We start from the raw sequence: 286,411 nt of genomic DNA, 5'->3' as shown, positions 1-286,411 counted from the left end.
TCCTCCTGCTGAGATACACCTTAAAGTCAGAAATTTTATAGGTGAAACAGATAGACAGAGTTTCAAAAGATGCTGACATGTTAACAAACAGATCCGTAAACTTGTGATGGGACTTCCTCCAACCTCTGTCTGTTCACAATGGCTGTTCAATTTCCTTCTCTCTCCCTTAAGAACACATTGCACAGTTACTGTCAAATGAAACACAGATAATCCCATTAGCTGGAAAAGCAATCTCTCTGACTTTCTTTTAAATGAAGAAGACATGCCTTTTTGGACAATGACCACCCAGGCCATGAAAGCTTCATGGGGGCTCTCAGAGTGGATGACACCTTTTCAATTATAACTGCTATAATAAACCCCCACAGAGCCATGGGGCATGGAACCGACATCCAACGTGCGACACCTATGTATTCCCTAATTATATTGCAATATATTCTCTCTGCATGCACTGATGAAGATAAAATATTCTTTTAATTCTATGGCCTCCTTGGGGGTAAGGGGAAGAGGATTATACATAGGCAAGTTCTGGAAGTTCCTAGAGCAAAATCAAAGCCTTTGTTTCAGGCTCCCCCATTGCATAAATCTCAAGAAAATAACTCTCTTTCCCTTGTTCTACCACCCTGGTTCTCTAAGTGTGGTCCCTGGACCAAGCGCATCAGCATCACTCGTTAGAAATGCAAATTACTGGGCCCACTCCAGACCCACTGAATCAGAAACTCTGAGGGTGGATCCCAGCAATCTGTTTTTGACAAGCCTTCTACATTGAAGTCTGAGAACCTTTAGTCTACAAAATAGGAATAAAAGAGCATCATTTTGAAGTAAGAGATCAGGGATACCTGGACTCTACAGTGGCTGGGTTGCCCTTTCTGCATAGCTATCCCAATTTGCAGAGTCAAGGCTCCATTTACTCATCTGTACAATGGGGCTATGGAATTCGCCAATGGCTGTGGATGCGGGAATTTAAGAGGCATGTGGTTACCTGGCACCAGTCTCTATGGATACCTAGCAAGACCACAGCTGCCAACACTCACCAGCTCCCTTCTGACATCCCTGACTGGAGACTGCAGAAGCTTTGCAGAGCAGCTCTCTCCACTGCCATATCTGAGGTCATCAATGCAGCCGCCTCTGGGTTACCCTTGGCAACCAGAACTGGGGTCATGGAAGCCCACAGAATCTCAGAATCTCATAGCCAACAGCTTCAAGTCTTTTCACCTTGGAGCCTTGAACCACTAGAGAGGAGGCTCAGGATTCTCTGTGTTATATTGTCCCACTTCAGTACTTTTTCAGATATTTTTGTGTGAATTTGCTTCCACTCTGCAACTAGACTTTAAATCTGTGGAGGACTGAAGCCGACAATGACAGCATCATGAGGTATGGGACTCTGCCTGTTGGGATCACTGCTGTAACCCCAAGATCAACCCGACCACAAAGTGGGAGCTCGAGAATTATTTGTTGACTATTCCTATCGCAGTAAATGCCCTACCTGTAGTCAGTCCAAAACACTCAAGTATTTAAATTCTAAAATTATGGTTGGAAAGGGACAAAGAAACTATAGTTGATCCTTAAACAACATGGGTTTGAACTGGGTGGGTCCACATACACTCAGATTTTTTCTTTTCCAATCAATATGTTGAGTTCTGCCTGCCATATCCACAAATCTGGCATCCACAGATCCAACCAACCACAGATATAAAACAGTATTTTTCACCTGTGGCTGGGAATCTGCAGATGCAGAGGGATGACTATAGACACTGTCCTATACCATCCTATATAATAAAAGGCTAATATGCAAATTGTCCCCTGACCGGGAGTTCAACTGGGAGTTCGATCATGGGGCAGGGCCAGCCAGCCAACCAACCGCCTACGGCCCCTTTCCCTAGCTGGCCCCACCCCGTATTGGCCCCCCTACCCTGATTGGGGGCAGGGCTGGCCCACCAACCGCCCATGGCCCCTCCCTCCAGCCGGCCCAGCCCAATCGCCCCAATCAGGGCGGGCCAGCCAGACCCCACTTGTGCACAAATTCGTGCACCGGGCCTCTAGTTTTATATAAGGACTTGAGCTTCCACTGACTTTGGTATCCACAGAGGTCCTTGAACCAATCCTTGGCTGATATAGCAAGGAATGGCTGAAGTTTGGGGAGGTCAAAGTTATTCACGGGTTTTTTACTGGGGGTTAGTGCTCCTAACACAGCCGTGGGCAAACTATGGCCCGCGGGCCGGATCCAGCCCGTTTGAAATGAATAAAACTATTGAAAAAAAAGACGGTACCCTTTTATGTAATGATGTTTACTTTGAATTTATATTAGTTCACACAAACACTCCATCCATGCTTTTGTTCCGGCCCTCCGGTCCAGTTTAAGAACCCATTGTGGCCCTCGAGTCAAAAAGTTTGCCCACCCCTGTCCTAACCCCTGCCCACCATCCCAAGTTGTTCAAGGGTCAACTGTATTTGAAACCCAGGAACGAGTAGAAAGAAGAAAAGGAGAAACAAAAGCTTGAATATTTCCCAGCACCTTGGGGTGCTGACTTCCCAGCCAATGGCTCGCCCTAACTAGAAGGCCTCTGGTCCAGGTTCTGAGCTTGGATGCGGAGCAGCTGGGTCTTCTAGGTGCCCTGGGGCTTCTCGAGATTCAAAGGTCAAATTCTCATTTGCCCAGACCCTGCTGTTCTTTGATCACCAATTTAACAATTTATGAGCTTTCCTGCCTCTCTCTTAGTACTCAGACATTGCGCTCCAAAATCCTCCTCCCCCAGCTGAAAATCTACCCCAGGCTAAATCCCAAATCCTCCCTTCTCAAGGACCATCCCTAATCCTGCCCCCTCCAAAATCAGTCTCACCTGAGAAGCCTATGCAGCCAGTCTTCCTCTGCTACGAAACAATGGCTGCTCTTTCCCTGTGGACTGCAGTTTATGGAGTCTATGGACTCTTTACCCCAGACCTAAGTTTGGGCACAGGATAGGTAGCAACAAACTATCACCTAAGTGATTTTTTTCTGGAACATGATAACTCAGGACCTAACAAGAGAATCCAGAGACCAGCCCTCTGCCTCTAACCTCATACATACATGCCCAGTCCTCAATGACTTGCTGTGGCATGACTGGGAACACCTGTGCTGTGCTGAGAACTGGTAACATCAGCATAGAGTGCTAGAAAAAGCCCTGAACTAGGAATCCGGAGACCTACCTGGTTTACGGTTCCCTCCCAACCTTAACTAGCTCTAAGCCAGTCCCATCACATCTCTGGATCTTGGTTTGCTGATCTGTGGGATGGGAGAAAGAGCTGGGAATGCAATGGTGGACTCTGAATTTCCAGGGGCTTAAACAATATCTGAGCAACATAGAGACCTGTGCGTGGTGTGCACCAGCTGAGAATGGAGTGCTCCTGGGGGGACACCGCCCAACCTGCAGGGAACGATAGCCTAGGGACCCTGCCCGCAAAGCCCCCCGTTTTCCGTCCCACTAAACCTACTGTAAACCTTTCAACAGAACCTCCTCAACAGCACTCCAACAAAGAGGGCTGCGAGGCCAGGGCCCCGCTGGTCCCGATAAAGCCGCACCGGGCGGCGAATCCGGCCTCCTGGACTCCAGGAGCCAAGACCCGAGTCCACGGCAGGCTCGCTCTCAGCCACCTGAGCCGGGCATTAACTCCTATTTTCCAGGCATAGCGCGGGAGGAGCTCCGATGCCCGGGCACGAGTTCCCCGGCCAGAGCGAGCGGAGATGACCGGGAGCCCAAGCCGCCGAAAGGCTTCCTCCAGCCGGCCGGAGCCGTGCTCTAGGCGTTCCCCGGGGAACAGAATGGGAGGTCCCGAAGCCGAGGCACTTTGAAATGTTTTTCTAGAGCACAGGAGCACGCGGGAGAGTCAGACCAGCCTCGCAGCGCGGGCTCCCGGGGACAGATCCTGCCTGAGAAGTGACTACTGTAGGACGGAGCCGGGAGCCAGGTCCGGGAGAGCGCGGCCAGAGCTCGGGGCTCCGGAACGGTCCAGCCGAGGCTGCGCGCTCCCGGTTCCCCAAGGGCGAAGGCTCCGTCCCAACCACGGACCTTGACGCCCGCAAGGAACGATTTTGCATATTTTAAGTCGTATTTTTTCTAACAAATCAAGAAAATAAACCAAGTCCAGGAGGAAGGCGGTTGCGCTCTGCGGCTACAACCACCACCCATTTCCCCGCCTCCTACACGACCGACCGGGTCTGGCGAGAAGTTGGTAACTTCCGGGCCGCGCTCCGGGCGCGCACGGCGAGTGACTGGCTCCTCTTAACTTCGGGAGCAGGGGTCGCCGCCCAGGGCAGGAGGGACGTACACGGTGTCAACCCAAACGTCGGCGCCCAGGACTTCTCTGAAGAGAGTCGGAGCGACGGGGAGAGAAAGACATGAGGGGAGTATACGTTCCGTTTAGCGCCTCCAAAAAGCAAAAGCGCGCATGGCATCGGCTGGGGCTGGGTGCCTGCGAGGCGCTCCGCTGGCCGGGGCGGGGGCCTGGCCGCGCCCCGCAGGCTCTGAGCCCGGACCCGGGCACGGAGGGCGCCGGTTGCAAGGCGCGCGGCGGACGCGCCCAGGGCGGCTCGGGGGTGGGAGTCCCCGGACTGTAAGGGGCGGGTGGGCGCCTTCCCGGGGACAAACCGCCGCGCTGCTGAGCTCCAGTCTTCCCCAGCGCGGGCACTGCGTCCCGACTGCGGCCGGAGGGCTGGCGTGTGCCTACTCCCGGGCCACCCCCTCACATCCTGCCTGGACCCCCTGGCGTTCTCCAAACCCCGGAATTCACCCCCCTCTTCGCTCTAAAGTCGGCTTCCGCGACCCGGACCCGGGCAGGACCACGGGGATCCGCGGAGCCGGAGGAAAGTTAGTCGCGAGGCTGCACAGCCCTATCCCGACCCGCGTCCCCCCGTATCCCCGGCGGTCCGGAGCTCCGCGTCTTGGCAGTCCCCGCCCAGCCGCCTACCTGCTTCCGCGGCCGCCCTCGGCTCGGCCGGCCAGTCGCTGGGTCCGGTCCTCCGGAGCCCGAGCCGCGCCGGAGCGCCGGGCCAGCAGCCGCAGCTGTGAGCTACCCGGAGCGGGGCGGCGGGCGGCGGGCGCCGCAAGCGAGTGAGCGAGCCGGCGGGCGGCAGGAGCCGCGCTGCTGCTGCGGAGCCAGCCCCCACCCCCTCCGTCCCTCGGTCCCTCCCTCTCCTTCCCCACCAGCCGCCCTCTCCCTGCTCGCGTCTCCCGCCCTCCGTCCCCCCCCCCCTCCTTTTTTCCCCTCTCTCTCCCTCTTCGGTCTTTTCAGACCCTGCTCTCTCGCTTGCTCTTTTCCTATCTTTTAGTCTCTCTCCAGATCCCTTTGGGTTCCCTTTTCTCTGATTCAACCTTTGCCAGCATCTCTTCTCACCTCCCTTCCCCCACTTTCGTTCTTTTGCTCGCTTCTCTTCTATCCCTCTTTTCTCTCTCTACCCTCTGTCTCTCTGCTGTTTTCTCCTCCTTCTAGCCTTTGCAGGTCTCTACTCTCCTTTCTCATCCCTACTTCCCCTCTCTGTCGGGGTGGGTCAGAACGGGCTGCCTACCGCCTCCTTCTAGCTGCTCCGAATAGGGGAGCGGGGGAGCCCCTGGGACCGAAGGGTACCAGGGGAGCCCCCAGCCATGCTGGTCACCATCTGAGGACAGAGAGGACGTGCCAGGGCTGGAGTCTGGGACCCCAGACAAGGGTTTGAGAAACATCTGGAGGACAAATAACCCAGAATGTCAGGCCCCTAGTCGTGCCTGGGAAGATGAGGAAACTGAGACCCAGAGAGCAGAGACCGTGGGACTTACCTTGCCGAGGTCAAGTCTAGAGTCAGGGCCTACTAGTCCATCACTGCTCCCCGCAGCCAGGACGAGGCTCCTCCGCTGACCTGGGATTTGTAAGAGGCCAGGGACCCATCCAATCCTTCCAGCATCTCTGCCTGCCCCAAGCCCCCAGACCCGAGACCCCAGTGCCAAGAGAGGAAGCTTTCTCCCCCCAGGAGAGCACCTTGGACCACCCCATGTCCCTCCTGGGTAGCCAACCGGGTTAGCGGGAGGACCTGGCAATGGATGTAACTCTGGGAACCCTTCTCCCCACCGGGACCCCTCTCTAAAAAAGGCAGGACTTACCATCTTTCTCCTGCTTGTCAGGGGTGGAGTAGCAGCCGCGGGGTGCTTTGCTGTGCAGTTGTCTCCTTCTCTCCTTGAACTACAAGAGCAGAAAGGCCCAGACGTGGGGAAAGGTGCTGTGCACATCTCAGGGAGGAATTTTTTAAAATAAAGCACACATTATCAGAGGCTTTGAGGAAAGGTGAGTCCCTACGTGTGTCTGAGCACCTAGCCCTCTTGCTTCCACCGTTGGTAATGGACTTCGTTCTGATCAGGGAAGTCCCAGCCCTAGAAGCTTTTCCTGGCACTTCCCCATCTCAGCCCAGTGAATCCAGAGAGAGGAAGGGCCCTGTTTTCATAGACCCCATTCTGCCACCCTGCTTTATCAAGACAGGACCATGATTCTCCTAGGTTCATGCCTGATTGCTGGGGCCAGATGTTGTTCCCCTTCAGTACAGTCCCTTCCGTGGTAGCAACCAGAAGCAGACCCTCCATTCAGCCCCTGGGTAGACACCTTGCTTGGGGCGTTGCCAAAACTCCACACAACTATCCCATCAGGTTTCTTCCTTGGGACATCAAGTCAAATAAATGACCTATGCCTGGCCCAGCTAGGGTGGCTCAACAATTGAGCGTCAACCCATGAACCAAGAGGTCACCAGCTCAATCCCCAGTGGGTGGTGTGCAGGAGGCAGCCAATGGATGTTTCTCTCGCATCAATGTTTCTGTCTATCTCTCCCTTCACCTCTCTCTAAAATCAATAAAAACAGGTCTTTAAAAATTAAATAAATAAATAAACCCATGCCTGGGCCAGGGTTGTCACAACACAAAATCAGAAGCAGCCTCTGATCAGGGCTGGGACTAGGCTGAGGCAAGTGAGGGTCCTAAGGTACAAGATTTAAGGAAGCAGTCACTCTCAGGGTTGTGCAAGTGCGGGTTTGGCATCTGAGAGAGAATACCTCCTTAAATGCTGCATCCTAGGGCCCTCCTGCCTCACCCTACTCCTGGCCTTGAAGTCAAATCTTAGGGCTCTCACTAACCAGCTGTATGGCCCTGGTCCATCACTGCAGATCTCCGGCCTTCAGTTTTCCTACCTCATGCTGAAGAGGCTGAAAAAGATGTTCTCTGAGGGTTTCTCCAGCTCAGAGGTGCTGCAGTTTGTGGGGATCAGAGATGCCGCAGGCTAGGAGTTCTAACTTTCTGGGTGTGTGTTCCTGCTCTGCCACTTACTGTGACACTTAATCTCTCTGACCTCAGCTTCTCTATCAGTAAAATGGGAATGATAACAGTCCTGTAAGCTCTGGGAAGAATAAACCAAATAATACACACAGTGGCACTTGATAACTGTTGGCAGTTAATATTACATAAGGTAGGTTTTTGTATCTTTTCTTCATCTTCCCATTCCCTTTTGGATTGTGAGTTACAGTTCCCCTCCTCCACCTCCACGCCCCCACACACACACCCTCACTTCTGTGAGGTAGCTGTCCATTTATAACTCTTAAACCTTAGTTCTAACAGGTTTGGGGAGGTGGGCAGGTCTTGCTGGAAAACGATTCCCCCCCATCTCAATAAGCAAATGCATGGGCAGCACCCGTGTCTCTCTCACACACCCTCCCACACTGCCCAGGAACTGTGAGGCTGAGTGTATTGGCCCCCCGCCATGCCAGTCTGGGGACTGCCTGGTTTTCTGCCATACTCTAAAAAGCCACCTAGATCTATAAAGCGGCACCTTCTCTACCCATCTGGCAGGCCTCCAAGGACTCGTGTCCCAACAGAGCCAGGAACACTTTTAGCAAATGTCTCTGAGGGTCAGGTTGGGGTCACATTGGAGCCCGTGATCCATCATTCATTTGCCAGTCCCTGAGCGCCTGCACTGAAAGGTACTGCTTTGCACATCCTATATGCTCAACCCAGCCGCAACAAGTTTACTTTGGAAGTTATGACAACGTCTTGGACCCCACTACTCATCTAAAGGCATAATCTGAGACAAGAGTCCACTGTTAAGAGCTGTAAGCCTTGCTCTCAAAAAAAGTACACTCTAACTGGGCAAGAAGACCATAAAACTGAGGAGTTGAGTGAGGTGATTGAGAGCAGGAGCCCTGGAAACAGATGCCTAAGTTCACATCCTGGCTCTATCACTTAGCTACGTGTTAATCTCCCTATGCCTCAGTGTTCTCATCTGCCAAATAGGAATGATAGTGAGATAAGCACTGCTATTATCTCCATCTTATAGAGGAGGAAACTCAGGCTCAGAGAGAAGAATTGCCTGGCTCAAGTTCACTCAGACAGTAAGCAGAGCCCAAGCAGAATTCACTTACAACCTTTGCTCCCACCCTCTACCTTCTCCCCTCAGCCTCTCTGATCTTCCTTCCTACCGGGATCCCAAGTGTCTCTTCTCCAATGAGATGACATCTGAAACCCAGTTCCATTTCCACCCTCTCTGCACGATTCAGTCTAGATGGGGATGGCAGGTGAGGAGGCCAAAACTCTGGTGACCAAGGTGGGACCTCTTTCTTCTTAGAAATAAATGATCAAATAGCTAGGACACTAGACAGACTGTCCAGGGCTCAGACCACGATGGTCCACACCTTGCTTCACTCAAGTGAACAAGAAATTACCTTTGTTTTCCTTCCCTCTCCCTCCTTTCTCTGCCAGGGAACACCTTTCCCCTCCCTCTTCCTGCAGAGCTCTGGCTCCAATCCCCAGGGACAAACATGCAGCACACACCAGGGATGACTGGAATCTGTTGAGTGATGGAAAGATTTTGGAACTTTTACAATCTTTTAAACTCCTCAAGTGAAACCTGACATATGAGAGTGCTTGAGAACATGTCTGTCTTCCCACCAGACTCTAAGGTGTTTGGGGTCTTATTTACCTTCATGTGTATTATAAAGCCTAGCATAGGGCCTTGCCTTGTTACAAGAATAAATATCTACAACTTATTAATAAAGCATATACATGGTTTCATTTAAACCTCCCAACAATTCTACACAGCAGGCATTATTATCCCCCTTTCATGGAGGGGGAAACTGAGGGTCTTAGAGAATAAATTGCCCAAGGCCACATAGTGACAGAACCCAAATTTGAACTCAGGCCTCTTCAAATCTCTTTGCTCAATGCTAGTGTCTTGTGTTGCAGGGGTGGACTAGGGTAAGGTAAGCAAAGGGCCTAGGGCCACGTTTAAGAAGGCACTCACTCTCAAGTACCATCTACACTTGCACAACCTGAGAAAAAACAACCTTTGGATACTCCCCCTCCAAAAAATTATAAGGGACTGTGTCATAGCCATTGACAAGGTGTAGAGAAGAAACCATGGAGCAGGCAGGATCTAAGGCAGGGGTCCTCAAACTTTTTAAACAGGGGGCCAGTTCACTGTCCCTCAGACTGTTGGAGGGCCGGACTATAGTCTAAAAAAAAACTATGAACAAATTCCTATGCACACTGCACATATCTTATTTTGAAGTAAAAAAACAAAACGGGAACAAATACAATATTTGTATTTGCATGTGGCCCGCGGGCCGTAGTTTAAGGACCCCTGATCTAAGGTAACTCCCCAGTGTTACATCTGCTCACATAACACACCCTGACAGAGTCCACCCCAACACAGCCTCAAGTATCTCCACTCACCACCATCTGCCCAATGTACAAATCACTAAGAGATAGCAACCCAATGCAACCATGTACACACCAACAGACACCCAATGCCTACACATGCATATAATGCAATTCCTGCACTCACTCAAACACGGGAGGGAAGTGGAGGATCAGAATAAAGTGAAACGAATCTTCAAAAGCTTTTTCTGAACCCACAACCACCAATCGAAGCCTTGATTAACTTGGTTGTACTTATTAAATTGTGATCAATATTTAATAACTTTGAATATGGATTGAATATTTAATGAGATCTATTTACATATAAACATCAGAAGTGCCAATTGCTTTGAATTGAGAATGGAGTTTGTGCCTCACTCTCAAAAGCTAATGCTGGAGATCTTTCCATCCTACATTTCCACAGATTTATTTAAATTATAGGTTATCACCATGACATTATTACTCTATCATTTATTATGATGCTCCATTATTATAACAAATTACTACACAGTTCCAGGAAATGTGGCATTTGGACACTGAATTTCCTTGCATCCAGGCAAACTTGGATTGGGTTTCTTCTCTTTCCTCCATGTTTACCAGGAAAAGGGACCAAATATGACACTAAAATGCACCTTGGCGTAAGCCCTTAGTCCTCCCACAGGCACAAAACGATCTGGAAGCAATTTATGTTGTATACTTTGTTTAAGACCAATTTGCCCAAGAGAAGAAGCTCTGCCTTGTGGACTGGTGACAACAATATGAATTTCTGGATCTTTATTTATAAAAATCAGAGAATCAGATGCAAACGCAGCTTTCAAAGGTATCATGGAGATTCATGAAAGTCCTTGGAGGATTTGAGATTCCAAAAATTAATAAATGAACTTAGCATATCCACAGATGCAGATTTTACATATTACCATTATATTAATAAGTAATTACCTATCACTCTCTGGGTAATAAGTAATTTTAAAATGTGATTTGTTAGGGGCTGAAGTTAAATAATTGGAAACAGTCCTCTGTATGCCACAGCAGGCAGCGGCCCAGCAGGACGTAAACTGCTCACTCACAAAAGAGAGCAAATGCATTCTCCATCAAACACCTCATCTCGCGGACACACCTTTGTCAGATTCTGATTTGCTTTGATTTGGGTCTAAAGCAAATGTAAATGATGCTGCCAAAAGAATAGTCATGACAATGACACTGGCAGGTGGAGAGTGAACCTTCTGAATCAAAGTCCGCATAAGCAGACTTCTTGGATACTATTTTTATTTTATTTGCAACAGATACTAGTAATCGGAAGAAGTATATCTCTAAAACTTCCCTCTCTTCCCATTTTCAATAATCTGTCAATTTTCGCATCCTAACAGATAGCCGCATGAGTTCACCTGCATGCCTTGAATTTGACATAGTGTTCTGGGTTCCCTAATTGTTTGTTTGTTTGTTTGTTTGTTTACTTGGGGTTTTTTTTTCTTTTTGTTAATCCTCACCCAAGGATATTTTTTCCACTGACTGTTACAGAAAGTAAGCGGGGAAGAGATAATCATCGATGTGAGAGAGACACATCAATTGGTTGCCTCCTGCATGCACCCCAACTGACCAGGCCAGGAGGTATGTCCCTTCGCAGGAATCGAACCCTAGACCCTTCAGTCCTTGGGTCGATGCTCTAACCACTAGCAAAACCAACTATGGCTGGGGCCCTAATTTTATTTCTGCTGTTCTCAGAGTCTAATTTCCCTTCCCATCCTCTTTCAAGCTTGGCAAACTCCAGTCTTATCCTTTAAAACTGCTCATTAACAAGGTCTTCCTTGGCCCCCTCACCTGCTTATCTACCTCCACTAGCACTTTTCGAATTGCTGTTTGACATCTACAGATCGATCTGTTCCTATTGGATGGTGAATTCATAAAGCCATTTCAGTATCTCCAGTGTCTTGCACAGTGTCTGGCCTAATGTTGGTTGAGTGGATGGATGATTGGACTTTACATAAAGGCACATGGGTTTTACTTTTGGCTTTTATCCTTTGACTTGAGTTGAGCAAGGTGTTGGTGTAGGAGCCATCTTCCTTTCCAGGAAGCTCATAATGTCCTCATTCATAGACTCAAGTCAAAGTTCAAGGGACTAGGCATGCCTTTGTTTTACAGATAAAGTTGTTACCCTCATGTTTTCATTCAGTAAACATGTATGAAGTTCTTACAATGTGCCAGGCTCTCCACTCTCTGCCTTGAGTCACAGCCCAGATTATTGAATCAACACACGAGGATTTCCAGGAGCACATAGGGTCCAGGAACAGCCTCTTTTGTCCAGCACTGTTAGCTTTTTCCCTGCAGCATCCAAGAGACTGGGGAAAGGGGCTGGAGTTGGGGGTTGGACTCCTGCCAGTGGTAGCTTGATCTTTTAATCCTTAGCTTTTTATAAGTGCCTCAATCCTCTGTAGAAGTAGGTAGAGTACTCAACTTTCACACACAGAGCAACTGCCACCCTCCTCTCCAGCTTCCTCTGCCACCACTCCCTGCTCTGCGCTGGGTTCTCCAGCAATGTTGAAAGGCCTGTGGGCCATGTGTCCATTAGAATACAAGCTCCATCAAGAAAAGGAGTTTGTCTTGTTTACCTCCATATACACAGCACCTGTGGAACATAGGAGGCCATCAGTGACTGTTTCTTAGATGAATTAATGAATGCGATGTCATACTTTGTCTTTGCTAGTGACATCTCCTGTGTTTGGAATGCTCTTCCATCTTTCTTCAACCTAATTCTTCCTCATTCAGCAAGACAGCTCAGGCACAGTCTCCCCTCGGAAGTCTTCCTTGAAGCCCCTAAGGGTGGACAGAACACCACTCCTCTGGGCTTCTTGGCACCCTGTGCATAGGCCTCTCATTACGAACCACAGCATAGGGCATTTATCTGTTATGTCACTACTTCCCACACAAGCCTTTGAGAGCTTGAAGACAGGAGCCATAGACTATTCATCTTCATACCCTGAGCTCTTTGGCAGAATGTCTAGAACATAGAAAGCACTCTATAAAGATTTATCAAGTTGAACTAAACAGCCCCAAGTGGATGCAGATTGGGTCATACTCAATGTGATCGCTGATTCATTTGGTCATTGGGCAAATAATGATTGAGTGCCTATGATGTGCCAAGCACTGTTCTAGGTACCAGAGATCCAGCACTGAGCCAAACAGACAAAAATAATCATAATGATAGTGCTTATCAGTTAAACATGACTCAGATATTTTACCAGGCTAGTTAGGTGTTGTATCGAGTCAATATGAAGACTATTTTAAACTTCAGCTTTAACCATAATATCAAGTCAGGCAGGAAATTCAGGGTCCCAATAACTTAGTAGACTCTCTTTCCAGGACTTCGGTGTCTCCACCTATGGACATTTACCATAGTCTCCCATGAGATATATGTTTACAAGGGTCCTCTGAAATTCCTTGCACATTTTAAATCTCCATAATTTGCCTAGAAATGCTTTGCAAATAGCATTAAGTATTTCAAGGCTTAGAAAACACTCCACAGTTGCACAAGTTTGTTTGTGTTTAAGATCCCATGATAAATAAAAAATTAAAGTCCAATCAGGTTTCAATTCAGTTGAAATTCAATTTGTCTTTAAATGCCATTTATAGATTTCTTTGATCATACCCACCACCTATGTAACATTAATAAGACATGATCTTGACCTTTACAAAGCCCCAGTTTAGTGAGAGAGACTCAAGCGTACCTGTCTACTGTAACAGGTAAGACTGAGAGATACTGCCACCCAGGTATACACAGGTGCTATGGGATCTCAGAAGACAAACATATCCATTTTGCTTGGGGAGGTATCGGGAGGCTTGACAGAAATGCTGATACCTGAGCCAAACCTAAATCCATAAGTAGAGTTTTACAAACAATGGAAAGAGGGGAAAACAGGCTAGAAAGAGAAGTGACATGAGTAGTGATAGAGAGCACATGGCACACTCACGAAGGATACCGGTCACAGGCAGCTGGAGCAAATGTAACTGCAGGGGAAAAGGGGAGAAAAAGGTTGGAAAGGTGAGCTGGACTCTGATATTGACTGATAACAAGTTCAAATTTTATTCTGGAGATAATGGAGAATATTATTAAAGCCTAAAGGTGGCTGGCATGGCTCAGTGGTTCAGTGTCAACCTACGAAGCAGGAGGTCATAGTTTGATTCCAGGTCAGGGCACATGCCTGGGTTGCGGGCTCTATCCCCAGTGTGGGGCATGCAGGAAGCAGCCAATCAATTATTCTCTCTCCTCATTGATGTTTCTATCTCCCTTTCTCTCTCAAGTCAATATAAATATATATATACATATATATATTAAACTTATTTTTAAAAGATTTTTTTAAATGTTCACACTCTTTAATCCAGTAATGAGACTTTTGGAAACAAATTTTAAAGAAATAATCAGAAATTCACCCAAATTTGCACGCACAAAGATGATTACAATTTATTTATAGTAGAGAAAACGGTTCGTTATAAAGTGATGGAGTATTATATAACCATTAAAATCTAAAACAACTAGGAAACAAATGATTGCATAGGATAGAAGATTATATAACTGTGTAAAGAAAAATACATAGCAAAAATAAAAATCCCAAAAATAAAAAAGACATGTCAAATATAAATAACAGTGGCCTCTGTGAGGGAATTGGGATTCCCTCCCCGCTACACATTCCAAATTTTCTACATTTGAGCACCTCATTCTTCAAATCAGAAAAAGAGGAAGAAATGCACCCTGTCTTGATTGAATCATGTCATCTAGGTCTACCGGGGCAGTCCACAAAATGAGCAATGTCACAGCCAGATCACCCTCCTGCCACGTGACCCTAGAATGTGTGGAGATCCACACATGGACTGAGCCAGTGTCCTGACCATGACCTGCAAGGGTCCAAATTCAAATCATCCCATTTATGCATAGGTACTCAAACATTAAAAAAAAAAAAAAAGGCAGAAAAATTCATCTTAAGTAAAAATACACATCGCCAGAACATTGCAATTTGTTTAGTCAACACTTCTGTTAAACATGACCATGTTTGTTCTTTAGCCTGGTGGTGTTGATCTTCAGGGGAGGAAGGGGGAAGAAGAAGAAAGAACAGATCTAGACCTTTGAGGCCCACCCTGGAAAACCCATTGCCTGGCTAGGTGCTGAAACTTACTGTAAGATTGGTGGGCCCTCTCAGAGGAATTAGAGTTAAAGCTAATAACCCAATTTGAAATAATTTAAAGCTCTTTTTAGGGAAGTTTTTTACTCAATTGGGCTCATTATGTATGGGTTTAATGTGAAACAATTTGTTCTTGAAAGCTAACATTATTGTTGGCAATAAAGATAGGAAGTGGAAATAAGTTTCCAATATGTAAAGCAGATTTATTTCTCATTTCATATGGACTTGTTCCGGGTCTCTGCTTATGAATCACAGCGTGCTCCCTGCCATAAGATGCTGTCCATGCAGTTGGTTATGATAAATGGCCTGTAATTGTGAATCTGATATTGGTTTTCAATATTAAATTTATCATTCTGTCCTCTTAACAGATATTAAATACTTTTAAGAATGTATACATTTGCCTGATCCATCTGTGATTTTTCAATATGTAAAATTTATTAGTTTCCTAGTTTTTTGAGATTTTAACAGCCGACAACATCATTAATAATGCTGAGTAATGGAGCTGACCTCTTTTAAACCTCGTTCCCTTCCACTAATTCAGAACATCCAAATTGAATCAAAATGTATTTGCTTTAGGGACCCAAAAAGAAAACGATCAGTAGGGTATCTGATTGAAAGGCAGCTCCCCCAGGATGGTCATCCTTTGGCCTTTTCACTTCTGAGCCCCTGGATGAGGGAGCCAGGCTGAGGCTGCCTCCTCCCATTGGATGAGCCAGCTTGGGCAGCCCGCCACTCCCTCAGCTGCCTCAGTTTCTTTAGTGCAGAGTGATTGATGATAATAATAATGCCGCTTGTCTGGCTCCCTCACGGAGTGTGCTCTGTGAATTAATGGAAGCGTGCGGGCTCTGCACTGGAAGAGCCCCTCCCAGAGGGCTCCTTGCTGCCCTGGAACTCTATTCAAGCTTGGCTGGTAAGGTTTCCTGCCCTTCCCTGTTGGGGTAGTGCAAAAGAAGGCTGAAAGAAATCAGGATGCTGAAAGAGAAACAAGACTGTGTGAAACACCAACAACAAAGCAGGACTTGCCCTGCCCCTTAGTCCTGTGTTTAAGGCCACCCCTGCATGTTGCCACCAGAACAGCATGAAGCTAGCTCAGGGTCAGAATTTGTGCCTTTTCTGGGTTTGTCATTGCTGGGTTTTGTAGAGCCTACCAGGCTACATCTCATCATTCCTATAGCATCCACTGTGTCTAAAACGAATCATGCTTAGTCCCTTCCCAAGTTGACACTGAGAAGCACAAAGGCCTATAGAACTGAGCTCTCAAGGTCAGGGATCATGTTGACCACCAACCGCAGAAGCCCTTCACCAGGGCCCAGAAGGGGCTGGAACCAGTGCTGTGCACACAGGCCCTGTGCCTCATGACAGGCCTTAGGAGAGATGGAGAGCACACTTAGGGACCCAGAGGGTCACCTTCTCAAGGCAACTACAGATAAGCAGCCCCCTGCAGCCTCCAACCTGTGGATAATTGAAAAATAACTGCCTTTTCTTCCCGAGGCCTAATTTCATATTCTGGCAGCAGCCTGATTGACTTTCAGTCCAATGCAAACCAGCTTCTGTGGAAGTTTTATCTATTTAAGGATTATGGGCTGAGATCAAACCTATCAGAAGAAGCTGGGAGCTGTCAATAGAGTCACTGAGAGGTGAAAAGTTTCCAAAGGACCCCTGAGTCAAGAGGAAACTTCTTTTTTACCGAAAGCCAGAGGGCCACCTGGTTCCAGACCTGGCCTACTTGCCTAGATCGGATAAATTACCCCAGTGGAGACCAGAAGCCAAGTCTCCAAACTCCCTATGCAGTGCTTTTCTGCCCTGCCAGCATATGATTCACAAACTCTTACAAAGGAAGATAGATCGTCCCCAAGTCACAAGCATTCCAGAACCTTTTGTAGACTCAGCTTTTACTCCCCAGGCCTCTTGCTATCCTTTTCATACAAATGGCTAGCCACCTCTCAAAGCTTACGGTAATTTTAACCTGGCAAATGTTTATTGAGTACCTACAAGTATCTAAGATGCTTAGCACTAGGCCCACTGCAATGGAGATACAAAAAAATAATGTAAATGCAGTCTCTACCCTCAGGTAGGATTAGTAATGGCACTGCATTTAATAATCAATTATTAAACATTCACTGCATGCTGGCTGCTGCAAAGGCACAGGAAAAAGAATCATACTTAGTCCCTTCCCAAGGAGCTCACCTTATTAGAGAGAGAGAAGATCATCACATACAACTCATGACAGTTTATAGTAAAATATAAAGTTGTGTGGTTGAGCAATGAGTACAAAAGAGCTGGGCAGGTTCCATGTAGGAAATAATAGAGTAAACCTCATGGAGAAGGAGGCAGCAGAAATGGGCATGAGAAATGAATGGGATGGGGACAGGCAGAGAGGACAAAATAGACTCTGTGTGTGTGTGTGTGTGTGTGTGTGTGTGTGTGTGTGTGTACGCGCGCGCACACGTGCTCAGGAATTACTATCTTTATTATTCAGCCCTTCAAATCTCTGCCCACACATTCAGGCACTTTCCCACACATATCTGACAAGGGGCAACAAATGTTCCTGGAGCGCCTACCTCATGCCAGGAGGCATCCTTCTCTTGCACTCATTATCATATGCATCTTTCTCAACCACCCCACCAAGTAGATATCATGATCCCCTTTTATGGGAGAAGACCCCCCAAGCTCAGTGGTAAAATCATTTGCCCAAGATGGCAGCACCAGTATTGGCCAGGCTGGGATTCAAACCTTGGTCTTGGCACCAGCGCTCATAATCCTTTACCACTGAATCACATGGACTCTAGAGAGTGGCAGGACTCCAGAAGGCCATGCTAGATGAGAATCTAGAAGGAAGAGGACAGAAAGGAAAATGGCTCGATGACTGTCCTTCTAAGCATGGCCAGGCCAGGGGCTAGGAATGACAGGGAACAGTCACAGGAGATCATTCACCTGTGGAGGCAGCCCCTCCAGCATCCCCTGGGACATTTCTGGGAGCTGACATGCCAACTCTTATTTCCCACCATGATGTGACTCCGTCCTCGAGGCTACAGGGCTCTCTCCTGCAGCAGCTGGAGCCCCTGGAGGCTCCTCGCCCTTCATCCAGGGCAAGGCAAGCTTAGTTAGGTTTGGTGCCCAGAGAAGGGCTATCTCTTAGTTGTGTCCTCGGCTAAGGGGCGTGAAAGGAAAAGAAAACACCTCACTGAAAATACATATTGTTTCAGCACTTAAATGGGTCCTGTTTTAAATCAAGATCAGTGTAATTAAAATTATAAGACAATAAGACCAAAGGATATCCCCTCACCGTTCTTAATTAGGTGCAAGATAAGAAAAAAGAAATTCTGGTATAGCTTATTTAAAAGACATAATCCTGACATGGGACCAAAAAAGATAATAATTAAAACGAAGGCCTCATTCTTGTTTTTGAAAAGGCTCTCTGTAGACAGAGGGGTCTGATTGGCAGACAAGACACATGAGGGGCATGTGCTCATTCTCAGAGTGACTGTTCTGAAGATGACTACGCAGGAAGCTCTGGTCTCCAGGACCTCTTTTCTACAGTCCCGGAGTCAGTCCAAGATGGAAGAGCAGGAAAAATACCAGGGTGTCAGGATCAGTGGCAAGGAACCCTAGGCTTGGTACATTAACATCAAATACAAGAAGTGGTTAAATCTCTTAACCACGGGCATGCCGAGGTGAGGTTTCCACATTATTACTGTCCTCATCAGTATTGTCCTCATCATGATGGCTGCTGCTATTAACATTTATCTGCACCAGCATTGTACTTAGCACAGCAAAGCATCAATGAAGGTGCAGCTCCTGCTCTGAAAATAAACACCTACGCCTCCCTACTGGTTTTGCCCCAGCGGGGTGAACCAGCCTTCAGCAACACAGGAATACTCCACCCTCCCTCTGCCCCATGATGCTGTCTCTTCCCTTTCCCTGAGCAACTTCATGTCTCTGGATCTGCTTGGTGCTCCGGGGCCCTGTCTGGGTTGCTTGGCCCCACACTGGCCTCTGTGGCCAAAGTCAGGGCTTAAAGAACAGACTCAGGGCAGAAGCAGACATAGACAACCAGGCCGAGATGGAGCTAGAACAGGCAGGGAGCACGCAGGAAAGAAAGCACAGTGTTCTCTTAGGACTGGCATGTGAATCAAATTAACACTTCACTGAAGGTCAGCATCCTACTGCTCCAGTCCTTTCATTTGTCTTACCACTTCATTCTGCAATCTCCTGCTTTACAATTCCTTGCATACACTTTAAACATCAAGACCCACCACACTACAGTAAATTTTATCTTTGCAAGACTTTGGAACCCGAAAGCATTGCCAAGTGTCCATGCCCATCTAAGAAATGTACAAATATTATATGTACACATCAGTTCCTCAAGCAAAAGTCCCACTTTCCACTGCAAATGTTATTTTTTATAGCAGGTCTGCCAGATGAGTGAAGGCGTATATTTCATCAGTGAGCCACTTTTTATAGAGTGGAAAAAAAAGCCCCCAACACTTTCATTGCTTTTTAACCAACAGGATTTCTGAATGCAAATGAATGAATCACCTTTGTAACGATTGGCTGCCTGAGTTTCCTTGTCACACACAGAACAGGCACCGTGGATGTGACTTGTATCTTCATGAGTCCAGGGAAAGATAAAAGACTGGCATTGCTACCAGTGAATTATGAGATTTGTCTTTATCAGTGACAATAAGGTCATAACTGAGCCCAGCCACTGCTTATTATATTTGTGTGCCATCTACTTTTTTGTATAATGTAATCCAGGCGCACCTGGGTAAGCTGGAGTAGCCCAGTGTATAAATTAGCCATTTTATAAAGCTGTATTAAGTCTTTAGGGCCACCAGGGTACCTTTTAATGCATTGATGCCACTCTTCAATAGACACCAGTCTTCCTTTCTTTTGACCTGCATTTCAATGACAATCTGGTCGAAAAGGGTAGCTAGAAGGACTCTCCTACATAATTTAAAGGTAGAGAGAAAAAAATAATATGGAGAACAATTGAGAGCCCATATATATATGGCGTGGCTCAGTGGTTGAATGTCGATCTATGAACCAGGAGGTCACTGTTCGATTCCTGGTCAGGGCATATACCCAGGTTGCCAGATCCATCCCCAGTGGGGTCATGCAGGAGGCAGCCAATCAGTGATTCTCTCTCATCATTGATGTTTCTATCTCTCTCTCCCTTCCACTCTGAAATAAATTTTTTTTAAAAATATGTATGCAAATAACCCATGTATTCATTCACTCATTCATTCATTCAATACATTTTTATTGAAAATCTAATTGTACCAGACATTGTCCTAAGCGTGGGGAACAGTAAACAAAACAATGTCCTGTCCTTGTGGAGCTTACACCTAACGGGATAGATAGACAATAAACAAGCACATACATGATTTATACATATATCACATACACATCTATAATGAGATGAGTATAACAGTAGATTCTGGATCCCAACTGCCTTGGTTCAATCCTGCTTCTGTCAATTACTAGCGGCAGAACCTTCGGGAAGTTATATACCATCTGGTGTCTCAGTTTTCTCATCTGTAAAATGGAGATAATAATGATACCTAATTCACAAGGTTGTTATTAAGATCAGTTATATCAATTATGTAAAGTATTTAGTGTGCCAGGCACATAGTCTGTATTATATGTGTGTGCCATTAATATAAATTCCCTATTTATCAGGTAGAGATAAATAACAAATCAAAAATAAAGATATTGAGAGGATGAGGGTACTATTTTAAACTGGGTGGTGGGGGAAGGCATCTCAGAAGGAGGGGACATTTGAACTGAGACTTGAATGAGGCGACAGTACAAGCCATGCTAGTTACCAATGAAGTGCATTTTAGGCAGAGAAAATGGCAAGTAGAAAATCCCTGCAGTAGGACAATGCTTGGTGGGACAAGGAGCATCAAGATGCTAAGAATGGCTAAAGCAGAGGAGGGGGAAGAAGGACAGGGGATGAGACTGGTGACGTGGCCATGGATTGATTCCTTGTAGGCCATAGTCAGGGTCTTGAATATTATTATAAAAGTAATGAGAAGCCAATGGAAGGTTTTGAGAAGGGAGTGACAAAATTTGTTTGAAAATCTGTGTATGTCCCCCCAAAAATTAAAAATCATGCCTGGCCAGTGTGACTCAGTGGTTGAGTGTTGACCTAAGAACCAGGAGGTCATGATTCGACTCCCAGTCAGGGCACATGTCTGGGTTTTGGGCTCAGTCCCCAATGGAGGGTATGCAGGAGGCAGTCAATCAATGATTCTCTCTCATCATTGATGTTTCTATCTCTCTCTCCCTTTCCATTCCTCTCTGAAATCATTAAGAATATATTTTTTTTAAAAAACATAGCAAATGTTGTACGATTCCATTTATACAAGGAACCTAGGGAGTCAAATTCTTAGAAACAGAAAGAAAAGTGGTTATCAGGAGCTGGAGGGAGGAGGATATGAGGAGTTGTTTTGCAAGATGAAAAGAGTTCTGGAGATTGTACAACAATATGGATGTAACACTACTGACTGTACACTTAAAAATGATTTAAAAATGGTTAAGATGGTGAGTTTATGTTAGTTTTCTTTTACCACAATTTAAAAATATATATATTCTGTATGGAAAATAGACTGGTGGCAAGTAAGACTGAAAGCAAAGGAGCCTAGATGTTAGTTATCTATCACTACATAGCAAACCAACCCCAAACTTAGTGGCTGAACACAACCACCATTTCATTATCTCTCATGATTCTGTGAGTCAACTGGGCTCAGCTGGGTGGTTCTTTTACTCCATGTGATACCAGTTTGGGCTGTAGTCCCAGGAGGGTACAACTGGCTGAAATGTCCATGAAGCTCACTCACATACCTAGCACCTTCGTGGGACAGTGAAGAGGCTGGGTTGAGCTGGGGCACTGACTGCTGGGCCTCTCTCACTCCATGCAGTCTCTGGGCCGCTCCCTCTTCACATGGCCTCTCCAAGTGGTCTCTTCACTTAGTCTCTCCAGAAGAGTAACTGGATTTCTTAGAGGTGGCTCAGGGCTCTCAGAAGTACAAAAGCCTTCATGAAATGCACAGAATCACATCATCCACCTTCTACTAATTAAACTACTCACAGAGCAGCTGAAATTCAACACTGTAGAACCACATGACTACAGGAGGCCCGGTTCATTGGAGACCATCTTTGGAGACTAGCCTTACAGAATCGCTGCAGAAATCCAGGTGAGAAAGACAAATGCTTAGACCAGGATAACAGCAGTAGAGGTAGTGAGAAATGCTTGATTTGGAATAAGATTTGCTGATGGCTTAGACATGGGGTAAGAAAAAAAAAGGGAGTCAAGGATGAGTCTAAGTTTTTGGTCAAGGCAACTAAATGACTGGTGTTGTCATTAATCAGCTAGCAAAATGTCACCAAGAGAGTGGGCTTGGAGTCTTGGAGTCAAATCCCACCTCTTTTGTTTATCACCATATTATCTTGGTAACTCATTTTCTCTGGGCTTCTACTTCCTGATCAGGAAGATATAAATAATAATACCTGCTCACCCAGCTTGTAAGGTCATCATGGAATCAAATGAAATCTTGTATAGGGTGGGGCAAACATAGGTTTACAGTTGTTCATATGGAAAAATAATACAGTAATTAATAAATAATAATACAAGAATAAACTCATGTACTCACAACTGCAAACCTACTTTGCCCGACCCTGTATGTAAAAGCAATTGTCTTGCGTTTGTTATAAAATGCAGTGGCCGGAGGAAAACCACACACCTTGAAATCAGGAAATCTGGTCTCAGTTCCAGATCCATCTTAGACTTGCTGTAAGAACTTCGGCAAGTCATTTAGCCTTGCTTTGTCTGTTTCCTTATAAAATAAGGCCATAAGATCTGCATTCCCTGTACCAAAAGCATTTTTGGAGAGTCAATCACAGAACATGTAAAGCATTTTGGGGTGTTTGTTGTTGTTGTTTATCAGAAAAAGTTTATTTAGAAAGTCACAGAGGAAGAAGATGTGAGCAGTAGGAGAAATGGGCTCAGGAAACAAGTGATAGAGGCAAAAGAAGAGCCCTGGAGCTTAGGAGAGAGAAAGGTAGAGGTAAGGCGCCTCAGGGGAAGGAGGGAGGACGGGGAAGGTGTGGGCGTGCTCCCAGGAGGGAGAGCATGCTAAAGCATGTTTGAAAAGTTATAATATAGCAAATGGAAGGTATTATTATTACATCACTAATTACAGATCCAATATCAAGGCTTGGAGGGGGAAAAGCAACAAGGATAGGGTGGAGTCTATAAAAATCCCCCCTTTCTCATGTGACCCAGGGGTTCCAGGCTTGGCTTAAGGAACAACCAGGGGAGAATACCATTCAGAGCTGCTGTAAAACACAACCCATAATTGCAAGTCAATCATACACATGGCAATAGAGTTGTGAGTTATTCACAATAATGGAATACAGAAAACAAGCTTATATTTGTAGCCCTTTGACTCTGAGGCAAACTCTTTTGTTGCTTGGTGTGCTTTTTTTTTTTTTTTTTTTTTTTTCTTTTTTTTTTTTTTTTTAATTAAGTCTTTATTGTTCATATTATTACATTTGTTCCTTTTTTTTCCCCCCCATAACTCCCCTCCTCCCAGTTCCCGCCCTACCCTCCGCCCTCACTCCCCACCCACTGTCCTCATCCATAGGTGCACGATTTTTGTCCAGTCTCTTCCCACATCTCCCACACCCCTTTCCCCCCCAAGAATAGTCAGTCCATTCCCTTTCTATGTCCCTGATTCTATTATAATCAACAGTTCATTCTGTTCATCAGATTACTTATTCACTTGATTCTTAGATTCACTTGTTGATAGATGCATATTTGTTGTTCATAATTTGTATCTTTACCTTTTTCTTCCTCTTCCTCTTCTTAAAGGATACCTTTCAGCATTTCATATAATCCTGGTTTGGTGGTGATGAACTCCTTTAGCTTTTCCTTATCTGTGAAGCTCTTTATCTGACCTTCAATTCTGAATGATAGCTTTGCTGGATAAAGTAATCTTGGTTGTAGGTTCTTGGTATTCATCACTTTGAAAATTTCTTGCCACTCCCTTCTGGCCTGCAAAGTTTCTGTTGAGAAATCAGCTGACAGTCGTATGGGTATTCCCTTGTAGGTAACTGAGTTTCTTTCTCTTGCTGTTTTTAAGATTCTCTCTTTATCTTTTGCTCTTGGCATTTTAATTATGATGTGTCTTGGTGTGGTCCTCTTTGGATTCCTTTTCTTTGGGGTTCTCCGCGCTTCTTGGACCTGTAAGTCCATTTCTTTCACCAGGTGGGGGAAGTTTTCTGTCATTATTTCTTTAAATAGGTTTTCAATATCTTGCTCTCTCTCATCTTCTGGCACCCCTATAATTCTGATGTTGGTACGCTTGAAGCTGTCCCAGAGGCTCCTTACACTATCCTCGCATTTTTGGATTCTTTTTTCATTTTGCTTTTCCGGTTGGATGTTTTTTGCTTCCTCGCATTTCAAATCATTGACTTGATTCTTGCGCTCCTCTGGTCTGCTGTCGGGCGTCTGTATGATATTCGTTATTTCTGTCCATGTGTGCTTAATTTCTAGTTGGTTCCCCAATATAAGATCGAGGGTCTTATTAGTTTTCGTGTAGATCTCATTAAGTTTATCGGCAGCTTCTAAACAGTTCTTGAGAGACCTTAAAAGTGTGGTTCTGAACTCTATTTCTTCCATTGACAATTTTGTCCTGTTTCTTTGTCTCCGCATTTTGTTATGCTTCCTTGGTGCACCCCCTAGTGGTCTTTGTTCGCAGTCTTATAGATAAATCTTGATTGCTGTAGCTAATTCCAGGGAGGGTTTGACCTCCAGGCCAAGTGGCTATGAGATTCAGCTGTGTCAGCGGTGAGAGAACTTCTGTCCTCTAGGGAGGTGCTAATCTAGCCTTTGCCTGAGGCTATCCGGCAAATGCCTCTGTGCAGGGCTTGGGCGGGGCGGGTCGAACAGGATCAACAGCGTGGGCCGGAGAGAGCAGTTATGGCGGCTCTCAGTCCTGTCCCCAGGGGCTCTGCCTCTCTGAGTCCCAGCACCCGCTGCAAAGCTCGGAGAGAAAGCTGCACTTGCTCTGACCGAAGCCAGACAGTCCCGCTTCTCCCGTTTGAGTCTGGGTCCCTAAAGACTCGCCCGGATCTGGAGCTCAGAGTCTGCGACTCCCTCCCGATTGAAAACAACAACCGTGCCCTCCGCCGCCAGCCCTCTCCGCGCACTCCGCACCTCAGAATTTGACTTCAGCACTGCGCCTCCTCTGAGTGTCCGTGTGCGTTTCTCTTTCCTCCTAGTTGTAGGACTTCCACTCAGCCAGCGCCCCTGTGGTTCTGGGTGATGTCCCTTCCGTTTTTTCGTTTCACTTTTGAAGTAGTTGTTCAAAGCAGCAAACTCCGGCGTTAACCTATGCCGCCATCTTGGTTCTCCCGCTTGGTGTGCTTTTTAATGCACTGGAAAACGAGAGGGTGAAAGCAGCAGGTCACATTCTGGAAGCAAGGAAACAGCAGCACCTGAAGGAAGAAAGGCCCAAATAAACATCTCTCTTCAAAGGCGAGTGTGTGACATCTGGGGCCAAGCCAGGTTCTGGAACTCAGACCAAGGACAGCAGGACAAGAACTCCAATGTCCCCAGTGGTCACAGAGAGCCCCTAAGGTCTCGTCTGAAAGACACCCACACACTGGTATTCAATTTATTCTCTGCAGAAGAATAAAAGACTGAGTCAATGCTGCGAGGAAATAAACTTGGGTTCTGACTGAGTTGGAGCGGATGGTTTAAACACTAACCCGGCCCCTTCAGGCAGGGGAGCACATACACACTGAAGGACGTGGAAAGCAGTCATCGCCTCTTGAAAAGAGTGCTTCTGTTTTCATTATCATTTAAGGCTGTAGTCAGCGTTGAGCGATAATAAGAAGCAGGCATGGGGGAAAAAAGCACCCAACTCACAGACATACACAATAAAAATGCTATTATAGACTTTTGTGAATATAAATAGTTTTTAAAATGAGGCTGCTAAGACTGGCATCTTAGATGCTCCCTGAAAAAGAGTCATGTTTATATATTCCAAGTTGCACCCGTCACCAGTCTCAGCTTTCGACCACAAAATGGACTGGGTAATTTTGGGGTGAATGCATATCAGTGCAGGCTGGTTGTGTTTGGCAAAGAAGGGAGATGCAGATCAAAGTGAAAGGAACACAAAGGGCGGAGAAAAAGCACTTGATGCCCGACAGGGGAAAACTGAAAACAAAGGGATAGGAAAAATAAAAAGGAATAAGGACGCGTTTACTCAGAATCCTGTTAAACAATGCACCCTCTGTTGTACCTAAGTACAGGCTTCATTTGGAGATTTTTGTCTTTGCATTCAACAACAATCCCAAAGAGTTGGGTGCCAACTTCTTTGCCTCCCCCAATTCTGACAAAAGCATTGCAGTAATTAATGAGTATTCAATAGAAACATAGTAATATCGCTGCTGGCATTTCTTTTAACAGAGTTACTCCATACATACATGAGCTCATAAACCTCAAGGGGAACTAGTTGAAAGGGGGCAGGGGGCACATTGGAACTCCATTGTGAAGGTCAAGCTCAATTTGAGCAAGGTAAAATAAGCATAAGGAAGGACTTCAGTGGCGGAGCGTGGTAAACCCTGAAAGCATAGTCAAAAGAGCTTGCTGAGCTCTGGCTGGTGTGGCTCAGTCGTTAGAGCATTGGCCTGCGCACCAAAAGGTGGTGGGTTTGATTCCCAGTCAAGGGCAAGTGCCTGGGTGGGAGGTTTTTCCCCTGGCCCTGGTTGGACAAGGGCCTCCTGTGAAAGGCAACGAATCGAAGTGTCTCTCTCACATCAATGTTATCAATGTTTCCCTCTCTCCCTCTTTCCCACCTTTCCACTCTCTCTAAAAAATCAATGGGAAAAAAATATCCTCAGGTGAGGATTTAAAAAAAGAGAAGCTTGTTGAATTTCAGAGGTGCGGGCTTCCTGAAGACAGAGATATAGACTAGAGTAACTACTACATATCTTTCAAGTCGTTCAACTATAAAACACTCAACCAGGCAAGGATGTGTGATGGGTGGTCTACTAGATCGGAGACTACTGACCACCAGCTGGAGGAGGTATGGGGGGCTTGCAGGTCTAACAGGTCAGCAACCACTTACTGGTGTTAAGCCCATGGAGTGTGAGTGAAGGGATGACCATGTGCAAAGATCAGCTGAAAATGTAGAGCACTATCTCTGGGTGCCCCATCAAGGCCCCAAATCAATCTGCTCTTCCTGCCATCTCCCACTGGACCTCCTGCCACACTTGGCTCTTTTACCAAAGGTATCACTGATATCCTAATTTCCAGCCCAAACCTAGAGACATTCCTCCACCATGATGTTGCTGTTCCTCCTCCTGCCCTGTTCATTACAACCTGTCTACCCCGAAGTCCTTATATCCCGATCTATCCCTTCTTTTCAAGTTCCTCTGCCTTTCCAAGGTTAAGCCATTTCTCCTCTACAGGAACTTCCCTCCCAGTGTCCCCTCTGCTTTCATTTCCTTCTTGTTCAAAATCATCCTGATATCACCTCCAGATTGATCTTCCAAATACACTACTTGGATCATACCATTCCTCTGATTGCAAACTTTCCAGGACTCCCCATTGCCTATGCAACAAAGCCCAGGATTGGTTATCCTGTCATTCAAGATCCTTCACAATTCTGACCCAGTTCTCTGTCATGGACCATTTTCCACTGCCACATGTCTTCTTGGTGTTTCACCTTCTGTTCTGCTTAGACTTAATGCTTGGCCATCCGCTGGCCTGAAATGATATTTCTCTTCCCTGAAGGTATAAATTGTACATTTATAGTCTCTAAGTGTATTTGGCAATACACTTCAAAATAAACATCCACTGGGCAAATCATGACTCATTACCTGTGGCATTTCATGTTTTACATAACACTGTGCTGTTATTTAATGTTTGCCTCTTTGTGTCTTCCTAATCAGACTGAAAGCGCCATCCATGTCCATTTTTTGTGTGTGTGCCCTAGCCTAGTGCTCTGAACAGAATAGATACTCATTAAATACGTATTAATTTAGGAGGGGAAAACCTTAAGAACATTCTTCTACACAGAGATCTTGAAAGTCAGCAATCTGTTCTGGAAATCACAGAAAAGGACTGCCTTCCCAAAGGCTTCAGCCCCAGCTGAAGCGACACTCTCTACAACCCACTTCCTCTCACCTCCACAGCTCAACTCAAATTAAAAATTCAAGAATTTCACTGGAAATACCGGACAAGACTCAATGCAGACCCCTATGAGAAAATTCTGTAGCGGTCCTGGTTCCAACCCAATAATGATGAGACTAATTTTGGCTCATGACATAGTAATCCCTCAGTTGGGGTCAGGAGGACAGGTTCTGGCCCAAGTGGAGTGAAAACATGTTCATGTTCCTGTGGGTGCACACACGCCCGTCTGCACAAACTCAGACAGACGACATAATCATCCTCAGCCGAATTTTGAAACTTCGTTCCCAAATAGCCTGTGGAATTGAATTTCTGATATGAGTGCATATATGGATATGCATTTTCCATTACTTGTTTAGGCAGACTATAAAACATCACTGTAGAGGAGCCACCAATTTATGAACTGGTTGCGTGCTTCAGGTTCATTTGTTGGCTGTTTGGAACTTAGAATGCATTTTTTTTCCTGGAAGCAAGGGTGTGCACAAGACTACTTAACCCCTAATGGACTGTACCATAATATCACAAAGTGATTTTTTATTCTATTCATCAGGGGTTTGCAAACTCAAATGCCTATAGTGGCCAGGTAGGCAATGCAAATGAGGAGAGTCAGGTCAGGAAAATAAAAAATAACAGGGGCTGTGCTGCGCATGTGTTGTTCATCTAAAGGGAGCGCTGCTCCCCGGCTCCAGTGGGTGGCTGCCATGGGAGAAGGCAGACCCAATGCAGCAGATCAGGAGAAGCCAAAAACCAAAATTTTATGTGAAAATAGTTGGCAACTAATTTGAAAAAAATTTTATACACACAGTGCAGATGAAACAAGACTCATCAGTGGACTAAAATTGGCCCATGCTTGCAACCTCTGCTCAATAATGTTGCTTCTTTGGAAGAAAAGCAATTTAATTTCTATAAGTCAATACCAGGGAAGTAGTTCCTCTCTTTTGGCGGTGTGGGTGGCTCTTCCTGGGCACTGGGCCCAGGTGAAGGCTCTACCTTGCGTGTGAGAGAAGGCTAATGTATCTAGTGCTCTAAGAACCTGAGGCTGATACAAGGCCCCTGTCCTAAATCTAAGCCCCTACCTGGCCCTATCACTGAGGTGAGGATATGACCTTTCCACTCGGTTCTGAGTGTCAAGATCACTTGTTAATAGAGTATGTGTAAGTTAGGATCTGCCCATGTTTTGCTTTTGTTGTGGTGGTTATTATTGCTCTATATTTTGTATGTCTGTTTTTTCTAATTATTAATGTTACATTAGGTTCCCTATAGAAAATTTGGAAATGTTTCCCTCCCAGAAGCAATGGCTATTAATAATGATTAATTTTTTTCAATCGTTTCTGTTTTAATTTTTCCAGGTTACACAAGTGTAGTAGGTTGAATGATGTCCTCCAACCCTCCCACCCTACCACCCCAAACATGTATGTCCTTGTCCTAGTCTCTCAAACCTGTCAGTGAGACCTTATTTGGAAAAAGGATCTTAAGGATCTGGAGATGTGAAGGCCATCCTGCATCATCCAGGCGGGGCCTCAATCCAATGACAAATGTCTTCATGAGAGATTCACAGCGGGCACACACAGAAAAGTAGGAAACAATGTGACCATGGAGGCAGGGATTAGAGTGATGGGGCTACAAGTCAAGGAATGCCACAGCCACCAGCAGCTAGAAGAGGCAAGGAAAGGATTCTCCCCTAGAGCCTCGCAGGGGTCCTCAAACTACGGCCCGCGGGCCACATGCAAATACAAATACTGTATTTGCTCCCGTTGTGTTTTTTTACTTCAAAATAAGATATGTGCAGTGTGCATAGGAATTTGTTCATAGTTTTTTTTTTAACTATAGTCCGGCCCTCCAACGGTCTGAGGGACAGTGAACTGGCCCCCTGTTTAAAAAGTTTGAGGACCCCTGCTCCAGAGGGAGGGATGTGGCCGACCTCAGACTTCTGGCCTCCAGCCCTGGGAAAGAGTAAATTTCTGTTTTAGCAGTTGTGTGGTAATTTGTTACATCAGCCCTAGGAAACTAATACAATACATACATAAATGGTCGTAATTAATTCAGACAATACAGGATTATGTAAAGTAAAAAGGATTATAATCTCCTATGTGCCATACAAATCCCTCCATATTCCCCATGAATAGTAACTGTTTAGTAATCAGCTGTCTAGGCTTTTTCCTATGCACTTGACACATACATATGCATATAAACATATTTATGTATTTTGTATCTTTTAAAATAAATGAGATCATGATATTCTGCTACTTGCTTTTTAAAAAATTCAATATTTCTAGGGATTATTTGCATGAATGTATACAAGTATCTGCCTTATCCTTCTCACTGGCTGTGGTATATTCTATGAACACAGCCTAAGCCATTGCTTTTACTAATTCTAAACTTCCTGATGTAACAATATTACAATGATAAGTCAAAGTTGATTTTCTTCAGCAACTAAAGTTATTTCCCCCGTTTCAATCTACACATTAAAGTGTGTGTGTGTGTGTGTGTGTGTGTGTGTGTGTGTGTGTATGTGTGTGTGATTAGTTCTGTTCACCAAATATTTCTGGCTCTCTACACTAGTAATTGGATGTGACCAAGTGACCTGCTTTGGCTACTGATATGTGAACAGAAGTCACTGGTGTCATGGAAGCTTTAAGAGCAAGTATACAATTTGTCTCATTCCTGTCCCCTGCCAAGCAATTGCAGAAGCATGGCAGAGATCAGGCTAGGTCTCTTGGTAAGGATGACACAGAGCAGAGGGACATATGATGTGAGCCAGAAGTAAGCCTTTTTTCTTTTAAACCACTGAGATTTGAGGGCTACTTGTTACTGCAGCATAACCCAGCCAATCATTACTGATTTTACATATATGTGATGTATATATCATATATATGATGTATCCATCCATATACATATAAATATGTATACCTCCTATTCTTCTAAAATTGAAGAAAGCCTAAAACAAGTGGCTCGTAAAAGAAAAGTATGGTTTATTATAGCCTGCTCATTATTAATCAACCATCTGATTAGCAATACACTTTACTTCCTGTTTAATCATTTATCCTTTCTACATTCTCACTAAGATGATGAACATAATGCTAAAGGAAATGCAACATGTTTTCAATGTCACAAATATCACACTAGTCATAAATAGATAAATATGTTTGGTGGGTAAGTGGGTCCATGGCCTTGCTTTTAAGTCTATAAATATCTCTATATTCTGTATCGATCAATGAAGCAATGGGTTTAATGTCATTCTCTATTTTCTGTACTTTTGAAATAATGGTGCTCTGTGGGTTCAATAAACAGCTCTTCCTCTCTCGCTTCTGGATAGGGAGACTGGCAGGTGCTCTTCCCTTTAAGGAGGGAGATAATGCTTTTCTCTGATCGACAGTGATGCCTTGAGCTTCTTTTCTCTTTTCTTTTCTCTTTTCTTTTCTCTTTTCTTTTCTCTTTTCTTTTCTTTTCTCTTTTCTCTTCTTTCTTTCTTTCTTTCTTTCTTTCTTTCTTTCTTTCTTTCTTTCTTTCTCTTCCTTCCTTCCTTCCTTCCTTCCTTCCTTCCTTCCTCCCTCCCTCCCTCCCTCCCTCCCTCCCTCCCTCCCTCTCTCTCTCTCTCTCTCTCTTTCTTTCTTTCTTTCTTTCTTTCTTTCTTTCTTTCTCAACAGCGATGCCTTGAGCTCCTTCCTTCCTTCCTTCCTTCCTTCCTTTTTTAGAGAGAGAGTGGAAGAGAGAGGGAAAGACAGAGAGAAACATCGATGTGAGAGAAACACATTGATTGGTTGCCTCCTACATGCACCCAGTCCAGGGCCTGGGCTGGGGAGGAGCCTCCAACCAAGGTATGTGCCCTTGGCCAGAATCAAACCCGGGACCCTTCGGTCCACAGGCCGACGCTCTACCCACTGAGCAAAACTGGCTAGGGCATGCTTCAAGCTTATTAAAAAACAATATTTGTAGAACTGGAAGAGGATCAAAATGCCTTCAGTTCTCCAAGTCAAAAAAAATAAGACCTTGAAGACTAAAGTGGCAAACATAACAAGAGTCTCATTGTTTCAATGAAAGGTATCAAAAATCCAGGCCTTTCCTCTCCTGGGCAAAAGAATATTTTTAAATGTTAAAATGTCAGGTATAATAGAAAAAAAATGTAAAAAAATCCCTCCTGCTTTTCCCCAACCAAACACACCAATCAGAGAAGGTTCCTTAATCACAGCTCTGACCCCATCACAATTCTGTATGGTAGATGGGCAGCAAATACCAGCCGCTAACCAGTCTCCCAGGTTTGAAAACGGCAGCTAGCCACCCAATGAAGGATGTCTCTGATGATGACATCCTTTTTAAATTTTATATTTAAAATTCAAATCTTCAAAAAATGCCAGGCTTTCTATCACCTGTCACAGTGGGGGTTTGAGAAAGGATTCTAATCTGGGGGACTCAGCATCACTCCTCTTAGGTAGGAACAGAGGGGTAAAACAAAAGATGGTTTTTACCCACAAGACCCCCAGACACACAGCCCTCTCCAAGCTGATCCTGTGTTAGCAAAAGTGGCTGGACTCTATGCAGTGATTCCTAAGTGAATTCTGGGCCCAGTGTAAATCATTGCTACTTAAGGTTAATAGAATGTGGGTTTGTATTGGTGCAGTTTTCTCCCCCTTAGCTTGAACTAAGGCAGCATAAATCTATCACTCATTTACTTTTGCTATAGCCTCTGGATTACTGGCTTAGTTCTCTCATTTCTTTTTAAGAACATCACTTCTGCTGTTCTCAGATACTTACCAAATACCATAGTTTTAAATATAATTTATTGAGAGAAACTGTTTATTATAAATTATTACGGTAGTGCTATGGTCTGAATGTTTGTGTTCCCCCAAACTCATGTTGAAACCCTAACCTCCCAAGATGATTGTATTAGTAGGGTCTTTGAGATATGCTTAGGTCATGAGGGTGGACCCCTCATGAATAGGATTGGTGCCTTAAAAAAAAAAAAAGAAAGAAACCAAAATGATCCAGAGCCCCTCTGCCACATGAGGATAAACAAGAAGTCTGCAACCTAGAAAAGGGCCCTCATGCAACCATGCTGCCCCCCGATCTCAGACTTCCAGCCTCCAGACTGTGAGAAATAAATTTCTGTTGTTTATAAGCCACCCAGACTATGGTATTTCGTTAGAACAGCCTGAATGGACTAAGAGAGGTAGGCAGGATTCTGAGATGGCTCCCAAGATTCCTGTGCCCTGGCATACACCTACCATCTCCAGGTTATTCAAGCACTAATCTAGATACTGCTGTGAAGGGATTTTACAGATGCAATTAAATTGCCAAATCGGTTGACCTTAAAATAGAAGATTATCCTCAGTGGTCCTGACCTAATCAGGTGAGCCCTTAAAGGGACTGGGTTTTCCTGGGGAAAGCATGAGAAGGCATGTGGAGGGGCCACATGGCAAGGAACTGCAGGGGCCTCTGGAGCTTAGAGCTGCCCTGCCTGGCAGCCAGCAAGAGAACAGGGGCCTCAGTCCTTCAACTGCAAGGAACTGAATTCTGCCAACTGAATTCTGTCTTCTTGAAAGAAGACCCCAAGTTCCATAAAGGGATCAGCCCAGCCAACACCTCGATTTCAGTCTTGAGAGACCCTGAGGAGAAAACCTAATGTGGCCATGCCCAGCCCTCTGGCCTACGGGAACTGAGATAATAAATGAGTGTGTTTTAAGCTGCTACGTCTGCGGTCACTTGTTATGCAGCAATAGAAATCTATTACAAGCAGATATAACGTTCTTACTGTTGCCTAAAATATAAAGAAAGTTAAGTATAAATGTAACTTTAACTTTTAGCCCTCATCCCTCATTCTTCTTCCTTTGGAACCAAATACAAAAGTGTCGTTTAATATGCCTTTTACTTATTAAATATGTTAAATTGAAAGGTTTAATACTTTGTTTATCCAAAACCTGGAAGGTTTTCTAGAAGTTAGGATCATTGTTAAGCACGCCTTATTCTTTATGCCACTTTTCACAACTTTTCTATTGTAATTATAAGGTTTTATAATTCATAGTCTATCTTTATAAGACATAAAATGGAATTCACTTTCCCAAATTTAAACATATGCAGTAAGAATATAGCAAATAAACAGGAAACCTCCTTCTAATACATTCACCCAATAAAATGACTAATATATCATGGCTAATATTCCACTGGTAATAATAATCCTAAAAGATAAATGAAAATTTAATTTCATCAAATAAGATCAATATGAAAAAATTAAATGACAAATAGTAATGCTTCTATTTTTTAATTATAAGTGGCTATCCATATAACTGAATTTTCTTCTAGTCTTACTCAAGATTTAAAGTATTTTTATTTTCTGTATTAATCAATGAAGCTTAGTTTCTAATTAATTTTGGAGCATCTGAACCTTTAAGCTCCTGGATAAATGTATTGTTTAATACTAACGGGTTTTTTTTCCTTTTGGTACTACTGAGATTTGTTTGTCTCAACTAATTAGATGTGTTTTAATGGTAGTATGCAAAAGGCCAAGTTTCAGCTACTCAGATACCAGCACAAAAAAGGAGTTCAGCTGAAGAACCCTTCCCCTCCACCAAAAAAAAAAAAAAATTATATATCAATAAACAGCGCCCCTTAGTGGAAGAAGAACAAAATTATTGGTAGGTTAACAGTACAGTAACAAACTTGCTGAGATATAAAATTGGTAAGTACAAAATAATTTTCTCTTTAAAAAAATTAGAAAGAGTTAAGCAGAACATTTTAGATTAATCGTTGCAAAGTGGATTATGGGAATTCATAGCATCTTTAGAAAGCCAAAAGGGAGCCACTGTATCTGCTGGGGAAAGTGAAAATCTAGGCTTAAGAGCCTTTAACACATATGAAATTAAATTATCCCTAAGACAAGTCGCAGAGTAATCTCAGCAGCCCTTTGTCCTCCCATGGCTCTCCCACTGAGCTAGTACACAACTGAACGTAAGTTGATTCTTCAGATAAATGGGATAATTTTAGACACGTACATGACTCTTTAGAATCATTAACTTGTTAATACGGCCAACAACATCTGTCCTGCTAGCTGTATTCTATAGTCAAAATCACTAAGGCTCATGGAAGTTAGGAAAGTAGTAGGGTCACCCTAGCGCAGTGGTTCTCAACCTTCTGGCCCTTTAAATACAGCTCCTCATGTTGTGACCCAACCATAAAATAATTTTCGTTGCTACTTCATGACTGTAATGTTGCTACTGTTATGAATCGTAATGTAAATATCTGATATGCAGGATGGTCTTAGGTGACCCCTGTGAAAGGGTCATTCCACCGCCAAAGGGGTCGCGACCCACAGGTTGAGAACCGCTGCCCTAGTGGGTTTGGCTCAGTGATTGGAGCGTCAACCCTCGGACTTAAAGGTCCCAGGTTTGACTCCGGTCAAGGGCATCTACTTCAGTTGCAGGCTTCATCCCCAGCCCTAGTCCAGGTATGTTAGGGAGGCAACCAATCAACATGTGTCTCTTTCACATCTGTCTTTCTCACATCAATGTCTCTCTCTGTCTCTCCCCCTCCCTTCCACTGTCTAAAAAAAATCAATAGAAAAAATATCCTCAGGTGAGGATTAAGCAAAAAAACAAAGAAAAGAAAGTAGTGGGGTCAGTATTTGAATGGCACTGTTTCCAGTTCTCTAACCTGAAAATAAGTGGGTTCATCCATGGTCCACCATATAGAATGTGCTCCATTATGTAACTCACTGTTTACTAAATGAAAAGTGTAAGGACTGAGTCAACCGTCTGAGCTCTGTAGCCAAACTTTTCGGAGTCTAAGTCTAGCTTTGCCACACACTAAATGTGTGACTTGTGTTTCAATCCTTCTGTGCTTCTGTAAAATGTAGTTGGTAACAGTATCACAGTCAAGGCACTGTTTTGAGGATCAAATGAAAAAAAACATAAGAAAAGTGCTTAGAACAGTGCCTGGCACCTGAAAAACGTTGGTGTAATTAGCTGATACTGCATACATTGACAAGCTGTTCAAAAAGTTGCAAATTCTAGGATGAATACCAACTATCAACAACGGTAAATTACTTGGGAGAAGGAGACTTTGAATGCAAGCAGAACATCAATGTTTTTACTTGGCATACTTCAGTATTGTTGGAATGTGTCGCAACAAGCATGTTGTACCATTGTACTTTTAAATAGATAAGTCAAGACAGAATATTTCAAAGCCTGCTTCAGTAATCCATTCTAGCCCTTGGAGCTCAGCTTCCAGAATGCCTTTTATAGATTTAACCTCCTTGTCCTCTTAGCCCTTTGTACAGATGTCCTGCCCTCTGTAGACTAACCTTTTGATGAGACCTTTTGATTATAATCCAGTGGTTGCTGATGTCTGCACTCCCAGAGTGCATCTGCACAAGGCATGCAAATGTTACAGACTCCTGCAGTGTAAGCATGCTGGTGCTCAGCCTGAAAAGGGGCTGCAGTCATGCACCAGGGAAGCCGGGCCACCACTGAGATTTCCATCAGCAACAGAGTGCTGAAAGCTGTCACAGCATTCTGCTATCTGGGCAGCAGGCTGTCTCTCTGCACTTAGATTGACAGGGAAAGAAAAAGCTGAAAAGAGAGGCAAGCCACCAAGCATCCTTCCCGTGTGTCACTGCCATGGCACCAAAGCCCCAACCAAACCGGAGCACGGAAGACCACAGCTGCTCTCCCACCTCCTAGAGCAGCGGTTTTCAACCTGTGGGTCGCGACCCCTTTGGGGGTCAAACGACCCTTTCACAGGGGTCGCCTAGCTAAGACCATCGGAAAATACATATATAATTACATATTGTTTTTATGATTAATCACTATGCTTTAATTATGTTCCATTTGTAACAATGAAAATACATCCTGCATATCAGATATTTACATTACAATTCATAACAGTAGCAAAATTACAGTTAGGAAGTAGCAACGGAAATAATTTTATGATTGGGGGTCACCACAACATGAGGAACTGTATTAAGGGTCGTGGCATTAGGAAGATTGAGAACCACTGTCCTAGAGGATTGCACAACTTAGAACTGCTGTCACCTTGAGCAGCTTCATCGAGACTATTTACTATCTACTAAGGGTGTGTGTTTTTTTAAACAAATAGTCAATTCTCAAGCCTTTACTCTCCTTTGTAAATAGGTGTGTATTAGCTAGGGTAATGCTAGCTGCTATGACAAAAGTTTATTTCTCCTTACATTAATCTTCTGTGGATGCTCTTGGGTGGGAGAAGCAGGGCTCTGCTCTGCACAGTCCTTCTGAGACCCATGTTGACGGGGGCAGGAGGAGGCTTGCTGTCTTCAATGCTGGCTTCCAAGATCCCGTGAGCTTCCAGCATCTAGCTGGTAGAACAGGAAAGAGGAGCATTCATGAGAGGTGTTTATGGGCCAGTCCTGGAAATGGGGCCATAACATTCTGTGGCCACACCTATCTATGTGCAAAGGAAGATGGGAAATGTGGTTCATCTGTGTGCCCAGAGAAGAGGGCATGGATTTGCTGAACATGAGAGCCAGTCTCTGTCACACACACACAAAACACATATTCACCTTGAAGGACTGTAATAAGGATTAAAGATGATATGGTGACTTATGCTTGGGTCATTTGCTATTGAGGAGAGGGGTGAGGATGTAAAAAGAGGTGAGCAGTAGAATACTTAAGCAGACACTGGATAGTGGGGCTGAGCTGGAGTAGTCACAGGCACAATGGTAAAGGTGATGGCAGAACAGACTGACAAAAGGGTGTGAGTTGGGGACACTCAGCCACTACTGCTGCTCACCAAAGGGTTTCTGTGCTCTGCTTTTGGGTGTGTGGTCATGTGACTCATTCCAGCCAACAGGCAGAAGGAACGTGTATCACTTCCTGTCTGAGCTTTTAATTGCTGGGGGAAGGCTCTCCAAAGGGCTCTTTTCCCTCTGGCAAAGAATACCAAACAGTATTCCAGAGAGGACTGGCCTCCATCGGTCTAGCTTCTGGTGAAGGACAACAGAGTGGAGCTTCTAGTGACCCGTGCAACATCTTGGCTTTTTTAAGTCACTGGGATTTTGAAGTTGTATATTACTGCAGCATAGCCTAGTTTATTCTGACATAGAAACCTCTTTTTTTTCAGGCAAGAGGAATCAGATGGTCTGTGAATCAGATGCTTGTCCATTTTAGGTCATCACTTCCAAGAACTAAGGGGCCATGCTTTTAAGAATATAAGTTAACCCTGGCTGGTGTGGCTCAGTTGGTTGGAGCATTGTCCCATACACCGAAAGGGGGCAGGTTTGATTCCTGGTCAGGGCACATACACAGGTTGCAGGTTGGATTTCACACACACACACACACACACACACACACACACACTAGGGGGTGAGCAGGGAGGCAGCCAATCGGTGATCCTCTCAACCTTCCAATCTCTAAAAAATAAATTTAAAAAATATATATTTTTTAAAAAGAACATAATTTATACATCATTGCCTCAATGCAAGCAAAAAAAAAAAAAGCTTGATGAGCTATGGATTATTTTAAATACTGATAAAATCAGCTTTCAGTACAGCTGCCAGATACACTCTCTTCCTCAAAAGATCATTAGTTATAATTTAGAGAAAGCTTAAAGCTACAAAATGCCAAGGAGAGATGTTAAGAACATAGAATCAGAAGTAAGAGAAAAATGAACATGGGAGAGCTTTGGAGGGAACTGTGGGCAGCAGTAGGAAGCATTTTTATGTGGAGGACAAATGTGCCATCCTCTGGGATCTCCAGAACTGGCCTCCTGAGTTAGGGGGGTCTCCTGCACTGCAGGTTGCTTTATGGGGCCTCCTAGTGTTCTGGTCTATGGACCAGCCCTATAATGTTTTCCTAACTTGTGAAATTCCACCTCAGATCTCCCTCACATTATCCCATATTGCAGATACCTTGGCATAAAAACACAATGAGTGAGGGACTATGACTCTTTTTTACTATGTCCCCTAGAATAAAAGTGATCCAACAGGACACCCTAGTTCTGCTTCCTTCAGCATAACAGGAAACTCCAATATTCCCAGCCAGCTGGCCGAACTGCCTGAACTAGAGCTCAACAAGCAGACTATAAGCTCCTTAGATACAAGAGCTGCATTTTATTCATCTGTGAATAGCATAGTAATTAGTGAAGAGCCTGCTTTGGCTTGAATGTTGATTCCTCCACTTAATAACTGGGTAACTTTGGCCACTTAACCTCCCTAATAATCTTGTTTCATCGCCTATAAAATGGGGATGATAATGCCGGACTCCCCTGACTTGCAGAAATTAAACATGACAATTATATGTAATGCTTCTGGTGCAGCTCAAAAGTCTTTGTTGAGAGCTTGAATGAACAGTGGCTTCTATCCAACTAAGGCTGTGTGATCGCAGAAGAAACTGTGTGAGTCTCCACCAAGTTTAAAGGAAACTTCCTTTGCCAGAGGCTACAAATGCTACGACATGGGGGTTAAAGAGACATGTCTACACCTCAAGGAACGGGCTTGGTTTTCATTTCCTCTGCATTGTTTCCATTTTAATATGGATTAAAAATACATGGAATAGGGAGAACCAAGATGGCGACATAGGTTAACACCGGAGTTTGCTGCCTCGAACAACCACTTCAAAAATACAACTAAAAGACGGAACGGACATCATCCAGAACCACAGGAAGGCTGGCTGAGTGCAAGTTCTACAACTAGAAGGAAAGAGAATAGCATACCGAGACTCAGAGGAGGCGCAGTGCTGAACTCAAATACTAAGGTGCGGAGGTGGCTGGCGGCGGAGGGCGCGGTTGTCGTTTTCAATCGGGAGGGAGTCTCAGACGCTGAACTCCAGATCTGGGCAAGTCTCTAGGGACCCAGACTCAAATGGGAGAAGCGGGACTGTCTGGCTTCAGTTGGAACTCGAAGGCAGCTTTCTCTCCGAGGTTTGCAGCGGTTGCTGGGACTCTGAGAGGCAGAGCCCCCAGGACAGGACTGAGAGCAGCCATAACTGCTCGCTCAGCCCACCCTGTTGATCCCCTGGGACCCGCCCTGCCCAAGCCCTGCACAGAGCCATTTGCCGGATAGCCTCAGGCAAAGGCTAGATTAGCACCTCCCCAGAGGACAGAAGTTCTCTCACTGCAGACACAACTGATTCTCACAGCCACTTGGCCTGGAGCTCAAATCCCCTCCAGTATTACCTACAACAATCAAGGCTTAACTACAACAGGACTGCGCACAAAGACCACTAGGGGGTGCACCAAGAAAACATAAAAAAATGAGGAGACAAAGAAACAGGACGCAAAGGTCAGAAATGGAAGATATAGAGCTCAAAACCACACTTTTAAGGTCTTTCAATAATTTTCTAAAAACTGCCGATAAATGTAGTGAGATCCTCAAGAAATCTAATGAGACCCTCGATGTTGTGATAAAGAACCAACTAGATATTAAGCATACACTGACTGAAATAAAGAATATTATACAGACTCCCAACAGCAGACCAGAGGAGCACAAGAATCAAGTCAAAGATTTGAAATGTGAAGAAGCAAAAAACACCCAACTGGAAAACCAACATGAAAAACGAATCCAAAAATACGAAGATAGTGTAAGGAGCCTCTGGGACAGCTTCAAGCATACCAACATCAGAATTATAGGGGTGCCAGAAGAAGAGAGAGAGCAAGATATTGAAAACCTATTTGAAGAAATAATGACAGAAAACTTCCCCCACCTGGTGAAAGAAATAGACTTACAGGTCCAAGAAGCGCAGAGAACCCCAAACAAAAGGAATCCAAAGAGGACCACACCAAGACACATCATAATTAAAATGCCAAGAGCAAAAGACAAAGAGAGAATCTTAAAAACAGCAAGAGAAAGAAACTCAGTTACCTGCAGGGGAATACCCATACGACTGTCAGCTGATCTCTCAACAGAAATTTTGCAGGCCAGAAGGGAGTGGCAAGAAATATTCAAAGTGATGAATACCAAGAACCTACAACCAAGATTACTTTATCCAGCAAAGCTATCATTCAGAACTAAAGGTCAGATAAAGAGCTTCACAGATAAGGAAAAGCTAAAGGAGTTCATCACCACCAAACCAGTATTATATGAAATGCTGAAAGGTATCCTTTAAGAAGTGGAAGAAGAAGAAGAAGGTAAAGATACAAATTATGAACAACAAATACACATCTATCAACAGGTGAATCTAAGAATCAAGTGAATAAATAATCTGATGAATAGAATGAACTGGTGATTATAATAGAATCAGGGACATAGAAAGGGAATGCGGGAAGAGACTGCACCTATGGATGAGGACAGTGGGTGGGGAGTGAGGGCGGAGGGTGGGGCGGGAACTGGGAGGAGGGGAGTTATGGGGAAAAAAAGAGGAACAAATGTAATAATCTGAACAATAAAGATTTAATTTAAAAAAAGAAGAAAAAAGAAATTGACAAAAAATAAAAATACATGGAATAAAAAATAAATACAATTTTTTGAAGGGGGGGCGAGGGGGGAACGGGCTGGCAGGGTTCCTGGCTTATTTGCTGATTCTTTTAGCTCTTTCAGGGACAGCAAGAACACAGTAAAAATTACCCTTATTAATATGGCTGCTCATTCCCATCTGGACCGGGGGGTAGACACAAAGTATAATCATCCTCTGTAGTTGTAGCAAGTGTTTCTTCACAAGACCTTAGGGTAGCTTCCATAGATTATCTTCCCTTAAGCCTTCTGCTTGCCCCTCCGCCACCTTCCTCTCCCAGGCAATTGAGGGGAGGGAGAAACTGAGGCGGGGAGGGGGGTTGGGGGGCAGGCGGAGCCGGCCAGGAGCACCCCCCAACCTTCCACCCCGGGCCAGGCGAGGGGGCGGGCCCGAAGCCGCGGCCTCGCCTCCGACCCCGCCGCGCCCGCCGCTTTGCTCGGGGCGGCCCCGGGGCCGGGAGCTGGGCCCGGAGCTGGGCCGCGCCGCCGCCATGCTGCAGAAGCGGGAGAAGGTGCTGCTCCTGAGGACCTTCCAGGGCCGGACGCTGCGCATCGTGCGGGAGCACTACCTGCGGCCCAGCGTGCCCTGCAACAGCCCGCTGTGCCCGCAGCCCGTCGCCTGCCGCAACGGTCAGCCCGGCGGAGGCGGGCGGCGGGGCGAACGCGGAGAGCGAGGCCGGGAGCGAGGGGCCCGGGCCGGACGGGACCGAGGGCGGCCGGGCGGGAGCGAGGGGAGCCGAGGCCGGGAGGGCGCGGGGGCGGCGAGGCGGGAGTCGTGCGTCCCGGGCGGCGGAAGGACGCGGCTGGAGGCGGAGCGCGAGGCCGGGGACGCGCCGAGTCCAGGCTCCCGGCCGCCCGGCCGCCCGGCCGCCCGGCCTCCCCTGCGTCCGGACTGCGCGGCGGGAGCTGGGAGCGGCGGCCCCGAGCCGCGGAGACGCGGGGCCCGCTGCTTGGGGGGCGCTCCGCGTAGGACTCCCGGCTGCTGCGCCCAGGAAATGGAGGGCCCGGAGCAGCTGCCTCCCGGCCCCGAAGCCTGGGGACTGGGCCCCCGGGAGACCTGAGCGCGGGAGCCGGGCCTGGCTGCCCCGAGGGGCGCAGGCGGTGAACCCGGGAGCCCTGAGCTGTGGGCCCCTCAGCGACGGGCGGGACGCGAACCCGTGGCCTGGGCGCGGGCCCTGCCGCCGCTCTTTTCTTCGCCCCCTACACGTTCTCTGGCCCAGCACCGATGCCTCGGGCGTTTATCCAGGGGAGAGAGCGCCCTCTTCGCCTGGGGTTAGTGGACGATGTGCGCCCGGTGAACGGGAAGGTCAGGGGGAGTTGGACTGGGGACCGCAGTGCACTAGACCTGCCCGCCCTGGCCCATTGGGCGCAGGAGGTTACTTGCTGGGCCCCTTCCCTCTGGGGGAGATGAGCGTCCTGGGCCTTTTCAAGGACTATTTGGAATCCTTAGCTTGATTGGGAATTATGGTTAAGGTGAACATTTCGGTTACCGCTTGGCTCCCCAGCGCCCTGACACGGTCCGGCGGGCACCCTGCCACCGCCCTCGCTTGCCCCGAGCATCTCTTCTGGCCCTTGGAGACCTCTGCGCATGTTCACAAGCCGGAGCCAGTACCGGCTTGGAGTTGCCGGACAGAAACAAGTGGCTAACATCTACATGTTAGAGTGCCTCGTTTAAGTGTGAGGTTCTCCCGAGTTAACGCAAATATTCAGGTTGTGTTGAAGATGTGCCCTTTTTAAAATAAATAAAAAAAATCAGTTATCCCCTCCTCCACTGGCAACACTGTAAACCACACTGAGCTTTTATTTATCACCGCTTCAGAAAAATGAAGGTGCTGAATTTACCTGAATGTTGGGCCTCTACCAAAGCACATTTGTCTTGTCCTTTAAAAACTTCACAGCGTAGTTAAGGTTGGAAGTTATTTTGCACAGGAGGGCATCATGACATTGAAATAGTAATAAACCAGGTTTGCAAGTGTTGTCTAATCTCTTACCTTTTGAATTATGTTTCAGAGGGGAAACTCTTGTCTGGTGATGTGACTCATTACATGATCCCCGATTGGAAAGTTGTTCAAGATTACCTCGAGATCCTGGAGTTTCCTGAATTAAAGGGAATTATTTTCATGCAAACAGCTTGTCAAGCTGTGCAGCATCAAAGAGGCCGGAGGTATCTGTTTTGCATTATTTATTTATGGCGTTGATGCACCCCCACACACACACCTTTTTTTAGAAAAGATCCTTTGTTGCAGCGGGAGGGGATGCATTTATTATTTTGTCAGAAAATATTTTTTGAACTAATTTAGTATTCTCTTTGCTGGTAGGAATGCAATAACATTATTTTATATTTCTGCTTCAACATCTGTCCAAAAGATCTGACTGTAGATCAATAAGCTACGGTGTCCCCAGTATTGGGTATTTAAGATTCTTGGCTTTTGGTTTACATTTTATAGCAGTTATTGCTTATTTCTTGTTGATAACGCATATTATTTAATCTTATTTATAGATCTATTGTTTCAGATGCTTACTTTTTATTCCCTTGGAGAAAAGTACTTTATTTTTAAATTTTAGACTCCGTTATGGTAGATACAAATCGTATTTGTAGTGATCTATTCAATGAAATCAGAAATAACTTGTTTTATTTTTAGGTTACTAGTATAACTACCAACCATAGTAATTGTATTTGCTAAACAAAGGATTTTTTTATTGAAATCAGTCTAAAATGCTTGCCTTGTACCTTTTAAACAAATGCTCAAAAATTGGTTTTGTTTCATTTAACATTGGGAAAAGATTTATGATTTGAACTTGAAGCCTCATACTGTATGGAAACAGCATACAGTATTACAAACTATATATCCAGACTCTTAACAGCCCAAGTCATTTAAAAAGCAGAAACTATGCATTTATTCTTTTTTAAATGTTGTAGTTTCTTCAGATCTTGGTTGTAAAAGATGAACTGTGTTTATTTGTATATGAAAATGATAAGTTGTCCTTATTATATGCTCAGTTCCAAAAAATATGCATTAACTAGATTGTGTGCAGGTTTTTCAGACAGAATATTTTTAAATGAGCTTGAAGTTGATTTTGTTCAGACAGAAAGATATAGATGTTTATACACATTCAGATTTAAATGCTGCTGTAGGTGTCGTATTTCAATTTCTGCTACTAAAATCAATTTGTTGTTATCATTCAGATTGCTAACACACTGCAGAGCCTTTTCAGCTTCTGTTTTCTAAAATATTTTTAATATTAAGGATTGTTTTTAAAACCAATTGCTGGGACATTAAAAAACAAAGAATTGGGATTTAAATGTCTTTTCTCCTGAACATTTCAAAAGTAGTTAACTTGATGAAAAACTATTGGTTTTCCATCGCTTTACCATGTCTATGAATATACTAAATGTGAAAACAAAAGATGAGTTATGAAGTAGGCCATAAGATAACACCCTGGTTTTCCCATTTGGTAAGCATTTTTTGAGCCCCTACTTTCAGGCCTTCTGGAGTAGTACAAAGTCTTAGTTCCTTTCTCAACAGACCTATTGTCTTGTTGGGGTCGGATGCAAGAAGCAAGAAGGTAATTATGACAACCTTAGACACAGGTGGGATGATTTAATGTGGACTATACAAAGTGCAGAAGTATATATGGGGTGTGGGGATTAAGCTACAAAGTCCTCTGAAGGGGTTAGAGCAGTGATGGCTAAGCTATGACACGCGTGTCAGAGGTGACACACGTGTCAGGGGTGACACGCGAACTCATTTTTTTTGGTTGATTTTTCTTTGTTAAATGGCATTTAAATATATAAAATAAATATCAAAAATATAAGTCTTTGTTTTACTATGGTTGCAAATATCAAAAAATTTCTATATGTGACACTGCACCAGAGTTAAGTTAGGGTTTTTCAAAATGCTGACACGCCGAGCTCAAAAGGTTCGCCATGACTGGGTTAGAGACTGGTCTTAAAGGAGGGATAATGAACATGATTGATGTCGAGAAAAAAGAGGCAGGAAAGGAATCAGCAAGTTTGGGACTTGGTGCTGTGTTTATCTGTTAAGCAACCAGCTGGTGTATGCAGATTGACATAGCTAAATGACCTAAGCCCTAGAAAGTGTCATATGTTGAAAGCTAACTTTAGAATTGATGATAGCTGTTGAATAGATAACATCCAGGAGTTTGCTTTATTAATCTGGCATTCATAAGTGTTCAAAATGGCCTGTTTCATTAGTATATTGTACAAAAGTGTAAGTCATTTGACTTTTTATATTTAACCAGATGTGGCCTAGCAGAAGCTCTGTGGTGTTTGCTTCATTTAATGTTGGGAAACATTTTGTTTTGTTTTTCAGTTCTTCCTTGGAAATTTTTGAGATGCTAATAAATAATATTTTATATGCTTTTAGGAACAGTATTGCTTAGGAAAGCTTTGTCAGTTAAAAATACCTGCTCTGGCTAGGGCCGGTTTGGCTCAGTGGCTAGTGTTAGGTCTCCGAAGGAGGAATGCATGAGGCCAGAGTGGTGAGGGATTACGAATTTATTTGATCATCCGCACACCAGGTGGCTGAGCCTGGATGGCTCCAGCACCCAGTGAGGGGAGTCAGCGGCTTTTAAAGGACTTTTGGCGGGATTTTTCTGGGTGGGGACTTCTTTATGCATACCTGGAGGGGAGAGAATGGAATGTGGTCACTGCAAGTGTAAAGTGGTCTCAGCAAAGAGAATGTCCATAGTGAAATGACCTGAAAAGCCAGTTCCTGGGGGAAGGGTATCAACTCAATTGCTCCATCAAACCTAACAGCTAGAGTGTCAGCCTGCAGACTGAAGAGTCCCTGGGTGGATTCCAGTCAAGAACAGGTACCTCAGTTGCAGGCTTGATCCCGGGCCCAGGGGGTGCATGCGGGAGGCAACCAGTCAATGTGTTCTCTCTCTGTCTCTCCCCCTCCCTTCTACTCTATTAAAAAAAAAAATCAATGGAAAATATCCTCAGGTGAGGATTAACAAAAAATAAAATAAAAGTCCTGCTCTGGTCTAGTGTCTAGTTTAAGGATGTCTTGCTTTCTCCTTTTGACCACCCCCTTTCTGATTTCTTCTGTATAGCTTCAGAATCTCAATAGTTCGTGCCTAGTTCCTCAATATATATCATAGATAGGGATCATGGACTATTATAGTCGAAGAGGATCTATCCCCATCCAGTACATCAGCATTACTCAACATGAGTAATATCACTGACTTTGTTTCTAAAAGAAAACATTTCTCACGGACACACAGTGTTAATTTAAATTATTTTGTTGTATTACTATTTAAATATCTTTAAACATAAATCTATGTGTAAGTCCTCATGCTTAAGTACTTAATACAACAATAAGACCAAATAGAGCCCTAGCCAGTTTGGCACAGTGGATAGAGCATCTGCCTGTGGACCAAAGGGTCCTGGGTTTGATTCTGGTCTAGAGCACATACCTTGGTTGCAGGCACCTCCCTGGCCCAGGCCCTCCCTGGTCGGCTTGTGCAGGAGGCAACCAGTTGATGTATTTCTCTCTGTCTTTCCCTCTCTCTTCCACTCTCCCTAAAAATCAATGGAAAAATATGCTAGGGCGAGGATTAACAAAACAAAACAAAATATCAAACCTTCAAATTCAATAAACAAAACTGTAAAATCAGAAAACTGCAAATGAACACTAATTTAATGTGACAGATGACATTAATTTACTGAAGTGAAATTACCAGAGTTGGAGAGAGACATAGCTCTAATCTGCTCCGGTATTTAATATGACTTTGGGGGTTTTTTATTTAAATAATATTGATGCAGAAAAGTGGCCTGGTCTCATTAGTATATTATACAGAACAGTATGAAAAGTTAAGGTTTTGATTGTTCAGGATAATCACACATTGTGCCATCTAACAATCCTCAAATGGTTATTTAATGAGGGGTTTCTTGATAACTCTGTAAGGCTGTCTTGTTGACCACATTCATTCACAGGTGTTTGTTTTTTTATTCAACAAATCTTTATTAAAAGACTATAGGTTCCAGAAACTGCCAGCACTGAGGACACAGTAGTGAACAAAAGTGGATATGGTCTTGAGGGGAACAGGCAGTATCAGGTAAACAGATGGAGAACTGCAGCTGTGACAGGTGCACTGAAGGCCAGGTACAGGGCTCCAGGAGAGCCGGAAGTCATCAGGGAGACTCATCAGGGAGACGGGAAAGGCTTTCCTGAGGGCGGGGCCTCTACTGAGCTCTGAGGGATGAGTGGGTATAAACCAGAGAAAAGCTTCCCAGGTGAGGAAACTGCTGTGCAAGGTCATAGGGAAGGGAATGCTGCTCAAGGAACAGAAAGAAGGCCCTGGATTGGATGGTAGACCTCGGGGCCTCAGGGATGTCAGTGAAGGGTCTTAAGCAGGGTGAAATGACATAATTAGATTGCTGTTTTGAAAAGATGCCTGGGCCAGTGGAGAAAAGACAGGCAGAAGACAGGAGGCTGTTGCTTTAGTTCAGACAAGAGATGTTGGTAGCTTAGAGATGGAGAGAAATAGACATTTCAAATAGCTATTTAGTAGGTAAAATCTATAGAACTTCCTAAGTATGTGACCAAGAGAATTGAAAACATGTCCACACAAAAACTTGTACATGAATGTTCATAGCAGCTCTACTTATATTAGCCAAAAAAATGGAAAAACCCAAATGTCTATCTTGCTGAATGATTACATAAAATGTTGTGTATTCATGCAAAGAAATATTAGTCAGCCATAAAAAGGGATGAAGAACTGGTACATGCCACAACTAGATGAACCATGAAAATATTATTCTAAGTGAAAGAAACTAACCACACAGAAAAATTATGTAGTGTATGATTCTACTTATATAAAATGTCAGAATAGGTAAATCCAAGAAACAGAAAGTATATTAGTTAGGTTGCCAGGGGCTGGGGATCAGGGGAAATGGAGAATGACTGCTTAATGGGTATTTTTCTTTTGAAGGTGATGAAATGTTCTGGAATTAGATCGTGGGCATGGTTACACAACTCAGTGACTATACTAAAAACCATTGAAATGAACATTTTAAAGGGTGGATTTTATGGTATGTGAATTATATGTCAATAAAGCTGTTACTTTTTTAAAAAATCTGTAGAACTTAGTATGGATTTAGATAAGTGAGGTGAGGAAGAAGGTGGTGTCAAGGATAACGCTAAGCTTTCTGGCTTATGTACGTGGATGGAGAGAGGATGCACCCAAGGAGGTCTGAGGGGGAGGGGCAGAGAGAGGTCTTGAGTTTGAAGTGTCTGAGGCTGCCAGGAGGGCAGGCGCTGACCGCAAAGGGCACTGCAGTTAGAAGGCAGTCATTCAGCTGGTCCAAAAGATACTCTGTTAGAAATGTTTTAAGAGTATCACCTAATATAAATGGAAACATAAAATTCTTGTAGAAAACTCAAGGACCTTTGAAAGTAAGTCTACTAGACCCTACCAAGTTCTGGGGAAACTGGTTGAAGAAACACAATGCTGAATGCACAACTCACTTCCCCACTGATTGTGGGACACCCACTTCTAATCCCCAGAGAGTATAGTCAGCAGGGGGATGGGATGAAGGGATGTTGCATCTGTGAGATCACCTTGAATAAAAATAGTAAAAAAAAAAAAAAATCAATTTAAAGAAGGTAAGTTCACCCCCACTAAGAAATTGTTTGAAATGTTTTTGATAATAGAGATTTGGAAAACACTGAAGCCAGTCCAGGGAAACTAGGGGTTTTCTGTAAGACTGGAATTTTTAAAACTTAAGATAATTTAATTGTACTTCACTGTCTAAAACTATTACTCTCCGATCATTCAGGCCAAACTTGTTCAAGGCACTATGGATGTTCTTTGTTTGTTCCATGCAAGTTTCTCATTTCTACTAGTATAATATGCACCGCCAACCCTGACTAGCAAAAAAAAATGACTGTATTGTATGTGTGCACTATTAAATTATAACCATGAGCCCCCATGCCTACAAGAAAATCCAAATGTCACACTCAGAGTGATTCCCTGTTTCTCTCCTGCTTTCCCCGTTAATAGTCTTGTGCCATTTGTTTATTTGTTTTATCCAGCTGATAGGTAGTTGACAAATGGAAGCACACTCAAAATCTAAGGAAAATATAAAGGGATGAAACTTAAAATTGAGGAAATTCTTTTTTAAGTTATGTAATTTTCTAAACATTAGGAAGAATTATCTTTCTTCTCGTTTGGTGCTAAACCCCCTGGATCTGGCTTGTAGAACAAGAACATCAGTATTTGGGAAGGACGGGATTTGAGAATACCTGGGTCAGAAATGCAGTGGCGGCTGGAGCCATCCAAGCTCAGCCACCTGGTGTGCGAATGATCGAATAAATTTGTAATCCCTCACCAAAAACAAACAAACAAAAAAATGCAGTGGCACAACAAATGCTGTGTTGTGTAGGAAACCTAGCAAAAGAGTAACTGGGTTCTGAGAATGTCAGTTTCTTCTGGGGAATATCCTGTATTTGGGTCACTGTTGTCACAAAGAGTTGTGAGTTCATTGATTCGTTTGGAAAACGTTTATTGAGCACCTGTTTTGGATTAAGCACTGAAGATACAAAGATGAACCAGACTGTCTGCTGTCTTGAGCATCAGTACCCTCCCTCCTCCCTTGGGCCCTTGTCTGGCTAACTTCCATTCATCCTCAGGACTCCAGTGTTGCCTCCTCCCAGATGCCTTCCCCATCCCTCTCGTGTTCTTGTCACACCCCGAACTTTGCCTTTCGTGGCACTTGTCCCACTAAAATGGGCAGTTCTGGTTTTTGTTTGATTTTGTTTTACCAATTAGTATAGCTATTTTTAAAAATTGTGGTAAAATATATATAACATAACATTTGCCATTTAAAAGTGTACAGTTCAGTGACATTGAGTGCATTCCTGTTATCAACCAGTCTCCAGAACTTATTTCATCTTCCCAGACTGAAACTCTACCCCCATTAATCACTAACTTCCCACTCTTCCTTTCCCCATCCCCTGGCAACCACCATTCTACTTCCTGTCTGTAAGTGGACTACTCAAAGAAATTCATATAAGCAGACTCATACAGCACTTTTGTGCCAGGCTTGTTTCACTCGGCATCATGTCTTCAAGCTTCATCCATGTTATAGCATGTACCAGAACTTCCTTTTTAAGGTTGAATGATACCCCATGGTACATACAGATATATAGCACCTTCTGGTTTTTCCATTTACCTGTCAAAGGACACTTAGGTTGCTTCCAGTTTTGGGCTATTGTGAGTAATGCTGCTCTGAACAGGGGTGTACTAATATCTTTTGAGACCCTGCTGTCAATTCTTCAGAGTCTCGACCCAGAAGTGGGATTGCTGGGTCTTTTGGTAGTTCTTGTTTTTATTTTTATTTTATTTCATTTTTTTTCTTTTTTTTTTTGAGGAAGGGGTGGTTCTGTTGGGTTTACCATGAGCAGGACTGCTTCAGACAAAGGACAGCAGTGAGATGTCTGGGCGGCGACGCCTGAGGGCATGCAATGGAGCAAAAGACTTGGCACATGGAAGAGTGCAGCAAAAATTTGCTGGGTGAAGGATGTTGAATAAGGGGGATGATTTGCAAACAAATAATTACACTAAGTTCAGGTGCTTTATTGGGAGTGTATAAAATGTGACGGTAGATAAAGGGAACACAAACTATGGAGGATATGATCAGGAAAAATGGGCAGTATGTTTTTGGTGTTTCCTCTGAAATAATAAATTGTAGATGTTTATTTATGAAGCCTCTTCTAAAATATTTCTTATTGCTTAACAAATAAATGCTGATTTGAAAAAATTCATGCATGACAGAAATGTGTAAAGCAGAAAGTAAAAGTCTTGGCCTCACCGGTCTGCAGGGATGATCACTGTTGACAGGTGGTGTAGACTCTTTTGTGCATAATCTAAGAGGTTTTAAAAGTGATTTTCAGTGTATCTGTGAACATGGGAAGATTACCGATTTAGTGGGTTCTAGGCATTTTGGGGTGGGGCAGCTTTTTCTGCACAGTGGGATCTGTTAAGGAAAGCTGCCATCCACAGAAGTGAAAATCAATCCCTTTGTTTATTAGGGAATTATAAGTTGTATTATTTGATGATTCAAATAATGTTTTTTATGTTGGCTCAGTTTTAGATAATAAGAAAAGAAAATCAGTGTTTCTTGTTTTCTAATGAAATGTTGAGGCCACGCAGATAATGGTGGTTAGCATTTATTTGGAGAGTTCTGCCTTTGCTTTCATGAAAAGACTAATTTCTTAAAAACCTATGGTGGCAACCTGGTGGTGGGAATGGAAGGGCACAAATTTTATTACACTAAATAATAATAAGTCATCGACCTTGGATAGTTTTTATGTTAATTTAATATCTGGTTTAATATCAATCTCTTTTTAACTAAACATTGTCTTCCTGAGAATAACTAAATATTCTGTAGTCCACATTACCCAGACTATTGAAAAGCACCTTCTCAGAAATTGACCCATATAAGACCTCATATTTGATTTGTGACTTGGACTAACGTTGGAAGGATCTCCTGATGGGAAACCTTAAAACTCTCTGTTAGTTCTCTGACAGGTGAAGCTGGCCTCACTCATGTAAATGACGTGGCTGCATAAATAAAATTTACAGATAAATCCCCATACTTAGTTTTCTAGGGCTGCCAGCAAGAAGTAAAAGGTACTAATGCCTAATGCCACTCAGAGAACAAAGTGAGGTACAAAAGTAAAGTGCAAAAGCCTGCTGGCCTCTGTGTCCCCCGTGAGCCTTTGAAGTGGGGGCTCTGTGGGGAGCGTCGTATAATTACATAATCAATGGCCAGAAGTCCCAGAAGGAGGAAGAGGTCTAGAGGGGCTGGATTGATCCACAGACTAATTAATGAGGCCCTGCCCAGGCACATTCTAGCAGACAAAAATTGAGAAAGAGCAGCCCAATGATACTGTGCACACTCAGGCCAATATTAAATAAATGGTTCTCAGGTTTTAAATGATCCGTCTTTTTCTCTAAACTGCCTCATCTTTTTTGATCCTTAGCAAGAGCTGGCAGTAGATGAGTACCTGCTACGTTAGATTTATTTTTCTCCTCTGTGTCACAGACAGTATAATAAATTGCGAAACCTCCTGAAGGATGCGCGTCATGATTGCGTTCTCTTTGCTAATGAATTCCAGCAATACTGCTATCTCCCTCGGGAAAGAGGAGAATCCATGGAAAAGTGGCAGACCAGGTATGGCACTGAATTGCTGTGAGTGTTCATATGATCTTCTGTAATTTCTTTATCGTTGGCTATTTGGGCATTAAGTGGTATGCTAAAATCAACAATTATTCTGGAACCATGGTTAATGTTGAACTGCTTACCATGTCAATATTTTAGATATGTCAGTTGAATACCTAATTGATCTATTTTAGAAGTTACAATTAGGGAGGTTATACCCAGAGTACGTTTGCCCCAGACCGTAATAGCTAGCAGGGTCATTCCAGTGATCCAAACATCACCACTTTAATGCTTGTGTGTGGGAAGACGGGGAGTCCTACTCTTAAGCTAAGATCTCAGTTTTTCTGGCATAGCTCTATTATCCCAGCTAGTCTTATTAAGCTGAAACTGGCAGGTTAATTCCAGTAGATCTGTTTCAGGAATAGCCGTGTCATAGTTTAGATCCACCTAAAAGCAGAGCCTGAAGCAAGGACTTGGTGTGAGTTGTTTACTTCTGAGGCAATGCCCATAAGCAGGACTGAGGAAGTAGGGAGAGTGAGACAGAGAAGGAGGGAACACAGGAAAGGATGTGTTAATGCTGTGGAGACCGAGGCTCCGTCCTGCTGGGATCCTCTGAGAAGCTGAGTAGCGTGTACCTAAGAAGTTACCTCGAAGGTCGGAGGCTAGGGCTTTGAGTTAGTGCCCCCTTTAGCTTTTTAGGATATGCTTTTTCATTTATTTTTAGAGAGAAGGGAAGGGGGAGAGAGAAACATCCATCCGTTGCCGCCCATATCCGCCCTGACCCGAATTGAACCTGCAACCGAGGTATGTGTCCTGATCCGGAACCAAACCCGGAACCTTTTGGTGTATGGGAGGACGCTCCAAGCAACTGAGCCACCCAGCCGGGGCTTGTTTTATCGTTTAAGCCTCACATAGCTTGTCATCCATGTGGTGCTGTGTCACTCAGCCCTCTAATTAAAAAGTGTTAGCAGATGGCAGAACCTCATAGGATTTAGGCCGTATGAAGAAATGAAAGAGATTGGAGTGGTGGCTGGATGTCATAGGGAAAAGAGATGTCAAGCACTTTTTGATTCATCTTTGTGTCCCCCAGAGTACCCAACCCGGGGTGTATTTATAATGGTGTTCAGGAAGTATTTGTTGAGTGGATAGTTCGCTGTATAAACCAAAGGATAGCAGATTGAAAGTAAGATATAAAATTCTGAGTAAGAGCTTGTGTTTGAAGGCTCACCTGCCCTTTGCTTTTCTAGGAGCATATACAATGCAGCCGTTTGGTACTATCACCACTGCCAGGACAGGATGCCCATCATTATGGTGACAGAAGATGAAGAGGCGGTTCCACAGTATGGAAGTGAAACAGAAGGAGTGTTTGTGATTTCTTTCAAGGTATTTCCAGCTGGTGTGTGTGTGTGTGTGTGTGTGTGTGTGTGTGTGTGTGTGTGTTCATTTCCTAAGTAGTTCCCAGAGCACTCTAGATCCCTTTGGCAATATAGGAAAGGGAAAATAAAGAATGAAGGAAGACTTGAAGAAATTCCATATCTTCATTACTCCCCAGCTAATTAATCTTGACTTTTGCAAATCTGGGCAAACTACCTGTGACTGTAAGGCCTATAGCATCGGAGACCTCAGTCCAACAAGCCCCTGTTGACAGAAACTTATGTAGCTTCAGCAATAACAATATTAGTGATGATGATGATGATGATTATAGGTTGAATCTTATAAAATTGCCACGGTTCTGTTGTTTTGACCTACAAAATGGCGATTTTACATAGTTCCACCAACTAGCAATAGCCGACATATCTATGCCACACACTGTTCTAAGTGTATTATTTCATTTAATTCTGGCAATAACCCAGTGAGGTATGTGTTATCATCCCTATTTTATTGGTGAGGAAGAAAACTAAAGCACAGAAAGGCTAAGCAACTTGCCCAAGGTCACATGGGTAGAAAGTGGTAGAACTGGGATTAGAACCCAGGCAGTCTTTATCCCAAAGCTCTTAACTATCATGCTTTACTGCCTCCCAAATAATTCCTCTGAATACACATAAAACACAGTTTTAAAGGCCAGTCTAGTTTCTTCACTCTTCCCCACTTATGAATATGCATGGGGGTTGAGAGACTAAAGGAAGGGGTGAGACATGATATTGTTTATGTGAGGGCTGTTGGATCAGTTTGGTGTACAGATCACAGGAAGGAGCAGCATTCTCGGTGACAGGTTCTTGGGCTGTCTTAGCAACACAGTTCTCCTATTTCGTAGGTACCTTTTGGGACAGTAGGATGAGTATTAATCTCTCCGTCGATTACTTGTCTCTTCTGTCTGCCCAGTTGGTCAATCAAGTTCCAATGGTTGATATCTTTTTTTGATTGAGAGACTAGAATGAGGCCCTCCATTACCCCTGTCAGTTTACAGAAAGTCTAGTTGGATTTCAAATTGTAGATTCTATAAGTGTTTCAAGGTGTGTGTATTGTTAAAGATTTGCCAATAGAATTCTCTTGGCCCCACTATAAAAAGTGTTCTGGCATGCCAGTGAATTCCAGGGCACTGGATATTAATGGCAGTGTCACTTATTTTTTCTGTTGCAATACATCATGTCTTGTTCCTGCAGAGGACAGTTGACTAAAATTACATTTTTCTGCTTTTTGTGAAAATTGCTTTTCTTTGTAGTTCAGTGGTATAGTACAGTTTTATTTTGTATAGCATCTCCTAAGCAAACTCCTCTGTGACCGAGGGCTTCATAGAAGTGAATGATAACAGGAGAAAGGAGATACTGTGAAGATCATGTGTGAAGGAAGCCCAGAATTTTCTGTGGGGACTTGAAGTTAGGTGGGGAAGAGCGAAGGCGATAAACGCTCTGGAATAGGTGGTTTATCATAGTAAAAGTTAATCTTGGTAACTTTTATGCCTTCTCTTTATAAATTCAAACCTTGGATAAAAGTACTGGAAATTTTTCTGCAAAATAAATTTATTGATTTACACAAAGTCCGTAATTTATATAGAATTTGCTGAATTGGAGACCTTTGGATGAATTTATTTTATTTTATTCATTTTATTTTGTTTAAAGCCTGTTGCTTTTTTTAAAATTGCTTCTAAAAAAAACAAAATAAATAAATAAATAAAATAAAATCACTTCTAATCATTTAATGTAGTTAGTTGCAATTTAGTTTAGATTTATGTATAGGGTGTGGTTTTTTTGCAATTTAGGAGTAAGACTTTTATTTTTAAACTAGAGGCCCATTGCACAAATATTCACGCAATAGGCCTTCCTTCCTTCCCCTGGCTGCCAGCACTGGTTTTCCTCCAGCACCCGGAACCCAGGCCTTTGGTCTGGCTGCAGCAGAGAAGCCAAGCCTCTTCAGTCTTCAGTCGTCTTCAGTCTTCGCTCCATCTCTGTGTATGCAAATTAACCCGCCATCTTTGTTGGGTTAATTTGCATGCTCATCCTGATTGGCTGGTGGGCATAGCAGAGTGATAACCAATTTACATAGTTCCCTTTTATTAGTGTAGATATATTTTAATTGATTTCAGAGAGGAAGGGAGAGGGAGAGAAAGACAGAAACATCAATGATGAGAAAGAATCACCAATGGGCTGCCTTCTGAATGCCCCCTACTGGGGATCGAGCCCGCAACCCAGGCACTCGGGCACCTGGGCACGTTCCCTGACCAGAAGTCAACCATGTCCTCCTGATTCTTAGGTTGACACTCAACCACTGAGCCAGATTGACCAGGCAGACTTTTTTATCAGCACTTTTTCCTTGATGTTTTAGCTATAAAACATTTATTTGCTTTGTCAATGAACATGTTAAGTTGTACTGTGGCTTATGCAACAGCTATCACTTAAGCAAGCCTTATTTTCAATTAGCACTAAAACAGACCACTGTATATTCACTTCTCACCGAGTTTTGTTTCATACTACTCACATTCTTGTTTTAAATGCCTTTTAATTTTAACAGTTCACTTTACAGTGCTGTTTACTGAAGTTATTTGTTAAATAAAAATGCATAAATTTAAACACACACGTACTTAAGCAGACAACTTTTACCAAGGCTCCTGTAACTTCTGGTGTCTTTCCTGACCACCCCCCCACACACACAATTTTCTGAATTATGTTTTCCACCTTACCCAGCTGCACCACAAGAGTAACTGCCACTAATCCTAAGTAAACATTTCCTATTCTCCTTAGGAAGAATCAAACCCAGCTTTTACCAAACCTTTGGTATCTGAGGCTCATACTCATGGTGTGCAACAGTTGCTTTTTTTGAGCAGAGACTAATTCTTGGTGCTAATAAATGATAAGTGACCACAGAATTGGGGTACCAATGTTAGCACCGAAAGAACTTCTGGGAGAACTAGGGTAAGAAAGGAAGTAGTTTGAACAGGACCCTGAAATTAGTGGGAGGAAAGCTAGAGTTAACAAGGATCATTTATTTTCTTTTTAAGCACAGAAAGAGAATGCTAGATCCTACCTTAGACTTAAAGTTGAATTAATGCCCAGCCGGTGTTGCTCAGTGGCTGAGCATTACCCTATAATCCAAGAGATTTGATTCCCAGCCAGGGCACATGCCCGGATTGCTGGATTGATCCCCAATGTGGGGCCTGCAAGAGGCAGCCAATCAATGATCCTCTCTCATCATTGATGTTTTTATCTTTCTCTCCCTCTCCCTTCTTCTCTGAAATCAATAAATATTTTTTTTAAAGTTGAATTAAAAATCCTATCTAAATCTGATTTTGTTTACTGAGAGTTGTCCATTTGAGGGAGTGTTCCCTGGACACACAAAGTAGAAGTAACCAGCTAACCTTACCCACCTCACCGTCCTCTTGTGCGTGATCGCCTTGGGGTTTTGTCCAGGGCCTTTCTGAAAGAACTACGCCAAGATGTTCAATGGTATTTGGTAATATCGGTGGGGACTCTGGCCACTTGCTTCAAAGTTATGTTCAGACCAGGTCATCACACTAATGGCAACTTCGAGTATCATTTACATGAGGAGTGTTACTGCATCTGTGGACAGCCTGAGGAGAAGGCTCAGTCTTCGGGGAGCTTAGGAAGTGGGGGAAAGCCTAACACCAAAGAATACCAGTACTTTGCTCACTTGACTTTCCCCGCTCTCTGCTCATTTGACATTGCCAGTGGATTGAGGGCAGGGAGACATTTTCTTATACACTTGACTTCTTGCCATGTTTATGTTCTTAAGTTTCTTATAAATTTCAAACATTGCAGGGTATTAAAAAAAGAAGATAGGAGCTTTTTCTGTCCATTCATTATAGGCCATTATCTGCAGCAATGACATGCCAGGCAGACTGTTGGTGTGTATTTGCCTGTCTGTGGAGAGAGAGAGAAGGAGATTTGAAAGTTCAGAGTAATCAGGGAGGTGGAAGGGTTCCATGGAGGAACAGCCCCCCTGGGGTTCATTGGCAAGGCTTCAGGGGTTAATGAGAGGGCAGGAAGTGAACTGGTAGCATGAGGTTTAGAAAGGTAATGCTCATTTGACACATCTTCAAAACTGCACGCTGGCCATTCCTGTTTGGGATTGTTTTATAATGCTACTATAATGAAGAGTTACTCTCTTCTGACCATGTTTCTCTTGTGCCTCCATTGAATGCAGAATTACCTGGACAATTTTTGGCCTGATTTAAAAGCCGCCCACGAGCTTTGTGACTCTATCCTTCAGTCTCGGCGGGAAAGAGAGAATGAGAGTCAGGAGAGCCACAGGAAGGAGTACCCTGAACACCTTCCCCTGGAAGTGTTAGAAGCTGGCATTAAGTCCGGACGCTATATCCAGGTGAGGTGGTAATGAAGAGTGCGCATCAGGACCGGCCAGTATGTGCTCTTCCTCTCTCCTGTCAGGGGTGTCTAATGTCAAAGGCTGTAAACAAGATGGGTGGGTATGAGCAAGCCCAGGCCAGCGATGTTTAAGGTGCTTTGGGAGTCATTCTTCCTGTAGACGTGGCTGTCTGGTTGGAACTGCTCTGTCGTGTTCTTAATTGGATTACACATTGAGCATCACACGAGTAACCTTGTAAATGCCTCCTATCACTGGGAAAGAGAATGTATTTTTGAATCAGGGTCTGGAGGTTTGGCAAAATTGTAAAATTTGTGAAATTTGGCTTCTTCACTCCTTTGTCATTTTTTCACCCCTTTCAAGGGCCCTTTATGACCCCCCCAGAACTTAGAACCCGTATGCTGTCAGGGTCTTGAGAATAAAGCAGATAAAATTATTCAGATTTTAAGTTTTGCATGTACTCGTGTGTGTGTGTGTGTTTCTATGCAGTTTTATCACATGGTTAGATTTGTGTGTCTACCTCCACAATCAAGATACAGAATTGTTCTGTCTTGGATTTTACATTTTTAACAAACTACTCAGATTACTTCTATGCAGGCAGAAATTTGAGAATACAACACTGAATTCCTTCCCTTAAGTGTGGGCATTTTATATTAATATACCTAGAAGGACTAATTCTTCCAACTTGGGAGTAAATTTCACAACATTCTTGGGAGAGTTCTTTGAGAAAGAAGGTTTTTATAGACCACTCATCGCTTAGGTAAGATAGATCCTGGCACTTTCAACACTTGGTATAACTAAGAATAGTTCAAAATGATGGTGTATTTTCTGGAGAAAAGAAACCTGAGGTGATGAATATTAGTCCAAAACAAAGGGATCACAGACCTTATAAGAGTATTATGGGGATATTTTTATATAGGTTTTTTAAATTTAAGTTTTTATCTTTTGGAGGTAAAGCAGGCAGGAAAAAAATTTTCCATTGATTTTTATTATGATTTCAGGGAATTCTGAACGTCAACAAACACAGAGCACAAATAGAAGCTTTTGTGCGACTTCAAGGAGCCAGCAGTAAAGATTCAGGTTCAGTATAAACCTTACATAAATCTCCATACTAGCTTTTCATTCTGATATTACCCAGTGAAGAAAGTAAAGTTGAAGTTGTCACATCGTATATGCCATGTCAGATATCCCCATGTATACTGGGCATGTGGGATCATGAGTTGATTTTTTTTCTTCTCTAACTTTTTGTTGATAATTTCTGAATTTATTGTCAGAAACTTTAAAAATTATAATAGCTAATATTTTATTGAGTGGTTACTATATACTAGGTACTTTTCTGAACACTTAACATAGGTATTATTGTTTTCCACCTTTTCTACATGAGAATACACAAGGCTACACGTGAGGAAACTAAATTCCAGGGAAGCACTGTAACTTGCCCAAGATCAACAGTTGCTGGGTGAGGGGCTAAGACTGCCACAGAGGCAGTCTGACCATGATTTTAAGACATTGCCCTGAATTGCCTCAATGTGCTATATTACCTCATTGGAATCACTAAAAAAGTATAAAATGAAGAAAATATGTAAATAAGTTGAATGATGGAGTCTACTTCGTACTTCTACAATGACAAGGTGCAGAAAACCCTGACAGTCCGGGAGCATGGCTGGGCTGAAGGAGAATGAGACGCAATGGCTTTCTCGGGGCTTTTGCTCGTCAGAATTCCCCCCCAACCTCCCCCCCCCATGTCAGTGCTGCAGTATCCATAGTTCATCAGCCTGCTGGCCTCGCCCTGGCTGCGTGGCCCCTGCAGGTGTGTGACAGAATCCCAGTGTAGGCTTACATGGTCTCATGTAGGGAACTGTTACCTATTTTTTTTTTTTTTTTTTTAATTAAATCTTTATTGTTCAGATTATTACATTTGTTCCTCTTTTTTCCCCCCCATAACTCCCCTCCTCCCAGTTCCCCCCCCACCCTCCGCCCTCACTCCCCACCCACTGTCCTCATCCATAGGTGCACGATTTTTGTCCAGTCTCTTCCCACATCTCCCACACCCCTTTCCCCCCCAAGAATAGTCAGTCCATTCCCTTTCTATGTCCCTGATTCTATTATAATCAACAGTTTATTCTGTTCATCAGATTATTTATTCACTTGATTCTTAGATTCACTTGTTGATAGATGCATATTTGTTGTTCATAATTTGTATCTTTACCTTTTTCTTCCTCTTCCTCTTCTTAAAGGATACCTTTCAGCATTTCATATAATCCTGGTTTGGTGGTGATGAACTCCTTTAGCTTTTCCTTATCTGTGAAGCTCTTTATCTGACCTTCAATTCTGAATGATAGCTTTGCTGGATAAAGTAATCTTGGTTGTAGGTTCTTGCTATTCATCACTTTGAATATTTCTTGCCACTCCCTTCTGGCCTGCAAAGTTTCTGTTGAGAAATCAGCTGACAGTCGTATGGGTATTCCCTTGTAGGTAACTGAGTTTCTTTCTCTTGCTGTTTTTAAGATTCTCTCTTTATCTTTTGCTCTTGGCATTTTAATTATGATGTGTCTTGGTGTGGTCCTCTTTGGATTCCTTTTGTTTGGGGTTCTCCGCGCTTCTTGGACCTGTAAGTCCATTTCTTTCACCAGGTGGGGGAAGTTTTCTGTCATTATTTCTTCAAATAGGTTTTCAATATCTTGCTCTCTCTCATCTTCTGGCACCCCTATAATTCTGATGTTGGTACGCTTGAAGCTGTCCCAGAGGCTCCTTACACTATCCTCGCATTTTTGGATTCTTTTTTCATTTTGCTTTTCCGGTTGGATGTTTTTTGCTTCCTCGCATTTCAAATCATTGACTTGATTCTTGCGCTCCTCTGGTCTGCTGTCAGGCGTCTGTATAATATTCGTTATTTCAGTCCGTGTATGCTTAATTTCTAGTTGGTTCCCCAATATAAGATCGAGGGTCTTATTAGTTTTCGTGTAGAGCTCATTAAGTTTATCGGCAGCTTCTAAACAGTTCTTGAGAGACCTTAAAAGTGTGGTTCTGAACTCTATTTCTTCCATTGACAATTTTGTCCTGTTTCTTTGTCTCCGCATTTTGTTATGCTTCCTTGGTGCACCCCCTAGTGGTCTTTGTTTGCAGTCTTATAGATAAATCTTGATTGCTGTAGCTAATTCCAGGGAGGGTTTGACCTCCAGGCCAAGTGGCTATGAGATTCAGCTGTGTCAGCGGTGAGAGAACTTCTGTCCTCTAGGGAGGTGCTAATCTAGCCTTTGCCTGAGGCTATCCGGCAAATGCCTCTGTGCAGGGCTTGGGCAGGGCGGGTCGAACAGGATCAACAGGGTGGGCCGGAGAGAGCAGTTATGGCGGCTCTCAGTCCTGTCCCAAGGGGCTCTGCCTCTCTGAGTCCCAGCACCCGCTGCAAAGCTCGGAGAGAAAGCTGCACTCGCTCTGACCGAAGCCAGACAGTCCTGCTTCTTCCGCCTGAGTCTGGGTCCCTAAAGACTCGCCCGGATCTGGAGCTCAGAGTCTGCGACTCCCTCCCGATTGAAAACAACAACCGCGCCCTCCGCCGCCAGCCCGATCCGCGCACTCCGCACCTCAGAATTTGACTTCAGCACTGCGCCTCCTCTGAGTGTCCGTATGCGTTTCTCTTTCCTCCTAGTTGTAGGACTTCCACTCAGCCAGCGCCCCTGTGGTTCTGGGTGATGTCCCTTCCGTTTTTTGGTTTCACTTTTGAAGTAGTTGTTCAAAGCAGCAAACTCCGGCGTTAACCTATGCCGCCATCTTGGTTCTCTCCTGTTACCTATTTTAAAGGATGATTGAAGGTGATCCTTTATGAAAGCACATTATAGAGTATGACATGGTGGCCGTGTTTCCTCATTCCTAGCCTGTGGAACAAAATAAAGAAGTTTGACCTATTTTTTTAAAGAAGGAGGCTTTTCTTTGTAGGAAAGCTGATTAGACCTCAGATATATTATGTTCGAAGCGCCTCCCTGGTGTGGCACCCCCCTTGACTTTATGGGGTTTCTCTGTGCTGTCCCAAACACAGGTTTAGTTAGCGACATCCTCATCCACGGCATGAAGGCTCGAAACCGCTCGATTCATGGAGACATGGTGGTTGTGGAACTGCTTCCTAAAAGCGAATGGAAAGGAAGAACCGTTGCCTTGTGTGAGAACGACAGTGATGACAAGGCCACAGGGGAGTCCCCCAGTGAGCCCATGCCCACAGGTGAGCCAGCTGGAAAGTCCCACAGTTACCCGTTTTTCTTGTGAAATGTTTATTTTGCCTCTCCTCAACAATCCAGAAATTTTGCAATTATTAATACACGATATCGGCTCTTTTCCTACATTATCAGCTTCCCCTCTCTGCAGGTTTATTTTATTCTCATCAGCATCCAAATATGCTGCAGTATCTCCCATCTTAAAACAAAAACAAACCCCCCTGAGCCCCACATCCCCTGCTGCTACCACCCTTTTCTCTGCTTCAGTTTGTGGCGAGACTCAGTGAAACAGTTAACTTGCATTCTCTCTGTGTCTTCTCTGCCCATTTTCTCCCAGAGACACTACATTCAGGTGCGTCCCCCACCCCCCACCCTAAAAAGAAAACCTTGACCTCTTGTCAAAGTCACCAGCGACCTCATTGCCAGCAGTCCTTGGCATATGTAGCCTGTTGGTAGCAGTTGGCCTCTGGACCACATCCTCGTCTTTGGCTTTGGGTTCTTCCCTCCCCTGCAGGTTGCTCCCCCTCAGGTCCTTTGCTGGTTCCTCTCAGCCTATTGTCTGTCCTCTTGCATGCACCTGGCTCCTCTCTGGATCTCTTTCTCCTGCGCACTCTCCGTAGGAGCGCTCATTCAGTCTGGCTTTCTATCTCCAGCCCAGACACCTTTAGCCTCCAGTCTTGTCTACTCGGTTGATCATTTGGCATCTTCCCCTGGATGTCTAATGGGCATCTCAAACTTAACATGCCTAATAACAAATTCCTTATTTCCACCCCCAAACCTGCTCTTCCCTGAGTCTTCCCCATCTCCATAAATAGCATGTTCACTTTAAATTGGTCAACCCAAAGACCCTGGGGTCATCCTTGAATTTTCTTTCACACGTCAGCAAGTCCTAGCATCTCCAACTGAATTCAGCCACTTCGTACTCCACCACTTCTGTCCTAATTGGGTCCACTAGAACTCCTTGGTGAGATTTCCCCAGCAGCCTCCTCGCTGGTCTCCTGCTCCCACCCTTGCTCCCAGATAGTCTTTTCTCCACACAGAAGTCACTGTGGTCCTTTTAAAAATCTAGGTCTTGCCACATCTCCACTCAAGATTTTCCAATGGCTACTTCCTGTTTCTCTCAATAAAATCCAAAGTCCCTACTCTGGCCTACAAGGTCCTGCCAGTGTGGGCTGCCTGCCATCATTGTCCTCTTCACCATTCTGCTCCTGCCACATTCACCAACTTGTCCTTTCCACCACCGGAAACAAGCTGTCCCCAAACATCCTCACACCTCCTTTTCTCACTTCAAGTCTCTGCTCACATGTCACTTTATTTAAAATAACTGCTACTTCTGACCCTTTATTACTCTGGGTCACCTTACCCTACTTATATCTTTCTTAGCAATCATTACTATCTCGCATATATTTATTGTGTTCACTGTTTCCCAGCCCTACAGACACCCAGACTACAATGTACACTCCAGGAAATCAAGGACTTTGTTTTGATACTGCTATATTCCCTGTACCTAGCACAGGATGATTGCTGATAGAGGCTCAATAAATGTTTATGAAAAGAAAAGATAGCACTTTTTAAAAAATATATTTTTATTTCAGAGGAGAAGGGAGAGAGAGATAGAAACATCAATGATGAGAGCGAATCATTGATTGGCTGCCTCCTGCACACCCCACACTGGGGATTGAGCCCGTAATCGGGCATGTGCTCTTACTGGGACTCAAACTGTAACCTCCTGGTTCGTAAGTCAACGCTCAACCACTGAGCCACTCTGGCCAGGCAAAAGCAACATTTTTAAATACTAAAACTTGTTTTTTCAGTCAGTGATGTTTAAAAGTGTTGTATATCAGACTTAAATGATTTGTATCCTTTTCTGTATATCATGTTGAGCCAAACAATCTTGGCCGGTGGGAAAATTCAAGAAAAATAGTAAAAATGCCCAGTAGAGGGAGTGGGTTTTTAAAAAACCCAGTCAATGAAAATCATTGACTTTTCCCAACATACCTAAACCTGAGGTCACTAAGGTAAGAACAAAAGAGAAAGTGGGACTAAGGGATTCTAAATGTCACATCAGGCCCCTCAGAAGAAAGAGCATACTGCCAATGTTATTAAAAAAATTTTTTTAGCCCTAGCCGGTTTGGCTCAGTGGATAAAGCATCTGCCTGCAGATTGAAGGGTCCCAGGTTCGATTCTGGTCAAGGGTTTGCCTGGGTTTTGGGCTCCATCCCCAGTGTGGGATGTGCAGGAGGCAGCTGATCAATGATTCTCACTCATCACTAATGTTTCTCTCTCTCTCCCTTTCCCTCTCCCTCTCAGAAATCAATAAATATATATTTTTAATTTTTTAAAAATCTATATTAACAATAAAATGCTAGGAAGGGAAATTTTAAGCATCTCTTGATGTGTGTGGATGTGCTTGAAAAAAATGGGATATTGTATTTCCTGCTTTCTTCCTTACTTACTGCTAAACTTGTCTGAGTCCAAATAGGTGACATCTCACCACTTAAGGTTTTGTTTTGTTTTGTTTCCCCAAAGGCAGAGTGGTGGGCATCCTTCAGAAGAACTGGCGGGATTATGTGGTGACATTTCCATCCAAAGAAGAGGTCCAATCTCAGGGGAAAAATGCTCAGAAAATCCTAGTTACACCTTGGGATTACAGAATTCCCAAAATCCGAATTAGCACTCAGCAGGCAGAAGCCCTCCAGGTAGCTGACGTTGTACCTCTACTGTTTTCCTCCTGTTTCTGCCAGCTCTTGAGCAGTTCCAGAAAACATTATTAATTCCTTTGCATAACAAGGCATACATTGCCCTAGTTGGTTTGGCTCAGCAGATAGAGCGTCGGCCTGTGAACTGAAAGGTCCCAGGTTCGATTCCGGTCAAGGGCACATGCCCGGGTTGTGGACTCGATCCCCAGTGGGGCACTTGTAGGAGGCAGCCAATCCATGATTCTCTCTCATCATGGATGTTTCTATCTCTCTCCCCCTCTGCCTTCCTCTCTGAAATCAATAAAAATATATTTTTTAAAAAAGAAGAAGAAGAGGGCATAAATTATTGATAGCATCTGGCATTTGAGATCCCATTTTTTAAAAATTCTAAATATATAGAACCATCTATTAAATAGTCCTTGGTTAATGAATGAAGGCCAGAGAGAAACCGTCCTAGAAAGAGCTGTGTAAGACAACCAGAGAGAACATACATTACCCAGCTGTCCAACACAGAAACTTTGTATAGATACACTGTGCCAACACTAACAAGCTTTCTTCTAGCAAGCGATACAGAAATACGATCACTGCCCTGTAGAGATGATATAGTGATACTTCACAGAATCGATTATCCATAAAGGAATATAGCACCAGAGAGAAGGCATAAACAAGAAAGTTAGAAATTAAACTTTTACTGTGGTGAAGAGTATAAGCATCACCCAATTTGATTAGCCTGATGTTTTGCTGTTTCTAAATGAGACAGTAACCTGGTCATTGTGTACCTTTACGTCTGGAAGCCTTATACAGCTTCCTGAGGCCGGTTGGAAATATTGCTTTCCTTATCCATGGTTTGCTAGAATTGGGGAGCATTGGTGTCAAGCACACTGATACCTTCTTCCCCACCAGAAGATGACTTAAGAAATAAGAAAGTAACTCCCACACACAAAAAATTAAGATTTTTGTTTTGGAATTTAATTTGGACTATGCATAAATGAATTATTTCCTTGTGTTGCAAATGTTAACTAAAATGTATTAGTAGGCTTTTTTTAAAAAATAAACTTTCTTTAATAAACTAAAAATTTCCAGCCCATTTATTTGATGTAGAGAGGTGATGCCTTCCTCCCAGGCACTGTGCTAGGCATTTATATGCCATGCGGAAATTTGGTAAAACAGGAAGACCTATTTTAAAAAATACACACCCGTTATTTGCAAATTGGCTACTTTTGGAGCTCGATGCGGTTTATGTCTTGTTTGTTTGGTGCTGCTAATTGATCCACTTAACTCCTGGCGCTGGGCTCATGGGTGGTTATTGTTTTTTCTCTCCTTTTGTACAGGACTTCAGGGTGGTTGTGCGCATTGATTCCTGGGAGTCAACATCCGTGTACCCAAATGGACATTTTGTGCGTGTTTTAGGAAGAATCGGAGATCTGGAAGGAGAAATTGCAACCATCCTGGTGGAAAACAACATTTCGGTTGCCCCTTTCTCAGAAGCTCAGGTCAGATTTCTCTGAGAACTTTGGTCGGGTGAAAGACATTTTGTGCATTTTCTTTTTGCCTTCGTTGTTGTTTGTTTCATCATTAAGAGAGAGAAAAAATCTTTGCACTGTCACAACCCACTGTCTAAAGCCACACACAATGAAAAATTCTCACTCTTCTTTATTCTGTGTTTGAACCAGACTGAAATCAGCTTCAAGTGCAGTTAGTTTCCTATAGCTTCACAGCTTTTTACATTTTCCAACTGTGCTTAAAAATGGCATGTCAGTATCTTATAGTCAGTATGCATCCATCCCCAGCAACTACACGGGTACCTAGTTACAGACCCACTGGGCTCTGCTCCCTGTCATAATCATTCACAGAGGCCTGCAGAAGGCTGCGGGAAGCAGCTCGTTGGGCTCCGTACATCTCTGATCCTGGGTAAAAAATATCCTGCTTATTATGAAACAGCTTTTGTAACCTTTACAGAAGACAAAACTTTCATGAACATAAAGCATCAGCTATTTTCATCACTTTGCAATCTTTTAAAATCCTCATAAATCTTGTTTATTATTCTTGCATAGCTATATTCCTAGTGTGCACATACTATTTTCTGTTCTGCTTCTTTCAGTTAAAATTATTTTTATATATTGATGTAGCCTACTTATTTTAATTTTTTTAATTTATCTTTATTGTTGAAAGTATTACAGATGTCCCCTTTGTTTTTTGTTCTTGTTTTTCCAATTGACTCCCTCCTCCCCGCACACACCCGAGCCTACTTATTTTTAATAGTTATGGCAAATTATTGTATACTAGAGGCCCAGTGCACGAAATTCGTGCGTGGGTAGGTCCCTAGTGGCTGCCGGCTGGGGCCTGCCTTTGTTTCACGCCGCCCCCTGGTGGTCAGCACACGTCATAGCGAGCAATCAAACTCCAGGTTGGTCGAACTCCCGAGGGGACACTTTGCATATTAGGCTTTTATATATATAGATGGATGTACTCTAGTTTGCTTAAGTGTTCCTCAGTTATTGGGCATTTGAGCTGTTTAATTTTTCAGTATTATAAAAAATACTATTTCAAATATGTACTTTTATAAACATTGTGTGTTTTTTCTTTTTAATCATTTTCTTTGGAATGTAATCCTTCAAGTGAGATTACCAAATCAAAGGACATAAAAATTTTAAATAGCTTTTGTTATGTATTGGCAGATTGTTCTTCAGAAAAATTGGACCAGTTTGCATTGCCATCAAGAGCATTGGGTGTTATTTTCAGTGGAATTTTGACAGATCAGTAGCTATATTAGTAAAATATTTCAGAATATTTTACATTGTTAAATTTTTATGTTTAACATTAGTTTTTAGAAATATTTGTTGACTTGTTTCAGCTCATAGTGAAAATGTTAGAATAAAATAAAGCATGGATTAGACTTACAGGACTAGAATTCTCTTCCCTTTTAGCCTACTTAACTACAAATTGATGGTTTAAGTGGGTAATAATGGAGACAGAATACCCTAGATTGGTCCTGCTTAAATGATCTTTGAGGAATACCTTTTTTTAAAAAAATAAGCTTTTAATATTTGGGACATGTTGATTTTTTTTCAAGGTTTGACTTGAATTAAAAGCTCAACTACTTTTAAATAAATGGATCGTTTGAAAGTGGGGTAGAGGCTGTACCCTTTATATAAGCCACCCATTCATTTCTGCTCGAGCCCCATAACTAAAGAGGCTGGTAAAAGTTGTGGAACATTACTGTCAGACTGGGAGGGTCCCCACGGGAAGGGGACTGTGTTTTTTCTATTGACTCCTGACTTTTCAGAGCCTAGCACATTTCCTGACACATATGAGGCACCTAATAAATCACTATTGATCAAAAGAAGCAAGCACAGGTCAATTGCAGAGGGTAGTAGGTAATGAATGGGATTTCTATGAGGTCACATTGAGATTGTCAGAGTAGATTTTTAAAGGAAATGTGTGCTGGGGAATTAATCAATATTTGGACTCTCATTGTACAGATGTGTAAGATGCCAGTAAACACACCAGAAAATCCCTGGAAGGTGAGTCCTGAAGAGGAACGAGAACGTAGAGACTTGAGGAAAACCCATCTTGTATTCAGCATTGACCCCAAAGGTTGTGAAGATGTGGACGACACACTCTCAGTCAGAACCTTAAACAATGGCAACCTGGAGCTCGGGGTCCACATTGCAGATGTCACACACTTTGTGGCTCCAAATTCTTATGTTGACATTGAAGCCAAGACAAGGTAATGCTGTTTGAAATCAGCAGTGTGATTACGTGTATGTCACTGTAACATATTTTGTAACTATGCTAGTTTCAGATTTTCAAAACATAGATTTCACAGTTTATTACAATTCTGAAGATCGCTTCCAGAAGAAAACGTTGAGGTACACTTCCCCTTTTCCCTTTAGAAAAATAGTACCTTGATCAATGTACCTTGCTTTTTGTAACAGAACCTTTTCACACATTATTTCTTTCTAAATTGAAATGGGTTAAATTTTTCATGTAGCAATATACTATTTTATATAAATACTGGATCATTACACTCTAATTTTTTTTTATACAACTAAGAGTCATGTCGTTTTCTCTTTCTTTTTTTTATATCAGTGGAAGCATACTCAGCCCGAAGCAGCATCGCTTAGAAAAGTGGGAACATGGGAATTGCTTTATTACCCAGTCGGCTGCACTTTATGGAAAAACAACAGCCTTGGGGAATTTGTACTGAGATTTTGGCCGTTTACCTCACAGCAACCCATGCAGTCAGCAGTTCTACTTCTTGCTGCTGAAGGTCATGTACCGTATGTGTGTCGTTCACAGGGCCACCACTTACTATTTAGCAGACCGACGCTATGATATGCTGCCCTCCATCCTCAGCTCGGATTTGTGTTCCCTTCTGGGAGGCGTTGATAGGTGAATTCATTATTTTTACCTGTGTGACACCTGGTGCTCTTGCTTCTGGCCTCTTTCTCCTCTTATTTCTAACACGCTCTATCACCCCACACCCCACCCCTGCTTCTCCCTGTATCCTCTACACCACTCTGTACCACTTATTTTCAGAAAGCTTTATTTCTCCAGCCTTCTCTTCCCTTCCTTCTCTCCCTGTGAGGCCGTTTTTCCCTCTGTTTTTTGGCTTTTTAATGTTGGCTAAAGTCTGGGAACATTTGTGCATTTGTAGTCCCTGGTTAAAGCTGTTTTGCATGAGGAGCATGAACTTAGGAAGGTGTGTTATTTTTTTGTAGTTAAAGTTTCTTTTATTGAATAGGTAATAAAACCATGTAGTCCAAAATTTATACTTCTAAAACATATTTAGTGAAAGAATCCCTCCTATCACTTTCCCTTAGAAAAGCCCAAGCGACCGTTGGACCATCCAACTGGTAGCTATGACACCACTGACCACCAGGGGGCAGACACTCAACGCAGGCAAGGCCAAGCTACAGTGACTTGGCAGCTGTGGTTCTCAGGTGACGCACCCGGAACCAGATAGGAGGGAGCCCGATTCCGGGGTGCGTCACCTGAGAACGCCCTCTCGCAATCTGGGACCCCTCGGGGGATGTCAGAGAGCCAGTTTCAGCCCAATCCCTGCAGGCCAGGCCGAGGGACCCCACCAGTGCACACCCCCAACTAGGGATTGAGCCCACAACCCAGGCATGTGCTCTTGACTGGAATCGAACCTAGGACCCTTAATCCACTGAGCCAAACCAGCTAGGGCGACAAGTGGTCTTTCTTTTTCACACAAATGGTGATTGGTGTTATATATAGGGTGGGGCAAAAGTAGGTTTACAGTTGTTTGTGTGGAAAACAATACCATAATTAATAAGCAAACCTGTACTGAATTACTTGGAGCATAAGTCATTTCATATTTTTAAAAGCACACTATATCTGGAGGATAAATTCCTAAAGTGGAATTTCTGTGTCAAAGGGTATATGTAACCCGGCCGGCATGGCCCAGTGGTTGAGCGTCAACCTATGAACCAGGAGGTCACAGTTTGATTCCTGGTCAGGGCATATGCCTGGGTTGTGGGCTTGATCCCCCAGTGTGGGGTGTGCAGAAGGCAGCCGATCAGTCATTCTCTCTCATCACTGATGTTTCTTTCTCTCTCTCCCTCTCCCTTCCCCTCTGAAATCAATTACATTTTCACCATCAATAGATGAGAATGCTTGTTTCCCCACAGCCTTGCCAACACAGTATGTTGTAATTTTTTTAACTTTGCCAATTTGATAGATGAAAATTGTATTTTAGAGTGGTTTTAGTTTGCATTTTAATTCAACTACTACAAGTAAAGTTAAACATTTTTATGTTTAATAGTCATTTACATATCCCTTTCTGTGAATTAATTACATGTTTCTTTGCCCTTTTTTTGAGTTTTTTATCTATTTAGTAATTGATTTATAAGAGCTTTTTGTATCTTGAGGGGAAAATAGCCCTTCGTGGAGTTTTTTTTGTTTTGTTTTTTTGGGGGGGGTTTTGGTGAGGATATTTTTTTCCTTTGCTTTTTAGAGAGAGCGGAAGGGAGGAAAACGGGGGTGTGGGGGAGAGAAACATTGATGTGAAACACATCTATTGGTTGTCTCCAGCACATGCCCTCGACTAAGACTGGGAATTGAACCTGCAACCCAGGTATGTGCCCTTGACCAGAAATCGAACCCCAAATCCTTCGATGTGCCATCCAGCACTCTAACCACTTATCGACACCGGCTAGGGCTAGCCCTTTGTTTCTTATGAGTTGCAAATGTTGCATATTTTTAAGTAGAGTGATTTGGTAGCTGAGTGGTTCTTTAGTAAATGAACTTTTTGCTAATTTACCTACCATCAAGGCTGATGTCATAGTTCAGTGTCATTCTCTAGGATTTGAAAGGCTTAGCTCTTCTTTACTAGAGAGCCAGCAGACCTGACTCCCTCTGTCAGTGCTGTGCTATTCTAATTAAAATGGAAAGCTGTAAGGGAGGAGTTCTAACATTACAGGTGAACTCATTTCAGATTTGCTCAGAGCTCAACAAAATCTAGTCTAACGTTGATTTAGTGATGGAGTGTTTAGGTTGCGACATCAGACCAAAAACTTATAGCAATGCCATTGATTTCAAGTTACACTTAGAGTTGAGTTCTGCTTGCTTCAAACATGGAAGAATTAAATAATCATCTCAGTGTTACTGGTTTGTAGGTATGCTGTAAGCATCATGTGGGAATTGGATAAGACCTCCTATGAAATTAAGAAAGTGTGGTATGGCAGAACCATTATTCGCTCATCATACAAACTGTTTTATGAAGCAGCCCAGGAACTACTGGACGGAAACTTTAACATCATCGATGATATTCCAGAATTCAGAGACTTGGATGAGAGGAGCAGACAAGCCAAGCTAGAGGAGTTAGTGTGGGCAATTGGAAAGCTGACCGACATCGCACGCCATGTCCGAGCTAAACGAGACCTCTGTGGTGCCCTGGAACTGGAAGGGGTAGAAGTTCGAGTGCAGCTGGATGAGAAGAAGAACATTCGTGACCTCATCCCCAAGCAGCCCCTAGAAGTCCATGAGACGGTGGCTGAATGCATGATCCTAGCCAACCACTGGGTAGCCAAGAAGATCTGGGAGAGCTTTCCTCATCAGGCCTTGTTGCGCCAACACCCTCCTCCACACCAGGAGTTTTTCTCAGAGTTAAGAGAATGTGCTAAAGCAAAAGGCTTCTTCATAGATACACGGTAATTCCTCTTTTGAGGGGGCAGAGGAATGGGAGGGAATGTTGTACACTTATTTATCTTACAGTAGATCTTAAAATGTGATAGCCAGATCGTTGACCAAAAATAGAAAACTTCTTGGCTTTTTCTTCACATACTAAAATGTAGGTATAGAGCCTCAAAATTAAAACAAGTCTATTGAGGCATAATTTAGACCCACTACAATTTGTAATACTGAAGTAAAGAACCTTGATTCAGTTTTTTCTAGTCCTCAGTCAAATCCCAAAAAATTATTCAATTTATTTCACTACTTTAAAAATCAGCATATCATAGGCACCACACTGATGGCAAATTAGTCCAGGCCTCCATGGACGGAGACTTTTTACTCCCTACCTCCAGGATAAAATCTTTCCCTGTTAAAAATGATGTATAAGAGGATTTTTCAGTATTTTATTTTGAAGTAACAGGTGCTAATTTTATTCATTAATCACAATGGATTTTTTTGCCGCTATCTTAGTTGATGGTATCTTTTGTTCACTGTATTCCTTTGCTTTCCTATTCCTCATTCTCCATCATTCCTTTCCCTCTTTTCTGTTAGTGGGCTACATATAGAACTGAGTTGTATGCTCTAGTATTAAATTTTTAGTATAATCCTATATTTCCTGGGATTTTTTTAATTTTAAAAAAATACTATTTTTTACTGATTTTACAGAGAGGAACATCGATTGGCTGCCTCCTGCACAAACCCTACTGGGGATCAAGCCCACAATTAGGGCCTGTGCCCTGACTAGGAATCAAACTATAACTTCCTGGTTCATCGGTCGACACTCAACCACTGAGCCACACCAGCTAGGCTATTTCCTGGATTTTTAAAAATTGAGAGTAAATAAATAGAATGAACCCTAACCTGTTTGGCTCAGTGGATAGAGCGTTGGCCTGCGGTCTGAAGGGTCCCAGGTTCGATTCCGGTCAAGGGCATGTACCTTGGTTGTGGGCACATCCCTGGTGGGGTGTGCAGAAGGCAGCTGATCAATGTTTCTCTCTCATCGATGTTTCTAACTCTTTATCCCTCTCCCTTCCTCTCCGTAAAAAAATCAATAAAATATACTGTATTTAAAAAATAAGTAAATAGAATGATTTATCTCTCTTTAAATAATAATTTAGGTTTCGTTTACTTGTGTATCTCAAGTTTAATTTAGTTTTTTAACTCTATCTGGCTCCATAATTCTTGATTTAAAAAAAAGAAAAAGTCCAGCCCTCGCCAGTTTGGCTCAGGTGGTTGGAGCATCATTTGATTCCCAGTGGTTTGGTTCCCGGTCACGTTACATACCCAAGTTGTAGGTTCGAACCCCAGTTGGGGCATATACAGGAGGCAACTGATCAGTGTTTCTCTCACATTGATGTTTCTCTCTCCCTCTCCTTCTCCCTCTCCCTCTCCCTTCCTCCCTCTCTTGAATCAATGAAAACATATCCTCAGGTGTGGATTAAAAAAAGAAAAGTCCATTCTTTGACCTACAGTATGTTTAGGTTAAGGGTGTTAGGAATTCAGCAAGTATTTGACCGCCTGCCATGTGCCGAGCATTAATTTAACCTTGTAGGTATCACCACATTTCTCTTTACTACTTAAGAAGCAGACTGACGAGTGAGGTGCTCCTCTCAGAGTGTTGGCTTAGAAGTCATTGCTGGGGACTGAGTCAACGTTTTTCCTTTTCTTGTCAGGTCCAATAAGACACTGGCTGATTCTCTGGACAACGCGAATGACCCCAGCGATCCCATCGTGAACAGACTGCTCCGCTCTATGGCTACGCAGGCCATGTCTAATGCACTCTATTTCTCCACCGGATCCTGTGCGGAGGAGGAGTTCCATCACTATGGTGAACGATAAAGTTTTCCTTGTCTGGCCCTAACCTTGAGCAGGTTGTTTCAAAAGTACTTTTTGTTGTTTATTTTGATCTTTTGGCTCTTTTTGAAGGTCTTGCATTAGATAAATACACTCACTTTACTTCTCCAATAAGAAGATATGCAGATATCATAGTACACCGATTGTTAATGGCAGCCATTTCAAAAGATAAGAAAATGGAAGTTAAGGAAAACTTGTTCAGCAACAAAGATCTTGAGGAATTATGCAGACATATCAACAATAGAAACCGAGTAAGAGGGGTTTTAATTTCTTTCACCCAGTATCTCTTCGCTAAGAGAATATCACCTTTTATTGAGTAATAGAATGAAGTACCATATATTCTAGCAAATTAAATGTTAGAATCATTCTAACCAATGAAATCACATGAAAAATTATGAAGCTTGTTGAGTAGCTCTTAATACATTTACAAATGTCCTGAAATAACATAATGTGGATTTGAAAGACTTAACAATAGATTTTTTTCCCTAAAATGTAGAAATGTAAAAAATCATCTATCATCTTACCATCCAGAGATAACCACTAGTAACAATTTTAAATAATGCTTATTTATAAAAATATATTACCATACCTGTTGTTTTGAAATCTGTCTTTTTCCCACTTAAAACATCTGTTATTGCTTACACACCATGTCAGTATACTTACATCATTGTTTTAGAAGCTGTTTTGTGTTCTATTTCATATTGTTGCTAGTGGCTTCAATATTGCATAGCATAGAAGTAGACCATTTGGTAACACATAAGATTAGAAACTACCTTAATGTTTAATATAATTTTCTATATCCAATGTTCTGTAGTTCTGTGCTTTTCAGTATTATTATAGCCACCAGCCATGTTGGCTATTTAAATTAAAAATTTTTAATTGATGCAAGAGAAACATCAATCAGTTGCCTCCTTCATGCACCTGGACCAGGGATCAAACCTGAAACCTAGGTATGGGCCCCACCCGGGAATCGAACCCGCAACCTTCGTGGTGTATGGGATGATGCTCCAGCCTGGGGCAGACCTCGCTTGTTTGAAGACCTTGGTCCTATGAGACTATAAATTTCATGTTTCGTCTGGAATGTCAGAGAAGTCTTCATCATGCTTTGGGGTTGTGCTTCTTACAGGCAGCACAGCATTCTCAGAAGCAGTCTACTGAGCTCTTCCAGTGCATGTATTTTAAAGACAAAGACCAAGAAACGGAGGAGCGTTGCATAGCCGATGGTGTTATTTATTCAATTAGAACAAATGGAGTACTCGTATTTATACCAAGGTATGTTATGTCTAACATAAAAATTGTTAAGAAATTGTAGTTAAACTAAAAATGTAGAACACAAATAGTACTTTAGATATAATTTAAGATATTTATTTTAGCAATTATTATTTTTTAAATATATTTTTATTGATTTCAGAAAGGAAGGGAGAAGGAGCGAGAGATAGAAACAGCAATGATGATAGAGAATCATTGATGGGCTGTCCCACACTGGAGATCGAGCCCACAACCCAGGCATGTGCCCTGACTGGGAATCAAACTATGACCTCCTGGTTCATAGGTCAATGCTCAACCACTGAGTCACGCCAGCCAGGCTTTTAGCAATTGTTTATAGTTACCATATGTACATAATGTATTATACACAGTAGGGTAGGTTTACAGTTATTCATATGGAAAATAATACAATCCTATCTAATAAAGTGTGACTATGCTAATTGACCCTCACGCCATCGCAAAGATGGCGGTGCCCACAGCCAATAAGGAAATATGCTAATTGACTGCCCCACCCTCAAATATGGCGGTGCCCACAGCCAATAAAGAGGGAATATGCTAATTGCCATGCCCTCAAAGATGGCAGCACCCACAGCCACAAGATGCCTGCCTCCGGAGACCCCCAGTTCCCTCAGCCGCCCAGGGCCGCCCAAGGCTCAGGTAACCAGGAGTGGCCGAGTCTTGCGCTGCCGGCAGTGGCAGCAGCAGAGGTGTGATGGGGCATCGCCTTCCCCTGATAGCCAGGTTGCCTCCCGCCCCTGAGGGCTCCCAGACTGTGAGGGGGCAGGCCGGGCTGAGCCCTCCAGTGAATGAATTTTTATGCACCGGGCCTCTAGTAATTAATGAATAATAAAAGAATAAACTCTATGTTTCACATACTCACAACTGTAAACTTACTTTTGCCCCATCCTGTATAATTCACTATAAAAGTATAAAAGGTTAGAATCTAGTATATCTGTATCAGTCTTAGAATAGGATTTTACTTATGTAGCAAGATATTTTGTTTCTATCTGATCAATGAAATAAAAGTTTAGAGGTAAATCACAGGAAAAATGTTTTTAATTTAGAAGAAAAACTAGCATTCTAGATAAGTATTCTAGATCTGCATACTAAGAATATATTATCTCTGGATTTTTATTCTGGCAATGATTCAGGTTTGGGATTAAAGGTGCTGCTTACCTAAAAAATAAAGATGGCTTAGTAATCTCATGTGGACCAGACAGCCGTTCTGAATGGAAGCCAGGATCCCTTCAACGATTTCAGAACAAAATCACCTCTACCACAACAGGAGGGGAATCCATTACGTTCCATTTGTTTGACCATGTAACAGTAAGTCTTGTATTTACATTACATATTGCTTTCAGTGTAAAGAACAAAGAATGTGATTTAGTAATACACATTTTATCCTCTGTGACAGGTGAAAATATCCGTACAGGCCTCACGATGCCATTCTGATACAATCAGGCTTGAAATAATGAGCAACAAACCGTACATGATACCAGATTCAGAACTTCTTCATCAGAGTTCCCTCTTGCTAAAGAGTGACTTGGTGAAGGAAGTAACTCGATCTGTGGAGGAAGCTCAGCTTGCCCAAGAAGTCAAAGTAAACATCATTCAGGAAGATTTTCAAAAATACTGCCAAACCAAGGGAAGAAGCCTGTACATGCTTCTAGAGGAGATACGGGACCTAGCTCTCCTCGATGTCTCAAACAGTCATGGAATAGGAAATACTCATCTTACTTCAATAAAATAAAAGGGTTTTATCTTACGTGAATGTTTTACCCTCTTTTCGACATTAATGTTAGTCGAATGTTTGTGTCACCCAATGTTCTAATCGATTGAGATTGGGTAAATATTTCACATACCATAGTCCCCCCTTACCTGCAGTTTTGCTTACCATGGTTTCAGTTACCCACAGTCAACCACAGTCCAAAAATATTAAATGGAAAATTCCAGAAGTAAACAATTCATAAGTTGCAAAGTGCATGCCTTCTGTGTAGCATGATGAAATATCGCTATCCTGCTCCATCACGCACAAGACACGAATCTTCCAGTGTACCCACGGCAAAGCAGTGTATGCAACCAACCTGTTAGTCACTCAGCCATCTTGGTTATCAGGTTGACTGTCAGGATTGCAGTGTTTATGTTTCAAGTAACCCTTAGTTTACTTCATAACAGCCCAAAAGCACAAAGTGATGCTGATAATTCGAATGTGCCACAGAGAAGCAATAAAGTGCTTCCTTAAGTGAAAAGGTGATAGTTCTCAGTAAGGAAAGAAAAAAAATTATATGCTAAGGTTACTAAGATCTACAGTAAGAATGAATCTTCTGTCTGTGAAATTGTGAAGGAAAAGGAAATTCGTGCTAGTTGGCTAAGAGATCACTTTCACATAGCTTTTATTCCAGCATGTTATAATTATATTTTATTAATTATTGGTGTTAATTTCTTAATGTTTCTAACTTGTAAATTAAACTTTATCATAGATATGTATATAGAGAGAAAACACAGTATAGATAGGATTTGGTGCCATCCAGTCTCAGACACCCACTGGAGGTCTTGGAACATATCCCCTGGAGCTAAGGAGGACTACTGTATGTGTAAAATGTTTTCTCATCATTAAAGTTGCATTAAATAAAGTACAATTAGGTCACTATGGAAACTGATTTTTCAGAAATGAATAGTGAATGTTGGCTCTGCAAATCAGGTTGCCAATTGCTCTTTAATAAACCCAGAATTAATATTTGGTTAACTTGCCTCAAAACAATTCTTTCAAATCAGTTCTTTCCACTAATTGCAACAGTGGGCCATTTGAGTCATAGGCCCCTCTGACATCTGTCAGATTAACTTTTCAGTCACTTTCAGATAGTGAGACTTGGTCCTGTCCACCTATCCCTTTTAAACTATTTCATATTTGATTCTAACCTCCCTGCTATCCCTAGCACAGTTGGTGATAGGGCATAGGAGTAGGGTGGGGTGCTCAGGTAAGCTGTTCTCTCAAACCTCCCTTTCCACCCTCATTTTTGATGATGAGTTACATTGGTCTTGCTCTTGTTGGAGACTTGTCACTTTGCCAGCAAATCCCACTGGAAAAGTAACTGCCCTTTCCCTTTGTCATCTCCTCTAGTCCAGCTGGTGAGGGTGAAGAGCCAGAACATGCCATCCTGAGAAAGCAGTTTCTCTAGCCATTAGTTGCATCTAAAGAGACTGGGCTCCATCTTCTAGTTGATCCCCCTATTGACAGAACAAGCCACAATCCTCAAAGCTTATGCCTCTTGGCCGCTTACTATAACAGCCCCCAGCAAGACTACAGCCTCCCTAGCCCCCATATCTCATATATTCTTGTACTTCCTGGCCTTTAACCAAACCATCCTTGTCACCCCACCTGAATCAGCAAGCCTGAAGTGAGCAAGCTGCCCAGCTTCATGGATGGAAGCCACTTCAGCACCATCCCTCTGCCAGTCTTTCTCATATAAAGCAACTTTCCCATCTCCTATTTTGTAAAAACTAGCTTTGCCTTTCCCTTTCCCTAATGGGAATCTCCTGTCAAGAACTAGAGAGACTTTCTGTAAACTTAGTTGTCAATGAAGTACTTATCTGTAATTACCCCAATCCTTGGAATCTCTAACTCAAAGGTCTCCTGTGAATCTGCCCTAACCTCATAATACTTTTCAAGTTTCTCTCCAACTGATCTGTAGGTACCAAGAAGCATTTGAACCTCCCTAGCTTCTAGGCAGGCCAGGCAATATATCAACCTTTCATGTGACCCTTTAAATATTGAAGTCATTTCTTAAAATACATGTAAACACATATTAAAACCTTAAACATTTTACCAAAAGTGAAAATTGCTGAACTAAATAGCAATAAGAAACTTTTATAGAACCAAGATGGTGGCATAGGTAAATGACGTTACAGCATCCCACAACCACATCTAAATTACAACTAAAATACAGAGCAACCATCCTTCAGAACTGCCTGAAATCTGGCTGAATAGAACTTCTACAAATAAGTAAAGAAAATACATGAATACTGGTGGGAGGGGCAGAGGCACGGAAGGGGCTGGTCAGACACCCACATCTGGCATTTTTTTCATCGGGAGGGCTATCTCAGCTGCAGAGGCCTCCTGAGAGAAGCAACGGGTCCCAGGGTTCCAGAGCTGGGAATCCTATATATTAAAAGCCTAACATGCAAATCAATTGAACAGCAGAATGACAGGTGGAACAACCGGTCACTACGATGCACACTGTCCACCAGGGGGGAGACACTCAACACAGGAGCTGCTCCCAGACTGCAGGACCCAGACCAGCCAAGGTCAGTGCCAGCGGGCCCTCCCCCGCCCCCATCACCCAGCCACCAGTCACCCCACAGAGGGAGGTGACTGGCTGCAGAACGATTGGGGGGCAGGGCCAGTGAGTGGGTGGCGCCAGGCCAGCCAAAGCAGATGCCCGTGGGGGGGCGCCCAATCACCCCGCCGGTTGCCCCATAGATCAGCCCTAATAATCGGCCAGGCCTAGGGACTCTACCTGTGCATGAATTTCATGCACCGGGCCTCTAGTTTGGGCTATAAAAACCAGCAGGGATTGGCTGAGTGATACAAAGGCTGCTGGAGACCCAGGCAGTTTCTCATAAAGAGCCAGTGCTCGGACTCACTTCCTCTGAGCTGTAGCACTGGGGCAGCAGCTTGGGGGCGGGGGTGGGGGGGAGATCCAGGGACATATGGGAGAAATCTGGATTATCTAGAATTGGAGCAAGAACTCAGGGGTGGCTTTCTCTCAGGTGGGGGTGCTCACTGGGGTCATGGTTCCTATGTTGAGATCTCCCCTATCACAGAGCTGACTTGCAGCCATATCTAAGTTTCCATCAGCTTGGTTCACACTGTTGGCTCCACCTGGAAATTCCTGGAGGCTACACCTCACCCAATTTGCAACCCCACCCAAGCTGTTTGCAGTGGCTTTTCCATATGAATGGCCTGTCCTGGCTCAGGCTTCAGACATTCCTAAAACCTCTCAAACATGCAGCAGCTGGCATCAGGGTGCCCCATATCTATGAATTAGAAGCCCAAGACCTGGCACTAGCACCAGCCTGCCTTGCTTCATAGCTTGGCCTCAGCTGGGCACTTCTAAGCCCAACACAAGTAGCAGCCATCTGCAGATAGTTCTGTAGCTCCTGCCAGGTGGCCCCAGGCAGTGGCTGACTTTGCACCTCCCAGGTGCCCCCAAAGCCACTGTACTCTAGGTGGACAGTTTCAGACCATAGCAGATTACAACTGTACACATCCACAAGGGGCAGACTCAGGGAGCACCAAAGCCCCACTGAAACAAGTCCTGCTCCATAGGAGTGTCTCCCACACAGCAGCTCTTCCACTGTAGCCACAGCTGGCCCTCACAGCCAATTGGCCTGGAGGTCAATTCGTCCCAGTGATGCCAACAGCAATCAAGGCTCAACTACAAGACTGTGCACACAGCCCACACAGGGGGAAACTTAGAGTGCCCAGCTTATGTGACTGGGGAGGCTAAGTCATTGGGCCCTACAGGACACCTACTACACAAGGCCACTTTACCAATTAGCAGCTCTACCTAATACATAGAAGCAAACACAGGAAAGCAGCCAAAATGCCGAGACAAATAAACATGTCACAAATTAACAAACAGAAGAAATCTCCAGAAAAAGAATGAAATGAAATCACAGCAAGCAAACTAAAGGATACAGAGTTCAAAACAATGATTATAAGGTTGCTCAAGGATCTTAATGAGAGCTTCAAGGACTTAGTGAGACGTTCAGGATCTTAGTGAGAATCTCAAAGATATGAAAAAGGAACAGTCAGAAATGAAGGATACACTAACTAAAATGAAAAATAATTTACAGGGAATGAACAGCAGAGTAGAGGATACCAAGAATCATATCAACAATTTGGAATATGAGGAACCAAAAAACACCCAGTCAGAAGAGCAAAAAGAAAAACAAAATCCCAAAATATGAAGACAGTGTAAGGAGCCTCTGGGACAACTTCAAACGTACCAACATTCACATTATGGGAGTGCCAGAAGGAGAAGAGAACAAGATACTGAAACCTATTTGAAGCAATAATGACAGAAAACTTTCCCTACCTGGTGAAAGAAATATACTTACAAGTCCAGGAAGGGCAGCGAGTCTCAAACAAGAGGCCCATACCGAGACACATCATAATTAAAATGGCAAAGGTTAAAGACAAAGAATCTTAAAAGCAGCAAAAGCAAAGCAGTTAGTTACCTACAAGGGTGCTCCCATATGACTGTCTGATTTCTCAACAAAAGAAGAGGAGGAAGAGGGGGAGGAGAAAGAGGAAGAGGAGGAAGAGGAGGAAGAAGAGGAGAAGGAGGAAGAGAAAGAGGAAAAAAGAGAAAGAGGAGGAGGGAGAGGACCAGGAGGAAGAGAAGAATAAAATGGCAATAAATACATATCAACAATTATACCTAAAAATCAAAATAAACGAACAAGGATTCTAATGAACAAAATAAACTGATGAATAAAACAGACAAATCTCAGTGGGAAGGGGGTGCAGGCAGGAAGAGATTAACCAAAGATCTTATATGCATACTAGGAGCTCAGTGCGCAATTTAAAATCGTGCGGTGGCGCTGCCCACCCTCCGGTCCGGCTCTGCCTCCCTCTCCAGCCCTTGGAAGCAGCTGTGGCCGCTGCTGATCAGGCCCTCCCCCAGTGCAGGTGCACGGAGGCCCCTGCCACCCCGCCCCTGCACGTGCAACCTCCAGTCTGGTCAACCTGTTATGGTGTCCCAGTTAATTAGCATATTTCTCTATTTTATATATAGATATACATACCTATGGACACAGACAATAGGGTGGTGAAGGCCTGGACAGGGGGGAGAGAGGCAATGGGGTGGAAAAGAGGGATATCTGTAATACTCTCAACAAAAAGATTTTTTTAAAAAAAGAAACTTTTATAAAGCATCTATAGAAAGTTGATAAGATTTTTATTTCTTTTATTTAAATGGACATTAATATTCATATATATTTACATCTTAAAACTCCACCTAATTTAGTGAAAACAAGGCATAGAATGGCACACTGGCAGCCGAAGGTGCTTATTAACTACCAGTCATTGTTATGAAGTCATATCTATATACAACACTAAAGAAAATAAATAGACTTAACTAAAGTTAATAAGAAGTATAATTATAAATAATACCAGATTTTAAACAGGAATCTATAAAGGTTTTACTACATAAGGATTTCACTCAAAGTAGACAAAATATATAGTAATCTCAAACTTTGAGGATACCAAATTAATTTCCTCTTAGTTGAGGCCTCTTCAACCTCAGTAACTTTTCAGAATGAAGCATAAAGTTAATGCTGTACATTTAAAAGGACTGGTCCAGCTGAGTTTTCTCTATTTTTAATTCCTCCTCTTCATTTACAGTATTGGCAGCAGCATCAGTATGCAGATTATCTAGAATGTCTTCCTTAAGTTCATCTGACTTCTCCTTGTTTTGATCCTCACCCGTATTAACATCTTCAACTGTCTGTGCCCTGGATGTGTTCATTAACAAGTCTGAAAGAGAAATCATTGTTACACATTATTTAAGCACCTCACCCAATCTTACCTAACACAAATTTCTTCACAAGCTTAGATCAATAGAAATGATAAATATGACCATTTTAGTTCATGTTAATTATGATTACTTCCAAATAAAGCCATTTTTATATAAGTATAAAGTGCATTCAAAAATGCAAGAGGGCCGAAACCGGTTTGGCTCAGTGGATAGAGCGTCGGCCTGCGGACTGAAAGGTCCCAGGTTCGATTCCGGTCAAGGGCATGTACCTGGGTTGTGGGCACATCCCCAGTAGGAGATGTGCAGGAGGCAGCTGATCGATGTTTCTCTCTCATCAATGTTTCTAACTCTCTATCCCTCTCCCTTCCTCTCTGTAAAAAATCAATAAAATATATTTAAAAAAAAAAAAAAATGCAAGAGGTCTTGGTCCTGGCTGGGTGGTTCAGTTGGTTAGAACATCTTCCTAATACGCCAATGTTGTGGTTCTATTACCAAGGCTGCTATCATGCACACACAAGGAACAATCAATGAATGAATAAGTAAATGGAAGGACGAATCAATGTTTCTCTTTCCCTTCCTTCCTTTCTCTAAAATCAATAAATAAAAATTTTAAAAAAATTTAATATAAGAGGTCTTGAAAGGTACTGAACTCAATCAAACTTGAATCACTTCCAAATGCAACTGTTCTCATTCAAAATCACAACTACTAGACACGTTTTAAAAGTTCAAATGCTCTTAACAGCTGTATGTCAAAGTGATCTATAGTAAAGAAAACTTCAGGTACTTATATCTACATGGGCAAATTTTTAAAGTCATATATTATAAATAGAAAATGAGCCTTAAAATGCTTATTGATAATGACAAGGAAGACACTGCTATCAACAATAGTTTTATCTTTATGTAATTTTTCACATGGAAATAAAACATCCATTTGTAAATTTAAAACTTAAATTCACTTTAATTATAAAAAATCATGATAATGTAGTCACAATACTTTTCACTTGAGAATTTTATTATTATCTTGGGTGAATCTTGTTTTATGACATGATAATCTTCACTACTTACTCTAATTCTTACTTTCCTATTTCAAAAGGATAAACTGGATTGGAAATAGAAAATGACATGCCATCCTGCTTCATTCAAAGCCAATTTGCAATTTTATTTATCTACCTACCTATTGATTTTGATTGATTGATTTGAGAAACATCGACTGTTGTTCCACTTATTTATGCATTCATTGGTTAATTCTTATATGTGCCCTGATTGGGGATCAAACCCAGAACTTTGGCATATTGAGTCGATGCTCAAACCAACTGAGCTACCTGGCCAGGGCAGCAGTTATTTCTAAATACAGTTTTGTTTTGTTTTTGTTAATTCTCACCTGAGGATATTTTTTCCATTGATCTTTACAAAAAGCGGAAGAGAGGAAGGGAGGGAGGCAGAGAAAGAAACCGACCGGCTATCTTCCCACGTGCCCCAACAGGGGCCTGGGATCGAACCTGCAACCAGGTACTTACCCTTGAGCTGGAATCAAACCCAATACCCTTCAGTGCACAAGCCAACATCCAACCACTGAGCAATACATATCAGCCAGGGCTTAAATACAACTTTAACAAACATGGTTGTCTAGTTTCCAAACCCACAGTCTGTTTTAAGAACAGCACATTTTGCCCTGGATGGTGGGTTCAGTTGGGTGTTGTCCCATGCACCAAAAGGTTGCTAATTCAATCCCTGGTCAGGCATGTGCCCAGATAGGGAGAGTGCAGGAGACAGCCAATCGATGTTCTGCTCTCATATCAATGTTTCTTTTTCTCTCTCCTTCTCCCTTCCTCTCTCTCTAAAAATCAATAAAATATTTTTAAAAATTAAAAAAGTTCATTTTATGGTAGTTTTTCTAGAGAGAAGGGAATGTAACAGATAATCAAACTGATAGCTCACAAGAAGTGACACAAGGCAAAAAAAACAACAAAGCATTTTAGGGCCCAGCTGGTGTGGCTCAGCGGTTCAGCATCGACTTATGAACCAGGAAGTCATGGTTCAATTCCTGGTCAGGGCACATGCCCAGATTACAGGCTTGATTTCCAGTGAGGGATGTGCAGGAGGCAGCCAATCAATGATTCTCTTTCATCTTTGATGTTTCTATCTCTCTCTCTTTCTCTCTCTCTTCCTCTCTGAATTCAATGAAAATATATATTTTTAAAAATTTTTAGGATTACTTATTCACATCATAGCAAATGGCTCTAAAATCCTCACTGGGTGCAAAAAGCATTTTATATGTTTAGGAAAAGTACCATAATAATTAATGTTCATAATTATGATCCTAAAGATAAAATTATATTACATGCTTTAAGGAGTCAGGGAAGAATATGTTTTTGAAAGACTCAGAATCAATTTTAAATTATTAAAATAACTCTTTAAGAGGTATTCAACTATTCAGAAAATCACCTTGGATCATTTATTCTTTGGAGATTCCAAATAGGTAACACACACACACACATACACAGTCTTTTTCTCTCAACTGTACGTAAACTTAATATACTATATCATTTTTCTATTTCTAGAGGTATTTTATTTGGAAGATAGTAGAGAAGTTAAAATTTCTAACATGCCCTTGCTATATTAATGGTAACACATAAAAACCAGCATAACATTTACCATTTTCTAAGGACTGACTATTACTCAGTAGCTTTGCCTGTCTTCTTTCCAAGGCCAGCTGTTTATTTCTCTGAATTCTTTGTTGTTGCTCTTCAGTTAGGCTTCTACTTAACTCAGAAGCAAACGTCGCATTTTCAGATGAGTTTGTCAAAAATGGATCTAATTCAGTAGCAGTTACATCGTGGTCATTATTTTCCACTACTTCATCTGCAGTAGGAAAAAAAAAAAGTGAGTACATCTCTAGTATTAAACTAGTTAGAAAAAGAGCTTATATAGCTATTAATTTAAAACCAGTTTAAAGTGACAAGGTGCAGACCAGAAGAAACAATTGGTGAGGCATGAGAATGTTACAAACATGTTTGATTCAAACAAATAAAAGGAATATTTATAAGTCACTATAAAGAGGCATTTTAAGTCAAATGAAAACACTAACTTAAAAATATACATGAACGGCCCTGGCCGGTTGCTCAGTGGTTAGAGCATCGACCTGCTGACTGAAGAGCCCAGGTTCGATTCTGGTCAAGGGCACGTACCTCAGTTGCAAGCTCAATCCCTGGCGGTAGTCGGGGTACGGTAGTCGGGGTACATGCAGAGGGCAACCAATCGATGTGTCTCTCTCTCACATCGATGTTTCTCTCTGTCTCTCCCCCTCCCTTCCACTCTTTCTAAAATCAATGGAAGCCCTAGCCAGTTTGGCTCAGTGGATAGAGCACTGGCCTGCGGACTGAAGGGTCCCAGGTTTGACTCTGGTCAAAGGCATGTACCTTGGTTGCAGGCTTGATCCTTGGCCCTGGTCAGGGTGCATGCAGGAGGCAACCAATCAATGTGTCTCTTTCATCACTGATGTTTCTATATCTCTCTCTCCCTCTCCCTTCCTCTCAGAAATCAATTTAAAATAAATAACTAAAAATCAATGGGAAAAATATCCTCAGATGAGGATTAAAATATATATATGAATGGAAAGCAAAAGTTCTTAGTTATGATTAGAAATATTTTATGCTTGGACTAATAAAAGAACTTTAAGAATCCAAAGAATATTCTTATTTTATGTTAAACAAAAACATTTTAATAGCTTGCCATAATACACAGTAATAATTTTATATAGGCTATTTTTAATAGGGTAAAACCCAGACACAAAACTAGGAAAAGAAATTTAGAGATCTGTGGACATAGTTCCAAATTATTATTTTTAATTCAGTGCATTATTCTCTACATTTTTACTCTTAATAAACTCTTAAAGCCATGTACACTAGTTATTTCAAAGTAGGATACCCCCAAAATAATCCACAATGTTATGGAAAGTAAATATTAAATCTTCCATTTATAATTCATTTAAGAATTATGAAAAATTAAATTTTACTAACATGTTTAAAATAAGAATGGGCAGTGATAAACTATCACTTATCCATATGACAGCTTTCCTATGGCGTAAGCTAACTTAATAAAGGCAGCTCCACACTGAGGAAGGGGAGGAGAGTTGGGCTCACTCATTTTTTAATTCAGCATATTGTGACACACAGCTGATTCTGATTGCCCAATTAAGTAGACTAACAGACTAATTTTAACCAAAACAACCCCAACATAATAAACAAGTGGTAGTTTAAAAAGATTTGTTTGCAAAATAAACACCTGAAAGTAGAAGATAATACAAGTATAAGCAAACTAAAAAAAATCTATATATATAAAAGCCTAAGTGACCTTTACAACCAAACGACTGGAACGACTGGTAGACCAGTCACTATGATGCACACTGACCACCAGGGGGCAGATGCTCAACCCAGGAGCTGGCCCCTGGTGGTCAGTGCATTCCCACAGCCAACCTCCCACTGCCCCTCCCCCACGCCAACTGGCCCCCCCATAGGCCTTGATCACTGGCCAGGCCAAGGGACCCCACCCGTGCACTAATTCGTGCACCAGGCCTCTAGTAAAAAATAAATGGCAAAGCTGATACTTTCCCTTCTTTTTACATCATTCACATAATAAAGTTAAAACATAACCTCATCAAATCTGACAACTAGGCAAGAAAAAAATTTTCTTATCACCAAGACCATCATTAAAAAATAATAATAAAGAAAATAAAATATTAATTTACATACACCATCCACTGAGATTAGCTGGTGATAGTAAAAACCAGCACAACTATCAAAACATTTCAAACATGAAGACAAACCTTTACAATTATTCTAGTGAGGTTTAAAATTCATATATTTAATCCAGTCTTTTACAATTCAAACCCCTTCTGAGGTTTCTGCCTTCCTGACATGGAAAAAATTCGTGGCAAGAAACTAAAATGCATTCCTTTATTGGGAAATATTAATGGCATACAAGTAGAAAACTTTGCTGGGGAAGTTAAGAAATGTATTAGAACCAATTGTGCAATATGTAGGGTTTCTAATATGCTTCAGCTCATAGGGCTTACAAGATTCTGAATTAATAATAATGAAATAGATAAAGATCTACTTTTTGTGAGCTATAAAAGGAAAGATATCATCAACAAGAAATGGCCTCTTTAATACAATGTTTTATGGAAAAACAATGTGAATGTAACCACTGCTGGAGCTGAGACTAGGATAAAAATGGGATTAAAAACAAATGAGATCTACACATGAAATACATTTACTGCAAGTCATAGGCAGACTATTGTGGCAAAGAAGCTAAGCCAGAAATATTCAATGTGTTACAGGATGCTATCATGTTGGTACACATAATCTAAAAGATAAGCAAATTATTTAATAAAGGGAAACAAATGCTATTTAAAAGAACATAGGGAGGCCCTAGCCGGGTTGGCTCAGTGGATAATGAGCCTGCAGACCAAAGGGTCCCGGGGGTTCAATTCCAGTCAAGGGCACGTACCTTGGTTGCAGGCTCCTCCCCTGGCCCCAGCCCTGTTCCGGGGCTCCTGTAGGAGGCAACCAATCAATGTGTTTCTCTCACATTGATATTTCTCTCTGTCTTTCCCTCTCTCTTCCACTTTCCCTAAAAATCAATGGAAAAACATCCTCAGGTGAGGATTAAAAAAAAAAGCATAGGGAGCACTAGCTGGTTTGAATCAGCGGACAGAAGGGTCCCGGTTCAATTCCAGTCAAGGGCACATGCCCGGGTTACGGGCTCCAACCCCCATAGGGGGCGTACAGGAGGCAGCCAACCAATGATTCTTTCTCATCATTGATATTTCTATCTCTCTATCCCTCTCCCTTCCTCTTTGAGATCAATAAAAATATATATTTTAAAAAGCACAGGGGAATCAGGATTAACAATTAAGTATAATTTTACCAGTGTGGTTAGGAAGACTTCACAGAGTTGACAGTTGAGCACAGTCCTGAAGATAGTAAAAAATTTGGAGGCTGGAGGACAATGTTCAAGGCAGAGTGAGAGAGTGCAAAAGCCTTAAGACAGAAATGTGCCTGGAAGGTTCAAGGAACAGCTAAGGAGGCAAGTGTAGCTGAAGCAGTGTAGGTAGGGATACAGTCAGAGAGGCAAGGGGGATGGGTTGAGAACACAGAACAGATTCTGTAGGGCCAAGTTGGACATTATAAGGGTTTTGGCTTTTACATTGAGCAAAATAAGGAGCCACTAAAGGGATTTGAGCAGAGGAGTAACAAGACTACACATTTAGTAAAAAATATTAAAGTATAACCCCTGCTTAATTTTTAAGAAAACCAATTGATTACAAAATGGTAAATGAAATTTTCTAGTAAACTTCAACAAAAAAACCTTGCATTGGTGAATGGATTTAAAAATGAACACTGAGATTTATTAAGTACAATTGATGACTTATTTCGATGTGGATTTATGTATTTTAGTAAGGTAAAAACCAAGATTTGATGTGGAGGCGGGGAGTGTTACTGAATAAACTAACTCAGTGGTAGATGGTGTGGGATTTAGTACTGTAATAACTAATCCCTTTCCATATATCAAATCCTATGCCATCAGTACATACCATGTATTACCAAAATATTAATTAATCTTGGATTATTTAAATCACAATCTTTCACTTTTAAAAGTAATTTATAAATAACTTTGGGGAATTCTATATGGAGCCTGTATTTTCCACCACATATATTAAAAGTTTAAAAAGCAAACAAACATGTGTGGAGCCATCGCACAGGAAATCTGATAACTATACAGATCCTGTCGGCAGGAACCATGTTTTGATGTGTGTGACTGCCTATGGTTGCACTGTACAGCCAACAAATGCAATCAATACCAGGACAGTCACATAGGTCTTACTAAAGTCCTATACCCAGGATCTGTACTCTTTTTTTATGTTTTTATTGATTTCAGAGAGAGGAAAAGAGGAGAGAGGGACAGAAACATCAATGATGAGAGAGAATCATTGATCTGCTGCCTCTTGCACAGCCCCTACTGGGGATCAAGCCCGCAACCTGGGCATGTTTCCTGGCTAGGAATCGAACTATGACCTCCTGGCTCATAGGTCAATACTCAACCACTGAACCACACCGGCTAGACCAGGATCTGCACTCTTAAGTGAAATATAAACTATTTCATCATCAAATTATTCTGCCTAATTTTCCCAGAGCCACTTTTTTAATGGTGTACATGTATTTTGTCATATATTTTTACTAATAAGCACTATAAAGGATCAGTGGGTCACCATCAGAGTTCTTAAAAGCTCATGTTCTATGGCTAAATACATTTTTACATCTCTTAATAGCATTGCAGCCATTTCTTTAAAGAAACAAATATCATACACAACATTCTAAATCTACCAAAGCATTTAAACTCATTACTGTACTTTAATTATACAGGTATACTCAACATAGACTAAAAACCAGTCCTGTAATACTGTCCACCCAACTAAGTCCATTTCTAAAAGAAAAATTGTTATGAAGTAGACAAGCCTATATTCTTACCATTATTGCTAATAAAATCTTCATGTAAAATAGGGAGATCAAGTCGAATTTGTTTTAAACAGGTCTGAAAAGAGACATTTTTACATTTTTGTTAATAACATTTGGAGGAAAATGGTCATTTATTCCATTCTGAGTTTCAAAAAAGATGTTCTTTAAATAACTACTCATTTTCCTTCTTTCTACCAAGACCCCAAACAGCTACTCAGCCTTAGCTAAATCTTACCTCGTACTATTCAACACTGTGAATGAAACTCATAATAATCTCAACACATACCTGAACTTCCTTTTTATTTCCCAGGTATTCAACTCTGTCAATAAAATCCTCAAATTGCAGTTTAGGGAATAGCCTATGTGCCCAGTGCTCCATGTGTCTGATTAGCGTCTTCAAGTCTTCAGCCTGGCACATAAAAATAAAAATGCTAAATAGAAAACTCATTCTCAGAACCGATCTGGTCAGCAGATTTTAGAATTGAATAGTAATGGCAAAGTCATTGGTGTCACTTTACATTTATAAGGTGAAGAAATTCTAAAAAGAAAAATATTTATTAAGGGCTTAGAGGATTGCAGTCTAAAAGAGCGCTGGATACAAATTTTTTTTTTTAATCAGAGGAAATAAAACAGATGAAAGTTTAATAGGCCCTAGCCGGTTTGGCTCAATGGATAGAGCATCAGTCTGTGAACTGAAAGGTCCCAGGTTCAATTCCAGTCAAGGGCACATGCCCGGGTTGCGGGCTTGATCCCCACTGGGGGACTTGCAGGAGGCAGCCGATCAATGATTCGCTCTCATCATGGATGTTTCTCTCTCTCTCTCTTTCCCTCTTCCTTCCTCTCTGAAATCAATAAAATTATATTTTTAAAGAAGTTTAACAGAAGTTAAAAGATAATCACATGTGGTTTTGCAGGACAGTAAAGTAACCCTAAAAATAAGCTTTAATAAAATATATCAAGATATCTTTTAGGAATAACTAAACGAAGTGGTTGGTCCCCTAAATCACACATAGAGAAGAAAGCATTGAGAATTCAGCATTGTGAAAATACATTCAGAAATCCCAAGAACAAAGTACTGAAGAACAGCAAGAACAGTTTAAACATTCTCAGACCAGAATACCTATGTTTGAAATTTCAACTTAACATTAAAAGTTTTTTATATTAAATGAAATACAAAGCTTTTTTGTTGTTGTTATCCTCACTGAGGATATTTTTTCCATTGATTTTGAGAGATAATGGAAGGGAGGGAGAGAGGGGGAGAGAGAAACATCGACTGGTTGCCTCATGGGGCTGGGGGATTGAACCTGCAACCCAGGTATGTGCCCTTGTCCAAGAATTGAACCCACGACCCTTCAGTGTGCGGGCCAGTGCTCTAATTCCTGAGCCACCTGGCCAGGGTGACAGTTCTTAAATGTCTCCATTTTTCAACAAAACTTAACTGATGCCTATTATAAACCAGGCATGGTGCCTTATCTTAGGGACACCTAAGTGATCAATACAGGTAAAGTCCTTGCTCTCATAAAGCTTAAAACCACTCTCTGAAGTAGACAAAGTAAATTTTATTCCTCAAAATTATAAAGTACAGAGTCAGGCTTACTGACTCATACATGATTTTACTAAAGTCATACGGTGGCAAAACCAAGACATGTTTTCTGATTCTTCTAACAGTGCCCTTTCCACATCAGAGTTTCTCAAAAGATACAATGATGAATGATTACATCTGTAAAACATTCTAAGATTCCTAACATGATAACAGACCCAGTTTTATAGAGTCAGTCAGCCCTACCTATGAGTGGGTTCTGCATACATGGATTCCACCAACAGTGAATTGAAAATATTCAGGGAAAACAAATGTTATGCTGTTGCTGACATGTGCTATGTAGTTTGGCCTATGATGGTTGCTGCATCTGTATTGAACATGTACAGACATGTTTTCTTGTCATTATTCCCTAAACAATGTAATATAATAACAACTATTTACTTAACATTTACATTCTGTTAGGCATTACAAGTAATCCTATCTAATAAAAGAGAAAAATGGTAATTGGCGTACGACGATACTCTTTTCATTGGCTAATCAGGGCTATATGCAAATTAACTGCCAACTAAGATTGGCAGTTAACTGCCAACAAGATGGTGGTTAATTTGCATATGTAGGCACAACACAGGGAGGCGAAAGGGAAAGCAGGAAGAAGCCCCCTGCCACTGACAGTGATTGGAAACCCAGGGGGGAGCTAAGAGCTGGGGGGCAGGGCAAAGGCGGCCCTGGGGCCGCCTTTGCCCTGCCCCCCAGCCATGATCGGAGAATCAGGTGCCTTTGTCGCCCTGGCCAGTGATAGCAGGAAGTAGGGGTGGAGCCAGCGATGGGAGCTGGGCACGGTCGAAGCTGGCAGTCCCGGGAGCTAGGGGTCCCTTGCCTGGGCCTAAAGCGAAGCCCACGATCGCGGGGCCGCTGCAGCTGCGGGTCCCCGCTGCCCAGGCCGGACGCCTAGGCCAGAGGCGTTAGGCCTGGGCAGGGGCAGAGCCTGCAACCACGGGGAGCTGGGGGTCCCCTGCCCAGGCCTGACACCTCTGCCAGAGGCCTCAGGCCTGGTCAAGGGGCCGATCCGGTGATTGGTGATCGGAGGGTGATGAGGGTCAACTCCTCTGGCCGAGGCATCAGGCCTGGGTGGGGGGCAGAGCCGGGGATTGGGGGGATATGATGGTCCCCTTGCCCAGGCCTGAAGCCTGGGTCAGAGGCATCAGGCTTGGGCGGGGGGTGGAGCAAGTGATCAGAGGGAGATGGGGGTCCCCTGCCCAGACATGATTCCTGGGCCAGAGGCCTCAGGCCTGGGCGGGGGCCAGAGCCAGTGATCCGGGGGAGATGGGGGTCCCCTGTCCAAGCCTGACACCTCTAGCGGAGGCGTCAGGCCTGGGCAAGGGGCCGATCAGGCGATCGGAGGGTGATGGGGGTCAACGCCTGAGGGCTCCCAGTATGTGAGAGGGGGCAGGCTGGGCTGAGGGACACTCCCCCCCCCCCAAACACACCCAGTGCACGAATTTCGTGCACCGGGCCCCTAGTCTAGTCTAGAGATAATTTAAAGTAGGTTCTATGCAAATACTATGCCATTTTATATAACGGACTTGAGCATCTGTGGATTCCAGCATCCACAGGGGTCCTGGAACCAATCCCCCACAGATAGTGAGGGACAACTATATTTTCAAAAACAAAGATAAAAACCAGACATTTCTTACCTCATGACCTTTACCTTTAAATTTTGTCTTATCAAACACATGTCTTAATGCTGGAAGCCCTCTCTCTGAAATCAATCTGTGAATAGAAATATGTTTTTAAATTCCAAGTTTTCTAGAACTATCAAGGCCAAACCAAGACCATAAGAAAAGATATTATCTGAATTGAAAAAAACCTATATAATAAAAGCCTAAGCTATTGTTATGGAGGAACGACCAAAACAACCAGTTGCTATGATCTGCACTGACCACCAGGGGGCAGACGCTCAACACAGGAGCTGCCCCCTGGTGGCCAGTGCGCTGCCACAGGGGAAGTGCCACTCAGCCAGAAGCCAGGCTCACGGCTGGTCAGCTCAGCGGTGGTGGCGGGAGCCTCTCCTGACTCTGAAGCAGCGCTAAGGAGCAGCAAGCCAAGCAGTAAGGAGCAGTGAGCAGGTGGGCGGTAAGGAGCAAGGGTCCTGAACCTACCCCCCTGTCCTCCAGTGCACGAATTTCATTTACAGGGCCTCTAATATCTTTATAAATATCTGATTTTCAAATCATCCTTACCAACAGATTGTTAACATAAGGAAGAAAAAAGATATTTAAAAAAATACGAATATTTAAGGCAACAGTACATATACCTCTGAGCATCAAGCTTGGGGATATTCCTTTTAACTGTTCTCCTTGGAGGTACAGGAACAGGTGCTCCTCTTCCTGACTCTGGTGAGATATACCAAGATTTAATATTACTTAAATAATTTAAGCTTCACTTATAAAATGTATCATTTCTAAGCTGATAGATGGATAACTGAACATAGACACTTTTTTTAGAACTCTATACAGACCGTCATCACGTTCAGCTCCTTCATCTTCTCTCTCTGGAGAAGCTGGAGGAGGGAAAGGAGGAAACGTTTCATCTTCTACATGTTCATAATCTGGTAGGTCAATCAAGCCATTCTCCTGTGGTTCCAGCATCTTTTCCTCTGGGGAGGGGGGAAGTAAACACGTTTATTCATCCAAGCAGTCTTCCTATTACACAGTTAGGATCCACCTGCAGCAAAATACGTGTGCTTCAGTCAGTTAAACCATATTTCAAACTCAGACATGATGAAAACTGGAAATGATAATAGATATGGAAAAAGAACTGAGCTAAAAATCAGAAGAACTGGGTTCTAAACACTAAATAATAATATACTTTTGAACAAATCATTTTACCTCAATTGTTGAGTTTCATCTATCATAAAATGATCTGGACTTTTCAGAGGGTTTCAAACTATGATCCAAATGGGTGTGAAATATGCAGAGGACAGGAACCTCACCTGCCATTTCAAAAAAAGAGAAGCTTATAACAAAAATCTGTTTACATATTAATCTTCTACGTAAGGTTCCTTTGAAGAAAGGGAAATAATCCTCAGGTTGATAACCTGAAAGAATGCTTTTCAGTACTATCTTACTTGACCTCTCAGCAACATCTGAAACTTTTGATCAGTTCCTTTTTCTGGACAAATGTTTCCGCTGACTTCTGAAACATAGTACTCACCTGACTTTTCTCCCTTTCTGGACACTCCTCCTGGATCTTCTTTGAAGATGCATCTTCCTCTAACCTGGTCAGTAAGTATCCAAGACTCCATCCTAGGCCCTCATCACTCATTTATACACATGGCATTGCAGATAACTCACTAATTCTTTATCTCCATCCCAGGCATCAAATCTGAGCTCCAGATCCCTACTTTTCATTTTACAGCTCTTAAGTTTCTCACTGGTACCTATAACTCATCATGTACAAAACTGAATTTCTAATTTTCCCAGTTCACTGCATACCATCTATCCAACTAGGCAAGTCAGAAACCTACAAGTCATCCTTGACACTTCCTTCCGTCTACCCTACATATCCTATCCATTTTACTCCTAAATATCCCTCGAATCTGTCCATTTCTCCATATCTCCACAATCACATCATAACATTTCTACTTGGATTACTCCATTCCTCCTATCCAATTTTGACTTTTCCAATCCATTCTTCATATTACAGCTAAGTTTAACCTATGGAAATATAAAGCTGATCGCTTTACCACCTGGCTTAAATATTTCAATGGCTTCCTTCTGTTCTTAGGATAATGATAAAGCTCAGGCTCGGCATGGTTTGGCACCCCCCTACTTCTCCAGCTTTACACCACTCTTCATGCTCTTTTCTCTCAGTTCTTGGAAAGAGCCGTATCCCTCAGGCCTCTAGACTTTTTAAAATATATATATTTATTGATTTCAAAGAGGAAGGGAGAGGGAGAGAGGGGCAGAAACATCAATGATGAGAGAGAATCATGGATGGGCTGCCTCCTGCACACCCCCTACTGGGGAACAAGCCTGCAACCTGGGCATGTGCCCTTGATGGGATCGAACCCGGGACCCTTCAGTCCGCAGGCTGACGCTCTATCCACGGAGCCAAACCGGCTAGGGCAGGCCTCTAGACTTTTGCCAAGGACATTTCCTCTCTTGAATGCCCTTCCTTGACTCCTAATCTCTTTCAGATCTCTACTATCACCTCCACAGAAAAGTCTGCCCCAATTTCCCCAAACTAAATCCTCCTATAATAAGCACTCAAAGTATCAGGTACAGGTTTCACAGCACTAACCCCGTTTCAATACTAAGTTTTATTTGTGTGATAATTTCCTTAATGTTGTCTTTCATACCAGACTGTAGCTCTAAAAGGGCAGAGACCAGACAGGTCTCTTTGTGCTTCACCACTGCATCCCCAAAGCTGGTACACAGCAGATGCTCAATATATATTTGTTGAATGACGGAATGAAGAATTCCAAAGCTTCCCCCAAAACCGCAAAACTACTGGAGTTAGATGATCTCTAATCTCTCTAATTCTAAATTTCCATGATCACCTATCATAATAAAAGCACAATATGCTAATTGGACTGGACGACCTTCCCGAGGAAGCCGGGGCTGGGAGGGAAGCCGGTGCAGGCAGCGGGGTAAGGAAGAGCTACTCTTGCACGAATTCCGTACATCGGGCCTTCAAGGAGGAATTGTCCTTTGCAAAAGTCTACAGGCCTGCCCTAGCCGGTTTGGCTCCGTGGATAGAGCGTCTGCCTGGGGACTGAAGGGTCCCGGGTTCGATTCCATCAAGGGCACATGCCCAGGTTGCGGGCTTGTTCCCCAGTAGGGGGTGTGCAGGAGGCAGCCCAAGTTCAAAATTGGAAGAAAGGCAGTGAGAGCCCGTAACCGCTGCAGCAGCTACAATAAGCATAGTTAGCCCCATCTAGTTACGCCCTCGGGAAGAAATGGGGTTCGCACCTCTGAGGCCGAGTTTGAGGGCAGGACACAAGCTACATGGAGTGTGGCTCCTATATGCAAGGAGCTGGCCGAGCATGGCGTGGGCTGGTCAGTAAACTGGTAGTGAACAAGGGATCCATCTGTCGCTTTTTTAAAATTTAACTTTATATTCTTATGTCTTTCCCTTATTGATAACTGTTGCATTGTCTCTTCACTGTCTCCTTTTTAGACATCCATGAAATTCTCTTAACTTCTTCCTCTAGTCCTCAAACTCCCAGGGGCGCGAACGTAACACAAAAACGTAACCTTCAGACTACAGTTGGTTCCCAGACCCTTCAGGTGTCCCATGTCCAACTTCCTCCACGTTATCCGAGTAGAAGCCCCTTTACCCCGGGAAGTTCGCACCGGAAACTCCATGCCCCGCTTTGCTAACCGGCGAGAACACTGCATTTCCCACCCCTCCATTCTCGCCCCGGCCCGTCTCTCCCTTCATTCATTCCAGTCACCCACGCCTTCCGCGTTAGAAGCCCGGGGACAGGAGCTGGCCAGGTAAAGATGTTCCTGACACACGTCCCCTCCCGCTAAAAGGCTGGGTTTAGTGAGAGGCGGTCCCCAAGCGTAAACAAAAAGTAAATGTGCACCCCTTGTCCGCACCGGTCTCCTCGCCCCACAGGTCGCGCCCGGTCGGGCCTCTCATGCTCTGCAATTCACCTCAGCCCTGTAGTCCACCCCCCTCACTCCCTCCTTGCTGCTCCCCGCACCCCGACTCTTCCGCCTGAACCCCTCGGCCGCTTCTCCCCTAAGCGACTTCACTCTCCCGCCAGCCCGCTCTCACCTCACGCGGACTCAGCTCCCGGCGTGGCGCGGCTCGCAAACCGCGCTTCTCGCGAGACTCTAAGTTACCGCCGCGAAAAGAGCCCTCGGCGCTTGGCGCCAAATCTGCGCGCGGCGCGGCGCGGACGTGGCTGACGGACCCTCCCCCTTCCCCAGGCCCCGCCCACCCACGTCCCCACCCCGCCCTTCCCGGGTCCCGCCCACTACGCCCCACCCACCCCGGGCCCCGCCCACCCACGTCCCACCCCGCCCTTCCCGGGCCCCGCCCACCCACGTCCCACCCCGCCCTTCCCGGGTCCTGCCCATCCCCCTGCTCCCCACCCCACAGCTTCCTTCTTCCTGAATTCCTCGGAGGGGTTACACCTCCTAATTCGCGTAAAGTCCACCTTTGTTGCGCTCTAGGCATTTTAGACTTTGGAAACAGGTCTCAGTGTTTTAGAAAACTGGCTTGTGGATGGAGTAGAAAGGGTAGAGGAAAACAGTTTGATGAGAAACTACCGATTCTCCGTAGTTAACAGAATATCTTGAACGTGGAGTTTTTTGCATCGCTTATTGAATAATGAGCTGAGATGAAAGAGGCGATGAAGTGGTAGGAGTGTAGATCTCAAGAAGAATGTCAAAGATTTGTTACCCTTAATGTGTGTGTTTTTTTAAATTGAGTCCAAATATATTCCTATTTGTTTCTAGATACATATGCGCACTGGCACACAAAACTGGGGGGAAATAAATATATAACACCTGTCGGGATGGGAACCGGGCATATGGGACAGGGTGAGATGGGGATCTAACTCTGTACTCTTTTTAACCATATAAATGTATTAACTATTCAAAAAACTAAAAAAAAAAAAAAGTTATTGCAGCAAATATAGGATCAAGATTTGACAAACCAAGAACATGAGAAGTGCTTCCAACATTATTCTGTTTTTCTGTAGCTTGAAATATTTTATTAAAATTATAAAAGAATGAATCAAGTGTGTGAAATAATAAGATAAAATAAATTGTAAGTGTTAAGGTCGCCCAAGGAAGAACTCGAGTCCGAAAGGGATAAAGAATTACGAATTCGCAAGGTCATCTGGAAAACCAGATGGGCTGAGCCCCCCAATGGCGCCAGCACCCAGGCATAGGGAGTCAGAGGTCTTAAAGGACTCGAGGCAGGCTTTTTCTGGGCGAGGAATTCTCTGGGCGAGTCCTGAGGGGAAAGATAAAGGTCTTAGCAAATGGAATGTGGTCTTAGCAAGTGGAATGTGTTCTAAGCCAAAGGGAATGTCCGTTGTGAAGTGGTCTAAAGGTCAGTCCCCGGGAGGAGGTGTTGATTTAATTAGTTGCTCAGGCCTAACAGTAAGCTCTATCTAAAACTATGTGTGTAAATATGCATATATACCACATTTTCATTAGTTTTATGGTTTATTTCTATACATGCAAGATAATATTCAGCAATTAACTAAATTAACACTAATTTAATAGAAAATATGTCTCAAGAGTCTGAATAACTGAGGCAAGAGGCACTCTTCTAATTATCTAGATAGTCTATATTCTCTACTTTATGTCTAATAAAGTAAATACAAAAGCACTTTGAGAAATTAAAAAGTTATATACCACCCTCCACGCCCTACCAAAAAAAAAAATAAAAGAAAGCCTAGGGCAGAAGCTCCAAGGATTTGAATCTCAGTTCCATTATTTAATACTTTTGACTTTATTTAATTGACATTATTTAATAATGACTTTTGACTATGCTTCAGTTTCCTCATTATTAATAATAGTACCTACTTTGTAGGGTTATAAGGATGATTAAATGAGAGTACTTAATAAATGTTACCTATTATTATTCATATAATTTTTAAAATATCTGAGCCTTTCAAAAAATGTAAATACTTTGGTAAGTAATTGTTTGTGTGTCCATGTGAATATAACTACCACAGTTGTAAGGCATTGACATATTATTGTCAAAAGATAATAATTGTTTCTTTTTTTCATATGTGAGGAATACTAGAAATATATTTTCCTTAGCAATTTCATCAGAGATATAAAAGATAGCTTTCTCATAGACCATATCATTAAAGCTTTTAAAACAATTTAATATTGCCCAGCTGGTGTGCCTCACTAGTTGAGCATCGACCCATAAACCAGGAGGTCACGATTCGACTCCTAGTCAGGACACATGCCCGGGTTGGTGACTTGATCCCCAGTAGGGATGTGCAGGAGGCAGTCAATCAATGATTCTCTCATCATTGTTCCTATCTCTCTCTCTCCCTTTCTCTCTGAATAAATAAAAATATATATTTTTTTAAAAAACAATTTAATATTTTAAAAAATGAATAGTGTTAATAAAAGTAAACCATTAAAGACCAAAAATTGAGTATGGAGTGTAAAAGTTACTCTGGCAAGCAGAAAACCCAGTCCAGAGATGAGGTTTGAAAGAGGAGAAATAGGCTAAATCTTTTAAACAAAAAGACCATCATTATCTCTATCCCACATTTAAAAAGCAAAGTCTAGCCTGGCTGGTGTGGCTCAGTGGTTGAACATTGCACTTATGAACTGGATGTCATGATTTGATTCCTGGTGAGGGCACATGCCCAGGTTGCAGGCTCAGTCCCCAGTGAGGAGGTGTGCAGAAGGCAGCAGATCAATCATTCTCTCTCATCACTGATGTTTCTATCTCTCTCTCCCTCTCCCTTCCTCTTTGAAATCAATTATATATACCAAGGTCTATGAGTTTTGTTGAGTGGCTAGGGTTATCACTTAGGTAAGGAGTCTGACTGGTAGTAGTGGTCTGCTGTGTACTTGAGGACTTCATCTCAAGGTTATGACATACACTTGCCCCTCCCTGCCTTATATGTGGCAGCTGGGCTCATATTACCCAACCCAGTTAGGTCTGCATCACATTAGCAATCAAGGTGGCCAGGTCAGGGATTATGAATTAGAATCTGGATCACCTACAAATGACAGGAAAAAAAAATAAACTTAAATAATGAACAAGATAGAAAGTTTGTCTTTCATAAGTCCACAGTTGGTATGGTGCTCCATGGTGTTAGGAATCCAGTCTCCTGTCTTCTTGCTTTACCATGTGAGCATTCCATTCTCAAGATTACCTCATTGTCCAAGATAGCTCCTAGAGCTCCAACTACATTCCAGTCAGCAGGAAGGAGGAAAGAGGAAAGGGTACAGCCCCACATTTTAAGAACATTTCCCAAATGTTGCATACAACAAAAATTCTGGTTACATCCAGAGTATAATTCTATGACCACACATAGCTGCAGAAGAAGCTGGGAGCATAGTCTTTATTCTTGGTGGTTATGGTCCAGTGAAAATTCAGGGTTTCTATTACTGTGGGTTAAAGGGATGAAAAGATGTTGAGGGACAACTAACAGACTACTACATGTAACAAGATAGAAAAAATTAAAAACTAATATTAATTTTGCAAACCTACAATTTTGAAGTGTTTCCAAAAATAAATATTAAGAATGTGAATAGCCCTCAGCTGGTGTGGCTCAATGGTTGAGTGTCAACGCATGACCCAAGAGGTCACCAGTTCGATTTCTGATCAGGGCCCATGCCTGAGTTTTGGGCTCAATCCCCAGAAAGGAGTGTACAGGAGGAAGCTGATTGATAACGTTTCTCTCTCATCAATGTTTCTACCTCTCTACCCCTCTTCCTTCCTCTCTCTCTAAAAATCAATAAAAACCTATATTAAAAATTTTATTTTAAAAATAAAAAATGTGAATAGCTAGTACTTTCACATTAATGCACACAAGCAATTTTCAGCACAGGAAGACTATAACATCACTGTACATTGTATTATGCCTTTTGGAATTTTTCCTACAATATATGCTCAAACTATCCTACAATATTAGCTCTACTAAGATCAAAAGTCTGACCATAATCATATCACTTTATGGCTCTGTTTTCTTCTTTATAATACAACTAGAGGCCTGGTACATGGATTCGTGCACCGGTGGGGTCCCTTGGCCTGGCCTGCAGGGATCAAGCCAAAACCAGCTCTCTGACATCCCCTGAGGGGTCCCGGATTACAAGAGGGTAGTTCCAGGGTAAAACACTCCAGAATCGGGCTCCCTCCTCTCTGGTTCTGGGTGCGTCACCTGAGAACTGCAGCTGCCAAGTCACCACAGCTTGGCAGCTCCTGCATTGAGTGTCTGCCCCCTGGTGGTCAGTGTGTGTCATAGCTACTGGTCGACCAGTCGGCCGGTCAGATGGTTGGCCAGTCAGATGGTCATTTAGGCTTTTAAATATATAGATAAGTGTGGATTAGATTATCCCCAAAGTACTGTTTTAATGAAAGATACTGAAAGGTAATAAATTAATAGGTATTTATTGAGTGTTATGTGTTTTAGGCAGTAAACCAAATTGGTAAGATAATATAACCATTGACTACCATTTTTATGTTTGAGGATTCTCACCATCTTATGAGTTCATCCCTAAGGTAGAAGTGAAAAACTCAGCTTCTTAGGTCCCATATGGCTAGGTATATACTGGTACTCCAGTTCCACAACTGAATGAGATTTCAATCTATTCTGGAAGAAAAAAAAATTAAAAAATAAGCCCTAGCCTGTTTTGCACTGTGGATAGAGCATTGGCCTGAAGACTGAAGGGTCCTGGCCTTAATTCTGGTCAAGGGCACATGCCTGAGTTGTGGGCTTGATCCCCAGTGGGGGGGCATGGAGGAGTCAGTTGATCAATGATTCTCTCTCATCATTGATGTTTCTATATCTCTCTTTCTTCCTGTCTGAAATCAATAAAAGTATATTTTTAAAAAATAAATAATTTTTTTTAAAAAAACAACCACCACCAACAACAACAAAACACCAGCTTCCGAGGGCAGTGGGACTAGAGGTACTAGTGATCATGTTCTTGTTCAGTGTCCAATGGCAGTGGTGAGAGCGGAAGTTCACTTTTCCACAGTAGGGTTACCAGTGGGGTCTCCACTAGAGCAGCAGAACAGCACAATTTTGGTATCAGTCCTGTATAGCTGCCTAGTCTCATGTTCTGCTCAGAGGATATATGAGCCATCCATATCGTTTAATAAACTTCTTTTGTGTTTAAACTAGTAATGGGACTGGTTTTGTTATTTGCAATGAGGAACACTAACATTCACTGACTGGTTATAAATGATATAAGACAATATATAATTAAGTGCTGAATTGCTTGGTACCCCAAAGTTGATGTGTTAGAGGAAAGAAAGATGAACTCTTGTAGTAGTTGAAAGGGCGAGGGCTACGCCCTCCATCTTGCCCCGGATCCTCCATTTTGGGGCAGCAGCCATTAGCCATGTGCTCAGCAAGGAGCTTCTTCCCGGAAGCCCAAGCCTCTGCTAGCCACACCTAGGATTTCTTTAAACTAACCAATGATAATCAAGGGAAGTGCGCACCATAGACACAACCACATCCTGTGTAACAAGACCCCGACTTGCGCCTGGCCAATCGGCAGGGCCCACAGTCCTCTCTCCTCCCCTTACTCCAACCCCCCTATAAAATCCCTCTCCCCACAGAGCTCTCTCTCTGCCTCCTGCCGCTGCGTCGGCAAGTGTGGTGGACGGGGAGCTCGAGCTAGCTTGAATAAAGACTCTTTGCTTTTGCATCGGACTCGGCGCTCCCTGGTGGATCTTTGGGGGATCTTGAAATCTGGGCATAACATTAGTCAGGGAAGACTTCTGGAAAGATCTGGAACTTGTGCAGAACCTTGAAATTAGGTAGGATTTGGGTAGATGTATAGGAAGGTGCCCTAAGATAAGAGAAATAATAGAAGCATAAAAAATGATGAAACTTCAATAAGGAGACTGATCTAATTGACTCAGATTATGTTGCTGGGAAAAAAGAAAAATAAAGTTAGGATAGCTATTTTGAACCTAGAGGTCTCATCAGATTATCTTTTTCCCCATAGTCCCTAGAAGGTTTTAAATATTTTTACATAATATTTGACACCTAAAAAATAATAATACTACGTGTTATAAAGAACAACAATGAAATATACACACCTGAGAACATATCATTCAATCTGAGAATTAGCCAATATTTTACATCTAGCTATGAATTTATCCCTTCTCCTATTCCCCTGCACCTCCCATTCTATTGATGTCATCACTACCCTGAATTTTTTGTCATTCCTTTTTTTAAATTAAATCTTTATTGTTGAAAGTATTACATATGTCCCCTTCCCTCCTCCCTCATTCAGCCCCTTCTAGCCTGTCCCCACCCCCAACCCCAGGCCTTCACCACCCTATTGTCTATGTCCATAGGTTATGCATATAAGCATACAAATTCTTTGGTTGATCTCTTCCCACCCACCCACCCTCCCTCACCTTCCCTCTGAGATTCCACAGTCTGTTCCATGCTTCTATGTCTCTGGATCTGTTTTGTTCATCAGTTTATTTTGCTCATTAGGCTCCACATATAAGTGAGATTATGCGATACTTGTCTTTCTCTGACTGACTTATTTCACTTAGCATGATACTCTTCAGTTCCACTCTCTAGGTCTCTCCATGCTGTCTCAAAGAGTAAGAGATCCTTCTTTTTTCAATGCTGCATAGTATTCCATGGTATAAATGTACCACAGCTTTTTTATCCACTCATCTACTGATAGACACTTGGGCTGTTTCCAGATCTTAGCTATTATAAATTGTGCTGCTATGAATATAGGGGTACATACATTCTTTCTGATTGGTGTTTCAGATGTCTTAGGATATATTCCTAGAAGTGGGATCACTGGGTCAAATGGCAGTTCCATATTTAATTTTTTGAGGAAACTCCATACTGTTTTCCACAGTGTCTGCACCAGTCTGCATTCCCATCAGTAGTGTACTAGGGTTCCCTTTTCTCCACATCCTCACCAGCACTTGTCATTTGTTGACTTGTTGATGATAGCCATTCTGACGGGGGAAGTGATACCTGTCATTTTAATTTGCGTCTCCCTGATGATCAATGACTTTGAACATTTTTTCATGTCTCTTGGCCATCTGTATGTCTGCTTTGGAGAAGTATCTATTTAGGTCCTTTTCCTATTTCTTAATTGGATTGTTTGTCTTCTTGTATTAAGTTATATGAGTTCCCTATCTATTTTGGATATTATCCCTTTACCGGATATTAACTCCCATGCAGTGAGCTCTCTTGTTATTTTGTTGATGGTTTCTTTTGCTGTGCAGAAGCTTTTTATTTTGATGTAGTCCCATTTGTTAATTTTCTCCTTAGTTTCCTTTGCCCTAGGAGATGTATCCGTAAACATATTGCCACAAGAGATGTCTGAGATTTTGCTGTCTATGGTTCCTTCTAGGATTTTTATGGTTTCCCAACTTATATTTAAGTCTTTTATCCATCTTGAGTTTATTCTTGTGTACAATGTAAGTAGGTGGTCTAGTTTCATTTTTTTGCATGTATCTGTCCAATTTTCCCAACACCATTTATTGAAGAGACTGTCTTGACTTCATTGTATGTTATTGCCTCCTTTTCAAATATTAATTGAGTGTAATGGCTTGGGTAGAGTTCTGGGGTCTCTGGTCTGTTCCATTGATCTATATGCCTCTTCCTGTGCCAGTATCAGGCTGTTTTGATTAAGGTGGCTTTGTAGTATAACTTGATACCTGGTATTGTGATTCCTTCAATTTTGTTCTTCTTTCTCAAGATTGCTACAGCTATTTGGGGTCTTTTTTGGTTCCATATAAATTTTTGAAGTATTTGTTCTAGATCTGTGAAATATGCTGTTGGTATTTTAATAAGGATTGCTTGTTTTTTTCTCTCCCTATTTTGGCTCCTGTTTGGGTTTGTGTCTATGTAGTGCAGGACAATGTCAGACGCTGTTTCTGACTGGCCCTGAGTAAGCTGTTTGGAGTTAACAGCAATCCACAGCTTGTGGCTCCCTCTGCCTTGGAAAGGACCAAGATGTGCACCAGGGTCTGGTTTTCCTAGCCCCAGGCCCAGAAGTAGATCAGGCAAAGACTCAAAGCCTCCAGAGATCCACCTCTGCCTGCAGTCCAATTGACACTTGGTCTTGATTTGCCTCAGGGTATCAACCACAAGGTGGGGCGATAGGTCTTCCAACAGGGTGGGACAACTGCCTTCCCTCACCCCTTCCCAGAAAACACCTGCCTAAATAGCAAAGGTCTGAGAAGAAAGATGTCCTTTGCAGCATGAGGGAATGACTCAGCACAGGAAACTGGGATGGCTGCCCTCTAAGCTCTAACCCTGGAACCCCAAACCCTGGATTCTCCTCACACAGTGCACGCTGCCCTCCCTCTGCCACAGTCCAAAGTGAGTGGCTGCACATGAAATTTTGTGTGTTGACCCTTTAAGAGGGTGCTTGTGTTTCCAGCTCTCTCTTCCTGGCAGACAGCCACCCTGACGATTTTCATAGCCAGATGTGATGTTGGCACCTTCCTCTGTTCTGATGCTCTGAGCTGGGGAGCCCAGCTTGGGGTTTAGACCTAAGAGTTCTCAGTGGGACACCCCAAAGCTGAGATATCCCTCTGGATTTTTAAAAATATATCTTTATTGATTTCACAGAAGAGGAGAGGGAAAGAGAGAGATAGAAACATCAATGAAGAGAGAGAGTCATTGATTGGCTGCCTCCTGCACGTCCCCTATTAGGGATCAAGCCTGCATCCCGGGCATGTGCCCCTGACAGGAATTGAACCTGGTACCCTTCAGTCCACAGGCTGACACTCTATCCACTGAGCCAAACCAGCTAGGGCTCCCTCTGGATCTTAAACTGCTATCTGTGGGAGCCCGGGCAGGCCTTTTGCACCTCCACGCTTCCTAACAGTCTCTATGTGGTTTCCACTTTCCGTCCTTGGTTATCAGGGTTCACTTCAACTTGTCTTCATTGTTACAGTCGTCAAGGAGGAATGCACAAGGCCAAAGTGGTAAGGGATTATAAATTTATTAGGTCATCTGTATACGAGATAGGCTGAGCTCCAAAATGGCATCAGCTCTAGGGATGGGAGTCAGAGATTTTTCTGGTGGGAGAATTCTTTGGGTAGGTCTGGATCCTGGGAAGGTCCCGAGGGGAGAGATAATGGTCTTAGCAAATGGAATGTGATCTAAGTGAAAAGGAATGTCCCTGTGAAGTGGCCTAACGGTCAGTCCCAGGGGAGGGGTATCAATCCAATTATCTGATCAAACCTAACAGTCAGTTGATTATTCAGGATGGTTTTTCTGTATTTTAGTTGTAATTCCAGTTTGGTCTGGGAGAGTGTCAGTGTATCTTCCACTTATTCCATTGTCGTTATGGAACTCTAATAAATTAATTTTAGATCTAAAGAAGTACTTACTCAATTTTCATGAGCCACTTCTTGTTACTTGTACTAGGCATAGCCTAAGAAGTCTAAGATTTTTTCCCAGTGATTAACTTCTTTCATATTGCATTAGTTATGCATTTTTAAGTGATAATATATTAGAATTAGATAATTTTTCTCCCCTGATTGGAATCAAATTGGAGTTTATATATTACTCTTTTCAACCCTCTGCTAGTCTTATTCTCTAAACATAGTGACCTTGCTGTGTTTCAACCCTGGTTGTACTTGATAATCTATACATATAAAAACCTAAGCAACCAAACAAATGAACGACTGAATGACAGGATGACTGGTCACTATGACATGCACTGACCACCAGGGGGCAGATGCTCAAAACAGGAGCTGCCCCCTGATGGTCAGTGCACTCCCACAGCCAACCTCCCGTGGCCGGCCAACCTCCCATGGTCCCTCTCCCCGGCCAGCCGGCCCCGATGGCCCCAATTGGGACTGGGTGAGATGGCCCCAATTATCCCCGATTGCCAGCCAGGCTGAGGGACCCCACCCATGCACAAATTCGTGCACTGGGCCTCTAGTCTTCTATAAAATATAGGTGCCTGCCCAGCTGGTGTGGCTCAACCCTTGCAATAATAGGTCACTAATTCGATTCCTAGTCAGGTCACATGCCTGGGTTGTGGGCTCGATCCCCAACAAGGGTGTGCAGGAGGCAGCTGATTGATGTTGATGCATTGATGTCTCTATCGCTCCCTCTCCTTTCCTCTCTCAAATCAATAAAAACATATTACACACACACACTCACACACACACACACACACATATGGCTGGAACCCACTTTGCTTCCTCTATTAGACCAAAGTCTCCAGGAGTTCTAAACTGGGAAATAATCTCCAGGAGTTCTAAATTGGGAAATAATTAGTCATCCAGAAGGTCCATAGCTTTAGCTGAACTTTTTTCTTGGGGGGAGAGGGCTGGATTGAAAAAGAAGCTCATAGCATACATTTAAGATAGGAAAGAAATTACTTTGGGAGGTCAGTTTTATGATCAAATGCTAATAATAAGGAGCAATAACAACTCCATTTACAACATTTCATCAGAAAAACATATAAAATTAAAATGAGATAAACTTTATTTTTGCCTGAAAATATTCATCAGATTAGTGCGTTTTTGGTTTTGTTGTTGTTGTTGTTTTAATCTTAATTTAATTTAATTTAATTTAATTTAATTTTAACTTTGAAAAAGGAAAGAGGATCCTAGCTGGTTTGGCTCAGTGGATAGAGCATCGGCCTGCAGACTGAAGGGTCCCAGTTTCTATTCCAGTCAAGGGCACATGCCCAGGTTGTGGGCTCAATCTCCAATAGGGGATGTGCAGGAGGCAGCTGATCAATGATGCTCTCTCATCATTGATTTTTCTATCTCTCTCTCCCTTTCCCTTCCTTTCTGAAATAAATAAAAATATATTTTTTTAAAAGAAAAGGGGTTTTATTCAACTGCTGATCACTTGAGGAGATAGGGGACTCTTATCACAAAGTCCATATCAGCATCTCAGTACAGGCAGAGGTTTTCATAAGAAGGGAGAAGCAAAGCAGAACACAGAGATCAAGTGGAGGTCATTGAAAAGTTCTCTACGTGCAGTCCAGTACAGTCCATTCCGATAAGGATCTTAAAATTGGCCAAATGATGGTCTACTCTAGTGTGTGTTATCATGGTTCTTTGTCATCCTGGTTTTATGGTTGAAGGTAAGCAATTCCCCTAGAGCTGTGGTGACTGAAGGTCAGAGTCTATATCTTCTGAAGTTACTTTTAGGATTCTTATACAAACATGCTGTTGATCTACAAGTTACATATTAGTCAGAGTCAGAATTTTACAGAAATAACGTCAAAAAGAATGGTGGGGTGGGATGGGGTACAATTTTCCACTGCTACACATAGACGTGGGTGAGTTCCTTAAGTTCTCGAGGTTCCCAAAATACCTTGTGGTTCCTTCCTTGTCATCTCTCAGCAACCTTCGTTCCTTACCTGGAAAGATTGTCACGAACCATATGAATAAATAAGGTACCGGGCCATTTCTCTAAGGGGCTCTTAATGGCTTTAAAGTCAATCTTCAGCCCACCAGTGTTGCTCAGTGGTTGAGCATCAACCTATGAACCAGGAGGCCACAGTTTGATTCTGGTCAGGGCACATGCCCAGATTGTGGGCTCGATCCCCAATACGGGGTGTGCAGGAGGCAGCCCATCAATGATTCTCTCTCATCATTGATGTTTCTATCTCTCTCCCTCTCCCTTCCAGTCAGGGAAAAAAAAAAGAAATATATTTTTTAAAAAAGTACGTACCATGCTATCCAGTTATATAAAATTCTAGAAAATGCAAACTATAGTGGGGGCAATGGGCAGATGAGAGAGTAATTCTAAAAGGATGCTGGGAAACTGCTGGGGGATGATAGATGTGTGCCTTATCTTGACTGTGGTGATGATTTGTCCACTTATGTCCAAACTGTTCAAATTTTACAGTTTCAATGTGTGCCATCCATCTTACATAATTATACCTCAAGAAAGCTGTAAAAAAAAAGATTCAAAGTATAAGAAATGTTTCTTTAAATATAGAAGATTCCCTAAGTAGTATTTAAGTTAATTCGATTGTATTTATTGAGTTCCTAGTTATTGAGGGTATATAGTGCAGAATTTAGGACCTGTTGCTTTATAGGAATTTAAGGAGTAATCTCTTTCTGTCTTATTAATTATTTTTGTATTAGAAGGCAAATAAAACAAGAAAAAGTACTATGATTGTAAAGGGAGGAATAAAAAGGGCCATGTGCATTAGCTGATTACTTCATTTTACAATTGTCCTCTCCAGCAGTCTTAACCATTCAAGGTGAACGTGTTTCTTTTTATATTTACTTGCAAACTGGCTAAATGGCTTGAAACAAAACAAAATAATTTAATGCAAAACAAACCCATATACGTATTTTTAAATCACCAATGAGGGTGAAAAACTATTACAAAGAGTTTTGAGTAAAAGCCTTGGAATAGTTCTTTTTTATAATGACATTATAGCACATCATAGATAAAGTTTTTTCAGAAACTTGCTAAGATTTTTCCTTCTCTAAAATGACAAAATTCTATATTTTTACAAAGAGGAGGGTGGAATTCTTTGGCATTAGTGAGCTCTCAGGTAGGTTGCTATGGGAAGAGACTGGGGCTGGTGAGGCTCAAGGCCTGGATCCTGTCCAATCTTTGCTACTGATTTATAGTGTGACCCAACCTTTGCTGGCAACCAGCATCTTCTATAAAACAGAGATCACACTGGATTATATTACTTAATTAACGTGCCTCGAGATATTGTTTACAGGACCTGGTCAGAAGGAGAAGAAAGAGGTTTATTCATTTGACAAATATTTATTGTCTATATGCCAGGTGTGGTTCTCAGAGCCAGTGATGAAATGGGGCACAAGATAGATGAGATCCCTCTCTTCCAGCAGGGGACCAGAGAATAAATAAGTAAATAAATAAATAAGATAAGAAGAAAATAAAATAGCAATGTGACAGAGTGATTAGAGGAACAATGAAGGAAGGGTGAGGAAGTGACTTTGGGGCAGAGTCCTAATGACAAGTGGGCAGGCAAGCAAAGGGTTAAGCAAACGGTTGAGTAAACAGGAGGCCCAAGGGATCTGAGGTGAGAACAAACAAGAGTGTTCAGAAGGAGGAAAGAAGGTCAGAGGCCAGCATCTGGCGAGGAGGGGGCGGAAAGTAGGATGAGGTGAGGGACAGAGGAGGCAGAGCTGGAAAGGTCTGATAAGGGTTTTGAAGATGGATTCACTGGGAGATTCACTGTGGAACCACAGTACATTAATGTTCGTCTTTTAAGTTTTGGTTTTTTAAAAGAAAGCAGATTTTAAAATATTTTTAAAAAATATGTTTTTATTGATTTCAGAGAAGAAAGGAGAGGGAGAGAGAGAAACATCAATGATGAGAGAGAATCACTGATCAGCTGCCTCCTGCACACCCCACACTGGGGATGGAGCCTGAAATCTGGGCACATGCCCTGATCAGGAATCAAACTGTGACCTCATGGTTGAAAGGTCAATGCTCAACCACTGAGCGACACTGGCCAGGCCTAATGTTTGTTTTTTTAAGACCCTCTAACTGCTATGTGGAGAATGGATTATCAGGAGGGCAGCAGGAAAGTGGAGGGCTGATTAGGGTTACATATTTGGGAAATAGAACTTAAAGAAAGCCAATCCCAACTCTTGTGGTTGCAGGGTCTAAGACCAGAGGACAAGTGGAAGCCCAAATTCAAATGCTTATATATATAAAAGTTATAAATTAAGTTGGAGACCAGTAACTATAATATGTTCTATCCTCCTACCGTGAAAAATATACTTTCAAAGAATGTGGAAATCCAGGTTGAAATGTGGATTTCTCAGCTTCCTTGGAATGCGGTAATGGAACTAGGGGAGAGCTCTATCTGTTCCTTCCTCTGTCTGTTCCCCTTCTCTTCCCACCCTGCAAGGACCTTCACCCACAGGTGTGTGGAAATCCAGCTCACCAGCCAAGCTTTGTCCACACACTCTTCACATAGGCCCTTGGTCACTTCTCATGGCTAAAGGAGTCTATGCCTGAGTGCAGTCTGTCACTTTGCCCTCAGGAGGATGGGCCAGGGGAAGTGGCCCCTGCAGGCCCTGGGAGCCAGCTCTGGAGCCTCGGGTGACCAGAGAATGGGCTAGAAGGAAGAGCACAGACTCTGTGCAGACATGACTCCTTGGTCCTGTGGACTCCTCACAATGTGGGGAGGGGTGTGGCCAGACAAGGGCCAGAATAGAACCTCAGAAACCACAGCCCAGAACAGGGCCTCAGAATTTTGTGACAGGTTGGATGTGGGTGGCACTGGATAGAAGGGAACCAAGGTGTTTACAGTGGGTATGGGAGTGAAATCAATTGCTCCAGTTTGGATGTTTTGAGTTTGAGATGCCCATTGATATAACCAAGTAGCAGTTCCAAGGAGGCAGTTGGCTTTGTGTGTCTGAAACTTAGAAGTAGAGGTCTAGCCAGAAGAAATAAATTGGGAGCTCATCAATATATAGATGGTAGAGGCCACCTAAGCAGAGAGTGTAGACAAAAAAGGGACCCAGTCTGACAACTAATAAATGTTCACCAACAATATCTGGAAAATACTAAAAACACAAAATAAAATAGTCTCACCTGTACTTTCACCTTCTAGATATACGTTAACATTATGAGATATTTCCTTTGTCTTCTCTTTCTCACTCCATTATATATATATATATATATATATATATATATATATATATATATATATATGTATATTAGAGATCCAATGCATGAAATTTGTGCAAGAGTAGGCCTTCCTTCCCCCGGCTGCCGGCACTGGCTTCCCTCTGGCACCCGGGACTCGGGCTTCCCTCGCAACTCCAGCTTCATCTGGAAGGTCGTCCGGAAGGATGTCCAGAAGGACATCCGGTCTAATTAGCATATTGTGCTTTTTATTTTATATATATAACTATGTTTTTTAAAATAAGTTCTCAATTTTTAAAATATTTTTTAATTGAATTTTAGAGAGAGAGAAAGGGAGAGGAATAGAGAGTTAGAAACATCAATAAAAGAGAAACATCATTGCCTGCACCTGCCTCCTGTATGCCCCCTACTGGGGATCGAGCCCCCAACCAGGGCACATGCCCTGACCAGGAATCCAACCAGTGACCTCTTGATTCATGGGGTTGTCACTCAACCACTGAGTCACACTGGCCAGGCTATATACTGTATTTTAATAATAAAATGGTGCTCACATGTAGTACATACTTTTTTCTTAATTTAAATTCTTTATTGTTTAAAGTATTACATGAGTCTCCTTTTTCCCCCATTGACCTCTCCCTGGCCACTCCCACCCTCCAGCACATGCCCCTACCCTGCTACTGTCTGTGTCCACTGGCCATGCTCATATGCATGCATACCAGTCCTTTGGTTGATCTCTTACCCCCTCACCCCCCACCCTCCCTCATAGGTTGGACAGTCTGTTCGATGCTTCTATGTCTCTGATTCTATTTTTGTTCATTAGTTTATGTTGTTCATTATATTCCACAAATGAGTGAGATCATATGATATTTATCTTTCTCTGACTGGCTTACTTCACTTAGCATAATGCTTTCCAGTTCCATCTATGCTGTTTCAAATGGTAAGAATTCCTTCTTTTTTACAGCAGCATAGTATTCCATTGTGTATATGTGCCAGAGTTTTCTAATCCACTCATCTGCTGATGGGGACTTAGGATGTTTCCAAATCTTAGCTATGGTAAATTGTGCTGATATGAACATAGGGGTGCATATATCCTTTCTTTTTTTAATTTAATTTTATTTTTTATTTATTTATTTTTTATTGCTTAAAGTATTACAAAGGGTATTACATATGTGTCCTTTTTTTCCCCCCACCCTTGACAATCCCCTGGCCTCCCCTACCCCCCAGTGTCTTATGTCCATTAGTTATGCTTATATGCATGCATACAAGTCCTTCGGTTGATCTCTTACCCCCCTCCTTCCTGCCCCCCAACCCTCCCTGGCCTTCCCGCTGCAGTTTGACAATCTGTTTGAGGCAGCTCTGCCTCTGTATCTATTATTGTTTATAAGTTTATAATAGTCTTTATTATCCATGAATGAGTGAGATCATGTGATATTTTTCCTTCACTGACTGGCTTATTTCACTTAGCATAATGCTCTCCAGGTCCATCCATGCCATTGCAAAAGGTAAGAGTTCCTTCTTTTTTACAGCAGCATAGTATTCCATCATGTAGATGTACCACAGTTTTCTAATCCATTCATCTACTGATGGGCACTTAGGCTGTTTCCAGATCTTAGCTATGGTGAATTGTGCTGTTATGAACATATGGGTGCATATATCCTTTCTGATTGGTGTTTCTGGTTTCTTGGGATCATATATCCTTTCTGATTGGTGTTTCTGTTTTCTTGGGATATATTCCTAGAAGTGGGATGACTGGGTCAAATGGAAGTTGCATTTTTAATTTTTTTGAGGAAACTCCATACTGTTTTCCACAGTGGCTTCACCAGTCTGCATTCCCACCAGCAGTGCAAGAGGGTTCCTTTTTCTCTGCATCCTCGCCAACACCTGTCATTTGTTGATGGTACATACTTTTTTTTATTATTGATTTTTTACAGAGAGGCAGGGAGAGGGTTAGAGAGCTAGAAACATCAATCAGCTGCCTCCTGCACACCCCCTACTGGGGATGTGCCTGCAACCAAGGTACATGCCCTTGACCGGAATCAAATCTGGGACCCTTCAGTCTGCAGGCCGACGCTCTATCCACTGAGCCAAACTGGTTAGGGCAATGGTACATACTTTTTATAAGTGCTTTCTTTACTTACTATTTTCGGGACACGTTCCCATTCCAGTACCATTACTCTTTTATTTACTTTATTTTTTGAATTTTTTATTGTTGAGAGTATTACAGATGTCCTCGTTTCTTCTCCTCGCCGCCCCCCTCTACCCGGTTCCTGCCCTGCTCCAAGCCTTCACCACCCTATTGTCTGTGTCCAGAGGTAAAGCATATCTATATATATAAAACGCCCAGCTGGTACATATTATGTGCATGGGCAATTTAAAAATAGACATTGACTCGCACACGCACGATACATATAAAGTTCTCCCTGGTGCCAATTGCACGCATGTGTTTCAATTTGTCATTGTCAATCGTGAATTTGGCTGACACTTCTATTATAGAGAAAGGGCAAATAGTGATATTAAACTATTTCTTCTAATTAATTTCCTTTCAATGTGCAGGAAGCTGACCTGACCTCTGAGTAAGAGTGAGAATGATAAAAAGAAAAAGATTGACAGATTTAAGATGGCTCTGCATGTGTATGTCCCATATGCTCTTCTCACATCTCCCAAACCACTATAGTTCAAATGGTCATTCTCATTTTGAATTTCCTGCTAGTAATCTTTGCTTGAGAGATTTTAGGAGAGTCTGAAGCCTGAACCAGGACAGGCCATTCATACGGAAAAGCTGCTGCTTGGGTGGGGCTGCAAACTGAATGGGACGGGGTTTCAGGGAATTACCAGGGTGGAGCGAACAGTGTGAGCCAGGCTAATGGAAACTAAGAAGATATGGCTACCAGTCAGCTCTGTGACTGGGAAGGTCTCAGCATAGGAACAATGATCCCTGCGAGCACTCCTTTCTAGCAGAAAGACGCCTCTGAGTTGTTGCTCTGATGCCAGACAATCCAGTTCCTCCCTCTATGTCCCTGAATTCCGCCCAAGCCATTGTCCCAGCGCTGGAGCTCAGAGAGAGCGAGTCTATGTATGTCTGTGCACCAGCCCTTTACGAGGATCTGCCTGGGTCTCCAGCAGCCTCAGTGTCACTCAGCCACAATTCCCACTGGTTTTTACAGCTCACAGTTACGTGGACTTCTCTTCCTGGCACTGGAACCTTGGGCCGGGGGCCTGGTATAGGGCTGGGACCCCTTGCTCCTCATAGGAAGCCTCTGCAGCCAAGATATCCCTCCCGATTAAAAACAAACAAACGCCACACATGGCTGATGGACCAGCCCTTTCCACCCCTCCTCCTATCAGTCTTCATATGCTTTCTTCTTCTCTAGTTGTAGGGCTTCCATTCAGCCAGCTATCTGGTGGTTCTGAATGATGGTTGTTCTGTATTATAGTTGTAATTTTGATGTGGTTGTGGGAGGTGGTGAGTACAGGGGTTTACCTATGCCACCATGTTGGTTCTCCCCCATTACTCTTTTAAAGAGAGATTTAAAAATTGATGTGGTTGCCGAAACCGGTTTGGCTCGGTGGATAGAGCGTTGGCCTGCGGACTGAAGGGTCCCAGGTTTGATTCCGGTCAAGGGCATGTACCTTGGTTGCGGGCACATCCCCAGTGGGGAGTGTGCAGGAGGCAGCTGGTCGATGTTTCTCTCTCATCAATGTTTCTAACTATCTCTCTCCTTTCCTCTCTGTAAAAACTCAATAAAATATATTAAAAAAATTTATGTGGATATATCATAAAATCCTCTATGTTTGGACATTAATTTTTAAGATAATATAATTTTTTTAACTCCACAGAAGAAAACCAAAAATTGTTGTTATTCTTCCCACCTAAGAAGTATCTGTTGATGCTTTTGTTTTTGTTTTTAATCCTCACCTAAGGATATTTTTCCATTGATTTTTAGAGAAAGGGAAGGAAGGGGGAGAGACAGAGAGAGAAAGAAACATCAATGTGAGAGAGACACATGTATTGGTTGCCTGCCACATGCGCCCCAGTCCGGGCCGGGGATCAAGCCTGAAATCAAGTTACACACCCTTGACCCGAATCGAATCTGAGACCCTTCAGTCTGTAGGCCGATGCCCTACTGCTGAGCTACATCGGCCAGGGTGGTACCAAAACTTTTTAAATGATCATTGGCCTGGGAATTGGGAAATATGTCCCTGTTCTACCCCTAACTAGCTGTGTGACATAGAATGACACCACTGAACTCTCTGAGGCTCAGTTTTCCCATTTATAAAATGGGGCATTTGGACACTATGATCTCTATAATTCAACTCTAAAATTCTAAAATGAACTCACAGTGTCTTTCTCTATATGCCGAAGCCTCACATCAGATGCCATTCCCTAATCAAGTTATAAAGGTCTATCTATTCAAAGAAAGCACACAGGAGCAAGGATAAATAACCACATGGTTCAGTAATGATTATAATGACTATTATAAAAGCTATCATTATCATAACAATAATTTATCAGGCTGTATAATTAAAACAATCTTGCACACTGCAGAGAAGAGATTCCTTGCTACCCAGAAGTATATAAAACTACAAAACACAAAAATGTATCAACAATTATAGTTTATAATATCTTAAAGTATACATACCCCAAACTATGTGTCATTTGCAGTTCATTGTTGGAGATGAAACTCTTTCAGGCAAATTCTCAGCTCTCTATAAGCTGACCTGACCTCTGAGTAAGAGTGAGAATGATATTTCAGAACAGACAGGCCCAGATCGAAGTAGTGCCTTCTGCCTCTGCCCTGATCATCAAAGCCCTCAAAGAACCGCCAAGAGACAGAAAGAAGCAAAAAAACATTAAGCACAGTGGAAATATCACTTTTGATGAGATTGTCAGCATTGCCCGACAGATGCGTCACCGATCTTTAGCTAGAGAACTCTCTGGAACCATTAAAGAGATCTTGGGGACTGCCCAGTCTGTGGGGTGCAATGTTGATGGTCGCCACCCTCATGACATCATAGACGATATCAACAGTGGTGCAGTGGAATGTCCGGCTAGTTAAGAACTACAAAGGAAAATGTTTCAATTAAAGATCATTTGACAAGCAAAAAAAAAAAAAAAAAAAAAAAGAGTGAGAATGATAAAAATAATAATAAAAAAAAGATTGACAGATTTAAGATGGCTCTGCATGTGTATGTCCCATATGCTCTTATCACAGCTCCCAAACCACTATAGTTCAAATGGTCATTCTCATTTTGAATTTCCTGCTAGTAATCTTTGCAGAGCACTTGGCAGGAAAAGGATGATGCAGGGGTTTTCCAATGATTAGAAGAAAGCATTAAAAAATGTTAAAAAGGCCAGTGATGCCAAGCACTCCAATGAATGTTCTGGAAAAGAGATTTGCTTAATCTCACACTAGTTATGAGAATAAGGATATCCGGGATCCTGGACTGTGATTCAAAAGGAAGTCAGGACTTCCTTCTCCACAGCTGCTGTCTAGGAAGCTGGTATGGCCAAGCACATATATCTTCTTTCAAGGGTCAAATCAAAGTACCACAGCTCCTCTCCGGAATGCTGAGCCAGGGCAAGGTCCCTATCCTTACTCCCCTCCAAAAACAGTGCCCTATTTGACATCCTGTTGGTTGAAACCACATCCTTAGAGAGCCACTGAAATGGCATCATTCCTCACTTTGTTGAGGCAGCTTTTCCTTTAAATGAAGGCCAAGTGAACATTAAAAGTGGCTCCCAAAATAGCTCAGTGGTGTCACTGCATTCAGAATGTCTGACATCCAGAACCGAGGAAGCGATGCACCTCCTCTGAAGGAGGAGAGGGGTAGTGTTACCCTTCACACAGTTACTCAATAGAGACAGCTGCCAAACTCGCAGGAGCTTAAAAATCTAAGGAAGGGATTCCTAGCTATTTATTTAAGCATTTTAAAAATTGGCCCCACCTTGAACAGAATGAATTATAGGCAAAGGGAGTTAATGATAGTATAAAGCATTTAATTTTAAAAACTCAGAGTTCTCTCGTTACTAGAGATTTGGAGAATATGGTATTAAAATGAGAAAAATGTAAGTGGAATTTCTTCATATGAAATAACTTCTATTTACAATAACTAGACACCTTTTATTTTCAATATTCCAACTGAATTTTTCATAACAAAACAAAATACCTTAACTTGTAAGGGACAAATACAAATTTTCCTCTAAAATAAAGCTCATAAATTGATAATATCATAAAATTAACTGATCCTGTAATATCAATAGTGTGTATGCCTAATATAAATACAGGACTCCATAAGTAAACAGAAGTTATCACTGAGTAGTGTATCAAGAATGGTTTTTATGCTCAAACCGGTTTGGCTCAGTGGATAGAGCATCGGCCTGCGGACTGAAAGGTCCCAGGTTCGATTCCGGTCAAGGGCATGTACCTGGGTTGCAGGCACATCCCCAGTAGGGGGTGTGCAGGAGGCAGCTGATCGATGTTTCTAACTCTCTATCTCTCTCCCTTCCTCTCTGTAAAAAATCAATAAAATATATTTTTTTTAAAAAAAGAAGATGGTTTTTATGATCTTTTTTCTACTTTTCTAGTTTTTCCCCACAGAATAAGCTGGTATCTATATGTATAAAAGCCTAAGCGACTGTCTGACCATTCAACCATCCGACTGGTAGCTATAACACGCACTGACCACCAGGTGACTTGGCAGTTGCGGTTCTCAGGTGATGTACCCGGAACCAGAGAGGAGGAAGCCTGATTCTGGGCTGTGTCACCGGAGAACCTCCCTCTTGCAATCCTGGACCCCTTGGGGGATGTCAGAGAGCCGGTTTTGGCCTCATCCCTGCAGGCCAGGCTGAGGGATCCCACCAGTGCACGAATTCGTGCACTGGGCCTCTAATTAGTTTTATATATATATATATGTGTGTGTGTGTATATATATATATATATACATATATATATATATATATACATATATATATATATGTATATGTATATATGTATATATTTAAAAACCCACAAAATTCTAAACAAAAACATAATGCTCAGAAAATGCAAATGTTTTAATGTAAGAAATGCCTATATTATTCTTTCACTTTGAAAAGAAAAGCAGAACAAATAAAAATACATTTTGGTCATTCTGTCCTGTTTTCTGAGGGGAAAAAAGTCTTAGCATAAATTTCTTCTTCTTTTCTATAATAATTATTTTATTGAAAGGGTAACACATATCCAGAAAAGTGCATAAATCATAAATGGAAAACACACCTATATTTTTTTAAAATCCTCAACCGAGGATATACTTTCATTGATTTTAGAGAGAGAGAGAAAGGGAGAAAAAGAGAGAGAGAGAGGGAGAGAAACATTGATCAGGTGCTTCTTGTATGTGCCCCAACTGGGGATTGACCCTGCAACCTTGGTATGTGCCCTGACCAGGAATCAAACCTGCAAGGCAACCTTTTGCTGTATGGGATAATGCTCCAACCAATTGAACCACCTGGCCAGGGCAACACACCTGTATTTTATTGTATATAAAATTATAAAGTTGTTTTAGTTTCTTGCATGTAGTTTCTTCTACTCAAGAGGATGTATGTGAGATTCAATCATATTATTGGAAGTAGTTACTAAGTATTTTGCACAATGCTATGTATTCCATTTTATGAATTCACAACAATTTACATATCTATTTACTATTGATGGACATTTGGGTTGTTTTCCTAATAACTATTACAAATAGTGTTGCTATGAACATTCTTGTACATGTTTTCTGGAGAACATATATATTGATTCCTAGGAGTAGAATTGCTGAGTCTTGGGTAAATGTAAGTTAAACTTTAGTAAATATTGCCAGTTTTCCTAACTAGCTGCATAAATTATACTTCCATCATAGTATGTGTGCTTTTTATTATAGTAAAATATACATAAGAACAAAAATATACCACTTTGACCATTTTTCAATGTATAATTTAGTGGCAGTAAGTACTCACATTGTAGCTCTAATTTGCATTTTCCTGATAAGTAGTTCAGCATCTTTTCAAGATTATTGACTCTTTGGATATCTTCTTTTATGAAATGCCTGTTCAAGCCTTTTGCCCATTTTTCTATTGGATTGTCTGCTTTGTTTTTCTTGTTAATATGTAGGAGTTCTTTCTACATTTTATTTGTGAGTTTTCCCCCCAATATATACATTGCAAATGTCTTTTCTCTTTTTACCTTTTTTTGAGGTCAGAAGTAATTAACTTTAATGTAGTCCAATTTATCACATTTTTCTTTTATTATTTGTTTGTTTTGTGTCTTGTTTAAGAAATCCTTGCCTACCCTAATGCCATGAAGATATTCAATATTTTCTTCTAAAAGTTTTACTCAGTTCCATAATCCATCTATTGTTGATTTGTTTTGTACGGTAAGAGGTACTGTGCAATACTTATTTTATTCCTTATGGATATTTAATTGACCCAGCACCATTTATATAAAAGACCTTTCCTCCATTGTACTGTATTTTTGTCTTTGTCATAAATTGGGTGATAAAATAGATATGGGTTTGTTTCCAGACTCTCAATTCTGTTCCACTGGTCTGTTTGTGCTTGTGCCAGTGCCATATTGCCTTAAGTACTCAATCTTTAGATGGATTTTGATATCTGGTAGTGTAAGTCCTTCAGCTTTGTTCTTCAACACTGTCATGGCTATTCTATTTTCCCCTTTCATTTTCCTGTTCATGTTGTTGTTGTTGTTTTAATAACAGCTTAATTGACAGACAATTCACATACCATACAATTCACCCATTTATTTTTTTAAAATATATTTTATTGATTTTTTACAGAGAGGAAGGGAGAGGGATAGAGAGTTAGAAACATCGATGAGAGAGAAACATCGATCAGCTGCCTCCTGCACACTCCCTACTGGGGATGTGCCCACAACCAAGGTACATGACCTTGACTGGAATCGAACCTGGGACCCTTGAGTCTGCAGGCCGACGCTCTATCCACTGAGCCAAACCGGCTAGGGCACAATTCACCCATTTAAAGTGTAAAATTCAATAGGTTTTTTTGTTGTTGTTGAAAGAAAGTGGCTTTCTTTTTAAAAAATATTTTAATTGATTTTTTTTAGAGAGAGAGGATGGGAGAGGGAGAGAGAAAGAGAAACATTCATGTGAGAGTGGAACGTTGATCAATTGCCTCCTGCACGGGATCGAGCTCACAACCTGGGCTGTGCCCTGACTGGGAAGCAAACTGAGTGCCTGGTGCATGGGTTGACACTCAAACACTGAACCACACCAGCCGGGCACAATTCAATAGTTGTAATGAATTCACAGAGATGTGCAATTATCACCACAGTCAATTTCATCACATCATAAAGGAACTTCATGCCCTTTAGCTATCATCCTTCTATCCCTCCTTTACCTGCCCCACCAAGCCCTAAGCAACCACTAGTCTGCTTTTGGTCTCTATAGATTTGCCCATTTTGAACATTTCATGTAAATAAAATCATATAATATGTAGTCTTTTGTGACAGGCTTCTTTCACTTAGTATAACATTTTCAAGGTTCATCCATGCTGTAGCATGGGTCAGCACTTTATTCCTTTTCATGGTCTAGTAATATTCCATTGTATGGATAGGCCACATTTTGTTTATTCATTCATCAGTTGATGGACATTTGGGTTGTTTCCACTTTTTGGCTCTTCTGGGTAATGATGCTATAAACATTTGTGTATAGATTTTTGTATGGATGTACATTTTCATTTCTCAAGTATATTGTTAGAAGTGGAATTGCCAGGATATATGTTAACTGTACATTTAACAGTTTGAGAACTGCCAGAGTGTTTTCCAAGTGTCTGCACTATTTTATATTCCCATGTTACTGTTTTCTTTTTCTTTTTTTTTTTGAATGAAACTGGACAATTTTTTTTAAAAAACTAGATTTTATTGATTTTTTACAGAGAGGAAGGGAAAGGGATAGAGAGTTAGAAACATCGATGAGAGAGAAACATCGATCAGCTGCCTCCTGCACACCCCCCCCACTGGGGATGTGCCCGCAACCAAGGTACATGCCCTTGACCGGAATCGAACCAGGGACCCCTCAGTCCGCAGGCCGGCGCTCTATCCACTGAGCCAAACCGGTCAGGGCGAAACTGGACAATTTTTAATATATCATGAGCACTTGAAAATAAATTGTGGTACGATTTTGACATAATTATTTTTTTCTTATTAACAGCTTTTATGATCTGACTTTTTCATACCTACGTGCCAAGTATCAAGAGATAGGAGTCTCTTTTGTTATACCTGTTGCTTTCTTTGTACTTTCTCCATTTTCGTTTTGATGGTTTGTTACTTGATACAGTAAGACTCGCAGCAATTACATTTTCATTGTGGATTATACTCCATATGATTAAGTGCTCCTCTGTCTTCATTTAATGCTGTAGTCATATTTTCTATTCACATGGTATGTTCAACTCATTGTACTTTGTCTGCACAAAATATCCTTAGCTGCTGGACTGGTGATATAAGTAGCAAATGAGTGGTAAACAGATCAACAAATGCTCCAGGATAAATAATGAAGAGAAAAATCCCAAAGCCATTAAATCGAACTTGTTCCCTAATGGCTGCTATCCCGTGTCCAATTTCATGTACAACACCACTAATGAGGACTGCAGCGAAGAAATATGTCAGTTGATTGACGGGTAAATTTATACCAGGAACCACAACTTCTAGCACTTGTTCGTTGTGAAGTGAGGAGGAGGAGGAAGAGGACAAAGAGGAAGAAGAGGAGGAGGAGGAGGAGGAAGAGGAAGAAGAGGAGGAAGAGGAGGAAGAATAAGAAGTGGAGTAGTCAGCCATCATTTGTGCTAAAGTCTGCATCAACATTTTCCCCAGGAGAAAAAAAGAGCTAAACATGGCAATTACGCCAAACGCCATTCCAAAATTGAACCTTCAGCACCAAATCGGTCAGGTAGACGGCAGTCCAGCCCCCCCCCCCCCCCCCACCACCAGCGACGCCGGAATCATGGCAGCGAGGGAGGCAGCGGAGGACAGGTGAGCCCCGGCGTCCTCCTCCCTGCGACCGTTCACGCGATGCCTACAACCACACCATCTGCACAGGAACAAGCCGGCCACCGGCTCCTTTCTCGCGATGGCGCCCCTGTTTTCTTTTTTAATATATTTTTACTGATTTCAGAGAGGAAGGGAGAGGGAGAGAGAGATAGAAACATCAATGATGAGAATCATTGATTGGCTGCCTCATGCATACCCCCAACTGGGGATTGAACACGCAACCCGGGTATGTACCCTGACTGGGAATTGAACTGTAGCCTCCTGGTTCATAGACTGATGCTCAATCACTGAGCCACACCGGCTGGGCTTAATGTTTTCTTAAAATTTAAAAAAAAATTTTTTAATCCTTACCTGAGAATATTTTTCTATTGATTTTCAGAGAGAATGGAAGAGAGAGGGAAAGACGGAGAAAAATATCGATGTGAGAGAAACATATTGATTGGCTGCCTTCTGCATGCATCCTGACCAGGGCCCAAGCCAGAGAGGAGCCTGCAACAGAGGTATGAGGTACACGCCTTTGACTACAATCAAACCCGGGACCCTTCAGTCTGCAGGTCGATGCTCTAGCCACTGAGCCAAACCAGCTTGGGTGAAAATTTTAATGTTTTTATTTTATTTTTTAAAAAAAATATATTTTTATTGATTTTAGAGAGGAAAGAAGGGGGAGAGAGCGATAGAAACATCCACGATGAGAGAGAATCATGGATCGGCTGCCTCCTGCAAGGCCCCCACTGGGGATTGAGCATGTACCCTTGACCGGAATTGAACCTGGGACCTTTCAGTTCTCAGGCCAACACTCTATCCACTGAGCCAAACTGGCTAGGGCAAATTTTAATGTTTTTAATTGAACAGGTTATATGTATAATAAAAAATTACAACAATATTAAAGGCTAGCCCTAACTGGTTTGGCTCAATGGATAGAGTGTTGGCCTGCGGACTGAAGGGTCCCAGGTTCGATTCCAGTCAAGGGCATGCACCTTGGTTGTAGGCACATCCCCGGGAGGGGGTGTGCAGGAGGCAACTAATCAATGTTTCTCTCTCATTGATGTTTCTGACTCTCTATCCCTCTCCCTTCCTCTCTGTAAAAAAACCAAAAATCAGTAAAATATATTTTAAAAAAATACTAAATACTACAAAATGAAAACTTACTCTGTCTCCAGATTTCTCAGGGCTCCTCCCAAAAGGCAAGTACTTTTAATAGTTTCTCTGTGTCTTTCCAGAAATTTTCTATTACATATAAGCATATATGCAGCTATATCAATTTTCCTATAACAAATAAGACCATTTTACACTGTTCTGCTCTTTTTTTTAAATTTCTTTATTGGTTAAGGTATTACAAATGTGTCATCCCCTCTTTAACCCCCAACCTCCCTCCACCCCCCACTCATGCTCTCATCCCCCTTCTGTTTTTTTTTAACATTATACATTTTGGAACTCTTTCTATAACAGCATAGAAAAGCCTACCTAATTCTTTTAAAAGACTGTATAGTACTTCTTTCTATAAATGTATTATAACTTTTGTATGTCATAATTTCCTTTCGATAGATCATTGTATTGATACCAGTTTTTAAAAATATTTTAAATATTGCTGGAGTGAACATGCCTTTAAAGATTATTTTTAAAAAAATATTTTATTGATTTTTTTACAGAGAGGAAGGGAAAGGGATAGAGAGTTAGAAACATCGATGAGAGAGAAACATCAATCAGCTGCCTCCTACACACCTCCTACTGGGGATGTGCCCGCAACCAAGGTACATGCCCTTGACCAGAATTGAACCTGGCAGCTTTCAGTCCACAGGCCAACGCTCCATCCACTTAGCCAAACCGGTTAGGGCAAGATTTTTTTGTATAAATGTCTAAGTAAATTTGTAGGAAAAATTCCTAACAATGGCATTTCTGGGTCAGAGAAGGAGAGAGAGGGAGAGAGGGAGAGAGGGAGAGAGGGAGAAAGAGAGAGAGAGAGATATCAATTTATTGTACTTATTTATACACTAGAGGCTCAGTGCACGAAATTCGTGCATTTGGGGGGCATCCCTCAGCCCGGCCTGCACCCTCTCGCAGTCGGACATCCTTAGCACAGCCGTGGATGCAGGAGGTTCCTGCCACCACAGCTGTGCTTGCCAGCCGTGAGCCCTGCTCAGGGCTTCTGGCTGAGCGGCGCTCCCCCTGTGGGAGTGCACTGACCACCAGGGAGCAGCTCCTTTGTGAGTGTCTGCCCCTGGTGGTCAGTGCGCGACACAGCAACTGATTGTTCCACCGTTCTGTCAATTTGCATATTAGCCTTTTATTATATAGGATTCCTTGGTTGATTCTTGCATATACCCTGATAAGGACCAAACCCACAACCTTGGTGTATCTAAGGCACTCTAACCAACTGAGCTATCCAGCCAGGGCCTTAATTAATTTTTCTTTTCAGTTCTCACCTGAAGATATGTTTTTATTGACTTTAGAGAGATAGGAAGGAAGGGAGAGAGAGAGAGAAAGAGAGAGAGAGAGAGAGAGAGAGAGAGAGAGAGAGAGATGGATGTGAGTGAAACATCCATCAGTTGCATTTTGTATGCCCCCCGATGGGCATTGTACCTGAAACCTAGGTATGTGTCCTGACTAGAGTCAAACCCATAACCTTTTGGTGTATGGGATAATGATGCAACCAACTGAGCCACCCAGCCAGGGCCTCAATTTTTAATGTTTATTATTGTACTCTGATAGGAAGAGTTTGCATGTTTAACATGCATAAATACAGGATCACACCTACCCACACACATTCACACATCTTTTTCTATATTTTGAAAACTATGAATTCACATCAATACCTTCAATTCCAATATAACATCACAGGATTTTCTTCATTTCCCTTTGCTTCCTTTCTTGATTTGAAACTTTTTATCGCAGTGAGAAACCTGGCTCATATTATCCTTAATCACATTTAGGCTCCCATCTAAGCTGCCATGCTTCTCTCTCTGGAAGGCTTTGCCCTACCCACTTGGCTTAGGACTACAAGATCCAGTACAGGGCTGCCTCCTGGGTGGGCAAGCCCTCCTCACCCTCTGGGGTTTCTATAGCCTCCTTCTCTGCCCCTGACACCCTGCTCTGCATGGCCAGGTGCAGATGCTTACCTTGCTCTGCACACCTAATGCCCTTAGGACTGAATACTTGAGGAAGGGCAAAGGGGGTGAGGAAAACTGAGTGTGCATTTATATATACACCAGGCTGAATGTGCATTTTGAATAGGCATTGTACCTCTCTTATTTTACTAAACTCCTTATTCTCTAATACTTCAAGTTTCATAAGAGCTGGAATTATTGGATGAAATGGGTTTTTTTAAGGCTTTAAAAAATATTACTAATCTACTCTCAAAAATGGTTGCCCCAATTTACAATCTCATCAGCACTATCGTTCTCTCTGTACCCTCATCAGTCAATAGATCAGTAGTATTACCATTATAGGCAAGGTGTCTCTAAACAAGTTTTCTATTCCCTCACTCTGTCCTTCCTTTGGACAAGGGGCCCTTTTCCTTATTTATTTTGTTATTTCACCTCCGGAGGTCTCCATTCACCACTGAGTGGGAGGCAGCGTGGTACCAGACCCCGACAAACTCTCAGCTCCTTGTGGCATCCAGGATGTACCACCTCCTCTCCCGGTGGGGCCCCCTCGGCGCCTCCTGCCCGTAGAGGGCGCTGTGGAGCCCTCGCCGGACCCCGCCCCCAGGGCAGCGCGCCGCGCCCCCGTGACGTGTTTCCGCGTCATCTGCCGCGGAGGCCGGCTCGCATTGGCTGTCGGCGAGGCAAGCGGGCGGAGCCGAGTGGGCGTGTGGAAAAGGCCGCGCCCGGGGGAGGGAGCGAGGCATCCCCCTCCCCCGCCCCTCCCCCGCCCCTCCCCCGCCCTGCAGCGCCTCCCGGGGACCGCTGCGCGGAGCGACTGGGAGCGCGGCGAGGAGGCAGCGGCACTTTCCCGGGCGGTGGCGGGAGCGGGGTTCTGTTTCGCGCGCTGCGGAGCCCGGAGCCCCGAGCCCGAGCCACCGGTTGACGGAGGGAGAGGGAGGGCGTCCTGGGCTGCCGAGCTGCGCCTGCTGGGAAACTCTGGGGTTCCCTGCGCGTGGAGCCCAGCCCCGGGCGAGTAGGGCGGGGGTCCCACGAGCCCTCCACCGCCCCGAGGCGCTAACGGGACCTCGCGGGGCGCGCCGTCCTCCGAAGGCAGCCCCCGGCCCGCGGCCCCCAGCTGGCCCCGCGCGGCGGGCTCGGGACTTGGCAGAGGGAGGTAGCCGAGGGGCCGCTTTCCCCGCGGAGTTGGAAGCGCCTTTCCCAGGTTCAAAATGCCCAAGAAGAAGCCGACGCCCATCCAGCTGAACCCGGCCCCGGACGGCTCCGCGGTTAACGGGACCAGCGCGGCGGAGTGAGTATGGGGGGCGGCGAGCGCGGGCCGGAGCGGGAGGCCCCCGCGGGGCTGCCTGAGCCGAGTCGGCGTGCGCCGCGCGCTGGGCTCCGCTCGAGTTCGTCACGTACGTCTCGGGCGGGCGGGCGGGCGGGCGGGCAGGAGCGGAGAAGTCCCGGCCGCCGGGATATCGGTGACTAAGCACTGATTGTGCTCCTGACTCAGGCCCGTCAGTGGACCCAGCAAGTCTGGAGTTTTACCCCCTTCCCGACCCTCTCGGTCATCCCAGGCCACAAGGAACCCCCCCCCCCAAAAAAAAACTGGTTCTTCCACTGCCCCTCCCCAGTGGGTTTCTAAGTGCGATCCTCTGGGATTCTGGCCCGAAGGGGACACAGGTCATGGAGAGAATTAAGATCGCATCTACTTGAGAGCGGCTCGAAATGCAGAGCGGAGTTGGGATCCACCCGCAGCATTCTCACCTGGTGCCTGACACCTGTGGGCCGGGAGCGCCTCGCTGCCGCCGCTGTCTGGCCAGCGGGGCGTGTGTGCACTGACTTCCAGGTGGCTCTTCCATTGCCGACTTGGGGGCTCCTTGTCCTTGTCCTTCTTCCTGGAGACTATCGGGTCTTACAAGGAGTGGCTTTCCTCTTCATCTGACTCCATCCATCCCTCCATCCCTCCATCCCTCCACCCCTCCATCCACCCATCCACTCATCCATCCATCCCTCAATCCCTCCACCCCTCCATCCACCCATCCCTCCATCCATCCATCTACGCATCCACCCACCCATCCACCCATCCATCCATCCCTCCATCCACCCATCCCTCCATCCACCCATCCACGCATCCACCCACCCACCCATCCACCCATCCATCCACCCATCCACCCATCCACCCATCCACCCATCCACCCATCCATCCATCCACCCATCCACCCATCCACCCATCCCCCCATCCACCCATCCACCCACCCATCCATCCAATCTGATGAAATTGTTTCATGGGGGTTTCTGAGCTCTCACAATTCTTTTGGGTTTTGGGTAAGGGACAAAAAAGACTGTGAGGGAGAGAGACCCTCTGAAGAAATCCCCGGAAAAAGATTTGGCTCTTAATCTTTTACCTGAACACTGAAGACTTTAGGAAACTAACTAGTGGATGACGCCAATAGAGTAGGCCTGGACCTCCTGTCCTTTGGTGATTTCTCTAACTTTCCTCTCTCTGGATTTTAATATTCCAGGGACCTGTTGGCTTGGTGAATGGTCACCTCTGTAATGGTCATCAGGCCATTGTTGGACCTGTAGTGTGAGCTCAGACAAGTTCCTCACACCCGCGCCCAACAAAAGGGTACCCTCTTCAATACTGTAGTGTCTGTTTTGCATGTTTTTGACTCGTACATTCGTTCAGTTTTAGTTTACAGAATTTTATCCCCTTAAAATAGACTGAAAAACCCCCAGAGGCGGAGATTCCTTAGTTACGTCACTGCTTTCAGGTCAAATTTTTGACCTTTTGTTTTGACCACAGTGGATTCTGGCTGAATGTTGTGGCCTGGTCATCCTGCCCTGTTTGATTTGGAGGAAGGTCCTAAGTGGATTTACCTGTGGTCTTTCTGTTGTTAATTGTAACACCACAGCTGTATTATCAAGGGGGAAATTTCATTAACAGAAAACAGTACAGGAAGGAAAAGAAGAAAGTACTCGAGTCGGTGGCAGAAAAATTTGGGTGGGACTAGGAGATTCTAAATAGTGGGGAAGAGGTTGGACTCTGAAGTCAGGCTAAGTTTGAAGCTTGGCTCTGTTACTTGTGGTTTTTGTGACTTGGGACAAATTTTTTAATCTCTCTAAGGCTTAGGCTTAGTTGTTTTTGTTGTGGGTTTTTTTTTTCATCTGCAAAAATGGGGCTAATTATAGAACTGACTTAGGATAGTTATGAAGATTAAATAAGCTAATACATAGTAAGTCTCCTGTAGATGTTAGCTCTTGGTGCCTTTGTTACTGGGTAAATGTTGAAAAGGCTGAAGGAAACTGGAAGGTAATTTTCATTCCTGGTGGATATGTGTGTTAAGGTACCTTTGCTTCTGGGTAAATGAATCTCCCTTGCTTAGTTTTTGTGTGACATATGCATCTACCTCCATCACACATTGCTGTGTTACAATAGGAGGCACCTTTATGTAGGCTGCCTGAGACAAGCAGGGACTGTCCCACTACGAACAGGAATCCTGAAAGCTGTACACGTCTTCATCTTTCACCTTCCAGAGTGTTTCTCCAGCAAAGCTACAGTTCTCACCCGGCCCGCATGGCTCGGTGGTTGAGCATGGACCTGTGAACCAGGAGGTCATGGTTCCATTTCCGGTCAGGGCACATGCTCGGGTTGTGGGCCCGATCCCCGGGGGTATGCAGGAGGCAGCTGATCAGTGATTTTCTCTCATCATTGATGTTTCTACCCTCTCCCTTCTTCTCTGAAATCAATAAAGATATATTAAAAAAAAAAGCTACTGTTCTCATGATTTCTGTGATTTAGACCAGGTTACAGTTCTGAACATTATCATACAACAAGCATGTCAAACTCTCGGCCTGCAGGGCGCATGCGGCCCACAATGAATATTTTTGCAGCCCAGCCTATATAGCAGCATGTAAGAAACATTTTGATAAAAATTTTGTAACTTAATTTTTACAATATCCTGTTATATATAATTATTAATAACAAACTACAACATTCGCTGATGACTGATTACTGTAATCGTGTTGCATTCATTTCCCTTTGTGCCTTACGCGCAGGCACACCATTTCTCTCCACTAATACAAGCAGTGAATACTTTAGCAGCCAATGGCCACGTCATTAGTCTTGGACTGACTTGTTTGGTGTGCACAACAGGAAATATTTTGCTTTCGGAGAACAAGAAAAATAGGTTTATTTGTGTTACATTTACTAATTTGTTCAGTTATTCAGCGTCTGGTAAGTTAATGTTCAAGAAAAAAATATTAATTTTTATTAAAATATTCTATTATTTTATGCTAACAATGACTCATTTATTTCAGCTCTTTGTATTCAGCATGTCTCTATTGAAATAAACCTATGTTTATACGAAAATTGAAGCTTTTGTTTTTTTGTGGCCCACATAAACGTAAACCTTGTTTATTTGGCCCGTGTTAACCATTGAGTTTGACATGCTTGTCATACAACGTAAACTAAAGAAAAAGGAACATTGACAGTAAAGAACTCTTGGTACTAAATTGGCAAGTTGATTCTCTGTGGCTCCCTGGCACCTTGAGATTTACCTCTAATGTAGCACTTAAGCTCATTCAGATGGAGCTGGGTTATATGGGGCCTGATGTTATGCAAGTTCTGGGAGGTTCCTTGAAGAAAACAAGTGCAAAAATTCTTTTTGCAAGTTTTGCAGAAACACGATCATATTGTAAGGATGCTAAGTGTTAGAATGAAATACGTTGGAAATAAGATCATATTCCCCTGGTTTAAAATGTTTTTCATGGTCCTATTGCAGTTAGAATAAAACCCAAACTTCTTATATTGGGCTATGAGAATAGGAGTGATCTACCCACTGTGCCCCTCACCCCATCTCTTTAATCACATTTCCTGCCGCTTTTTTCTTCCTCCATACTAGTTGTCTTTCACTTCCTCCATAGGATGGTCCATACTCCCTGCAGGCTGTTCCTTTTCCTGGACTGACTCATCCCTCCCTCTTTCCTAGCTAGGAAAGAAGTAACCACCTCTTTTTTTTTAAAATATATTTTATTGAGTTTTTACAGAGAGGAAAGGAGAGAGATAGAGAGTTAGAAACATCGATGAGAGAAAAACATCGATCAGCTGCCTCCTGCACATTCCCCACTGGGGATGTGCCCGCAACCAAGGTACATGCCCTTGACCGGAATCGAACCTGGGACCTTTCAGTCCTTAGGCCGACGCTCTATCCACTGAGCCAAACCTGTTTCGGCTAACCTTCACCTCTTAAATGTCATTTCCACAGAGATGTTCACAGACCATCTAATTCAGTGGTTCTCAACCTTCCTAATGCTGCGACCCTTTAATATAGTTCCTCATGTTGTGGTGACCCCCAATTTCATTGTTACAAATTGAACATAATTAAAGCATAGTGGTTAATCACAAAAACAATATGTAATTATATATGTGTTTTCTGATGGTCTTAGGCGACCCCTGTGAAAGGGTCATTCGACCCCCAGGTTGAGAACCGCTGCTCTAATTTAAAGTAGATCCCTCTTTCTCATGTTACTTCCTTTTTTTTTTTTTTTTTTAATCCTCACCCGAGGATATTTTTCCATTGATTTTGAGAGAGAGTGGAAAAGAGAGGAAAGACAGAGAGAAATATTGATGTGGGAGAAACACATCATTTGGTTGCCTTCTGCACGTGCCGGACCAGGGCCTGGGCCAGGGAGGAGCCTACAACTGCGGTATGTGCCCTTGATTGGAATCAAACCCGGGGCCCTTCAGTCCGCAGGCGGACACTATCCACTGAGGCAAACTGGCTAGGGCTTACCTCATTTTTAGATGACGCTCATTCACTTCTATAATTTTTTACTAGGGTATTTAAAATATCTCTCTTCTGTACACCATAAACTATAAGCATAGTGCTGCCATTTTTTTATTTACTGCTCTGTAAATAGTACCTAGAATACAGTACCTGGCACATAGTAACTGCACCAGTGTTTGTTGAGTGAATCAGTGAGTGAATGAAGTTTCTCATATTTGTACAATGTGTTTAACAAACCTTTTTATATCTGTTCATTATTTATTTTCCCTTTTACTCTCATTTCCCAATCCCCATCTTCTTTCACAGGCACCATTCACCCATTCTGGGATATTTAATATATGATCTTATAATTCCACCCATTATGTATATATGTACTGTTGGGAATTAGATAGGTGTTTTGTGTGTTTCTGTGCTTAGAGTATAGCTGAATGCTATTGTGCTACTCTTCAGTCTTAAAAAGAAGGAAGTCCTGTCATTTGCGACAATGTGGAAAACCTGGAGAACATTATGCTAGCGAAATAAGCCAGACATAGAAAGAAAAATACTGCATGTTATCACATATATGGAATCTAAACAAGTGGAATACACAGATGTAGAGAGTAGAAAGGTGGTTATCAGGGGTGGAGGGGTGGGGGAAATGGAGAGATGTTGGTCACAGGATACACAGTTGCAGTTATGTGGAATGAATACGTCCAGAGATCTAATGTACAGCATGATGACTATAGTTAATACTGTATTGACTACTGGGAATGTGCTATGAGTGGACTTTAAGTGTTCTTACCACATTTAAAAAATGGTAACTATTGCCTGATCTGTGTGGCTCAATGGTTGAGCGTCAACCCATGAAACAGGAGGTCAAGGTTCGATTCTGAGTCAGGATACAGGCCCGGGTTGCTGACTCCATCCCCAGTAGAGGGTGTGCAGGAGGCAGCTGATCCATGATTCTCTTTCATCATTAATGTTTCTCCCTTTCTCTTCCTCTCTCTCTGAAATCAATAAAAAATGTTTTTTTAAAAATGGTAACTATATGAGGAGATGGATATGTTAATTAACTTGACTGTGGTAATCATTTCACTGTATTTGCATATATCAAATCATTATGTTGTACACTTTAAACATTCATTTTTATTGTACTGTAACTCTGCATTAGTTGGGATAGACTAGGTTATATTGAGGTAACACCACAAAAGTCTTAACTAATTTAACACACTTTCAGGTCAGTGGGAAGCTCTGTTGATCAGATTCCTTCAGGGACTAGACCAGTGGTCGGCAAACTCATTAGTCAACAGAGCCAAATATCAACAGTACAATGATCGAAATTTCTTTTGAGAGCCAAATTTTTTAAACTTAAACTATATAGGTAGGTACATTGTTATTAACTTAATTAGGGTATTCCTAAGGCTTAGGAAGAGCCACACTCAAGGGGTCAAAGAGCCGCATGTGGCTCTCGAGCCGAAGTTTGCCGACCACGGGACTAGACTGATAGGCTTATGTGAGAAGGGAATCTTGTGAACCACATTTTGGCTCTTAAGTTTCTGCCCACAAGTGATACATATCACTTTTGCCACCATTTCATTGGTTAAAGCATATCACATGGCCACACTGATCTTCAGGTGGGGGCCTTCTTGGAAGAGAACAAGAATATGTGAACAGACCAGATTTTTGAGTGCCATATTTTTATTTATTTAGTTTAGTCCTACCTGGAGGATATTTTTTCCATTGATTTTTAGAGAGAGTGGAAGGGAGGGAGAGAGAGAGAGCCAGAGAAACATTGATGTGAGAGAGACTCATCGATTGGTTGCTTCCAGCATGTGCCCTCACCCGGGTTGGGAATCAAACCTGCAACCCTTGACCAGAATTGAACCTGCACCAAGCCATGCAAGCAGGGGCTTATCTTCTTATTTAAAAATCCAGACAGAATGTTTCTGAGCTCTATTCATGATGCTTTATGTGTATTTAGTTCATCATTTCTCTCATTTGCAGAGCAGTTAATCATGTGCATGTAATGCATTTTACTTACTCCTCTAGAATTAGACCACTTTGTTGTTTCCATTCCCTTGCTGCCTCAAATAGTTCTGCCAAGACTGTCTTTGTACCATAGCTTCTTTTGAATCCTTGTGAGAGTTCTCTGTGGAATGTACTAGTATTCAGAAATGGGATTGCTGGGTCTTAAGGTACCTTGCCTCTCCTTCCAAGATGAGGCACTTATTCTGTCTTTGTTTTTTAAAGAACACCTTTAGTCTCCACAGGGGAAGCTTGAGATCTGAGAAATCTCAGTGATAGCACAGGATACTTGTTAAAAACTCACTTTTTTTTTTTTAACCTTAGGCAAGTCCTTTTTACCTTCTGACCTTTAGTTCCTTGTCTGTAAAGTGGAGATAATAATTGTTTACCAAATCTTTACCTTAATGGTTTACAAGGCCCTACCTAATCAGGTCCTTTGTTTTCTTCCACTGTCCCCTTTCACTCATGCACTCTATCTAGCCACACTGTTTTCTGTGCTGTTCCACACTAGGGTTGGTCCATTCCCATCTCAGAGCCTTTGTACTTGCCTTTCCCTCTACTTGGAATGCTCTCTCCCAGATACCCACATGACTTGCTTCCTCACTTCCTTCAGACCTCTGCTCAAATGTCTCCACACAGAGGACATCCTGATCACTCTAATATAACACTTCTTGTCATTTTTTTACTCCTTTGTTTTGCTATATTTTTCTTCATAGCGCTTACCACTAACTAATATTGCTTTGTGTACAAGTATTTGTACCCTCCCACTAAAATATAAGCTTCATGAGGGGGGGCTTGGCTTTGTTTTTTGCTCAGTGTGTAGAACAGTATCTGGCCCCTAAGAAGGACTCAGTAGATACCTGTTGATTAAATACTCCTACCTTGAAGGAGTATTGTGAAGATTCAATACACCAAGTGCTTTGAAGGCTATAAGGTGCTGAGTAAACAGGAGGATGCATTGCTTGGCTTTGGTGGCATCCACAGATTTTGGATTTGGAACTGTTTCAAGGTAACTCTGAATCACTCAGACTTACTTAATTTTTGCATTCAGAGCACAGTTTATAGCATCAGCAGTTCTGCCAGGTTTGTAAGGGACATAACATCTGTTAGTGTGTGAGGCCTTTAAGGAAGGGACAGAAAAGTTGAGATAGACTAATGTTCTTTTTGTGGGGAGAGAGGCCTCTTATGATCTTTTCAGGGCTGTGCACCATGATAACTAGGAGCCTTTGATGTGGTTGTAACTGATTTTGTAGTTTTGAACTTGGATGTTTCTACTAGTTTGTTGCTGCAATAACTAATACTGGTGTTGTTTTTTGAGAACAGTTTCTGAAAAGTAAGACCAGCTGAAGCCCATGCCCTTGGGAAGACCATCTCTGCTCTTGATGCAGCAGGTACAGAAATGGCAATTGATTCATATAGATGATTTAGCCCATGGCAAGGAGTTGTGTGTGGGGCTCTTGTTTGAACAAAAACACAAAATTCTACTTTCACTTATTTATGCATATATATATATATTTTTAAATATATTTTTATTGGTTTCAGAAAAAAAGGGATTGAGAGAGAGATAGCAACATCAATGATGAGAATCATTGACCGGCTGCCTCCTGCACTCCCCTAATGGGGACGGAGCCTGCAATCTGGGCATGTGCCCTGACCAGGAATCGAACTGTGATCGTCCAATTCATAGGTCAACACTCAACCACTGAGCCACACTGGCTGGGCTGTTTACCCATATTTTAAAGAAAGGGAGAGGATACTTCAGTAGAGTAGCTGTTGGCCCTGCCTTACCCATCTAGTTTGATTTTCCTCCTTTTCCCAACTCACCTGCTTTGGTCCATACTGATTCATCCTTTTACTGTCCTACCCCTGGCCATAGCATACTGCTTCTTGCCTCTGTCTAGTTTTGCTCACATGATTTCCTTTGTCTGGAATGCCCTCCTCTGCTTTCCTGTGTGACTTTATTTTTGTTTTGTACTTGCCACCACACTTTAGCTTCTGTGAGGGCAGGGACCGTGACTATTTTGTTTACTGAGATTTCTTCAGCATTTAGAAGAGTGTCTGGAATAAATGAATGTGACCCATCTTTAAAGATATAACATAAATCTCTTATGCCATCAGTAACTCCATGCTATTCTAGGATGTTTGTTCTAGACTTAATTATACCACTTAATTGTTGACCTGTGCATATCATTTAACTTCACTGAAACTCAAGATTTCCTCATTAGTAAAGTAAGAATCTATAATAATAAAAGTGTAATATGCTAATTAGACCGGATGTCCTTCTGGACATCCTTCTGGACCAAGCCATGGCGGGCAGAGGCAGAGGCAGAGGCCCCCGGCCTCCATGGTGGCTGAGGCAGAGGCAGAGGCAGAGGCCCCCGGCCTCCATGGTGGCTGAGGCAGAGGCAGAGGCAGAGGTCCCCGGCCACCATGGTGGCTGAGGCAGAGGCAGAGGTAGAGGCCTGGGTCCCGAGTGCCTGCTGGTGTCCAGAGGGAAGCCGGTGATGACAGCCGGGGAAGGAAGGCCCACTCTTGCATGAATTTCATGCATCAAGCCTCTAGTGATTATATAACAAACCTGTGAGGGAAGGTGGGCAGGTGAACATCATCCTATATAATAATCCTATATAATAGAGAGGTAATTTGCAAATTAACACTCCATCACACCATCACAAGATGGCTGCCTAGGAGGTGGAGCTTTTGATGCTGACTGGCATAGAAACCGACCAATCAGAACCAAATCTGGATGAACTGTGAGGAGCCAATGACTGCCTAGGAGGCGGAGCTTTTGACACTGACTGGCATAGAAACTGACCAATCAGAACTAAAGCTGGGTGAACTGCAGGGAGCCAGTTGGCTGCCTAGGAGGTGGAACTATTGACGCTTACTGGCATAGAAACCGACCATTCAGAACCTAATCTGGCCCTAGCCGGCTTGGCTCAGTGGATAAAGCGTCGGCCTGCAGACTGAAGGGTCCCAGGTTCGATTCTGGCCAGGGGCACATGCCTGGGTTGTGGGCTTGATCCCCAGTGGGGGGTGTGCAGGAGGCAGCCAATCAATGATTCTCATCATTGATGTTTCTGTCTGTCTCTCCTTCTCCCTTTCTCTCTGAAATCAATAAAGAAATATATTAAAAAACAACAACAAAAAAACAAAAAACAAAACAAAAATAACCTAATCTGGGTGAACTGTGAAGGCAGAACCTAAGGTGGGGGCTGAGGAGGGGTTTTAAGGGCAACAGCTGTTTGGTGGAAGGTGTAAGAAAGCGGTTCAATTTTTTTAATGACTGGTTTGGCAGTATAGTGCATATGGCTATCAGTCCAGATATAGGGATTATGTATTTTTGTCTGCCAAGAGTAGCTCCTCCTGCGAAAAAGGCTCCCCCCACCATTTAAGCAATCCTATCCTATATAAACTATCTTATCTATACTAATAAAAGGGTAATATGCTAATTAGACCGGGTTGACCAGCCATCTTCCCGATGTCCGACTTCCTTCTGGACAAAGCTGGAAGGTGGTGGGGGCCGAGGCAGAGGCAGTTAGGGGTGATCAGGCTGGCAGGAGAGGGCATTTGGGGGCGAGATCAGGCCTGCGGGGGGGGGGCAGTTGGGGGCGAGATCAGGTTGGCAGGGGAGGGCAGTTAGGGGCGATCAGGCAGGCAGGCAGGCAGAGGGTTTAGGGGCAATCAAGCAGGCAGGCAAAGACAGGTAGTGGCGATCAGGCAGGCAGGCAGGCAGGCGAGCAATTAGGAGCCAGTGGTCCCAGATTGCAAGAGGGATGTCCGACTGCTGGTTTAGGCCCGATCCCACAGGATCCCGAAACCAGCAGTTGGACATCCCCCAAAGGGTCCCCGATTGGAGAGGGTGCAGGCTGGGCTGAGGGAACCCCTTCCCAGCCCCCCCCCCCCGCCCCCCGCCCCCGTGCGCGCGCTCTGCACAAATTTTGTGCACCGGGCCACTAGTCTGAAATAATGTTTATGAAAGCACTTTATGATTACTGGACTGCTATCTAAATCTGATTTCTTCTCAGAAAGCTGACTCCTACCCTTTGTTCTTTTTTATTTTATTTATTTATTATTATTTTTTTAATCTTTATTGTTCAGATTATTACAGATGTCCCTCTTTTTCCCCCCCATAGCTCCCCTCAACCCAGTTTCCACCCCACCCCAGGCCCTTGCCACCCCACTGTCTGTGTCCATAGGTACTGCATACATGCATATGAGATCTTTGTCCAATCTCTTCCTGCACCACCCCCCACACCTTCTTCCCACTGAGAATTGTCAGTCGGCTCCATTTCCATGCCCCTGATTCTATTACATTCCCCAGTCTGTTCTGTTCATCAGCTTTTTTATTCATTTGATTTTTAGATTCACTTGTTGATAGATATATACTTATTGTCACTTTGTTGCTCATAATTTTTTATCTTTATCTTCTTCTTCCTCTTCTTAGAGAATGCCCTTCAGCATTTCATATAATACTGGTTTGGTGGTGATGAACTCCTTTAGCTTTTTCTTGTCTGTGAGGCTCTTTATCTGACCTTCAATTCTAAATGATAGCTTTGCTGGGTAGAGTAATCTTGGTTGTAGGTCCTGGCTATTCATCACTTTGAATATTTCTTGCCACTCCCTTCTGGCCTGCATAGCTTCTGTTGAGAAATCAGCTGACAGTTGTATGGGTACTCCCTTATAGGTAACTACAGTGGGGCCTTGACTTACGAGTGTCCAGACTAATGAGGTTTTTTGAGATACGAGCTGTCTCTCGGGCCGATTTTTTTGCAGGCTCAAAAAAATTCGGGTTATGAGCCAGCTTCAGATACCCCACCGCTAGTTGGCACAGCGAACGTCACAGTGATTTGACATACGAGTAATTTGAGTTATGAGCTCCGTCACGGAACAAATTAAACTTGTAAGTCAAGGCCTCACTGTAACTGTTTTTCTCTTGCTGCTTTTAAGATTCTCTCTTTGTCCTTTGCCCTTGGCATTTTAATTATGATGTGTCTTGGTATGGTCCTCTTTGGATTCCTCTTGTTTGGGGTTCTCTATGCTTACTGGACTTGTAAGTCTATTTATTTCACCAGGTAGGGGAAGTTTTCTGTCATTATTTCTTCAAATAGGTTTTCAATATCTTGCTCTCTCTCTTCTTCTGGCACCCCCATAATTCAGATGTTGGTATGCTTGAAGTTGTCCTAGAGGCTCCTTACACTATCTTCATATTTTTGGATTCTTTTTTCGTTTTGCTCTTCCAGTTGTGTGTTTTTTTGCTTCCTCATTTTTCAAATCTTTGACTTGATTCTTGGGATCCTCTAGTCTACTGTTGAATCTCTGTATATTATTCTTTATTTCAGTCAGTGTATGTTTAATTTCTGACTGATCCTTTTCCATTTTTTTGGCATTCTCACTAAGATCCTTGAAGGTCTCACTAAGTTCCTCGGAAGTTTCTAGAAGATTCTTGAGTAACCTTATAACTGTGGTTTTGAACTCTATATCCAGTATTTTGCTTTCTTCCATTTCTTTCATTTGTGACTTGTTTCTTTGTCTCCGCATTTTGGCTGCTTCCCTGTGTTTGTTTCTATGTACTGGGTAGCTGCTAAGTCTCCTTGAGTTGATAGCGTGGCCTTGTGTGGTAGGTGTCCTATAGGGCCCAGTGGCTCAGCCTCCCCAGTCACCTGAGGTGGATGCTCTTGGTGCACCCCTTTGTGGGCTTTGTGCACAGTCTTGTTGTAGTTGAGCCTTGATTGCTGTTGTTATCACTGGGAGGAATTGACCTCCAAGCCAATTGGCTGGGAGGACCAGCTGTGTCTACAATGGAAGATCTGTTGCGCAGGAGACACCCTTATGGGGCAGGACTTGCTTCAGTGGGGCTTTGGTGCTCACTGAGTCTGCTCCTTGAGTGTGTCTCTTATGGATGTGAAGAATTGTAATCTGGTGTGGTCTCACACTGACCACTGGGTACACTGGCTCTTGGATCTCCAAGGAGGTGCAAAGTCAGCCACTGCTTGGGGCCACCTAGCAGGAGCTACAGAGAGATCTGCGTATTCCTCCTCTTTGTATGGGGTTTGGAAGTGCCCAGATGAAACCCAGCTGTGAAGCAACACAGGCTGTTGCTGGTGCAGCCTTGGGCCTTCTTTTGCTACCTTTGTGGCTTCCTGACCCATCTGCAATTTATTTGACAGGTTTTAGGCTGAGAAAGGACAGGCCATTCATATGCAAAAGCTGCTGCGCATAGCTTGGGTGGGGTTGTAAATTGGTTTGGGCGGGGTCTCAGGGAATCTCTAGGGTGGATCAAACAGCAGTGGCTACCAGTCAGCCCTGCACCTGGGCAGTCCCAGCACAGGAACAATGACCATTGTGAGCACCTCTGGAAGAAAGCTGCTCCATGTTCCTGGCCCGATGCCAGACAGTCCAGTTTATCCCCATATGTGTCTGGGTTCCCCAGAGTCTCTCCCAGCACTGGAGCTCAGAGCAAGCGGGAGCTTGTATCTCCCTCCCGATTAAAAAAGCGGCACACCCGGGTGCCAGCCTGCTTCGCGCCTCTGCACCTCTTACCAGTCTCAATGCGCTTTCTTCTTTACCTCTCTAGTTATAGTACTTCCTCTCAGCCAACTTTCCCGCGGTTCTGGATGATAGTTCTGTATTGTAGTTGTAATTTTGATATGGTTGTGGGAGGCAGCAAGTACAGGTGTTTACCTATGCTGCCATCTTGGTTCTCTTTATTTTCTTTTTAATCCTCTCTTGAGAACATGCTTAGAGGAAGAGAGAGAGAAACATCGATGTAAGAAACATTGATTGGTTGCCTTCCGTATGTTCCCCTACTGGGAATTGAACCTGCAACCCAGCTATATGCCCTGCCTGGGAATCGAATCAGCAACCTTTCCATGAACAGGATGATACTCAACCAACTGAGCCACTCTAGCCAAGGCACCCTTTATTCTTAATACTAAATTGCAAATGTTGATAAATCATACAGATTTTGACATTAAACATGCTGTCCATCCTTTAAAACGTAACCCAGTCCTGCATCTAAATAAGCCTTGAGACCTGACTTCCTATTTACAGCAAATACAGGGACAGAGGAACAAGTTAAATGACACCAAGAGGAAACAATCAGACAAATCCAGGATGCAGAACATTCTCCAGGACAACTGATCCAGTCTATTTAAAAAGTCAAAGTCATAGGAAAAAAGGGGTGGGTGGGGGATGGGTAGTGGTGCTGTTCTGGAATAGAGACTAAGGAACATGCCAACTAAATGGAATGCATGAATCTCAATTGGGTACTGACTCAAAAAATGAAACAGCTATAAAATGCATTCTTGGGTCAATTGGGTAAATTTGAATAGAGAGTTATTATTTTTTTTAGACATAATAGTAGTAGTATGATTATGTAGGAGAGTGTTGTGACTCATAGATGATGCATGAAACTTATTTTGAAATGGTTTCAGCAAAAAATACACAGACACATAGTGGAAAAAGCAAATGGGGCAAATGTTCACAATTATTTGGTTAATTTATGAGTTTCGCTGTTTTTGTTTTTCCATTTTTCTGTATGTTTGGAAAAATTCATAATACATTTTTTTAAAGTATCCAAAGAACAAAATTCATCCTAAGTTTTATGCTCTTTGTATTTTCATTAACAAAAATTTTTTTAAAAAATTGATTTCAGAGAAAAAAGGAGAGGGAGAGATAGAAACATCAATGATGAGAGAGAATGCCCGCTTCTGGTGATCATGCCCACAGTTTGGGCATTTGCCCTGTTCGCACCGCAATCTCCCCCAGTACATAGATTGATGTTCAACCACTTATGCCTTTTTTAATGTTAACTTGCATCTCTCTCCTTTTGAACTATTTGTGTAATATCACATTAAATGCAATATCATTTTTAATCATAACACTTTCTTGATTATTAGGGACCATACCATTTTGGACCCCTGAATCTTATAATACTGTTGATACCAATTAAAATTTTGGTTGAGTGGACAAAGCCAAAATAATGTTTAAGCAAACAAACACAAAACTTCTTGCTAGCTTTAGTCTATATAAATTGATAGTTATTTCCAGCATATCCACAGGAAGCACAGGTCAAGCAATAGTGAATTTTTCTGACATGTTGAGAAAACAAATCCAGAGAACCCACAGGCTGGGAAGAGGAGGTGAGCCTCAGAAGAAAACTTAGGGTTTTGTTTCTGTTGTTTCCTTGCAGAAGTTGCCAGTTTTGAAAAATCATCCTTGATTCTTACTGACACTTGATTGTGGTTTTACTTTATGTCCTGTGTCCTGGTTCTGTTGCCTGAAAGCCCAGGAGACTGGAGGCTCACAAATCTGTTTATAAAGTTAACACCTCCCACAATGAATGGCGTTTTGTTTTAAAGTAGCAGGTGTTCTCTGAATCCTGGTGCAAGGCCGACTGCTAAAAATGCTGATCCTGCCTCCAATTTCTTTGGTGTAGATCCCAAGGGCATCGTGCTTTGATGTCAGCAAGGGCGTCAGTTTAAGAAGAGGTTACATGGGAGTTGAACAAAAAGTGCACAAGGATAGAGTGACCTCTTTTTCCCTCACTCCTTCTTTGAATCTGCTTAAGCACAACTTTCAAAAAACTTGAATGTATAAATACCTTTTAAAGAAAGAACCTACAGACATTAAGTTTTCCAGTTTAATTTGGTTTTTCCATTATATACACATTTAGATAGTTGTGATCAGTTGATGAGTCCCCCCCACTCCATTTTTACACGGGGACATAATCCTCATACTTGTTTATTTTTGGCTGAAGAGTAGTATTTGATAGGGTCTGGCTTCACAAATGACACTTTGTTAATTATTTAGGTGGCTTTCAGATTTTATCAATATCAGTATTGTTTATGGATATTCTTCTAAATGTTCTGCACCAGTTTATGTTGTTCTGCTTTAGTTTACTTCATACACAGAATCAGAGGCAATGAACCATGTTACCGCTATTGTAATTACCGCCTTACACATTAATAGAATATGTCCCCAAAAAAGATAGAACTGAAATTTACAATTAATTTCAACTGTTTCCTCCAGATTCAGGAAGTGTTTTGTGTGTGTGTGTGTGTGTGTGTGTGTGTGTGTGTTTTAAGTTTAGTGGTTTTTGATAGTTTAGTAGGCAGTACAAGGGCTCCTTTAAAGGTCAGTCTGCTTTATGTTAATAGTTAGCCAGACTGTATTTTTGAAATGGGATTATTTTTCTGTATTTCATCAATTCAGTTTCATATGTTTTGACTGTTTACTGAATGTAATTCACTATGCTAGAAACTGTAGGTCAGTGAGTACGGCTGCCTTTGCCTCCCAAGATCTTAAAAATCCCATCTAGGTGGAAGAGGTTGCCAGGGGCACAAGAAGGAAGCAAATGGCTGCAGAGTAAGAAAGGTGCCCTCAGAGAAGAGGCACAAAGAAAGCACTGTAGGAGCTCATTGAGGAGAGGAAGACTCACGTCCAGTGGAGGAGATTAGGAGAGCCTTCTTGGAGGAGAGGACATTTGAGCTGGGTCTTGAAGGATGGCTAGGATTTCCATGGGAGTGGGGGTGGGGGAAGCATGAAGAGAGAGAAGGATGAGCCACTTCACACAAGTGGGAAAGCTTGGGATGGGTGGAGGAGCCGGCAAGTAGTTTAGTGTGACCGGTGCATCAGTGCAGGTCTCAGGAGATGAAGCTGGAGAGGTAGGTGGGACGGATTTTTGGTGCTAGCTGGACATTTTGAAAAGTCATGGGCAAACTTTTCTTCCCCTCTGTTTTTTAAAATATGTTTGAATAGTTTTTATTTGCTTTGTATTTTATTTATTTTTTCTTAGTTCATGTCTTTTATTAACCCATACACAATTGCTTGTCTTCTGACTTTGAAGCAATAGGTCAGTGTGCTTTGTGTTTTAAAGTTTTATAAATTATGTGGTTACTACATTGCCCTGTTGTGATGTTTTCCTTTTATGTTGTCTTACTTCAGAAAAAAATTATTTATTTTTCTCTTCAGAAGCATTCCTTTTTTATGGTATAGCTTCCTTTTCTTCATTTAGGCATCTGTTATCTCTTCATAACTAGCAGGAGTATGTGGCTTCATTTTCTTCCAGCTTTTTCTCTCCCTTATATGGTTAACTTTTTGTCCCATGTGGAATTAATGAATTAATGTATTTGACTTGAGGTATAGGGTTTAAGTTAATTTTTCTCCACAATGAGTTCTGGTATCTTACTGGAGTTAATTAAATATGATTTAATTATCCATTTGTTATATTTTCAGTTTACCTTTATTTGGTCTTTGTGGTAATTTGTTCTATTTATAAAATTTCCTTTTAACTCACTCTTATAGTTTTGGTACTTTTTTAATTTGGTAAGGTTATAGAAAACTTTAAGTTTTCATTGTATACTTTTCATTTATTAATGTTTCCTGTGATGGTGTTATAGTTTCTTCTGAATAATTCTCTTGTGTCCTGAGTTAATATAGTTCAGATACTTAACACTTTGATGCTGTTGTGATTGAACCTTTTACAATTTGTATTTCCAGCTTAACTATGGTTTGATTTGTATGAGTTGTTTTGCGGCTTTGTTAAATATACTTATTATATCTAGTAATATTTTGATTTGGATATATGTGCATTTCTAGATCTAGTGTCATCTGCAAAACATGAATTTTCCCTCTCAACACCTTTTATATTTTATAGCCATCTCATCTTTCATTGCTCCCATTAGCAGTTCTTGTGTCCCAAGGGAACACTAGTAAGTATGATGAAGCTTCCCAAGAACCTTCTGGCTCAGGGACTTTTCTACTCTTTCCAAGGAGCCATGAAAATAGGAAGCAGTGGCCCAGCTTTAGAGAAGTAGAGCCTGTTAGGGCTGGATGGGACCTTACAGATTCTCTAGCCCAGTGCCTTCGTTTATGAGACTAGGGAAACCCTTCTCACGGAGGGGAAGGAACTTCCAGGCGGTTCACACAGCTGGAGTGGAAAGAGGTGGCTGAGTTTTCATTCCCACTCATTTTCTTATGGTGTATATATTACATGTTGTCATTTGGTTTGAAAAATTTTCAAGTTTTTACTCAACCCTGAATTTTGGTAACTTTGTCCAATATCCTAAAAATTTTTTTAAAAACTCCTTTTCAAATAGTAATCTGAAGCTCTGGAGAAGATACCTCTCGATAGTATCACTCTCCTAGGTGTTTGAGAGAAAAGGGAAATAAGGAAATGGGGGAAGAAAAGGGTATTTTAGCCCAAGATCCTAAGTAAGAGGCCTATTTTTAAGCTTCATAATGTCAGTTTTAAAAGCAGTGGTTTTCAAAATAACCGCAGACAAAAATCCCTTAAAATGAATGCCTTTCTGGAATTGACCTATTTTGAGTTTAACTGTTACCAGGAAAAGTTCAGAATCATTTGAATGCTCTTAAGTGCATTAACTTTTAGACAAAGTGGAATAATTGAGTGAATGAGCTACTTGGGTTCTAGATTCAGGTTAAATCTTGAAAATTTGGATGATGTAAGAAGGCATGACTAGCCAATCATATTGCTGTATTCACAGGTTTGTCTGGATCCAGATTATGTTTCCTTCATTACTGAGTTATATACAGGTTAGTTTTAAATAATTAAATGAGACCTTCATTATATTTGAGAGTCCAGAGTCAAAATTATTTGTCTTATTTGATTTCATACCATCCTTCAGTAACTGATCCTTCAAGAATGTCTTTATTGGGGGAGGCCTTAGAAGTTAGCATGAATCCAAGCTGACTGTAAACCTTTGTCTAATGGCTTACTCAAATCCAGATGGAAATCCAACTAAAATGCCAGCCTGTATTTCAGAGTACCTCTCCTCTAGCCCCTCTTCTCCATCCCCTCTCCTCCAGTCTGAGGAATGAGGGTGGGAGGAGTGGGGGGAGGGGAAGGGAATAAGAGAGCAGCTTAACATTCTAAGAGTTATTAATAATAGATAATTTTTTTAATATATATTTTTATTGATTTCAGAGAGGAAGGGAGAGGGAGAGAGAGATAGAAACATCAATGATGAGAGAGAATCATTGATTGGCTGCCTCCTGCACACCCCACACTGGGGATCGAGCAGGCATCCCGGGTATATGCCCTTACTGGGAATGGAACCGGTGACCTCTTGGTTCCTGGTTCGATGCTCAACTGCTGAGCCACACCCGGCTGGGCAGATAATTTATCCTGCTTACCTTCGTCATTTGTGTAAACTTGGTCATTTAAACCATGTAAAGGTTCCATTTACCAAAGGACGGACCAGTGGGATATTTGGAACAAGCCCTTAACACATTATATTAATTTAGATAAGAGATTTGCAACACGTTTACTATTTTAGTGGAACACTCTTTCTAAAACAGTCTCCTGTACCTTGTTTTATTTTGGTAACTAGACTAATGCTGGATTAGACATAAATGTAGTTTGCAGCATTTCTATTTCTGAGTATACTGAACAATTGCAAAAAAAAGATAGTCATAAGCTTTTCTAAATTTTAAAAAGGCCATAAAATATTTATTAGGGGAAGTCAAGGGGAGAGTTCGTGAGGAAAGTACCGGAAACCAGCAACAGGTGCTTTAGTTACATTGAACAAAGTTTCAGCTTGATATGCAATCACAGGGAGGAGTTTTGTGAATTCCTGAATGCTGGTGTGAGCTGGAGGGGACACAGGATAAGCGGAAATCAGCAGTTCCGGAGGCGCAGAGGATTTGAGTTACAGAGGGCTCGCCCATAGCTGAGGACCTGGAATAATTCCTGAGCATATTGTATTCTTGAAAGACAAGGGCTGCATCTGTAGGGTAAGCCTGGCTAGTGTGGCTCAGTGGTTGAACATTGACCCATGAACCAGAAGTCACGGTTCAATTCCCTGGGTTGCTGGCTCGATCCCCAATTTGGTGGTGGTGGTGGTGGTGGTGGTGGGGGGCGGACCATGCAGGGACAGCCAATCGATGATTCTCATCATTGATGTTTTCATCTCCCTCTCCCTCCCTCTCCAAAATCAATAAAATATGTAGGGTAATAATTAAGTATGGGTCCTACCTCAGGAAGGAACAGTAGGATGAAGTCAGAAGACATGAAACTTTTATCCCTGAAGGACATCATAACTGGAAAAATAACTACTCTTATGTAGAGTTTATCTGGTCCATTTACATCATTATCTTGAATTCGCTCTAAAATTCTGCAAGAAAGGTCATACTATTCTATTGTACAAAGAAGGAAAATGAAGTTAAGTATTTGTGCAAGGTTATACAAGTAATAAGTGGTGGAACTAAGTTTAGAACCCGGGTCTGTCCTACTCTTAACACCCAGGCTTTTCCCACCACCCTCCAAAGATTGCATAAAATGTTAGAGGTCTTTTTAGAGCTTCACTCTCCAAAACTGTAGCTAGCCATATGTAGCTATATAAGTTTAAATTAATTAAAATTAAAGTTTAAAAATCAGTTCCTAAGTTGCACTAGGTGGCCCCATGTGGCTAGTAGCTACTGTATTGGAGAGCACAGATTAGAACATTTCCATCATTGCAGAAAATTCTGTTAGTGCCTAGAGGTTATACAATTTTACCCTTCTATTAATTTATTTGATTTTTGTTTATTTTGTGAAGGAGAAAATAATGGACAAAGGCAGGAAGTAACTTGTTCATTGTCATATACCTAATTAATCCGGGCCTTTGGACTGGTGGCTTTTCCATTGCTCCACAGTCTCCCTTAAAGAAAAATTAACAAAATGGAGATAATGCAAAAGGAGTGACTCCCTGCTCTCACAGCTTTGCCTGGCCTTCAAACTAGGTTCTTCCCAAAGTACAGCCCTATGTTTTTCTAAGTTCAAAGGGCATGCTTAGATTGGGTTTCCCTGGGGAAATGAAAGATGTTTGTTGGAAAGAAATTCCACACTTAATATGTGAAACAACACATTGATTCCTCCAGTTCTTTCTCTGCCTTCCTACCAAGCACTTTGTAATTGAACTTGCAGCTGCTAACCATTTGTCTTCCAAACAAGAAGACAACTTCAAAACAGGTCAAATGACAGAGGTATGTATACTTTGAATGCAAGCAGCTGCTTGTTATTTGCTGTTGACTCGAATGGCATTTGTGTTGAGGTTAGATAGATTTAGATTATGTCTAAAATTACAATAGATGTCTGACTTGTGTGTTAAGAGGATAAAGATGTATTAACATTGATTTAACTGATATTTAATATATACTTTATATATACCAGGCACTGGGCTGCGAGATGGATATAAAGGACTTTTGCTGAAAATTGAAAAAGGTGCCATTGTTAATGGGTGAATTGAATGCATTTTAAAATCTTGTCAGAATTTTGTCAGCATTTGCCATCCACATATTTTCCTATTTAGTAAAAGCTGCAGTTTTCATCAGAGCTTTGAAGTAAAGTGAAGAATCATGTGCAAATGTCCTTTGAGTAGATGCTATTAAAGACATTTAAATTATACACTCCAGTGTCTAAATGACAGTCTAAAGTATATGTGTGTGCATTTGGGTGATGGGCATGTGGGAACAAAAAGACATTGTGCTGGGGTAATATTTTTAGGAAGACTAAATGTGATGTTTGATTTCATTATAATAGACTCATGGTTTAGAAAGTTGTCTTTCAGAAACTGAGTAATTAAAGTTTTGGGTTTTTTCCTAAAGAAATGTTAAAGTCACATGCATGAATATGCTCAGAGAGATTAAAAACAGAGAAATTGGAATGATGGCAGGGTGTCCAGGAAAGTGCCTGTGTTCCCTGCGAGCACAAAGGCAGGAGTGGAGAGGACTTCAGAGATGGTGGAGACAGCTGGGAGGGATCTGAAGGAGCTTGACCTCTATCTGGTCTTTCTAGCTGAGATTCTGTAGTGGTGGGGTGGGGCCGAGCACCCAGATGAATCCATGTGTTGTTTTGTAGAGGGGAGTCTAATTTCTAGGAAGTTGGATATAGGCTACGAGAGTTTTGGAGTGGACAGGCCAAATGCAGGATTACCGGAGGACATACTGTTCACGTCTCAGAGTGATACTTGTTTTGGGTGTTAACAGTGTAGTGAAAAGAGCTCAGCTTCCTGATCAGATTTTGAATGAATGTTTCTGCCTCTCCAAGTGTTTCATTTGAATCCAGAGACTATCCTCTCTTCCACAGGGATCTGAGAGTCTGCAGGCTTCAGAATTTTCAAGCTGCAGTGCTTTTGAATAATAGTGCCTTGTGTAGAGGAAAAGTGTGCGATCTGAGCTGCTTCCCCGGTGCAACTGTTCACTCACCACATGGCCACTCTGTGCCTGCTGCTTCTCTGCAAAGTGGTGGTCATGGCAATGCCTTGCTACCATTTGAGGTTTATACAGTGAACTTCACATGATCATATAGTTCACCACTGGGCACACATTCAAGCTCCAAGATATTAAGTAGATTAAATTTTATTGTTGAAAGGGATCTTGGAGATCTTTGTTGCTAGCCTATCTTTTGGCAGAGAAAAGAACCCAGGACTACAAAGAAGGGTTAGGGGAAGTTGGCCTCATGACACAGCAGGCTCTATTTTGAATCGTGAGTGTGACTTTTGAGAAAACATAGCCTGAGACAGTGTGGTATAGCGGAAAAACTTTGGAGTCAGCAGACTTGGGTTTGTTTTTCGACCCTTTCTCTCACAATCTGAGTTATCTTATGTAAATTCTTTCAGATCCTTGGGTTTATTTCCACATTTGTAAAATGGGCATAATAACACCCGCCCAGGATTCATAGACATCACTTTCTAGGATTCATAGACACTGTAAACTTTTTATGATTAACAGGACTAATAGTAAGGGCCAGTACCAGATTCCCAATGTAGAGTGCCTTATTCTCTATCAGGTAAGAAGGAGAGGAAATTCTCACTTCCCAAAGAACTTCTAATGATGGTTTTTTTTTTTGCCTGTTCTTTATCTACACAGACTTAGAATGGAGACAATGCCGGCCATACTTGCAATTTTGGGGGATGTGCAGGAAGCAAAAGAATTATTTTCAGTGAACAGGAGGCTGCAAATTCAGCTTCCTCCGAGTTTAAAGAGGGTTTCCTGGGTGGGGTGTGTGTGTGTGTGTGTGTGTGTGTGTGTGTGTGTGTGTGTAGGAAGGAATAGGGAGGGGTGGTCACTGACATAAAGGGTAACACACTCTTCCTGTGACCCTAGCCAGATGTTGGGAGTCAGGTCTAGGTAGATTTTGGATTGAACTTCTCCATGGTTCATCCACCCCTCTTTCCCAGTGGGCTCTGGCCTCTGCTCAGACTGCATTTTCTCCTGGGATTCCCTCCTCCATTCTCAGTGCATGTTGAAATCTAATTTTACGTCAGAGCTTAACTTGTAAGTCACCAGTTCTGTAAATCATCACAGACCTCTCCACCCCATTCCAGGCAGTGGCCATCTGCTCTGCCTTTAAGAGCTCTCTGTACATATCCCACTTAAATTGTTTGTGTGACTCTGTCTAGTTGGGCTGGACTTGGGGAAGTCTGGGGCTGGGTCTTATTCATCATTATCGCCAGTGCATAGCATGTTCCTTGGCATCTAGTTTGGTAAAATTTTGTTGAATGACTAACCAAGCCTTGAGATGGCAGTAAAGGCAGAGGGCAGAAAATGCTCCGCTCCCAAAATCCAGGCTTTGCTAATCCCTGTGAAGGCTTTGACTTTATTGTTGGTTGATTATTTTCAGTTTATAGTATCTTGGCACAAGAGGGTCACAGTGTTGGTGGTAATCATAGTATTTGTTTTGCAAGCCTCTGTATACTGTTCATTGTTTTTACATCCATTTACTTCCTGATTCAACAACATGAGGCTGCGGGATATGTGTTATCTCTACTCTGTAGGTAGGAAACGGATTCTGGTTAAGGGGCTTGTGCGAGTCATGCAGACAGCTAAGAATGCCGGTAGGCCTCTGTACTGCCCTTCCAGCCCAGGGCTCCTGCTAGTGCAGTGGCATTCTGTGGCGTTCCCTCTGCCCCATGCCTGGCACAGAAGAAGGCTCAGGGAATGTTTGGAGCCGGAAGGATTGACAAGCCCTTTTTGCATGCTGAGCTGAATGCTTATCCTCAACAAATGCCGGGCTCCTTGATAGATATGTGACATCATGGCTGAATATACATGGCACCTGTGGCTTTTCACACTTTCCCCCCACGCCTCTCCAGGGACTCGATAGGACAGATGGCCAGAGACATAGGATTCTCAGCGCTGCATCCTCTCTGCAAATCACATTTGGGGAAAAGTTAAGTTTGTGCAGTAACACAATTTCAGTACCACGGTTTCATACTGCTGGTAGTTGTTTAACACTCTGGATAAATCACACTTCAGCAGAACTCATTTGGGAACAGTTTAATTTCACTGTAGGTGGCTGTGATTCCCACCCACCAGTCCTCCTGTAACCCTCCCTCTTCCCAATAAATCTAGGCTGATAAGGTGAATGTAGCACTAAGCCAGGCTATTTCTGGACCCAGGATAGCATTACAATATGTTAATCATCGTTTTCACCACCAACACCTTTCATTCTTTCTGCCCTGAGTATAAGTGCCTGCTTGTCCTTAAATGCTAGGATAGATCTTGATAGTTGAACCTGCTGGAAGTATGAAGAGATTAAGACCCAGAGAGGCTAGGCATTTTACTCAGTCAATGCTGCTGAAGGCCTGGATTGAGGTCCAGGACCCTGACTTTCTAGCTAGGCTTCTGTTTTCTGCCTTGCCCTACTGCCTGCTTTTTGATCTGTCTTACCAAAAAGGTAGGATTTAATGTGTGCAGTTTAAAATGAATAAAGGTGATCAGTTCTTTGTTTGTTTGTTTTATTCAGTTGTTCATTGTTAAAAGCCACCAGCAGCTTTTCTGTTAACCCTTACAGCCTCTCTTTGACATATCTATAATAATAAAAGCATAATATGCTAATTAGATTGGATGCCTTCCGGACCTCCTTCCTTCCTTTCGGACAAAGCCACAGCAGGCAGAGGCGGCAGAGGCCCCGGCCACAGCTGCAGTGGGCAGGGGCCAGGGTCAGGCCTTTGCACGAATTTCTTGCATCGGGCCTCTGGTCTTTAATAAGGGCCATTAAAGTCTTGACATGTTTCTGTACAGTCAGCTGCAGCCTAAGGGTAACCCAGTGTGAATTTGACTGATAAGATTTAACTTCTAGGTAAAAAAGAAATGGAAGTATAATAAGTATATGTCGAGGAAGAGAACAAGTATTGTTAATTTTTTTTCTTAACAGTGTACTTTTGGATATAAAAATCATCAGATTTTGATGTTTCAAATAAGGCAGGTGTCCAGACTACTATAGATTATTAAAATGTAACAATAGGTCCGAGTTTGAAGCTTGAAAAAATAATACTTCTCATTTGTCTTAGAAGCTTCAGTGTCCTATGTTCTCTAGCTAATGGGCTTGGGAGCTAAGCAACTGGGGTGCCATGAATGGTCTCTGGCTCTCTCCTGTTGGGCGTGGGCGTACTCTTCGTTCAGGTGCGAACTTTTGGGAGGGACACAACATGCTTGGCCAGCCAGAAGGAGCATGATTAACCTACACTAGGGTGATATCTGTAACAAGAAGTCCAGTTGTAACACAGCAGATGATAACAATTCTTTGCACAGGATCTCACAGATAATACTTTAAAAAATATTCCTTTTCTTTCTTGACTACAAAAATTTCAAGTCTCTTTAATTAAGGGGGAAAAGGAGCTAATTATGCCCTGTTCCTCTTCTAGTACCGTGACCAGTTCCCCCACAGATACAAACTCTGTTCTGGATCTTAGTGATATAGGAATGATCTGCGGAGGCAGACAGCTGAGGTTGGGGTCCTGGCTTCACCCCTAAACAAGTTGTGTCAATAGGGCTGGTTATTTAACTTCTCTCACACGTAACTTCCTCATTAGTAAATTAGAGGTTGATAATACCTAACTTGTAGGGTTGTTTTGAGAATTAAAGGTCTTGCAAATAACACCTAAATCACTCACGCAAGTTCCCAAAAGTTCCCACCTGAACAAAGAATACGCCCACCCCCAACAGGAAAGAGCCAGAGATCATGCATGGCACCCCGGTAAGCATTCAATAAAATTATTTATGTTTCATTTGGGGTTTCTCCTTCAAGTTTGTTGCCTATGTTTGGGAGTGTAGTTCTCCTTAATTTTTTTTTTTTGACTGATTAAGCAAAAGCTGGGCTCGTGGAAGCCCAGATGGGACTAAGAGGTGTGGCTTCTACCTGACTCTGTCGTAGGTAAATTCTTAATTCAGTGCCTGGCATGAAGGAGTTGGGAGTATTATTTGGTCAAGTAGAGAGAGTCTAGTTACTAGACTGTATAAGTATGGTGGTTAGGGATGTCATAAATATACTAGTGGTCCAGGGTAGCGATTTTCAACTTTTTAAAAAAAAATCTCATGGCACACATAAACGAATTACTAAAATTCTGTGGCACGCCAAAATATATATTTTTTGCTGATCTGACACACACAAAAAAAGGGGTATGCTCCAAAGTGACTTTTTAAAAAAAACAGGTGCTGCCCTGCCTGGCATGGCTCAGTGGTTAGGGTGTTGGCCTGCAAATCAAAGAGCCACAGGTTTGATTCCCAGTCAAAGGCATGTACCTGAGTTATCCCTAAGCCCAGTTGGGGCTTGTGCGGGAGGCAATTGATGTGTCTCTTTCACTTTGATGTTTCTCTTTCTCTCCCCCCCCCCCCCCTTCCACTCTCTCTAAAAATCAGTGGAAAAAATATCCTTAGGTGAGGATTAACAAAACAAAACAAGAAAATCCAGTGCCTATACTTGTATATAAGGATTTTGGGTACCAAGAATTAACCAATCAGATGCAACCTTATGCAACATAATCAATAAGATACAACTCTAAAAATATGACCTATATATTTATGGTTCACAACAGGGCATTCACACCAGATGGCTATTGTGTTGGCTGTGTGTTTTGTTTTGTTTTGTTTGTTTTTTGACAATCTAAGGGAAAAGAGGTTAGTGGCCCTAAGTAGTCAGGTATTGCATGTTTTAAAAATTCTTGCAACCCACCAGTTGAAAATCGCTGGTCTAGGGGCATGAAGGTGTTAAAGCTTCTCTCAGAATAGCCCAAGCAGCTCCTAGGAAATAGCTTCACAGGCAGGATGTGGCAAACCAGTGCGAAAATGAGAGCCTTTCTCCTTTGGAAGAAGAGGAAGTGGGTGGGGGGAAGTGAAGAGGAAGAGCTTGGTGGACTGATCTTTTTATCTGCTGCTGTAAGAACATGCATCCCTTTTGAATGCCAGGCAGAGCATGTAGAATTTTGACCCAAAGTGACCAAGGTCCAATGGATGCTTAATAATGCTGGTTTTGCAAGTTTTCTTGTTTTTTCTCTACAGCTCAAGTTTAATAAACTCATTTAATATGCAGTGGAATATTGTTTTGGTAGATTTTGTTTGTAATCTTGATCATTAGTATATTCTTTAATGCTCTTTGAGGACTCACAGTTAATGTGAAGTGTCATCCACAATCACACTCTTTTGTAACCAAGAATAAGTTAGAAGAAATGCTTTTTTTTTTTTTTTTTTTTTTAGAAAAGTGTCTCTTCAGTGTGTGTACCTGCTTTCCTGTTTTAGAACATATTCTCACCCATTCTCTGACCAGGTGTTCATAACAGTCCTTTGTGATACAGGACAAGAGTCTGCTTCTATTTATTTATTTATTTTCCCAGTATTTCAAAGACAATTTTTGCTTTATTTATACTCTTCCCCTGCTTTTGTGGGACGATCTCAACAAATTTCAGAAGAATCGAGAAGACCAATTTCTACATCATCTCGAGTAATTAATTCTAGTGGTTGGAGTTAATCATGATGAGGTAATTCATGAAGTACACAGTAGAAAAAAAGCAGTTGGTGAGACTTCATCCGCAGTGGGATTTTTTTAGAGGCATTCTTCTGGCAATGCCTTTCAAAGTTAAACATGGGCTTTAATGGTGGGAAAAATTGTGAGGTTATCATTTGGTATGGTGTCAATTATGTGCAAGTGGCCCTAGGTATATTTTTGCAGATAGGATATAGACTTAATAGGTGTATTAACACGGGAGACTTAATGACTGTAACAGACCTCAACTCCATCATTTTTTTAAATACATAAACTATTATGTATTTACAAAAATCCATTATTAAAACAGCATAATATAAAAAATTAATATCATTATAAAAAATTAACAGGAACATAATGAATATAAAAATGACAATTTGGGAAGAAGTGCACTTCCATTTAATGCAGATGAGGGATGTTCCGGGTAAGACGCTCAGTTCTGGGCAGAACTCCTGACTTCAGGTTCAGGGTTATTTCTTTGACCAGGTAATGACAGGTTCATTATCTAAAAGATACCTGGGCTTCCAAGGGTCTGGAAAGCTGAGCTCAGCAGTTTTTACACTTCAGGTTTCTATATACTTTTTGTCTCAAAAAAGGCAGTAATTCCTGAGTTGTACACCTCTTGACTCCATCCCTATGAAGGTTCCAAATTGGAATTTGTTCACTTATCAAATGTCTGCATCGCATAAGCACATTTTAGGTGATTTATCAAATATCTGCATCGCATAAGCACATTTTAGGTGATTTGACCCCAAAACTGCATGCTTAAATTGCATCCCAGTCAAATTGTGATATCTTGCATGTATTTTAGATGTCTAAATATAGGGGTGGGAAAAAAGTAGCTTTGTTGTTGTGAGTATGTGAAACATGGAGTTTATTCTTGTATTATTATTTATTATTGTATTGTTTTCCATATGAACAATTGTAAACCTACTTTTGCCCACCAGTGTATTAAAACAAGTATTTTTATGGCATTTTTTAGAAGCTAAGATGTCAGGCTGCTCTTTGCTGAGCCTTAACCCTCTTGAGGCATTCTAGGCTGGTGTGCTATGGCCATCTTTTGTTTGTTTGTTTATTTGTTTTACTTAAGATTTTAATTTATTTTTTATTAAGATATAATTGACATATAACACTGTGTGAGTTCAAGGTGTACAATGTGTTGATTTGACACTTTTTTCTGTTAATCCTCACATGAGGATATTTTTTTCCATTGCTTTTCAGAGAGAGTGGAAAGGAGGGAAGGAGAGGAGAGAAAGAGAAACATCAGTGTGAGAGAGGCACATCAACTGGTTGCCTCCCGTATGCACCCTGACATGGGGGCAGGGAGCAAACCCAAAATCCAGGTACATGCCCTTGACTGGGAATTGAATCCTTGACCCTTCAGTGTGCCCACTAATGCTCTGACCACTGAGCACAGTGGCCAGGGCTGATTTGACACATTTATGTACTGCAGTAGGATTACCGCCATAGCATTAACTAATGCCTCTATCATGTTGCATAATTATAATTTTTCTTTTGTGGTGAGAACATTTAAGGCTCAGTCTCTTAGCACTTTGAAGTATATAATTCAGTATTGTTGACTATAATCGCTATGCTGTGCATTAGATCTCCAGAGCCTATCAATATTCTAACTGCAAGTTTGTACCCTTTGATCACCATTTCATCAAAACCTAATTTCTTGGCATGGTGTACTGTGCCCTTTATAGTGTACCCCGGCTTACCCACCAGCCTCAAATGGGCTCTCTTCTGGATGCGTCTACTCTCTGGCCACTTGGAACAGCTTGTAACTTTCAGTACCTTTTTGTTCATGCTGAGGCCCAAGCCAGGGCGCCTTTTTCTCTGCTGCAAAAACCGATATCCTTCAGGTCTAATCTTGGGCATTACATATTCTAACTTTTACTTTCCCTTCCTCATCTTTGATGGAACTGGAGTCTTTTTTTTCTGTTCCCGTAGCTCACTGTGCCAACCTCTCTTTCAGCAGTATGATCTACCTTACTCTGCCGTTGTTGCTGTACTTGATAGCATCCTTCCCTGTTTTTCTCTTTTTCATCTCTGTCTGTCTCCCTGTCTATTATCCACACAGAAACTGAGATTGCCTGGTGAGGGCAGGGACCGCATCTTTCTCATCTACACCTCCTAGCCTCTAGCATAGATAGTGCCTCTTGCACAGTGGATGCTCCATAATAAATCTGCATTGCATTTCCACAGCTGTAGGCATAAATGGGTGTAAGCCAGATGTCTGCTCAAGTTCCCCATCTCTTGTCCTCTTCTGATTTGGAGCAGTTTTAGAGGTTTACATTCTCATGGTTACTTCTGCTTCTGTGGGACTCACGTTTCCCTTTCTGGGGTTTTTCTCTTCTTTTTTGCTCTGTGTTGAACCAGCTTGGAGTTTGGCCCCTTTTCCCTGGTTTTCACCAAACAACAGTAAGAACAAAATATGCACAAAGCTATTCGTGTGCATGGCAGATTGGATTTGAAGTCTGGGGTGGGGAGAATTATTATAACAATAAAGACAACTTAAAATCTAGTATTGGGTGTTTTCGGTCTTAGATGACCTGTGCCATTCTGCCATGCTGCATCCTTTCTTCCTCTCTTGCTACCTTCTAAAACAAGCTTCTCCCATTTTATTCTGCAGCATAATTTAGCTCTCCAGCTCTAACTCTACGTGCTGCTGCTCAGGCCTGCTTCTGCTTATGCCAAGTCTCAGGGGCAAGCCCTCCTTAACTATGGACAAGCTTTCTGGTCCTCTGGTAGCCTCTGCTATGAGGTGGTTGGTTAGCACAAACATTCTCTTTCCTGCACCTTCTTTCAGAAGATAGAAGCAAGCACTATCAGTTTGGGTTTTAATTAAATTTTGTTTTCTCTGGTTCATGATATTACTTCTGTTAGGTAGGTTTTGACCCTACCAAGCCAACTACTATTAATTTGAGGGCCTTACTAGTAGTTTTCCATGCACTAGAGTGAGGAGGTGAATTGCCTAGGTGAGCACTTGTATGGATTTCTAGCCCTGATCCTGAGATCAGGACTCCCTGCCCATTGCTAGAGAGTGATCTAGGGAGTGGGATTTTCCCTAGAGATGAGGTTTGTTCACCCGTGTACTTTGGGCAAGGAGAAGGGCCAAACGTGTTTTTGTATTTAAGGGAGGAAACAGTCCTGGGGAATTAAGATTCCTCAATACGGACTAGAATTGGATAGGTTTTGAGTGCTGTGATTCTTCTGACTGTATCTTCCTGCCCTTAGCTGTGCTTCTGGGCACCTACTGGGTATTGATCTTTTTGTCCTAGGGACTTGATTTTTCTCATAGTTTTGGATTATGAGGCCTAAGATTATGGTCACATCGGGTCCTCTACCTCTTCCATCTGCATCTTTGATTCACAGAGCCGTATGGGCCATAATTACATAAGGTATTTCTAAAAGGTCAGGTTCTCAAGAACAGGGGATGGGTGGGGTCAAGTACAGCATATTCCTAAGGCCTCAGTCAACCAGCTTGTTCTTTCAGGAGTAGCCAGCCCTGCTCATTCTGTGGCACCACCAGACCCAAGGCTCCCTTTGTTTTTCTGATGGTGACCACATATTTACTGTATTTTCTATCTAGGTTTTCCTTGGTGCTTTCTTCCTTTCAACACTCCCTGCCCTTCCTTTCTATCCTAGTGCCCTGTTTTTTTATGGCCAGCAGAATTTTTATTGCTTTTACAAGTGCTTTTACCTGGGCAGTGTCCTGTCTCTTCCCTTGCTACCCTAATCAAAATATGTCAGCCTTGGATGTTCCTCTGAAGGGAGTTCTTCTTTGAGTAGATTTAATTTGCTAGCCTTACAGGAACTTTGACCTTTTAGTAGAACACAATCCTTTACCTCAAAGACATAAGTCACTAATGGGTAAATACCTGGTTTTAGGGATGAGCTGGTGGGGGATTTGTTTGAAGAACGTGCACTCTTCAGCAAGGTATAGAGGAAAGAGCAAGCTTTGGAGTTCCGGCCTTTACCTTGGGTAAATTACTTAATTGCTTCTGGTCTCCATTTCCATGTTTGTAAAATGGGAACAACATATCTATTTTTGAAAAAAGATTTTAAATTGATTTTTAGAGGAGTAGAAAAAGAGAGGGAGGGATGAAGGGAGGGGGAGGAAAGTAGAGAAAGAGAAAGAAACACTGATGTGAGAGTGAAATATCAATCAGCTGCCTCCTGCATGCCCCCTACCTGGGATACAACGCACAACCCGGACATGTGCCCTGACCAGGAATCAAACCGACAACCTTTCAGTGCACAGGATGATGCCCAACAAACAGCCACACTGGCCAAGGTACAACATACCTATTTTTTAATGTTGTGAGGTTTAAACAAGTTAAGTTCACCTCTTAACTATATCTCAGTTTCATTACCAGACTGTTATGTCCCTCTTTGCCTCTGTTAGGTCTGATCAAATAATTGAATGGATACCCCCTCCCCTGGGAATTGACCTTTAGACCACTTCACAACCGACATTCCCTTTTGCTTAGACCACATTCCACTTGCTAAGACCATTATCTTTCCCTTCAGGACCTCCCCAGAGAATTCTCCACCTAGAAAAAGCCCACCTAGAGTCCTTTAAAATCTCTGATTCCCTGTCCCTGGGTTCTAGTGTCATTTTGGGGTTCGCCCTATCTGGTTTTCCAGATGACTTAATAAATTCATAATTCTTTACCCCTTTTGGCCTCATGTGTTCCTCCAGCGACCACAATAGCCCCTATCAAGTAAATGTGACATTCCATTTTGTCCGTCAAAACTCCATTACTTTTCCTTTTTGTATTTCTAGGAAGACTGATCCTTTAGGAATTAATTCATAGGTGGCTAATGTGAAACAAATTATGACCACTGGGGCAAAAGGAACCGTAGGATGACACCCCCTCTCTGACTCAGGTTGTTGTTTAATATTTAAGAGGAGTCTATGTGAGTGGGTAGTCCTATCACTCCGGAGGTTCCTTTGTGTGTGTGTATGTGTGTGTATGGGTGTGTTTTTCAGTGAGTCTGTCTGCGGAAACATGCTGTGGGAACGTAATTTATTTGATTTCAGAAGGCTGTTTGATTCCAAGGGGTAAGTTGATTTTTATTTTTAAGGCTATTTTTATTCTTATTTGTCTCTTTTTAATTAAACTGGTTTTCTTGACTTTTAATTTGTTTATTGTTTGGAAGCCATTTGATCTAAAGTGAAATTAAAGATAACCATCTGTCTTAAATTCTCATTTTTTCCTTTACTTTTGTTTTATTTCTCCAACATTTACTCTTTGCTTATAATATTCTTAATTCCAGTTGTATACCATTGTCTACAGAGTGGACCTTAGTAGAATGATGTTTTTCCTTTTGAAAAATTTTTAAATTTTAAATTAAACTTACTGGGGTAACTGGTTAATAAAATATAATTTTCAGTTGTACAAGATTATAATTCAACATCTATCTAAAGTTTATGTATTGTTCTACACCAATTCAGGTTTAATTTCCCTACAAAACTTACTCTGATTACTCTAGCATATCCTGAATTACAGAGCCATCTGTCTCCTAGGCACTTTGTGAGAATTAGTGGACCTCTGGGACAATCTTTGTTCCATAGTCTTTTTTTGGGGGGGGTGGGGGTGGTGAAATCAATTAAAAGCAATAAAAGTAGTATTTAATAAAATTGCACATTTTTTCAAATACTTATTTATTGCATGAAAATGAAATTGTAGGAATTTCATCAGTAAATTGAAGCTAACAGTGGTACATCATGTGAGTTGCCGGTTTGATTCCTGGTCAGGGCACATGTCTAGGTTGTGGTTGTAGGAGATTAAAGGAGCTCATCCTCATTTAACAGAATACCTGGCACAGAGCAGGTATTTTATTAACATTTGATTTAACTGTCAAATGTTATTCTTAACTAATAATTAGCTGACAGTAGGATAACTATTAAATATTCATTTAGCACTTTAAATGATTCTTTTTTTTTACATTATACTCTTAGTCTCTATGTTCACTTTTTATTGATCATCACATCATTTCCCTCACTATCTCTCCTCTTCCCCATGTACATTTAAAAATACATATATTTTTATTGATTTCAGAGAGGATGGGAGAGGGAGAAAGAGATAGAAACATCAATGATGAGAGAGAATTATTGATTGGCTGCCTCCTGCTCACCCCCTACTGGGGATCGAGCCCCTGACTGGAATAGAATCCAGGACCCTTCAGTCCGCAGGCCGACGCGCTATCCATTGAGTCAATCCAACTAGGGCCCCCAAGTACATTTTTAATGGGTGTGGAAATAGGACCAGAAAGGGAGGTAACTTGCCCAAGATCTCACAAATGAGGAGTGGTACAAGATGTGGATCAAGGGGTTGCAGCCTTAGTCTTGGGTGCTGTTACCTCTTAGCTTGGGTGTTTCTGCCTTTACTTTCCTCTTTCTGCCCCAAGAGCATTCCTACTTGTCAAATGCCCCAGGGGAGAGAGAACTTTACAACTCCCTGGGCTCTCTGGTGAGGATAGCCACCTGCACTGGGACCCTTTCTTTCCTTCCAGCACAGTGATTGGTTGTCATCCTCTATGCTCTCTCCTGGCAGAGACAGGGCTTGCCAGGCTAGAGCAAGGCTCAGGTTGGTGACAGCTGGCTTGTGTTTGGCACACAATTATGGCCCATTCCTGTTTCGAGTTTGGCTGTTTGAGGACCCCATTCCTTTGTCTGACACCACCACCCTCCCCCTTTAGTCATTTCTTTAGTTCAGCTTTCCATTTCAGTGACTGTCAGGGTTAGAGGTGGCAGTGTGGGGCCTTGAAAGGAGTCTGTTCTGGGAGTTGGAAGATCTATCACCGTTAAGCTGTATGGCCTTGTCCTCTCTGGACCTGTTTTCTTTCCTGTAAAGTGTGTTGAATCATGTTGTCTTTAAGGTCTCTGCCGATGCTACTGCTTTTTGATTTAAACCACTGAGCCACAAATAAAGGATTCCAGTTGTGGTAGAGTAATTAGGCTTAGCAGATGGTCAAGCTGAGAGGGGAGGAGATACTCTAGCCCATAGGATTTTCTTCTCCCCACCCACTTCCTTGTGCTTCCCTGGTGTTTTTAGAACACAAATGACAACCCTTGTTTTTTTTCATGTTCCTTCTCTTATTCTGTGTTCCCATTTCAAACCTATAATCTCCTTGTATCTTGATGAACTTGTGTAAGACAGCCATGGTGCAGAATTCACGTTACAGTGTGTGGTTTTCTCTCTGCTGTGGTGAACTTGATGGGGCCAGAGCTCATCACAGCTGGTCCCTGGAAAGGGCTGTATGGGTGTGTGTCAGAGATTTATTGTGCTGGGCTCCAGTGTCCTTTCTCAATCCCTAGTTCTGTTTGCTGTTTTTCACTTAAACCCAAAAATTATGAAGGAGGCAGGTTCTTGCCCTCTGAGTTGTGGAGATTTGTGGTGTAGTTGAGTGGTGAGGGGCCCCTCTCTTTCTGTTTCCTTTGCTTGAGACATTTCACCTTGGAACGGTAGAAATAAGCCGTATTGAACATCATCAACTCCCTGTGCCAGAGGAAGCAATACTGAATACTGTTAAATTATTGAGTGATTTCTTTATAATAAGTACTGAAAGCCATTTTGATTTCAGAATTTTCTATTCGCCTTCAGAAAAAATCTTGTCTTTCACTCTATGAAACAGTTTTTAAAGACTTTTAGAGGATTTTAAGAATTATTAAAGGAAAGGCAGTATTTCTGGATCCTGCTATTGCTGCCTTGGTTCCTGCTCCTTATCCTCCAACCTACCCCCACCTGTCCTAACAGTGGTGTAGAAATGTGTCGAAACTCCAGTGTTTCTTCCCATTAGTTTTCTATTTTGATCCTCTGCTGCTGATGTAAGCATAGAGTTGTTACTCTCTTTTACAGAAGAGAACATGGAGATGCGACAAGGTTAAATGCCCTGTGCATGGTCACCCAGCCCGTTGATGACCACCTGTGGGATAAGGACCCAGGATCCTGGATTACTAATGACTTGTTTGTCTGGCAGCACTATCCCACCCTGGTCATTAGGAGGGTCTTGTCACCACAGCTTATGATACAGTCTTTGCGTGTCTCTCCGTGCTTCACCTTCTGAAAGCACAAAGCAGGAGTCAGTGCCTTATTGGAAGGTTAGATGGTTAGACAGTACAGCATAGGAGGTAGAAGAGGGAGGAAGGTGGCACAATGCCCAGATTTAGTTTTCTTTTCCTGAAGGTGGGGGAATTATTTATTTCTACCGAGAATTGGGAAAATGAACAGTCAGCATTCTCCCCCCCACCCCCACCTTTTTTTTTTTTTAAAACCAAGTGGGTGGTGTCCCACAGTGGGACAAAAGTGTAATGAACACTGTAATGAGAAGGTATCTTAAGGCTGACAAAACAACCAGAAAACTCCATAGAATGTAACAGGATTTATGATAGGGTAACTTACTTACAGGAAGATTGGGTCAGAATGCAGATTATTTTCCCCTAACAGACCCTAGTTACAATACTTTTTTTGGGCAGATTTATAACTGTATTGGACAATTGGCAGTTAGTTCTCATCCACATTAACTGTCTGTAGATTTTTAAAAGTAGTGACAGGCACATAGATGACCAATGGATAGAGCTTGTTTGGCGAATCTTCATCCTCATTACATTTTCTGGACAAACATACCTGGATACGATATGGGACATTCCTTGTTCCTTTGGCCCAGACAGCTTTGTTCAGCCCAGTGTCAATGCGCATGTCGGGAGTCCCCATCTCTTTATGGCAAATTTCCGGGTCTCCTTGAGTGCCCGAGGGGCACGCTTCTTGAAACCCATGCTGTGGATGCGCTTGTGGATGTTGATGGTGTGTCCCTGGTCACCACCTTGTTGATGGTGGAGCAGCCCTTCTTCTCGCTACCCTTCTTTTTTTCTTTTCTTTTTAAAAAAAATCTTTATTCAGATTATTACAGATGTTCCTCTCCCCCCCCCCCCATAGCTCCCCTCCACCCAATTCCCACCCTACTCCAGTCCTTCCCCACCCCCACTGACCTCTTCCATAGGTGTAAGCTCTTTGTCCAATCTCTTCCCGCACTCCCTACAACTCCTTCCCCCCAAGAATTGTCAGCCCCTGATTCTGTTACGTTCACCAGTCTGTTCTGTTCATCAGCTTTTTTATTCATTTGATTTTTAGGTTCACTTGTTGATAGATATGTATTTGTTGTCACTTTGTTCATAATTTTTTCTCTTTACCTTTTTCTTCTTCTTCTTCCTCTTCTTAGAGAATACCCTTCAGCATTTCATATAATACTGGTTTGGTGGTTATGAACTCCTTTAGCTTTTTCTTGTCTGTGAAGCTCTTTATCTGACCTTCAATTCTAAATGATAGCTTTGCTGGGTAGAGTAATCTTGGTTGTAGGTTCTTGCTATTCATCACTTTGTATATTTCTTGCCATTCCTTTCTGGCCTGCATAGTTTCTGTTGAGAAATCAGCTGACAGTCGTATGGGTACTCCCTTGTAGGTAACTGACTGTTTTTCTCTTGCTGCTTTTAAGATTCTCTCTTTGTCTTTTGCTCTTGACATTTTAATTATGATGTGTCTTGGTGTGGTCCTCTTTGGATTCCTCTTGTTTGGGGTTCTCTGCTTCCTAGACTTGTAAGTCAATTTCTTTCACCAGTTAAGGGAAGTTTTCTGTCATTATTTCTTCAAATAGGTTTTCAATATCTTGCTCTCTCTCTTCTTCTGGCACCCCTATAACTCAGATGTTGGTACGCTTGAAGTTGTCCCAGAGGCTCCTTACACTATCTTCATATTTTTGGATTCTTTTTGCTTCTTCATATTTCAAATCTTTGACTTGATTCTTGGGATCCTCTAGTCTGCTGTTGGATCTCTGTATATTATTCTTTATTTCAGTCAGTGTATGCTTAATTTCTGATTGGTCTTTTTTCATATCTTTGAGGGTCTCACTAAATTTCTCGGAGGTTTCTAGAAGATTCTTGAGTAACCTTATAATCGTGGTTTTGAACTCTATATCCAGTATTTTGCTTTCTTCCATTTCTTTCATTTGTGACATGTTTCGTTGTCTCCACATTTTAGCTGCTTCCCTGTGTTTGTTTCTATGTACTGGGAAGCTGCTAAGTCTCCTTGAGTTGATAGAGTGGCCTTGTGTGGTAGGTGTCCTATAGGGCCCAGTGGCTCAGCCTCCCCAGTCACCTGAGGTCGACGCTCTTGGTGCACCCCCTTTGTGGGCTGTGTGCACAGTCTTCTTGTAGTTGAGCCTTGATTGCTGTTGGTATCACTGGGAGGAACTGACCTCCAGGTCAATTGGCTGTGAGAATCAGCTGTGTCTACACTGGAAGATCTGTTGCGCAGGAGATACCCTTATGTGGCAGGACTTACTTCAGTTGGTTTTGGTGCTCACTGAGTCTGCCCCTTGAGTGTGTCTCTTATGGATGTGAAGAGTTGTAATCTGGTATGGTCTCACTCTGACCACTGAGTACACTCACCCTTGGATCTCCAAGGAGGAGCAAGGTCAGCCATTGTCTGGGGCCGCCCAGCAGGAGCTACAGAGAGATCTGCGTATTCCTCCTCTTTGTATGGGGTTTGGAAGTACCCAGACGAGGCTGAGCTGTGAAGCAAGGTAGGCTGCTGCTGCCGCCGGCCTTGGGCCTTCTTTTGGAAGCTCTTGGGCTCTCCGACCCAGCTGCAATTTGGCAGGTTTTAGGTGGAGAAAGGACAGTCCATTCATATGCAAAAGCTGCTGGGCACAGCTTGGGTGGGGTTGTACGGGGTCTCTGGGAATCACCAGGGCAGAGCAAACAGCAACGGCTGCCAGTCAGCCCTGCACCAGAGAGGTCCCCACGTCTCAGCATTCTGCACCCCCGTGTAGGAACAATGATCGCTGTGAGCACCTCTGAGAGAAAGCCGCCCTTGCATTCCTGTCCCGATGCCAGACAGTCCAGTTTCTCCCCGTATGTGTCTGGGTCCCCCAGAGTCTCACCCGGAACTGGAGTTCAGAGCAAGCAGGAGCTTGTATCTCCCTCCTGATTAAAAGAGCAGCACATCCAGGTGCCAGCACTTTCTGTACTTGCCCACCTCTTACCAGTCTCAGTGCGCTTTCTTCACCTCTCTAGTTGTGGAACTTCCACTCCGTCAGCTTTCCCGCAGTTCTGGGTGGCAGTTGTTTTGTCTTTTAGTTGTAATTTTTTAAAAAAAAATATATTTTATTGATTTTTTACAGAGAGGAAGGGAGAGAGATAGAGAGTTAGAAACATCGATGAGAGAGAAACATCGATCAGCTGCCTCCTGCACATCTCCCACTGGGGATGTGCCCGCAACCCAGGTACATGCCCTTGACCGGAATCGAACCTGGGACCTTTCAGTCCGCAAGCCGATGCTCTATCCACTGAGTCAAACCAGTTTCGGCTAGTTGTAATTTTGATGTGGTTGTGAGAGGCAACAAGTATAGGTGTTTACTTAGGCTGCCATTTTGGTTCTTCTCCTCGCCACCCTTCTTTGCAGGAGCCATCGTGCCCGGCAAGTTGGAAAGAAAGAGCCTACAATAGTTTTTTGATAGTGTAACTCTAATGATTGACAAGACAAAGAGGCAAAGAATGCAGTAATACCAGGGGCCATCCTTCCTGGTGGTCTTATGATAGATGATTGTTTATAATTGATTAGAGGCCTGATGCATGAAAATTCGTGCAAGAGTAGGCCTTCCCCCGGCTGCCGGCACCGGCTTCCCTCCTCCGGCCACTGGCAGTCACTCAGGACCCAGACTGGCTTTCCTCTGGCTGCCCGCAGGTACCCAGACTGGGACTGGCTTCCCTCCGCCCTGGCTTTGTCAGGAAGGACTTCTGGTCCAGTCTAATTAGCATATTTATTAGCCCTTTTATTATTATAGGTACTATAATCAGTTTTGTTATTTATTCCAGTTGTCATGCTGTAATTGGACAAGTAATGAGTCTGTGCTGCCTGTCACTACTTGAGCCAATTAAGCAGAGACAGGGTTGAATCATATCTGAGTGTTTATTCCTATATTCCTCGCAGCATGGGAGAGCAGCAGGTTATCCACAAAAATCTGCTCTGCACCCCACCGTAAGTCAGCTGCTTATATAGGCATAAGTACAAAGGAAAGTGGGCAAAAGGGTAGTTTACAGATATGCAAAAGGACTAGGGGTCTTCAAAGGGCTTAGTGATATGCAAGGGCTGGAGTTACAAGGGGAAATAGCCAAAGGGAGTGCCAAAATTAACAGGTAAGCAGGCTGGAGATTTGCAAAGGCCTGCAGGTATGCAAAAAGGGCTGAGGATCTTCAAAGGGCTGGCAATTCTGGTTTCTGTAACAAATGTTTGCTAATCTTTTTTTGATAATAGGCAGCTCCAAATGGGGAGGAAGGATTGCATCTCCAGGTCAGGTCCAGCCAGGGTGGAATGTTCCTTCTTTAATCAGAATAAAACAATCATGGTTAACAGAGCATGGTTAATATTTCTTACAATACTAGCTGGTTCCCCAACATTCTGTTTCTGCCCCATTTCAATGCCACTCTGGCTCTTACTAATGAAAATATGTATGGCTACATCTTAAGGAGCACAGATAATCATCAATCTTTGATATGCTTTACTAAGGACAGTGAGGTTGGTCAAAGGTCACATGAAACAAAAAATGAAATTGAATCCAGGACACAGAGATGGAGTTAGTTCTGTTCACACCTACATCTATGCAGGTGGAAATGCTTGTGGCCATTGTTACTTGCAAGGCAGTGTTCAGATTGATGTGCAGGGGAAACAGGATTGCATCTGGGGCAATGGGCTCTTCATGTAGGGAAACCATCTTCATGTCTAATTGAGCCTGGTGTGTTAAATGCCTACACTAGGAACTTACCTATGTTTGCAAGTTGCCTCCCTTGAAAGCATATTGAATATTTTGAAGAGGTTACACAGCATCATGGTTAAGGTTAGAGATTCTTTCTGCCCAGGTTTGAATCCTGGCTCTGCCATGTACTCTCTTTGTGACTTTGGACAAGTTATTTCACCTTCCTGTGCTTGAGTGTGCTGTCTGTTGTAATTTTAGGGTTGTGGATTTAAATGCATGAATGCATATGAAACAGAAGAATACACAGCCCTCCTTCCCTCTCTCCCCCCATATCCACTCAGTGGATGTGTGTTTGACAGTACCTTTTGGAGTTGCATTTCTAGCTGGCCTGATGAGACCTCTAGGCAACTGTAATAGCAACTAAGTTTTAGATAATGGGGTCAGCATTTGACACGTGTTTCTAAATGTTGTCATCAATGGGCTCCTTTGTGGAGAGACCTGAAAGAAAGGAAACCAGAGGGTGTGCACAGTGCAGTCCAGTCACACTGTCCCAAGTCCTACCTGAGGATCGGGGGGGGGGCAACTGAGACTTAGTTGAGCCTTTTAGTAGGATGAGAATATTGACCAGCCGTCCTTGCCTGCTTGGGCTTCATAATAAAACACTACAGACTGGGTGGCTTAAACAACAGAAACATGTTTCCTTACAGTTCTGGAGGCTTGAATTCTAAGATAGAGTGCCAATGTGTGCAAGAGTGTAAGGCGGCCACCAATTCTGTCTGATTATGACTCCACTTAATTACCTCCTAAAAGTCCCATCTCTAAACATAGTTAGGGTTTCAACATATGAATGGGGGGCGGCACAATTCAATCCATAACATCAGCTTTCTTTCCCCAGAGTTTCCCAGTGCGGAAAATTGGTAAGTTCAGCCTTGTGTCCTCTTTGGCTCCATGTGCTGTGTTATTTGTAAAGCAGTGTTGGATCTTCCCATACACTGGGGAGGCATTAGGTCTCCATCTTCCTGCCTTCTTGAGGATTGGAATAGAGTGTGAATAAAGAAAGGAAATCATGCTTGCTTCTACCCTCCAAGCTCAGAAGTGGTGTGTCTCTGAGTGTGTGTGTGTGTGTGTGTGTGTGTTGGGGGGGAGGGGGCACACAAACATTCTGGTGTGTGATGATGGCCTGTCTTGTCACCTGTGGTGTTTGTTTAGACTAGGACTGAAATAAAATGAAACACAGTGGAAGCTCTCTTTACCACCCTCCTCACCACCCTCTTATCGAACTCCCAGGAGTAATGAACATTTTTCAGTTCTCTCTGTAAAACAGTGATGCCCACAGCATGCCGAATGCACAGCTAGCAGGCTGCTCTCTGCCTTGCCCACTCACTTTAGCACCCACTGGTTGAATTATGTGCTTACCAAGAGCCAGTTTGTTCCCAAAGCCATTTGTACAGTTTTAGCAGGTATTTGTAATTAAGCAATATATTTAAATATTGGAAAAACTGATGAAATGTGGCTGCAAAGGAGGTGGTTTTCTTTCTTTTTCTCCCTCCTGTGAACACTAGTTAAAAGCTATGGAAAGACTCAAGTTCAAGTCACTAAAAAACATTATTACTCTCCAATTAGGTGAACATTAAGATTGGGGAAATCATAAAACTGTTAGAATTTTATTCCAATATTACTCTGTGGCTGCATTTTTATTTCTTTTTAAAGAGCCAGGAATTGGAAATGATAGACATTGTTCTGCTTCATGTGAGAAAGATGTCAGATTCTTAGTCAAAGAGAGGGCCTTGCCCTATGTTAAAAGATGTGTGAACAAATGTATATTTATATATATTGTGCAAACATAAAAAAAAAATTAGGCATATCTTTTTATGATTTCTTGCTTTATTTTGATTAACCTGGTTTCTGACTTGATCCCATTGGAAAAGAGAATGTCTACTGCTCTGGTTCAGTTTAGAGCCTCTTTTGAAGATTTGGTTTGATTTCAGTTTAGTGTTTTTAGGAAATAGATTTTACTTTGCACATGGTGTCAATTTAATACAACCAACACTAGTGGGGCTCTTGAAATGGGGCTTATGAAGCAAATTAAGATGGCTCACTCTGGAGTCACCTTCAGTTCAGTAGTTTCCTTGGTTCCTCTTGCAGGCTCACAGCGTATCGAGAGAGACCTAATTCCCGTGTTTTACAAATGAGGAAACCGAGGCCTGGTCAGTGGTAAATGTGTAGGGCGGCAGAGTGAAGAGGGCAGAGGCGCAGTGCTGGAACCTTCCCCCAGCCTCTTCCATTGGGTGGACTTCTCCGGCGACAGTATTGACCTGTGCTCTCCCCTTTGTGACAGGACCAACCTGGAGGCTTTGCAGAAGAAGCTGGAGGAGCTGGAGCTCGATGAGCAGCAGCGGAAGCGCCTTGAGGCCTTTCTTACCCAGAAGCAGAAGGTGGGGGAACTGAAGGATGATGACTTTGAGAAGATCAGTGAGCTGGGTGCTGGCAATGGTGGTGTGGTGTTCAAGGTCTCCCACCAGCCGTCCGGCCTGGTTATGGCCAGAAAGGTGAGGCTGCCTTTAAAAAATAAAATGACTGAATCAAGTTTGCTGGGTAAACATGTAATTGATTTATCTCTTAGAACACCTGGGGGCCTGAGGCAAGGGTAGAAGGAAGACTGACTTTTCACTCAGTACCTTTTGTGCTATTTGAATTTCAAACTCGTGTTATCTATCAGATTATAGGTAAACACATTAATGATGTGTTAGTGTATCCTATCCCCAGACTGGAAAATAATAGCAAGGGATCCTTCGTGTGTGCTATTTATCAAGTGCGGGAGAAGCTGCTTTCATTTACCCAGCCCCAGTGATGCACAAAGCACTCACTTTAAGTTGTTTCCCCTTGCTTCAGCCCTGCCTGCCAGTGGTTCCCCTCATTTCCCTCCAGTGTAACATCTCTGCTTCCCACCATATGGCATGCAGTCTTCCCTTCCTATCTACCCTGGGTGGTCCTCTTTCTGAACACAGCCTCTTGCTCCAGTGCAGTTGGACTCTTCCATGTTTTTAGCACGTGGTCCTTCCTGTCCATATATTTTTGCTTGTGCTATTCATCATTTCAAAGAGTCTGCATGTTCAAGGCCCACCTCTTGTCTAGCTTGCACTAGCTGCTGAAGCCCACTGATAACCATTGCTTACCTCCGTGTCCTCTGGCACTCTGGTCTGCAGCTCTTTTTAGAAATTCAGCCTTATTCGGAAACCATTTCATGTTTCTGTCACCTGTCTCCCTGGCTGAAACGGGACAAATTAGGGGGGATGTAAGGTGGCACCTGAGGACTTGACTAAATCTCAACCACATTAGGCTTCTGAGGCCAAAGAGAAATCTCTTGGGCAGCTTAGGTCAGCATACCCAGTTCCTCATTTCTTTCTACTCCTACAACCCTTGAGAATCAACCAAGTTCTCAAGGCCACTTTCCTTTCATCTCTCAGCTTCACAGGTCGTTTTGGGAGAAACCTGTCCTTCAGCTTTGTTCTTGGGAGGGTGAGTCCTTCTCTCTCAGTTTTGGCTCCTTGCACATTGTTTGCGGGGAGTTTTTATCGCACGCTAACAGGTGGCGTGGGCCATTTTTGCTAATTTTTTGCGCAAATGGCAACATTCAGTAAAATTACGATAACTTTAGTTTACGTATTTACACGTTACCCGCATTCTACCGCTAGTCTATAAAAAACGTATTAATACGTGTCCCGCGCTCTACTACACCGGTAGAACGTATAAATACGTAAAACGTATAAATACGTTTCCCGCATACAATGTGCTAGGAGCAGGGGCACAGCTGGCCCTCCCCTGGTTACAGGTCCTCAAGTGCTAGTAGCATCTGCCTTGGTATGTTGGCACTCAGTGCTTTGGTTGAGAGGAAACTTGTTTAAAACTTGCCTATTTCCTCTTATCCTACTTTAAGAGCTTAAGCATTTAAGAAAGTTGCATCCATCCATCCATTTATATGTTGTTAAAGTATATTTTATTGATTTTTTACAGAGAGGAAGGGAGAGGGATAGAGAGTTAGAAACATTGATGAGAGAGAAACATCGATCAGCTGCCTCCTACTGGGTATGTGCCCACAACCAAGGTACATGCCCTTGACCCGAATCGAACCTGGGACCCTTGAGTCCGCAGGCCGACACTCTATCCACTGAGCCAAACCGGTTAGGGCCATTTATATGTTTTTAAAACCTCTCTTCCTCCCACCTTTTTTCCTCTAGCTAATTCACCTGGAGATCAAACCTGCGATCCGGAACCAGATAATAAGGGAGCTGCAGGTTCTACATGAGTGTAACTCCCCATACATTGTGGGCTTCTATGGTGCATTCTACAGCGATGGAGAGATCAGCATCTGCATGGAGCATATGGTATGTGACCAACTGTTGGCCTCTGAAGCCTGGGAGTTGGGTAGCTTTGGTCTGATATTTAGTCTGAGAGGTTCTGGGGTTATGAAGATGAGTGAGACAGTCCTGCTCTCAGAGAGTTTATAATCTGCTTTAAGGGGAGCCTGAAGGAGTCTTTGAACATGTAGAGAGGTAATCCCACCTGATGTATGACAGAGGATGTGAGAGGGCGTTTATGGGTTAATCATATATTTGTGAACTGCCAGTTTTTTCTTGCCACTAACAGCCTGGACCTTTTTTCTCTTCCCACTGACTAACAATAATAGTGTTAGCAACACTAATAATGATAAACTAATTTTTATTGGGTATACTATATCAAGGACTATCCTGAGCAAATTAATATTTTATTACATTTTCATAACAATCTTATTGTGTGCATGTTACAAATGAGGAAACAAGCTCAGAGAAATGGAATAATTTACCCAAGGTCATGCAGCGAGTAAGTGTTATTGGTAGAATTTAAACTGATGCAGTCTGACCTCAGTGCCTGTGCCTTGAGGAATCTACTGGATAGTGATTGGAGCTGTTTACTTCTTGCTGCCTGGAACTTCAAAGAGAGAGAGGCTGGCTTCATGGTTGCTATTTTCTTCTGTCCCCATTAGGCAGCATGGCACAGGAGACTTCAACACAACAATCCAAATAGACAGTTTGTTTTGTTTGCCACTGTGTCTCTAAAGCCCAGAGTAGTCCTGGCACCAGCAGGTGCTCAATAATTATTTGTTTACTGGTTGTCACTCTCTCATCATGACCTTGGGCAAATTTCTTTATCTTTTTGATTCTCAGTTTTTTCATCTGTAAAATGGCCATTAGTACCCCAAACTAACATTTTGTGTTTCTATGGTTTTTGGCACTTATAGCCTGTCAAGGATTTATATTAGTTAATCAACGTGGGTTCAGCCTCACAAACAATTATTTATAGTGCCAGTTAGGTACAAGGCGCCACATGAGCTGAGAGGTAGAGACATTGCGAGTAGCATCTCTGCCCCTAGAGCTACCACACACTGATACTCCTCATTGATGCTCAAGTGAGGAGTAACAGTATGGACATGAGGGCTTTTGAGCACCAAGTATGTGTCATTTCATGCCTGCTGTCTTCTGATCCATCAGAAATTCTTTCCTCCAAATTTTCCACCCAGAATTCTTCCTTTAATAGGGCAAACAGGAGGCAGTTTGTGGAGTGAGCATGGTTGAACTTCAGGGTGCTTGCTTTAGAGGTTAGGATTAGGTTCAAATATTGATAGGCAGTGGCCTATTCATTTATTCAGACCTTGCTGGAACCTCTTGTAATAGCTTTACACGGCTTCTTGCCATGTAGAGGACAGTCTCTTCAATTTACCATAAATTGACCTGCTTTGAGGCTTCCTCATTCTGGAATCCTTCATTTCTAAAACCCTTAGCCAGGGTCTGCATTTCCTAGAAATAAGCTGTGTGTGCACTGCCCCATCTGAATTCTGATACCCCAGGGGTAAATGAGTGCTCCCTGATCAAAACAGGAATGCTCTTGTCTTTGGGGAAGTAGATTTCTGCTCTGCTGGTAGCTGGGCAACCAGAGGACTGGGGACTCAGGGTTGATGGTTCTCATGCAGTAGCAAAGCTTTTGAGCTCTTTTTTTTTCCTCTCCATAAATCATTTATCTCTTCTATAGAAAAGCTTCACAAAAGCACCATTGACTTGGTTAATAATCAGCTTCTAAAAATAAGCACAGTTTCAGCAGCTTTAGTTAGTGAAGGCAAGTCCTTGGCAACAGTGAAGCAGAATTAAAAGGTTGTGAGGTGAGTTGCAGGCAACTCTGGGTAATCCCGACTGTGGTTCATGCTTCTTAAATCTTGCTAATTCCATTGTTCACACTGTAACTCTGATTATAGCTCAGATGGAGGTGAAAGGAAATATTTCCTTTTTATTAGAAATATTTATCACAACTCCCAGGGAAAGTGTAAACCAAGACAGTTAGCTACCCTCTATGCTAGGCGGTAGAACCTGAGCACCACAGGGTTAGCTTTTCTACTCTATTCAAACCAGATTTTGACAGAGTTGTCTTGTTACCTTGTTTTAAGTCCTCCCTGAGAATTAGGCAGAGCCATTCAAACAGAGGATCTGAAACCACATTCAGTTGGAAGCAAAATAGAAATGGCTGGGAAACTTTCTGCCCTGGGATTCCTCTTCCCATCAGTAAAGGAAATTGAGAGGTGCCAGCTGACTTGGGAGTGGTTACTTGGGCTATTTGTGTTGTCTTGGTTTGGACACCAGGAGCCTGTGGCATTATGAAGGCAGCCAGGCTCACAGGATGACTTCCACTTCACCTTGAGTAGGGCTCTTGGAAAATAAGCGTGTTCACAGGGGAGTTCTGTTTGGTTCTAGACTCATAATGTCATGCTTAAGTGAAATGTATTCAGGGTTGTTAGTGTGCTTTTGAGAATCCACACCTGTACTATTTCTTTCTTTTTTATCCTCACCCAAGGAGTGAGGATATTTTTCCCATTGTTTTAGAGAGAGTAGAAGGGAGGGGGGAAAGGGATGCAGTTGTTTCCAACTTAAAATACCCTGGTGGGATTCCCATCCTTCTGCCTTCATAAAGTCAAGTCTTGGTTCCTTGGTGGGGCTCTGTGATGTGGCCACAGCTGGCCATTTCCAGCCTGATCCGTCACTGCATTTCTTCATGTATCCACAGTGAAATGAACCACTTGTCATTCCATGCAATTTAATGCCTCTGTGCTTTTGATCTTAGTGAAATACCCTTTTCTTTTCTCCCCTTGCTCCTCTCCTGTTCCAGGTGGGGAAATCATATTCATTCTTTGAGTAAGATTATAGCTCAAATGCCATTCTTAAGTCAGAATGACTTTTCCCTTCTTCTGCACGTCTACAACACTTTTATATTTATATTTTTTATATTTTATTAAGAGATGTATATTTTCCATGTTAGTTTGTAAAGTTACTGAGAGCAGAAACTAGGTCCTTTTCATATCTCTATCTGCCATAGAACCTGACATAGCCCATGGCACTTGGTAGGATTTGTGGAACGAATGTGTTGATTCCTATGACATTTTAAACATTTTCATTAATTATGATTTGTTAGGATAATACCAAATGTAAGTTGTGACTTCTATGATGGTGATAAAATGGCTAACATTGATTGAGCACTTACTGTGTGCTAGACATTGTTCTTCATGCTTTCTGTGATTAGCTTCTTTAATACTTATAATAGCCCTATGATTATTATAATAGCCTTATAATTATCATCACCACCAATTTATAAGTTGTTTAACTTGGTGGTCAAAGCCCCCTAGATAGTAAGCAACAAAATTGGGATTCAGATTTAGACAGTTTGTCTCTAGAGGCTGCACTACTAATCGTTACACTATAGTGTCAGGACAGTGCAAATCAAGTTGTTATTTTGACTACTGAATTAGTAATTTAATGATTATTCACAGGATTTGAGTAACTATTTATTTGATAACCTCCCCCCCCCCCAATGTTTTGCATTCATATAATATTCGATATCTGGAACAAACCAAAGGATACCCTTCTAGGAGGATTTGACATGTATGTGACTCACTTTCCTAATGAAGTTTAACACTTGAATGAATAGTTAGAAACATTATCACTAAATGGGCTGGTATTCTTATTCTTAGGATGGTGGTTCCTTGGATCAAGTCCTGAAGAAAGCTGGAAGAATTCCTGAACAAATTTTAGGAAAAGTTAGCATTGCTGTGAGTATATTGTGAAGTTTTCCTTCCAAGTCCCCTCATTGATAAGTTAATGACGTGGTAGGAAATAGACAAGGGAGGGAGCTAGCAAATCAACAGGGTAAAGTTTGTAAGAGAATGGAGTTTACTCATTAGAATATTCCCTATACAATTCGCTCTCTCAAATTAAAATTAGAAAAGTGACTCTATGTTAAAATCTGTGTCTTGAAAAATACGATAAGGTATCCAAAAGAATTGTCATTTGTGGCATCAGAAAGCCTCTTTTTCATTGCTGATTTAGAGAGAAATGAATGCAAGTAAAGTGGTTTTTAAAAATAAATATATTTTTTAATTGATTTTAGAGAGGAAGGGAGAGGGAGACAGAAACATCAATGATGAGAGAGAATCATTGATCGACTGCCTCCTGCATGTCCCCCACTGGGGATTGAGCCCACAACCTGGGTGTGTGCCCTGACCAGAATCGAACTGTGACCTTCTGGTTCATAGGTGGATGCTTAACCACTGAACCACACTGGCTGGGCCAAGTAAAGTGGTTTTTAATGTTGTTTAAACTTGCAATAATCAATTTTACTTAAAAATAATACTCTATATGCCATGTAAAAAGATGGTTTCTTGATAAGGCAGGTTGAAAAAAAACAAAAGAAAGAATAAAAAAATTTGTGATGTTAGGTAAAATATTTTCAAGGTCATTTTAAAATAGAGACATTGAGTATTTTCTAAACACCACCATTTCCATTTGCTATTTTTTCACATTCTCTTTCCTTTAGGTAATAAAAGGTCTGACATATCTGAGGGAGAAACACAAGATTATGCATAGAGGTAAGAACTTACTTGCTAGTTGTTATTTTTAAAATTTTAGCTGAAATCTAAAAGTTGTTGCATCCTCTTTTGTGTTTTGGGTTATATGCCATTTAATAACATTTTTAATTTTTATTACAAGTCTTTGGCTATTTAGCTTGATGGCTGGAACAGCAAGTTCCACCCTCTTCTTGGTCTGTTGTACACCTGTTACCTGAAGCTGTAACGGGCATAAAGGGCAGCAAGCTCATCACAGAGACTGCTAGAATTTAGTTACCCAGCCCCCAGTGTCACTGACTGCTTCCTGGACTAGATTGTGCATAGGCCCAAAGCCATGACTTGATCTGAGTTTGACTTCAATGAGATTGTGGTTTTAATTACATCACAAAACACCTACATTCTAAAGACACTGATGACTGTATGTTATTGAGGATGTGGAACAGTTGGAACTCTCAGATACTGCTGGGTAGGAATGTAAAATGGTACAGTTATGTTGGAAAACAGCTTATCAGTTTCATAAATGTTAAGCATGTACCTACTATTCGTATATATTCAGCTATCTCATTCCCAGGATTTACCCTAAAGAAATGAAAGTAGCCCAGCTGGTGTGGCTCAGTGGTTGAACATTGACCTATGATCCAAGAGGTCATGGTTTGATTCCCAGTCAGGGTACATGCCTCAGTTTCAGGCTTGTGCCCTGGGAGGTATGCAGGAGGCAGCTGATCGATGATTCTCTCTCATCATTTCTCTCTCTCTCTTCCTTTCCTTTCCTCCCTCTGAAATCAATAAAAATATATTTTAAAACAAACAAACAAAAGCATATGTCCAGTCATATGAATGGACTTTTACATGAATATTCATATTGATTTTATTTGTAATAGCCAAAAACTAGAAACAACCCAAATGTCTATCAGTGGTTGAATGGATAAACAAATTGTGTTATATCCATAAAGAGGATACTACTTAACAATAAAAAGAATAAACCATTGGTACGTGGAATAATATGGATGAATCTTAAAAGAATGATGCCGAGTGAAAGAGACAAAAAAAATATACTATGTGTTAGAAAGAAGGCGAGCCCCCCAAGTCAGGGGTCCTGGTAGAACACAGACCAGACTCGGGAGCCAGGCAGCAGGCAAACATCTTTACTTCTACGGAGAAGGGTGCACACACATGGTCTGGAAGCGCGTGCACACCTGCTCGGCTTTATAATCCCTGAAGCATGTGACCTGTCCCCCGCTCTTGATTGGATCTCAGGTGCACAGTCTTTCCCGATTGGCTAATTCAAAGGGAGGGGTTGGCGGTCGCTGTTTCAAGACAGCGGCCCCCAGGAAGCTGCAAGCCATGCGGCCAGCATGGCGGCTGCCAAGTCAGGCAGCCCAAAATGAGGCTGTCTAAAACTGTTCTTTGACAGAAAAGATGATTTGTTTATTCTCACATATGTGATTCCATTTATATAATTCCAGAAGTTGCAAACTAATCTGTAGTGACAAAATGCAAATCAGTTGTTGTGTAGGGAATGAGGGAGGGGGAGGACAGGAAGAATTATAAAGGAACATAAAGAAACTTCTTGGGGTATAGATATGTTTATAATCTAGATTGTGGTGATGGTCACATATATTCATCAAATGATAACACTTTAAGTATATGGATTTATTATATTAAAATTATATACCAGTAAAGCTATTAAAAAAAAAAGCAAAAAAGTAAGTCAAGTTGCTGAAAACCAATAATAGTCTTAAAAACATTCAGGGAAAGGACAACCACTTTGGAAAACAGTTTGGTGGTTTCTTTAAAAATTAAACCATACAATTCAACCGCACTTTTCAATATTGACCTAAGAGCAATGAAAACATTTGTTCACACAAAGGCTTGTATACAGATGTTCATAGCATCTTTATTCCTGATAGACCCAAACTAGAAACAAACAAATTTTGATATATTCAAACAACAGAAAATAACTCAAACAATAAAAATGAACACTTTTGATAAACATAACTTGGATGACTCTCAAAAACATTCTGTGTGAAAAAGACCTGACACAAAAGAGTACATATTGTATGAATCCATTTATATGAAATTCTAGAACAGAGAGAATTAATCCACAGTAACAAAGTAAATCAGTGATTACCTGAGGGTCTGGGGGGTAGGGATGGTAGCATGGGGATTAACTTCAGAGGGGCATGAGGGAACTTTCTGGAGTAATTAAAATATTAAATGCTTTTGGTGGTGGGTTTATAGATATGTACTTTTTTTTTTCCAAAATGCATCAAATTATACACTTAAAATGCAGAAATATAAGAAAACCTTCTGCTTTCTACTTGCACTGGCTACCATTTTGTCCTCTTTCCACTGATAGGAGTTATGTTATGGCTTAAGGGGAAAGCAGTTTTCCAGCAGTTTATGGCCGTTAATCTGTGGTTAAGATCTGAATTCCATGTTAGAATATTTTAGTGTATTCCAGGAAATAGCAGCTGAAAGAAGAGGAGAACTGAGCATTTCTTGAGCATGGGGCTGTGTTCTAGGGCAGCTATTGACATACATCATCTCACTGAGAAGAACCTAGGAGGTTGGTGTTAGAGGGATCTGGTGGAGGAAAGCCATTACATTGCCTATAAAATGGAATCCTCATGCCCACTCCTACGGTGCTATGAGAATTAATGATATTACAAAATGAAGCAACTGGAAGAGTGTTTTGCATATAGAAGGGCCTAACACATGCTAATTGCCTTCCTTATTCCTTTATTTAATTAATGAGGAAATTGAGACCCAGTGAAATTAAATTCCTTTTATGAGCTGTACCTTTGTTTGCCCCTCACCTTTGCTCTACTACTGCCTTTCCAGGGAGCACTCCACATCTCCACCCTACTCCTTCATACTCATACCTTTGCTAGACTGAGTCTGCTTATCCTTTATTTATTAATTTTTAGAAGATTTTAAACAGATTTTTAAAAATTGATTTTGAGAGAGAGAGAGAGGAAGGGAGAATGTGAGACAGAGAGGAACATCGATGTGAGAGCACAACATTGATCAGCAGCCTCTTGCACACCTCCTACTGGGGATTGAGCCTACAACCTGGGCATGTGCCCTGACTAGGAATCGATCCAGCAACCTTTTGGTGCACAGGATGGTGCTCAACTTACTGAGCCACACTAACCAGGGCTGCTCATCCTTTAAATACAGCACTGAGGTTGGGGAATCAGCCAGTTAAAGTTCAAATCCTGACTCATAAATGTATATAAAAGGGTGTATAAACTCTGTTATTTATTCATCTGTAAAATGAGGATAATTCATGCCAAAGAACAATAATTGCATGTTACATACTTATTTCATATAGTTGTGGGAATTAGTCTTCCTCATAAGTCAATAAATTTTAGCAAATAGTAAAATTATTTAGTTCAGACGTCTCTTCTTCTGAGAAGCTTTCCCATGGACCATCTCCTTCCTTGAATGGATTAAATACTCTGTCTCTATATTCCTTTGGCACAGTGTCCATTTCTTTCTTTTTTTTTTTTTTTTTTTTTAAAATGTATTTTATTGGTTTTTTACAGAGAGGAAGGGAGAGGGATAGAGAGTTAGAAACATCGACGAGAGAGAAACATCGATCAGCTGCCTCCTGCACACCCCCTACTGGGGATGTGCCCGCAACCAAGGTACATGCCCTTGGCCGGAATCGAACCCGGGACCCCTCGGTCCGCAGGCCGACGCTCTATCCACTGAGCCACACCGGTTAGGGCCATTTCTTTCTTATTGTAATAAATAATGATCATTATTTATTGAGGATATGTTGTATACCAAGTGCCGTATTATGTGCTCTATGCTACTTATTTGTTATTCCCAGTAACCTTGTGAAATAGGTATATTTTTCCTATTTTACACTTACAGAAACCAAAGTTCACAGAGTTTACAGGGCTTTCTCACTAGTCTTTGAGTTTCTTTAAATCAGGAAACATCTCTAATTTATCTAACATAATTGCAGAAAATAGCTTCTCTTAGGGAGTTATTATAGGTGTTTGTGTGATTGGGTTTTGTTGGAACACACAAGAATCAACAATGAAACTGGGCCAAAAACCCATGTCTTCTCCTTTTAACACAGTCATTAATCTAGTCCTGTGTTTTTTTTCTACCCCTGCGCCTTCTCTGTGGTTTTGACAAAAAGCTCTAGCTTTATTTCCATTCTGGAGAGAGGAAGGTTTCAGCTCATTCCTGGAATAACCAGCTTGCTTTCCCCTTCAGCCTGGTGCTGCCCCCACTTTCCTAGGAATTTCTTTTCTGGCTTCACCAGTTAATGCTCTTTGGCATGAAGAGCTGCTTTGTGGGCCAGATAGGTCTCTGGATAGATGTCTTTGGTGAAGAGTTCACTATTTGCCAAAAAGGAGAAGTCACTGGAAGGCCTTCTGCCTTAATGTGCAGTGTGTGTGCAGGCTGGCCTGGCCTGACTGTTGAGCTCTACAGACTCCTGCTGTTTGTGGGTCTTCTCAGCTCTTCAGATTCCTGCTGGGAGGCCTGGCCTTTAGAATAGCACTCTTTGCACAGGATTCCAGAGCAGGAAGTGCAATGAGTGGATGATTCCTGGAAATCTAAGTTAGGGTGAGAATGAGAGAGTCTGCCTGCCTCTGTCTTTACGTAGGTCTCCTTGCTGCCAGTTAGTTCTTTCTCTGGTCTAAATACTATATTCTTTCTTGATGAAATTTAAAATTCTGTTCTTCACATTCTGTCTGTGAAGAAAAGGAAGAATAAAGAAGCTTTTTCTCTGCCTCAAATTTTCACTAACTCCTACTTGTTGATACTGAGTTGCTGGTGATAGCTTAATCATGATTTCAGTTAGTTTTTGCTGTGAATGAACCACCCTTAAATTTAGTAGTTTTAAAAAAAACCACCATTTATTACTTCCTATAATCCTGTGGGTTGGCAGGACCTATCTCCCCATATTTTTACTCATCCTCTGGGAGGTTAAAGCCCTTGCTTCTTCCCATAATGGCCTTAGGGTTTTAGTAGCAAGAGGGGGTCACCCCAATAGTCAACCACCGTGTAAGCCTCTGATTATGTCAGGTTTGTTACTGTCCTGTAGGCTAAAGCAAGTCACATGGTCAAGACAAGATTCAGCATAGTGGGATAGACTCTGTCTTGTTGGGAGGAGCTACAAAATATCATGGCCAATATTTTTTCACTCTGTCACAGTGATAAAAGCTCACGGTTTGAATCCTCATTGTGCTACTTACTGTGTAACCTTGGACAAATTATTTAATTTTTCCAAACCTCAGAAAAATGGGGAAAATAGTGCCTATCTAAAGGGTTGTGAGGATTATTTGAGATAATGCCTACAAAGTACTTAGAGTAGTGCTTGACACATAGTAGACACTTAATAAAGATTAGCTGCTGTTTAGCAGATGAATTGGTATAGCTTTTTATGATTACCAGCAACAGAAACCAGCCTAACTCGGTTTAAGCTTTTCAAAACTTACTCATTAGAAGGATTTGGGGCAAGCTCAGAGAATCCTTTGTAAAGCTGAACCATAGACTTTGGTAGGACAGGGACCAGGGCTACTGTGGTTGGGAAGGTGGGTCACTCAAGCAGAACAGCAGCTGCCCCCAGTCCATATCTACTGCTGGGCCTCTGGGGGCGGGGGCGGGGGCGGGGGGAAGGTTGTGGGCTCAGTCACCTCCCAGAGGGGCCAGTGCCTGTGAAGCATACACTCCCAACAATCATGCAGGTATCAAGGGAACCAGCCCTCCTGTTGTTGAGTGTTGGAGGCAGTTGGCACCCTGTTACCTAATCTAGCATGCAGAGACGGCACTCAGGATTTTAAATTACTAGGTTGAAAGTGATTTCTTTAGTGTGCCCTGCTCTAAGTAAAACTAATGTACAAAAATAACTTACAACACAAGTTGCTCCAGGGGCAATTCTTTACTTTTTTAAAAACATTGAGTACAGAATCTTTCAACTGTTAAATTTTCACAGAATCTTCACAAAGGCAAGCAAATCACAATTTGATTAAAACATTTATTTTTAGGAATGTGTCAGTGATACAAAACTAGGCATGCCTATACTTACAAATTACTTTTTAAGTGAAAAGTAAATAATGTTATTTGGGGGGAAGACCAACTGTTTCAGGCACCATTTATGTAGTGTTCTATATTTTTTCAACTAGGTGAGTGTGTGTTAAGCCTATTGAGGATTACCGCCTTGGGTGTGCACATACTAATTTCCCTACCTTTCAAATGTCTTTATGCTGGATGAGAATTTAGAGAAAGGGCTCCCCACCCCCCTCAACTCTCCCCATCATCCAGATCAGTGCTTGACCACTGATTGGCGTGCCTGCCCACTCATGGACCAATCATTGTGTCAGGGGACTAGAGTAGTTTGGCTGGCTGTCCTAGGTTATAAACCCACATCAGTGGCCGAATAGATGGGGCTTAGTTGAAACCCTAACACAGTGGTGACGAACCTTTTGAGCTCGGCGTGTCGGCATTTTGAAAAACCCTAACTTAACTCTGGTGCCGTGTCACATATAGAAATTTTTTTGATATTTGCAACCACAGTAAAACAAAGACTTATATTTTTGATATTTATTTGATATATTTAAATGCCATTTAACAAAGAAAAATCAACCCAAAAAATGAGTTCACGTGTCACTTCTGACACACGTGTCATAGGTTCGCCATCACTGGACTAACAATTAGGGCCTAACTGAAACACTTGCTGTTGGGGAGGGGCATATCCCAAATGGAAAAGAGGACTTCTCCTACTAGAAGATGGAGAGGAGGAACGGATGCTGAAAGCAGGCAAATTAGAAAAAAAGTTTTCCACTGTAATACTGTTAAGCATTGGGTCAGAAAGACAAAAACTTAACATAAATCAAAACAATAATTGAGCCTTTAAGGCAAGAGTGGGCAGACTGGCGGCCTGCAGGCCAAATGTGGCCCGCTGCCTATTTTTATGTGGTTGCAAGCTAAGAATTGCTTTTCAGAATTTTGTGACGAGATCATTGTGTGAAATTCACATTCGGTGTTTGCACATTAAGTTGTATTGGAACACAGGCATGTTTGTTTGTATCAGTGCTGTCTGTGGCTGCTTTTGTGCTAATGAGAAAGTTTGTGAAAGAGACCAGGTGGCCCTCAAAGCCTAAAATATTTGCTCTCTGATTGTTTACAGAAAAAGCTTCCTGACCACTGAGTTAAGGGGAAGAAGAATCCCATGACTGAGCAAACTAGAATTTAATCACAAACTTAGATTTAAGTTTATCAGCTTTAAGTTCTTAATGAGTCCTAGCTGGTTTTGCTCAGTGGATAGGCAGTGATGGCGAACCTATGACACGCGTGTCAGAGGTGACACGCGAACTCATTTTTTTGGTTGATTTTTCTTTGTTAAATGGCATTTAAATATATAAAATAAATATCAAAAATATAAGTCTTGGTTCACCATCACTGGGATAGAGCGTCAACCTTTGGACTAAAGGATCCCAGATTCGATTCCAGTCAAGGGCACATGCCCAGGTGTGGGCTCGATCTCCACTGGGGAGTGTGCAGGAGGCAGCCAATCAATGATTCTCTCTGATCATTGATGTTTCTATCTCTCTCTCCCTCTTCCTTCCTCTCTGAAATTAATAAAAATATTTTTAAAAAGAAAAAAAGTTCTTAATGAAAACATGATGGAAGACATAGGTAGGAAAGGGGTTTTTTCCCCCCTGACTCTGGAGCTCTGAAATGAATTAGCTACCAAGTTTTCTGTGCAGTCTTTCCTCTTACTATGGCAGGAGGTCGAAGGTCCACTTCATCCAAAGCTGACCGCCACATGGTTAGGTTAAACTGTGTGTGTGGGAGAGGGGAGTAGGATACAGCCCTGCTTCCTACCATTTAAAGCAGTGATTTGCACTGTTTGCCTGCCATTCTCTTAGCCCATTCTAATTACCAAGGTTTTATTTTGATCAAGACCCTAAAGAAGCATTACATGATTTAGATCAATACGGAGTTCATACAACTTAGCTCATAAATTATTTCTGCCTTGGAGTTGCTGGCTGATGATCAATAAAATGGCCAAGATCAGTGTTAAATTATGCCTCAACTTGTTTTTCTTTCCCTTCTATCAGATGAAACAGTGTGTAACCTGTCTGATCTTTATGCCCCGTATTGAATTAGTGACTCGAGCCTGCCACGTACTGGAAAGCCAGCCTAGAGTTTTGAGCCATGAGCCAGACTGCAATTGGAACAAGCCAGATGACTCTTTAGAGGTAGAGTAGTTTTTACCTTGAGGCCATCCTGCTTGGAGTCCGCTCTAGAAGAGTTCCTTATTGCTCAGGGTACAGTTTTATAAAAACAGGAATGTCTGGAGTCAGAATGAAATTTAAAGTTTCTTTGGAGACTATAAGAGTTTTTTGGACCCTGTTCCTGGGGAAAGATGGGCGTCCAGAGCACCTCCTGGGTGGGTATCCCAGCAGCAGCTTCCAGAGGAACTGGGTCCTCAGCCGCAGCCAGGATTTCAACTTCTGAATCTTCTCACTTCAGTCAGACGTGCTGTTAGCAGATAGGCAAGATCTGCAGTGGCCTGGGATTTTTTTGTTTTGTTATTGTTTTACAGGCTGTTGGGTTATCAGATTCACATGTAATGAGTTTCTGCGACCTGTGCAAGTTATTTCCCTGCCTGCCAGGCTTTTTCTGGGATGATGCCAGGCTCATCTGAGCAGAAACTCAGAGTTGCCCCTGAGGCTGCACATAGAATTCTGTCCTGAGTACAATCCCTGTGTGTGAGTGAGTGTGTGTGCGTGTGTGTGCCCGCGCACGTGCGTGTAGATATTGTCTGTGTCTTGATTCATAAGTTGGTCCATGTGTCCAAGAGGCAGTCCTGGCTGCTCCTCTTCTTCCTTTCCCCACCTGTCTCATCCCCCAGCCATGTGGTGGCAGCCTTAAGGTGACAGTGAATCTATAGGGATATCAATTTCTCTGGACTCTGTCTACACCGCTCCACCTTACAGATGGAGAGAGACAGTGGCTAATGAGAAGCTGGCATCCAGTATGCTGGTCCCTTAGTTAGAAATAGAGTCACGCTAGACCCACAGCAATGATTATGGCTCCAGATGAGTTTGTCTTTCTCGCTCCTGAAGCGACGCAATGGGAAGCTGGAGGAGGGAGAGTGCTTCCTCGGGGCCTTTTAGGGGAGGTGGTGGAGGAGGTGGTCAGTTTCCACCTGAAGCTTGGCTAGAGTGGAGAAGGAGCACTTCTTCCAGAGAAGTGTGTGTGGTGGGGAGAGGATTTCTCGGTAGACTACACCAGGAATGTCTGTTACTTTTTGCTTCCATTTGTCCTTAAATAGGCAAACACACTCTTCTAGTGCTTTTCTGTAGGGGCTTGTCCCAAGGTAGAAATGCCCGTGTCCACTCCAGAGCTGTGAATGACTGGTGAGTGGCCTCTTGACCTCCTTTCCAGACTTTTTGGTGAATCACACTGAGCTGTGATCCAGGCACAAATGGTAAAGCCTTATTTTGGTGGAGCTTGGGTTTCCATAAATGCAGTGATGTTACTAGGAATTTTCTCCTACTCCATTTAAAAATGAACAAATCTCCGGCCTGCCTCTACCTTTTCTATACCATTGTCTTTATTTTCTCTCTCCTCCTCTGAGCAAAGTAAGTAGGTCTTCAGCAGCTCAAACAGGTTTTTAGCTAGTTTTTCTTTCTTGAATGGCAGATGATGAGTATTCCAGATAGCCAACATTGTATTCCTGCCCACTGGGATTGATTGGCTTTCTGATAGATTTGTGATATGTTTGTGTATATGTGCGTGTGTGTGTGTGTGTATGTATATATTATATGTGTGTGTGTGTGTGTGTGTGTGTGTGTGTATTTGATTTCAGAGAAGAAGGGAGAGGGAGAGATAGAAACATCAATGATGAGAGAGAATAATTGATCAGCTGCCTCCTGTATGCCCCACACTGGGGATCGATCCCACAACCCAGGCATGTGCTCTGACCAGGAACCAAACCCTGACCTCCTGGTTCATAGGTTTATACTCAACCATTGAACCACACCAGCTGGGTGGAAATACACTACTTTAAGGCATGTTCTTTTAATGGAAAGGTTGTTTTATGATCTTTGGCAAGGAACTTCACTTGAGCCTTAATTTCCATATCTGTAAAATGGGGCTGCTCTGCCAAATATTATGGGTTATTAGAAATGAGAGGTCAGGAATCTAGGACCCATAAGCATTTTCCTTTACTGTCCCTCGTTCCTTTTCTTCCCCCCTTTGCTTTTCTTCTCCTCGTTCTCTCTGTTTCTCTCTTTAGTGTAACCCCTATTTGTGTTGGTCTGGTTTTTGTTACATCCTATTTTAAAAACTTAGATCATTTCTTAGAATGGTGTGTGCTAGTGAAAGCCAAGTTCTGACTCTTGCAGCACCCTCTCCTGTCTAATTGTCAGCATTTGTGTGCTTTTGGGTCAGAAATGCTGTAGTGAATTTGCAGAGGGGGGTGCACAAAGGCCGAGAATAATGCATTTCAGAATCAGTGGGTCTTGGGAGGGAAGAAAGTTCAATGCAGCTACTGGGCTTGGCTGCAAAACTCCTGAAAGTGCTGAGAGATGAACAGCTGCTGTCAGGACCTGGACTGCGCTTCCAGGCTCCCTGTTGAACCCGGTTGTCAATCAGAAGGAGGTGGGAGGGAAACAACCTCTAATCCCTGCTGCTTCCTGCCATTAGGCTTGTCAAGGTGGATAAGGAGCTGGAGCTCAGAAGGAAGCATGCACTCGCTAAGCCAGAGCAGAGAGTTATTTTCTCTCACAACCAGATGTCACCCTACCCCAAGTCAGATCCTATTCCAGCTAAAGCTCGCTATGTGAGTGGCCCTTTCCCCAACCACAGTGTTTAGAAATTGAGATTTTTTTTGGTGTACAACATAATGATTTGATATATTTATATATTGTGGAATGATTACCACAATAAGTTTAGTTAATATCTATCACCATACATAGTTTTTTTTCTTGTGATGAGAACTTTTAAGATCTATTCTCTTAGCAACTCTCAAATAGACAATACAGTATTTATTAACTATAGCACTGTTACATCTCCGGGACTTACTTATCTTATAACTGGAAATTTCTACCTTTTGACCACCTTCAACTACAACTTAATCATGGCTTTTCTGAAACTTTGGAGTACAACTCACTAGGATTTGCCATTTGATCTGTTGTCTAGAACCAGATTACCTAGGCTCTGGACAATCACTCAAGAGTCTATGGGTTCTACTCTAGCCTCTGCCATTAGTTCACTGTGTAATTTTGTTGGGTAACTCCTGGACTCTGGACCATATTGTTTCTCATCTCCACACAAGGGTTTTTAATGCTTACTTCTCATTGTTGTGAGAATTAAAGGAGACGCTATATTTAAAAGGCCTGGGGGACAGGGGGAGGGGAAGGCCTGGCATAGTAGGTGCTCTTTGACCCAGAGCTATTGTGGCATTTTCCCAGGTCTGCTGGGCTTGCTGGCCTCCCATCCTCCCACCCTACTTTCAGCTCTGTTCATTTTGCTTAGCCTCGGGAACAAAATGGGAAAGGGGGGGAGAGGGGAGAGGGGAAGGCAATGAAGGGAGAAGGCTGGAGCCACTTTTCAATGCTCTTGGGGAAGGTTGAGTGGGAAAAAGAGGTTATAGGTCATGGCTAATTGAAGGGTTTGGGATTTTCTCTGAATTTTAATTAATTAACTTTGCTGCTTAATTAGCTCCCTGAGGCTATAGATAACTGGAGGTGGCTCTGTGGAGACTGTTACTTGACTTATGAGGGTCAGCTACCTTTCCCTTCTATTTCTTCTTCTTTAGAGAAGGGTTATTAAGGGTCTGCAGGGTTGCTAAGAAGAGGTCATTTTAAGCCACGAGACATAATTTTAAAATCTCATTTGCCTTTTTTCTTTAACCTTTAACTCTCACTTATCCAAGATTATCTTACTTTTGGATTCAGCCATTGTCACAGATGAGCCAGAGTCTAGTGTCCAACTGTCCTCAGATTGCTTCCCTGGGGCCCCCATTTCTTCCCTCCATGTCTTCTCTCCCGTTTCTCTTCCGCTCCCCATTGCCTGCCCTGCTCCTCTGCCTTTCCGTTCCTCCATGTTCTACCTTCTTCCATCTTGCCTCCCCCCTCTAATAGGTAATGCATCTTGTGATATTAGCCTTAGCCTAAACCAAACATAATGTGGTTACTCAAACATAGCACCCTGTGGGGCTGATACTCACCTGCTTTATCTGCCTGATGGGGCCTTGCCACCTTGGCATCGGTCCTGGATGGTTAAAAGGATTTAGACTAGCTGAGTCCATAGTGCCCTGGCCATTGCTCTTACTGTCACACACGTGTGCATGCATTCTGGATATATGCTTGATTATGTCTCTAGTAGCAGTGGCCTTAAGACAGGGACAGGGACTATAACCTTTTTACTCACAGCTCAGTGCAGGCATTCTATAGGTGTTTATAGAATAAAAAAATGACCTGCTAACTTCCTTAATTCAAATCTCTTGTTGTAGAGAGGTAGAAAATGCTTAGAAATTAAGTTGAAGTCATATGTTCTTGGGGGAGGGGGAGGGCGCAAGGGGCTTTGGTTATTTCTGGGACAGAAAATATCAGAGAAAAACATACTTTCTTCCTCTTAGTTTTCCCTAAACCTTCCTGGTTCGTTTTTGGAGAAAGGGTGATTACCCATCCTCATTGTTGCAGAGTCCGAACAGGATGAGAATATCAAACTTTAGCATCTGGTGGGTTTCCTAGGGAGGCTTGTCAGCCCCGGAGCCTAGCGGGGTGGTGGGTGCTTCCTTCAGAATGCAGCCTAGCCCACCAGGTGCTGACGCTTCTCCTAGCCTCACTCTCTTTTTAAAAGTTATTATTATTATTGTATTGATTTCAGAGTGGAAGGGAGAGGGAGATACAGAAACATCAATGATGAGAGATACTCATTGATTGGCTGCCTCCTGTACGCTCCCTACTGGGGATTGAGCCCGCCACCCGGGCATGTGCCCTTGACAGGAATCAAACCCAGGGACCCTTCAGTCTGCAGGCCAATGCTCTATCCACTGAGCCAAACCAACTAGGGCCCTAGCCTCACTCTTTTGATATTGAAGGGTCAGAAAGAGAACCCAAGGCCTGGAGAACCCAAGTAGGGAGAGACTGGGCCTATGATTTGAACAATATTTAAGGTTGCTGCTAGGAGACATATGGGAGGAAGCCAATTAAACCCTGGGCTCCAGAAGCAGGAAAGTATTCCACATTGGGAAGGGGGCTGGGAAGAACGAGGCATCTAGAAGTAGAAGGGAGAAGGGTGGGTGGTAGAGGAGGATGCTTTAGATGCAGGTGCCAGGAAAAAACAGCACATTAGAGAGGCAGGCAAGCCTGAGCCCAGAGGAGATGGACGTGAGATGTGGAGAAGAAAGGAGGGACAATGAAAGACTTGGAAAGGCAGGCCAAGGGGCTTGGACTGCACTCTAAGGCAGACAGGAGCATCTGTAGGCGCTGTCCTGCTGGAGGGGGAAGATACGAGGAGCGGGAACAGAGGAAGGAGGCGATTGTAGAAAGCAAATGTGGATGCTGACAGAGGGAACCTCTCTCTCTGATCTTGTCTAATATGTACCTCTTTTGTGCCTTCAGAGAAGAGCCCCATGTGGCTGGGGCTGCCAGGGAGGAGCTTGCTCCGGCTTGGCCGCCCCAGCCACATGCTCTGGAGTTGAGGGATTTAGTGTGCCCACGTCTTCAAGCACCTCCTTGTCAGGCTTCCGGGTCACCAGGAGGGCCATGTTTAGTGCATCTGGCTCCTAGGACAGACGTGGTCCAAGCAGGAAAATGCCCCTAGGGTTTCCCTCTGCTCCTTTCTGACCCTACCCCCATCAGGGATCTTTGCAGCCTCCCAAGCAATGCTGTTCCCTGGGGCAGGTGGGGGAAAGCTGTTGTTGACAGCCAGGGATGGAGGAAAATGTGTTACATAACTTTGAAAAAAAGGAGGCTTGCTTGCCATGTGAATAGAAATCAGACACAAGGCCAGCTACAGATACAGCTACAGCTGCAGTGCAGTCACTCCTAAGAGCAGCTACAGCCTGGAGGGAAGCGTCTGAGCCAGCAGAGGAAGGAGTCCTGGGCACTGGGGGATGGGAGGAGCTGGGGCTGTCTTGTCTTGGAGGGCAGCCTGTGGAAGAATCATTCTTTGTGTTCCTGTAGCATTGTAAATGCCCACACCTCATTAGATTGATCCTGGTCTCCATCTGGTGAGGTGGCAAGAGCTGTGATTGCACTTTACTGATGGGCAGATCACAGACTAGAGAAGTGAATGAAGTGACTTGCTCAAGTCCGCATGTATGGTAGGTGGCAGGGTCAGGCTTTGCATACAAGTTATCTTGTCTCTTTAGCCAGTGCCGCTCTTATGCTTTAAAACAAGGTCTAATAGGCCATTCCTAAATAGGCCATGGAGTATTTGGAAGGCGAGGGAGCTGAGGGCTGGTCCAGATAAAGGGCTGTGGCATTCTGTGGGAGTGGGGGAGAGAGGCCCATGCTTCCCATGTGCTCTCCCCGCAGGGCCCCAGCAAATACCTCACACGCCTCGCTCTTCCAGTTCTGTCCAGGTACTCAGCGTCACTCTCCACACACTGAACACCGACTCTAGGGGTTAGTCGTTGTCCTCTGTGTTAACATAAAAACATTCAAACCTGTAAAGAATTTTTGTGAGTTTATTTGAGCCAAACTGTAGACATAAGCCAGGAAGCAGAACCTCAACGAATTGAAATAATGCTCTGGAGAATAGTGGGTTACATCTATATTTATACACTTGCAGCCCAGTACATGAAATTTGTGCACTCGGGGGGTAAGAGGGTGTGGGTGGCAGAGGAGGGTCCCCTCAGCCTGGCCTGTGGCCTAAGCCGGCAGTCGGATATCCTTAGTGCTGCCCCAGAGGTGGGACAGGCTCCCACCACCGCCGCTGCGCTCGCCAGCCATGAGCCCAGCTTCTGGCTGAGTGGCACTCCCCCTGTGGGAGCATACTGACCACCAGGGGGCAGCTCCTGCGTTGAGCATCTGCCCCCTGGTGGTCAGTGTGTGTCATAGCGACTGGTTGTTCCGCCATTCAGTCGATTTGCATATTAGCCTTTTATTATATAGGATTGCAATCAAAGGAAGGGACGTAGGTGGGTTACATGAAATCCATTGGTGATAGACTAGAGAGGCGGGAGAAAACAAAGTGGGGGAAACCCCTGGGATTGGATAAAAGGTAAAATGATAGACACATACTTAGGTGGGTGCAGGTTCAATTAACATGATAACAATGAAGGAATTTGTGGTATCTGTCCTGGCACCCAGGCATGTTAGGTTGTGCCCCAAGGGGTCCAGAAAAAGGGAAGTTACAAGTTACCCAGACATTTCAAGGATATGTTATTATAGATGCAAAAAGACAGATAGGCTTAATTAAGGTAAAGGTTGACCTTGTTAATGAAGATACCGGCCTAGGATGTAACTACCCACCATAACTGCTTTTAGTTAAAGTTTAATTTCAGGCTATCTTTTGTGGTTACTTTAGGTCTCTGAGTTTGCAAGACCGTCATGCAGGCCTCCCCTGAGCTTGTCAGGTTAGCATGTGGCCCCTTTCGTCCACATCTGTTTGAGAAGGGCGACAGTACTGTGGAGAGGAGGACCTCCGTGGTTGAAAGTGTTTGTCTGGGCTTGTCCTAATGTTAGGCCTGGGAAAAAAGAAAGGTTAGTCCCTGACCTCCTAACGTTTATAACCTCCCCTTGTGCTTGAAGTAATTCCCCAGGAGGTCGCACAAGTCCCTCACTTCATCCAGGTTGTTGTCTTCAAGGATCATCTCCACAGCGAGACTTTCCCTCATTGCCCTGTCACAACAGCACCCCACCTCCACTGCCTGTGCTGTTTCATGGTTTTGTTATTTTTCTTTTCTTCGTGGTACTTGAGACTATCTGACGTTACACATTGGTTTGTCAGTTTGTTTCCTCGAGTACACTAAAATGTATACTTCATTTTACACTAGACATGATCAGTTTGCTCACTATTGTCTTCCTGATACCTGCATGGTGCCTGGCATATAGTAGGTGCTCAGTGAACCTATGTGAATAAGTGGAACAGTTGGGTAATGTGGCAGTACGGTAGGTGGGAAGAGGACAGGTCTAGGTATCAGAAGGTCTGAGTTCTGATTCCAACTTCATTCAGTATTTTGCTGTGTGACCTCAGCCAAGTCCCTGGACTCCTTTGGGCCTTAGACATTTCATCGCCACCATGAAGGGGAGGAGCCAGGTGATCTCTAAGGCCACTTCTGATGCCTACATTCTGAAAGTCTGTATGTACGAGCCACAGGGTTGCAGAGGAGTTTGGAAAGGTCTTGTTTCCTATGACATTATGAGGGCTGGGTCTTAGAAAGACTGCTCAGATGGCTTGGAGTGTGTACATTGGTACATTGTGAATTTAAATATTTCATTCACTGTGTTTTGGAGCACCTGGTATGTGCCAGGGTCTTGTCCTGACGCTGGGGTTACAGTGGTGAGACAGACAGCCAACATTCCTCTCTCGGAGCTGATGATGGTAGGTGGAGAGGGGTGCTGTGGTTATGACACCACCTGAGCTGAAGATGATGGGCTAGGCAGGGGTGGGGTAGGGGAAGGACTTACTGGGATATGAAAGGGTGATCTTTTTTTCCAATTTATTCTTGGAAAAATACTTAAATAGAGGTGTTAGAATCTGTTTAAAAATAAATACATTCATATGAGAGTATTAAAGGGAAAAATAAAATATTAATAGCAGTTCTGGTAGGTTGGCATTACGGGGATTTGGTTTTTACCCTGATTCTCTGATGTTCTATATAGTGTCTCTATTACTTCTGACAAAGATTCCCTGTCATGGTTTATGATTTTGTCCCTGGGTGTGGCCTGCTCTTGAGTGGGTCTCATGTTTGCTGATGTCTGCCCACAAAGTCCTAGCCTGGGGACCTTTACAAAGACCCAGCCTCAGTTTTCCCACCTGTAAATGAGAATAATAATTGGCCCTGGTCTGCCCACTTTACAGGTCAGCTGCTTGAATTAGAGGAGACGGTGCACTAGCAGTGGTGACCAGGGCAGCGAGGGCAGGAAGTGGGAAGGTCTGTGTGCAGGGAAGAGGGATGGGGTTGGTCCAGGGGGCACTGCCTTGACCACAGCGAGGAGCAGTTTTCCAGGCCTTTCTAGTTCTCCAGCTCTCCTTGACTAACAGGTAGATACCGCTGTGTAAGCTGTTAGGGAAATGACTTTAGTGAAAGAATCATGATAGCTCCTAACCACTGCCACGCATATTCCTAAAACCCACGTGCTCTGCTAAAAGGAACGGTTGAAGCAACAGACTTTGAAATCTTGATTATTCATGGTGACTGACTCCTTCTAATGGTCATCTGGCCAAGTCGGGATTCTCAAAGAGTTGAAATATCCTGGCTTTCTGCTCTGCTTCTATAGCAGCTTGCCATTTTCTCTCCTGACAGTCTTTACTCGAACCCTGAATGGGGGGAATAGGAGGTCTTGGTATCAAGTGTTTGCAGTCTGAGGGCTGACTCTGATGGGGGCAGGGGTATGTCCTGAGACTCATGGTCAGGGCTGGTCTGTCTGTGGAATGCTGACTCTTCTTCTCCCCAACCTACCTCTGTCAATTTCCTACTTTGCTTTTTCTTTTCTACTTTTAAAAAAATATGTTTTTATTGACTTTAGAGAGAAGAAGGGAGGGAGGGAGAGAGAGAGAGAAAGAGAGAGAGAGAGAGAGACAGACAGACAGACAGACAGACAGAAGGAAACATTAATGTGAGAGAGAAACATTGATCGGTTGCCTCCTGTGTGCACCCGGACAGGGGACTGAGCATGTGCCCTGACTGGGAATTGAACCGGTGATCTTATGGTGCACAGGATGACACTCAGCCAACCGAGCCACACGCTCAGGGCAGTTGCCTACTTTTCAATTTTCTTTTCCCTGCAGATGTCAAGCCTTCTAACATCCTAGTGAACTCCCGTGGGGAGATCAAGCTCTGTGACTTTGGAGTCAGCGGGCAGCTCATCGACTCCATGGCCAACTCCTTCGTGGGCACAAGGTCCTACATGTCGGTATGAGCAATGGGTTCCATTTCTCAAGCTTCTGGTCTGGTCAGGGATAGGAACTAAGTGGGTGTCTTTTCCTGTGGAGCCAGAGCCTGGTGATGGGGGGTTTGGGGGAGAAATGAGTGGTGAAGCATTATGGTCCCTTCCTGAGGAGATTTCAGTCTAACAGGGAGATAGATGGTCTTAGCCTTTCATAGGCCTTGAGCATAATTGGGGTTCTGGGCCTGGTCATGAAGGTCTTCCCTCCTGTTTCCAACTCCGCGGTTCCCACTGCCACCAGAGCTCTGTGTCAGGCTGTGCCCACAACCATGGCAGCACCAGCTCTTCTCCTCCCTCCTCCATACAGCAAGCTCTTGGGGCAGGGATACGATTGTAGGTGTCTGTGTTGTCCCCAGGCTCTGGCTCAGGGCCTGGCACAGGGTGGGTGCTGAGGGGGGCTGGTTGGTGAGTGGGTGAATGTTTGGTTGACTGAATGGGTGGGAAGTGGCTAGCACGCTCCTTCGGATGACTCAGAAAGGGGAGGCTTGACTGGGTGAGTGCTGAGTGGAGCAGAGCAGAGGAGCGTTAGAGTGAGCAGGAGGCGAACACGAGTGCAGGCTGATTGGAGGGCCAGGCACAGAGGCTCGGGCGTCTTTGAACAGAGAGTGTTTTAGGAGTTATCTTTCAGGCACTTTTACATCGTTGGGTGATCTCATTTGATCCATGTGATTGTTCCCATTTTAGAGCTGAGGAAATCCAGATTGAGGGAGGTTAAGTGACCTGCTTGCTTTACCTTGCCGAGCCCGGATTGAAAGCTAGATCTCTTTCTTGCTAGTCAGTCTCCCTTTGCACGCATTCCCTCACTTGCTTCTTAGGTAGGATTTGTAAGCTGTCCCAGGCCTCCCTGGTGGAAGTTCATGTTCACATCTTCATTTCTTCTCGCCTGCCCCCTCCCCCACCACAACTCCAGTCATTGCTGACATCGCCCAACCAGTGCTGACCCACATCTCCACCCTCCACTCCAGTGGCCCACAGTCTTAAACATGAAACCCATGGCCCTTCAGAACGCTTTCTCTGCCATCCCCTCATTGCTTAGTCCTTACATGTCTAAAAACTGGGCCACTCAACTGCCAACTCTCAAATTCAAAATTAATTAGCAGGCTCTGGGACTTATTGATCCAGGGGTTTGTTTAGTGGTTTGAGTTTTTGTGGTTATGTGGTCAATTCCAAAGTAGTCCAGTGTTGGAGTTAGGGAAAAATCCTATGGGAGAAGTTAATTTGTTGTCTAAATAAATGTATGATGGCTCTGGCTGGTGTGGCTCAGTTGGTTGGGTGTTGGCCAGTGCACTGAAAGGTTGCCTGTTCAGTTCCCAGTCAGGGCACATGCTTGGGTTTCGGGCTTGACCCCCGAAAGGGGCCATGCAGGAGGAAGCCGATCGATGTTCCACTCTCACATCATGTTTTTTCCCCTCTCTCTTTCTCTAAAAATCAATTTTAAAAATCTTAAAAAAAAAAAGTATGATGGTCAGAATAAGGATTTTTATAGTTTTTGAAATACATATGCTATTTCAAATAATGCTTTTATATAGCACTATATTCTTTTTCTTTGCCTCTTCCCACTAGTAACAACTCATACAACATTTTGCAACATACAACTTGTATTTTCGTTTGCTTTGAACTCCCTGATCACCCTAGTAAGTAGGGCGCATATTTTATGTTATTACTGTTGTTACCATCATCGCCAGCCCCCATTTTATAGATGTGGGAATGGAGGCTCGGGATCATGTAGCTTAGAAGTCCCGGAGTGGGCTTTGAACCCATGTCTTCTGAACCCAGATCGTTTTGCTTTTCTGCCATTCCAAAAGCAGTGAGTCATTGGTAGAGCTGGGCTTCGAACTTCTTTCCACTCACTGCACCATCTCATTCATGACCCATGTTCCAGAAGCTTCATGTTTCAGACTCGGGTAACAAGGTGAGCCTCTCAGGCTGGTCTCTGGACAGAGTGCCCACCCATGCAGGACGGTGGCCAGGCTGGGCAGCGCTGGAACCACAGCTGGGCTGGATGCGGTTCTGGGCAGGTTACAGGGGAGACAGAGAATTGAGGAGGGGTCAGAGCCATGAGAGCTGGCTAGGACTTGGTAAGCACAGTATTTGGGGACAGGCAGAAGGCCAAATTCAGTAGGTTAGTGGAAGTATTAACATGGCATGTGACCTCTGGAGAGGAAAGGGCAAAAGAAAATGAAATGTATCAGCAGACCCAGGGGAAGCCCACGCTCCTGCAGTGCAGGCAAGTCTCACCGGGCAGGAAGTCTGGAGGCTCCCACTGCGGGACTCCAGTCCTCTTCTGCATGGGCCCAGGTTGGCTCACAGGTGTTTGTAACGGTTTGTCTCTCCTGCAGCCAGAGAGACTCCAGGGGACCCATTACTCGGTGCAGTCGGACATCTGGAGCATGGGGCTCTCTCTGGTGGAGATGGCGGTTGGGAGGTATCCCATCCCTCCTCCGGATGCCAAGGAGCTGGAGCTGATGTTTGGGTGCCAGGTGGAGGGAGATGCGGCTGAGACACCACCCCGGCCAAGGACCCCTGGGAGGCCTCTTAGCTGTGAGTGTCATGGTGTGCTCCAGCTTGGAGTGGGGGGTCGCTTACTGTCGGTCATTTCTGGAGGGCTGGTTTCCTGTCTCAGGACGCCAGGCTGGGGCTGGGGGGAGCAGGGCAGAAGTCTCCAGGTAAGTGTAGGAAATTACTGTTATAACCAACAACTTCCTACCATTTATTGAATGCTGCTATGTTCCCAGCACTGCACTTTGCACCTATGTGCATTATCTAATTTTTAAGTCATGACAATTTCTTCTTTTTATTTTAGGTAGATTATTTTTCTGAGATAAAATTCATATAACATAAAACACACATTTTAAAGTGTTCAGTTCAGTGGTGTTTAGTATATTCCTCCATGTAGTGCAGCTATCTCCACTGTGTAATTCCAGAACATTTCCGTCACTGCAAAAAGAAACCTCATCTCCATTAGCATTCACTCCCAACTCCCCCCACCTCATCCCCAGCAATCTATTTTGTCTCCATGGATTTACCTACCATTGCCTAATTTTAATAACAGTTGTGTGTAAGCACTATTATAATCTCTATTTTAGATATGAGGAAACTGAGGCACAGAGTGCTTGACTTGCAAAGGCCACATACAGTTGGGATTGGCCAATTCTGACTCCGAGGTGGTGAGGACTGTGCAGCACTGCCTGCCTCTTTGAACCTGAATAGTGTGAAGTAAAGCTGGTACTCAGAAGATCCTGGCCCGGCCATCTTCTAATAGAGGTCCTGCTAGGACATCCTGTCTGACCAGGGAGACCTGGTCTTTATCCTCATAAGGCCCACACGGGAGAGGGCATGTGTGAAGGGAGAAGCACTGGAGAGGCTGGTGGCTGCAGCCCCTCAGGCTGGTCTGTGACTTGGTAATATAAAAGGAAAAAAAAAGAACAAGTTCAGGGAGAATTAAAACTAAGCTTTTTAGTTGTTTAGTATTATCTCATTTGCTCCTCTCTCAATATAAGGAAGGGCAGACATAAATATTATCCAAAGCTCAAAACTAGGCTCAGTGACAGTTAATTTGCCCAAAGTAAAAAACCTTTGATGTGGCAGAGCCCAGACTCATACCATGGCTGGCCTGGCTCTGTGACCTTTGCTGGTCCCGTGTGTGTTCAGGCCTGATCATGGCTGTTGTGTCTCTTTACTGTCCACTACCCTATACTGGTCCCCGGGATCCATGACCAACACCTAGCCTCTTACTGGCAAAGACTTCCCCTGTCTGTTTCTGAGAAGTGTTTTCTTCTTTCTTTTTATAAAATCTGTAGCTTATGGAATGGACAGCCGACCGCCCATGGCAATTTTTGAGTTATTGGATTACATAGTCAACGAGGTAAGTACTGCATAGTTTCCTTGACCATGGAATCTACTTGGTCCTCTTAAGAAAAACTCACAGTTGAATTGACTGGGAAACCCGTGAGTCGTTCCCACAATATGGGCTGCTTGGGACCCAGGATCATGGGTTCTGCTTTGTGCATCATGCTTTTGGAATCGAGTTGCTGGTTTAGAGGCTGCAGGAATCCCTTCCCCAGGGAACATCTTCAGGTAAGTTTGAGTCCCTCCTCTCTTCTCAGATTCAGGAGCCTCCACCTTACCCATTTACATTCTCATGTCTTCATTTCTTGTGCATGTTCTATGTGCTAAAGACTGGGGGATGGCAGGAATGTGGTGAAGATCCAAAGATGGGAAATCCAAAGTCCCTGGTCTTAAAGACTGTTAGATTGTGTAGGGGAGGCAAACAGATGCATTTATAATTGCAATATAAGGTTTGTCTTGGGCCATTTAAAAGCAATGAACAGCCCGGGCAGAGTGGCTCAGTTGGTTGAGCCTGTCCCATCACTAAAAGATTGCCTGTTCGATTCCCAGTCAGGCACATACCTGGATTGCTGGGTCTATCCCCAGTCCAGGAGCATATGGGAGACAACTGATCAATGTTTCTTTCTATTTTTTTCTTTCAGTGTTTCTAACATTGCTGTTTCTCTCCCTCCCTTCTTCCCTCCTTCCCTCCTTCTCTCCTTCCTTCCTTCCCTCCTTCCCTCTTCCCCTCCCCCCTCCCTCCCTCCTTTTCTCTCCCTCTCTGTCCCTTTTCCTTTCCCTGCTTCCTCTCTCTAAGCATGTCCTGAGTGAGGATTAAAACAATAAAATAAAATAAATTAAGAAATGAACATAAAAAATTACAGCGTAGAAATATGGAGAATATTCACTATAAATTGTTGCATGCAAAAAAGATTATAAAATAGTATGTATATTATAATCACTCTCTCCTTTCCTCTCTCTAAAAATCAATTTTAAAAATAGTATATATGCATATATGTGCATATAAAGTCTAGAAAATCAATACAATACAGATAGAATTATAGATGATTAAAGGTTTCTTTTTGTTTGTCGCTGTTAGCTGACTTTAATACAAGGAATACATATTATTTGTAAATATGTATACCAGTATGTTTAAATGAAAAAAGTGATAGCTCTGGCTAGGTAGCTCAGTTGGTTAGAGTTTTGTCCTGAAACGCCAGGTTATGGGTTCGATCCCCAGTCAGGGCACATAAAAGAATCAGCCAGTGAGTGCATAAATAAGTGGAACAACAAATTGATGTTTCTCTTTCCCTTTAAAAATCAATAAAAAATTTTAAATGGTTAAATAAAGAAAAAGAGGGATGAAGGAAGGAAGAGATTGATAAGCATTCATCAAATTTGGGTGGGTTTGGGGGGTACGGGAAGCTATGGACTAGCACCATGGTTGTTTGGGCTGGGGGGCAGGGCTGGAGGAGCTGGGCTGGGGCTGAGGACAGGGCAGCGCTCCTGGCCTCAGGAGCAGGGTGGTGGACGGTATGCACAAGCGCTGGCGTGTTTGGAAGGCAGTTGAAGGCCCCATTCAGCTGGGTGCATAGGAAAGGGCATCATCCTGTTTCTTCGTCCTCAGGAGACCAGTGGAGTCACTTCATGCTTCGTTACTGCTCTCTAAAACCAGATCCCCAAAGGCTCATAGAGGCCCCTCATCTATGACAAACCCAACGGGGAAGATCCTGGCACACCCTAGCAGTTAATAAATCACTGACTCTGGCTCAGTCTAGTGAGGTTAACTGACCTCTCTTTCCTGACTGCCCAGCTTTAAGCTCAGCACCATGGGACATAGAAAAGAAGTCCAGGATCTGATCTTGGCTGCTTGAGGACGCAGAAAAGGCCGTGTGCATTGCATTGGTGGTAGTCAGGAAGCCATCCTCTGCTGGGACCTAAGCTGAGAGTGGTGCTTGGGAGCCATGGTAAGGGAAGAGAGGGCCTGAGGTTATACATGAGCTGCCAGTTGCCTAGTACGCACTGCTCTCTTCCATATTTTCACATTTTCCTAATCATTCTCCAAGCACTGCTTGGGCGGGCCCAATGGGTTTTGTTGTCTTTTCATATAGGTGAGGAAACAGGCTCCAGGATGAAAGTGGCTCAGATTCCTCCCACCTAGTGCTGTTCCTCGCTTAGCACCTACTCCTCCCACCCCCCACGCCCCCATAACTTCCCAGGAGGCTGGGCTGCGTGGCGACAGGTGCAAGCACCTCACGCTCTGCTGGTGCACATTCCCTCCCTTGCCTGGCCCCCTCCTGCTCAGCACGGGCCTGGCCTCTGGAGGCCAAGCTCTGGTTTCACCCGTGAATGCTCCCTTCATATTTCCCTCAGCAGCAGTCTGCAGGGCGGGTCTAAGAGCTGGGTTTTAGTCCTTGACCTCAGATTAGGCTTATTTACCTGCTGTTCTTTTTTTTTTTTAATGTATTTTTATTGTTTCAGAGAGGAAGGGAGAGGGAGAGAGAGAGATAGAAACATCGATGAGAGAGAATCACTGATCGGCTGCCTCCTGCACGCCCCCCACTGGGGATCGAGCCCGCAACCTGGGCATGTGCCCTGACCGGGAATCGAACCAGTGACCTCTTGGTTCCTGGGTCGACGCTCAACCGCTGAGCTACACCCGGCTGGGCGACCTGCTGTTGTTTTTAAAAAATATATTTTACTTATTTTTTTTACAGAGAGGAAGGGAGAAGGAGAGGGATAGAGAGTTAGAAACATCGATGAGAGAGAAACGATTCAGCTGCTTCCTGCATACTCCCTACTGGGTATGTGCCCACAACCAAGGTACATGCCCTTGACCGGAATCGAACCTGGGACCCTTCAGTCCGCAGGCCAACGCTCTATCCACTGAGCCATACCGGTCAGGGCTCACCTGCTGTTCTTATAAGGCATTCAGGGGAAGAGGGCTAGGCTAGAATTTTTGGTAGTGTTATTATTTAACTTTTAGCCTTGAACCACCTGTTTATTTGGGCAACCCAACAGAACAATGGCATCCTGGGTTGGGTCTGGGTGTCATCTCACAAGGAAGCTGCACACAGCCCAATGCAGGTCACATGGGTGGGTCATGTTTTCTGAGCTGTGTGGTGCATAGGAGCAGGGTGCTGCAGGGCCTTGTCCTGGTAGCCCTGAGTGGTGTCCACCGTGCACCCTTGGAAAATGAGCTGTGGCCAGTGTTCTTGCTCTGGTGACTGCAAACAGCTTCATTCCCGGAGTGAGCATGCAGCTAACATTCTTCCAGACGCAGCCTCTGCCAGTTAATGTTTTGTTAACCTTTCTCTGCTCCTTCAGGGCTTAGAAGGGGGATATACATTTTGTTTAGCTAGTTAGCCTTCAGTGACTTTCACAGGTGCTGCCTGAGCTGGAGTGTGCCTGGTGGCTGCACATGCCCCTAGCTGCTGCTATTAATTGCTGGCTATTCCCACGCCACATTCCAAGATTTACTGTCGTAGAGTGTGAGGGGGAAAGGCCATGAGGCCTTCCTCGTTTTATAGAATGGTAAACTGAAACTCAGGAGGAACCGTGATTTGTTCAGTAACTAAACAGGTGAGTGGTTCTAACTGGTTTGAGACCAGTGGTTCCACCAGCAGCCAGCCATTGGCCCTGACCCTTGACCTTTCCTTGACTGGATAAAGGCAGCACTGCCCAGAGACAGGGTTGGAGAGGAGAGATGCTTGGGGCAGGAAGCCAAACATTTATGTATTTATTTATTTTATTAAAGATTTGTTTTATTTATTCCTCACCTGAGGATATGCCATTCGTTTTGAGATAGAGGAAGGGAGAAACATCGATTGGTTGTCTCCTATATGCACTCTTACCAGGGATTGAACCCAAACCCCGTGTAAATGCCCTGACTGGGAATTGAACCCTCCTCCTTTCGGTGTATGGGATGACACTCCAAGCAACTAAGCCACACTGGCCAGGGCAGCAGGCCTGCCATTTCTTATGTGTTGACATGTATTTGCAGCCTCCTCCAAAACTGCCCAGTGGAGTATTCAGTCTGGAATTTCAAGATTTTGTGAATAAATGGTAAGTTGGCTCCCTGTTATCTGGAAGAGTACCCATTTTTGTAAGGTTCCCCACCCCACCTGACAATTGCAGTCGGTTAAATAGCCGCTACTTTTGGCACTTGCTCTACATGGATTGGCATAGTGCCTTTTGACCTTAGTTCAGCAAGCATTTATTAATGTTCTGTGGGCATGATACTGTGCTACAAACAGGAAGGTGAATAAGGCTCAGGCACTCCTCAGAGCCTATGGGGTGTGGGGAGCACAGGCGGCAAACAGAAGTAATTGGGAGTTAGAAGCAGCTCTAGGCAGCAGCTCTCATGTTATCTTTCTCCTTTTAAGCTTAATAAAAAACCCTGCAGAGAGAGCAGATTTGAAGCAACTCATGGTAAGTCCATTTATTTCAGATTCTTATACTACCTGTTTATTCATCTGTTCTGTCAGTCATCCATCCAGTACTTCCTGAGCCCATTCTCTGCTCTGCCTTGATCACGGCAGTGCAGCTGGCCCTGCTGCGGGATACCAGATCGCAGTCCCCTCTGTCCTCCCTCCCATCAGTTCAAAGGAGAAACGGGTGGCCCTGCAGACCCGGGAGTCCAGGAGTCACGGGGACGGTCTTTTTCTTCCACTGTCTCACCTTATATTCAGCACCCTCCCCGATGCTCCTCCCCATCTGCACTTACCTCCTCCTGTTTGGTGGTGGTGGGAGCCGGAGGAGTCGGGAAGGACTAACACTAATATGAGCTTACGTGGCTGTAGAGCCTGTACAGTGTAATACACCCTTTCAAGTCCATCAGTTCCTTTGTTCCTTCGAACAGTGGAGTGAGACACTGAAGGCAGAGCTATTATCCCTATGTTACAGCTCAGAGAGCGGGCTCAGGGAAGTGAGCAAAGTGCCCCAGGCCTCACAGCTGGTGTGACTGGCAGAGCCAGGCAGGGCTGGACCTTTGTTCTTCAGCTGGCCCTGCTTTTCTGGCCCCCACCGTTGCTCCAGGGCAGGCTTTGGGAGCTCCTTCCAGATGTGGCATAAGCTCTAGACCTAACAGGTTTCTTGGTGTGTTTTTTAACAACACTTCCTCTCTTTCCTCACATGCAGGTTCATGCTTTTATCAAGAGATCTGATGCTGAGGAAGTGGATTTTGCAGGTTGGCTCTGCTCCACCATCGGCCTTAACCAGCCCAGCACACCAACCCATGCGGCTGGTGTCTAAGCATTTAGGAAACAGCAAAGAGCGAGTCCCTGCCCAGTGGCATGTCATGTTGCTTTCGGGCCTTTCCCATGCCTCTGTTCAGATTGCATTTCACATACGACAAAGGATGAACTCAGCATGTGCCAAAATTCTATTTGTGTCATTTTTAATATTACCATCCTTATTCTGTTATTATTCCCTAAGTGGATTGGCTTTGTGCTTGGGGCTGTTTTGTGTGTGTCAATGTTCAAAACATGTGCAACGTTGAATTACAGTGAAACTTTGGCGACTGTGAGTAGTCTTTCTTACTGAATATTGCACTGCTCTCCCCTCACCATGATTGGCTGGCCACCTGTATTTTGGGGGATTCTTTTGATACTTGGTGGTACTTCATTCTTGCTGGGCGTACCTTCTTTCTACTTGAGGAAGGAGCCCTGTGAGAGCCTTCACAGGCAGTGCATGTGAAGCATGCTTTGCTGCTATGAAAATAAGCATCAGAACGTGTATGTCATGGTATTTTATTATGTTTTTGCTTTTGGTATAGAATTCAGCAATTTCCATCAAAATCTAGTCAGAGCCCTTCACTGCCATGATAATTGGGGCTTCACCAGTCTGTCTATTCTGATGATTTATAGACTTCTGGTTATGTTTCTATATTTATTTTTAAATATACTATGTGGATACTTAGTGGTATCTGTCTCTTTAAGTTTGGATTAGTGTTTCTAAAATGGAGTTACTTTGAACGTTACAAGTGTATCAAGGCATTAAAATGTATGCGATTTACCTTTCCCCAAATCCAAGTAATGATGCTATTGTAAACAAGTGTGTACAGTGCCTACAAATTGTACGAAAATCCTTTTAACCATTTTAATGCAAATGTTTAACAAATCTAATCTCTTACTCTAATAAATATACTATCAAGTTAAAAGGCTGAAAGATTTATTTCTACTTTTGTGGTGTCTCTAATACATAAGAAATCAGGTGATTTAGCCAAGCATTATTTGTGAGGGGAAAGATAAAGAGAGAAAGGGGGTCTGAAAGGTGAAAATGCCACACTGAGGACGTCACCGCTTTGGACTAAACTAACAGGGCTTCCTGAAATTCCAATCTTTGGACTTTATCCAACTCTTCTCAGCAACCACCCTAATCTGTGAATCTTCCAGCCACCTTTCGTGTGGACCTGTGAATAGATCCCATCTGCTCCTTCTGTCTCTTTATGTAAGGGAAAGCAGTAAGTGGGTGGGCTGGGAGGGTTGCCCGCATGCTCGCAGGAGCGCCTTGCTGGTGGTGAACAGTGCCTGGCTGGCACTGGAACCTCCACTGGGATGGTCTGTCCATGCTGCTTTGCTCCACTGAGCAATGGTTTCCCTCTTTCACTAGTTACACTTTACACCTTCTGAAGAGGAGGAATATCTGGCGTTAGTTTTGTTATGTCTGTGAGGTGGCAGTGAGGTCACAAAAAAAGCTATATCCGAGCTGGCCACTGGTACCCATTCCTTCTTTGGAAAGTGACTTTTGGAACTTGAGGTCCATGTGAGGCTGCCTGGTCAGCACCTCTTCAGACCTCATTTTCTTTTTTGACAGGGCAGAAAAAAAGAAAACCAAAAAATATAGAAAACCAAAGTGAATATACAGGTGGGCAAAAGTAGGTTTACAGTTGCGAGTACGCAAGTTTATTCAGATGTTCATTGTTTTTCCATACAAATAACTGTAAACCTACTTTTGCCACACCCTGTATATTTAAAAACAAAAAGCCTATTTTGTTTTCAAATTAAAAACAGAATTTGGGTAAATCTCCTGAGCAGATAGTTCCACTCCAGATCTATCAGAGCTTGGAACTCGGCCAGTATTTTAAAAACTGGTCAGGGTTGTATACTGCTGCCTTAGCTAGTCAATAGTCAATATTTTTTTCTTGCTATGAGGCTAATATCTGTTCTAAGTCAACAGTCTACCGTATAATTTTTGACATAAATATTCAGGCTGAGGTTTAAGGCCCACACCTTCCTCATACTGTCATTTGCTAACAGGTAAAATGCAACCACTACTGAGAATGTCTCATTAAAGCGGGTAAATTCTGTCTGAGACGGAAGGAGTGATGTAACCTGTATCTTTTGAGGGGTGTTTTTAAATTCTCTATTCATATCCAAAGGTACTACATTTTGAGAGGTAAAGGATTATTTTCCAGTAATTACTAAGATCTCATTCTCAAGAATGATGCTCCCTGCGTCAGTCCTGCTATGTTGAGTTCTGCATGCCAAATTCCTTCCTCAAACTTCTTCCTGAAACACCAACAGTAGTAGGGTTTTTCAGTATATTATTAGCATCTCACAGGAACCTGTGAAAATCGCGAGAGCAGGTACAAATACCCTCATTTTACAGATGGGAAAGTGAGAGTTGCAAAGATGTGAGAGGGCAAGCGATCAGATTTTCTAGCTCTTAGAAACCCATGCTCATACTTTAAGTTAGACCCCCCAAATGTATGCCTTGAGGCTTTTTATGGAAAACTATCTTCACATTGTGTTTTCTGAGAAGCATGTTCATTTAAACTTCCTGCTACTTCCTATAAGAGTAGCTCAAAATAACTTTAATGAAATGTTGATTAACAAACATATCCATGTTCTCTCTTCTGGAACAGTTACATAAGACGTCCTGCTTGAGGAGGTTCTTTGTGTTTTGTTTGGCTTTTCTGTTGCATGGACGGGGCAAATAACTTTTATAAAGTTAAGTAACTATTTAACTGTACATTTAATGGGAAAGGGACAGTATGCAGAAATAAATCTCCACTTCAAACACGAAGTTTTAACAAACACTTTTTCTGTAACTAACATCTCTTTATTATAAAAATCCAATCTCCCAAGCATAGTGATTCCTTCTTAATGGAACATTTCTTCCGAAGTTCAGAAATGGGTTTTAAACCATCCTGTTGGCTGGCCTGTTTTCCCCAGAGGAGGGACTGATCCGCTCCCCTTTTGCTATCGAAACCAGCTAGCTGCATGATGGCTACTCATCTACAGTTTATTTCTATGCACATTTTATCATTGTGATGTCTCAACCTAGAAGTGATTACAGCCACACAAAACAGTCCGTAGTGGCAGTATGTTGTGATGTCACTGAGAGGTGGCAACATCTGGTGCTCTCAAGTGGTGTTCTGTCCTCCTTGTCATCTTTCTCTCCTAGACTTTAGCTATGTTTACAAGCGTTCAATGGTATGCAAACAACCTTTAATTGGTTTGCTTAAAAGAGGCATTGTTGATTGAAAAGGCTGCCTTGTACTTACACTCTGCCCTTTTGGCAAATGCCAGACTTGCTCAATAGCATTTCAGAGGAAATCTTCTGTTTTGAACACAACTACTGGATCTGACCAGAATACAGACACGGCACCACCCATATTGCTCAATGCTAAGACACTGCATCTTTGCTTTTCTATATGTCACTAATTTTTGTTAAAGCATTCTGAAACTTGAATTATTATACACATCCTCCTAAAGGTCTTGCTTCCTTTTAAAGTAAGCCATAGGGCCCAGGGCAAGAATACTTTAGAGAGAAAGTTTCTGCGACTTAGAAATTTAATTTGCGTAACTAACCCTGGCTCTTTCCCCACTTCATGAATCTGATTCTTCTTCTTCCTCCTCCTCCTCTTCTGGTGCATGGCTCCTTGTGCTCAACTCCAGTGCAGTTTGGTTGATGGATGCTTCATTGTCTACATGCACCACCATCTGCTTTAGCCAAGGACATTGTGAATTAGGAGAGCACTAGTCTCAAAACAGCAAACTCTTAAAAATGGTTTAAAACCAAATAGCAATTGTGTATTCATTCCCAGTATTTACCACTAAGAGGTATGGCCACTTTCTTGTTTCTCCAAATTCTACCCTGTCCGCCCTCCACCCCAACCCGCATTGCCAAAATGGGAGGATAAATGCCCTAGATTTGACAGAATGTTACCTGATTTACAACAGTGTTTCTTATGTAAGAATTATGCTGCTTTCAAATGGGTTTAAGTGGCTTCACACACAACAGAGAGAGCTGCTAAACTATGGTATATTTAGAAAGATGATTTTACTGATTTAAAGTGGGCATTTGGTAAGAGGAGGACACAATGAGGATTAGAACTCACTTTTTAGCACTATGCTTTGTAGTTGAAGCTACATTATTTTTGAACCCAAACTTATTTGAGGAGCAGCAAGAGGTTTGACATATCCTGCAAAGATCTCCACTCTCCCTGGGTTCATTAGAGTAACTAGACTCGAGGATGGATGACTAGGATGTGGAGGCAATACAAGTACCGAATTAATAAGTCAATATTAAATCAATCAAGGTGTAACCAGCAAGGCTGTTCCCTGACTAAAACAGCAATATCGAATAGCCAGTTTATCAAACTAGAATATTCTTATCAGTACTTCCCAGAGTCCTTTTGTCTTGATAATGTAATTTACACCCACAGCAGAATGGACTTTGCATTTGCTCCCTAGGCCCAAACTTGGTTAAGCTTACATCATGTGATTGTTCCTGTGCAGCTGGAGAAGACGGCATCTCATCCTCTCTTCTAGAACTAATCATTGATTGGAGGGCCAATTCTTCAACCTAGAAAAGAAGAATTAACATTTTCCTTACTATTTCACTGGTGTGGAAAAATTTACTATCCATGCTGTAAAAAGTTGGCATCATAAGTGAAAACAGTGGAATCTCCCTGCAGCTCCCAGATCTTAAGCTTTCCCTGCCTTTTAAGAAAATGACCAAAGCAAGCCTCCAGCCCCATCCTCTGGGGTGCACAGGTGTTCTGACTGAGCAATGATCCACTAGCCCAGATCAAGCGATTCAGGGGGGGGGGGGGGGGGGGGGACACAAGCGAGCCCTTTAAAAAGCCAAGTGTCATCTTCTGATGCCACTGAGGGCAGATTCCTTAGGCTTGAGCTTCTCTACCTAGAGAAGCAAGAAAAATGGAAGTGTTTCCAGGAGCATAAAGAAATTTAGGCTTTGGAGGTCATCATCAACACACACACACACACACACACTCTTTAGGTGCCTTTGCAGGTCTTGTGGTGCTTTGAGAACGTAAATAACTGTACGCTATCACAACTGTCCTGAGGAAAAGTGCGTATTATTTTGATATATGTCACAGTTGTGTACAAAGCTTTTCAGTTTACAAAGGGCTTTCATTTGGACTTAGAAATCCTGAAGAAGCCCTAACTGGTTTGGCTCAGTGGATAGAGCATCGGCCTGCAGACTGAAGGGTCCCAGGTTCGATTCCGGTCAAGGGCATGTACCTTGATTGCGGGCACATCCCCAGTAGGGAGTGTGAGGGAGGCAGCTGATCGATGTTTCTCATGGATGTTTCTAACTCTCTATCCCTCTCCCTTCCTCTCTGTAAAAATCAATGAAATATATATAAAAAAATCCTGAAGAAGGGTGCAGCAGGAGTTATCAGGATCATTGTACTGAGGCTGAATTACGCAAAGATCTGGGGAGAGGTCCTGGTGGGCCTAAATCTCTCCTCCCAGTCAAAGCCGTGTATTCAGTAACCAGATCCAGGAAGAAAAGCGACTGGGAACTCTGCGACAAGTCTTTTCTCTCGGGCCTCGTGGTCCTTTTTCGCACAATGGGAGAATGTGCGAGTCTCTTCTAGCTTTGCAATACGAGAGCTGTTTCAAGCGGCAATACGAGCGAGGAAATAGCGGCTAGTAAATGCCTAGCGAGCCCCGGGGAAGAGGCCGGTGGGCGGGGAACATCAACACGAGCCTTCGGGAGGTGGCACTTCCGAAGCTCCCTGCACTTCTGGAGTGTCGGTGTGGGAATGAACTCGCCAAACGTGCAGACGCTGGGCCTCAACCTAGACCTACAGGGTCAAGATTCTGAGGTGGGCCTTCATCTTAAAAACAAGCCTGCCGGGCTGGCAAGCCACCAGATCAGCGCCCCAACCGCCTGGTGAGGGAGGGTCACCAGCCGCAGGGGGCCGCTGCAGGCACCCGGGGCTCGCGCAGAGCCGGGCCGGGGTGGCGGGGCGGTGGGGGCCGCGGGGTCACCTTGAGCCGGTTCAGCTGGTCGTGCAGTGCCGCCTTCAACCGGAGCAGCGTCTCCTCCTCCTTGCGCAGCTCCTGGAGCCGGCTCAGCATCGCGTCTCCGCACGCCCCGGCGGCTGGGCGCTCTGTGATGACGTCACCGAGCCGCGTTACCGGAACCGGAACAGCAGGCCGGCTGCACGTGCGCCCGAGCGCTTCCTGCCCGCTTCACCCAGCATAAAGTGGGGCTTTTTAAGGTTATAAAAACTAGGCTGGAGTAATGAGCAGGATTCCTAAAGCACAGGCCGTTGGAGCCATAAAGAATCTGAAGGTAAAAATGCTGAAGTATCGCCCTAGCCGGTTTTGCTCAGTGGATAGTGGCGGCCTGCAGACCAGAGTCCTCAGTTTGATTCCGGTCAAGGGCTTGTACCTTGGTTGCAGGCTCCTCCCTGATCTCACGTTTGTCTTTCCCTCTCTTCCACTCTCCCTGAAAATCAATGCAAAAACATCCTCCGTGAGGAGTAACTAAATAAAAGCTCAAGTAGCGCCCTTGACCTGGTTCTGTTGCTTGAAGCATTTACCAATACACCAAAAGGTCGTGGGTTCGATTCAGGTCAGGACATACCTACGTTGCTGTTTGGTCCCCCGTTGGGGGGGGAGGGGAGGGGGGTGTGCTTATGGGAGGCAACCCATCCATGTTTCTCAAATTGATAAACATCGTAGGGTAAGGATTAACAAAATACTAAAGCTCGTGTCCAGCTGCAAATGCTTCAGGTGGGGCAGTACTCCCACTTCCAACATGTTACAATGAAGTGGTTAATGAAAATGCACAAATCCTACAATGCATCTTTTAAAGCAGGGACTAACATCACCAGCATTTAGCACAGGTGCAAGTGCCCTACAGCTTTTGTAGACCAAGATTCCATTTTTAAATATTTCCCCGTATGTCGGTGCAAATTAGACCATGAACATAAAGCAGCTAACAATATTGGGGGTGGTGTCTTTAAATACTAGGAAACTATCTCTTGAATATGCAAATTGGGAGTATCAGACATCAACCTTGCTATGGATCTTGATTCCAATGGGAGAAAAATGAAGATCCAGCCATGAGTCAACTCTAGAGTGGTAAGACATTCACTGACAAAACTAAAAGGTTTAGAAAAATAACATGCTTGTGTGTACATTATTTTTCTGCACCATGCTTATCCAATCAATGTATTCATTCCTTAGTCAAACTGAATACACAAGTGGTTCTGAAAAATACTTCTGGCACTTTCCCAAGAGCCAAAATATAAGAGGGTGGCAAACACCCTCCAACAGCGTTCTATCATAGTGGGTTGCAACAAGAACACTTCTGAGAACATGCTTCTTACCGCTGCACCTCAAAACATATTCTGATTCTGCCCTCTTGTGGTTACTGAAAATGTCCTAACTTTATCGCTTTCTCAAGACATCACTTACAAAATGGATTTTACATCTGGATTTATGGGAACATTCCTCTTTTCATTCAACAGCATAGATTTTGTATAAACCCAATGCTCCGTTGTAGACCAGACTAACCAATGAAAGGCTGAAATTATGGAGAACAAAATGTCAATTAAAAAAAAATTGTAACCAAGATCCACAAAACAAATGCAACAAGTTATGTTTCTCATTGCCTTTGATCATATTTTTATTCAAAATTAGCTGTCCATAGTGATTTGACCGCTATGGAATAAACAAATATAAGTTTATGCCACAGGCTTCTTTTCTTCTGCGGTGGGTTTCTTTTCTGCGGGCTTCTTCTCAGCTGCTGGCTTCTTGGTAGCTGCAGCCTTTTTCCCCACCAAAGGCTTCTTCTGCTTCTTAAGGCCAACAGCCTTCTTTCCTTTCTTCCCTACCACAGGCTTCTTGCCTGGAACCCCCTTCTCATCTGATTTGGCTTCTAGGGCTGCTGCTGCTCTATCCACCCGAAGCTTGTGCTGCAACAAATTAAGAAGAAAATCTAAGAATCAAAAAAATTCTCTAAAAAGGTATCCTCTATGCAAAAGCCAAATCATCGCTTACGTTCTTGGCGTGACGAAGAATGGTGTTCCGGCGCATAGTCTTTGCATATGGGTTTAGCTTCAACATGATTCTCAGGTTTTTCAGTGGATTCTTCTTCAGGACTCTGCGGTGAATCTTCTTGCTATAAAAAGGTAGACACTATATTAACATTTTATTTACATTAAAAATAACCAAGTATATTGAGGTTGGGGCAAGAATTACTATAAATATCACAACTTTACCGTGGTGCTCGGAGGGCTCTTTGGATCTCTGGGCTTTTCAAGATTCTGCTAAGGTCTGTATTGAGCATCTTGTGCATGGGAAGGCTGAAAGAAAAACCAAGGTGTTGAAAATAGATGCCCAATCTTATTTCTCATGTGATTAACATGAACCTCAACAGAAGATAAAGTTTTAACCATTTAAAAGCTCTCCAGAATTCAACTGAAATTTCCAACTACACTACCACTTCTCAGAGTATCTTACCATTTCAGTATATTACATCTGTATATAAAGGGAAATAGCAACAAAGCAATCCATTATTTAGAAAACAAGAAAACCAATTATGAATGTAAATATCCATAATATAAAAATTTATGTTCAGTTTATAAATGTAAGAACACTCACTTGTAGTTACTCTTGAGGGAGGCAGCTCTACGCCAAGTGCCATACAGCTCATCTAACTTGCGGAAAGCACTTTCAGTCCAAATGCAGAAACGGCCCACATGCCCTCCAGGTGCAAGTTTCAAAATGTTCAGTTTGCTTACATTAAGCAGAGTAATTCCTTTTAAAGGGAAAGGAGAATTAGGGCGCATATATTTAAAAAGAAACATAAATCATCCTTATGGCTTATGTGCTAGATAAGATACCTTAGAACTATCAACTATGAAGTTTCAACCATTAACTGTACACTCACTCATTCAGCCAAGAATCAGACATTCCACAAAATCATGTGCTTCAGAAACACGGACCATTAAGTGGAATCTCATCATAATAAAAGCTGAGTAAGCATGCATAGTATGGGCAATCAAAACACGTAGGCAATACAAGAATTACCAGGGATGTTTCTGAAGGCTTTGATGATACCGTTGTCCTCATTATAGATGATACAAGGTCCCCTGCGCTGGATACGACGACGGTTTCTCATTTTGCCCTTGCCAGCCCTCATTCGCTGAGAGGCATAGACCTACAAAGTGAGAAGCTTTAGTATTCTGATTAAGATGATCCCAATAACAGATATTTTGTTACAAAACACCATTTTATAAATAAAACTGAGATAAAAATGACTTCTGTAACACTAAACACAGCTACAAATAGCAGAATCCAAACTCCAGTACTGTGGCCCACTGTGTAACATCTCCATCAATGATAGACCACATATAGGCAATGGTACACTACATTGCCTAACTGTGTAATAAGCAGAGTTCATACCATCTAGGTTTGTGTAAGTGCTTTATGATAATCACATAACAAATCACCAACAATGCATTTCTCAAACGGTGTCCTTGTTAAGCAGTATCCGACTATAATATTGTTCCAGAGTCCTTGTTCCCACATCCAGGATGTATAGTTAATACTGTCCTTCAGCAATCTTTTCAAAAAAATTCTGACAAATTTGTGAGGACTACCAAAACCTATAATTGTGTTCATTAAACCTACCTTTTTTATATCATTCCAGGCCTTAAGTTTCTTAAGAAGCAAAACAGCCTCCTTGGTTTTCTTGTAGCCTTCAACTTTATCTTCAACCACCAAAGGAAGTTCAGGAACTTCCTCAATACGGTGACCTGACAAAGCCAATTAACACTGACCTGGTTACCCTGAACCTTTTGAAAAATTGAGCAGCACTTTATATAACCCACAGAAGCAAAACAGTATACAAATTGCCAAATCAGAACTTCCACAAATATCATGTGTTTCAGAAACACGGACCAATGAAGTGGAATCTCATCATTTTGACAGGTAAAAGTAGAATAGGCAACATGAAGTTAAAATGGTAAGTTTCTAATATGCTAAATCACTGTATTTAAAGCACTTCGCCAGTTACATAGCACTCACCAATGACTGATTTGTTAGAATTAGTATGTCATAATAAATTTAGTCAGGCACTCTGGGATGAATAGTTTACATGTTATTATTAACATAATGAAGAGGTACAGGTGAAGGATGGGAAAAGTGGGTATTTGTTATCACTCCTACAATACAAAATACCACAAACCTTTAGACATGACCAGTGCTGGTAAGGCCGAGGCAGCAAGGGCAGAGCAGATGGCATATCGTTTCTGTGTTGTGTTTACTCTGCGGTGCCAACGGCGCCAGGTTTTGGTTGGTGCAAACATGCGGCCCCCACGACACATCTATTTTTCCCAGTTAAGAATCACATTTCTCAAATATTAGGGGGAAGAGATTGTCTTGCTCAGTAAGAATTTTCGTCACCCTTCTGAACCAGCTGACTGACAGCAGGCAACTGTCGCTGAGAACAGAGTAGGACGCAAATTACGACATCATTGCAAGGAAAACTTTCTCTAATGTCCAGCACTTATTGTCTTTAGTATTTAACAAAAAACCTTCCAGATTCCAAATCTGTCTAGAGTTATCTGGATGCTATTAGTTTCTTGGGCAAAAATATCTTCAAACTAGCATGAATAAACCAGGTCTAGTCTGCTGAATTCCATGATGGCTGACCAGTCTAGGCAGTGACCACAAAGGATACATTTCCAAAAGCACCCTGGCCAGAACGATGAGTTCCACCACCTCGGACTCTGGGAATTCGAGCCACAGCTCTGCCAGTACCCCAGGACTCGGCACTGGTTTGATGACCTGAAATTGGGAAATAAATAAAAATTTTAGCTACCCAACCATACCACTGTGACTATTATGCATAGCAGCAAACAGCATCAGAACATCCAGGAAAATCATCTGATTCAGAAACACGGACCAATGGAGTGGAATTTCATCACTACTGTTTAAGCAGCTCTTAAAGTATCAACCAATAATGATAAAAGACCTAAATCCATACCTGCCAATTCACTGACAGCATAGGGCTGTCTATTGTTTTTGCGCAAGTTGGTGTGAACAAAATTCACAATATCTGGTCGAATGGGAGCCTTGAACACAGCAGGCAAAGTGACATTTTTGCCAGATGTTTCCCCCTTTTCCGAGTACACAGATATCAGTGGACGAGCACACGCCTGGGGAAAAGGAAAAGACATTTATACCAACAAGCAATGTCAGAAGCACCCCTCTTAAGTGCCAACAATTCCATTAATTGCTCAGTTACAAAAAACGAGTTTGGTGGGGTAGGCATCCCTTACAGCTAAAACAAAGGCTACGTCACCAATATACCAAGTCTGCTAACTCAAAGAAAGATTAGTATGTCTTGCTCAGGAAGAATTTTCGTCACCCTTCTGAACCAGCTGACTGACAGCAGGCAACTGTCGCTGAGAACAGAGTAGGACGCAAATTACAACATCATTGCAAGGAAAACTCTTAACAACGATTAGAATCAAGTTCTGTCACATATAAGAGAATGGCTTATCGTCGAACTTTCCAACCAAGGTTTACAAAGCAAAATGATCAAAACTCTATTTTAAGGCTTGAAAACGTTAAAACCACTTTTCACCCCAGACGGTAACAAACCTTGTCTACCACAACTCTACTCTCCCTACTGTTTCATCCTTGCCCGCTTCATCCCGCTCTAAGCACCTCTCCCAAAATTTACTGGAGTATAAACACTGGTGGTTCCGTTTTTGCTCCACCTTCTCCAAAGTCTTATCACCTAGCTCTGAGGTTGGCCCCTAGACAATATAATAGGCTCAGCCTCACCCCCATCTTCTCTTCAGAGTAATGGTCCCTCTCCTACCTGAGTCTTCTCCCTAGACATTAGCAGGCGTCCTCACCTCTACAGGGAGGCCCCACCTCCCTCGGATGCCTGTTTAAAGCCCAACGACCGCCTCCGTCCCCGTTCCTCATGCCCACAGGTCTCACTACCACCGATCGGTGCTGTATTTACAGCTAACTCAATCACGGTCCAAATTCAGACCGATAGTTTTTTTGCCCATTTTGTTCACTCAACTCCCCATGCCCAGCACACTACACAGTATATATACAAACATTCTTTGTGGAAACGCGGTACATTTAACATTTGCCGTGCAACGAGCTGGCTGACAGCGAAAACATTTAGGGGAGACCGAATAGGAAAAACTAGTTTTTAAGGTAAGAGGATCAGAATGCTTCTGATAGTGGCGATTCTTAAGGCGAACATACGGGAATTCAGAAAAACTCTCTTAACAAAATCTCTTAAGACGGAACATTCCTTACTAATCAGCACATGGAGATCTAGGGCCTAAAACTGACTGACTTCCCACCGTCCGTCTTAGGGCCCAACAACTTCCAAGTCTTCCGCTGAGCTCGTGCTTTCTAAGAACAGAAAGCTAGAATGCCCAAGTCCTCCGCGTCTGAGAACGCCTGGTGGCCTGGGCCGCTTCCAGGGCGCCCGCGCCGGAGGCCCACGTTGCCTCCAAGATGGCTGCCCTAGAGCCGCACTACCCGGCTCCCCTCAACACACAGGCACATTCGGTCCTCTCCTTTCCCTTGCGTTCCCTCCTGAAAACTTATGTTCGGAACCCCCAACCCATTCCTGCCAGGCCCGACAGCAGGGGAAAGCCCAGCCGAGAGAACTTGCACTCACCATGGCGGGGAGAGGAGAAGGCCACGCTCCTCTCTACCCGGCGGCTCCCACAGGAAAAGGAAGTGCCTAGCACTACCTCGTTCTATATGTCACCTTCGACTCGTTCCCCACCCGGCTCCGCCTCAGGGCCAATCCAGAGACACACATACCTCTCTACCACTCCGAAAAAATAAAAAATAGCACGTTACTTGTTAATCTGAGTCAAATGACGGTATCTATTGACTTCTAGAGTCAACAATAGCGTTTAGAAACGGGGGACTCCTTTTGGCGGAATAATCCCGAAGTGGGCGTGGCCAAATCTCGCGAGATGAGGTGCCTTCCTTGCAACTACTGTACCGTATTTTACTTTTTCTTAGGGAAATGAAAAGTTATTGGGAAAATTTTTTTTAAAAAAAGCTACTGGTAAGAAGAAACCCGCTGTGTGCTTGAAAGCAATAATTTCACTTGTGAACTAAGGGGACCTGCGGCGGCGGTGGAAGTAGTCCCGGCGGGGGCGGGGTCAGGCGCCGGGCTTCCGCCTCCCGCGCGAAGTTTGGTTTGGAGGCCTGGGCTCTGCTGTTAGACGGCGGCGGGATGTGGTCGCGCATAAACCGGGCCGCCGAGGAGTTTCACACGCGTCTCCTGCAGTGAGTCGTAGCTCCTGCTGTTGGCTGGGTTGCGAGGACAGCGTTACTCCCTCCGGGTATCTGTATGCCCCCCAAGCCACTTGCCGCTGCCATGGGTATCAGCGCCTTGTCCGTTCTCGGTGGCGCGTACGTTAGCCTGAGCTTCCCTGGGCTCCGGGGGTTCCCCGCCCCAGTGTGGCCCCGTGGTGTCGTTTAGGAGAAAATAGCTGTGCGTTATCGATCGTGGTGGGAAGTGACAAGTTTTCCAAGAGGCACCTGATTCATTCGGGTAATGCACGCGCCTTGCAGGATGGTGGAGGCACTTTTCCTGTGTATGGAAAACCAGGTGTTGGCACCCTTCACCCGTGCAAAGCCTGGCCGGTGTGAAACTTACTGCTGTGTAGCCTCTTCGAGATAGTTAGCATGTGAGCCACGGTTATGATAACGTGTTGGTGTGTTGGCTTTTTAACGTACCTTTATGTCACTGTGCTCTAAGATAGCATTTTATTCTTTTTTAAAAATATATTTTCATTTATTTCAGAGAGGGAATCATTGATCGGCTGCCTCCTCCTCGCCCCCTACTGGGGATTGAGCCGGTAACCTGGGCCTGTGCCCTGACGGGGGCATTGAACCCTGACCTCCTGGTTTATAGGTCAACGCTCAACCACTGAGCCACACCGGCCGGCGGCATTTTATCCTTATAGTGAAGTGATAGTACCCAAGGGGACTCCGTCTAGTCCTGCATCCGATCCAAAAACGGAAGCCCTCGGATTGGAGCGTGCATCAGACTCACCTGGAGGGTTGTCAAGACAGCTCGCTGGGCCCCAGCTCCAGGGTTTCTTATTTACATAGTAGGTCTGGGTGGGGCCGAAGAATTTGCCTTTCTAGCACATCACAGGTGAAGCAGATGCTGCTGGCCTCACCCTTTGAGAACCGCTGGTATAATCTCGCCCCTTGTTTTCTAAATTCTATACATTTTCATTGTTTATTGTTTTTTTCTGCATACAAAATTGGTTATTGTTGTCAATTTTTTGATTGTTACAGGAAGAACACTAGCTTTTTAAAACTAACAATGTCTTGGATAGCTTCCAGTAGGAGCGTCTCTAGATCTCTTTGTTCTTAATGGCTATATACTATTTCATTCTGTGGTTTGAGAAATACACACATGCTTGAGAAATTATGGCTGAATGATTGATGGTCATCTCTGAGTTGTACATTAAAGACAGACATCTTTAAGTCACAGTCTTGTCCAAGTGGCAAAAGTGAATCAGTCTCAAGCTTGTATTTCCCGTTTTATTTCAGTAAATCATAGAGTAGATCAAATAATAAATGGTGTCCTGAAACAATTCCACTGGGTTCCTTTAGGACACTAATGATTCTTTGCTCACTCTGGCCAGTGTGACTCGGTTAGTTGCATGTCCTCCTGTGCACTGAAGGGTTGCCTGTTTGATTCCTGGTCTGGGCGCATGGCCAGGTTTAGGGCTCGATCCCTGGTGGGGGGTGTGCAGGAGGCAGCCAAGGATCCATGTCTCACTCTCAAATCGATGTTTCTCTCTCTCTCTTCCTTTTCTTTTTTCTCTGTAAAAATCTTAACACAAAAGAATCTTTCCTCTTTCAGAGCATGTAGCGGGCTGATGTGCATTTTGGTATGTTAATAGTTTATAGTTTTACATGCTTTGAGATCACTATTTTAAAATTCTCTTGACTGATTAACAAAAACATTTTTTTATTACAAAAATACAAAAAACCCTGGCCAGCTTGACTCAGTGGTTAGAGTGTCAGCTGAGCACAAATGGCCATGGGTTCGATTCCTGGTCAAGGGCACATACCTGGGTTGCAGTTTTGATCCCCAGCCCTGGTTGGGGTGCATGTGGGAGGCAACCAATCATGTATCTCTCACATCAATGTCTGTCTGTCTCTTTCCTCCCTCCCTTCCACTCTCCAAATATCAGTGGACAAAATATCCTCTGGTGAGGAATAACAAAACAAAAAAAGTTAAATTCTCTTGACTGAAATGATAGAGTTTTGTGCTTACATTGTTATTTTATTATTACTATTGTTTTTGTTGTTAATCCAAAAATTTCCATTCGTTTTTAGGGAGAGTGGAAGAGGGAGAGAGACACATTGATTGGTTGCCTCCCACATGTGGCCGTGGATCTAGCCTGCAACTGAGGTATATGCCCTAGACTGGAATTGAACCTGAGACCCTTCAGTTTGCGGGCCAATGCTCTAACCCAGTGGTTCTCAACCTTCCTAATGCCGCCACCCTTTAATACAGTTCCTCATGTTGTGGTGACCCCCAATTTCATTGTTATAAATTGAACATAATTAAAGCATAGTGATTAATCACAAAAACAATATGTAATTATATATGTGTTTTCTGATGGTCTTAGGCGACCCCTGTGAAAGGGTCGTTCGACCTACAAAGGGGTCGCGACCCACAGATTGAGAACCGCTGCTCTAACCATTGAGCAACCAGCTAGAGCTAATGTGATCAAATTTACTAATTTTTTGTAAATTTTTTTGTAACAGCTCATAAAATTAGAGGGAGGATAGATGTTACCATTCTAGCTGTAGAAATCTAAGGCCTGGGTCCCTTAAAATAACTTTTCTGTGGTGGCCCACTGATTCATTGGCAGGTTAAAATCCAGTCACTTTTAATTCCCAAAAGTCATGTGGTAAATTACATTTTAATAGTAACTAGTCATGTATTTTTAAAAAGAGTAGAGCTGCCTCTTAGAAGCATTTGTGCCCAATTGTGGGCAGCAAGCAGTCTATTAATCTCTACTATATCTCTTTTTTTATTTCTTCTTAACCTAAAACTCTTTTCTGCTTTTTCCCCCCTCTTCCCAACTATGCCTTAAGGCTGCCATGTCTACTTTGCATTTTGCTTTTCTCACTGTTGTCACACATGATGACTAACTCTTGAGTTGAAATGACAGAATTCTGTAGCTCTATTTTTCACATGTGGTTCTGTATCACAGGGAATTTGATGAAGAAAAGAAAGGACTCTGTAAAGACCCATTTATCTATGAGGTATGAAAAATTTATTTGGTTTTTAAACACAACTCAATAATCCTAAAATTGTGTTTTAAAAGTTGGGCTTATTGAAGTTAATTTAAATAGAGTAAATTTCATTCTTGTGGAGTGCAGTTCTAGGAGTTTTTATAATTGCATTCAGTCATATAACTATCCCTGTCAAGTTAGAGAACATTTCTGTCAGTTCCAAAAATTTCCTCATGTCCCTTTATAGTCAACCCTCTCACCTGTTCCCAGTGCCTGGAAACCACTAATCTGTTTTCTATCTCATTTTCTGTCTTTTCTTTTGCCTTTTCCGTAATTTCATGTAAATAAAATCATACAGTATGTAGCCTTTTGGGTTTGACTTCATTAATGAGTATAATGCATTTTGGATTCATCTTTGTTGTTGTGTGTATTAGTCCATTCCTTTATATTGCAGAACAGCTTTCCATTGTGTGAATGCACTACTGTTTTGTTATCCATTTACCACTTGGATTGTGTCTAGTTTGTGATAGTTATGAGCAAAGCTGCTATAAATATGTATTGATTTATTAAGCATCCAATATATGCCAACCGTTCTATAAGTAAACTCCCCATAGAGTTTAATCCTTAAAGTAATGAGTAAAGTAAGGTAAATTACTTACTAAAAGACAGATAAGCTCGGGAAAAATAGTCATAAGTGATCAAGGTTAATATCCATATTTTAAAAATATATTAAAAACTCTTTAAAATCAATTAAGAAAAAAGACAACTATAATAGAAGGACACAAATAAGTAATCACAGGGAAAAAAAGCAAATAATAGGTATCTTACACTATCTGAATTCTCACTAACCAAACTCAGAAACTCAGTATATCCAGGTAAATGTATTAATCCCTCCCTGAATTCTTGCCACTTGACATCTATATTAGTTTCCTAGGGCGACTGTAACAAAGTACCACAGATTGGTTTGCTTAAAACATGAGAAATGTATTCTCTTACAGTTCTGGAGACTGGGAGTGTGAAATGAAAGTGCCTATAGGGCCATGTTCCCACTGAGGCTCTGGGAAAGGTTCTTTCCTTGCCTCCTCCTATCTTTTGATTTCTAACAAATCCTTGGCTCTCTGAACTTGGTATCTAAATGCTTCAATAGCTAAAATAAGAAATAAAACATTTAAATAATGAGAGATACTTGTCAATAATAAGCATATTAGAGACTGTTCATCTTCATTTAGTCATCAAATAAATGAAAATTAGAACAATAACAAGATTCTGTTTTCTTTTTTAAATATATTTTTATTGATTTCAGAGAGGAAAGGAGCGGGAGAGAGAGATAGAAACATCAGTGATGAGAGAGAATCATTAATCATCTGCCTCCTGCATGCCTCCCACTGGGGATAGAGCTTATAAACCGGGCATGACCGGGAATCGAACTGTGACCTCTTGGTTCATAGGTCGGCGCTCAACCACTGAGCCATGCCAGCTGGGCAGGATACTATATTCTTGCTACGAGACAGTAAAAATAATGAAAATGCTCAGAAAAAACTCACCGTGTTGACATAAGTGACAGGAATACAAATGTGTGGGTATGGTATATTTGAATGGCAAATTGACACTATCGATATGATTTTATATATCCATCTTAAGAAAGTAATCCAATTGTTCTTTTAATAGGGAATAACTTGCAACTACCTAAATGTCAAACAATGTGAAATTATTTATATGATGATAGAGCCATGATACTAGACAAAGAACATTTAATGGCATGGAATTTCATGGTATAAAAACTATTAGAATATTCTATTTTTATTAAGCAAAATCTTATCTATATCTAAATAATAGGTACATTTTAATTTAAATAGATTTATTTATATGCCTGGAAAAAGAGCTGACAAAATACGTACCAGTAAGGCTAATAACAGTAATGATTACCCTGGCTAGTAGAATTATAGGTGAGGTTTTTAAAATCTCAGCTATCTATTTTCAAAATTTTCTACAATAAACATGTATTGTGACTGGAATGAAAGACTGCATTTCCTATAAACTGATAAAGTTCTAAATTCCATAGTTCTATCAGAAGAAAGGATAACATTTTGTAAAGGGTTAATTTTGTGGTACTTAAAAATAAATACCGTGTGATTAGAGGAAAAGCTTGTCAGCGTGATCCTAATTAAAAGGCAGGGTGCGTTTTAGTTGGGCCTTGAAGTGTGTGTAGATATAGATATGAACTACATTTTCTACACAGGAAAAATAATGTGGGCAAAGAGTAAATGAAATCTTTTAAAACATTGTGTCGGTTCAAATTCTCCTTTCCAGTTACTTGCATGGAACTTGTCTTTATATATTTGTACAAATATTAATCACATAAAACATTATCTGTTTTTAATAGGCTGATGTCCAAGTGCAGTTGATTGGCAAAGGCCAACCAAATCCTTTGAAAAATATTCTAAATGAAAATGATGTTGTATTCATCTTGGAAAAAGTGGTAAGTAGTGCTTGGGCTTTGTGGTTGTTCTATTCTTGATAGCCAAATTTGGTTTAATGGGAATAATCTCAAGTGTATACATTTTTTTATCAGCATTTTTTTTGTTAATCCTCACCTGAGGATATTTTTCTCATTGACCTTTAGAGAGAGTGTGGAAGACATGGAGTAGGGGTGGGAGAGACAGAGAAACATTGACGTGAGATAGAGACATTGATTGGTTGCCTCTCACATATGCCCCTACTGGCGATTGGGAACCTGCAACCGAGGTACATGCTCTTGACTGGGAATCAAACCTACGACCCTTTGGTCAGTGGGTCGGCACTCTAACCAGTTAGACAAACCAGCCAGGGCAACATGTTTTAAAAAATGGATTCTAATTCTTTTAGAAATAAGTAAGTACAGTGTTATCCAATAGAAATATAATGTGAACCACATATGTAATTTAAATTTTCTGGTAACTCATTAAAATATAAATGAGTGAAATTATCATACAGTAAAATGTACTTTTAAGAATGTTATTAATAGAAAAAAAAGAATGTTATGAATAGAATCATACAGTATGTCTTTCACTCAGTTTAATGCTTTTGAGATTCTTCCAAGTTGTGTGTGTATCAATGATTCATTTCTCTTAATTGTTGAGTGGTGTCTCATGGTATGGATATACCACAGCTTATTTACTCATTCACCCTTTGAAGGACAATTGGGTTGTTTTCAGTAATCATGAAAAGAGCTCCTATAATCATTTTTGTACAAATTTTTGTGTGCACATAACCTCTTTTAAAATTATTAATGTATTTTTATTGATTTCAGAGAGGAAGGGAGAGGGAGAGAGATAGAAACATCAATGATGAGAGTGAATCATTGATTGGCTGCCTCCTTCACACCCCCAGAGCCTTGCAACCCCGGCCTGTGCCCTGACCAGGAATTGAACTGTGACCTCTTGGCTCATAGGTCATCGCTCAACCACTGAGCCATGCCAGCCGGGCTGCACATAACTTTTCCTTACAGTAAATACGCAGGAGTGGGATTGCTGGGTCTGAAATTAGGTGTAGTAATTTTTAAAAATTTAATCTAATATATCTGAATTTATAATTTAAAACCTAATTAATATAGAAATCATTAATCAGATATTTTAAGTTCTTTTTCCATACTACGTCTTTAAAATATGGTGTGTATTTTACACTTACATCTCAATTTGGTCTGGCCACATTTCAAGTGCTCAATAGCCACATGTGGCTAGTGGCTACTGTGTTGAACAGCACAGCATAAGTAGCTATGACACATGGAAATTCTACTTTAATTTTGTTAACTGTAACAAGAGGGAACTTCTTATTGTTTGTATCATTTTATAATTACAACCTTAATGCTTTTTGTTTTAATTATGTAACTATTTTGGCAGTTGTGGTTTTTATTGAGTGCTGTTAATGGTTGCTTGGAGCAACCATTCCTTTGCTTACATCATTTCCTGAAGTAGATAGGAACAGGCTCTAAAAGGGAAAGTGAACGTTTCTTTAGAAGGAACACCTCTGTCTGCTTTACGACCCTCATGCAGTCTGGATAGACATTGTGGTGAATGAACTAGGAGCTCTTTATTTTAAATGCACACACAAGAAAACCCCTTTCTTTCTTTCTTTCTTTCTTTCTTTCTTTCTTTCTTTCTTTCTTTCTTTCTTTCTTTCTTTCTTTCTTTCTTTCTTTCTTTCTTTCTAATATATTTTTATTGATTTCAGAGAGGAAGGGAAAGGAAGAGAGAAATAGAAACATCAATGATGAGAGGGAATCATTGATTGGCTGCCTCCTGCACACCCACCCTGGGGACGGAGCCCTCAACCCAGGCATGTGCCCTGACTGGAATCGAACCCGGGACCCTTGAGTCCACAGGCCAATGCTCTATCCACTGAGCCAAACCAGCCGGGGCAAGAAAACTCCTTTCTGAGGAGGGGAACTTCTTTGTCTTTTAAGTTAATGAATGGATGTTATCAGTGCTTATCTATGATGGGCAAATGCTTAGAAAATAATTATAGGTGAATTATGTGGTTGAATTTAGACTTTTGTTATGGGGAGAATGGGAAATGTATGTATGTAGGAGAAAAGCTGAAAAAGTTAAGTTATCTTGGAAATGGTAGAGATGAACAGAGGGCATTTGTGGAAATCTGGGTTAGGATTCTAGGGAGAATGCAGCTTTGAGTTTTAAAGAGTTACCTATAATTCATTGAGGCCCTGGCATTTTTGGACAAAGAACAATTAAAATGGCCTTTGTTTCTGCAAAGATCAGTGGAGCTTAATGCATGATTGTTGAAAAGTAGAGTAGAGGAAAAAATGGTATTTCTTGGGAGCTCTAGTTTAAGGAACTTTTTGGAAAGCCAGACCTGCAAGGGAATGAAATCTGAAATCTTGCAAAAGAAATTCAAAGTTGAGGAAACATCTAGGTCTGATACCTATTAACTCTGCAGAGGATTTACTGCTAGAAGAGGCTGCCTAGATTCAAATGTTGGCTTTGCACTCAGCAGCTGTATTATTATCCTAGACAAGTTATTTAACCATTCGCTATCTCAGTTCTTCCATCTTTAAAACAGAGTTAACAATAGTATCAGTCTCAGGGCTTTTATGAAGAATAAAAGAAAACGTAGAACAGTAACTGGTACCTAGTAATGCTCAGAAAATGTTAACTCATAATTATTGTTATTATTGGCAATTCTGAGCTAGTTAAGTAGTTAAACACATAGATATCAGAACCTTGTAACACAGAGACTTGATAGCCCTAAGAGGAATAACTTTAAGGAATCTTCACATTTGGGAAATGAAGAATCTGACAAAATCAGGGAGTATCCGGGAGTCTCCGATGTTTTTTCCCCTTGGTATTTTGTCTTTAGCATTTTGTGCATGTTGGGACACTTTTTTCTCTAATGACATCAGATGCTTCCTTTATTAGTAGGAACTTGATAGGACAGTGGAAATGCTTCTGATGGCAAGATGAGTTGGTACCAAACTGGTGTGTAGCTATGATTCTTGCCATAGCCCAGTCATTTATGCTCAAAGTTTTGGAATCAGTGCATTATGTTTTAGCATAGTGAACAGTTGACTGTTATCTTTTGTGTTCTTTTACCTGGTTAAATAATTTAAAAAAAAATTTAAAGCCTTTGGAAAAGGAAGAAACAAGTCATGTTGAAGAGCTACAGTCTGAAGAAACTGCTATTTCTGATTTCTCTACTGGTGAGAATGTTGGGCCACTTGCTTTACCAGTTGAGAGGGCAAGGTAAGTTTTTTCTTAGTATTGGGATAGGAATAGGGGTGGAGGGTAGGAATTTAAATTGAAGCATTCTTTTAAACATTAGAAAACAAATATGTATTTAGCGCAGATCTCTCCCTCATTTCTTCCCCCTGCCCCTACATATGTATACCCAACTCTCTACTGAATGCCCCATTGATATCTCAGACATGACCAAGAAGGTTGTTGTGATTGTCCTTTTCTCCAGTCTCATATACTGTTTGTTGTTGCTTCTTAAATGTTTTCCTTGTGTCTAATCTGGTTCCCCTCCAATCTTTCCTCCTCACTGTTGCCAAGAAAGTCCCTCAGCGATTCTTATTGCCTCATGATAACATCCAAATTCCTTTTGAGTGATACATAGGAGCCTTCCTTGTCTGGTTCAGTGGTCTTCTACCAAGGGTACCATGCCTAGTGGGCATTTGGAAATTGCAGGGGTACTTTTTGCCGTCATGAAGACTGAGGGGAGCTATTGGCCTGGTCCATGGATTGTAAACGTCCTGCCATGCGTAGGGCTCTGCAGCCCAACGAGGAATGATCTTCCCCTGTTAGAAACCCTGCTGCCTCGCTCTGCCTTGCCAGTTTCACTTCCTGCTTCTTCCCTGTGTAGCCACATGCAGTTCCCTCTGCCTGGCCTCCCCCACCTCCCAAACAAGAAAATCCTAGCTATCAGGATTAAATGTTATTATTTATATTGTGTTCTCCAGCCAGTGTTTGTTGGGATTTACCCATATGCTTATCATTTCTTTGCTCTCCATTTCTTCTTGCATTTCAGACCATCCTTCTGGGATTATTGTATTTCCTTTTTGAAGTACAGTCCCTTAGAAATTCCTTTCCTGAACATCTGTTGATAATAAATTCAGTTTTCATCTCTTTAAAAAAAAAAAACTTAAGCCACATTTTTGGTAACTTAATTTTGATATGCTTTCAAATTTACAGAACAGTTACAAGAATAATAGAGGAACTTCTGTATGTCCTTAACCCAGATTCAACAATTGTTTACATTTTGTTATATCTGCTTTGTCATTCTTTCTTCCAATCCTTCTCTTCCTTTTCCTCTCCCACTGCCACCGTCTATATAATATACACATATCACACACACAAATTTTTTAATTTTGGAGACATTGTACTCCTTTACCCCTAAGTACTTTACTATATATTTCCTGAGAACAAGTACATTCTCTTGTATAACCCAGAACAATGATCAGAATCTGGAAATTTAACATTGTTACAATACTATTATCTAATTCACAGTTCATATTCTAATTTCTTTAAGTGTCCCAATGACTATTAACTTTAAGCATCTTTTCATGTGCTTATTGGCTCCTACTTTCTTCCCTCCACCCCCAGCTTTATTGAGATACTAGTGGCCTAGTGCACGAAATTCATGAATGGGGAGGGTGGGGGGAGTGGGGGGTGTCCCTCAGCCCGGCCTGCACCCTCTCCAATCTGGGACCCCTCGGGGGATGTCTGACTGCCCACAGGGATCAGGCCTAGACTGGCAGTCGGACATCCCTCTCGCAATCTGGGACTGCTGGCTCCTAACTGCTCATCTGCCTGCCTGCCTGATTGCCCCTAACTACTCTGCCTGCCGGCCTGCTCGCCCCCAACTGCCTCCCCGCCAGCCTGATCACCCCCAACTCTCCCTCCTGCCAGCCTGCTCACCCCCACCTGCCCTCCCCGCCAGTCTGATCGCCCCCAACTGACCCCCACTGACGGCCTGCTCACCCCCAACTGGTCCCCCCGCCAGCCTGCTCAAACCCCCCCCACCCCCCCGGCCTGATCACCCACAACTGCCCTCCCCTCTTGGCCCCTAACCACCTCTACCTCTGCCCCGCCACCATTGCTTTGTCCAGAAGAATGTCTGGAAGGTCTCCCAGTCTAATTAGCATATTACCCTTAGTATAATAGTTGATATATCCTACTTATTTCCTTAGCCTGAACTCACACCCTACTTCCACTCTCACTGAACCTTTTCCGTCACTGTATTGAACTCCCTGCTCGTAGTAGCTCTGAACCTGTCGTTGTCATTTTTTGATGAGTGAGTCTTGATCGATCTGCCTTGTGTGCTCGTCTCTCACTTCTACATTGGGTGAAATATTTATGTGCATTTTTCAGATTTTTGTTTCTGGGAGACACTTCATGATATCTTTGGAAAAGAAAATTCTTGACTGAATGGCAATCTCTAACTATAATTTATTCTTTCTATTCTTATTTTCAAGACAGTTAATTGGACTTTACACCATGGCTCACAATCCTAACATGACCCACATAAAGCTCAACCGGCCAGTTACTGCCCTTCCTCCCCTTTGGGTAAGGTGTGACAGTTCAGATCCTGAAGGGACCTGTTGGCTAGGAGCTGAGCTTATCACAACAAGTAACAGCATCACAGGAATTGTCTTATATGTGGTCAATTGTAAAGGTGAGAGCTGGCTCTTACTACTTTTATGGGTGTGTGTATATATGTTTATTTATTTGATAGTTACTGTTTTGTGGTTTTACTGAAAGTGTATATTGTTACAAGGGAAGTCCACACAATGGAATTCATGTTAGCCGCCAGGAATCTAGTCTACTGTATAACACGCAGCATGTAGGTGATATTCCAGAAACACCAGAAACAGATCTCCAAAAGTCTGGACAGGAGTTTATAGCTGTTTTGTTTGTGTTTCATTTTATTTGTATGGGTATATTTTTTGGAATTTTCATTAGAGGATCAAAAATTGAATATAATGACAATATAATTCCAGTTTCATAGTAGGCGTACAGTTATATTTTTTATGATAGTATTGAGCTTTGTTCCATTTTCATTCTTTTATAAACATTCCATTCAACTGTGATTTAAAACTTCAACTATTATTAGTGTTAAACTATGGTACCCTCAGAATTTGAATTTTCTAGCATTAAGATGTAATTTTGAATTGTATATTTCTTTTTTTTTTTTAATAGAATTTTATTTTAATTTTATTTTATTGCTTACAGTCTTACAAAGGGTATTACATACGTGTCCCTTTTTTCCCCCCGCCCTTGACAATCCCCTGGCCTCCCCTACCCCCCAGTGTCTTATGTCCATTAGTTATGCTTATATGCATGCATACAAGTCCTTTGGTTGATCTCTTACACCCCTCCATCCTGCCCCCCACCCCTCCCCGGCCTTCCCGCTACAGTTTGACAATCTGTTTGAGGCTGCTCTGCCTCTGTATCTATGAATTGTATATTTCAATGGTTTTTTTTTTCATGTCCCATAGCTGATAAAAATTATTCTATAAATCTTGAAGACTTAAAAAATTCACATAAGAAAAGACATCAATCATCTGCTGTAAGTATTTCTCTTCTCATATTATTTTCTTCTAACTGTATTGACCTGCCTTTCACTCCTAATATGACTACATATTTTTCTGTAGTATCAAAATGTTTGTATTTATTTTCCTATCAGCTGACTGAAATTAAAATATATGCCCTCTTCAGGCTATCAATCCCCAGAAGGAAAGTAGGGGAGGGCAGGGGTAAGGGGAAGAGATCAACCGAAGGACTTGTATACATGTATATAAGCCAAACCAATGGACATGGACAACAGGGGGATGGGAGCATGAGTGTTCGGGGTGGGGGGAGGGGGGGGAAGGTGGGGGTTAATGGGGGCGATGAGGACACATTTGTAATACCTTAACTAATAATAAAAATATATATATATGTGCCCTCTTGCCTTTTAGCTAATCTTTGTGATTAAGAATAATTGTCCACTGGGTGATAGGGGAGGCTAGGGGACTGTCTAGGGCGGGGGGATAAAATGGATACATATGTAATACCCTTTGTAATACTTTAAGCAATAAAAAAAAAAAAAAAAAGAAGAATTGTCTTATTTTTCCATTTGGGATAAAGTATGCTACTTTTTCTTCTTTTGAGGAAAGAATCAAAGTAGTTTTGAAAATGGCCTTTGGTCATGTGAAAGCATAGCTGCTGGTGTGGTGGATGCCCTCTTTTCAGGTTACAGCCAGGGGCTTTGCCCAGTATGAGCTCTTGAAGTCCACTGCCTTGGATGATACAGTCCCCACATCACAAACTACGATCACTTTGGATATTTCCTGGAGTCCTGTGGATGAGATTCTTCAAATCCCTCCACTCTCTTCAACTGCAACTCTGGTAGGAGTAAGCCCTGTTTTCTATTGCGTTTACTCAGTGTGGGTTTACTTTTAACTTGCTTGTTGCTGGGGTTGCATGCCTCCTGTCCCACCCCCAGCCCCTGCCCTCCCTGAGCTCTGACAGCTTACCCCTGAAGTAGCTAGAGAAGCCAGTGGAGGTTTTACAGGTGATCTGATCTATCAATTGCTCACAGCACTGGAAGTATATAACTTAAGATTTTCCAGTGATTAATAGTCTCTTGAGTTGGGACTCAAGTGAAATTATCAAAGTGACATCATCTCTGCTATCCTTTTTATAGTTTTTTTTTTATTTTTCAGTATAGCTGCCATTTAAATTATATTAATTTCAGGTGTACAGCATAGTGGTTAGACATTTGTATAACTTACGAAGAGATGCCCCTGGTAAGTCTAATACCCACCTGGCACCATACACAGCTATTGCAATGTTATTGACTGTGTTCCCTATGCTGTACTTTACATCCCTGTCATCTGCTAGTCTTAAAATAGAGAGTGCATGTATTGGCAATACATCAAGAATTATTATATTACTAAGCCTTTCACCTTTTAACATTTCTACGAATCTGTCTTAGGAAGTTAATTAGAATTGCTAACAAAAATATATGTACAAAGCTATTTGCAGTGATATAGCTGTGTTTCCAAAATATTCAAAACAAGTAGGATAATCACTAAAATAGATTTCCATGATAAAATATTACACATTCTTTAAAAATCTTTAAAGTGTCTTTAATAATAATAGGAAATGCTTATTATTAAGCAGACAAAAGCAGAAAAGTACAAAATTGAACATTTAGTAGAATCTCAACTATGTTTTTAAAAAATGGGTACATAGAAGCAGCCTGGGTAGGGTTAATAGTGATTCCGCAGGGTGGTGGGATTATGGATAATCATATTCTTAATGCTTTTCCTTCAATAGAAATTTACATACAACAGAATTTTTTAATCCCCCTCCCCCCTTTTTAAATAATATCTTGCAGTTGTAAAACCTTACCTCCAGGTAGGACAGCATACTTACTGGTTTAGTTAGTTTGTTTCTAAGGAGCATATATATTGGGAAGGCTGGGTTATTTTTGGTGTGTGGTAATGCTAAGTTTATCATTGAGTCCTGAGCTGTATTTATATTTCTCTTACTTGTCCTTTGAAAATTCAGAAGGAGAGAGCAGGAGAGCGTGTAAGAACAGTTAGTTCCATGTAGGTACAATTGTGGTATAGAAATGGAGTGTGATGGCCAGAATTTAAGTTACTATATCAGGATGGGCAGGATCTGTGGTATCTCTGAGATGTTCTAAATGAAGTTTTGCACTACTTTTTCAATATATAAGTGCTTTATAAAATATATTTTTTAATGTGTGGGTAGTTTGAAATGCAAGTAACTCTGACCCTTATGCCAAAAAGATGGGATTACCAGTGAAAACTGACTTTGAGAACTTTTTAGAATATTAAAGTGGAATCAGGAGATCCCAGAAGTCCTTTGAATCATCTTCACAGAGAACTGAAATTTCTCCTTGTGAGTATCCTTCTGGAATTTGTTACTTGCATTAAATCTCATGTTTTCATAAGAATATTTGTTAATATCATTGTTATTTAGTTTTGTGTTCTTCAAAAATTGTTCCAAATGTTATATATGCATTGGATACTCTTGGCAATTTGGGCAGCTTAATTTTACTAGTACTATGTGGTAGTGGTTCTTACATTTAAAGGGAGCATTAGTTAGATAATTAATAGCTACCATTCTTCTGCCTTTTTTACTGGAGTGTTTGGTTTTTATTTATATGATGGATTTCTCTCTTTCCAGGTGGGTTAGATGCCAATTTATTTCAAATGCATATATAATCTGCTTGTTAATAACTTGGGTTTTGATTGATGCAAAAGAATAATGAGCATGTGTTTCAAGAATTTTATGTTTCAGTAATTTTAGCTCCACTCTACAAATTGAATCTCAAGGGGGTGCCTCATTTTAATGCAGTAGAAATTCCAAGTGTTTTAGCCTGGCATACAAAGTCAGTTATATCCAATCACTGCTCTACCTTTTTCTTTTTTCTAGCAGCTTTTTTGAGATATAAGTTACATTTCATAAAATTCACTTGTTTAGTGGTTTTTAATATACTTATAGAGTTGTACAGCCATGACCATCTTTAATTTTAGGTCATTTTCATCACTCCCAAAAGAAACCCTATACCCATTTAGCAGTCACCTCTCACCCCCATGAGCCCCTAGCAACCACCAATGTACTTTCTGTAGTACTTTGTTCCTTTTTATTGTTGAATAGCATTCCATTGTATAGATATACCACATTTTGTTTATCCGTTTATCAGCTGATGAACATTTTAGTTGTTTCTACTTTTTGATTATTCTGAGTAATGCTGCCATGAATAGTCGCGTACGTGTTTTTGTGTGACATGTCTTTTCACGTCTCTTGGGTGGAATTGCTATGTCATGTGGTAACTCTAATCTTTTGAGGAACTGCCAAACTATTTTCTAAAGTGGCTGCACCACTTTACATTCCTACCAGCAGTGTATGAGGGCTCAATTTCTCCATATCCTTGCCAACACTTTGGTATTTTCTGCTTTTGTTTTTGTTCATAGTCATCCTACTGGAGATGAAGTAGTATCTTGTTATGTAGCATTGCCCTGATGGCTAATGACATTTAGTATCTTTTCATGTTCCTATTGGTGCCTACTTATTTCTTTAGCTTAATCTAACACCCTACTTTCGCTCCCACTGAACCCCCAACCCTGCCTATATTGAGTTCCCTGCTTGTAAATTAGTAGCTTGATTCTGTCACACTTAGTCACTTTCTGGTGTGTGTGTGTTGATCTGGTATGCCCTTCCACCTCTTTTCTGGGTGAGCTCTCTGTGACATCTTTTGCTTAGGATGATTGCACTGACCTCTCAGAATGGCTTATGGTACCTGTGCTTTGTGCTGTTATAGAACTCAACACACACCTCTTGTTAGAGTGATTATCAATCACAGTGATTTGTTTACTTATCTCTCTTCCTTACTGGACTTCAGTGCCAGGTACCCTGCTGTACCTTCAACATCTAATGTAGTACCAAGCATTCTAATACATTTCCTTCATATTATTTTTGTGTAAAACTTGGTACTTTTTCTACCTTTCTCATTTTTCTTCTTAAAAGTTCCTCTTCCAAGATCATTACTGCGGGCTGCCATCATACTTCTACCCTTATGTCTCTCTGCCCTTCTCTGTCCACCCTGGCAGAGAGCTTACACATTCAATGACTTGACTAATGCCTTTATGAGGGAACTCCAGATCCCTTCTTTCCCTTTTTCTTTTTAATCCTCACCCGAGAATATGTTTTATTAATTTTTAGAGAGAGAGGAAGAGAGAGAGAGAAACATCGATCAGTAGCCTCTCGTGCACGGCTTGATCAGGGATCAAACCCATAACCAAGGTATGTGCCCTGACCAGGAATTGAACCCACAACCTTTTGGTGTACAGGATGATGTTCTAATCACCTGAGCCACCCAGCCAGGGCCAGATCCCTTCTTTAAGCTGATACTAATTCCCATCTTTCCTACTTCCACCAAATTATTTCTAACTTGAGTACAGGCTGTGGCCTCAAACTCAGTACAGTATATCCAAAATGAAACATGAAATCTTCTCCAGACTAGATCTTCAGACTAGAAACCCGTATATGATCCCACCATTCCTTCATTTCTCTTGACCCTTGAACAATGTGGGGGTTAGGGGCACATACCCCCTGCATGGTTAGCAATTCATGTGTAACTTTTTACTCCCACAAAACTTAACTGCTGATAGCCTTCTGTTGCCTGGAAGCCTTACTGATAACATAAACTGTTGATTAACACATATTTTTTATGTTACATATATTATACTATATTCTTATAATAAAGTAAGCTAGAGAAAAGAAAATTTTTAGAAAATCATAAGGAAGAAAATATATTTTTACTATATTTATTGCGGGGGGAGGGGGGGAATCTGCATATAAGTGGACCCAAGCAGTTCAAACCCATATTGTTCACTGGTCAGCTGTGTTTTACTTTAGTAAGAACTGTTTCTACCACCACCACTTACTATCACAGCTGGAAGCTGCCACTCTGCTGTGTGCCAAACATGTGCTAGGTGGTTTAGTTATTTTGCCTAAGGCATCAGCAACTGGTAAGTGGGAGAGCTGGTTCAAAACTCATTCAAATTCAGGTCTGTCTAACTTGAAAGTCCATGCTTTGTGGCCCTGACCAGGCAGTTCAGTTGGTTAGAGCCTCATCCCAATATGCCAAGTTTTACTGGATCCCCAGTGAGGGCACATACAAAAATCAACCAATGACTCTGGCCAGTGTGGCTCAATTGGTTGAGTGTTGTCCCATGCACTGGAAGGTCACCCACCAGTTAGGTTCCCTATGGGGGCACATGCCTGGGTTGCAGGTTCAGTCCCAGTCAGGGTGCATACTAGAGGCAATAGATGGATGTTTCTCTCTCTTTCTCTTAAAATCAATAAAAAAATTTTTTGAAAAAATCAACCGATGAATGCATAAATAAGTGGAACAACAAATTGATGTTTCTCTCCCTCTCTATAAAATTTAAAAAAAAAAAGAAGGAAAGTCCATGCTTTGTTGTAATCTCCCTTAAATTCACAGAATCTTAGATATGCACAGAGACATAGGCTCTCCAATTTTAGTCCTCTGTATTTTTATAAATGGGTAGGATTTTTTTCTTTTGTTTTATTCCACGTATACACCTCTATACCTACCTACCTACCTACCTATCTCTCTCGCTCTGAAATATAGTGTTCTTTTCTTCCTTCGAAGTTTCTCTCACTGTGCCCATCTTAGTTAAAGCTCTTATCTCCCTCTTGGACCACTCTAATGATCATTTATTGTTTCTCAATAGGGACAGTATCAGCATTTCAGCATTTTGGGCAGGACCATGCTTTGTGGTTTGGGACTTTGTACATGTTGCAAAATATTTAGCATCTTTGGCCTCTACCAAATTAAATGCTCCTGTACCCCCAGATACTGTGACACCAAAACTTATCTGCACATTTTTTCAAGTATCCCCTGGGGGTAGAGGGTGAGATCACTTTTGTTGAGAAATACTATATTTTCTCTTTTCCTTAAAATCCTAGGTATTTCTGATGGAGGAATTCTTAACTACTTGATCATGTCATTTTCTTGCCAAAAATTCAACAGTGGCTGTTGTCTTCCATGTGAAATAAAAAATCCTTTTAAGTTTTAACATCACTATTCCTGTGTAGCTCCCATTCCTTGTAATCTTCTAGTGTCCCCTAGGTGTTATACTCCACTGGTTGGAATCACCCCACCCTCTTCATCTCCTTCTCTGCTCTGTAGCCGACAGTTCTCACATTTGGATTGGAGTTGAGTTGAGGTTTCACATTGTTCCCCTGGCTATTCCAGGACATCTTGACCTCCTTTCTTCAGTTTAAATTATTGTATGTATAGGCACATGCATTTTTATTATTACTAGAGGTCTGGTGCATGAAATTCATGCACAGGGGGAGGTTCCCTCAGCCCAGCCTGTGCCCTCTTGCAGTCCAGGACCCCTTGGGGGATGTAGCAGTGGGCCAAGCGGCAAGTGGCCAGGGAGGAGCCCAAACCGGGGCCAGGCGCCATGCTGCTTACACTCATCCTGGCCTGCTGCGCCTGCTGCCGCCACTCAGTAGTGCTGCTACGGAGACGGTAGAGGCTCCCGCCGCCACAGCTGTGCTCACCAGCCATGAACCCAACTTCTGGCTGAGCAGTGCTCCCCCGTGGGAGCACACTGACCACCAGGAGACAGCTTCTGCATTGAGTATCTGCCTCCTGGTGGTCAGTGCGCATCATAGCAACTAATCGTTCTGGTCATTCCACTGTACTAGAGTCCTGGTGCACAAAATTTGTGCACAGGTAGGGTCCCTAGGCCTGGCCCACGATCAGGGCCAATCAGGGCCTCCTTTCCCCCGGCCGACAGCTGCCGACCGCTGGCCAGGGCCTTTCTTCATTCCATGCCGTCCTCCCCCGCCACCCCCCCCCCCTCGGTGGTCAGTACATGTCATAGCAAGCTATCGAACTCCCAGTCTCTCAGTCGAACTCCCAAAGGGACACTTTGCATATTAGCCTTTTATATGTATAGATTATTTTATTAATTTTTTAAAATAGATTTGAGAGAAAGAAACATCAGTTTGTTGTTCCACTTATTTATGCATTTATTGGTTGATTTTTATATGTATCCTCACTGGGGATTGAACCTTCAACCTTGACATTGGGATGATGCTCTAACCAACTGAGCAACTCAGCTAGGGCCTATATTATTTTTATGTAAATTTCCAACTTGTTATACATTTGTTGTTCCCAATTATTTCATCTGTATTACTAGTCCTTAACCAAAATAACAAGCATCTTTAGGGCAGGCTCATCAGTCTTGAATCCTGTAGCATTTATACACATGGCATCATAGTTCAGAACACCATCTTTGTGTGTATGTCCTGGTACTGTCAGTTACTAATTGTATGACCGTAAGCAGGTTATCTTAGACTCTTCTTAGTAAAATGAAGGTAGATAGTAATATCTGCCTCGTAGAGATTTTGTGAGGATTAAATAACATACTACATATGAAACACTAGGACAATCCTGGCATGTGAGTAAATACTCAAGAAATAACAATATTATTAAATATATTCTTATTGATTAAACTGTGCTTTCTGCTAATAAGCTTTTGGGTTTTTTAATCTCCTATAGGTTTTGGCTATTGGTTTGAGGACTGGTGTAACCGAATGGCCTGCACCTCTGGAAGCAAAATCTGCTGTTGAACTTGTGCAGGAGTTTCTAAATGGTGTTTGTTTTCCTAATCCACGCTTCTACATTGTTTATTTTTCTTAATTGGGAATTTATACTTGCTATTTTTAAATGAAGTTGTCTTTTTAGGCTTGGTATTCTTTTTGGTTGGGATATATACTAGTAAACTATGAAGTCTGTCATGGTCAGAGGATGGCTTTCATTCTGAATTGCTAATGGTAATAGCCTAAGTAATTTTAAGAATAAGATTTAATTTAAAATTAATATACCACAACCATATTTGAGATTGTAGTAGAAGAGGGGTGCAACAGTAACCTCGAGCACCTACCAGATGCCCAGCATTGTGTTGGAGCTTTCACTGTACCTCAGTTCATCCTCACACCCCTACCCAGGGGTTATCTATTATGACTTCCATTGGAGAGTTAAGTAATTTGCTAAAATCCCCAGTTATGCTTTTATTGTCCTCATTTGTCATTTGAAAATAGGATTAGGATGGAAATAATTTTGAAAGCAGAAAAATGAAATCCAGAATTAATAAGCTTTTGCCACTTTCTAGACTTAAATAAGCTGGATGGATTTGGTGATTCTACAAAAAAAGACACAGAGGTAAGTGGTAGCATTTACATTGTACACTCACTGAAATCTAAATATTTTTTACAAAACACTTTCCACAAAGATAGTCCTTTGTCATTACATTATTTACTCATGTGTTTGTACATATTGTATGTTAATTTATTAATGATATTTTTCAGCAAAAAATACATATTCAAGAACAAAAAAGAAATGTACACTGAAATAGCTTTTAAATGTGGTTGTATTATCTTTCATGCTGTACCATTCATGTCAAATGGATCTGGTACATACAGCATGGGCAGTCTTTTGAAGATAGTCTTGTTTTGGTCTTTAATGTCAGCATTGTTTTCCTTAAGGCAGCGGTTCTCAACCTGTGGGTCGCGACCCCTTTGGGGGTTGAACGACCCTTTCACAGGGGTCACCTAATATCAGATATTTACATTACGATTCATAACAGTAGCAACATTACAGTTATGAAATAGCAGCGAAAATAATTTTATGGTTGGGTCACAACACGAGGAACTGTATTAAAAGGGCCAAAAGGTTGAGAACCACTGCCTTAAGGGCTGATAGTTTTAAATAGAACCAATACATATGTATTATTAATCCTCAACTTAGAGAAGTAGAAATGAATATGTTAATATACTGTAACATGGTATACCTTTAGTATATTAATATAAGACAGCGTGTTAATATGCCAGATGCTCTCTCTCTCTCCCCCCTTCCTCCCTTCCATCCTCTCTGAAATCAATAAAAATATATTAAAAATTAAATAAAATAAAAAAAACTAAACTGAGTATTCTCTGGCACTTCTTTTTCAGACAGTGAAGCCCGACAGTACTGCATTTGATCGTTCCATCGAGTGTCTTTTCACAGTACGGGGCGATCTGGATTTTGCTGAGCAGCTGTGGTGCAAAATGAGTAGTAGTAGGTGTTCATCGTGGTTGTACAATAAAACTTTTTCCTGTTACTTCTTAGGCTTACCTTTAACTAAGCCTTTTGGAAATAACACAGTACGTTCTACTAGTTTTGTGTGCAAGTTTAGTTCCTCTTTTACAAATTCATTTCTAGTAACTCACTGGCACATTCTACTCAAGAATTGTACTAATAATATAAAGCTGTTCATAGAATATCCTTTTCCTCTGCTAAGATTTACCAGGTAGATGGTTTTTAAGCAGTGTTTATATGAATCAAAACATATACCTTAGTGAAATTATAATTATGAGAGAAAGGAAAAGATATTCCTTAATATTTTACTAAGTGTGTTATTTTGTGGCAGTTTAATTTCTTTCTTTAGAAATACATTGTCTTTTGCCTTTTTCTTTCCTTTTCCTCCATCCATAAAATACAGATTCTTGTCTTCCTCTTTGTGTGTCCTTAAGATTAATGACATACATCATCTGCAGAAATACCATGAACATAATGTTAGACTGACTTGTTTTTCAAGGTGTGATATCATATCAAGACTTGGTGAAGTGTTTCACATTGATCATTCAGAGTCTACAACGTGGTGACATACAGCCATGGGTAGGTTTAGTAGTGTGTGTTGAATGTTTTCTCAACATCATGGTTAAAGACATAGGCTCTGGAGCATACTACCTGAGCTTGAATTCTAGCCCTGTGACTCACTAGCTGGGCAGATTCCTTTATTTCTCTGTGCCAGTTTCCTCATCTGTAAAGCAGGAGTAGGAATAATACTTACCTCATAGTGTTGTTTTAGGATTAAATAATTTAATTCATGTAAAGCTCTTAGCACCTAGCTCATAGGTAAGGTAAGTGCTTGGTATTTGTAAGCTACTAATATTGTCATTGTTACTATTGCTATGAATGATAATTCTCATATACTAATGAGGGTACAATTTGGAACACTCTTAAAAGCAATTTTCATAACGATCCTGCAAATGTGTCATGCCCTTTGAATCAATAATTCTTTTGTTAAGATCCATCCTAAGCTCATACAGAAATGTATATCAAGATTCTATGTATTAGCCGAAACCGGTTTGGCTCAGTGGATAGAGCGTCGGCCTGCGGACTGAAAGGTCCCAGGTTCGATTCCGTTCAAGGGCATGTACCTGGGTTGCGGGCACATCCCCAGTAGGAGATGTGCAGGAGGCGGCTGATCGATGTTTCTCTCCCATCGATGTTTCTAACTCTCCATCTCTCTCCCTTCCTCTCTGTAAAAAATCAATAAAATATATTTATAAAAAAAAAAGATTCTATGTATTAGAATAGTCATTAGAGCTTCATTTATGGTAGAAAAAAATGTAAGTAACCTAAATTTCCACTATAAATGAAATGACTAAGTAAATAATAATATAACCACATGTGGCACATGTAATAGTTGCTAAAAATGATGCTGACAGATATGGAGAAATTCTTATAATGTTCAGTGAAAAGATAAGAATATACACTATTGTATTAAAGAATGTAAATTTTGGAGAGGAAAACATAGAAGCAAATAAATGTTTTAGCAGTACTTTTGGTATCAGGGTTACAAGTGAGTTTTTCTAACTGCATTATACATTTCTATACTTTATGAATTTTCCATAATGAATTTGTGCTTTTACAATCAAGACGAGATTATATAAAAAGCTAGAAACAAAAAGAGTCCTTATTTAATAGGAATTATCTATACTAATAAAAGGGTAATATGCTAATTAGGGCAGACATCTTCCAGACTTCCGTCCAGACAAAGCCACAGCGGCTGTGAGGCCTGGGGCTTGCAGCAGCCGTGGGCTCAGGCAGCTGTGAGGCCGGGGGCTTGCGGCAGCCGTGGGCTCAGGCAGCTGTGAGGCCTGGGGCTTACGGCAGCCGTGGGCTCAGGCAGCTGTGAGGCCCAGGGCTCAGACCTCGCAGCTGCCACAGCCCAGCAGTGGCAGCAGCAGCAGTGGGGTGATGGGGGTGGTGCCTCTCCCTGATCAGCTGGGTTGCCTCCTGCAGAGGGAGGCCAGACCATGGGGAGCGGGCCTAAGCTGTCAGTAGGACATCCCCTGAGGGCTCCCGGACTGTGAGAGGGGGCAGGTTGGGCTGAGGGACCCCCCTCCAGTGCACAGATTTTCGTGCACCGGGTCTCTAGTTTTAAATAATGTCACAGCTAATTCATGCCTATAAAGCTTTGAAACTCATAAGTGTGAACAAATGTACACTCCAGAGCAAAGACATGCAAACTCTAATTAATTGGGCATTAGTGATTCTAGACAGTGTAGTCTTGGCCATTGGATTTTTTCCTTGAGACTTTTTTTGTGAAGTGTTTACCAGTATATCCCTGCCAGGTGCAATGAGTACAAAGTGAAAGTAGTTTTAAAAAAGAAAATGCAAAAAATTGTGATGGAAATTAGAGATCATAAGAAGACAGTAGTGAGAAAATACTTTAGATATGTTTAAAATTAATTGTTTAACATTTGGAACCTATGTCAGATCTGTAAGTTTGTAGCTCTTTTTAATTGCAAGTGATCAAGTTAGTATGTTGGATATCGTAGTCAATAAGGAGTTCCTTATGGCATGTTCATGGACCATTGAGAGAGTTTTCTGCTACAGTAGATTTTTAGTGTAGCTGAAAATGTTTGATTTGGACAAAGATGCTCAATAGCACTTAGCCAGGAGAAGAGAATTCCTAGTTATAAAGCTTCAAAGGCCCAGCTCTGCCTTCTCTTTGGTGGAATTGCATCTGGGAGTAATAAGTTTAAGCCCTTCTTAATGGCTTTGGACTTGAACAAATGAGGCAGGAAAGGCACCTTAGAAAGTAACTTGGGGGCTTTTATTCAAACAATTTATAGTACCAAGAGATTAAAGATGCAAGTTAATAATTTTTAGTTTGTAGCTAATGTAGTTTGCTTCTCTTTTGCTTATTGGATTTATTTATGGCTTTATAAAATTTTCTTGATTTCTAGCTCCATAGTGGAAGTAACAGTTTACTAAGTAAGCTCATTCATCAGTCTTACCATGGAGCCATGGACACAGTTTCTCTCAGTGGGACTCTTCCAGTTCAGATGCTTTTGGAAATTGGTTTGGACAAACTAAAGAAAGATTATATCAGTTTTTTCATAGGTAAGTACCTGCCCAGCTCAAAAAATTAAAAAGTACACCACAGTTGTCAGCCCATAGGTATTCTCAGATTTTATCTTCTACTTGTCCCCAGTCATTTGTAGTTCTGGCTTTGCCCCTGGTTCACTGTGAGACAGACACTTTCATTCTCTGGCCTTTTAGTTTCTCCCTTGATAAAGGTATTAAATTAAAGATACTTATAATGCTTGCTTGGTTGTTTTTAGTTGAGATTCTACTCATTTTGAGATTCTTTGAGTATAATGTAATTAATAAAAACGATTTTATGAGATGCTGTTTTAATACCCAACACTTCATTGTTTTTATTAGGGCAAACTGTGATCATTCTTAGAATAAGTAATAGTATGTCTTTATGGTGTAATGTGTCAGAAAATTTGACTATTTTTGAGAAACTATTTAGCTTGAGCATCTCTTTTATATATTAACTATGAAAATTTTTACTTAGGTTCTTTAACATGCAACAGATAATACCTAAATCTTATTTGCATGTATGTTTTTTTCATAATAGGTCAAGAACTTGCATCTTTGAATCATTTGGTGAGTTTATTTTTTTAATTATTAAGTGCCTAATCTGAGTCCCTCTATCCTAGGTCCTAGGAAACAGATAAATGAGACAGTCAATGCCCTTAATTACTACTGTCTAGTAACTAGACAGACAAAAAAGTAGCCCTTTTAGTATCATTTATCATTTCTTTAAATTTATCTTACTGACATACAGTTGTATCCTGCTGAAGCCAGTGTACTCTCACAACTCCCATTTATCTAAATTGGTAAGGGCCCGGCCGGTGTTGCTCAGTGGTTCAAGATCGACCCACAAACCAAGAGGTCACCAGTTTAATTCCTGGTCAGGGCACATGCTTGGGTTGCAGGCTTGATCCACAGTAAGGGGACATGCAGAAGGCAGCCAATCGATGTTTCTCTGTCATTGATGTTTCTATCTCTCTATCCTTCTCCCTTCTCTCTCTAAAATCAATAAAAACATATTTTAAAAAACATATACAAGTAAAATGGTTAGGGAATGCCTTTCTTTATAGGCCCTATAAAGGAATTTTTGCTTTATATTCTCTTGACTCATTTCTATTACACACAAATTCCAAAAAATTTACAATATTCTTTAATATATTGATTCAAAAGAGACTTCTGGGCTTCAGGGTCATGATTACAAACTTCTGTATTTTTCCAGTGTCTTTATTTAGGAAGTTTAGGAAATTAAACAGCATCTGTACTGACCCTTGACATTCGATGGAAGATCTTTTTAAATATGTTTTTATTGACTTCAGAGAGAGGGGGAGAGAGAGAGAGAGAGAGAGAGAGAGAGAGAGAGAGAGAGAGAGAGAGAGAGAGAGAGAGAAACATCAATGATGAGAGAGAATCATTGATCAACTGCCTCCCACACATTCCCTACTGGGGATCGAGCTATAACCCCTGGCATGAGCCCTGACCGGGAATCAAACTATGACCTCCTAGTTCCTAGGTCAACAGTCAACCATCGAACCACACCAGTGGGCTTAGAAATGTATCTATAGTACCAACTCATTTGTCATTTGTCTCAGAAAAATACAAGATAAAAAACTCTAGCTGGTCTGTTGTGCAAAGTAAGATTCAACTGGATTCTTTAGAGGTTTAATTTTTGCTTTTCAAGTTTTAAACATTTTATATATCTTTTTAGTGGAAACATGTGTGTGTGTGTGTGTGTGTGTGTGTATACATATGTATATATGTTAATGGGGGGCCCAGATGGGAATGGTTTGATAAATTTTTTTAAACTTAGAAAAGTAATAACACTATTAAAAGTTAGAATACTTATAGGACAAATACACCCTTAATCTCATCACCCAAATATTAGTACTCTAATTTTTATGAATTCCCCTCTAGTCATTTCATATGCCTGTTTTTTAAAAATATGGTTTTGACTCCAAACTTTTGACATAATAGTCCTTAAACTTGAAAATCTCCTAGAAGGATTGTTAAAATGCCAATTTTTAGGCCCCAGTAACTGGGTAAGTCCAGGGCTCAGTAACTGTCTTTTTAAACAACCCATCTCCTATTCCAAATAACTGATGTTTTCCCTTACTATGTTAGTTTTCTATTCTGCATAACAAATTACCACAAACTTAAACGCTTAAATGAACACAAATTTATCTTATAGTTTCCAAGGGTTGGGAGTTGGGCACATTTTAGCTGGGTCTTCTCTGCTCAGGTCTTCACAAGGCTGAAATCAAGATGTCAGCTGCATTTTCAGAGGCTTAAGGGCGAGATCTACTTTCAAGTTCCTTCATTTGTTGTTGATAGAATTCTTTTCCTTGTGACCTATGACAAAGGTCCCATTTTCTTGCTAACTGTTAGCTCAGGATCAGTCTTAGGTCCCAGAGGTTGTTTGTGGGTCCTTGCCATGTGACCCTCTTCAAACATGACAGGCAGTTTGTTTCTTCAGAGCCTGTGGGAGATATCGCTAATGCATCTTCACTTTTTAAAGGGCTCACTTGATTAGGCCGTAGTAATGACTGTGATCTCTCTCTTGATTGATTAAATGTCCATCAGTTAGGAACCTATTCACAGGAGTGACATTCCATCATATTCAGAGGTCCTGGCTCACTCAAGGGTAAGGGATTATACAAGATGTGTACTCCGAGGGGTGGGAATCTTGGGAACCATTGTAGAATTCCACCTACCATATTTGCCAAGGGCTATTTCCTTAGGATGGGTTCTCAGAAATAATATTAGCCTGAGCATTTTATGATGCTTGGCATACATTGCCAAATTTCTTTTCTAAAGGGTTGTACCAATTTACCAGTGATATATGTGAGTGGAATCTTATCCGTACACTTGCTTAATTTCTTGGTACTTCAGGTTTACTACCTGTTTTAGAGGTGGACACTTCCATCAACATAGCAAGAGTATTGAAGTTAAGAATTATCTGGATTTGCCATTTAGTCCATCTGGAGAGGTTAGTGGGTAGAGTGGCCACCCTCTTGGGCCTCCTCGAGTGAAGCATTTCTGTGATTTGCCTTCACCAGAGAACATGTAGGATGGTTTGCTGAGAACATCCTCAGTGAAGACTTTACTTACAGATTAATTAGAGAAATACTATTGAAAGGTGGTATATTCTATCTAGCTGCCTCCTGTCTTTTTTCCCACCTATGAATTAAGCATCTAGACCAGCCGTGGGCAAACTACGGCCCACGGGCCGGATCCGGCCCGTTTGAAATGAATAAAACTATTGAAAAAAAAGACCATACGCTTTTATGTAATGATGTTTACTTTGAATTTATATTAGTTCACACAAACACTCCATCCATGCTTTTGTTCTGGCCCTCCGGTCCAGTTTAAGAACCCATTGTGGCCCTCAAGTCAAAAAGTTTGCCCACCCCTGATCTAGACTTATGTTTAGCAGGCATACCCATATTCTTTCTTAAGATTTCCCTTAACTAACTCCCTGTTTTGCTTATACTTTTTTTGTCATTCTAGGAATATTTCGTTTCTCCGTCAGTAGATATACAAGAGCAAGTTTGTCGTGTTCAAAAACTCCACCATATTCTAGAAATAATAGTCAGTTGCAAGCTTTTCATTAAACCTCAACATGAGCTTCTCTTTTCTTTAACACAGTAAGTATTTCTCTGTTGTTTTTACTAACATAACATTCTCTTCTGAAATAGTTGCAGCCAAAATATGTGCCTTTTTATTATTGGTTAGGATAGAATCTGCACATCCTGTCTTCACAGTAGCAGAATGGTTCTAAGTCACTGTCATAGGAAGAAAAGTCTTTGAGTTCAGAAGGAATAAATTTAACACTCGGCTCTAGCACTTCCTAATTGCCAGAGGAAGTTTCCTTTCACTGCATCTTATTTTCTCATCTATAAAAGGATCTAATAACCTCATGTGTTTGTTGTCAGGATTAAGTGATATAATGTATATACAGTACCTGTCACTTAATAGGTGCTTAATAAATATTAGTTCCTTGTCCTTTTTTTTACATATTTATACATTTGGGCCAAACTAGTTGCTAGCCATTTATATGGTAACTAAATGGAATTAAATATTACCAGACCTCTGTCAACAGCATTACTGTAATTTAGAGATTTCTGTCCATCAGTTTGACTAAAATTAGTTTGAAATAATTCTCATACATGGATTGCTGGTGTCTTGTGTGTATTGGAGTCTCAAACCAGAAGTAAGTGAACCATCCAGTGGCAGAATTGAGGTTTTTTTTTTCCTTTTGAAAGGAAGTGTACCTCTCCCTTTTCCAAAATTAGAATTTGCCTCAGTTGTGAAGGGAAAGGTACTAAGAAATTGTTATTGTTTTTTTCTCCATTAAAGATAAGTATATAAATAAGTTAATTCTTTAATTCCCCAGACTCTGAAAACCATGGAGGTTGTATCTTTCTCTTTTGCCTCTTGGTTTTTTTCTTGCTCCCACCCCCACCCCCCCGCCACTTAAGCCTTATTTGGGCTCAATTTAAATGTATTTTATATTTACGAGAAATACGTCTACTACTAATTTTTTAAAAGCAAATGATATTACCTTCAAAAAAGAAAAAGAAAAAAGAGAAATAACCAATGTTTTGTTGGGAGTAGAGGTATTGTATGTTTGTTTTTTACTTTTGTGTCCCTGAAATTATTCTGTTGTTGACATTATGGTTAGTAGCATTCAATAAAATGGTTCCCTTATGCATTTTAGACTACCAGAAAGCCTTTATCTCCACGTGGCATTTTTTTCCAAAATAGGGTCTTTTTTTTTTTTTACTTTTATAGATCCTGCATAAAATATTATAAACAAAATCCTCTTGATGAGCAACACATTTTTCAGCTGCCAGTCAGACCAACTGCTGTAAAAAATTTGTATCAAAGGTAAGCCATTTAATAATTAAATTGTACTTTAAGTCCAGTCATGATTCCAGGCAGTTTCGGTGTCTGTTCCCCAGGACCCAGAGCTGCTTCTCCTCTGAAACCTTGATCATCTTATCCCCTCTCTGCTCATAGTCTGGTAGTTCCCCCTCTGCCCTGCCTTCTCCCAGACCTTTTGTCTACTCTCTTTCGACCATTGAGCCTCTAGTCTTTCATTTTTCTCTCAATTTGTGATTTCTTTGCTGAACAGGGTAGAAAGTATAACCAGAAAGGAAATGACAGTGGAAAAAGAGTGATCAGGGTAATGATAAAGTCAAAGGTATGGCAGTGGGAGTGAGAGAAGAGTATGGGATTGAGGAGGTAGAGAATTGTGAGGCTAAGAAGACACATTAGCCATCCATGTGAACACTTGAGTTTGCCTCAAATGATGGTCTCCCCTTAGCATATAATACACTTGAACTTTCTCTTATACTAAAGTCACTCTCACTTATACCCTCCCTCTATTTAGTTCCCTCTTATTGAAACCCCAGCACTCCCATGAAACTGCTCTGGCAGGGGCCATCAGTGGCCTTCTTTTTTCTTTTAAGATTTATTTTATTTAGGTTTTAGGAGGAGATAGAGGAAGGGGGAGAGAGAGAGAGAGAGAGAGAGAGAGAGAGAGAGAGAGAGAGAGAGAGAGAGAGAGAGAAGGAGAGAGAGAAACATCAATTTGTTGTTGTACCTATTTATGCATATTTGTTGATTCTTGTATGTGCCCTGACCGGGATCAAACCTGCAACCTTGGTATATCAGGGCAGTGCTCTAACCAACTGAGCTACCCATCCAGGGCTTATTAGTGTCTTTCTAATTACCATATCCAGTGGACACTTTCCAATGTGACAATGTTTTTTAGCTCCACTTGTGCAATTAGCTGGCCCACCAATTCTTTCTCCTTCAGTAAGCACTTACAAGGCAGTTTGGCGTTTAACACAATTGCTTTCTCAAACCTTTCCCTTCCTCTGTTCCTGTGACATTACATTCTGTCTTAATTTTAATTCTAACTCTCTGGTCCACCTCCTAGACTGAGAATAGTTCCCTATCAATTTCTCCCTCCTCTGTCTGCTTTTTATATGTGAGTTTTCACCAGAACTCTATATTCTCTGACTTCTTTTGTTTTTACTTTCTATCTTCCCTGGGTAATTACATTCATACTCAAGGTTTCAATTCCTCTGGGCTAATAATTCACAACCCATATCTCCAGCTTCTCCTGAGTTTCAGACCCATGTTTCTAAATGCCTTTTAGAAGTGAACCCCCAACTTCAGCATCCTCTAAAATCTGAAATTTAGAATTCTGACTTGTTTGTCTCTTCTTCCTTAGTGCTTATGACATAAGGATTTCACTAATGACTGTAGAAGGAAGAAAGAAAGGAAATAACTACTTTTTCCCTTTGATGTTTTTTATTTCCTTAGTGAGAAGCCACAGAAATGGAGAGTGGAAATAAATAGTGGTCAAAAAAAGGTGAAAACAGTTTGGCAACTGAGTGACAGTCTACCTGTAGACCATCTGAATTGCCACAAATCTGGTAAATACGGTTTGTAATCTATTTAGAGAAATTGAAAATGAAAATAAAATTTTACTGGTAGAGATTATTATTATAGGTCTTGTGCTCAATTTTAATATTTTTAAAATGTTTTTATTGATTTCAGAGAGAAGAAGGAAGAGGGGGGAGAGAGATAGAAACATCGATGAGTGAGAATCATTGATCAGCTGCCTCCTGTATGCCCCCTACTGGGGATCAAGCTAGCAACCCCGGCATGTGCCCTGACCGGGAATCGAACCATGACCTCCTGGTACATGAGTCGATGCTCAACCACTAAGCCACACCTGCTGGCCTCTTGTGCCCATTTAAATGATTTTCCTAAACTCTACATGTAAACATATTTATTCTGAAAAAAGGAATCATGAAAGAGTGCTTTTTTTCGTTAACCTGGATAAAGGAGCTTTTATTAAGTGAGATCAAGCAGTAGGAATAAAAATAAGTTAAAAGATTGAAATGCCATACTTCACACTTTTGTGCACTGTTTAAAATAGTGATATTTCTGCCCAAATGTCTTCTGTGTCTGGAATAAGGGTTGAGGTTTCTAGTATTCTATCAAAGAATGTTTTTTAGCCCCTAGTGTAATTAGCTGGCCTACAAAGTCTGCCTCCTTTGTTAAACACGTATAAAACTGTCATCTTCACACATGTGGATTGTGTGGTGCTGTAGTCTTCTACTTGTATCTGTCTTAAATGACTGAATTCAAATATTGCAAGTATTATCCAAAATCAAATCTAGTGGTTGTAAGAAAAAATCCAAGATTTCAAAAGCCTAAAGTTAACTACGGCTGGGAATACAAATAGTCCTATTTAAGTGATTAATACCTTGCAAAATTATTTCCAGAAAATGTTTATCCTTCTCCCCAAAATATATTTTAATTCAAGCATAATGGAAACTTCTCTCAACTAGAATGGAAACTTCTCTATTCATATGGCTGAACTGTATAAATCCTAAAGAAACAGAAAGAATTTTCTTAAAAATCATCAGTTAGAATCATGCTGTCTTTCTAAGTATGATAGAAAACATGGAATCTATATAAACGATTGAAAATAAACTATATAAAAATAAAATAATTTCTGCATGGCAAAAAATACTGGAGGCAAAACAACAGACAAATGACAAATTAGGAAAAGAAATTTGTAGCTCAAGTTCAGAAAAGGGGCTACATTCCCTAGTAAAATAATCAAGTAATATGGACAGTTCAACAGAAAGGAAATTCAAATGTCATTTAAAAAATAAAATGTGATGCCTGGCCGGTGTTGCTCAGTGGTTGAGTGTCTACCTATGAACTAGGAGGTTCAATCCCAGTCAGGGCACATGCTCAGGGTTCAGGCTTGATCCCCGGTAGGGGGCGTGCAGGAGGCAGCTGACCAATGATTCACTTTCATCATTGATGTTTCTATCTCTCCTCCTTTTTGCTCTGAAATCAATAAAAATATCTTTTTAAAAATAAAAAGTGGTGCCCTACCCGGTTTGGCTCAGTGAATAGTGTGTCGGCCCTTGGACTGAAGGGACACGGGTTCAATTGTGGTCAAGGGCATGTACCTCAATTGTAAGCTCAATTCCCACCCTGGTTGGGGCACATGTGGGAGGCAACCAATCGATGTGTCTCTCTCATGTAGATGTTTCTCTCTCTCTCTCTCTCTGTCTCTCTCCCTCCCTTTCACTTTATCTAAAAAAAATAATGGAAAATATCGTCGGGTGAGTATTAACAAAAAAAAAAGTAAAAATAAAAGGTGCTCAGCCTAGCCAGCATGGCTCAGTGGTTGAGCATCGACCTATGAACCAGGAGGTCACGGTTTGATTCCCGGTCAGGGCACATGCCCAGGTTGCGGGCTTGATCCCCAGTGTGGGATGTGCAGGAGGCAGCCAATCCATGATTCTCATCACTGATGTTTCTATCTCTTTCTCCCTCTCCCTTCCTGTCTGAAATCAATAAAAATATTTAAAAATAAATAAGTAAAAGGTGCTCAACTCTGTATAATCAGAGAAATGCAAATTTATGTTATATGTCATGTTACCTACCTTCACCTATCAGTTTAGCAAAGATCAAAAAGTTAGGTGTCAGTGCTGGCAAGGACATGGGGGAACAGGCAGTCAGTCATCTTCACACATTGCTGTGTGGAGTGTAAAGTTGTACAGCTTCTTTGGAGGGCAATATCCACCAAAATTTTACAAGAATACATATTTTTGATCCAGCAGTTTCTTTAATAGGAACTTATTCCACACATATAACCAGATGTGCAAAAAGACCTATGAACAAGATTATTGATTGCAGTACATAATGTTTACAGTAGCAAAATACTGGAGAAAACATAAAGACGGGCATAGACAAAGGTCTGGAAGGATACACCCAAATTCCTGAGGTGTAGCAAGGTGAGGGCAGGAGTGATTCTCATCTTTGGCTGAATGTTAGAATCATCTGGGGAATTTTTAAAGTTTAAAGTTCTTATACCCAGACCAAGTAAATTAGAATCTCTGGAAGAAGAGCCTGGAAATCAGTAATATTTAAAGTTCTCCAGGTAATTCCCTTGTGCAACTTAAGGTTGAGAACCACCAATTTAAACATTTTATTTTATTTACTACTAGGGGCCCGGTGCACGAAATTCGTTCACTGGGTGTGGGGCGGGGGGGAGTGTCACTCAGCCCAGCTTGCCCCTTCTCACATACTGGGAGCCCTCTGGCGTTGACCCCCATCACCCTCCAATTGCAGGATCGGCCTGGGCAGGGGACCCTCATTTCCCCCCATCACTGGTTCTGCCCCCAGCCCAGGCCTGATGCCTCTGGCCTAGGCGTTCGGCCTGGGCAGCGGGGACCTGCAGTGGCAGCGGGGGGCGCCGCGATCACACGGGCTCTGCCCCTGGCCCTGCAGGATGCCTCTGGCTGAGGCGTCCGGCCCGGGCAGCGGGGACCCACAGCTGCAGCGGCCCCGCGATCGTGGGCTCTGCTTTAGGCCCAGGCAAGGGACCCCTAGCTCCTGGGACTGCCAGCTTCGACCGTGCCCAGCTCCCATCGCCGGCTCCACCCCTACTTCCTGCTATCACTGGCCAGGGTGGAAAAGGCGCCTGATTCTCCGATCATGGCTGGGGGGCAGGGCAAAGGCGGCCCCCCAGTTCTTAGCTCCCCCCTGGGTTTCCGATCACTGTCAGTGGCAGGGGGCTTCTTCCTGCTTTCCCTTTTGCCTCCCTGCATTGTGCCTACATATGCAAATTAACCACCATCTTGTTGGCAGTTAATTTGCATATAGCCCTGATTAGCCAATGAAAAGGGTATCGTCGTACGCCAATTACCATTTTTCTCTTTTATTAGTGTAGATGTTGTTTCTGGTGTGTGTGTGTGTGTGTGTGTGTGTGTGTGTGTGTGTGTGTGTGTGTTTTAAGATATATATTACTTTTATGATTAAAAAGTAAGTTTTAAACACATGAACATATGTGATATATTTTTGAAAATGCCGTTTTAAAATTTTACTACATAAAGATTAAATGACCTCTGTCATGAGGAAATTCATGCAACATTAAACACCTTTTTCCAATGATGCTGAATAAGTGAAGGACACTGAACATATCTTTCAGTCTTTTTGATGCAGTTCGTTTGAAAAAAAGAGTGAAAGTGATTTTTAATGTTAGAGTTAAAACAATTTGTTAATGCATTGGTGTAATGAGTCCTATGAAAATAAAATTTAAATGACATTGTAAGTAAATAAATGAAATTGTGGCTTAGAAATGCACGCAAACTTCATTTTGGCTTGGATAATATAACCTCTTCTACCCATCATATATTCTTGATGTGTTTGTATAGAAATTTTTCAGTGACCTTTGGCCCAAAACAAGACCCACTATTGAAGGAGGTCCTCATTTATATTCAAAAAAAGCACTGATTGTAAATATTAAAGCCCAGTAATGATTTTTTTTTCTAAAGGTCATATGTATTAAGAAGTTAGACTTTCTATTTCATTGGACTAAACACTTTGGTTGAATACTAGTTTTTCAAGATATCTAGTGGTATTATACTCTGGAGTAGAACAGTTGATATCAAAAGCAGGAAGACTTAAGAGAGAAAAATGTACCTTTATCTGCCATGGGAAGAGAGAATAATGATTTGGAGTTAATGGGGGACAAAGACAGTGTCCAGTAGACTGTTGCTCACCCAGAGGGTGTTCAGGAAATTATTGTTGATAATGGTGAGAATATGGAACCAAAATGTTGACCCACAAGAAAGTGCACACAATCTCATCTAAATGTTAATTGTACCATTTATTTTGAAATACAACAGACTTCAGGAGGAAAAAACAGGTATGTGTCTAACCCTAAAACTACAAATCCTAGGTAGAATATTTTTTCTGAGATACATATTTAAGATTGGAAAAAATTATTTAACTGTTGTGGATGAGGTACAAACATAAAAAATATGTAATTTTTAAAAAAAATCTGCTTTATATTTTAATTTGTTTAGTCATGTTTTCAATGCACCAAGAGTGTTTACTACTTAAAGGAATTGTTCTTGCTGCTTTTAGTCTAACAAATTCTCTTAAAGTAGAAGACACATCATTCAGGCTACCCCTCTATTATTGTAAAATTCAGCAGTGGATATGGTAGAAAAGTCAGCAGGGTGCAAACAATTCTGATCTCACTGTCTTTCTAGTTACAGATTTTTCTGAATCCATATTAAACAGTAGCCTGGAAGAAAGGGTATCCTATACTATCATGGTTACCTGCAGCCAGGTGCATTTCAAGTGAAGTGTGCTGATGGGCTCCTCTATCAGGTAGTATGGTCACTGTTTGTTCTCTCTGAATACTTTGTAATGTGTTATGTTTTTCCCCCTACAACCTAAATGCTGACTTAATACATTAGGAATATAGATTACTTATCAGTAATCATATAAAAGACTTACCAAATGTTACTGAGCAGTGTAAGTCTTTAATTTCCTGTCTACTTTCTGCAGTCAACTTACTAGGTCAGTTTAATTCTAAAACCAGGGAAACAAAAACAATTTTTTTTTTTGAGTGGAAATATTGTACCTTAAAGCTGGATATAGCCGAAACCGGTTTGGCTCAGTGGATAGAGCGTCAGCCTGCGGACTGAAAGGTCCCAGATTCGATTCCGGTCAAGAGCATGCACCTGGGTTGCAGGCACATCCCCAGTAGGAGGTGTGCAGGAGGCAGCTGATTGATGTTTCTCTCTCATCGATGTTTCTAACTCTCTATCTCTCTCCCTTCCTCTCTGTAAAAAAATCAATAAAATATATTTTTTAAAAAAAGCTGGATATAGAGTAGAAAGAGTTTGATTTTAAAAATATTAATGGGGAAAAAAAACACTGGACAGGTGCATCAGTTTGACATGGAAAACAAAGATTTGTTAAAAGCAGTTTTACCCCAGCCCAATTGTAAGACTAAATAAACCCCATTTAAAAACTGTTTAATTTGAGAGTATTAACCAACCAAAAGAATTAATGGAATAGCATTCTTACTATCTTAATGTTTTTGTGTTTCAGAAACATTAAATAATGAGTAATCAGATAATGAGTAAAATACCTGATATTATGCCTTCTTAAGCCATGTTTTGTCCTCAGATAAATGGAGACTAATTTTAGCATAGTTAAGAATAAAATGAATTCTAATTTTAAAAAGCAAATTAACTCGTTAAAGAAAAGATATATAAATTAATTATATTTCTTCGAGATACTGAAATTAGGAAAGTGTATGTGCTCATTTGCTTGGTACCCACCTAAGCTTTTCCCTGGTTGCCTTATAGGATTTATAAACAGAAAGGATTGTTATTTATAGATGATTGACTATCCATCATGTGTAAGACAGTGCTTAGATGGCATTTATTTCTACATTAAAGTTATGTTTCTGGACAGACTTAAAAATAAAATCAAGTTATAAAAGTTTGTACATTGTGATCCCTTTTTGCAAAATGAAAATAGGTTCCAAAAAAAGAAAATAGGTGCATATTAGACAGCAAAATATTAACTTTGACTTTGAGAATGGTAAAATAACAGGTGATTTTTATCTTATTTATTAAATGCTTATTTTTTATTTTTTTAATTCTTAAATCCCAGCATAAGCCCAAAAAAGCAAAAAGAAAAACATTACTATGGAGCCTGAAACAGAGATGTAAATTTTTGAAGCAGAAAATGGAGGAAGAGCCGGAAGATTACTGAAAGATGAAGCTGCAAAATGGGTAACCCTGTCTCAGCTCTGGCTCCGCAGGAGGGCCATTAGGAGAACTGCAGCGATTAGTACACAGAGGGTACAGACTGTGGGTACCACGATCTCCGTCACCATCTGCATATGACTTAGCAAAGGCTCTGGAAAGGAACACCACCACAAATGGGAATGTGATCATTTCAGCAAGTATAGTTCATCCTGAAAGCTTTAGCTGTATTGGAAAACCTTGGAAAATGGCATCACACTTTCTACTTATTCTCACTTGCAATTAAAGAATTAAATGTTGCCGAAACCAGTTTGGCTCAGTGGATAGAGCGTCGGCTTGCAGACTGAAAGGTCCCAGGTTCGATTCCGGTTAAGGGCATGTACCTGGGTTGCAGGCACATCCCCAGTGGGAGATGTGCAGGAGGCAGCTGATCGATGTCTCTCTCATCGATGTTTCTAGCTCTCTATCTCTCTCCCTCTCTGTAAAAAATCAATAAAATATATTAAAAAAAAAAAGAATTAAATGTTATAAAAAGTTACGTGAAATATTTCAGAAAACAGGACAAAGAATGCCTAAATTTGATTCTTCCATAGGTATTGTAATAGTCTTAAGTGTGTATTAATCCTTGTGCTGAGCATAATTAATCTCGGATTATTAGCAGCTATATCCCATGGTTTTATAATTTTCACTGGGGGAATTTGTGAAAGAAAAATCCTTAGGAAACACTTCGAGTCTTTCAAAGATGTTATTGTGTATCTTAAAAGGTATAGGAGTTTCTTTATTGTGACATAGTTAACACAGTTACTCCTGAAGAGTTAAATGTTAAGCATATTTCATGTATGTGAATATAGTAGAGGACATTGATACAATACCAGCCTTTAGGTTTTGTGTAGTCACCCTGGTTACCAAGGTGAATAAGGCAAAAGCCCTGCTCTTAAAGAGCTTATAAGCTCAACAAATTCCCCATCATGTCTGTACATGATAAAAGTTTATTTTTGTCTAATGGCATATGCATCCTTAATATTTCCTGGTTTTTTAGATGTGGGAAGGGGGATAGGCACAGTGGTATATTGGCCTATAAAAATAGCTGAATTGGTAGGGTTTGGTCTAGCACTTTCCACCTCTGATACCACATTAAAGATGTGTTCATTAAAATACATCTTTAGCCTGGCTAGTGTGGATCAGTGGTTGAGTGTCGACTTATGAACCAGGAGGTCACGGTTCAATTCCTGGTGAGGGCACATGCCCAAGTTGTTCAATCCCCAGGGGGGGTGTGTGCAGGAGGCAGCCAATCAATGATTCTCTCTCATCATTAATGTTTTTATCTCTTCTTCCTTCCTCTCTGAAATCAATAAAAATTAAAAAAAAATATATATATTTATTTATTTATTTAAAAATCAGGAAGTGTATTTCTCTGCCCTTGTAAAGAGATGACAAAATTCAAAGAAACAAATGATATGTGTTGGCATTTCTTATTATTCTACATCTCTGAGCTTTTAAAATCCCATTGCATAAGAAACGATGCCTTCTGCCCAGCCAGTGTGGTTCAGTGGTTGAGTGTCAACCCATGAAGCAAGAGGTCACAGTTCAATTCCCTCTGAGGGCACATTCCTGGGTTGCAGGCTCGTTCGCCAGTAGGAGGCATACAGGAGGCAGCTGATCAATGATTATTTCTCATTGATGTTTCTATCTCCCTCTCCCTTCCTGTCTCTCAAATCAATAAAAACATGAAGGGGGGGAAAAAAGCCTTTCATGAGGTCAGGGACCTTGTTTTGTTCATTGCTGTATCCCCAGAGGTTAAAACACCCCCTTCCTAAAAGTGAGTACTTAACAATCACTTTCTGAATGAGTGAATAAAATACATAGTGTTCTTTGACTTTATTTCACTTGGTATAATGGTTGAATTTTCCCCCCTTTCCACAAAGCCTACTACAACAAAACTTAAAGATGTATAAGTGTACATTATGATTCAGGGAGAATAAGAATAAAGTGGATAAATTTCTCTTTCTGGTAAGTTTTTAAAATATGATTTTAAATGCTTATAGACATTTGTAATTGTCTTAAGATAAATTATTGTTAATTATGTGGTTTGGAAGATTGACATAGAGTAGGTCCACATTTTGAGATTTTGGTTATGTTATTATCTATGTAATTATGTAGTTTAATTCTCAAAGGGGAGAGTTAAAATATACTCACCTGCAGCAAGCATCTGATTGTTGATTGAGCAAGTTTCCAAGGCTTTGAAGTACCAACTTTCCACCTAAAAAAAGCCGCTTGGTAATTACTGTTTTTAATCTGCTTGTAGACTAAATTAGTTAACACTTATTAAATACCTATGTGCGTCATTGTGAGGGGGTCAAAATGCAGTCTTTATTCTTAAGGAGCTTATAATCTAGTGCTTTCCTAGTAATGCAAGACTAGAGAATGCCTGATCGCTGCCCGTCACTGTTTCCACCTCTCACTGGGGTCCCCCTAAAAGAATTGGTAGCTAAGTGAAATGTGTAAATATTACTTTCATTAGGACATTCTAAATTACATTTTCTATTCCCTGTCATTAGGTACAGCAACATAAAGAGCTGATAGAAAAAAATTATATGTTATTGAAAATGTTTGGTATGTTTTAAAGGATTATTACATTTAATTATTTTTAATCTCATTTGGAACCAGTGCATCTGTATGACTCTGCCATTTGGTGGGAAGAGAAATGAACATTTGACTTACTTGACTTTTCATGTCTCTTAAAGAATTTGCAATATTTATTTACATTAAGATATAACATTTAGAAGAACATTGAACTTAAAGTCTTTATTGACTAATACAGCCTAAAGCGAACAGGACTCCTGCATTATCATAGTCTGCCCTTAATGTTCTGCATGTTAGGATTGATTTTAATGTGTGCATACCCTGTTCTAAGCAAATGAGCAAAGAGGTTGTGTGAGGTAGAGTCAGAGACGAAAGGCCATGCTCCCACAGACCCCTGTCCTCTTTCAGGGAGGAAAGGGGAGATAGGTGTTTGCTGAACTCTGTGCCCAGCTGCCCAGGTCTTCTAAAGTCCAGAATGAGTAACAGGGATTAGTCCTACCTCTCTTGGGTTGGGAAAGCCATTGGCAGTGACAATCTTCTTGTAATATTGAACTGAAGCTTTTGGATACCGAGGCTTATTTCTGTTGTTAAATTCGACATAGTAGAATCCATATCTATTTGAATATCCTTTCTCCCATTCAAACTGATCCAACAGAGACCAGGAAGTATACCCTTTTATGTTAGCACCATCTTTTATAGCTGCAAAGACATTTTATTCCATTTTTAATGTATTACATTTACTTGGAAAAATAATATGAAGATAATCTTAAATGTTTTCATTTATGAGATTTAGAAACAAGTTTTAGTCAACCATGTGTATTATCAAATTTTGTTCAAGTTAAATAGAAAAATATGTGAAGACAGTCTTGGTTTGTATCTCACCTTTTAACATTTCATTTATATATCCTTTAAGGTATTTAATTCTCCACTTGTCACATAATTGAGTACAGTGTAATGTTTGCGATGCTCCATTTTCCATCACATATATGGGAGGATCACCATATTGAGTCTGAAAGTGAGTCATAGTAACAAATATCTTTAAAAATCCAACTTACAGGTGGGTTTCTGAGTCTGAGGTACCTATAGACACACATGTTCAAGCCTGCCATATTTTAATCGAGTGTGTTTAGGGTTTAGTAAATTCCAGTTCACACGTTTAAATATTTTTAGAGATGAATGCAGGCAAGAGGCAAGTTCATTTAAAAGGATACGTTTCTCAGTAAATCAGCATCATTGTAGAGAGAGTATATTCATATCTTGTTCTTTCCACATATTGCATTTCAGGTGAGAAGGGCAGCAGAACAACTAAAAGTGGGATAAGACTTTTAGCTACAGGGTATATACATTGAAATGCTTACTTATAGTAGGCATTAGACTGTAAGGTCTATATTAGCCTCTGAAGTATGAGTAACTGCATTTGTTTTGTGTTGTTAATTTTAAATGTAAGCACCTGTGCTTAAGCTCTAAGACCATGAATTCAGGTCAAAAATGCCTTTTAAATAGCTTAATGTAATAGTCACCTGAGCAAAGTTGAGGAGCCTCCTAAATCCCCATGGCACAGAATATAGCCACTGAGACCCCAGATCAGGCCAGTTTGGGTCAACCAGTTCTACTAAGTCACGATCGTTCTGGTAGCTGGGCCCCCGGCGGGAGGGGTAGTTCCTTTCTGTGATGTACCGGGTTGTAAAATGACCTAATCCTAAGAAATCAGATGTGCCTTTAATGTAGCTCTTTTCTTGGAGTGAGAACACAGGTAACCTCGACACATCCAGGCCTTGCTCTGCACTCTTTCTTCCTATTGAGAGAGAAAAATAGAAGTTAACAGTGATTCTCACAATCATTTTATGTACCATGATGATACTGGCATGTTGGACATAAAACCTTTTATCCAGATCATGGGCTTTGGGATTCATTTGTATGGAAAATGTAACCTTAGCTTTTCAAACTGGAATTTTGACATTTGAATATGACCCAAAAATGTAAACGTTTGTATTGTTTAAAAGTAATACATTCATAGATTATTCAGTAAGTGGTATGTTGACAAGTGTGTAGCCATCTGGAAAATAGTAGTGTTGGATTCCTATATTATTCCTTACATCAAAAATTGGTAATTTTAATCGCCCCTGGAAAGGAACAGGAAGGCCAGTGGGAGGTGGGGGCATATGGTCACATTCATGCTGGGTAAGCTGGTACATCTCTGTGTTAGAAATTTTTTTAATTGATTTTTTTTTTTTTGAGAGAGATACATTGGTTTGTTGTTGCACTTATTTATGCATTTTGGTTTCTTGTATGTGCCCTGACTGGGTATTAAACCCACAACCTTGGCATATTGGGACATCACTCTAATCAACTGAGCTACCTGGCCAGGGCTGGAAATTTTATAAAGGTATATGTCCTTTCACTGATCAATCACAAATCTGTTTATCCTACCTTTTATTCACTCTTGTAAAAAGATGTATGTACATGGACCTTCATTGTAGATTGAGTAGCAAAAGGTTAGAAACAATCTAAATGTCTATCAGGAGAGAATGGTTAAATCAATGGGGTATCTATCAGTACACCTGCAGCCTTTAGAATGAATGAGGCAGTACTTTGTATACCAACACGGAAAGAATGCCCAGGTACATGTTTAAATGGACCAAAGCTGCAGAGTGTTGCCTAAGATACCAGGTACCACCTCACAGCAGTGCTTTTGCTCACACACGTACAATCCATGCCTGGAGTGTGCTTCCTCCCGGGGAGGATGAGAGTGGTGGGCAGAGGGAGGGAGGGACAGAAGCTTGACTTTTCACTTTGTACTATCTTGTACTTAGAAAAATTTGAAACACCCTGGCCGGGTAGCTCAGTTGGTTAGAAAATTGTCCTGATATGCCAAGGTTGTGGGTTCCATCTCTGGTCAGGACACATACATTGAGTTTTTTTCTTTTTAAGAGAGAGTGGAAGGGAGGGAGAGGGGGAAAGAGAGAATGAAACATCAATGTGAGAGAGACACATGGATTGGTTGCCTCCCCCATGGGCCCTGACTGGGGCTGGGATTGAACCTGCAACCCTTTCTTTGATGCACAGGCCAACGCTCTACTGAGCAACACTGACCAGGTTGTGACTGCATCTTTAATTCAGTCACACTGAAGGACTGAATTTTTAATTTTAGTAGACAAATGGCTATAGGCTGTCATTGGATAGCATAGACATACATTGTGTGTGTGTGTAATGTGTATCTGTATATATCATCATATATCTGTGTGTAAATATATATACATTATTCATAACATTTCTGTCATCACCAAAAGTTCTATTGGTCAGCACTGGTGTAGAATTACTTTTGTCCATATGTTTATTGTGAATAAAAAGGTGCTGGAGGAGCCTGGAAGTAATTTGTGAACAAGATTTCAAGCAGATGCTTTCACTCCTAAAGAAAATATCAACTGCTCAGAGGACCCTTCTTTCCACATTGTGTAAAGGAAAACCTCAGCCCAGTTCTACTTATCACAGAGTGGGAGTTGGTAGGGTCTGGGATGATTGGCCTTAAGCCCAAGAAAACTGCTTTATGACAAATCATCAGTTTGGCTTTCGGTGCAATTCTGTGTGGCTCCTGTGATGCCCTCAGGGTCACGAGAGAGTGAGTGCGCCTGTGAATGATGGATGTGCCGCAGGAACACGGGCGCTGTGGTCATGGCGCTTCTTCCTTGTGCATCTTGAAGAAATCATTCCCAAGATTTTGCGTGTATGTGTACAGGTGTGTCACAGAACTGTTACTGCCAAGAGATTTTTAGAGATTATTTTGTCTGATCCTTCATTGCATATGATAAAACTGACAAAGAAGTGAAGCACCTCGTCCAGTCACTCACTGGTTAGTTGCAGAGTTGGAATCCGATAAGTCTGATGAATGGTGCTGTAGAAAGGGAAAGTTTTGATATGTTGGCTGTTCTCAAACATCCAGAATAGCCTTATTACACGTGAGATTGTAACCTATTTCAGTGCCATCCTTGTCTCTTTTTTTGTAGTGGAGTGTGAGCTGAGGCCTCTAAATCACACAGAGATAATACGTTTACATCCTATGGCCAGGCGCTGCAGGATGCCTGCCCTTTAGTCCCAGGCCTGTCTTCCTTGCCCTCTTCCCAGGTGCCATGTCCTTTATGGTCCCTCCCCAGCCTCTGAGGTCCTACCTCTGGTGGCCTAGGCCACTCCAAGGCATGTGGTTCTGTCCTTTAAGGCACAAAGTGAAGGCAGCTTTGGGTGGAAGCTATTTCCTGGGAAGATTCTTGTTCTTAAAAACAGATATGACAAAGCTATTTCCTTTTTCCTGCCCCTGCGTGTTGATGTGTAAAGATGTGATGCCTGGAGCTGCTGCAGCGTCTGTGGCATTGGGAGTAGTAGATGGTGCCGAGGGGAAAGGTGGAATGAGCTGAGTCCTCAAAGATTAACCTAGCCCTGTCCTCTAGACTCAGGGGATGATAAATTCCCTACTTTCCAAGTGACTTTAGTTGGAGTTTTCTGTTATGTGGCACTTAAAAGCATCCAAACTGATAAGGCCATGTGCACTGTACCTATCTTTATTCTCTTCTCTGACACGAAACCAGAGCTTGGGAAGTATTTCTCAAGTGACAGAAAAAACTGGCAATAGAACTGACACCACCCATGACTGTGTCTTTGATTTCTCTCTTCTACTTCCCTGCAGTTAAAAAGGAGTGGATTGGGGAGGAAAAGGCAGGACAGCAGGACACAAAAGAGAGCAGCCCAGAGAACTACATTTTTCTCCTGGGTTTTGAACTTCTTGTGATTTGTTTGGGTGTTGTCATCCACGCCCCCCCTCCCTCGCCCCCCATACACACACTGGCCTAATTTAAACAACCAGTTCTCAGTTCTTGACAGCCTCACCCAACCCCAGGGTGTTATACCCTCCTGCCTTTTGCTCATTTCACCTAAGTTCAGTACTGTCGCTGTGGCATCTGCAGTTTTAAAATGGGTCTTGGCTCACCGATACGCTCCTTCATGACTTGGGGGTAGTCACCAGCATAAATGGGGTTGGCAAACCAGCCCAGGCAGAACTGTAGATATCTCTCGGCAGCTTCTATGTCCTTGGGATTACTAGTGTCCACTGGTTCCCCCCAGTCGCAGTTTAATGAAATCCCCACCAGCCCTTAAAGGAAAAAGAAAGAAGGGGTGGCAGTCAGGAGTGACCATCATTCCTCTGGGCACTTGATTCTCAGCACGTGTGGCGGTGCAGCTCACCTTGCTGCCTGCTGCGCCATGTGCTGTTGTAAGAATGCCAGGCTTGGGCATGGGCCTGAAAGAGGAAGGACTTCATCAGGGGGCCTGACCCATCCATTTCTCTCCTCCCTTTCCTTCCTAACTCTAGACATCCAGATGGAGCCCCATCATTCTCATGAGTCTAGCCTTGGTTATCCTAATCCATAGTCTCCCATCCTCTGACCTCCAGAGGCACTTATTTTCTTTGTACGATACAGGAAACTTGGTCTAAATCTGGCATAAACACATAAACCACCACTACGTGTCTTTTTTTCTAAGGTTTTTGCTAAAGCTTCTCATGTTCCTGGTTGTCCACTGCAGTGATAGGCAGTACTTTTCCCCTACTGAGCTCGGGAAGCTAGGAAAATACCAAGCACCTGGCACATCCTTGAGAAATGGGATTCAAAATGTGCCAGCCTACCTCTTTTTATATTCTCTCCCAGTGACCCACTGATGTCTCCAGAGCTCTGACCTTTAAATATTCACAGTTGCTCTTTATTGCTGCTTCTAAACCATCTCTCCTTCCTCCTTCAAAAACCCTAGGTCTTGTCAGGCCGGTGTGGCTCAGTGGTTGAGCATCGACCTATGAACCAGGAGGTCATGGTTCGATTCCCGGTTGGGGCATATGCCTGGGTTGTGGGCTGGATCCCCAGTGTGGGGTATGCAGGAGGCAGCTGATTGATGATTCTCTCTCATCATTGATGTTTCTATCTCTCCCTCTCCCTTCCTCTCTGAAATCAATTAAAATATATTTAAGAAAAAAACAAAACCCTAGGCTATCAGAGGAGTACTCTTAAATTACTACTGTCCTTCACCAACTGTCCTCCAGTTACTTCTGCTCATTCATTGAAGTTTTCAGCCTCTAGTTCACTGTCATTCCCCCGCTCCTGTCACCATTCCACACAAGACAGTTTAGACCTACAGGGGACAAGTTTTCCCATGCGCGCCCTCCACCCCTTGGCTGGATTGTAAGCCCTAGCGAGCAGCCAGGAAACACCATCTCAGCCTCAGTGTCCCACAGAGGACCGGATGACAGGACACTCCGGTCAGTCCTCATGGAAGGAAAGTGGACGGTGAGAAAGGGCTATGGAAGGTGCTGGCTCTGAGGTGGGGCCACAGAGGACAGAGCTCAGGCTCGGAACCCTGGGCATGCACAGCGGACACGGGGGCTTGTCCCTCCACCCTGAACCCAGACTTCCCTCCCAGAAGCCCGCCTCACCTTAATGATGTGGTGAGCCGCCTTGTACAAGCCTGTGCCGTGGAGCTTCAGGCCTGGTGCGTGGTGGCCCGTCTCATAGCCCTTTTCTGCCATTGTCTACAGGGATGGCAAGCGGGGACCGACAGGGCCTGTGAGAAGTGGCAGGGACGCTCTGGCCTGGGAAGTGGGTTTTCTCACCTGGAGAGGGGCCCTGCTTACCCGCGGATCACTGAAAGTGACCCAGTACTTCACCCGGTCCCCAAAGGCCTCGAAGCACAGGTTGGCGTAATCACTGAAGTAGTTGGTCATGCTCGCGTTCTGCCACCCGCCGTACTTGACCTGGAGCAGCTGCGAACAGAGGGGCACAGAGAGGAGCTGGTGCCCCAAGGGTCTGTCTGCAGAAAAGACTCGGAGCTGATTGGCCAAGTGTGTGGGAGAAGCGGGCGAGTCCAGCTACAGAGGATGTTCGGAGGAGAGGGCGGCAAAGACGCAGCGTGTTGAGCATTGAAGACTGAAGATGATGGCAGTGATGGACCATGACACGTAAATGTGGAGACGAACTGTGTTAGGGACCTTGGGAGCAGGGAAGGTTTGAGATTCATGCTTCAAAGGAACTGGATAGAGTGCATATTTAAGAAAATTTGCCAAGGGAAAGAAGCGTGATCATGGGGAAATAATCTTAAATATAAATTCCGAAGAAATAAGGCGCTGGGCAGGAAAACTCTGTTTGGGATCTGAGGGCCGTGCCGCTGTCAGAACCTCAGAGGAGCCTGTTATGAGAGAGGACTCTGCTTCCTTCAGCACAGGGCTCTCTCCCAGCCAGAGGATCTGCTCACGAGGGCCGGCTTTCCCGGGGTTCAGCATTCCATCAATATTACCTACCAGCTCTCCTTGGGGGCTTTGAGGGGATGCTAAAGGGTAGGTAAGTGAAGGCAACCAGCCAAGGACGAAGCTGGGGGATGGTTTCCAGCTCATCTGCTTAAAGGCTGCTCTCTGCCCCCAGCCCCAGCTTAGAGACTTCCCTTCCCATAGAACAAACCCTGTCACTTCAGCTCAGCGGTTGAGGCCTTGCAAGTTGCCCCTCCCATCTCTATCCTGCCCCCTCCAGCCTGCTCCCCAAACTCTAACCGAATCACTTGCCCAGGCGCTCCCTGCTCCTTGCCATGCTCCCTCCAGCCAGAACACCGCTCCTCCCACTTCATGCCCCAGCTTGCAAAGCACTGACCAGACTCATTCTCCTCCCAGCACCTCCCTGAGGCCATGTCCCTATCCTCTGCCTTCCCACCACCCTGTGTCACAGGGTCACATACATGGCTCCTCCCCTGGCTGGGCTGTGAGCTCTGTGTGGTCCTATTGAATGAACAGTGATGTCTCACAGTGATGTTCTTAAGCATGTTCACACTTCATGGAAGCTGCTTGGGGAGGGGGTGGGGCTCGTATGTGAGCACATATGGCGCTGGCTCAAACAAACTGGGGGAAAAGGCTAAACAAACTTGTTAATTATAGCATGTCATCAGATCTTACTCAAAAAGATGTTTTCCTCTTTATAGTTTGATTTGCTGTTTTTAGGACAAATGTTCTGGAAAACCTCAAAATCCGCAGTTAATCACTTACTACAAACATCAGTTAAACCAGCGACCTCCCAGCCACGAGTGAGTCAGATTTCTTCTTGACTCCTTCCCATCTTTGTGTCTGGACCCCAGGCTTGGCCCCCACCTTGGCGTCCTAGGCCCAGATCAGGCCCCCTGCTGCCGAGCTGAGCTCCCCCTGGGCCTCAGCCTGCACAGCCCTCACCTGCGGGAGGTCCCAGTGGTGCAAGGTCACGATGGGGGTGATGTTGCTCTTCAGAAGGGCATCGATGACGTCGCTGTAGAATTTGATTCCCTTCTCGTTCACCTGGTCACCTGAAGGTGAGATGAAAGGGGGCTTGCCAAGAAAGGACCGTGGCCTGGGCCTTCTGAAATGCAGCACTCGTAGGGCTGAAGGTACCTCAGACCACCAGCACGTGAACCTCAAAGGGGTGGGAGCCCAGCTGCCTGCAGAGCCTGTGAAAGCTGCTGCCAGAAGAAACTGTCGGTGGTCTCCGTCCCCAGGACCCTCCCTCTCCGTGGCCTAAAGGGGCCACGCTGGGGCCGGGAGGGGCTGCCTAGCTTACCTCGGACACCAGTGGGTAGGAGCCTGGGCCAAGACAGGGAGAAGCGGTAGTGGTTCACGTGCAGCTCCCTCAGCAGAATGACGTCCTCCTGTGCACACAGGGCGGGAGGCAGGGCAGGTGGCCTGGGGCCCTGCGGTGGGCAGGTAGGGGGCACCCTGAGGGGCCCCAGGCCAAGGCTCACTCATGTCTAGGCTCCTAGTGGGTGAGGAAGCAGCTGTTTCCTCATCTATATAACAGGTGTGATACATACCACCCGCCCCTGCTTCCTCCTGGGGATAGAGTCAAATAAAATGCAGGATATGGGGCGCTTTGCAAGGGCCGTAGGGTATTCCTAATAAACGTGGGTGATGAGTTCCCCAAAAAAGTCAATCCAGAGAAGAAGAGTGGATGCTGAGCAGAGGGATGGAGGATGAGCTGGTCCCACTCCCTCCACAGGGGCTGATTCACATGCAGGGATCAGGGATTCGGGCCACAGTGGCCTATGGGCCCTTCTCTCCTTTCCTCCGACATCTACCGTTGTACATCCTGCCCACACACCCAGTCCCCATCCCCACTCGCCCCATCCCCTTTGGTGGGGAGTGTTTAGCAGAGCACTGGGTTGATATTGTCACTTGGGCTCCCTCAGGATGTCACGTCCCACCTCTCAGCTAGCTGTGTGCTCCAGCACCCACCCACACGCACACCCTTCACTCACCTGGACCCTGTAGTAGCCATTACAGGCCACATCTGCCGTCTCCTCCCCGAGCACTTTCCCCGTCCCGCTGTGCGTGAAGGCATCCCAGATGCTGGGCCCCTTCCCATCCTGGTCCCAGGCGCCCTCCGTCTGGAAGGCGGAGCTGCCCACACCCCAGGAGAATCCTGCAAGTAGAGACCCCAGGCTGGGCTCAGGGGGCTCCCCCCACTGTCCAGCTGGGGACTTGGGTTGTGCTCCCGGCCGCAGGGCAGCCCCTCCCCATCTCTAGGAGAGGGAGTGGGTGGGTAGATCGGGGGAGACAATGCATTAAAAACGTTCTTGACAGTGTTTAGCTCCCACAGCATGCTATCTGTAGAGTAAACAAATCTGTTAGGAACTTCTTTTATTTGAGAACACTACAGAGAGTTATTTTCCACATTCTACCTGTCGGGAAGCTAAAACACCAAACCCCTTGGCAAGCCAGCCAAGGTGGACAAGCCGACAGACAGACGGACAGACCAACAGAGGGATGGACATACCAGGTGGAAAGGTTCCGTAGTAGAAGGAGGCCTCTTCTGGGGATCCCTTCCTGGTGGCCCCCAGCCCAGACACCAGAAGCAGCACCCACCAAAGGGTGACGAACGGCACTGGCTTCATGGCACCTGGCCCGCCCCCATTCCTGCAAAAGCGCACCTGGCAGGTGTAGGCCCGCACAGCCAGGGATGGGGGGCCGGACCCCAGCTTGGGGCCAAGGCCAGGAGGGGAGGAGGAGGGGAGGAGGAGGGGAGGTAGGCGCGCTTTATCCAGAGCAGCGTTGGCTCAGCTGGGGCCCAGCAGCAGAGGCTGAGGCTGGGCACCAGATGTAATTCCTGCAGATGTGAAGCACTAAGGAGGAGATGGATGCTGGGCTTGGGGAGCTCTGGGTCTGATGGGGAAGGCCCCCCATCAACCCCACTCCCTGCGTGATAGGGGACCCAGCCCACACCCTGTGAGAGACCAGGTCTAATGGGAAACCACCTCTCCCTAGAGAAATGTGTGATGGGGCAGGCAGGACAACCAGAGCGCCTCTGCAGCACCCCCACCTACACACTGTGCATGCAGAGGGATGGACCCCCCCCCATTTTCAAGCCGGGGACGGTGAGCAGGGTCACCACCCTGGGGCCTCCAGTTCTGAGGGTCAGGGCAATTCCCTCCCACTGGGATCCCCTCTCTGATGCCTGGCCAGCTTACCTAGGACTGTTCCTGGACCCAGATACCCCCAGAGCAGTACCTGGTGGCCACAGGGCTCTCAGATTGGCCCCTTCACAGCAGAGCCCACAGCCTTGCCGAAGGTTCTGGTTGGGGGCGTGGTCAGTGGCCTACCGCCCCCACCCCCTGTACAAAGAGCTTTAATAACCCCATTCAGTGGGGTGGTTGGGAATGCTGAGCTGGCTAGTGGGGCCTGAGTCAGCAGCTGGGCAGCTTGGCTCTGGGTCCAGGGGAATCCAGGCCGCCCCCTCCCAGGGCAGAGGGCAGTGACCTGATCCCGCTGACCCTTTCTGAGCCTCATGTTCCACACTTTAGCCTGCTGAGCTTAGGGTAGAGGTATCAGAGTGGGAATCTGTGTGTGTGTGTCTGTGTGTTGGGGGTGGGGGTGGGGGTGGGATATGTCTCTATGTCTACCCTTTCCTGTTACCAGAGAGAGCTCACTACTGAAGGTAAAGTTGGTTTTTCCACCTTGCCCTCCTCTCCGTGGACTCCTCACTTATTACTTCACTCACTCATTCGCCAGGCCTGCTGCTCCCTGCACCTCACTCGGCCCACATCCTTCTTGCCTTTAGCTGAGCCCTCATGGTGGCTCTCTCAGCTGGGAAGGGTTTACCTCTATATAGTTGATTCATTTCTTTCTACTCATCCTTCAGCTCCTCTACGGGCAGCAGCACCTCCTCCCCCAGGAAGCCTTCCCTGACCCACCCACCCCAGGTCAGGTTAGGAGCCGTGGGTTTACCTCCAGCCCTGCAGGTCCATGTCTGCTGCTTGTGTATCTGTGCCCCTGCCCCCTCGTAGGTCCCTGGGAGGTGAGGGCGTGCCGGCCTTGTTCACCCAGCATTCCCAGCGCCAGCACTTACTTGATGCTCAGTCATGTGAGTTCCATCTAAATAAAACAATAATTACTCTAAAAACACTTACTGGGTGCTTCCTGCAGTCCAGGTCTTCTCACATGTTGATCCATGTCATCCTCCCAGCACCCTGTGCAACAGCAGCAGCCTCAGCCTTGATGGGGGGAGCGGGTGTGGATTTCCCGGCCCCCGAAAGGGCAGGATTGTTGCCTGACACCAGCCCGGAGGTGACTGTGCTCTGGGGCTGGTACCACTACTGGACCTGCTCTGAATGCCTCCGCCATTTCCCGCCGGAGCTCCTCCAGGCCTTGCCGCCCCGGCAATTTTCCAGAGATTTGCTGAGGGAGGACACAGGCAGGGGCCCAGCTAGGGGCTGGAGCTGGCTCCCTTGGGCTTCCACTGCCAAAGGGGATGAGGGCTTTCTCCTCCTGGACTCAGAGGTGCCCAGGCAGATTCATGGGGCAGAAACTGCTTCTTGGAATGGATGCCAGGGCTGGTGCCTCAGCAAATATGCAATGAAGGGGTGGGGGTTGCTGAGTAACCCCACCACCTCCATCCTTTCCCTCACACTTCCTGAGTCCCCACCAAGTGCTAACAGAGGCCCTGGGGACCAGAGTGAACTGGGACTTGGCCTGTGCCCTCCAGGGGCTCTGGTCTGATGGGGAGGGGTGGGGGGTAGAGAGGAAGGGAGGTGGTTGTAAACATGGCTCAGAGTGATCAGGCTTCTAATGGGAGGATGGGCAGGTCACTGTGGAGGCTGGGGAGGTGGGGCTGCTTCACAGGGGAGGGAACACTGGACATGCTACTTGAAGGATGGGGAGGCTTTTGCTAGAGGGCAGAGTACGTGATAAAGGGAACACATGACCAAAGACCCCAGGGCGTGTCTGGGACCTGGGAGACCTCTCCTCTGGCATCTGTCCTGGGAGGCAGGGCTGTGTCCTCAGGGTGAGCAGGCTATGGGACAGGCCTTCCTGGCCGTGGGGTTGCTCCAGTGCCCAGGGCCAGGGATGTGCTGTTTGCTCTGGAGCTGGTGCCTGCCTCTCCAGGCTCACGGGCTCTGGGGACTCTGCTCTCTGGGCTGAGCAGGCAGGAAACATAAAACTTTAAGAGCTGATGTCACCTCTGAAAAATGCCCCCTTCTCCTCCCAGAGCCAGAGCCAGGGGCCCAGTGTTTGTGTTGGAGGGTCTGCTGGTTGGCCTGGCATAGCCGGGGCTGCTTGGGGTCTGTCTGTGGACTCGGTCTCCACTGTCTGATCCTGTTCTTCCATGACTCTGAGCCTGGCTCTGGCTGGAAGGACGTGGGCCTCACAGCTGGGTGACCCCCCTACAGACTCCCTCCCCCACGTGTACACACTCTGGGGGCTGCCCGGGCCCTGAGGCCTGAGCAAGCAGGGCAGGCCTCCTCTCTTGGGTGGGGGTCTGACGTCCCTGGGCCAGGCCTGGCTGAAGAGCAAGTGTGTTGCTGGAGGGGGCGCTCTTGAGCCCCTGTAACCTCCTCCTCTTCCCTCCCTGCCAGGGGCTGCAGAGCTGGGGGCCCTTCTGCCAACAGTCCCTGTGGGGCCCAGGCCTGTGAGTTTACTGAAGGGACCCGGTAAAAGCCAAAGGTCTGGTCTTGGGTCCTGGGGAGCACTAATGGGTCCCAGCATGCAAGTGTGGACCCAGGGGAGGTGCAGATCCAGGACTCACCGGGCCACCCGAGCCTGCTCTGTGCCTCAGGATCCCTCAGAGGGAATCTAGGGGCAAAGTGGGAAGGACACTGGGGATTCAGGAACATGAATTCCTCCCCCCATGTGGCTAGGAACTGGCGGTGGGATCCAGGACAGGCACTTCCTCTCTGGAATGGAATCTCCCATCTATGAATGAAAGTTGCTCTTTCAGGGACCTCCCGGCTGACATTGTGGGGCCCAGTAATGCTCTTCCCTGGCCCTAGGAGCTAGTCTTGCCCTTTCCAGGGGGGTTTCTAGGCCCCATCTACACCTCCCTTCACCCTGCTCCCCTACCCCCGCCTCCACCAGCCCTGCAGCTCAACTCAGCCCTGCCCAGCCCTGAGCTAAGGGGACAAAAGCCAGGAGACAGAGCTCAGTCCTGGCATGCTGTGTGACACCAGGCCCGCCACGGCCCTCTCCGGGCTTTCTTTGCCTCCTCGGCAAAATCGAAGGAGCCTGGCTCAGCTCTGGATTCTATTAAAGAGGGAACAGGCGATTTCAAGGGTCTAGGTTTTGATTCTGTGGTAGCAGGGAAGCTGGTCAGTGCAGCTTCCTGGGGATCCAAGGTTCAGGGGCAGGAGGGGTGTTTGGTTTATAAGGAGCACCCTGGGCCTGAGCCAGACTTTGTCCTGCGCTTTCTTCTGAGGCCAGAGCAGAGACAAGTCTGCGACAGGCCTTTGGGGGTAGGGGTGGGGGTGGGAAAGAAAGTGGAAGGGATGGGGCAGCAGCTTGTGGAGAAGAGGGCAGATGGAAGTCTCTGGAGTCAAATAGAACTTTGAATCCCAGCTTAGCATTTGCCAGCTGAGCGTTACATGAAGTTACTGAACTTTTCTAAGTCATTTTTCACATATAAATGGGAATGACAATGGTACCTGTATCCTAGGGTCACTTAAACATTACATGACATGTAAATGCTTAATGCAGTGCCAGCAGAGAGACAAGCCCCATTAAATGACCCCTGTCATCCACGCCACCCTACTGTCAAGGCTAAAATCCAACTCTGCCCTTTATGAGGGCGCTCTGGCGCGGCACAGGCCTCCAAGGGGAGCTGCTCCTTGATGCCTGACAAGCAGTTTCCATGATCTGAGTGCTCTGTCTGGGAGATGACAAAATCCCGCCATGCTGTGGGCTGTGCAGGAGCCAGGCCTCTGTCCCTGCTGAAGCCAGCGCTCTGCACCCGAGAGCCCCAACTCTGCCCACGGCCCCCGTGCCCAGGGCTCAGCCGCTGGCTCTGTCTCTGGGAACAAAACTCAGGCCCTCTCTCCTTTGAGGTGTTGATGGCAGCTTCCAAAGTCCCCTTCAGTTTTTCCTCGTCACCATTTATCCCCCTCTATACTCTCCTCCACCTCCCCCCCGCTATCACCACTCTGCGTCCACTTCATTTCTTAGAGCCTCCAACCTTTTATTAAGAAAATGTTCAAACACAGAAAGTTGAAAGAATTGTACAGCCCACACTGTGTGCCCACCGTTTTACTACACGTGCTTCATTGCATGTCAATCCCTCTAGTCTTCCTTCCACCCGGCAATTCATCTGACTTTTTTTGATGCATTTCAAAGTAAGCTGCGATGTCCGTTCACCCATAAACACTTCAGCCGGCATATCATTAACTACACCTGTTTATAATTCTTTTCTTTTTGAGGTAAAGTTTGCTGAGTAAAACGCACAAATCTTAAGTGCACTCTTCGGTGAGTTTTGACAAATGCAGTCATTTGTGTAACCAAAGCACTATTAAGACATGGAACATGCATTTGTTCCATTCTAACTCTGAGTCATGCTGCATCTTTCTGAGGACTTTTGGGGGGAAACTCCTGCAGGTCAAAACGGCAGGGATCCACGCTGTCTTGTCTCCCTCTTAGCTCTGGCTGCTTGGAAGTTCCGAGATCCGCTGCAGCCTGCTTCCGGCACGCACTTAGGACTTGAGCAAAGCCTTTCTGTGCGTCATCTTGCTCTCTCTTCTCCCCAATTCCCTTGTCTGTTATTTTTAAGTCCTCTGAACTATATACAACTCTGCAAGCTGGTTCTCAAATCCTTTTTTATTTTTTTGGAACAAACTGAAGGAGTGCTGCATAAATAATCATATTGGAATTTTCAGTATGTTTCAATGGTTTGTGGTGCCCAAATATGTGAAAATGGAAGCTGTCCCAGTAAATCTGGAATGAACTGACACCCTATGCACAGAGAACAGACCTGTGTGTATAGTATGCAGTGTACACATACACGATTCTTTTCTCAGTCCAGACACTGGCATCGGCAGTAACACCATCCATTTCAAACTGAAAGATCCCACTCAGCAGGGGCCTTGCTGGGGAGGGGATGGTTTGAGCAGCAGCCCTGGATGGCCTCAGGGTGGCGCCTGTGGACGGGAGATGCTGATGGTGACAGGTCTGGAACCAGCCTGCCATGTTGGACAGCACAACCCCACCAGGCTCTTTGGTCTGAGTTCAGTTGCTGTGATTTCCTGGGTCCTGACTTACACTCCCTTCTCCCGCCCCCTTCCCCCCCATCTCCATTTGTGGGGAGTCCCTGGGGCGGCGGCTGAAGACCCCAGCCCAGCCCTCTGGTTCCAGTTCATGAAAGGTGGGCAGGATGGAGATGTCGGGTGGGGAGAGGGGAAAAGCTGCCTCCGCAGCGATTCTCTCCTCAGGACGCGCTCTGGATCCGGCTTAGCATCCATCACAGGCCTCATTTCACTTTGATTTAGGAGGCTGTTTGATTAGAGTCTGTCCCCTCACTAGATTCTAATCTTGTCTGTTGTTATTCACCATCGAGTCCCTGTGGCTTTGCCCAGACAATACTATTTATTTAAGGAAGGAAGGAAGGGATTAAGGTTTTTTTTGTTTTTACTAGTATTTCATCCCTGCACAGTAGATGTGAGAACAAGCTCAAGGGATCCTACCTGGACAGGGAGTGGGGGTTCTGGGGTCCCAGTCTGACAACCCTCACAGGTGCATACAGCACCTCACCTGGGAAGGGGCACCATCTTGGAAGAGGGGAGCCGGGTTCTTCTAGAGAGGTGACTCCATCCTCGGGAATAAGTATCCATAGACCCAATGATGATCTCAGAAGTTCTCTGAAACAACAGGTAGGGATTTAAAAATTTTATTGATTGATTGACTGATTTTTAGAGAGAGAGAGGGAAGGAGAGAGAGAGACATCAATTTGTTGTTCCACTTATTTATGCATTCATTGATTGCTTCTTGTATATGTCCTGACTGGGGATCAAACCCACAACCTTGGCGTATCTGGACATCACTCTAAACCAAGTGAGCTACCTGGCCAGGGCCAGGGATTTAAAATTTTAAAAATAGTGAAAGATTTTATATAATTCTACAAAACTCAACTATAACTAAAAAAGTACAAATATAACTACATAAAATTAAAAATATAAAAGTAAAATTACATTTTAAGTTTTAAGAATTACATGGAAAACATATGAATATATACACATCACAGAGAAATGGCAACCCCTTTCCAGGCTACCGAGAGAGACTGTCCACAGTGTCTTTCTGCTTTTCCTTCCTAATTTAATGAGAAACTTGCACGATGACTCGAGCCCTTGAGGTCCTGAAAACGAAGTAGGAGGATGTCCTCACATTTCTCTCGAGAGGAACTCACTTAGGTGGCACCAGCTTTGACTTTCAAATAGAACAATTCATCACAAGAGGAAAACTGAGGGCATTTGCATCATAGACCTGAGGCTCTGCCATTGTTATCGTGGAAAACCGCTGGAGTCCGTGTCCTGCCCTGCAGCAATGCCGGCCAGCGGCCAGGCGTGCTACCCGCTCGCTGCGGCCCTGGAGCCACTCGGACTGCTGGTGGCCTCACCCCTGTAACGCGCTAACCAGCTCCAGGCGGCCTGCCAGGAGCCGCTGCTCCGGTGGTCACTGATGCCCCGCTGGCCACCAGCCTCCCACAGAGGAATGTTAGGTTAACCTACCCGCCATCGCCCTGTGACACAGACTCCCCTCCGTGCGTGCGGACCTGGCCATCCCCATGCAACAGGGGACTCACGCCTCGGGTCTGCGTGGATGCTGCCCAGGAGGCTCTGCGCGGTGGATGCTGCGCTCTGGCCTTGGAGGCTCTGGCCCTGGAGGCTCTGGCCCTGGAGGCTCTGGCCCTGGAGGCTCTGGCCCTGGAGGCTCTGGCCCTGGAGGCTCTGCGCGGTGGATGCTGGCCCAGGAGGCTCTGCGCGGTGGATGCTGGCCCTGGAGGCTCTGCGCACGCGCGCACCATCTCCCGTGAGCACCCGCGGGAGGCCCCGCCTGAGCTCTACTTCTACAGAGAAGGAGCAGGCCGCTGCCGAAAGGCTGTGGCTGAGGGCAAGTCTCAGGATGAACGGACACTCCAGCCCCCAAACTTACTGCTGCTCGACCCGAGGCCGCCCACGGTCCGGAGGCACAGAGGTGCCCGTGCCTGTGCAGCTGGTCCTGCCTAAGCCCCCACTGCGCAGGCGCGGAATGGGGAGGCAGCCCACCGAGGGGCTTCGGCCGTTAAATGAAAATAAGGTTGACAGAAACGAAATAGTTTCTTTAACCAAAAAAGGGGGTGGGAGGGTGGGGGGGGAGGAGGAGAAGAAAGCAAGAAAAGAAAGAAATGGCAACCGTACCTGAAGTCTGTGGAGTACAAAAGGGTAAGGCCCTTGTCCCCCGTCACCTTCCCTTCCCCAGGTGCCCTCTGACAGCTGGCCGAACCCCTCCCGAATGGCCTCTGTATTTTCCTACAAATCAGGTAATATACACATATGCAGTTTGGTTTGCCTTTCTACATGGGTGGAGATGGGTAATATTTCATGTTATATATTAGAGATCTTTCTGGATCAGTTCGCCCAGCGCGGCCTCATTCATTTTAATGGCTTCACAGCATTTTATTGGATGGATGGGTGTCCCGTAATTGGCCTCGCCCGTCTCCTGTGGAGGGACATTTTTTTTTCTTTTCAATGCTTTGCTCTCACAAAGAACGCTGCAGTGATGTGATTTCATACCCGTGTGTGTGTATCTATTCTTTTTTAAAAGTGGAATTGCTGAGTCAATTCTGATTGTAATGGATGTTGCCAAATCATCTTTCTTTAGAGGCAACTTCATTCTTTTTAACCAGAATATAGTCAATGTCAACATCTAACCGACATAATCAGTTAGAAATGATAATGGGCCTGTGGCTCAGGATGTGGGAGCCAACGGGGCGCCTGCTGGTGGCTGGGGAAGGGCTTGATCCTTGCTGGGAGCTCAGTAGTGAGAGGGAGGTAGTTAATCCTAGAAGAAATCGCTACTGGTCCAGAGCATTATAGTTTACAGTTTATTGAGTTCATTTAACCCAACTGAACTTCCGAGGGAGGCAATATTACTTATTTTCATCCCATTCTACGGATGAGAAAACTGAGCCTTGAATGAGTCCCACCCTCAAGTGACTGGCAGGCCCGGACTTCAACTTCCAGCCGCTTTCCCCTTTCTCCCTGGGTGACTTCCTGTCTCCCCATTCCTTGCCACCTCCTCTACAACCAGATCCTCCCCAAACAATGCTTTCCTCAGAATCAACCTCAAAGCCCACTCCTCGGGCTCCACGGAACCCAGGAATATGCAATGAGAATTAGAGGCGGTTAGGATTTGCCTGGAACACATCCCCTGCGGCTGCCCCAGTAAGAGAATTTGTAGCTTCCTGTTGCTCCACAGGCTCAAGAACCGAAGGTGGGACTGGACTCCTTCCTACACGGCCCCTTGACACCCAGGGCCAGAAAAGGAGTTACAAACTTAAGTTTGGAGAACAAATAATTGCGGGGACAGTCGGGGGAGGAGTGCATAAATGAGTACATGTGTGGAAAAGCAAAAGACCCAATGTATAAAGGTGCTTTATCATCCAGACCCCATTTGATTTTGGTTTCTGAGAGGGTCTTGGAACCAATCCCCCATAGATAGATACCAAGGGACGACAGTACAGCAAAAAATGGGGGTGGTGGTGGTGGCTTCCAAGATCAGGTTACAGAAGGACTGAGTGCCTGCGGGTAGCTCCCTTGCCCTGAGGGGAGCCAGCTGCCATGTTGTGGCTGCTCTACCAAGGAGCCCACAAGTTGAGGAACTGACTCAAGAGCCAACGAGGACCAGAGGCTGCCAAGAGCCCTGTGAGTGAACTTGGAAGTGGATCCCTTCCCAGTCAAACTTTGAGATGTCTGCAGCCCCTGCCCACACCCAGATTGCGGCCTCCGGAGAGACCTTCAGCCACAGGCACCCAGCCAAGCTGTACCTGGCTTCCTGGTCCACAGAAACTGGGAGATAATGATAAGTGCTTGTTAAGCCACTAAGTTTGAGGGTAACTTGTTACTCAGAAATAGGAAGCCAAAACACGTTCTGTGGTCTACATTTTCCCATTGCTGAATGTCTGGGCTGTGTTTAACTTTTCACTAATACAAAATTATTTCGTGAACATCTTCCTGTCCAACAAGCCTTTTCTGAATGTAAGATCATTTCCTGAGTGTGACCCCAACAGGGAGATGACTGAAGCTAAGGATCAAGCATGCAAGCTATTTCATAAACATCTCCAAAGTGCTGTCCTCCAAGGATGGGTGTGGCCGAGTCGGGTCACCAGGAGTGTCCAGGCCCTCATTTTCACATGCTCTTGGCCAGCATTTTTCTTAGTCTTCCTGATTATTAATGTCTCCAACAGCAATTAGGTAATTCTAGTACTTCCCTTGCCTACCTCTCAGGGTTACTGTCGGACTTGAAATCAAAATCATGTAAATGAAAAGTCCCCTAGAGGCTGTGCTGTGTTCTGTAAGGCTGGGAGAGGTTGTGGTTTTTCTTAGAATCACAGGGCTTCTCAGTGCTCAGTTTATCCCAGTGCCTCCCTATCTCATAGGAGAGGAAGCAGGGGCTCAGAGATGAGCAGTGCTTACTCAGGGTCACACGGTAATTCATGGCAGGGCTTGGATAAGGTAACAAGGATCCTTTGCCCCCAGTGTAGAGCTCCTCCCTCTGACCCGCACAGCCTCCCAGCTTGCAGCTTTGCCTCAACCAAATATCCAGGCGGAACTGCAGATCTCTCCTTCAACCTGAGAACTTAGAAAATCCCTAATTTTTAAGAAAAACTGGCCCCAAATCCTCCCTTCTTTTACTGACCTGGCCACCCAACAAACCACCCTTGTCTCCACCAACCAGGCCAGTAAACACCCCGTGTGACTTTGCCTAGCTCACTTCTCCCACATCTCAGGGCAGGCTGGCCCCACTGCTCAGCCTCCTTCTCTCTCCAGGGCCCCTCTCTTAGGCCATGAACCCAAGCCATGTTGTTTCCATCCCCCTGTCACTGTGGCCAAGAAAACAGGAAGCATCTGAGTCACCCATTGTCCCCTGGGCCTTGGCTGTCTGGGCCCGAGTTTTGGAGTCAAGGAAGGACAAGGAGGGAAGAGGTTGGTCTCACAGAAGCCAGGATTTCTGTAGAGCCCACTCTTCTAACACTGCCTTTCAGCTTGTGGGACCCCAAATAGCCAATGGTCCAGGAACCTCCCAAATTCTTCTTGGGATAAAGGAAGAGTACTGTCTTGAGATTTGGAATTCTAGAGTTGGCTCTGCTTCCCACTGGCTGCGGGCCTTGAGCTTGTCTGATGGTCCTCAAGGGTGGTTAAATATTAGAATTGCCTGGAGAGCTTTAAAAAATACATCTGGGCTCTACCCCAAGTGATTCTGACTTAATTTTTAAAAGCCCCCAGGTGATTCCAAAGTACATCCAGGCTTGAGATCCACTGGGCTAGTCATCCCCAAGCCTCAGTCTCTTGCCTGTCAAATGGGGCTAATGATGCCTATTCTCCACAGCTGCTGAGAAGCAACTGGGGCCCAGGGTTTATGCAGGCTCATTGAAAATGTAGCGCTAGGGTAATAAGTCTGTACATGTCCACCTGTGGTAGGGCTGGGGTGGACGTGAGGTACTCTGAGGGCCTTTAGAGCCATGGCCAGAATGACAGTGGTAGACATTAACGGGATATTGATGAGCATGTTGAACGAGCCTGTCTACTGTCCCCCTGTGCTCGTCCTCTAAAGTGCCCAGCCCTGAGCAGAGTAAGTACAAGGTGAAAGCAGCAGGGGCACCCCAGATCCATGCCCCAAAGAGCTCTTGGACTGTTGGGGAGAGGGGCAGGAATACAACAGCTCAAACTACAAGGCAGAAGGATAAAACGGTGCCAGATTGGAGGGAGTAGGGAAGGCTTCTTGTAGGAAATGGCATTCATCCTGGGGGCTCCAATAGGACCTGGGAACCCCTGGAACAAAGGCATAAAGGCAGGAATGAAAGTTCAATCAAGACTTCCCAGGGTGTGAATTGTGAGTGGAGGGGATGGGAGAGGAAGGAGGCCGGAGTGCAGGAGGCCGGCATTCCCGTCCAGCCCTTTCCTCTTGGGAACATATATATATGAGGACATACTGGATGATGCCTTTTATGAAAAATTACAAACACATTTGTTTTACAGCATGGATCTGTTTTTGACATTTATTGTTTTAGCCAACTCTTGGTTATGTTGTCTTGTTGCCTGTATGCCTGGTTATCTTTGATTGTAAAATAGACATTTGTTTGAAACATTACCTTCAGTAATTACTAGAGACCAAAAACGATGTCATCTTCCTTCAGTTAGGAGTTTAATTAGCTTCTACCAGGCATCTGGGGTACTAGCAATTCAGGACCACCTTGGTCCAATTTTAAGGCTTGTGGCTTACCCAGATTATTCAAAGCCAGAGCATAGGCCTTGCTGGAACCAGTTTGCTTCTGGTTCACCGTTACACTTAGAATGCAGCCCCTTGGATTTCCCAGTCCTGAGTGTGGGGCAATTTCCCAGTTCTGTGCCCTAAATTCTGTTCTTGACCCCCTCAAGACTCTCAGAGGTTCTGCTCAACTTCTAAGCTTCTTTTTTTTTTTTAAAATATATTTTATTGAGTTTTTACAGAGAGGAAAGGAGAGAGATAGAGAGTTAGAAACATTGATGAGAGAGAAACATCGACCAGCTGCCTCCTGCACATCTCCCCACTGGGGATGTGCCCGCAACCAAGGTACATGCCCTTGACTGGAATCGAACCTGGGACCTCCCAGTCTGCAGGCCGACGCTCTATCCACTGAGCCAAACCGGTTTCGGCTAGTGTTCTTACTTAATGTGTTTTTTTCTCACCCAAGGATATGTTTTTTATTGATTTTAGAGTAAGAGAGAGAGAGAGAAAGAAAGAGAGAAAGAGAAATCAACCTGTTGCCTCCTGTACCTGCCCCAACCAGATATGGAGCCTGAAAGCTGGGTAGGTGACCTTATCAGGAATCAAACCCATGACGCTTGGGTACACAGGATGATGTTCCAACCAACCGAGCCACACTGGTCAGGGCTTAATTTTTTATCTTAAAATTATACCCCTTTTTCTTTTAAATTGAAACTATATAAAAAAATAAATATTTATTTTTTCTGACAACACACACAAAAGTTCAAAACAACAATACCAATATGAACAATAAAAAACCCAGCATCCATCTAGATGTAATTTTTCCTGAGTCTGTGAAGTTCTGTGGGATCTCATTCAGCTTTTTAAAAAATATATATATTTTATTGATTTTTTACAGAGAGGGAGGGAGAGGGATAGAGAGTTAGAAACATCAATGAGAGAGAAACATCAATCAGCTGCCTCCTGCACACCTTCTACTGGGGATGTGCCCACAACCAAGGTACATGCCCTTGACTGGAATCGAACCTGGGACCTTTCAGTCCTCAGGCCGATGCTCTATCTACTGAGCCAAACTGGTTAGGGCCTCCCTCCAGCTTTTCCTTAGGGCAACACCTTTCCCCTCTAGGCTAATGCTTCCAGGGGTAGTAAAACTGGGGGTTCCCTTTCAGACTTTAAATTCAGCTTGAAAATCTTACTGTTCTCTTTATGTGCCGCAAATTTTAACAATCTCCTTTGACAACTCTTTGAATAATGTTTGATCAGTTTATAAAGTTAGTTAATCAAATACCAAGTATCTTAAAATATTTTAAACTTTAATATAATAGTTAGGCGTCCTGCACTGGCCACTGTGGCTCAATTGTTTGAAGTGTTGTCCTGTGCATTGAAAGGTAGGTTAGCCCTAGCTGGTTTGGCTCAGTGGATAGAGCATTGGTCTGTGGACTGGAGGGACCCAGGTTCGATTCCAGTCAAGGGCACATGCTCGGGTTGCGGGCTCGATCCCCAGTAGGGGGTGTGCAGGAGGCAGCCAATCAATGATTCTCTCTCATCATTGATGTTTCTATCTCTATCTCCCTCTCCCTTCCTCTCTGACATCAATAGAAAAATGTAATGATGTTATTTTTTCTTTTTAAAAAGGAAGAAAGGTAGGTTAGATTCCCAGTCAGGGCACATACCCAGGTTGTGAGTTCAATACCCAGTATTGGTGCATGTGGGAGGCAAATTGATTGATGTTTCCCTCTTACATCAATGTTTCTCTTTCTCTTCCTCTCCTTTCCTCTCTCTCTCAAATCAGTAAAAGCATGTCCTTGGATGAGGATTGAAAAATAGTGAAAATTAAAATATGGTAAATTTAAAGTTCTCTTACATGTTCTAACTAGAGGCCTGGTGCACGAAATTTGTGCACGGGGGAGGGAGGGTCCCCTGCACCCTCTCTAACCCAGGACCCCTCGGGGGATGTCCAACTGCCAGTTTAGGCCTGATCCTGGGCCTAAACCAGCTCACCTGCCTGCCTGCCTGACCACCCGTAACTGCCCCCCCCGCCCTGCCAGTCTGATCAACCCTAACCGCCTCTGCCTGCTGGCCTGATCACTCCTCATTCCCCCTCCCCCCCACCATCCTGGTAGCCCCTAACTGCCCCCTTGCCAGCCTGATCACTCCTAACTGCCTCTGCCTGCCAGCTGATCGCCCCCAAATCCCGCCCCCCCCCCCCCCCCCGCTGACCTGGTTGCCCCACACAGCCTGCTGCTTGGTCATTTGGTTGCCCCTCACTAACCCCCCTGCCAGCTGGGTCTCCCCACATAGCCTGCTGCTTGGTTGTTTGGTTGCCCCTCACTAACCCCCCTGATGGCGTGGTCACCCCACACAGCCTACTGCTCAGTTGTTTGGTCGCCCCTCTTGAACCCCCCTGCCAACCGGGTTGCTCCACGCAGTCTGTTTGGTCGTCCGTTTGGTTGCGATGGTTGCTTAGGCTTTTATATAGATAGATATTGTGTATAAATTCAGTAAGAGTTCAATATAAAATCCTCAGTTTAAATTATTTAATTATACACTTTCAATAATTAGTTAAAAACCCATCACTCTAAAAGACCAAATTATATTATACATTACAAGCATTATAGAGTACCAAATATATAAAGATCGTCTCTTAATAAAAAATCAGGGTCACACAATACAATATGCAGATGATGTATTATTATAGAACTAGTGGCCCAGTGCACAGATTCATGCACAATGAAAGGAAATTAATTAGAAGAAATATTTTAATATTGCTATTCACTCTTTCTCTATAATAGAAGTGTCAACCAAATTCACGATTGACAATGACAGACGGAAACACATGCGTGCGATTGGCACCAGTGAGAGCTTTATATGTATTGCGCATGTATGAGTCAACTTAGCCTTTTATATATATAGACTATACTTGCTTAATTAGACCTGCTTTCTGATTTAGCTAAACTTTTTCCAGTCCAGTGAAGCACTCCAACTTCTCTTTCAGGTAATTGTCAGCAACACAGCAGTAAATATCAACATGAAGCAGATTATTATTGTAGATTATGCAGGGAGAACAAAGGGTAAAATACTTAACTGCAGCAGTGTTTGACTATATTCTGCACAGTGAGAAAACCTGAAGTCATTTTCAAGGCCCACCATTTCTTCTTTTTAGTCAGGTCAAGTTTCTAAACTTTCTAAATCTCTGTTTTCCAGCTAATGAAAAGAAAATAGGATTCTACCAAGTCTCCTATCTACCTACTCCAAGACTTCTGTGAGGATCAAATGAGATGTGGCACAGGAAAATGCTTCACGGACATTTGGTTAAAGTATAAAGTATAAAATGTTTGCACCTGGCTATACAGTTGTGTTCCTGGGCTGAAGAAACTCCAAGGAGGCTAGTACAGCTGTGGGCAAACTTGAAATGAATAAAACTAAAACTAAAAAAAAAAAAGACCGTACCCTTTTATGTAATGACGTTTACTTTGAATTTATATTAGTTTACACAAACACTCCATCCGTGCTTTTGTTCCGGCCCTCCGGTCCAGTTTAAGAACCCATTGTGGCCCTCGAGTCAAAAAGTTTGCCCACCCCTGGGCTAGTCGCTAGGGAAAGGAAGCCAGGCATTGCTACATGACATCATTACCCGGCACCCACGGCCACCGTTTCTGGGCTGGGCTGGGCTGTGGGCCGCATTTTGCGCCATGGGGTCTTGGCTGTGTTGGCTGCAATTTGGTGGGCTGTCGCTCGGGGGTGGTGGTGGGGCCTGTGTCCCACTTGGGGGAAGCCCAGTGTTACTTTGACGGTGCCAGGTCTGCAGTGCTGTTTCTTTGTAAATGGCCAGTGCGTGTCACGGCAGCTCCTGCATTGAGCGTCTGCCCCCTGATGGTCAGTGCGCATCATAGCAACCAGTCGGACAGTTGGAGGGACAATTAGTATAATAGATTTTTATATATATAGATTGTACACTTGAAACCTATATATGGTTTTACTAACCCATGTCACCCCAATAAATTAAATAAATTCAATAAATAAATATAAAAATTTAGCCTGGCTGGTGTGGCTCAATGGTTGAGCATCGACCTATAACCAGAACGTCATGATTAGATTCCCAGTCAGGGCACATGCTTGGATTGCAGGCTCGATCCCCAGAGTGGAGGGTGCAGGAGGCAGCCAATCAATGATTCTCTCTCATCATTGATGTTTCTATCTCTCTATCCCTCTCTGAAATCAATAAAATGTATTTTTTTTAAAAAACCATGAAAAATAAAATCAAGTAGCCCACTTCTTTGGTGCCAAATTTTCTACATACTTCCCAGTTCTTCTGGTGTAGCTCCCTCTCACGCTGATAACCTGATTGGATTTTGAACCTTAAACTAGGTGTTAATAACCCCCACCCCCTTAAAGATGTCCACATCCTAATTCCTGTGAATGTGTTTGTTGTTTTACATGGCAAAAGGGACTTTGCAGATGTGATTGAGTTAAGGGTCTTGAAATGGGGAGATGAGCCTGCATTATCCAGGTGGCCCAATGTAATCACAGGGCCCTATGAGGGAGGGGGAGGCAGGAGAGTCACAGAGAGAGATGTGGTAGCAGAAGCAGAGGCTGGAGTGCTGGGATTGCTGACTGAAAGGGAGCCAGGAGCCAAGAAATGAGAGCAGCTTTATTTAGAAGCTGGAGAAGGTAAGGAAACTGATTCCCCCCTGGAGCCACTAGCAGGAGTTCAGTCCTGCTCACACCTAGATTTTTGCCAAGTGGGGCCCATTTGGGACTTCTGTTCTCCAGAGCTGTAAGATAATGAATTTGTGTTGTTTTAAGCCATTAAATTTGTGGTAATTTGTTACAGCAGCAGTAGGAAATTAATACACTATATAAATAGAATTTTTTACTTAGCCCTAGGACTTCTGAATTCCATGTGATCCTAAGATGTGTAAATTTCCATTCCATTGAATTTTAAGGACTTTTGCATGACCACAACAACAAAATTAATGGAAGTTCCATGTTTTCTACACAGTGTGTTTGCCCAGCACACTGCTCTGAAGACATGGAGTTATATTCTTCACAATTCCTCCTGTGTGGCTATGTAAGCACTTGCTCACAGGAGTGTTTTGGTTCGTTTCTAACCAGGCAGTGTTCACTTTCTACAGCTGGCAGTCCTGGGTTCCTAGAAGGTGGTATCTGAAGCTACTGGGCTCCCTGATAATGTTCTGGCAACTGAGGACAGTTGTGGAAGTCAGTTCTGTAGGCTGCTTATGAGACAGCTGCCCCATTCATTCTCCAAGAACTCCCAGAACACCAGGCAGAGGGACACAGCAGTGAATGGGAATGGTCTGCACCCTCAAAGCGCTCACCTGTAGGGGGAGCCAGAGATAATCATGATATGGTGCAGTAAGAGCAGGGACAGCAGAGAGGAGGAGGGTAGGGAGGAAGATGTAGTCAGGAACTTGAAATGCATGGGCTGAGAAGGGACAGCACACAGACTGTTTGAAATTGGACCTGGCCAGGCTGAGAAATATGAATGAATGGTTGCCAGGCCTGAGGTCCCTTGGTGAGGAGGCAGGGAGGGAGACCTGATCTGGTGCTGGCTGGTAGGCACCCTCAGGAACCTGGACCTTCTGTCAGCCTGGGCTCAGGCAGGCTGAGTTCCAGGCCCAGCCCTGTCTTGTGACTTCAGTATCTTCATCTGAACAATGTCATTCATACTAGAACCTTCCTCTCTACAGGGAAGCAGGAGACGGAGAGCAGGGAGAATGGACTATGTTCAGGAGGTTGGACTGCTGACATCAGAAGGTAAGCTGGGCTCCAGCCAGTGCATCCACTGGTGGTCTGAGCCCACTCACCTTCGAGGAAGTCCCCTGGGTGCTCCCCATTCCTTGAGGCCCAGATCTAGGCCTTAAATTGCACTGATGACATAACTGTCAACCAACCCAGTAAAGGGTATGTGAGAAACAGGGGCCAGGCTCCAGCCTAGACCAAACAAACCAGAATCCGAGTATATGTGTGTGGAGAGGTACTTCTGGGAATCTGAACCCTAGGGGAACCTGGAGCCCTACTGGGATTGAGAACTGCCAGATTATAGGCCCAGGACTCAAGGCTGGGTCCACAGGGGCTGTTCCTGAACACCCCCGTTTCCTTAACAGGTGCATACCTCGGGCTTGGCATTCACTGTTATATCATTCTCTAAGTCCACCTTCCCATGTGCCTTTGGGATTTGTACCAGCAGCTTCCCTCCCGCACACACAATGTCCCCATACTCACTCACACTGACAGTGTTGGGTCACACACAAACATGTAGATGTGGTTCCTGCGTAGGGCTGCGGATTTAGCAAATAAAAATACAGAAAGCCCAGTTAAATTTCAATTTCAGATGAGCAATTTATACTTGTTTAGTATAAGTATGTTCCAAGGATTGCATGGGACATACTTATATGAAAACTAGAGGCCCGGTGCACGAGATTCGTGCACGGGAGGTTGGGGGGTGTCCTTCAGCCCAGCCTGCGCCCTCTCGCAGTCTGGGGCCCTTCACGCCTTACTGCCCACCTGCAGCGGAGGCAAGAGAGGCTCCTGCCACCCCCCACTGTGCTTGCCAGCTGTGAGCCCGGCTTCTGGCTGAGCGGCACTCCCCCTGTGAGAGCGCACTGACCACCAGGGGGAAGCTCCTGCATTGAGTGTCTGGCCCATGGTGGTCAGTGCACATCACAGTGACCGGTTGTTCTGCTGTTCGGTTGATTTGTATATAATGCTTTTATTATATAGGTTTATTATTTGTTGTTTATCTGAAATCCAATGAATTGGGCATCCTGAATTTTACCTGGTAACCTTACTTCTTAGTCCTGAGGGACTTTCCTGGGGAAGCCTTGAGTAAAAGGAAATGAAGCTTGGAAGGTGCCCCCATTAAAGGGCTAGGCCTGAAGAGGGCACCCTCCCTCCACAGGTTTCAAAGCCCATCTGCCCGGTGGTGGTGGTGGTGTCCTGGAGATAGGTTAGGCCCATAAGGAAGACACTCACCCAGGTCAGAGACTCTTAGCCTGTCAGACCTATCACCTTCCTTCTAATAGATAATATTCTGGATTCCCTTTTACCATCCTGAAATAAAATTCACAGATATTACCACCAATCAAGAGACAGAATGAAAAAACAAATATACTACCTTAATTGTAATATAGAAGGAGAAATAGAAAGAAATCAGTTGAGAATAAAATACAAAGTATTTCAGCTGTAAATGTTTAAGCATTGCTATACTAGAAAACCTTGTAATTTTTCACTACCCCTGGCTTTTAGCTATAAATAGAAGCACTGAGCATGTGACTGGTGAAATGCAGGTGAATACAGGGGTGTTGTTCTTGTGAATCAAATACCTGACATGCTTTTCTGAAAGAGGAATATTTCTTGATAAAATGCCAAACTAAACAAAGTACCTATCTTTCTTTGATTTACAGAGTGGTTGAATTCCAGTGTATGCTTTTTATTTTTTTTTTTTTAAAATAAAAATATATTTTATTGATTTTTTACAGAGAGGAAGGGAGAGAGATAGAGAGTTAGAAACATTGATGAGAGAGAAACATCGATCAGCTGCCTCCAGCACATCTCCTACTGTGGATGTGCCCGCAACCCAGGTACATGCCCTTGACCGGAATCGAACCTGGGACCTTTCAGTCCGCAGGCCGACGCTCTATCCACTGAGCCAAACCGGTTTCGGCCAGTGTATGCTTTTTAAAGTCATACAACAAAATACTTGTGTTTATATATAAAATAGGTTCTAGACTTAGAGATTTATAAACAAGTTTCTCCCCAATATG

General features: G+C 43.0%; 9 protein-coding genes, 1 long non-coding RNA gene, 6 other non-coding genes and 1 pseudogene across 32 annotated transcripts in view; 4 read left to right on the top strand and 13 right to left on the bottom strand.

The window, feature by feature from the left end:
* Window positions 1–5,127, bottom strand: part of MEGF11 (multiple EGF like domains 11) — a 348,251-nt gene extending 343,124 nt beyond the window's left edge. For all 4 annotated transcript variants that reach the window (XR_009453016.1, XM_059697712.1, XM_059697722.1 and 1 more), the window contains exon 1: window positions 4,942–5,127. The gene's annotated coding sequence lies outside the window, so the exon portion shown is untranslated. The remainder of the gene's footprint in view (window positions 1–4,941) is intronic.
* Window positions 5,128–20,091: 14,964 nt separating this feature from the next.
* Window positions 20,092–23,309, bottom strand: LOC132235408 (uncharacterized). Its single transcript, XR_009453014.1, has 2 exons — window positions 21,695–23,309; window positions 20,092–20,383 (listed from the first exon to the last, which is right to left on the bottom strand). It is a non-coding gene; the product is annotated as an uncharacterized LOC132235408 (long non-coding RNA).
* An 18,547-nt stretch (window positions 23,310–41,856) lies between these two features.
* On the top strand, window positions 41,857–77,424 carry DIS3L (DIS3 like exosome 3'-5' exoribonuclease). 4 transcript variants are annotated; one of them, XM_059697597.1, is made up of 17 exons: window positions 41,858–42,093; window positions 43,474–43,627; window positions 52,541–52,669; window positions 53,905–54,040; window positions 58,256–58,432; window positions 59,434–59,512; window positions 62,469–62,648; window positions 65,170–65,339; window positions 66,671–66,832; window positions 68,822–69,069; window positions 69,642–69,734; window positions 71,984–72,517; window positions 74,213–74,367; window positions 74,466–74,644; window positions 75,520–75,665; window positions 76,811–76,985; window positions 77,074–77,424. In XM_059697597.1, the coding sequence occupies exons 1-17, from the start codon at window positions 41,955–41,957 to the stop codon at window positions 77,407–77,409; spliced, it is 3,192 nt and encodes a 1,063-aa protein (XP_059553580.1). In that variant the 5' UTR covers window positions 41,858–41,954; the 3' UTR covers window positions 77,410–77,424. The 4 variants fall into 4 exon arrangements, with proteins under 4 accessions (XP_059553594.1, XP_059553580.1, XP_059553586.1 ...); XM_059697603.1 differs by lacking the exon at window positions 41,858–42,093 and adding an exon at window positions 42,314–42,735; XM_059697611.1 differs by lacking the exon at window positions 71,984–72,517 and having other exon boundaries at window positions 41,857–42,093.
* A 5,181-nt stretch (window positions 77,425–82,605) lies between these two features.
* TIPIN (TIMELESS interacting protein) lies at window positions 82,606–98,177 on the bottom strand. Of its 3 annotated transcripts, XM_059697584.1 has the most exons (9): window positions 98,048–98,152; window positions 95,149–95,252; window positions 94,779–94,916; window positions 94,575–94,653; window positions 93,955–94,030; window positions 91,007–91,129; window positions 90,733–90,796; window positions 85,859–86,065; window positions 82,606–83,202 (listed from the first exon to the last, which is right to left on the bottom strand). In XM_059697584.1, exons 3-9 carry the CDS (start codon window positions 94,906–94,908, stop codon window positions 83,012–83,014), a joined length of 870 nt encoding a protein of 289 aa, XP_059553567.1. In that variant the 5' UTR covers window positions 94,909–94,916; window positions 95,149–95,252; window positions 98,048–98,152; the 3' UTR covers window positions 82,606–83,011. The 3 variants fall into 3 exon arrangements, with proteins under 3 accessions (XP_059553567.1, XP_059553556.1, XP_059553546.1); XM_059697573.1 differs by lacking the exon at window positions 95,149–95,252 and having other exon boundaries at window positions 98,048–98,177; XM_059697563.1 differs by lacking the exons at window positions 95,149–95,252; window positions 98,048–98,152 and adding an exon at window positions 95,474–96,807.
* On the bottom strand, window positions 89,945–90,077 carry LOC132225144 (small Cajal body-specific RNA 14). The gene has a single exon (XR_009450799.1). It is a non-coding gene; the product is annotated as a small Cajal body-specific RNA 14 (non-coding RNA).
* Window positions 98,178–117,292: 19,115 nt separating the features above from the next.
* LOC132238294 (large ribosomal subunit protein uL11-like) lies at window positions 117,293–117,607 on the top strand. Its single transcript, XM_059703807.1, has one exon. It carries the CDS (start codon window positions 117,293–117,295, stop codon window positions 117,605–117,607), a length of 315 nt encoding a protein of 104 aa, XP_059559790.1.
* Window positions 117,608–127,461: 9,854 nt separating this feature from the next.
* MAP2K1 (mitogen-activated protein kinase kinase 1) lies at window positions 127,462–205,012 on the top strand. Its single transcript, XM_059697630.1, has 11 exons — window positions 127,462–127,978; window positions 170,333–170,543; window positions 172,233–172,379; window positions 176,045–176,122; window positions 176,887–176,938; window positions 194,867–194,991; window positions 197,364–197,565; window positions 198,825–198,889; window positions 202,856–202,917; window positions 203,238–203,283; window positions 203,992–205,012. The coding sequence occupies exons 1-11, from the start codon at window positions 127,899–127,901 to the stop codon at window positions 204,103–204,105; spliced, it is 1,182 nt and encodes a 393-aa protein (XP_059553613.1). The 5' UTR covers window positions 127,462–127,898; the 3' UTR covers window positions 204,106–205,012.
* On the bottom strand, window positions 163,723–168,128 carry LOC132227792 (large ribosomal subunit protein eL31-like; annotated as a pseudogene).
* On the bottom strand, window positions 196,493–210,260 carry SNAPC5 (small nuclear RNA activating complex polypeptide 5). Of its 7 annotated transcripts, none has more exons than XM_059697645.1 (4): window positions 210,105–210,260; window positions 208,576–208,665; window positions 207,669–207,803; window positions 196,493–197,034 (listed from the first exon to the last, which is right to left on the bottom strand). In XM_059697645.1, the coding sequence occupies exons 1-3, from the start codon at window positions 210,192–210,194 to the stop codon at window positions 207,687–207,689; spliced, it is 297 nt and encodes a 98-aa protein (XP_059553628.1). In that variant the 5' UTR covers window positions 210,195–210,260; the 3' UTR covers window positions 196,493–197,034; window positions 207,669–207,686. The 7 variants fall into 7 exon arrangements, with proteins under 7 accessions (XP_059553628.1, XP_059553648.1, XP_059553658.1 ...); XM_059697665.1 differs by lacking the exon at window positions 196,493–197,034 and adding an exon at window positions 197,525–197,662; XM_059697675.1 differs by lacking the exon at window positions 196,493–197,034 and adding an exon at window positions 197,702–197,961.
* A 1,442-nt stretch (window positions 210,261–211,702) lies between these two features.
* RPL4 (ribosomal protein L4) lies at window positions 211,703–216,945 on the bottom strand. The gene is made up of 10 exons (XM_059697550.1): window positions 216,790–216,945; window positions 215,119–215,290; window positions 214,813–214,919; window positions 214,318–214,456; window positions 213,762–213,886; window positions 213,159–213,288; window positions 212,730–212,886; window positions 212,348–212,431; window positions 212,127–212,247; window positions 211,703–212,041 (listed from the first exon to the last, which is right to left on the bottom strand). The coding sequence occupies exons 1-10, from the start codon at window positions 216,790–216,792 to the stop codon at window positions 211,811–211,813; spliced, it is 1,269 nt and encodes a 422-aa protein (XP_059553533.1). The 5' UTR covers window positions 216,793–216,945; the 3' UTR covers window positions 211,703–211,810.
* Window positions 213,030–213,099, bottom strand: LOC132224387 (small nucleolar RNA SNORD18). The gene has a single exon (XR_009450668.1). It is a non-coding gene; the product is annotated as a small nucleolar RNA SNORD18 (small nucleolar RNA).
* Window positions 213,987–214,058, bottom strand: LOC132224379 (small nucleolar RNA SNORD18). The gene has a single exon (XR_009450667.1). It is a non-coding gene; the product is annotated as a small nucleolar RNA SNORD18 (small nucleolar RNA).
* LOC132224397 (small nucleolar RNA SNORD16) lies at window positions 214,513–214,611 on the bottom strand. The gene has a single exon (XR_009450671.1). It is a non-coding gene; the product is annotated as a small nucleolar RNA SNORD16 (small nucleolar RNA).
* Window positions 214,993–215,064, bottom strand: LOC132224392 (small nucleolar RNA SNORD18). Its single transcript, XR_009450669.1, has one exon. It is a non-coding gene; the product is annotated as a small nucleolar RNA SNORD18 (small nucleolar RNA).
* On the bottom strand, window positions 215,480–215,578 carry LOC132224400 (small nucleolar RNA SNORD16). The gene has a single exon (XR_009450673.1). It is a non-coding gene; the product is annotated as a small nucleolar RNA SNORD16 (small nucleolar RNA).
* Window positions 216,946–217,262: 317 nt separating the features above from the next.
* Window positions 217,263–254,583, top strand: ZWILCH (zwilch kinetochore protein). Of its 3 annotated transcripts, none has more exons than XM_059697503.1 (19): window positions 217,263–217,415; window positions 220,379–220,430; window positions 222,784–222,879; window positions 226,017–226,135; window positions 228,367–228,566; window positions 229,390–229,460; window positions 230,126–230,281; window positions 231,734–231,805; window positions 237,015–237,108; window positions 237,628–237,677; window positions 238,466–238,571; window positions 239,092–239,171; window positions 241,535–241,691; window positions 242,215–242,243; window positions 245,175–245,311; window positions 246,459–246,554; window positions 248,001–248,113; window positions 252,770–252,890; window positions 254,190–254,583. In XM_059697503.1, the coding sequence occupies exons 1-18, from the start codon at window positions 217,363–217,365 to the stop codon at window positions 252,862–252,864; spliced, it is 1,776 nt and encodes a 591-aa protein (XP_059553486.1). In that variant the 5' UTR covers window positions 217,263–217,362; the 3' UTR covers window positions 252,865–252,890; window positions 254,190–254,583. The 3 variants fall into 3 exon arrangements, with proteins under 3 accessions (XP_059553486.1, XP_059553496.1, XP_059553506.1); XM_059697523.1 differs by having other exon boundaries at window positions 217,348–217,471; XM_059697513.1 differs by lacking the exon at window positions 220,379–220,430 and having other exon boundaries at window positions 217,293–217,415.
* LCTL (lactase like) lies at window positions 254,131–267,477 on the bottom strand. The gene is made up of 14 exons (XM_059697536.1): window positions 267,374–267,477; window positions 266,683–266,822; window positions 266,165–266,328; window positions 265,471–265,558; window positions 265,110–265,219; window positions 263,535–263,663; window positions 263,337–263,432; window positions 262,100–262,154; window positions 261,846–262,007; window positions 258,388–258,662; window positions 257,750–257,876; window positions 257,367–257,566; window positions 256,481–256,544; window positions 254,131–254,438 (listed from the first exon to the last, which is right to left on the bottom strand). The coding sequence occupies exons 2-14, from the start codon at window positions 266,798–266,800 to the stop codon at window positions 254,323–254,325; spliced, it is 1,704 nt and encodes a 567-aa protein (XP_059553519.1). The 5' UTR covers window positions 266,801–266,822; window positions 267,374–267,477; the 3' UTR covers window positions 254,131–254,322.
* Between the last annotated feature and the right edge of the window lie 18,934 nt (window positions 267,478–286,411).

The sequence above is a fragment of the Myotis daubentonii genome, chromosome 1 (genome assembly GCF_963259705.1).
Source record: "Myotis daubentonii chromosome 1, mMyoDau2.1, whole genome shotgun sequence".
Classification (NCBI taxonomy): Eukaryota; Metazoa; Chordata; class Mammalia; order Chiroptera; family Vespertilionidae; genus Myotis; species Myotis daubentonii.
Note: the sequence above shows the minus strand (reverse complement) of the source record. Positions and strands in the feature narration are given on the sequence as shown.

Excerpts from the sequence above, each read along its gene's own strand:
- DIS3L (XM_059697597.1), top strand. The coding sequence starts at position 41,955 with ATGCTGCAGAAGCGGGAGAAGGTGCTGCTCCTGAGGACCTTCCAGGGC. Across the intron at positions 58,433-59,433 it reads AGTCCGGACGCTATATCCAG|GGAATTCTGAACGTCAACAA; the intron begins GTGAGGTGGTAA and ends TTATGATTTCAG. Across the intron at positions 62,649-65,169 it reads CAGTGAGCCCATGCCCACAG|GCAGAGTGGTGGGCATCCTT; the intron begins GTGAGCCAGCTG and ends GTTTCCCCAAAG.
- TIPIN (XM_059697563.1), bottom strand. The coding sequence starts at position 95,564 with ATGGAGTCTTGGATACTTACTGACCAGGTTAGAGGAAGATGCATCTTC. Across the intron at positions 94,917-95,473 it reads CAGAAAGGGAGAAAAGTCAG|AGGAAAAGATGCTGGAACCA; the intron begins GTGAGTACTATG and ends CCCCCTCCCCAG. Across the intron at positions 90,797-91,006 it reads GAAATAAAAAGGAAGTTCAG|ACCTGTTTAAAACAAATTCG; the intron begins GTATGTGTTGAG and ends GTCTCTTTTCAG.
- LOC132238294 (XM_059703807.1), top strand. The coding sequence starts at position 117,293 with ATGATATTTCAGAACAGACAGGCCCAGATCGAAGTAGTGCCTTCTGCC.
- MAP2K1 (XM_059697630.1), top strand. The coding sequence starts at position 127,899 with ATGCCCAAGAAGAAGCCGACGCCCATCCAGCTGAACCCGGCCCCGGAC. Across the intron at positions 127,979-170,332 it reads AACGGGACCAGCGCGGCGGA|GACCAACCTGGAGGCTTTGC; the intron begins GTGAGTATGGGG and ends CCTTTGTGACAG. Across the intron at positions 197,566-198,824 it reads CCCTGGGAGGCCTCTTAGCT|CTTATGGAATGGACAGCCGA; the intron begins GTGAGTGTCATG and ends TAAAATCTGTAG.
- SNAPC5 (XM_059697645.1), bottom strand. The coding sequence starts at position 210,194 with ATGCTGAGCCGGCTCCAGGAGCTGCGCAAGGAGGAGGAGACGCTGCTC. Across the intron at positions 208,666-210,104 it reads ACCAGCTGAACCGGCTCAAG|GTTGAAGAATTGGCCCTCCA; the intron begins GTGACCCCGCGG and ends CTTCTTTTCTAG. Across the intron at positions 207,804-208,575 it reads CACAGGAACAATCACATGAT|CAGATGGTGGTGCATGTAGA; the intron begins GTAAGCTTAACC and ends CCTTGGCTAAAG.
- RPL4 (XM_059697550.1), bottom strand. Across the intron at positions 214,920-215,118 it reads TGCTGTCAGTGAATTGGCAG|GTCATCAAACCAGTGCCGAG; the intron begins GTATGGATTTAG and ends TCCCAATTTCAG. Across the intron at positions 212,887-213,158 it reads AGCCTTCAGAAACATCCCTG|GAATTACTCTGCTTAATGTA; the intron begins GTAATTCTTGTA and ends TCCCTTTAAAAG.
- ZWILCH (XM_059697503.1), top strand. The coding sequence starts at position 217,363 with ATGTGGTCGCGCATAAACCGGGCCGCCGAGGAGTTTCACACGCGTCTC. Across the intron at positions 217,416-220,378 it reads TTTCACACGCGTCTCCTGCA|GGAATTTGATGAAGAAAAGA; the intron begins GTGAGTCGTAGC and ends TCTGTATCACAG. Across the intron at positions 238,572-239,091 it reads GTGGTGCAAAATGAGTAGTA|GTGTGATATCATATCAAGAC; the intron begins GTAGGTGTTCAT and ends TTGTTTTTCAAG.
- LCTL (XM_059697536.1), bottom strand. The coding sequence starts at position 266,800 with ATGAAGCCAGTGCCGTTCGTCACCCTTTGGTGGGTGCTGCTTCTGGTG. Across the intron at positions 263,664-265,109 it reads ACCACTGGGACCTCCCGCAG|CTGCTCCAGGTCAAGTACGG; the intron begins GTGAGGGCTGTG and ends CTCTGTTCGCAG. Across the intron at positions 257,877-258,387 it reads GGCTCCTCAACTTTGCTCAG|ACTCAATATGGTGATCCTCC; the intron begins GTGACTATTACA and ends ACTCACTTTCAG.